Raw genomic sequence first — 233,436 nt, 5'->3', positions numbered from 1 at the left:
ACTGAGTGGGTACTCAGCTGTGCCAAGCGCGCCTGAGGGGTCAGGCGAGGGCAGAACCGGCCCCGGGAAGCAGCCAGCAGGTGAGCTGCCCGACTCGCTCCCAGCTCCCAGCGGTCCCGGCCCTGGGTTCACAGACAGCGGTTTAACGCCAGGTCTCCAAGCCCGGGCCTCTGCGAACACAGACATCCTCGTAGCTGTCGTCCGCAGTGTCTGGAGGTAACCGCCCGCTCGCCAAGTTGCAACGCCGGGTCAGCCTCCAGACGCCCCGCGGGGGCCCTGCCGGCGGCCCAGGAAGGCCGCGGCGGGTCCGCGCGGCCGCGGCCGCGGCGGGGAGGCAGCGGCCCCGCGGAACAGCCGCGCCTGATTGGCCGCGCGCGGCAGCCGCCCGCTGATTGGCGGAGGCGCGAGGAGGCGGGGCGCCGGGCGCTGTCTTTTCTCCCAGCCGCTACTTTCGGTTTTCTGCAGAGTCGGCCGCGGGCCCCGCCGCTCACGGGACGACGCCGGTCCGACCCCAGACCCCGCAGAGGTGAAGCGGTGCGGCGACCCGGGATAGGCAGCCCCGCCGCGCCTCCGCCCTCCGCTGCCCGACCCGGCGCGCAGAGTGAGTGGCCTGGGTTTCCGGGCGCCGGGGTGGGGCGTCCCAGGACCGCACGGTCCGGGTCTGGCCGCCGGACGCCCGGCGAAGGCCGCTCTGCGGGCGCACGGCCACCGGGGAAGCACGCGTCCCCGGCACCCCGGGGTCCTTCTGGGTGAGGAGCCAAGTCGTGCCCTAGCAGGACAAGTCTTGTGAAGTAGATTTCCCCCGTAAGACACTGCCGCGGGGCCCTGACCCCGCTCGCCCTCCGCCCCGCCACTCCCCCACGGGCGCCTCCTCTTCTCTCCACAGAAGTGACCGTTTGCTCGCGGCGTCGCCGGACAGCCGCCCCGGCAGGACGCTCGCGCCTGTGCATGCGCCCCCCGCCCCTCGCGTGCGCGGCGGCCGCTCGGCTTGGGTCCTCAGCCCCGCGGCGGGACACGAGGCGACAGGTCAGTAACGGTTCGGGAGAACGAACGGAGGAGCGCCTCATTTTGGACTCTTAATCCTGCGTCTGTGTTTAGAGACGAAGGAGCTCCATGTCTTCCTGGAAAGTTCCTGCGACCCCCCAAGTGCTGTTAGTCTTTGAAAACTGGTGGCGAATCCTGAAGAGTCTGGGGGGTCTCTGGGTGCGTGAGCGTTGTGTGTGGAGGCTCGAGAGGTTGTTCTCACGTGACGGCAGGAAGGCTTGAGCCGGGACAGCCGCTGCCTCATGAGGATGCGGAACCCAGACTCGGAGGAGCATCACAGGATTTGCCCCTTACTTTCTAATTCAGTACGAAATAGACGAGGTTTCAATCCAGTAAACTTGAGTACCTACGATGGGCAGGACACTGTTGGTGGTTTTTTGTTTTGTTCTTGTTTTTTTTTAAAAAAAAAAAAAAAAAGGTAGCCCTGGCACCTCTGAAACTTCCATCACGCAGGGGAGGAAGCCTAGAGCTTCATATGGAGCTGATACAGTAACCGAGGGTGCAGAATGCGCGAGGCAAAGTCAAAGCTTAACTGCCTCTGGGAAAGTCCTAGACAGCTTTATGGAAGAAGGGGCCTTTGTATCTACCTTTGAATCATGGTAGGACTTAGGCGGAAATTCCTGGAGAGGCCGTTTTTTAAGAGCCAGTGACAGCTGGAGCAGAGCGGAAATGTTGGGCATAACCAAAACACTAGATAATTTGGTAATGGGTTTGCTTTGCTAATGGATGCATATAGGGTCAGGGTGCAAATCAGCCTAGGAATGGGCAAACTGTAGCAGTTTTGAGCAAGACAGTGATGTGGTCCACCTGTGTACAGCAGGAGGCTAGACTGGGAAATCGTGTTGGAAGCAGAGAGGCAGGAGGTCTTGGGACTGGAGGGAGGAGTCTGCGTAACACTGGAGCCAGGTGATTACGGGATGATCATGTCCCTCCTTGAGTTGGCTACAGGTTTAATGAGATGACACGGATTCTGGATCTGTTAGCATGCATTGATTAATCGCCTGCTCCGTGCTCTACTAGCTCCTCCAGTCTTAACAACCGCACTGTTGATGGGGAAGTGAGTTGCCTGAGGTCCTGCATCTAGTAAGAGGTGTCATGTCCCCTCTGGCTGACCCCGTGGCCAGCCGATTTGCTGTAGGCACATCTTTATTACACACCTGCCAGGGTGGGGAAAGAGCCACAGGTTTGGAGTCACCCATGGGATGAAATTAATTAGAAGTACAAAATCAAATTCCTATAGCAGGTCTGCCAAGGAGTGGGTTTGTGTCATTTCCACTGGCATTTGTGATGGTAACTAGCTTTATTGTCCCACCATATCCTTTTCTTCGGAAGGAAAGTCGTGGAGTAGGCATGACTTCATGCCTCCACAAGTGTGCTTGATAGCAAGCATGCATGGCTTTTCCATGCCCTGCTTGAAAATGCAGACCCCTTCCGCAGAGGCCTGGTAGGATGCCAGCCATGTGTACCCACGCTGCATGAGCCAGCTGTGCGCTGGTGTAAATCCCAACTTACACTGTGGTAATGGGAGGCTCTCCGTTTTCTGCATAGACAGTAGGACTTCCTTAAATCAGGGTTTTGTTTTCATTTCCTTAGAACTGCTTTGCAGGGGCACCTGGGTGGCTCAGGGGGTTGAAGCCTTTGCCTTCGGCTCAGGTCATGATCTCAGGGTCCTGGGATCGAGCCCCACATCGGGCTCTCTGCTCAGCGGGGAGCCTGTTTCCTCCTCTCTCTCTCTCTGCTTGCCTCTCTGCCTAGTTGTGATCTCTCTCTGTATCAAATAAATTTTAAAAAATCTTAAAAAAAAAAAAAGAACTGCTTTGCAGAAAATGACTTACGGTTATCCAAAGAGACAGTAGTATTCTAGTTTTTGAAATTATACTTAACAGTGTTGTTTCTATCTTTAGATTTTTACTGAGATTTAAGAGTGTTCATACTACTTTTATTGTTCTAAGTAGACCCAAGAAGAAAATCTGTTTTAAAAGGTATAGGACAAAAATAATTCATGTTAGCATATGAATCACAAAGTATAAAATATTGGTTTAAAATTCTTTGAGTTAAATTACAGGTGTAATTTTTTTTTTAAGATTTAATTATTTATTTTAGAGCAGGCCCATGAAAGCAGGGGGAGGGTCAGCAGGAGAAGGAGAGAATCTCAGACAGACTCCATACTGAGCTCAGAGTCCAGTGTGGGGCTTGACCTCACGACCCTGAGATCATGACCTGAGCCAAAATCAAGAGTCAGATGCCCAACTGACGGAGCCACCCAGGTGCCCCAAATGTACTGTATTTCTAAGAGAGCAACTTTTGGAGGGTTCTTAGGATTTATCTGGAAGCAAATCTAACGAAATAGTGTTTTTCATTTTTTATTCGATAAAAGTACAGATTCATTTCAAAGTCATATCATGAGCCCGGCACTGTTCTGGAGATAGAGCGTTGAACAGTCCGCTCACCCTTCAAATTCTTTCCTTCATTCATTCCCTTTATTCCTTAGAATAGAAAATACACGGTGGGTTAGCTGGTGGTAAGGGCTATGGAGAAAAACACATCAGGGCAGAGGGATAGTGTTTTATGAGGTGAGATGTGATGTCAACTTAAGTAAGGGGCCGGAAAGTCTTCCCTGGTATGTTGGCACTTGAGCATAAGGCCTGAAGGTGTGTTTTCTGGAGAAGGAAAAAAACAAACAAACCCCAAACTTAAAAAAAAAAAAACAGACCTCAGAATGTAAATACCATTTAAATAATGTATTTCAGAGACAAGTTATGTTTTGGATTAAGTAAGATACTTAAAAGAAGCATGGTGCTAGATAACGCCTTCTTTGGAACTGTGCTCTTCCATTCCTGACCTAGGTCTTGTGCTCTGTTTCCTGGTAGGATGTCGCAGTGGTACGAGCTGCAGCAGCTTGACTCCAAATTCCTGGAGCAGGTTCACCAGCTCTACGATGACAGTTTTCCCATGGAAATCAGACAGTACCTGGCACAGTGGCTAGAAAAACAAGACTGGTAAGGGATGCTCGCTTGAAGATTTTCTGTTTTTTAAAGTGATTAAGTGGCTTGGAGCCGCACTGGATAAGAGATGAATCTCATTGTATCTGTTGCAGAACAATATGTTGGTTTGAAAAATGGCATCTCTACAAAACTGTGTTAGTCATTAAGAGCTTGTATTTAGTTTGTCCATTGAATTATGATGTGCACTCCTAAATGCTTTGGACAAGTTAGATAATGTTGGCACCAATTATGTCCCACGTTAGGATCCAGGTTAGAGAAAGAAGTAAGTTAAAAGAAACAGTGATAGCCTAATTACGGTAAAACATTGATTAGAAATAGGAAGAAGGTAATAAAATTAGGAGGTTAGCTCTAAAAACTTGATATGTATTCTATTTTAAAATTTACTATATGCTGATTGCAAAAATTTTAAATGGCACACAAAGTAAAGGCCCCTGTTGGGTTTTTTTTCCCTCTCCAGTGATAATTACCATTAAGAGTTTTCATGCATGATGTGAGTTCTGGAATTTTTCATGCTAATTGTATGTAATGGAAATATTGTACAAGCTGCTGTTAAAAGCAATGTCAGTCTTAAAAGAAGGAAAAATAACCTAGGAGAATGCTTAAGATTTGGTTTCTTAAATAATTTTCATTAGCAAAGTGATGTTTATTTTGTCTGTTGAAAGTAGTACCTGGAATGAAATGTGTAAATTTTCAATCTCCCAGGGAGCACGCTGCTAATGACGTTTCATTTGCCACCATCCGTTTTCATGACCTCCTATCCCAGCTGGATGATCAGTATAGTCGCTTTTCTTTGGAGAATAATTTTTTGTTGCAGCATAACATAAGGAAAAGCAAGCGTAATCTTCAGGTATGACCTGGTTTTTGCCTTATAGTTAAAATGTTCCCAAGCCTATGTAAAAGTTTTTTTTTTTCATTGAGCAAATACTCTTGAGTATGCATTCACTGGTATTTTTAAAAGTTTCAGGACAAACTCTCTTTGTATTTCTAATATTTTATAGCATGAGCAAAGTAAAATGTTGGTTCATTTTGTAAATACATAAGGAATTTCCAGGTTTAAGTGTTATCACCTGTTAGGTGTCAGTAATTCTGAGACAAATGTGATGCTGTCACCTTCTTTTACTACAAGTTGTTGAAATTGAAACCAGGGGCAGGGTTACATTTTAAAAGCCGTGAGCGGTCCTACCATGCAGAAGCTCCAAGGAGCTGTAGTAGTAGTCCCATCTCAGCCCTTGTGTCCAGATGAAGAATCAGTCCAGAAAGATTTGATGACCCAGAGCTCTGACAGACTTAGTGAATTGGGACAAGGCCCCACTTTTCCTTGCTTTTGGAAGAATTGCCCTCTCATGGAAGAGAAAGTCAGGGGGAGTCCCAGGCCGGAGACAATGGGCTACAGGGTTTTAGGAGTTTTTCAAAAGGCTCCCAGCATCCCTTAAGACTGGCTACTCTATTTACTTGTGTCACAACAGAACTTTTCTGTCTCAGTGAAGGTGAGAGCGATCATTTTCTTATTTCAACATAACCAAACTTCAACTTACATAGTTAGAAGCTTTTCCTTCCCATGTGAACGTAGCTATGCTTTTATAATACCAGCGACGGGGAAATTAGGTGAGATTTACAGAAATTTGCTCTCCTACAGACTTTGCTGGAGCACACCTGTTATAAAGAGTCACGTTGCCAGCATTTTGCAACCTGCTTTGACAAGGAAATAGAAAAACTGAAAAGAATATCTTTGGTAAATTCAAAGCAGAGACCAACTGAAAACTTAATTGAGAAATATCATTTGCATTGTGTCAGGACCCTAACGGAACATAAATGGCCTCAAAAACAAAGAAATAAAAGTAAAACTATTAGCAGAACTGTGTATGAAGATATTTGGGTTTTTAATCAAGAAATAATTTAGGTATGTGTATTTACTGGAAAGATTTTGTTATAATTTATTAAGGGTATTTTATTTTTACTAAAAATAGCTTGCATAGAACTTAATAAATACAAGAGGAGGCTTTTCGGTAGATAGGAACAAATTCAATTTATAATAGTATACAGTGGCTTAAACATTCAAAAATTTTTTTTTATTCTAACCCATATCTAGGATAATTTTCAGGAAGACCCAGTACAGATGTCTATGATCATCTGTAACTGTCTGAAGGAAGAAAGGAGGATCCTGGAAAATGCTCAGAGATTCAATCAGGTACTTTTTTTTCTAACGGAACACTGAAGATTGTAGTAAAATAAAAATGCATTCATTTACCCAACAAATATAATGAACACCCTGTAGGGAAAAGTCCTCTGATCTTACAGCCCCAGGAAATGGGAAAGATCAGATACAGAGATTGCATAGACCTGGGCTTTAAGAAAGGACTGTGATCTGTTGGAAATCATTCTGGTGAGGGAGAGAGATAATACATAAACAAAATATTTTCAGATAGTGACAATTCCTATGCAGATACCAAAGGAGGATACTGAGATACAGTAACGAAGTATCTAGGGGGGTGGGGTTATGTCTTTAGATCAGGGTGAGGGTTGGGCAGGGAAGGAAGCGGCAGACAGAGGGAGAGGAGGCAGAAGTGGACTCAAGAAAGATGCAGCTGGTGGAGGTAAAAAGTGGCAGATTATATTTGGGACATGGTACCGATTGGGCTTATATTGAAGGATCAGGCCTGGGAGTGAGGGAAAGTGCAAAGCGGAAGATGACTTGATGGTTTGCAACTTGAATCACTTGGAGCTATTGTTCATCGTGCTGGGGGGGAAAGAAAGGACGGGGGACGGCTTTTGTAGGACATAGTATGTTTTAGAGCAGAAGAACAAGTTGATGGGAAAATTAAGACCTTTGTTTTGAATAGGATCGAGTTACCTCTTTTTTTTTTTTTAAGATTTTATTTATTTGACAGGCAGAGATCACAAGTAGGCAGAGAGGCAGGTGGAGAGAGAGGAGGAAGCAGGCTCCCTGCTGAGCAGAGAGTGTGATGTGGGGCTTGATCCCAGGACCCTGAGATCATGACCTGAGCCGAAGGCAGAGGCTTTAATCTACTGAGCCACCCAGGCGCCCTGAGTTACCTCTTAAATGTACAAGACATCCAAACAGAATGAGTCAGATTTGTTTTAGCACCGAGATTTTTGATCAGAGTTTTACTAATATTAATACAAACCACCTTGGCAGTCAGGGCTCAGATTTTTAAAATCGCTGTGGCATCTGTTCATCCCCTTCTTGACGGCTGAGGTGCCAGAAACAACCAGAAGGCAACGAAACAAAGTTGTAAAACCACCGTATGGGTTGTTCTGGCTAAGACCCTCCTGCTATGAGGGGGAGAATGCCAGAGTAGTAGGATGTAAGTAGCGGGGACGAATGCCATTCTCCATGCGCTTTCTGGGCATTTGATCCAGGTTTTGTGAATCCTCTGCTTCCCTGGGCATTTAGTTCGGGGCCCACTGGAAGCTGCTCTACTGAGCATTTCAAGAGACATGTTATTTGTTCTCAATTTGAGCTAGCGCATCTGGCCCCTGGCCTCATGAACAGAAGTGCCTCTCAGTTGTCAGCCGCCTGGGCTCCTCTGCAGGGGGTATGCTTGTCTTCAACATGCATCCCGCAGCTGCGAGGTTTTCAGCAGGATGTTGGGACTGTGTGGGATTTTCATCTTAATAACACCAGGCAATGGTCTGGCCACTCCTGTATGTCCTACTTGAGAGGCCCGCCAAGAGCAGAGATGGGTAGAAGAACCAACGTTCCACCTTGGCACCCAAGCATTTCTCACCTCACATTTGGCCCCGAGGCCCAAAGTAGGGGTCTTCTCTCCCAGATCAGCCTCCTCTCCTGGGTATGCTCTGGGTTTTGAAGGCTTGCCAGTGGTTTTCTCCCCGTTAGAAATGTCGGTGATCTGGGGAGAGGACCATCTTAAGCCTCTCAGGAGACCGCTGAGTTACTGGTGAGCACCTTTCAGGAGGTTTAGTTGACCGCCCAGCTGAGAACGAGAGAAGCAAGACTTTCTTAGGGTTTGAGGGAAGGATCTGGATGTCTGAGGCCATCAGGGAAAGGGAAATGGCCCCCAAGTTACCCAATCTACTATGGGCTGGGAAATTGAGAAACATTTCTTTGCCATTTCTCCCCCTTGTTGAAGTAACTACGTTTTAATAATGTATCTTTTAGGCATACTGACGTATGATGTATGATGCCTGTATTTGGTTCCGAGTAACCTCATTTTGGCGCCTGGGGCATTTGGAGAATCTAGATGAAACAAAAGTGTCCATGACTTGACTGACAGTTGTGGAAACTGATAGGTACATAGGGATTCAAGAAATTCAACAAGTTAAAAACATGCAAACTTGAGAGTCTGTTTATAGTGTTGAAATTTTATTTAATTTTATAGAAATGTTGGGATAGGAAAATTTTGTTCCTGTTATTTTTTGTTTTAATAAAAGAACTTTTAGAAAGTATGTGTAAGAGAATATTTTTAAAAAGAATATTATATGTAGACACTTCTTAGTAAACTATGAATGTTTTGTTTGCTGCCATTATTGCACACTAAGCTTTTTCTTTTTCGTGTTGTGTGCACACATGTGCACATGCGTGAGTGTGTGCATGTGTGTGTGGCGAAAAAACTATGTGTGGATAAAATGTAGGTCCATAGGGTTCACCACAGGGATTGGTGATCGGTTCTTTCAGACTAGAAGGAAAGACACAAAGTGGCTCTCAGTTTTCCCTTTGTTAGAGTTATCAGGGACTGGCTCAGTCCGTTAAGCATCTGCCTTCAGCTCAAGTCCTGATTCCAGGGTGCTGGGATCGAGTCCCGAATCGGGCTCCCTGCTCAGTAGGGAACCTGCTTCTCCCTCTGCCTGCCATTCCCCCTGCTTTTGCTCTCTCTCTCTCTGACAAATAAATACAATCTTTAAACAAAAATAATAGAATTACCATATACTGAATGCTTTCTCAGGACCTGTGCTAAATATTTTATAAACATCATTTAATTTGAATAAACGTTTTCAAACTGTCACTGAAATTAAGTAATCTTATCCCCGTTTTACAGATGAAAAAACTAAGGTTGAGGGGTCAAGTACTTTGCTCAAGGCCACGAGCTAATGAGTTTGGAATTTAAACCTAGAATTGTGTGACTCTAAAACCCATTCATTAGAGAAGTTGCTTCATCTGTCTTGGGGGTTCGGACTTGTGAGATGGGGGAGGAGGGCATTCTGACTGGGACCTCTGGTGCCCATCCAGTGCCTGTCATGTGTCCTCTTATTTGGACAGCCACTTGTTCCATTGAAGAGAAAGCCTCCCTGAGCAGACTTCCTTGGTCTGGGGTGCATGTGGAGCTCAGTTCTAATGAAAACCCTCCCATCAGGGTATGTATGTGGTGTAGGTGTGAAATGAGAAAAGAAGAGTAGATGAGTCCCTTCCAACTTCGATGGTTTGTGTAAAGTTTGCATTTAATTCCAGTTCATGTGCAGTGTAACAATAATTTCAGGTGTAGAATATAGTGATTCAGCACTTCCATACCCAACTTGAGCGTTTGATGTACAGCAGAGGCAGGAGGCCGTATGGAGCTGCTCAAAGTGACAGCTCCTTCTGAAAGGCCTGAGCAGCCCTGTTCATTCCTCAGTGACACGTGGGGCACCTAGGGGTACCAGCCAGTGTAGTAGTGATTTTTAATGCACACTTTATACAGATATAATTCAGACACTTTGAACTTCTGCAATTCCAGAGTATATAAAAGAAGGAAAACTTCCAGAGTTTTCTGTAAACAAAGAATCACTTTGATCTTGATCACCTAAACATAATAAAGATAGAACAAAAAAGAATATTATAGGCCAATTTCACTTCTGAATATCAGTGTAAAGTTCTAAACAAAATATTTTAGTGATCAGAATTCAATAATACTTTAAGAAAACAATATATCACGACCAAGTAGAATTTATTCCAGATTATAATAACAGAGTAGGGTGTGGCGAGGAAATGCATTAATGTAATTCATTATGTAAGTAGATACAAGGAAGAAAAAGCATATGCTTATCTCTATAGTTGCTGAAAAGAGTTGACAAAATCCAACACCCATCCCTGATAAAAGACACTAAATAATATACAAACTGATGGGTACCTCTTTAGCATATTAAAATACATATCTCTCAGTGCTGTAGACAGTGTCTTATGTAGTTTGGAACACATCAGAACTGTGGCAAGGATGTCCACTATTTCCACTGATACTTAAATAACGTGATATTGGTGGTATTTGCCAATACAGTTAGACAAGAGAACACCATGAGAGGCATAAGAATCAAAAGGAATGTCATGGAGATATTGGCTGTCCCTGAGTTATTCATAATTTTAATGTGATCCCAATAGAAGTAACAAGTTTCTTTCTGAAGCTGTGAAAGTCGTCAGGAAAATAACTCTGAGAGAATAGCAAGGAAACTAGCAGAGAAACATGGCAAGAAGACGGGCCCTGCTCTGTTAGGTACACACCAAGCCCTCCAAGGTTAAACACTGTTCAGGTTCAGGAAGAGAAAAACCCATGGAAAATCAGAGAAAGTCTAGAACTTAAAACCAGGTATGAAAGGAACTGTGTGTGATAAAAGTGGCAATTCAGAGCTCTGGGGAAAATAGGAACTTTTCACTAAATGTTGTTAAGACACGTGGACAGCCAATTGGGAAAAAAGTTAAAATTGTCCCCACACTTTTTTACAGTAAACATAAGAATAAACTTCAAATGGATTAGAGATCTAAAGGTAGAAAAAAAGAAACCATTTAAGTGCTAGGTTGAAAATGGGAGAACTTGTTTCTAATCTGTCAATACAGAAAGGCTTTCTAGTAGGGAAAATCCAGATATAAAAGAAGAAAATCCTGTTAAGTTTAAAGGGGTAAAAATGCTCACATAGAATGTGCGCGGTGTAGGCCTCGGTAAGGAAGGTCGATGGGCACAGTTTTTGTCATGGGAGAGGCTTTAACTCTAAACAAAAATAGCCTCTTTTTAGAATCTAATCTGTATGAGAACAGTCTCATGTTTACCGCTCTACCACGGGGGTCTAGGACATTGTCTGACCTTGACTTAATAGCGAGTAAGTCATGCTGTGTGAATAAACCAGGGAACACCTTAAACAGGGAACACAGAGGTGCTGCTACGTCTTGAGTGCTCTGAAGGGCAAGGACTGGATCCTCTGTGTGTCTCGGTTGACAGTCATGACTTCCGAGTAGCACACAGTCACTGAAGTCCGGAATGGCAGTGCTGTCCAGTTTCGACAGGCCTCTGGGTCACCAGGGATCTTGTCAAAATGGGGCTTCTGATTCAGTAATCAGTGAGGCACTGAGAGTCTGTATTTCCCACTAGCTCCCAGGCAGTAAGGTGCTGCTGGTCTGGAGGCCACAGGGAATCGCGAGGCTTTATGACAAATAATTACAGGGTTCATGGGAATAATCTTGTCTATAAAATTTGAGAAACCCTGATGTGAACTTCCTGTGTGGTACCATGCAACTGTATGAAATAATGGAAAATTCCAGAAATACTCTGTATATAGTAGACATGAACTAAGCTGAGTCTTTCTGTAGCCTTTTTAACATTTCGCCAGCATTTTCCAGGGCCTTGAGAACTAGCTATTTCTCGTCAACGCTGATGTGGGAAGCTTGTAGGAAGTTTCGGAAGATCTGGGGGGTAGGTGGTGCGCAAGGTGTGGACTCGACTTAGGAAAGTAACCAGCAGGTGACTGTGGCAGAGGAACTCATTGGTAACCACGCCCCTCCCATTGCAGGCGCAGTCGGGGAGTATCCAGAGCACCGTGATGTTAGACAAACAGAAGGAGCTGGACAGCAAAGTCAGAAATGTGAAGGATAAGGTTATGGTGCGTACTGAGTCAATATATATATGTTCAGACTCTAACTTCTTGTAAGACGAAAAAGGTTTCGTGGTTAACTTATTTCAGTCTCTTAAGTAGTTGAGAAGAGAAGTTTTGCTGAAGTTCCAAACCATATGTAAACAAAGTAGTTAAGCCAACCAGCGGATAGACTTTTATGGCCCCTGTTACAGCTTCAGACACTGAGCTGCTTTCTTTCTTCCTTGCGAGATTGTGCAGTAACTGTTGACTTTGCCCCATCACCCAATAAACTAGATGTTGCTGCTCGAAATAGCCTTTGAGGGCCGCGCTTCTCAAGTTGGCGTGTTCCTGGGGTTATGGAGAGCCCCAGGACAAACATGGCTCCTTCTTTCTCAAGGACCTGTTTTATTCTGAGCCTGGGAAGGGAAGCATTAAAGTAGAAATCAAAGGAAGACAGTCTGAAAATAACCATATGTCTTCCTTTTAAAAAATTTATTATATTCTTATTAAGGAAATAGAGATTATTATGTATGTGACTAGAATTTTGCAAATGGAATCCATGTTTGAGGGTGCAGGATGGTTGCCAGGGTTTCTGGGTCCTACAGAAATGATAATTTATTTCCCAAAGTCTTTGGAAGCAGGTTGGTGGGAAAATCTGTTTATGTCTTTATTGTAGTGTATAGAGCATGAAATAAAGACCTTAGAAGATTTACAAGACGAGTATGACTTCAAGTGCAAAACCTTGCAGAACAGAGGTAAGACTTAACGTCTAAAGCAGTGCCCATTGGCTGTCCTTTCCTCTGTTGACACGAGATGAAGAAGGCAAGTATGTCTTCCTGTTTGCCAAGTGCTTTATGGCTCTGAACTGCTGGTCTCAGCTTCTTGATGAGGGGTTAACCTCTGTACTGTCCACCTTTTGAGCCAGTTCCCTTCACAAGGGGCTGTCTGTGCTGTGCCTCATAGGGTAGTTAGCAGCAGCCCTGATTTTTAGCCACCAGATGGCAGTAGATCTATTCCTTAATCCCCAGTGGCGACAGGTCAGACACTGCCACATGTTTGGGGGGAGGGTTGGCAGGCCAGTATCACTGGCTGTCCACAAGGCTCTGTGTCACTCACTGTACTTACTGTACCTAGCCCCCTGATTGATGTAGCCGGACAGGTGTGTGGAGTTTCCCAGCTTGAAGCTCTTTTAAACGATGCAGCTCCATACGCTGGCTGTAACCCTTGCGATCACTTAGAGGATACTGGGGTTGATCTGGGGACATTATTAGGACAATTTAGGGAATAGTATGAGAGAAAGGAACCTCAGCTACTCCTTCCTAATTGTGTATTTCTCTTTCAAAGCTGCACATACACTTTGTATAAATTTTTTATCTGGGATTTTGGATTTTGTTGGTTATATTCATTTAGGTAATATTCTGACAACGATTTAAGAGCTGGATGGTACTGTTTCCAGTTTACATGGGTCATTGAAAATAAGAACTTTGTTTTAGCCTGTCCAATTTTTTTAAACTGATGACATTTTTTTAGTTTTGTTCAGTGAAAATTGAAGATCAAACTTGGATCTGTCAACAGATAACATTTGGATTCTATTCTAAGTGGATGTGAATCTTGGATTTAGTTGGTTTTGTTTTTTTTACATTTATACTTACCTGCCATCTCTTTCACTTCACAGAGCATGAAACCAATGGCGTGGCAAAGAATGATCAGAAACAAGAACAGTTGTTAATCCAGAAGATGTATTTAATGCTCGACAATAAGAGAAAGGTAGTGATTCACTTTCCAGAATAATGTGTTGCTTTTGTCACAGACTATAAGTAATGGACATGAAGTTTAGAATAGAGGAAATATTATTTTTATAACCACTTGGCTTAGAGCCCCAGTTGAAATATTTGCTTTCCTTTTTTTTTTTTTTAAGATTTTTTATTTATTTGTTTGACAGAGAGAGAGAAATACCACAAGCAGGCAGGCAGAAAGAGAGATGGGGAAGCAGGCTTCCTGCTGAGCAGAGAGCCCGATGTGGGGCTTGATCCCAGTACCCTGAGATCATGACCTGAGCCGAAGGCAGAGGCTTAATGCACTGAGCCACCCAGGCGCCCGTTGCTTTGCTTTTTAAAAATATTTTTAAATTCAGTGATTAAAGATGAATCGACTTCACTTTGTCTCTTCCTCTCCCTTTAGGAAGTAGTTCTCAAAATAATAGAGTTGTTGAATGTCACGGAACTTACCCAGAAAGCCCTCATCAATGATGAGCTGGTGGAATGGAAGCAGAGACAGCAGAGCGCCTGCATCGGGGGGCCCCCCAACGCTTGTCTTGATCAGCTGCAGAACTGGTAAGACTCCAAATCTGACCGCCGACCCCATGAGCCCATAAAGTGTACATTCCACTTGTTAGATGAAAGGACGCCGTTGAGACTTCTGTTGAGACTTTGATATAGCCCAGCTGCTCCTGGCCCTGGTAACACTTGAAAAGTGCACATTTTTCATGCCTGGGGCCGAGTTCAGCCAAGTTCTGCTTGGTCTGGAGCAGTCCTCTCCCTACTGTGCCTGTCCCATGGGATACGTCATTTGTGCCAAAACACTGGTGGCATAGTCCTCACATCACACAGCTAACTGCTTGAGCCCTAATGTTTAATTAAAAAAAAAAAATAGCATGAGACGTTTTCCAGGCTTCCATGAAGTAATCGTTTGGACCATTCACTCAGTCAAATATCTAGTAAAACCTTATTAAATGCTGTGTGTCAGGCTAGGACCTGGGAACACACGATGAGTGACGCTTGGTCCTACCAGGGAGGAGTCTCCGTGTGGAGGCGGAAGGTCCATTCCTCACCCTGTGCAGTAAGAGGCCGCCGCTGCTCTAATGAAGGGCTGCCCAGGGTTCCGGGGAGGACGAGGGAAGCGGTCACCAGCAGAGTTTCCGAGAAGGGCTCTTGCACTGACTTGAGAGTGAAGGGGAGTCCTTCCTGGAGACCAGCAGGGACAGAGGCAGAGGAGAGGAGAGGCTGGGCGTGAGAGGGGCCTGCGGTACCGCACACTGGAGGGCTGGAGGACGGGGTGCGGCGCGGGCAGAGGAAGGTGGAGGTGGCAGGGAGCAGGAGGCTGCTGAGGCGGCTCTCACGCTGCGCTAGGAACAGGACTTGATCCAGTGCGCGCTGATGGGCCTGGCGGGGCTATTGGTTCAAGTGCAGGGTCACTTCTCGGGTTTTTTGTTTGTCTGACTTGGGTTCTCTGGCAGCAGTCTGGAGGATAGACTAGAGACAGAAAGGCCAGCCAGGTGACCGTGAGCATGCTCCTGTCGTCCAGGGGAGGGCCGACAGACCAGAGCAGGTGGCAGTGGTGGGTCAGAGTGGGGGTGAGGGGAGGGCGGCCTGCAACAGTTCCCGAGCGCCCAAGGACCACAGATCTCAGCAGGTTCTCTGAATGGCTTTTTTTTTTTTTTTCAATTCACAATGAATACTTAGCCATTCATTTGTATTCTGTGGGTTGCCTGCTTGTACTCCAAATTTCTGTTAGAACAGAACTTCCCAGCCCAGTGTACCCCCACAACGGGCCTTGAGAACCACTGACACCCCCCCATCCCCCGCCCTGGCCCCCAAACCTCTCCTGCTGTCTAGGGAAGTCCTGGGCTGTCCGGAGCCCCCTTGTGGTCATTTGTCGTGTTCGCATGTGTGCCATGGTTTGAAGGAAGTTGGGAAGCCCCAGTTAGGATCCCCGGGAACTCGCCTGCCGCCATCAGCCTGCCTCTCCTTTCATGGCCAAGGGCTGCTCCTTGGGTGCTTGGAACTGGATTCAGGAAGTGAAACCATGAAGTGGAGGAGATGTGTTCACTGGGAGAAGATCTTCCTCTGTTACCACACCAGGGAGTCAAGCCGCAGTCGCACAGCCTGACTCGGCTCACAGGCCCTTCACTGGGAGGAACGAGGGACCTGAAAGCAATCACGAGTTTCCTCTGTGGTTTACTTTTGAGTGCCTAGACTGAGCGCTTTGGCCGCCTTCTTTCAGTTCAGTAAAACGGTAACCTTCCTTCCCTCTCCTCCTCCTGACCCCGGCCTGTCCTTCCCTCACCGTGCGGCTTCCCCGGCTTCTAAGCTGTTCTCTTGCTCCTCTGTGTCCTGATACACAACCTGCACGGCCCCTCGCTGCCTCCCGCATCCCCCTTCACAGCATCTCCTTTGCTGTGTCCCCTGCCTCTGCCCTCCCTGCCTGTCCCTTTAAGTCCCGGTCATCGTGCAGGTCAGCAGAAGTCACAGGTCTCCAGCAGGCCCCACCTCCGCAGGTCTGGGCTGAAATCTGTTGATTTCTTCCCCCCACATAATACTCTCTAATGGCGACGTGAACCTTGTTCTCTGGGCAGAGAGTGGCCGCGTGGATAACGGCAGGTGTTCTCCGGGGAAACCACTCGCCGGTTTCCACAGTTCCCTGCGGGCCGGTGGCTTGGAGGCGGCTTCTGATGGAGGCCCCGCATCTCGTCCCTTCCCAGGTTCACCATAGTTGCGGAGAGTCTGCAGCAGGTGCGTCAGCAGCTGAAAAAGCTCGAGGAGCTGGAACAGAAATACACCTACGAACACGACCCTATCACAAAAAACAAACAAGGCCTGTGGGACCGCACCTTCAGCCTTTTTCAGCAGCTCATTCAGAGGTGATTGAGGGGACTCGCTTGCACGTTCTGCAGTTATTTTACTGGGGGGAAATTTCACCGTGATTCAGGTCATTTAAAAGTTTAATACGTTGTGTAAGTTGATTTAGGGTGGTCACCTCTTCCTAAATGCCTTGTCCGTACCGCCCGCTCTGCGGCTCTGCATTCTTGTGGCCGGCCAGCCTGGTAACTCACCCATTCTACTGCTCCCTCTCTGGGGGCCAGTCTGTGCCGAGACCTGCCAGTCTGTCCTGGGGCGGTTTGTCCCCTCCTTCCCACTCCAAGGCTCCATGTGTTTCAGGCTCTCAGATCCTCTTGCTGAACTCATGCAGTCACCTCCCAAACATGTCCCTTCTCAGCCCCTGCGACGCTGTGCTTCCCCAAGCAGTGTCCAGCCTGGCTCTTTGTCACCTGCTCATCCAGGCAGAGCCCTTCAGCTGGACGCTTGGGCCCCAACTCCCCAGCCTGGGTCCAGCTGACCGCTCCAGGGTGAGCTTCCCCACACACCTCATTTCCAGGCAGACCTCGTCCGCACCGACTCCAGGCACTTTGCCGTGCCTCTCCTGTGTCCTCTGCCCCCCAGCTGCCTTCTTTGAACCTCATCTCAACATTGTAAGCTCCTGGGAGTTTCAGCTCGTGTCTTGTCGTGAAATCTTCCCAGAGTTCCCAAACATGTTAGCTCCCTTCTGGATCTGCCTGGCTGTCTTTGTTCTTCTCCCATTCTGGATTCATTATGTAATTGTGTGTGGATTTCTGTCATCTGTGACATGAACTGGAAGTTCTTGGAAGACAGAGATATGCCTTTGTCCTCTTTTATCCCCCACAAGGACCTTGTGCAGTGCCTTGTTCATGGGCAGTTGTTCCAAGTATACTTCGTAGGTAAATGCACTGGGTAGAAGGATAAAGTTCACACTGCAATTTTTGTGTGTGTGTGCTAACGTGACACAATAAAAAATATCCTTGGTTCCCTGTGGCTCATGTCCAGACAGCAATACCTCAGTGCTGTATTTTGAAATAGCAAGGATATTTATTTCCTTGGGTTTTGGAATGCAAATGTGATCCTTTTTAAAATGAAAATGCATATTTGGAAGTGTTTATTAGATAGTAAGTATTAACAGACTGTCTTACTAGAAGTACAATTTTCCAAAGGATCCTGAAATATCCATTTCAAATTATGGTAGTAAGCAATGTGTTATGCGGTTCATTTTCAACTATAGTGAAATTTCTTTTTATTTTTTGTTTTTGTTTATTTTTATTTTTAAATTGAGATGTGATTGGCAAACAACATTCATTAGGTTCAGGTGTAGGACATAATGACCTGAACTTGTATCTATTGCGAAGCAATTGCCACAGTGAAAATGTGCAAATTTGCAAATTCATGCAACTCAGGGTTTTGCTTGTCAGAGGTATCACAGGTCACACTGTGATCTCATGCGGAGTGCAGATGTGGGACGGCTATGCCCTCTAACCCCCTCCTGTTGGTACTGCATCAGCCTTAATGGAAATGCTAATCTGCACTTTGCTTGGAATTTACAGCTCATTTGTGGTGGAAAGACAGCCTTGCATGCCAACTCATCCTCAGAGGCCGCTAGTCTTGAAGACCGGGGTCCAGTTCACCGTGAAGTTGAGGTAACCAAGATGAGACAGAAACCCTGCACCTTGAAGTGTGCGTTCTCCCCTGCTACACCACACTGTCGCGGAGGGTACTTAGAGGAAGCAGTGGTGCAGTAGGCATTTCGATGTGAATTCTTATTTAGAATATCTAAGAGTCCATCTTTTCTATTAAAAGAAATAGAAATGTAACAGATATTTATGTACACACATGCACACACGATTTCCCCCCTGTAAATGTCATGTGCATTCACTGTAAACAGGAATTCGAAAGGGCAGAACTGCATCTAGTAGATGCAGAAGTTCCCAGCAGTTTCGTGCCCTCCTGAGAACAAGCTGGTAACCTGGGCTTCACATAGCCCCGAGACCATATGTGTGCGAGAACATGGACTCGTGACTGGTTTTTCTGGTGAATGGGGTCAGAGCTTTCCTCAGTGTTCCAGAGTTGTCTGTGATCTAAATATCTGTAGATCACTGTGGCAAACAGCCTAGTGGCAGTCCTCCCTCCCGGAATTCTCTCCATGTCTACACAAATACGGAAATAAATACAGTTGCGTGTGTGTATGTGTATATACATATATTTTCATACAAAGATACACACATACATAATATTACCCACAGGATTTTAGTTTTAAAAACTAAGGTTCTGCTATACGTGTTGTTTTGCAACCTGTTTTTCTCCGTGATTATAAATTGCAGAAGTGTTTCCATGTGAGAACTTAGGGCTGTCCTTTCTCGGTCAAATAGCAAATTTCTTTAGCTGTTCTTCTCCTGGTGAGCAGCCAGGCTCCGAAGAGCTGGCCATAGTCCTTCCTCCTGGGGTGCCGCTCAGTTAGGTCCCGGTGAGGTTCCCTGGCTGCTGGTGTTTCAGCATCACACCCGAGGACCCGCGGGGGCCGAGGACCCACTGCTAGAAGGGACACTAGAAGCGCAGTCCCATCTGCCTGCGCCAGTAAGTGGAGTGGACCAGTGAGGGGCTTCTGCTGGAGGTCTCCAGCTCCTCAGAGAAGACACGTGCACATCTTCTGCAGTCTTTCCGTTGTCTTTCCACACCACCTGGAATGACCATAGATGCTACCCTCTCTTTCCTCATTATGGGTCAGAGTTATTTTTTATCTCAACAGAAAAAACATTAGATAACAAGTTTTAGTAAAAAGTACATTTGCTACTTTTTTTGCCCATATAATTGTCCCAAAGTAGAAGTTTTGATAGACCCCAGTGTTGGCAAGGCTATATAGGGAAGCAGGAACCATCACTCACATTTGGTGGGAATTTATGCTGCAAATGCACTTAGAAAAAATCCCAGTAGACGTATGTGGATGTTGATGCTATTTTTTGTAATAACTGGAGGGAGCAGAGGTTATTGACATGGCCACCCGTAGGGAGTTGGCATAATAAAAAGACTGTAATAGATAATTTTTAAAGTAATAATGACTTTTATTTTTCTTTGCAGACTGCTGGTGAAATTGCAAGAGCTGAATTATAATTTGAAAGTCAAAGTCTTATTTGATAAGTAAGATAACTTTTATATTATCTAAGATACACACACTATCAAGATGCTGGTTTTGGGGGCGCCTGGGTGGCTCAGTGGGTTAAGCCACTGCCTTCGGCTCAGGTCATGATCTCAGGGTCCTGGGATCGAGCCCCGCATCGGGCTCTCTGCTCAGCGGGGAGCCTGCTTCCCTCTCTCTCTCTCTGCCTTCCTCTCTGCCTACTTGTGATTTCTCTCTGTCAAATAAATAAATAAAAATCTTTAAAAAAAAAAAAAAAAAAAAAAAAAAGATGCTGGTTTTGTTAACCAGACATAGACTGATGTGCTGGGGCTATTTCTGCGTGACTGCAGGAGGTTTAAATTGGTGGCTCCATTCTGGACTCTGGGAGCCTCCCCCAGAACTGATAGCAACAAGCTGGTGCCTTCTCAGACTATAAACAAACGGAAGAATGGGTGTTTTATGCCTGTGAGCTTGTACTGATCAAGTCTCGAAGCACCAGGCCTGGCCTGCCGCCTCTCCTTCCTCCTAGGCCAGCCCCGAAGAGGAGGGGCCCTTGGGCGCGCACCAGGCTGAGGACTGTCTCATGCAGTGATTCTGTGGCCATTGTGGGTTGTTTCTGGAACGCAGCTGACAGCATTTTGCAGAGACTTGTGGGGCCTGCTGGATCCATCCTTGTCCTGACAGCAGGGACCCGGAGTGGGCAGAAGTTCTCACGGGGGTCTAAACGGAGTAGTCCTATCCCATTTGCCCTTGGACACTAGACCTGGACTAGTCTTGAACTAACCACTGGCTCTCACCCCGCCCCACCCCTTGATTTTTTTTTTTTTAAGATTTTATTTATTTTTTATTTGACAGACAGAGATCACAGGTAGGCAGAGAGGCAGGCAGGGGGTGGGGAGGGAAGCAGGTTCCCTCCTGAGTGGACAGCCCGATGCGGGGCTCCATCCCAGCACCCTAAGATCATGACCTGAGTCGAAGGTGGAGGCTTTAACCATTTAACCACTGAGCCATCCAGCTGCCCCCACCCCTTGATATTTTTAATGCTTTTTGTGTGTGTGTAACGTACTCGTTTAATAAGTTTCCAAACCATTTATGATGATCCAAATCATTTTCCTCCAGGGTTTTGTCTTTCTGCTCTCTAACACTATTCTTCGCTGTGCTCTGCGCCTTTGTCTTTCCTGCCATCAGCTGCGGTTTCTCTGTATGGCAGCTTTTGGTGCTTAACGCATCACCCCAAAACATCAGGCTTAAAACCCAAAAGCTTATTTCTCTTATTCTGTGGGCTGTAGGTGGTCTTTCTGGTCTGGATCAGCTTGATTGTTGCTGGGGGTGTCCAGTGTCTGAGGTCCTGGCTGGGATAACTGGGCCCTTCTCTGTGGGGTTCCTTTCAAGGGGCTAACCTGGGCTTTTTTGCATGGGGACGGCATTTCGGGTGGGTAAGAATAGCCACATGTGTTGTGTGCGGGGGTGAGACTTGGAGCTTGTGCGGCATCCCTCCCGACCATTCTGTGGGCAGATCCCAGTCAGAGTCACCTGGAAGGTTCCAGGAACAGGGAAATACATTAATATCTCTTGAAAGGAAAAGAGGCAGATGTTGTGGCCGTTACACTGTGCTCGCTCTCTCCTTTGGTTTGTTACTGCTCTTTTGTCCTTTCTCTCTGTCCCACTCTGGGTTTTCTTCTTAGCTCTGACGAGGCACTATCATGCTGTTCCTTTTTCTTTAAGTTCTGCACCACCACCACCCCCCGCCCCTGAACTGGGGGCAGTTGGTCACTCACATAGCTAATGGTGATTGTCATTCACAGCAATGCTGAGCTTCTCGCTGAGCTAGGAAAGGTCGCTGGCCCAGTCACTGTGAGCGTGCTAATGATGTCTGGGCTCCACCTCTGCTGACGGGTACCTGGGAGCCCAGACGTGACAGAGTCAGCACGGCATTGATGTTAGAGGCCAGGCTGCTCGAGACTGAACCTCAGATTTAAAACTTAAACTTGACTGTTTCCCCCAAATAATTGACTATTCTGGTCGTTTCATAAAAGCATTAAAGATCAGAGAGACTAAAAAAGGATTTAGCTGTCACGCTGGAAGTTCACTAATCACACTGCTGCAACGGCTCTCTGCTGCCTGCGCCTAGCTCGGGCCTCACCCAAGGCAGGCGACTGCCCAGGAAACAGCCAGAAGTGCAGCTTATTTATGCGTGCGGAGGGTGCGCTCCCGCCCTTGCACCCGTGGTCTGGCTCACCACCCTCCGTGTCCTGCAAGGTGGGCGCCGGTAGCACCACGTCTTACAAGTGAGACATGTGAGGCCCGATGGTTTACTTGCCCAAGGTCACTCAGCAATCCTTGGCAGAGCTCATGTGGGTCGACTGGGGGCTGGGGGCCAGGAGTGACAGGACGGAAAGCCCACAGGTGTAGATTTTGTATGGTCTTTTACTCTATTGTATACTTCTGGATTTTTGTTAAAGCTCATCTCAAAATTTAAATGCACATACATGATTTTATATATATATGTGTATGTTTCTTTTTCAGAGATGTGAATGAGAGAAATACAGTAAAAGGGTACGTCAAGCACCTTGTACTAGATTTTACTGTGTTTGTTTAGAAGTTCCAAGCCTTTTAAGTATTTCTGCTCTGTATTGTCTAGATTTAGGAAGTTCAACATTTTGGGCACGCACACGAAAGTGATGAACATGGAGGAGTCCACCAACGGGAGTCTGGCGGCGGAGTTCCGGCACCTGGTAGGAGACCAGCTTTCCTGTTTCTGTGGGTTGTGTGTGGCTTAATAGGACCCATTTTCAATGGAGTGGAACCCGGTTCGCTGTGTGATGTGGACGCACCCCTGGAGAAGGCTTTCTAGAGTGCGTGGCTGCTGACTTCACGCTGAATCTTCCTTCCTCCTCCCTACCTCAGGCCCGTTCTGTGCCCGTGCTCTGCCAGTATCTTCTCCAGAGATACTTGCTGGGCCACAGCGTCTCAGCAAAACATTCCATAACCCAGTGTCCATATGAGTGACCTGTGCCTGGTGCCTCTGCGACCTCAGTGATCACTACCGTTGCCCCCACATCCTGCCTGCTCCTTCTCCCTGCTCCAGGTGTGGCAGACCCCGGAGTCTCTCCTTGGCCCATTATTCACTTTCTCCTTCCTGGCGGTCTTGCCCCCGACCACTGCCCCCACCGCTTTGTCTCCAGCTGAGTTGGCCCATTCCGCCAGGCCACAGAAATCCTGTGGGGGATTTTAAGTGCCTTTTGCCTGCCTCTGTGAGGTCGTTCTGACATGTTGCCCCTGACCCTGGTGTGCTCCCTGGGCTGGAGCCTGCAGTTAGGGTCACTGGCAACAGTTCATAAGCCGGCAAATGGATAGTTTGTGAAGCTAGACCTTCTGTGAGAGCCTCGGTCCAGACGTGGGCGTCGCACAGTGCCCAGAGCTGCTCTCAGAGCTCCAGAATGCTTCCATTAAAACCTCAGGGACTGAAGGCCTCTTGAGGGCAGGCTTAGCTGTGCCCCGAGCGGGGTGGGGGCGGGGATGAAGCAGAATGAAAGTTAAGGGGGATCATTCAGAAAAGCTTGCACGGGGTGGGGGAAGGGAGCAGGCTGTGATTCCCTGGGATCCTTCCCTGTTCACGTGTGTCCGCGTGGTGTCAGGGTGCTGGAAAGGGGCACTTAGGCTTAGGAGCCCACACAGGGGTCATTTCATGTTTTGTTCTGCATTCTGAAAATCATTTCACATCCTTTATTCTTTCTAAACCGTGACTTCGATCTGATTTGTAGATGAAAGTAGCAACTGTGAGCATTATCATGCCGTTTACTAAGGTGGTTTCTTGTTCTGTAGCAACTGAAGGAACAGAAAAATGCTGGCACCAGAACTAACGAGGTGAGTCCTTCTCTGTTTTGAATGGTCTCTAAGAGGCAGGTGTGTCCTGGCAGGTCGGCTCAGTGCCCCTGCACCTCAAAGAGGGGTCCTCTCCCGCAGGGGAGAGGCTGAGCTCTGAGACACAGTGTATCTGTGATAACAGTAAAAACCCACTGCCTTTAGGCTTTCTGTTTGTCAGATGATTTCGCACACGACGTCGCTGGGCCCTCCCAGTAGGCTCCCATGCTACTCAGATCTCACATGCAAAGAAAGTGGATCCCGGGAAGTTTGTAGGGTGTAGCTAAGGGTACACGGGAATTACTGTGTGAGCTGGAACTAGAGGCTGGTTTGGGGACTGCCGTGCTGAAAACTGAAGCGTGGCAAGAGGGTTTTCTCACCCCTGCGTTCCCTACCCAGAGGCAGCGTGGTTCTGCCAGTTTCCTTTTTACAGTCAGATCTCCGGGGAGGAGGGATGACTGTAATGCATTAAAAACTGAACTGTGGACAGAGGACAGAATGTCTGGAGTTGGTTTGGTTTGGAACGATTTCACGCTTTGTGCCCACATAGCAGGCGGTCCTTGCAACCACACCCGGCAGAAGTTGTGTGGAAGAGTGGGACAGACACCGCCCGGGGCCATGGGGACACACACCGCTTAGCCCTGGTTTTGCCCTTCACTCTCACCGTGACCTCCCGGCTCCGCTCCTGTGAGCAGAGAGAGTGGCTGCTTCTCTCCTGTTCTCAGTTGCTGTGGTGCTCCCAGGAGAAAGTGTGTATAAAGCCACTTAGACTATTATATTTCTACACCGGGGACTTTCTGACCTGCCAGGCTTATGCAGTTCAGTCCTTCCAGTAACTAATCCCACCTGGAACACGTGTCTGCTCCGCCGGTTCGCCCGGGGTTGGAGCCGGATGTGGCAGCAGGCAGGGCGGCTGAGAGCCAGGAAGCTTCTCGTTACCAAGAAACCCATGAGAAGCTTCTGTTTCCCTACTGACATTTCTTTCTGTTAATCTGTAACTCTGGCCAGGCTTTCAGAAATCTTGTCCTTAAGAGAACACAGAGATACAATAATTGAACCTGGGGTACATTCGTGAAAATGGGAATTTTTTTTCTGAATTGCCTTTGGTTGGTTGGCAGTCAGGTTCTCTGCAGCCCTTTTTAGTCCTTATGAGGTCCCTGAAAGTTGCAGGATGTGTGACTGAATCACTGTATTCCTTTTTTTTTTTCCCCATCTCTCTTTGAAGGGCCCTCTCATCGTTACTGAGGAGCTTCACTCCCTCAGTTTTGAGACCCAGCTGTGCCAGCCTGGTTTGGTCATTGACCTCGAGGTGAGACTTACATGGTTCAGACCTGGGAAATTTTATTTTTATTTCTCAGTTTTTGTTTTAGACATATTGACTTAATGGCTAAAAAGGATGATCTTTCTCAGCTAATACTATCTTGATGTTAACTGAATTGTTCAGGAAGCTAGAGAACTGCAATTCAGCTTTAAAAAGCTGCAAACTAAATATCCTAGTTGAGGTGTCCTATGTTAAACTATTACATGAGGCAAGGAGACTTATTTCTTAATTGAATGGTAGAATGAAAAATAAGCTATGGACAAAAGTTAACTTTCCATTTTTAGTGTTCATATATAAAATACATGCAAATTTGCAAATCACCCTTTGCTCAGTTTTAAGGCTACACAGTGGTCTTCAGGTGATACTTCTGTGATTCGCATGATTTCAAGGTCTTTATCATTTTTAGACGACGTCTCTGCCCGTTGTGGTGATCTCCAACGTCAGCCAGCTGCCGAGTGGTTGGGCCTCCATCCTGTGGTACAACATGCTGGTGACAGAACCCCGGGTATGGAAAACTAGTCTCCTTTTGCTCAGGCGCTAACCATCATGTGGTTTCTGCACATCTCACAGCACCCCTCAGGGCCAGAAGTTGAGAGAAAAGTGACATAACAAGTGCTTTTGTTAAGGACCTTCAGTAATTCTGGAAAAGGGAAACACCTATATGTATTAGAAATGAGAACTGCGGTTTTCCTTCTGTAGGAATAAGCTCAGGCAATAGATTTCCTAGAACTTTTACTGCAGAGGAGTTGATTTATTGCTTTTCTTAAGAAAGTGTATATATGTGCTAAATCAGCATGCTCCGTTCTTAAGTCTGCATACTCACTGTTAAGTACAGCTGATTCTCATTATTTCCTGCACTTACACACTTACATTCTTCATTCTTTTCTTTTCTTTTTCATTTTGCCTTTTTTTTTTTTTTTGCACTTACATTCTTGAAAGTCACTTTGAACACTGAATTAGCAAACGCTGAATGATGGCTACTGGACCTGTCCATACGTGGCCTTGGTTATGTATGCTTCTGTTTAAAGATGCCTTATCTAACGCATCTGTTTTTGCATTCACTTTTTTTTTTTTTAGTATATGTGCTGCCGAAGCGAGCACTGTTTTTGCATTCACGTTGAGCTCAGGCCAGCAGCACTGTAGCTCATGCCTGAATGAAGTGCATCCAAGCGCTTGTATTTGCTCCGTGAGGTGCGTGGCAGCCATCTTGCACTTAGGAACATCAGGCGGCATTGAAGTGCTATCCTTGCAACCATTTTAAAAATGAAATTTTTAAAGAACAGAAAAAAACCCAAAAGGCAAAGGACACTTGCTTGTGGTATGAGAGCTGAAACAAGAAGGCAGTTGCATAGTCTGACTCTCCTGGAAACATCCATGTCGGGTGACCCCAGTCTTTCACCGCTCTATTTGTGGTGTCCACAGATGACTCCAGAAGTGCCACGAGGAGCCATTTATGGGTTAAAGTAACTTAGCATGAGTAGATTGCATTCACGAATGTGAACCTCCAAATAACGAGAATCAACTGCGTTTCTTTTTTGTGAAAACTTGTGTGTGTCACAGAAACTAGAACTGAACTTCAGGACAGATCTGGGTCTGAGGGCCTTACTTGGGACCGACTGCCTAAGCTTTTGGGTATTTTTTTCTCTAGAATCTGTCCTTCTTCCTGAACCCACCTTGTGCACGATGGTCTCAGCTCTCGGAGGTACTCAGCTGGCAGTTTTCTTCTGTCACCAAAAGAGGTCTCAATGTGGACCAGCTCAACATGCTGGGAGAGAAACTACTCGGTAGGAACTTTCTCCATATAAGAAAATTTAAATTCATAAGGATATCTCGACTTATTCCTTTCCCTTCATTGCTCTATTTTGATCAAGGTAGAAGAGTGTTTAAAAAAAAAAAAAAAGAGTTGGTTGGCTTTCCCAGCTGCAGCTTATTACAGCTAAATGAGAATTATATATAGCTTACTTCAGAAGTAGGTGAAAATTTTAATTAAAAAAAAAATAAAAATAATCATTTCCCGATTATTTCTTATTAACATTACTGAGCAGGTTCTAAGGGAAATATTTTTGAATTATGTAAAATATATTAGTTGTGGCTAAAAGAAGTTCCTTGATGAGAAAAATGAAGTCTTATTAACCTAAAAATGAGAAAAAAGTAAGTCCCCAGCATAATGAAAATAAGTAAGGTCCTGGGGCCACCTACTCCATAGGGTATACCTAAGGCTCTTGTCTCAGGGTCCAGGCCATGATAGAGAATTCCTCTTCAATAGCTAATGTCATGGATTTATTGGTCTTCCACATAAGGAAATCAAAGACCAACTAGCCCCAATCTTCAATGAATGAGAGTTATCTGAACTATTTCTTTAAAAATCCACAGGCAACTTGCCCCCCCCACCAATTTGCTTTCTATATGAAGAGTTGTGTATATTGCAAACACCAGAAGCCTCTTCCTAACCAAGTAGCTCAGTATGTCTTCTTGTGGCCACGTAGCTGTCACAGTAGGGTGTCTTACACCATTTAATAGGATATAAGAAATCACCTTATTCCATCTCCTTATTTGGTGAGAATTAAGACAGATATCTTTTTTGCCTACAATGGCTTATTTGTGGTTCTCTCCAAAGAGAGATGACAGACTCACACTTTCGATGGCCTGGGCTGCTTTAATTTGTGAAGTGGAGAACCCCTCAGCATCCTTCCCCTCTGTCCTATCTCCCATTTGGCTTTTGATCTATATTGGCCTCCCTCAGCCCATGTCCTATTTGGAGAAAGGCTGAGGCAAATGCCCAAATAATATCCAAAATAAACTTGGACAGTCAAATGTCAGTGAAATAGATCACCTAGGGGTGATCTTGGTCTTAGTTTGAAGCTTGAGAAAGCTCCAAAGGACCTGTGGGAGAGAAGCGTGCTGAGGAAGGAGGCGGTGGCCCCGGGAGATGATACTGCATAGACAGGGACCAAATGAAGGCTTCTCCAGAAAGTACAATTAATTAGCATCAGTGTGTCTCAGAGTATCAACCATGTACATAGTCTTTCTCTTCTGGGTGTTAGCTCTTTGAGAGGATATACAAGAGCAATCTTGGTTAGCCAGTCTAAGAAAAGCTTCAGAGTCCATTTCTGTTTCCTGAAAAAGCTTATTTTTATTTGGTTAGGTCCTAATGCTGGCCCCGATGGTCTCATTCCATGGACAAGGTTCTGTAAGGTGGGTATTGTCTGGGTTTTCTACACTCGGAGCTCTCGCTCTCTGTTGAGGTTCTCCTGTTTTTTGCTGTGGTAGTTACTTATCTTTGTGCTTATTTTGGCATGTTTGCCCCTGACCCATGGAAACCCGGGGGCAGGTTGTTTACTTTCCTTCAGTGCAGAAGGTCAGTCTCCAAGTATGAGTCTGACAGGAAGCGCCTATGTGTGTGATAACATTCTTTCTATCTGAAATGAGCCTTCCGTTTACCCACACAGTCCCTTGCCTGGCAGCATTTAGCATGAGAAATGCGTGGTCTGTGCCGGCTTGGACGGCCCAATGGGCCTGATGAGTTTCCCCAAGCCTGCTCCAGCAGAGGGACCAGTTGGAGGGAATACTAAGACCCCTCTGGAGTGGCCAGGCAGTGCTGACAAGCTCACGCTACTGGATTTTACTAGCAGGAGGGCAGCTTCCGTTCTGTGATTCACCCTGGAGGTCGTTCCCTGGCTAGTTCACTACAGTTTAGAGAGGGAAGCAGAGGGTGGCCTGAGACAGAGTGAGCGAGCATGGTGTCTGCGTAAGGGGAGGGGTGGCTCAGTGGGGGTGGTGTGTTAGTTTTGGCAGCTCTTCACGCTTTGCGAATTAAAATCCGATGGCAGGAAGAGTCATGGTAAGTCACTATTTTGAATTTCTTTGTTCCTAATGTGTGCATTTGTACACTTGCAGGAAAACATAAATGATAAAAATTTTCCCTTCTGGCTTTGGATTGAAAGCATCCTTGAACTCATTAAAAAACACCTGCTCTCTCTCTGGAATGATGGGTAAGGGCCATTGATCAATTTATTTTTTAAACGTAATTTTAGCACAGGCTCCCTTACTGCAAGTGGGAGACCCACCTGACCTGGACAGGCCTCACAATTCGACAAGACCTGTGAGTGTCTCACAGGAATGGATGCTTCCAGGCTATCCTGTTGGGGCTTCATGATAGTGGAACCTCATCAGATTAAACTTACACTTTCATAATCTATAGATGTTTTTTCAACACTTAAACGGGATTTTTTGAGTGTCATTCGTGCATTCACTCATTGAACAAAAGCTTAAGCACTGGTTAACTGTACTGCCACTAGGAAGGAAGAAAATCCTTTTGACCTCAGTCAGTGGTTTTTACCTGACTTACCAGGGTCAGTTGCTGTTTCAGCAAAGGCTTTAACTTACCAGAAGTGGTAGAACGTGGAAGGACATTGTCCGAGCCTTCGTCTCCCGTATGAAACATGCAGGAACTCGGACATTTTCACGGCCTTTAAAAATCGCGGGAAACAAATGGTCCTTAAGTAGACATGCCGGGCCCTTGCGTGGCCGGTCCATGCGGACCATCCGCAGCATCCCCTTGCCGGTGCGGATCACGGGCTGGGACTTCCGCAGGCACAGACACAGGCCAAGCGCTACCGGAAGTGGCGAAGCGCTACCGGAAGTGGCGAAGCGCTACCGGAAGTGGCGAAGCGCTACCGGAAGTGGCGAAGCCGGCGATTTCCCGCACCTCAGATGGGCTCCACGTTTTCACCCCGGTTCTTCTGTCGGGTCTCCGCAGTCGACCTGGTTTCCAAGGCGACGCTCAGAGCACCTCTTTCTCTGTCCCCACGCAGGTGTATCGTGGGCTTCATCAGCAAGGAGCGGGAGCGCGCGCTGCTGAAGGACCAGCAACCCGGGACGTTCCTGCTGCGCTTCAGCGAAAGCTGCCGTGAAGGCGCCATCACGTTCACGTGGGTGGAGCGCCCGCAGAACGGAGGAGGTGAGCCTGCGCGCATGCGTGCCCCACGGGCCCCTCTCCCGGGAGATCGGGTCCCTGGAGCAGCCGCGGTGAGGCCACAGCCAGGTGGCTGTCAAACCCACCCCCTGAGCATCGCCAAGAGGGTGGGATACGTCGCCAGGAATATTCGTGGGTCACTGCCCGGGTGGAAGTGACGGGTGAGAAACAGACGAGGCCGAGTGCTGCTCTTTCTGTCCCGCCCGCTACCTGTAGGGCGAGGACGTGCGTCCTCGTGGCTCCCTCGCAGTTCGGGGAGGTCACCCACGTTGTGGAGGCCTGTGCCCCCAGGGCCACGCGGGGAGGCCCCCCTGGAGGCACGCCCCCCCCCCCGGCATGCTCTGGGTCAGGGATCCTGCGCGCCCCGCGCCGCCCTTGGCCCCCCGACCCGGCCCCGACCCTGCGTGCAAACCGAGCAGGGTCAAGTCTAGCTTTGTTGTCTCGGGGGTTTGCTCTTCCTCAGATGAGTTTGCAGCGGAAAGACGGAAAGACGCCCAGCACCGCAGCACCCTGCAGCAGGGTCCGGGGAGAAGGCGGAGCTGCGGAGAGGAGATGTTAGACAGGGTCCTTTCCGCACTTACTCTCAGTTTGCACTCTAGGGGTGCTGAGGGAACCCGGTGACTTTCCTGCCTTCAGGGGATAGGTGCAAAAATGGGGCATACTGGGGCGCTTGGGTGGCTCAGTGGATTAAGCCTCTGCCTTCGGCTCAGGTCATGATCTCAGGGTCCTGGGATCGAGCCCCGCATGGGGATCTCTGCTCAGCAGGGAGCCTGCTTCCTCCTCTCTCTCTCTGCCTGCCTCTCTGCCTACTTGTGATCTCTGTCTGCCAAATACATAAATAAAAATAATTTTAAAAATTCATCTGTTTAAAAAAAAATGGGGCATACTTCAGTTCTATTTTTTTTTAATTTTTTTTTACTTAAAGATTTTGTTTATTTATTTGACAGACGCAGATCACAAGTAGGCAGAGAGGCAGGACCCTGAGACCCTGACCTGAGCCACAGGCAGAGGTTTAACCCACTGAGCTACGCAGGCACCCCTATTTTTATTTTTCTCCTAATGAAAATTGAGGAAGGCTGGAATGAGGGCTGAGGGTAGGCAGTAGATGTTATTAGAAGCGGCCTTGTCCATCTTCTCCAGTAGTACCTTTCTCGAGCTAAGTGAGCGACGGAGCCAGCCACGCTGGAGGCAGAGCTGAGGTCCTTGGCATCCAGAAAGCTTAGGCGGGGCAACACCAGCTCCAGACCTCTGGGATGCTGGCAGCCTGCACATTAGGGCAGAGTCCCCGGAGCATGCGAACGGCAGCCTCAGAAGTGTGTGCACCCAAAAGTGAGCTTCTAGGTCAGTCAGGAGGCAGCATTCAGATGACGTCTGGGAGTAAGACCATGAGTAAATTAAAGGGGTTTATTGCATTAAGGATTAGAAGAAAAAGTAGCAAGTAGGATCCTTTTTTTGTTTAAAAAATTGGTTTCTGGGTATTGCATTATTTTAGTAAAAAATTACAATCTTCAGTCTGAAAAGAAAAGAAACTGGAGAGTGAGCTTATTTTTTATTAACTTAATCTGTGGCTTGAGCCAAGAAGATCCAGTTAGTATTTCTCCAGCTGCCCACAGGTGGGGATATCATTGAAGATGCAGGCTACTGAAGATGTTTAATAAACCTCTTATTGCCAGGTTTACCAATCTCAGCAAATAACGACAAGGGCAGTGTTGTTGCATTGCCTTTATGTTTCTTGTTTCTCAGAAAGGATTCTGATTTATTCAGAAATGAAGCAACACACTGTGTTATAAGTCCTAAATCGTGATTAGTTCTTATTGGGTTTGCTCAAATCCACGAACTCTGCAATGTTTTGCTTTTCTTCTCTGTTCTTTTGGGATCAGTCCATGGGACTTACTTGGATCTTCTTCTTTTTTAGAACCTCACTTCCATGCCGTTGAGCCCTACACAAAGAAAGAACTTTCTGCTGTTACTTTCCCTGATATTATTCGCAATTACAAGGTTATGGCTGCTGAAAATATTCCAGAGAATCCCCTGAAGTATCTGTATCCGAATATTGATAAAGACCATGCCTTTGGGAAATACTACTCCAGGCCAAAGGAAGGTAGGTGGGGGAGTGAATGGTCACCGCCCTTATGAGTAATAGCGCAGTTCGCTCATTCCTGGTATGAGGAGGTTCTTACTTCTTCACTGTCCACAGGTTTGCTGGAGCCGGGGTTTAATAACACACACAGCCCTTGGCTTCCTGGGGGTGCATGGCACCTGCACAAGCTTCACCCTTGCTGTGGCATTAACTCCCCACTTTCTTTTGAATCACTGTAAACAGGCTTTCTAAAGATGGTATAAACCAGCTTAGCGGAAATATAACGTGTTATTTGGCCTGATACAGACAGTAAGAAATGAACAGGAATTTGGTGTTTTAGGAGTGTTGACAAAATCCATTTCTGGTCTTGTGTATTTATTATGTTATTTTTCCACATGCAGAGTGGTAAAAGGCGGGAACACCATGGCCAACTAATTTATACCAGCCTGTTCCTATTAAAATTGGGAAAAATAAGGCCCAGGAGAAGCAAAACTGTTAATTTAGGGTGATCTGATTAGTTTATGAGATCATATTATTCCTAGTGATTGTTGTTAAGAGTAGTCCTGAGCTTAGAACAGGTCTCCTGCTTCTTTGTCTTTACCAGATGCATTTGAGAACTTTCACATGAGGTGCTCTGGTTTGGAACATGCCAACAGAGTTTTTTATGTTCCAGAACCAGAAATCTCAATATCCACACGGTTGCTTTGGGAAGAAGATGCCGCTAGCTTTACCCTGCCAGCCATGTATATCGTACTGGCCAGGCTAGAACCACTAACCTAGATACAGCTTTGTACATTTCGTGCCCCAGCTTCTGTGGGATTTCAGTCCTGGGAAGGAGAGAGCCTGCAGCTTGACTTCTGTCCTGAGCTTCTCGCCTTTCCCTCTAGGTTGCTTCTGCATTCCCACCAGAATTTGAGGTGATCCAGGCAGGGAAGTCACAGCCCCATAAAGCTACAGGACCCTAACCTGACTGTTAGGGCAAACAGTAAAATTCTGATCAAAGAGAACATTGATCGTCTGTCCTTGGGTAAACCCTGCTAACAGAAAGTTGTACCTGATGTGTTTGCTTCTAGCCCCAGAACCAATGGAACTCGATGGCCCTAAAGGAACTGGATACATCAAGACAGAGTTGATTTCTGTGTCTGAAGTGTAAGTGAACACAGAAGAGAGCCATGTTTAAAAACCACAGGCCAGCCCCGCTCCTGCTTTCTCACTGTAATTGCTGCTGCCGCCACCAAAGTTGGACTTTGTTGGAAAGATCCTAACTAGAGATCCTGGTGCCACTGCCTATCAGAATTTTACTGCCTTTATAAAAAACAAACAAAACAAACAAACAGAAAAACCCCCAAAACCCTAAACACCACCACCACCACCCAAGGTTGTATTTAAGTATCCCCCCAACTGATATTTTGAAAAAGTATAAATAAAATGAACAAAAATGGATCACAGTGGGAAAGTAGTTCTTTTCAATCGAGGAAAGGCCAAAGTGGTGATTGAGATACATTTTTTTCGCTTGCTTTTATTTTGTTGTTTCATTTTATAAAAGGTAGAAAAAAATTTGGAAAAGTCATTGTCAGTTATTTGGCCCGCAACACTGTCTTGGGGTGAATGGATGTAGCCTTCATGTAAAAACACTCTGGAGCAGCTTTATCTGCATACAAACCTCAAGGTAGGGACGAGGGACTCCCCAGACATTCCTCCGGAGCTTGGAAGCTTGGAGCTTCTTGGCCAGCCTCGGCCCCGAGGCATCGGCCTCGCAGGGTGACATGCTGTCTGCGCTCGCCCGCACCTTTAACCAGGCAGGAGCGGCGCAGGTCCCAAGTCTGGCTACTTCTCACTCACGTCTCTATAGAGTCCTGGACGTTTCCCAAGGGGCTGGGCTGGGGACAGGAACCTCCTGCAAACTGTGCTTTTCCAAGTGTCGTGCACGAGCAGATGCCCTGAGCCAAAGTCAAGATCTCCAGTGACAGTTCCGTCACAGGCCGAAGACGAAATGTCCAAGCTGGCACCACCAGGTGCACGATCTCGGTGCTAACATGTCCTTTTCCTCTCTCTCCATTTTAGTCACCCCTCTCGACTTCAGACCACAGACAACCTGCTCCCCATGTCTCCCGAGGAGTTTGACGAGGTGTCACGGATAGTGGGTTCTGTCGAGTTCGACAGTATGGTGAGTACCCGGTGGCGACGGTGTCGGCTCTTGCCGAGCAGGTGTCTCTGGGGCCGGGAGGGCACCCGCCGCTACTTGGCTCGGCCGCGGGGTATGGGTAGCAGCCTCTGGCAGAGCAGTCGGCGGCGGTGCGTTTTAGACCAGCCCTAACCAGTCAGAGCCTGCTGTACTTCAGTAAGCTTCCTCAGCACCAGGATGCTTTATCCCTGGCACTCGGCACTTTCCAGAAACTGAATGACATTTCAGGTATTTCAGAGTTTCACCTCTGCCCTTTGAAGTTGTCCTTGCCGAAATTCCATGTGTTAAGGAACTACCATTTCTCTGATAAGAAAATGTTTTCCTTCGGCCTGTCATTTCAGCACTGTGTCTGGACGCAGGCGTGTTATTTTTAGGGAGAGCGAGGACTGATGCTTGGCATTTAGCAGTCCTTGGAGGCTTTACCAGCGACCGAGGGATTGTTCCACCTGCTTCGTATTTGAGGACCAGTCTGTGCTGCTCGCAGCCGCGGTGGCCGGGCGCTTGCCAAGAGTAGCAGGTTCGAGGAGTGAAAGTTATGAGTGTCACGAGCAGAATAGGAACAGGGTTGTCTCCAAAAGAGAGAATCTATTGCCTTTGAGAGAATGTTTTTCAATAAATCAAATAGTATTGTTTGCCTGTCAGGCCGAAATCCTTCCTCTTGAAGACTTTTTTTGTTTGGCTGGAATTTTGCTGACACTGTTTAATTTGGAGCACTTTTCTATGGGAAGCTGTTCTGGTTTATTTGTTAAAATGTGTTTACTCCTTTAAAAAAGTCCTGCCTGAGTTATTACCATCCTTTCTTCATCAGTTTCTTGTACCTGGTACCTGGCACAGACTGTGTGCTCAGGGGGTGAGGCAGGAGGGCAGGGAAGGGAGAGGTGGAGAGGGGATGCCACCCTTCACACACCTGGGCTCATGTAGCCATGTGTGCATGTGACATCAGTAACATCTGTTGAGAGTCAAGTTTCCAGTGTGTAACTTATCTCTTGGTCCCTTTTTCTCACCTGAAGAAGCCAGGCTGAGACTTTTAGAGACCATGATTTCTTACACCTTCTTGATTGTTGAAAATGAAAAAAGTCACTTCTTTTCCTGTTGGCATGTGTAAAATGAACCTTTTCTATGGGCAAGGACTCCTCCTGTTGGAATGTAGCCCCTGAGGCTACTATAAAGTACTTATAAGCCCAACATAAAAACGGAACAAATGCAAAGCCCTCTTCCAGGAGTGTAAGATCTGTTGGCAGAACCACAAAATGGCTGACCTTCTTTCGTGCCTTCTTTGTTGTTCCTGAGCAAGGTACATTATCATCACACTCAGCCTCAGCACCGTTGGTAGGTGAGACATTCTGTGTACCAGGCACCCCACCAAGAGTGACTTCATCAGTCTTCACAACTGCCTTCTGAGTAGCTGTTACTGTTCTCAGTTGTACAGTGTGGAAAAGGAGCCCCCATCCCAAGCTGTCCAACTGACTAAGTGGTGAAGGGAGCATGGGAATCCAGCCGGTGGGTCTGTAGTGCGCAGGCCGTCGCCTCGCCTGGAACGTCTCCCAGAACAGCAAGAGCTTCCTTTCCTTCCAAACATCCACCGCAAGAGAAACTGTTTGCACAGGACTCCCTAGGTCTTGTTCCAGTTTATCAGGACAAAGGCAGCGTGGCCTTTGGGTGGGAAGCCTGTGTTTGGGATTCGGAAGTCCCGAGTTCCGACTCTGTCATCACCATTATTCCCCTTGACCTTAAGAAAATAAGATGGATTAGTTGCGTCCATCTGTGCAAGCGTGTGACTGACTTTCTCAGTGCTCTTAGAATGATACTGGGAGAGGGATTTAAATTCTCTAAATGAATGCCAGGAAATGGACACCCCCCCACAGCCATTCCATTCCAGATGATTTCATTCATTTCATTTGTAGGGCAAAAGAATTCTGTTTTGCACACCCACACGCATGTGCACACGCACACACACACAACTCCAGGTTCAACCTTTAGAAGACTGAGAGAGCTTGGAGGGGTGATAATATGGGCAAGGCACTGGCTGGACAAAATAAAAGTTGGATTAGTCCCCAAACTGGGTGGACTCTACTTTATCTCATACGATCTGTCTTTGACCTTGGCCATGACTTCCAGTCAGCATCTGCTTTCTGCTCCTGGCCGGAGAGCATATGCTGTGAAACAGAGCGGCCTCTCCCGGGGCGTGCTGTTTCAGCCTCGTCTGCAGGTTGCCACTCTGGACAAGGGTCAGGACCAGGAGGGACCGCGGGCCCCTGAGGAAACTGTCCGAGAGAGACAGAGCACCAGTGTTTTCTTCAGGATGACTTGAGTATTTGTTTAGTCTGGATTTCCTGTATAACAAACTTCTTCCTCAGGGACTACATGAGAACCAGTCTACTCTCCTGCCAGCCTTTGGCAAAGCTGGTAATAACAGGAACATTTATTGACCATCTCTCGTTCCGTCTGCTGCTCTAGGCACTGCACACCGTCTCTCAATTAATCCTTCCATCGTGTCCTTCTGCCAGGTGCTCTTAGCCTGCTTTGGAAGAACAAGACCTTGAGATTTAGAGAGGCGGGTGATAAGCCACAGTCACACATGCTAGTAAGAGACGGTGACAGGATATGGATCCAGGCTTTCTCTCCTTCTCTCTGTCTCCCTCTTTTTCCCTCTCTCTAAAAGTCCACTCTCTCAACTACACATTTCAGCCACACACTGGAACGTAGGGGCAAAACCTTCACTGCGCTTTCAATCCAAAATAATGTTCATAAGAGCCCACTGGGTCCTACCCATCATCGAGCACTTAGGATTAAAAATAATGGACCCATTGTAGAAACAACTATAAATCATTACAAATTCTGACTTGATTGGGTCACTCTGTGGCTTCCTAAATAGGTATTGGAGGAATTCTCCAAAACCTTAAAGGGCAGTTCCCAAGAGGCTTACAGTCTAGTCCTGTTTTTCTCTTGGTATTCTGGGAGCTGAGTAATTTTCTGTTTCAGAGGGCTGTTCCCTGCCTTGTGGAATACTTAGCAGCACCCCCGGCTTCTGCCGCCTAGAGGCCACTAGCACCCCTAGACCCAAACCCAGTCATGGTGATCAACCGTGTCTCTAGACGTTGCTGGAGGGCAGACCCAGGCTGGTGAAAAGCCCCTGGCCTGCGGGGAGAGCGGCAGGGACGGAGGGGGCGGGGAGGCTAGGAAGTCAGGGGCAACTGGGATTCCTTGGATGTGCAATTTACTGCCCACAAGGTGCGCTGCTCTGCTCAGCTGGGCAGGAGGCTCTCTCGGGATGGAAGGGCAGGGCTGCCTCCAAATTCTGTGTCTCTAGTCTGTACCTGAAAGGCATTCATTTATTATTCCCACTGCGTGGCCTTTAAGGAAAAGCCATTATCTCCCCCATGCCGTCCTCCCTCGGGCACACAGCTCAGCACTGTCTCGCTCTTGTTTTGTGGGAGAGGATTTGCCACGTTGCTCTGCCCCCAGAGTTGCATAACAGCAGAATGCTTTATGCGGCCTGGATGACTGGACAGAATTAAGCCAGCAGGCTGCAGAGGAATAATCCATCTGCTTAGATGATACAAAAGGTCTCGATTAGTCCAGGGAGAAGGATAAATAGCATAAGCAAAGGCCCTCCAATGAAATAGTGGTTATTTGCTGTGGAAGTGTCTTCCTACTACCCCATTGTAGAACCAACGAGCCGTGTCAAATGTGTGGGTCTGCGTTTCCTAAGAGCTGTGTAATAAACTTAACCACATTTTATCTTTTACAGATGAATGCAGTATAGAGCATGAATTTTTCTCATCTTCTCTGGCGACATTTTTCCTTCCCATCTGTGATTCCCTCCTGCGCTCTGTTCCTTCACATCCTATGTTTCTAGGGAAATGAAACAAAGACGAACAAATTTGCTGCAGCCTGTTGATAGCAAGTGGATTTTCCCCAAATTCAGAAACATCTGTTACTCTGAAAGGCTTCATGCATCTAATGGAAGGTAAAATTGAAAGGCCCTCTCTGTAGTGTGGGTTTTACAAAGAAAAATGTCCAGGTACACTGAAAACGTCAGGGCTAGAATGGGAATCCTTTAGGAAAGGTGAGAAGTTGAGCAGCATGTAAAATGCTGTGCACAAAGTCCGTGCCCGGCTGCTGTTACAGGCTGTTGGATAGATCACACGGTTACTTAGGGAACTTCTTGATGTAGGATTGGCAAATTTCTATTCTAGAGAATTTTTACTTGTTCCCTCTGCTGCAGATGTGGCTGGAGGTTTTCTGTCGGGTTACCTATGAAATCGTTCAGAGCTAAGTCACACAGAATTACATCGACTGTTTATCAAAGGTAGTTATCCTGTATCTGTGCAGGGGGTAAAAGTTGTGTTCTTTATTTAATTACATTTTCACGCTGGCCGTTTAAAGCTAAAAGCAAATTCTCTGTCTTGGGAGACTTAGCTTTTCTGTCTGTTAAGGCTATATGATACTGGCTAATATCGGTAGAAGGAAATACGTTTTCTGGACTCTTGAGTAGTTTTTTTTTTCTGTCTTAAGCCTTAATGTCCAAAGCTGAATATATCCCGCCTCTTTGCAGTCACTAGTAAATGAACTTATCTTCACATTTCTGTCGTGGGAGCCAGGCTATTAACAACCGCGCTCTCCAGACAAAAATCCTGTTACTCTTCAAAAAGTTGGAGTTAATCATAGATTTAGACCAACTCAGAAATTTAGTTCATGTTTCTTAAATGGGTTAATGTGTCTTTATTGTTATTAGCTGGTATTTAGTCTTAGTCATGAGATTTTCAAATTGAGAAAAGAGTGACTGACAAGGAATTAACCAGAGATCGTATGAGAATCAAACAGTTTGAGAACTCGTCCTGTGTAACTGCATTGAGAAGCGCCTGTTTTTCAGCGATGATGTGTGTCTCTGAAAAATACATTTGCAGATGGTTCCATCATCTCTCCTGTGCTTTTTCTAGACTGCTTTCTGATGTTCCGTGAAGCGTATTCTGTTACTCACCGTCTTCCCTCACTAGCACTGACACCACGCACGTGGCTCGGTGGGGCGGGTTTGGCACGTTCTTCCGCAGAACGTTCACAGACACACGGCGGTCTCTGCAGCTGCGCCTTCATTTCCCACTGTCACCCCCACAGTTATGTTAGTACGTAGATGCCGTATTTTTCTGGTGGGGATAAGCTTTTCTCAAAGTCTGTTTTAAAATTTAAACTATCTGTATCGCCTTAAATACACTCTGCATATGGTACTCCCCTCCTCTCAGTTTTTACGTAAAACCGCGTGAACCTGGCTTTGCATCGACTTTTTTTTTTTAAGATTTTATTTATTTGACAGACAGAGATCACAGGTAAACAGGGAGGCAGGCAGAGACCGAGAGGGAAACAGGCTCCCTGCTGAGCAGAGAGCCCAATGAGGGGCTCAATCCCAGGACCCTGAGATCATGACCTGAGCCGAAGGCAGCGGCTTAACTGGCTAAGCCACCCAGGCGCCCCTGTATTGACTTTTTAGATTGAAAGGAGGAAGAAACAAAGAACAGAACGTTAAAAAAAAATACTGTTTCTAATTGTCAGCATTTTAACTGTTTAGTGTGTTTGGCCCTTTGAGAGCAACCTGGCATGGTTTCATTTTACCGTGCCGGCCAAGGGAGTTTGGTTACTTATGAGAAGTATTGAAACTCTAATGTTAGTCTCTTAAAAACAAATTTTGCCTAAAGATTTTAAAAGTTACTGGCATTTATGTGTAGGTTTGATGTTTTTCCCATTTTCTTCTTACTTCTGATCAAACATACAAACGCGGGAGTCCAGATTTTTGAGTAAGGCTGGTAACACCATATTTCCGAGCACTGGCCCTTCTTAGCCTGCTTGCAGCCCAGACTGCTCTGGCGGATGGGTCAGTGGGAGAGAGCAAGCGGGAAGCAGTTCTGGAATGAGCTGCAGGAGTGCCATGAAAAGCAAAAAAAGTGCTTTGGTCTTGATGACCACAGCTGTCTCCAAATGCGCAAATAATTTGGCAGTTAGTTTAAAATACAAGTTCCTAACTTAAAAACACATGGAAATGGGACTCTTGTCTTGTCTCCAAAGCCACATCTCAGACCCACATCCCAAGATCAGAGGGGCTCTTCCTGAGGAGTCACTGTGCCCATGCCCAAAGGGGCCATTTTTCTCCAAAGATGTTTTAAGCTAGAAAGCCATGGCTTTCTCAGAGTAAAAGGCACCCTAAGCTGGGAGAAAAAAAAAAAAATCATGTAATGAAAGACATAATCACTACTTAAACATGAATCTGGCAGCCTTGACCTAACTATTGTTTGAAGAATCGTCAGGGAATAGTGGTGTAGGCTTGAATGCTGGCATCATAACAGATAGGATCTTTCTCATCTCTGCATCCACAGTCTTCACATCTTGGAAATACAGTCTCTTCATAATAAACACGGAGAACCATATTTCTCCAGTAGATAAGGGCCTGCCTAACCCGAAGCTTGTATTCATATATAATTGATCATTATCATGAGTCACCATGTAGATCCTGGCTTAGGAATGCTTATGAGTTTTAAGAGTGCTTCTGGTGTGGTTTTGTAGAGGGTTTGATAAGCACAGAGCTTTTATACACCAGCTGAGAAAAATTTCTCCTTATCTGATAGGAAGGAGATTCCTGAGATGGCAATAAATGATGGAGCTATTTATTCAGCATTAAATGACCAAAATCTACTTAGTGCCTGTAAGCTAAAATGGAATATTAAGTCAATAAACAGAGCACTCCTTTCACCTCTGACTATCCCGGGGAAAAAACTTGAAATTGTTTTGAAAACTGGTACCTACTGTTTGGACCGGGATGCTGTTGCCAGGGCAATGGGTGTTTTGCCTAAGTGGCTTCTTTTGGGTAGTTAAGACTCACTCACTGTACTCGCTGTAGTAGTTCATCAAATATTATCGAGCACCTGCAGGCAGCCAGCACTATTCTAGATGTTGGGAAACATCAGTAAGCAAAAACAAAGAGCCCTGCTCTTTTGGAGCCCAGGACATTGTGAGATACTGGATCATAGGTTCTAACTGCCTTACTTACGGAAACATAAGATTTTGTGAAACAGCCAAAAGCTACAGATAGCTTAAATTGTTCTATAAAAATATCCACAATTCCAAGGAAATGGCATTTAAAAGTTTTAAGAAGGCTAAAGATAATACGGTTTTTAGAACTTTCTGATATGAATTTTATAGCTCTTAAAAGATACAATCATACCCCGCTTCCAAGTTTTGGTAGACTAACTTCAGGTTTATGTGTATGCTGTACTGAGGAGTTAAACCTCTTACTTGGCCAGCTGAAAAAAAGTACCACACTTAAGCATTTGTAAACGTCGTAAATTTATATTGGACATACAAATGTAGGGGTACCTCAATGGTACCTTTGGCAGGAAGCTTATAATCGGTTTTGCATTCTCATACTATGTGAAATCTGTTTTTCCTAGTGCCATTGCACCACTTTAATGCCCTGCTGGTGGTGTGTTGATAGCCTTTCCCTGGTTTTCTGTACATGCACGAAGCAGTTTTTGTTATTATGACCGCTTGTTGGACTTAATTCTAGTAGACTCTCTAAAAGACATGTGGAGAGGAGCACCTGGGTGGCTCCATCGATTAAGTGTCTGCCTTCGGCTCAGGTCATGATCCTGGGGTCCTGGGATGGAGCCCCACATGGGTCTGCCTGCTCGGTGGGGAGTCTGCTTCTTCCTCTCCCTCTGCCTGCCACTCCCTCTGCTTGTGTGCGCTCTGTCTCTCTCAAATAAATCTTTAAAAACAAAACAAACAAAAAGACGTGGAGAGGTGGCCAGGGGCAAGGCTGGAGCGCGCGGAGGCCTGGAGTTGGGTCCAGGCTCTAGAATAGAAATAAAATGCCCAGTCTTTGCCCCTTTGTAATAACGGACTTAATTGTCTGTCCTTTCTGTCCCAAAACACACACACCTTCCCTGATCTTCTAGTAATTCCGTCCTTTCTTTATGTAACTATAAAGTACGCCTTCCCCCAAAAGCCCCTTTTTAAAGTCTGACCTAACGCATTCACCAGCTGCTTGCCTGTGCTGTCTGGCCTGTGAGTCACGAATTTACTCATTTACACATTTTACTATGAAAGTTAGTAAGTAAAATTAGAAAGATTACCCAGTCCTTAAAAACAGCCCCAGAAAAGTAATACGCTCCTGTTGTATCAAGGATAAGCATGATTTAACTTTTCTCTGGTCGGTGTTATCGTCTGTTTCCCCCGCGCTGCTGCGCTGCTTCTGCGCGGATGTGCGCACGCGCGGCTCCTGGCGGCCTCACGCGGCGGGGCTGAGCGCTGTAGCACTTAACGCTTGTCTTGTTTTAAAGTCCGTAGTTTTCTGTCTGTAAAGTCCCGAGTTTCCTGTCCCTAGCGCGGACGGTGTGGTAGGATGTAGAGAAAGAAGAGGACACTCCGGAGTCCTGTATCACAGCCCCCTCCTGGGGCTCAGCTTCATCCGTGAGAGTGGGAGTGGCTTAGAGATGTCTGAGGGCTCTTTCCGGCCTAAAAGGTCAGAGATGCAGATGATTCGCACCACCTGACTTCTGCAGAGCACTTTGTGACAGACAACTCTGGTAGTTGAAAGTGGCAGCCGTGTGTTCTCACACTGTCTCTGCGGTTAGGAAACCACACACTACCCCTAGCCCTGTAGACGGGGTTTCTGACCTTGGGAGCGAATGCCATCCCGTATGCCCACGAACCAGGAAGGTGCTGCAGTGTGCCGGCTTGTCCTGCTCAGACCCTAGAGTGGCTGCACCAGATACAGCTCCCTAGACAGATGACAAGGCTCTGTGAAAACCAGCTCTGCCCTCACTAGCGGAGGTCAGAAGCCCTCCTAGTGAAGGACATGTCCAATGACTGAATTCTACAGATACATGCAGAGTGTGTCCTCACTGCAGAACAACAGCGTCAGCTTCTAGAGTGCTGCAAACACGCCTGTCCCTTCTCCCACCCTCAAGGATGGACTCCTCACAGGGTTGTCTTAATCACTGTGAGAACCGCCGCTGCCACCTTGCAGTTCCTGGCTCAGAGTAGGCATTAGAAATTAATTTGAACCAACTAGATACAGTCTGTGTGCTCAGCAGAGTTCCTAACCCAGTGATGTAGGAGAACCTTAGTGGTTTTAAAAAATTCATTTTTACAGGTATTTTTTTGATACATGTATTTATTATGCTGTAGAAAGCAACACTACCTGATTTCATTTAAAATAAATATTTCCCAATTTCAGAATACTTACAACTTACAGTTTTAAGATTAGATTCACTTTGGGAGGTTCTGGAAGCGAATACATTCATAGCTGTACAGTCCCCAGGAAGAATCTAAATCCAGCATCAGGTCCTTCAACCCCCCAGACAGACAACAGCATCAAACAGTGGACCGCGAATCAGCTCTGCAGCTAACGGGCAGTGTGGGCCGGTAGTGGGATACAGCATGTTACACCCCAAAATGAGATCATTAGAATTGAGACCACCAAAAACAACAGTGTAGACGGAGCTTTAAATAAACATGACCCTAGAGGGCTCTCATGGTACAGAAAAAGCACTGATGATCCTAAAGCCAAAACGAAAGGATCTTCGGAGTATACGGACGGCAGCAGTTTCGAGCACAGTCCAGAGCACTGAAGCCAAGTGTACTTGTTACAAGCAGCCAGCAGCCAGAGCGGGGCCCGCGGAGCCACACGTAACCGCGCGGGTAAATAAGAGCACATTGGACTAAAGCACAAACATTTTACAAGGTACTTTTGATCTGAAAAAAGATGAAAACTCTCTTCGTTTCCAAACAATAGTTAGAACCTCTTTTCATTAAAGCCTCAAAATTGTTGGTAACCTTTAAGCCACACAGCGGAATCGTCTTAGTGTTTCATTTTCATCACACAAAGCAGGCGGCTGCTTGAGCAGTCATTTCAGTTAGAGAACATCCCACCCCGTTAACATCTGTGGGGACGATGCCCATGCTGCCCCTCCGCAGCAGTCTGCCAGCACTCCCCGTCTGCGCGGCTTGGCAGAGCCGGGGGGAGGACACAGTGACTGGGCTGGATGCCCGCCCCCCGCTTCCGTAGTCCCGCAGGAGCAGCCGGGCTGGCGCCGCTGCGTGCCGCTGCAGCTCTGGGAAGGGGCTGTCGGCGGCTCCTCCAGAGCTCATGCTGTCTAGGTAACAGGAGGGCGTGCCTGAAGCCTCTCAGTTTGACTGAAAGCAAAAATGGAAGCATTTGGTGGGTGTTAGAGAGGAAAGGGCCCTTCAGCATGATAAAGGCTGGGAGCAGCAGTGCATGCTGATAGAACAGGGGGAAAGAACTCGCTGGATTTGCTCCATCAGCATCTGGGAGTGGAGGATTTTGTTCATTTCACTAAATAGGGCTTTGAAAAGGTCCACTTGTATGTGTATTTGCCTGTGTGTGCGCTTAATATCAGAAATCCCCATTAGCAGACCCCTTTACCTCCGAGGTATGATAGGATAAAGCACAGGTACGTTCCTCCCCAGGACAACAGTGGGTCTCCGTTTAAAATGAGGCCTTTTCTTACTAGAGTCGGCCACCAATTATACAGTAATTGTACAGCAGAGAATCAGGAGAAAACTGGAGTGATCTGGGGATCCCCCAAAAGAACAAATATCTTGATGCCTTTAATTATGGGTTTAAAAATAAATGATGACTATAACAATTCCCATACCATCATAACAACTTTGGTAGCTTAGAGAGTTGATCTGAATTTATCCTCATCTTTATCCTGGAAACTGAAACATATCTTAAAGAGCTGTGGTAGTTCATCCCTTCCTTGTTTAGGTTGATGAATTTAACTAATTTGTACTTAGCTTAGTAATTTGTCTCTGGTTCATCACCTGTAGACAAACGGCATAGTAGCTCGGATGCCAGATAATGTGAGACCTTTACTGACTTACGGTGGAAAACATGAAAACTGCATAGAGTGCCGGCACCCACGTTCCCAGCTAAAGCGAAAAGGCAAATTGCTAAACATCTGGGAAGAAAGGCTGGATGAAGGGGGATATAGAAAAAGGAAATTTTTTCCAAAAGTATTATATAACTACATTCACATAAATATTTTGGTCACCAAACATCTTAAACAGATTCCCTGATAAAGTCTAATCAGAATTGGTCTATGCTACTACAAGTTGTTAACTATTTTAATTTTTAAAGAGTCACGCCAGGAAGCTAGGGTGTTGGGAGACATTTAAAACACATAACCCTAAGTGCATATAGTTGTTCAGACACTCAAACTAAATCTACATTTGAAGTCCTGAAAAATCACACTCTTTTTGCTCCTAAAGGAAGCCTTGACCCATCTGGACAGACTGTACAACAGAACTTAATTTATAAATGCCTAAGTTCATCATACAAATTGAAAATTCACAGAACACACAAAAATCATGAAGACCACACAGTGAAGCTAGCATCGGTAACTACTTCTTTTACATCAAACTATACAATGCACGAGGTAAATATTGCTCACATTATGGAGGGAGATTGTTTTATTTCTATTTTTTCCCAAAGAGATCAGATTTGTTCTGTGTGTACAATGAAGAAAACTCCAGTAACACTGAAATGACAAATGTCGTAAAATATACATCACTACCAGATAGAAATACACATGTTCTTCATAATCATTTTCCACAATTAAATAGGTAAGTGATTTCTATTTGGGGCTTAAGACCGTTACAACAATCCATCAAGATTCTTATGGACCGTTTGGTTTTCTTTTCCGTTGTCGGAGTCTCCTTGAGGCGTGTACTGGACCTGGTACTCCTGGAGGATTTTAAATACATCGTGGTGTCCGAAGTGCAGCGCTTCGTCCATGGGCGTGTTATTCCACCTGCATAAGTAGCACAACACGGATGGGGTGTCAGATCGTCCCCACACAGAGATGAAAACCCAGCGTTCTGAGATGCTAAATCTAGCAGGCTTAAGGGCCATTCAGATTTCGCCATTTTATCGCTATTTACACGGAAGGTACAGAAGGGGATTCATAATTCAAAAGGAGGTCTTACAGGCCACTTGAGATATGGGGAGGAAGGGAAAACAAGCAGTCATTAGAAATGGATCTTGCTGACATATCTAAGTGCGTATGGAGGGGAGGTTCTAGTGTGGACAGATACCATGGACTCCTCCAGGATTCCTTAATTTTAATTTCATGAAAAGCCAGCAGGATCGCTCCTTAAAATATTCAAAGGAAAAATATTCAAGGAAATGACACCCATCACCCTATCCTTTGATCGAAAATTTGTGTTCCTATGAATTCAAAAATTCCAACCAATCTCAGAAGTCTGGGAATAACCGTGACCTCATTAGGGCCCAGACACATACCGGAGGAGCGGCCTCAGCCCCAGAGGGCTTGACATGGTCCTCATCTCTCTGGTAAGGATGGGAACCCAGGGGCTCAAATGGACCACGGCACCCCCAGAACATAACAACGCTTTCCACGGTATGTTTCTGGGGTGTGCTCCTCAGTGACAGGTGAAGACTGAAAGAGTTGCCAGCAGCAACTAACCAGCTCAACAGCCGTTGGAGAGAAGAGAGAATACCGTGATCTCCCAACGCAGGTAGAGGAGAGAGTGAGAATCGGTTCCCTAACACTCGACACAACTACCGATCCCCTCTCTCTCTCTCTCTCTCTCTCTCGCCGCTGGACTTCTCCATGGCTGCCAGGCGCCCATACTCCCACTTTTAAATGTGCTACTCCCCCAGCCCTCTGGGTTTCCTCTTGCCATTTCTTCTTTCCCGTTCTGCCTTCAACCTTTTACCTCCTTAATGGGATCATAGCAGGGAACTGAGGTTTTTTTGAAAAGTCTCAGAAAATATTTCTGGATAAAATTTGGTAATCTTCATTTTAAAAATCAGGTAAGTCATATTTTACATGCATCTTCACATTTCTCCAATTACAGCTCCTTTTCCACACTGGCCTTCATCAATTTGGGGAGTCCGTGACCTTAAACGGGGGCAGGGGGCTATTCAGGCATCTACAGCATCTAAGGAACTTTCTGGAACAAGTGTGTGTCAATGGCAAGTTATCTGACAACTGTCACTTCAAACTGTCCCTTCAAAGAATACATTCACTCCAGCCTACTTTACAGTTGAGGGAACACTGACTCTCTGAAATGGGGAAAGGAGTTGTCTCGGTTTAGCTTGTATTCTAGAGTAGCTGAATATCCAGTGACCAAGTTACCTAGTTAACTCCTGCCTGTCAGGTGGGGGCATCTACTTACACATTCCTAGAGGCCAATGCAGGGCAAAAACCAAAACATTTCAATCTTTAGATAAAAAGGATAAAATATAAAGCACAGTAACTGTTTCCAGCATGTGTTAGTGTTTTAGCTGGCATCAGACACACAGGGCACGAGGCCGGGTGGGGGAAACACTCTCTCCTCGGTGTCTTCCTCTAGAAAGAGCTGATAGGAACGTTACACTTGGGGATAAAAGGGAGGATTGTCTCCCCTAACGTGAGGTTTCAGAATTTTGCAAGTAAAGGTCATGAGATAAAGTGTCACCATCCTTACATCACTACTAACAATTTCCAGACATCATAACTTCACTGCATTTCTTGCAAGCAGCTGGAATTAATAAAACCCAAACCTCTAATTTAAAAAACAGTGTAACAAAGATCTAATGGCTAGAAAACAATCAACTTGCCCCAGACTTACTGATACAGTCCTCAAATATCCAATCCAAAACTCCTAATGAAACCTATCAAACCTCTCAAGTATTTTTTCCTTCAATTCTTAACCTTTATTCTCATTACTGACTCATCCAGTTCCGTAACTCCGGTCACACGACGTGCAAGTCTGTGGGCCCGGAGTCGACTTCACTTATCTGCATGTGTGACAGCCACACTCGCGCCTCCCAGGACCGTCCCCTCGGGGGACAGCATTTCCTTCCAGATGAAAGGCGGTTTGCCACGTTCCCCAGGAGAGAGCAGAGAGGAGCAAAGCGTACTCCGGGCAGGTTTCTCCCACTGCAGAAAGGGCGCCCTTCTCTCCGTTCCATGCCTTCAAATCTCATCTCTTCCCCAAAGCACAGATTCAAATTCAACTGCACAGAGCCTTCTAACACTGACCCCAACCAAATCTAGGAATTTCAAGAAAGTCTAATATATTCAGTTTAGCGTTCTAGGACAGTGACTTTCTTACACATTCTTAATATGCTCCTATAAATGTTTATCTTGTCTACCTGATGAAGTTAAAAGCCCCATAAGGACAGAAATCTTATTTTTTTCTTTTCCAATACAAACCACTGTTTTCTTCTTACAGTATATTGACTGACAGAGTAATAACCTGAAAAATTCTGAATAAGACCATCCTTAGATGAGACAGGATCTGGGAGAGAGAATGATGAACCTAGCAGAAGCGAGGTTTTGTTTGTCACCTTTGTAAGGCACCACAGCAAGCTGAAGAGCGTCTCCAGTATACAGTGCATTTAAATAGACCCATCAGCTCAAACAGCATGGCCCTGTATAACGAAACACTGACTTGCCAGCTACATGGGAGAAGGAAACCGAAGTGCTCACCTGTCCTTGGGGAAAGGATTGACTTTGCATGCTTCCAGCAAAAATTTAACAACTTCAACATGACCTGTATCCAAAACAAAACAGGCAGATTTTAGTATTAAGTTACATGTGGGAAAAGAAAAAAGAAAAAGAATGGTTTGTATGTTACCCTCGGCGGCGGCTACATGGAGGGCTGTTCTGGAGTCATAGTCTCGCTGCTCCATGTCCATGGCTGACAGAGCAAATCTGAAAACGTGTGAGAATAGCAATTCGTGATCTAGGCGATAGAATTCACACTTGTCACATTTCCCCCATCAATCTAAGGTCTTGGGAGACAAGTAAGTGCCATCCTTCATGAGGCTCATTGATGTGCAACCACTGCACAGGCCTCTTCGGGTAAATGCCACCTCCCCTCTTTTCCTTAGCTTTGTTCTTTTTGGGTAAAAGGAAATCTTCACCAACTGTCCCAGAATTCAGCTTCATTACGTTAAATGTTCAAAACTCAAGAGGAGGAGCATGCTAAGGTTTGTGCCTCAGAAGGGCGAGAAACTAATACCTTACTAAAGTTAAATGTTTTTACTGAGGCTCCCCTTCTGTAAAATAACATTTTATAGTGTACAGTGTACAAGTATTAATCAGGGAACTTTAAAAAGAAATTTAAGTGCACATTGTTTTATTGAGATAAAATTACATAGAACATTACGGAAGTTTAAGGGGGAAAATATGTTGGATTTGATACGTTTATGTACTGCAATATGATTACCACAGTAGCAGTAGCTAACTCTTCTATCACATTAGTAATTACTTCTTTTTTCTGGTGAGAACAATTAAGATCTGATCTCCAAGCAACTTTGAAGTTGATAATGTAATACTATTGGCATAAATACTAATCAGACTTAAAGACAAAGATAGGAATTAAGCATAGATATTTTTCCATGTTACAATTCAGTTGCTACTCCGGACAAGAAGTCGTAGGTTTCGTGTACAGCCCTCCACAGCCCTTCTCGCCCCGGTGATCTACTGAACACTAAATACCCTTCTTTTCACTCCCCCTTCACCTTCAAATGTGGGAAGGGGAGAGGAGATGGGGCTGGAGAAAACATTATTCGACTCCAATAAACGCTAATGAGCCAGATTAGCTGAGCAGGTACACGTGGGTGGACAGAGGTCTAGGCTTCTTGGGAGGTAGAAAAAGACGAAACTACACAGGAAGCCTGAGGCACTGGAAGTGGGATTTAGTGTAAATTTGTTTGGGTCATTTTTATTAGAAATGGAAGTGAGACTTGAGCCTTAAGAAATGGCCACCTGCCCCAAAGCAGCTTCACAAACTCCTGTAAACCATACGCTGAGCCACACGCCGCGCCATGAACACACCTCCGGAGCGCAGACACATCTCCAGTGTACGCGGCAAACAGGAGGTTTATCACGGACTTCACCTGTGAAGAGAAGAGAGTTCAGGCATCCGAGGGGGAGGAAGTAGAGAGACTGTGCTCCTGTCGCCGGCCGTGATCTCCATGTGCTCGGGACGCTCAGCTGGGTCACACGCACACTTACTCCAAGTGCACTTCTATCACCAAAGAGGACACACATGTAATTTTTTTTTTTTAATAGAGGGTTAGGAGAGAAAATCCATCAGTAAGATAAGCTACACGAAAGAGGGAGTGGAATAATATTGGTATAAAAGTGGCAATTTGGGACCTGGAAACACGTAGTTGGGGCAAGTGAAAATTGTGTAGAACCTTTCTAATTCAGCCAGTCTCCGTACCATGAGTGGACTTCTTATACTCATGAAATTCACATCACATCTTTGTTAAAAAACTAAATCATGCTGTATAATTGTCTAATCCCTGCCAGCAATCACTGTCCTCACCAATCACCGGCTTCTCTGGAAATCCTCGGAGACAACGTTCAGTATTAATCACCTTAAACTTAAGGACCTCCCTGGAAAGACAGTCTTCGGGTCGATGCCCAGGTGGTCTAAAGCAGGGCATCCCAGAGTCTGTGGCCACTGCCTCTGCTTAAAAGGAGGGTGAACCCAGATTTTAAGTCACTGCTAATGAGTGCTCCAAGACTTCAAAGTGTATCTTCCTCTGACAGCTGCCCACTTGCTTGTCTTTATAATTAAGGAAAAGGCTAGTTACCCTAAAAGGTCATTAGATTTTGGCCTTCCTTCAGAGACTTTATCCAGCCCTGTTCTTGAGAAACTGCTGAACACACAATGTAAATACTATAGAAATTCCCACTTTCATCTTTTGCAACTTCCATATTCATACTGATGCCCCTACTGGCAGTGGACTCAATGGTTGAACACAGAAGTTGAATTGGAGGGATGGAAAGTAACACAGCTACCGACCAACAAAGCTACAGGCCTGGGACATGTGCTTCCAAGAGCTTAACCGGGACCCTTCCCCTTTCCACAATGGCTTCCCTCTCCCTGTGGCTTTCCTTATAAATCAAACTGGAACTCGCCATGGTTGGGTTTCTCTGGGTCAGCATTTTTACAATATGTTCTGTAGAGACTGCACACATGCTCCGGGAAAAAAGGGTCCTATAGTCAGGTATTTTCTTAAAATATTAAATCCCCTTCTTGGAGATTCGTGGGCATATGAAAGGCTCTGTAAAATTCTGCAGTACAAAAACCTGTCTAACGAGCTGAACACACTCCCCAGATTTTACCAGTACTGTAACATTACTCCAGAAAACCTCGCCCTCACTCCTGTGGTCCCCCAGCTTCCCTTCCAAGCCACCTGCTCCTGCCCGGCCTGTGCTCTGCGGTCAGTCTCCTGCTAACCCTGAATCTGGAACCGTATTCTCATGGAGGTGGAGGGAAAAGCTTCATGGTATCGCAGAGAATGTTCCGAGAGGATATAGTAGCACCTCTCTTCCCATTTCTAACTGTCCTAGTCCCATACCTCAATTTGATATTTTAGGAAAAACAGCCTTTTGAAAAAAAATGTCTTCAGGTGATTTTGATAGGCACTCTTCTTGGTTAGAAACCACTGTTCCAAGTGCCCTTAACTTTTTTTTTTTTTTAATTGGATCCAATTGGAATCTCCAATTCCCCTTGTGGTCTTGGGCCCATGGGAAAATACTGGTGAGCTATTACAAATTCTTCAAATTTCCAGCTGGTCTCTCATCAGTGCTTGACTTTTTTTTTTTTTTTTTTTTTTCTGATTGATTCCCTTTTGCTCTGTCTTCAGGCCTTTTAATACTTGTGGCGTCCCCTAAAGCAGATGACCCTGACCACAGCTATACTTCTATAGCTCTTCTCACTTCTCCCTCCTCTGTTACACAAAACATCCGCTTCCAATACCTATTCTCCCCTTTTTCTCTCCAAACCTCCAAGCAAAACACATCTATCCTTTCTCACTTCTGAGACTAACTTCTTTACCTATTCCTTAAAATATAGACCCTCCCAGTCACCTAAACTTGCCCCTTCATTTACCCCTTTTGTTTCCACACCTCCAACCTCTCTCCCTCCCTCACTGGTACCCTGATTTCTGCCTTAATATGGACACGACTTCAACCTGTTTTGAAAAATCAGCCTATAACCCTACTGCTACCCCATCCTGGTGCATATTTTCTGAAAGTAGCTTGTATTTTTAATTCCCTGCAAATCGCCTCCTCATTCACCATCACCTCCACTGCCCCGAGCTCCCGCGGCCTTCCCGAGCCTGCTTCTCGGGGACCCCCCGCCACGCCTGCCCTTTACTCCTTGTCTTTGGAGGGGCCGAGGCCGCAGCTCGTCCTCTGGCTGTGCAGAAGCCCCTCCCGCGGCCCCTGCCCGAGAAGACACGGGAGGCAGCCCCCATCCCTCTGCTGTGCTGGTCCTCAAAGGTCTCCCATTCCTTCCGCCCCAGTGACGCCCCAGTCTACGTCTTCAATCGAGATCTTTGTTCCTTCGGCTGAACTCAACAGCTCGCCTGCCTGTCCCGGGGCCACTTCAAACTCAAAAGCAGCAGCGCCTCCGCGGCGGGGACGGGCGGGGACGGGCTGGGACGGCTCCCGCCACTCTGTCCCCGTCTGCCCGCTCGAAGGCGCCTCCAGAACGCTCCACAGGCATCTCCGACTGGGCCCGAGAGCGAACTTGACTCCCGCGTCCCCGCCGGTTCCTCCGTCCCCCGGGCTCCCTCCTTGGGCCGGACGCTGCGATGCTCCCACCTGCTCCGGCCCGAGCCGAGGGTCCCGGCGGCCGCGCCCGCTGAGCGCCCCCGAGGATGCCCGGCCAAGTCGGGGTCACCGGCCCACGCTCCCCTCGCCCCGCGTGGTGGCCGGCACCCAAGGACACCCGATGGGGGGAAGGAGCCTTCGCCGGACACACGCGCTGAGAGGGTCTGCTCAGGCCAAGGCAGGACTCGCTTCTTTCTCATCCACACAAACCGTCTGTACAGACCCTGGGGAGACTCCCCGATCCCGCTTCTCCCAACCCACGTCTCGCCCATCCACACCCCTGCTCCACCTCCGAAACCCGTCTGGAATCGCCCCGCTGGTCCCCACCTCCAGTAACTCCATCCCAGGCTCCCTCCGCTCACCCGAGCTCGGCCATCGCCTGCGGACGGGTCACTCTGTCCCCTTTGCTACCGCGGGGACCTGAGAACACAGGCCACGGCGCTCCCAGCGATCTCCCTCGTTCCGGAATCGGACTCAGACCCTTTCCCACGGCCTTCAGAACACGAAGGGCCTCACTGCCCAGCCACACGGCGTGTCCCCGTCCGGCCCACGCGGCCCTCGCGGTCTCCGCCAGGCCAGCCGGGGGCCTCCTTGCCGTCCTCGGGCCTCGCCGTGCTGCGGGGACGGGCCTGCCCCCGAGAGGGAAGGTCTCTACTCAAATGTTCTCTCTCAGATTCTAAAATACTGACCTCTTTTTCATCATTCCTCACCCGTGACCTCGCTTTTTCTCTTCAGAGCACTCGTTACGTGACATCATATATATTTCACATTACAGATCTGATTTTATACAAATATACATTTACATTTGTTTCTTATCTCTTCCCCCAGTAAATGTAAGCTCCATGGGAGGCAGACCTTGTGTGTGCCCCATGCTAACCCCCGCGCCTGCTGCACGGAACCGGGGCCGGGTACGGACACCAGTCAGCACCCTGTACACCGCAGACACGCAGTGTCTACACCAGTTATACCACAACTGAAAGAATGTGTTTACTGACTAAATCTATATTCTCTCCCAAAGCATCAATTATCCACATTGTTACCACCACCACTTGGGGGACCAAACTGTAATCATTACTAATTCTACCTCCTTTAACTTTGACTTCAAATATCACCAAATTTGTTCACTCCGAACTGGTGCCTCTGCTTCTGATCCTCCTGCCCACCAAAACTCTCCCACAGATTTCTCCTCATCTTCCCCAAACACTGCTCTGGTCATTAAAGGCTTCTCAGCATGGGAGTGCCAAAGAAAGTCCCCAAATCATTTTTGATAAAATTTAAATTCTTTAGCCTTGCATTCAGATTCCGCCCTCTGGCTAGCTCACTGTTTTCTTCTTAACCTCAACAGAACAAACCTGGTCTTACCTACTGCTCTTGCTTCTACCTTTGGGTCTTTGCTCTTTTTTCTCCTTTCGGGAACCTCTAGAGCCAAACCCCTCCGTTCCTCCAAGGGTTGGCCGGAAAACCTCGGAGACCCCTTCTTTGCTACCACACTGCCTCAGGCATCTCCTCCAGCGTCCAGCCTCCATGTGACCTGTTGCCTGTCGCCTGCACAGTGATTTGTGACAGCATGTGCCAAGGGGTCATCAATCAGACCCCGTATCTCCCACTACAACCCTGAATGTAACTTTTGCTCCTACGAAGCCACAGTACACACTTTCCACTGCCCAAAAGCCTCTTTTCTCCACCCATTTCCCATTGCAGTGTGATTCGCAGCCCCTTCCCCGAGCTCTACTCCGATCTCTTCAATCAGAAGTCCTCTCTTTCTCCGACACTTCCCTCCCCACAGCACTACCGCATATGGTAGGTTTACTTCCATGTCTTACTAATCTCCTCTACCACCAAGGGAGATCCAGAGTGCCAACATGGATCCCACTAATGCATTAACTACCCGTAGTTCTTATTCTTTAACGTACATTAGTCCTTCTGAGCCATAAATCCTTGATGATTTCCAGTGACTGCATGCAAGAACTATATTCCCTTTATAAAATTCTGAATTCAGACCAAGCTAGTTTGAAGAGATTTTTTTATACATTGTATGTGTCACTTAATTATTCAATATTTCCAAAGTTCTAAAACTGCGTATTAAATAAGGCCCAAGCATGGCTGGTTTTAGAATACAATCCATTCACTGAGAGCGTAGCGCTCTACTCACAAGCGTGTTTCAGCTCAGAAACACAAAACGAGGGAAAAAATCAGGAGACTGTAATGTACAAAGGCTCTGTGATTTATCCGGGGAAAAATACTAGCTTGCCTTAAACAAATTATTAAAGGGTAACATGGAAACGTAGTATTCATCCCATGAAAACAAAAAGCTAGCTGCAGGACTGAATTTAGTCCGAGTCATAGATCAAGATGAGAAGGAGCTCGATCACAAAATGAGTGCCAGGCACTTCTCGACAGAAACACACTAGGGGGGAGCACAGGCACGGGCACCATTTAAAACCACATTTACACCAGAAAATAGCCACCTATATTTTTAAGGTTTGCATAAATCACGAAATGAGCTCTGAGCAGAATGCCAAGAAAGAAAATGGAACAGTTTAACAGTTCTGAGACAGCAGATGGAGCGCTATTTCATTTAGGGACGGCGCACCTCCTGGTCTTGTTAAGAGAGTCCCACACGTCTCCCCAGCTACACTGGCACATCCTCTGGAGCGACGAGAGCACCATGAGCCCAACTGGAGGGTGAGGACAGCCTATGAGAGGCCGCGTGCGACCTCAAGCCAGCCCTCGCAACGGATGTGGGTGTGCTCACCACCGATGGAGGCTCAGTCCTCTCATTCCCAGCAGACACTTGGGTTATGTCACCTTTAAAATACCTGTCAAGAAGGCCAGTGTAGACAACAGGGAGTTGACATGAACTGCTGAGACAGATTCATCTGTCGTGATGAATCGCTCCTTGGTACAAAGCAGCAGAACATACATAGTTCAACAGTGGCCTATACATGAAGGGCTCGGATGTTTAATGTCTGCTTCTCCAGAGTACAGAGAAACTTCACTTGGGCATGTAGCCACTAAAAATTTATAAATTGTTAACCTACTTTCCATTCATACTGCATATTTTCCAGTACTATTACATTTTTCTTATCAAATCTCTGTGCCAGAACCAGAAAACCTTATCTTAGTTTATTTATACAAAGTCATGACAACAGTGGGACAAAAATGCTACAGTTCACATGAGTTCCTTTAACACTAGCATGCTTGGCATATCAAAATTATACTTTTTTTCCCCCAAAATAGCTAAAAGCAGTTGGAGATTCTATCAATTTTATAATTCTAAAACAAGACATTCCTAAATTCTTCAATCCTATCAGTCTGTTCATTTTAAGCCTGTGTAGAAGTTGAATGGTGTGGCTTTTGTCTCCTTTTCCCAAACGCCTTAATTCTATACAAGAAGCAATTAGAATTACACAATACCACTTTACACTTATATAATGAGCAACCTTGAAAAATCCAACACTTTAAAAAGTCGTAATTGTTTTTAAACATTTCTGGTAGGCTGGCTATAAAATAAAATTATAGGTATATTTTATTTATTGCTACCACTGAGGTTAAGGGCCTTGGCTCAAGGTCATATAGCATATGAATTAGTAATGTAGCTGGGCTACATTCTCAATTCTGTACAACTACACCATGGTAATGTGAGTCCTTAATACACCTCACTGCTATCCAAAGGACAGAAGAAAACCAAAGGATGAAATGGCAATTTAGCTCTAATCCATAAAAGTCCTTTGCTAAATAGCAGAAGAAAGCAGGGGAGGCTGGGAGGGAAAGTCTGGAGAAGAGAGACAAGGAGGGAAGTAGGGAGGGAGGCCTGATTCATTAGCTTTACTCCAAGTATTTTATTTCCAACTCTGCTACCCACTGCAACACTGTGGCTACTCTTGTTTTTCCTTATTGGCTTCTGTCTTCATACAAAGATTAATGCAGCCCTTTGAAAAGGCTTTACTTAATGAAAGAAGAAAAAGCAGGTGACCGAAAAAGCATCTCTCTGTTCCTACCATTTCTAGTGTGACGTGAGCTGCCCTCTCGTTTCCAGCTCACTACGGTATCTGCTGCCACGGGACAGACGCTCCTTCATCTGCTCAATAAACCATCATCACTCCAGATCCAATTCTGCTTTAAAAGCTTCACGCCAACTTGGCCTCTTAGAGACTTTAAATGAAAATAAGTTTTTAGCCTTCTTTCATAAATATTTTTCTTAAAGTCACATTAAGAAATACAAACCTAGGGCGCCTGGGTGGCTCAGTGGGTTAAGCCGCTGCCTTCGGCTCAGGTCATGATCTCAGGGTCCTGGGATCGAGTCCCGCATCGGGCTCTCTGCTCGGCAGGGAGCCTGCTTCCTCCTCTCTCTCTCTGCCTGCCTCTCTGCCTACTTGTGATCTCTCTGTCGACTAAATAAATAAAATCTTAAAAAAAAAAAAAAAGAAATACAAACCTATCATTGTATGGCTAAAGAAAAATTAATCTACCAACAAGTGTAAAAAGAAATATAAACCTGCGCCTCTTTCCCTTATTTAATATTCATGTATTTAATAAGATCTTATTTAATATCATATGGACATGTAAAAACAAAATTATAGTACTTCTGTGATTAGAAGGTGGAAGGTGAGTATGAGGCTATACGTGCCCCCAGCTCTTCCACTGACTTACTCAGACACAACCATTAATCTGCGACATGCAGACAAAATTAATCCGAACTGACACGATCAGAGGATTAGAGAAAATCCCTTCAGGGAATAACAGTCCAGCAATTTCATGACACTTCCAAATTTTTTTTTTGACACTTCCAAATTTTTAATGCAGGAGGTGCTCATATGATAACTATAATAGAAGGAATAAATTGAAGATTAAATTTTACCCTAAAGAGGAGCACAGAAATTTCACTTACAGACTCTAACTTCAAAATGGCAGGTCCAAACACTGCATTCTGCTTGATTAAAGAACAAACTCTCCTAAGAAGACCATTTTCAAAATTTCTCAGTGAACAGATTAACCTGAAATAATTTTAGTTATTCTTAAATTGAGAAGTCACAACTCTATCAAAGAAATCTGACAACCCATGAAGACGAAAATTCAGATTGTATATTATTTGGAAAAAATAAATAATATGAAGCACCTACTCTCTCTGGATGGAGCTAAGTGCTTTAAGTGTTACTGTCTGTTATTATTCCAAGGACAGGAGACTGGAGGTTAATGCACTTAAATTAACGCCAGCAAGTAACGTGGCAGAGAGAGAGCTCACGCCCAGTCTGACGGCTGCTCGCGGCTCGGCCGCTCTCAGGCGCTTCGCGGGGTCTCCTGCAGATTTCCTAACAAAACCCGAGGTGAGGTTTCCTCGCCAATACAATGCCAAGACTAAAATCAGAAAATAGCAAATAAGGAAGTTCAAAGGGAAATCAGAGATACTAATTTTCTATTGAGGTGCTAACCAAAGGTATTTTGTTTTTAACCAAAAAGAAAATAGAGGAACAAAAATCATTCAATTTGGCATATCAATGCCACAAAAGAAAAAAAGTTAAAGGTATCTATAGTCTCTGCATTGAAGTCTTTAAAAGTGAAATATGAGTTTTGGATCGATGAGAACACAGCAAATATGATTGCTACAGCATCAGCAGCAAATAAATACCTTATCTCAGTGGTTCATGTTATTCTGGTAAACGCCAATGAATGGCCTAAAAAACACCAATGGGCCCATAGCAACCCTCCCTTTAGAGCCAAGCATAAAAGCAGCCAATAGCATGTCTTTGTGTGGCAGGACAAACAGCATTCCTGAGAATCCAGCAACAAAGAGGAAGAAAACTGAAATGAGCAAGGGCAGAGGCAGTGGTTTCCCTGAAGAACAGAAGTGCATTTTCCATGGACAAACCCAGGAGTATTGATATTGCACAGAAAACTACCGAAGTTTCATATTCGCTGTCTTCCTGGCTCTCTTTCTCTCTTAAACAAGTATTTGTAAAACTCCATGAAGCCTGGTTAACTTCAGTGTGTTCAGACAGAGGACAAGGTGCCACACTTCTGGCACGATCAAATGTTATGTTCATTTACAATTATCATTAACTAAAAAAAAAGTAGGCAAAACCCCAAAGAGTCAAAGAAACTAAGATCAAAGAACAGGACAGAAAGAGAAGAAAACGGTCACCAAATGCTTGTACATAATACTTTAAAACAAACAAAACAGGGTCAGGGCAAACAGAATTAAAAGATTCTCACACTGTCTAGTAGAAATTAAAGATAAATATACACAAGATCCCTGAAAAGAGATAAGGTTCTTTTCTGCCAAGACAAGCAGCAGTAGAGACAGAATTACGTCTTCAACTTCCAGGACTATCTGTGCCTTGCGTGGCGTCAATGCTGCTACGACAAGGCAGGGCTCGGGGACACCAATTTTCTAGTGACTCCAACCGCAATACATTCTTCCGGACTGCTTTGATTCTAGAAAGTAAGTCTCCTCTCCAGAGAGCCACACTTCATTCCCTACATTCTTTAATGTTTATTTTACGGTTCTACTGCAGAAAGTCTGACATGCCGACTTTATGGACACACACAGAGCAGGCAAAATCACATCTGTTTTTCTAGCGCTGTGCACTTTTCAAAGCACTTCCATAGACATCGTAATATTGAATTATGCTAACAAGTTCCTCCAGCACATAATACAAGAAGCTGCTGGAGAATAGGGTACTTTTGAGACCCTTAAAAATAATGCAGTGTAACACAGTGTGAAAAAAATATATAAATAGGCCAAGAAAAAAGAAAAAAGTCACTCAAGGACCATTCTTGGGACTTATCATGAGACTTCTTAGCATATATCTGTATTTTAACATTCATAATTCTTATCAGTAATATTTTATTTGAAGTAAGGAGGATGGACATGGCAAAATATATATGGAACTGATCTGTGAGTGAAAATTCTTTAAGTAGAATCAAATTTTAAAAGGAAAAAGCCTAAATGCATGTCTTCTATATAGGGAGGGTCTAAAGTAGATTCCCAAGGCTACTGTTAAAATCACTCTCTGGCAAATGCTCTAAAATCCTTCGCCTGATCTCCTGTAGCTCCTGAACCTAAATTTGGAGGGCGGCTATAGAATGATGGGGGAGGGAGGCGGGGGCAACAGAGCCGATTAGCGTCACTGCAAATCCAGGGTTACCGACCTCAACACTATTCTGACGATGCTGCTGTATTTTCTTCAGCTCTGCCCCATGCTTCAAGAATCAACACTTCCATCTTCTTTATGCCCTGAACCACACAGCCTCCCTCCAACTCCTCAACTCATTCTTAGCAGAAAGCCTCTTCGTACTCTTCAGCAAAATGGAAACCGATGGGCAGTAACTTCCAACTTCTCCCTACCATGTCTGCAAACCTACTTACCAACCTCTCAATGTCCTAATTTATTGGAAGAGATGCTTTTTTTCCCACCAAACCCAATCCCCCACTTGGGCTGAGAGCTCCATTTCTTTCTAGAGACATCACTTTGCTGGTCATTTCCGCTCTCCTGTATCTATTTCAAATTCTCCTTCTTTACTGGTTTTTTTTTCAATCAGGAGTGAAACCTGCTCTACTCCAATAGTTCTCTGACCTTTAAATCTGAAAGCCAAGTAAACTTTCGTAACTGTGGGGAGGAGATGACCAGCATGGACTGCCGATTTTTAAAAAATTTTCTGAGCACATACAGTAATAGTGCCACCATCTACAGATATCATTTACTAAATAAAAGGGCATTTTAACACCAAAAGAAGAGTAGGAAAAATGTAATGTAAATGGATACCCCTCATTTTACTTAATGCTAATCTGCTGTGGTATAGTTGACTGTTCCAAATTTCTTAAAATACTCTTTCCTTGACTTCTACTGTATGATGCTGAATTTTCTTCTAATGGGACATTTGTCCCTAGTGGGAGACTTGCGTACTATACTACTTTTAAGATGGGAGTCTCTTAAGGTTCCCTCTCATTGTGCACTGTCTTCTGGAGCAATCTCACACAGCTTGACAGTTTCAAATCTACTCTCTCCATGCTAACAACTTATAGAAATATATCTTCAACTCAGACCACTCTCCTAAGTATTTAGGCCTATATCAGATACTCAACATCACTACTTGGGTATCTCATAAATATAAATATGGCAAATGGAAGTTGGTTTTCTCCCACTGCCAATTGCCTATCTATGATCTATCTATTCCCTACCCCATTCATGCAAAAGAATCTCTACTAATTAAGGATAGCAATGTGCCAGATTAAAATTCTTCCCTAGATTCCCTTGTAGCTACTCTGGTAAGAATCAGATGGATTTCTGGAAACTGATCTGACTTAGGTATCCCTCTTTCTTTTCTTCTTCCACTGTGACCATGCAAGTGAGGCTAAAGGTGGAACAGTTATCTTGCAACTCTAAGGTGACAGGCAGGGAGTCTGAAGCCAACACACTAAGGATGGCTGCAGTCTACCTTAGAGATGCTGCACAACCTGGATTTTCTACCCCCAGACTTCTTGATATATTAGAAGAATAACCGCATTCATCTAAACCGCTACTAATCCTACTCTTGATATCTAGTCTAAGAGACCCTTAATTGTTACCATAACCAAAATTCATTTTGCCCTGTACTCACAAGTCTGCCTCCCCAGCGTTCTCCACCTTAGTAACACGGCACTATCTGCCCTGTCACTTACACGAAACCCTGGTGGTCCACGTGACATCTCATTCTTTTCATCCACCAAATATATCACCAAGTGCTGCCAACCTTCATCTCTTCAACATTTCTCCTGTCTACCTTTCTCACATCTATTTCCCCCTTTAAGCCACTATCACATCTCATCTCAGGCCCAGAACTCAACTTTTGTCTGCCTCTAATCCATTCACTACAAAGCAGGATTTTAAAGCCAAATCATGTCATTCCCCTTCTTACAAGCCCTGAAGTTTCCCACTGCATCTTAAATAGTCCCAAACTCTCAATGTGGCAAGCAAGATCCTACATAAATATCTCCCAAACTGTATTCAGAGAATCTGCAGCAGAAACACCTGGGGTGCTTATTAAAAATGTAGACATTAAACCAATCTCTGAGGTTGTGCCTTAAGATTCTGCATCTTAAAGTTAGGGCACACTAACAGTTCAAATGTACATTAAGACGCAAAGCCTACCTTACCTCACGTGGTCTTTGGAGACTCCTCCAGGGCCAGTCTCCAGCCACTTGGCCTCACCCCTCCTCCCGTCATGTTTGCCTTCTTCCACCTTCACCATGTGCTCCTTCCTGTCCCTGGGCCTTCACGGCAAACTATCGGATTAACCCTCACCCTCCCTCTGACTTATCCAGAACTTAACTATCACCTTTCAGAAAAAACCAACCATACTTACTCAACTGACAAAATGTTTGTCTTTTGCTATACCCTTTGCTGGCACTCTGTAAGTTTCTGTCATTTCTTTTATTTGCTTATTTCTTAAAGAAATAAAATGTTATAGATATAGCTGAGGATTCTCTGTGCACTCATTCCCCTCCTTCCCAGAGGTGAGCTTTAGTGAAGACTGGTATGCACGTTCTTCTACTTGAACCGTGTTGCACATTTATCTCATAAAGTCTGTTATATAGGTGTATAAAGTGTCATTTAGCATATACCACTTCACCTCCATAAGTTAAAATGTACCAGATCTACATATATCAGTATGAACAAATCACTTATCACCATTTTAAATATTAATTATTCCTTCAATATCTGCATCCTCTTCTGGATTGCAAATAGGCAAGGTCTTGACCATGCTCACTATCACAAATCCGAAGTACTCCACAGTGCCTAGCATGTATCAGGCAGGAGACAAATACTGACTGAATGAAGCAATCAGTAAATTAACAATAGGATAATGCTCAAGCTAATTATACAAAGTCTGAACTACTCCATCAAATTAAATTGGCTAAATATCTCAAACTAATTGTGTACTACTTAAACAAAAACTAGTGAAATACTGAGAGATAATTGGTTCTCAGTAAGAAAAAAAATTTTTTTTGAAAAGTTATACTTTTGCAATTATATAACTGGATCTAATCCTAGACATTGGTAGAAGATCTATATATATATAGCCAGAAATGAAGAAGAAAAAACTCAAACAAGAGGAAAACAAAATTCTTGGTATATAGAATAGATGAAAAGTTGTTTGATAACTAAGTAAACAGGGACTAATAGTACTGAATTAGGGACCTAGTAACTAAGAAATCAGGAGTCCTGACCACTTTCTTAGAACCACTTCAGTGGAAAAGAAACTTCATAAAAAGAATGAAGTATCTGACCACTCTGACACCCTACCACACTATTAATAAAAGCAATATTGGAAGAACAATTTAATTGGAAAATGGGTACATTTACTATCAGTTTCCCTGACTAAGGGCATTGGGATAGGTAGAAGTTATCTTTTTAGATATAATTTCGTAGCAGAATTGTTTCTTCATAGTTCAGTACACACGGCGTGTTTTTGTGATTTTGTTTGTATCAAACATTCACTAAAATAAAGTGCATATACAAGAACTATAAATGAGTGTAGATGAGAATACAAAATTTGTTTATCGCTGAATCATTCACTGAATCAGCTTGTCTAAAAAATGTTATTCTAAAGATATGTGCATGGGGCGCCTGGGTGGCTCAGTGGGTTAAGCCACTGCCTTCGGCTTAGGTCATGATCTCAGGGTCCTGGGATCGGGTCCCGCATCGGGCTCTTGCTCAGCAGGGAGCCTGCTTCCCTCTCTCTCTGCCTGCCTCTCCATCTACTTGTGATTTCTCTCTGTCAAATAAATAAATAAAATCTTAAAAAAAAAAAGATATGTGCAGATGTGAACAAAGATGAATTCGTTTTTGGATATCAAGGTTTCAGATCCTGGAACTTTTATATATGAGATCAATAAAAACCCCTGCAATTGAGTTCTATGAAAAGCTTTATGGAGTCAGGGTTTATAAAGGTTTTAGTAAATTGAGGTTAGCTAACAGACATTTAGAGAAGACACGACACAAAGATTTAAAAACAAAGATTTAAAACAAATCTAAGTTTAAAAGAGTTACAATAAACATCAGCTTTTAGTGCTAATACACTAGTTTATATTTAATGCTGTAGGAATATACAATAAGGAAACTTTTAAGTAATGAAAAACACATAAAAAGCTAAGCTCAAAAATTATTTCACTGTAATACTTGGGGCTGACTTGTTGTCTAGTATGGTCAAATTATATTGGAATTAATTTTCTCACTTATCCGGATATTGGTGAAATGTGATAGAGACACTGCCTGCGCCTGCATTATATATGTTATAGTGAAAACTGAAATTCTCACTGGAATAACCTTGTTCAACATAAAATTTCCCTTTTTTTGTTCTGTCAAGGCACTCTGAAGTTGTTACTGTCCTTAAATTTTCCTGGAATATACCAATTTTATTAACAAAGAGGCGTAAGTTGCTCCACTTACATCTTGCAAAGGGAAATAATATAGTCTGTGGTCAAAACAATGGGCTCTGGAACCAAAACTGTCTGAGTGCAAATCATGATTCTACAGATCTAAGAATTTTGTGATTTCAGGGAACTTTCAAGATCTATACAAATCTATAGAGGTAATAATAGCACCCCCTTCATAGACTTTAGGGGGATTAAAAAAAATCTCAAAATAGTGCCCTGGTTAACCCATAGTTAAGTCACAGTAAGTGCTAAAAGTTATGCTTTTAAAATTTTCAAATTTTGATGTTGTCAAGTTTCTGCTGATGGTGTATCGGGCAGACACCATTGTTAGAGTTGACTGAAATTACTGACACTAAAAGCACAAGAGTAAGTCTCCAGAAAACTGCAAGATCCCTAGGTTAGCAAACTGACTGCCTGAGCAAACTCAGATTACCTACATTTTGGCCCATACCTTTGAGGACAGATAACTGTATATTCAGTTCTAGTCTGTACACTGCCAGGCTTCTTGTGACAAGGGGCTGGGAAAGGAACACTAGACTTCCAAGATCTTTGTGTACAGGGGGCAGGCATAAAAGAGACATTCTTTTTAAAATTGCTGCCAATTTTAGGTACAAATGGCAACTTCAAACCCATGATTAAGACTTTTTATAGATTTACCATTACCTGTATCAGAATGAATGATAATGGTACACTTCCTGAAGCCAACTACTCCAACTATGGAGAAAAGGTCAGTCACAGAACTTGTAGTAAATACTGTGTTTTCAAAAATATTAGAACCGGGGCACCTGGGTGGCTCAGTGGGTTAAGGCCTCTGCCTTTGGCTAAGGTCATGATCCCAGGGTCCTGGGATTGAGCTCCTTGGGCTCTCTGCTCAGCAGGGAGCCTGCTTACCCCCCTCTCTCTGCCTGCTTCTCTGCCTACTTGTGATCTCTGTCTGTCAAATAAATAAATAAAATCTTTAAAAAAATATTAGAACAGGTAAAAGAGAATAACATTTATGTAAATTTTTAAGGTAGAAATGAAGACTCAGAAGTTCATACCAAAAAGAAAAAAAAAAATTTCCTGCCTTTTATCACATTGGGTTACCCACCCAGATCCTATGCCCAACTTCCAGCATTCACTGATCCCATTTAAGTCCAAAAAGCACTAGGTAAACCCCAAGTTTCAATTTATTGAGAACTTTTGCAGAAGATTCTAAATCCTTAACTAAAACAAAATTCTAAAATTCACAATAGCACTGAAAGGGGATTTTTGCAAAGCAAAACTACAAAACTCCATATGCAAACATAGCAACAGCCCTCTATGCACAGTCCCCAAACGCACTAATACGTGAGACCATTACATGACCAAGCCCAACACGTAAGGGACACCAAATAAACAGCAGTGCTGGTTCTGTGGCAGACATATATGGTGGATGTAAAATAAAAGTGCACAACAGAGACAAAATAAAAATTAAAGCTTCTCAAGTTTTTATTACTTTGCTAAAAACATAGCAAATTAGTGTTCTTATTCCTTTGTTTCTCCTTCAGGTGAAAAAAAGTAATAGGTACTCTGAGTTTTGTTGTAATACCGTCTTTTAGTTGAAACACATCACAAACACATAAGTAGAAAGTTAAGCTTTACTCCCCCACCTCCTTAAAACCATGCTCTAAAGTTTCTCTTTCAGGTAAAAAGAAGAGACATTAAGGTAGGAATATTTTATTGGTATGATTTAAAAGGGTTAATTGTATTAGTCCCCACAGAATCTTAACAAAATCACTTGTTCTATAATTTCATCAAGAGATATTAATAAAGTTTCATTGTGCAAAAAATGTAACATTCATTTCAATTCAAAGTAGAAACAATATTATTTAGTTCACTTCTTTATTTATGTTGTAAATCTTATGCAGAGACCTGGACTCAGATTTTGTATTCAAAGTTGAAGGTAAAATATTAAATTACCAACAGTAGACTCTATCATAATGAAAAAAAAAAGCATGAATTTTAACACTCATGTTTTTAACTTTTTAAAGAAAATAGTTCTAGAATGGCCAATGTCAACAATACCTAAAGGATTTGGAAATGAACATATCACAATATGAAGGCTTGAAAATGAAAACCCATTTTGAGTAACTGTGATATAATTTTTATGTTACCTCATTTTCAGCCAAAAATAAGTTATGACAGGAAAAAGTTAAAAAAGAAAGAATACTTGAAATTAATTTATTTTGAGTTTTTCAGTTAGGATCTTTGTGACTGTGAGAAAGAACAAAACAACAAAATATGGATGGAGTCCAATGAATAATTTATACCATGGTTTTATACAACATAATTAATCTCATATAATGGAACTAAATAAACCCTCAAAGGATAATTGTTAATTGCCCCTTAGTGATGATTTGTGAAAGGCACATACAAAATAATGAAAAGTAGTAATTAGAAAGAAAAATTTAGCAAGAGGCTAAAGATCATGATTTTAATTTGTATTTTCCAATGGAATGGTCCAAATATGAATAAATAGTATAACTCATGGGAGTACTTCTGACCACTCTAATTTTAGTAAGCGTAACATGAAAACAAGCAGTTTATATTGCATAAGAGCCAGTCTCCTAGAAGTCCGGGTTCTCATCTATATAAACTTGTGGAGAAAAGAGCCAGCCATTAGGTAAGTTTAAATTTTGAGAAGAAACGCATACTTTTTTTTTTAAAGAATAACACAATTTTAAGTTGTAGCATTTCTAAGTCAACAAAAGCTTTTAAAAAGTAACGCTTTTCAAGAATAGCAATATAAATTTCCTGCATAAAGAAAAAATAAAAATCCCAGAACTATTAAATGGACACTGGAGCTAGGGACAATATATGTGATAGAATTATATACTGACAACTGAGATGCCTTGTTCTGAAGTCACCCAGAGATCCAAATATGTAAAATAAAACAAAGGAAATCAGCTAGATATTTTGCATAGTATATGCTGGGGAAAATCAACTTGCAAAGAAAAAAATTTTTCTTCTAGAGAACATTTGTTTAGAAGTCCAATAACCTTTTGCTTTTTTAACCTTTTTACTTATATATTTAACCTAAACCCAAAGAAACTTATTTTAAAAAGCAAATGGTGCAACATTTATTTTTAGAGTAACATTTTTGCTATACTTCCTTTCTTTCATAGGTTCCAGGGTAGTGCTTTATTTTTAGAACTACTGTATAATTGTTACATTCACTTCCAACTTTACTAGTCTTTATAAACCGCGGCATAAGACTGTTTACTAGAAAAATACAATTAAGTATTATAACTACTTTTTTGATGGGACAATCAGTTTGCCAAATAACTTACAGTCATATTAACTATTTTCAATTATGCTTTTCATTACAAATAACCAATACACATAGGGCTGTTGTAACAAAACACAAAACAGACCAACTCCATCAAGACAAGAAAAAAATATTGTACTTATGTTAACTGAGAAAGCAAGGTGTTAAGAAACCTGGAAAAGTGAGAGTTTGCACTGGATAAACTTTAAGATTACTTTCAAGTGAAGTTATGGGATTCTTATCTATTTTGTTTTTTTAAAGAGACAGCATGTGCACATACGACTGGGGAAAGAGAGATAACCTTAGGCAGACTCTAGGCCCAGGGCAGAGCCTGACTCAGGGCTCGATCTCACAACCCCAAGATTATGACCAGAGCTGAAATCAACAGTTGCACACTTAACTAAGCCACCCTGGTGCCCCTCAATTAAGAAATTCTAATAAATTACAAGATTATGGTAAGAGAAAGAACATCAAAGAATTAGGAAGGTATAAATATGTTTTAAAAATAAAACAAATTCTTCAGCTGCTTACAGAATATGAACTAAAACTGTAACTCAGGGCACCAAGTGGAATTACTGGACAGAGGAGATTTTCATTATATAAACAAAAATTACCAGTCATGTTAATATGGAAGCAAACTTAAAACTTGACCAGTAAGAACTATTCCTTTTAAAAGCTAAGTCTTCCAGATAGATAATTTCAATAATCTGAGGTATTGGCATTGGAAATATTTTATTTAGCAAGGTAAATACTTAATGAAAAAAATCATTATTTTTAACAATACTATGTCCAGAAAAATCATATCCTCAGATGTCAAAATTTGGTTTAAAAACAGATATACCAAGCTGTTCTTTATCATTGATATTTAATATTTCTGAGTTAGTAAATGAGATCTAGAGTTGAAAGTTTAATAATGGTGTTATAAGATCAATTGCCAAAATTTGTCATTTCATTACTCTTTCTTCCAAGTTCATCGAAGCATTTGGCACCAAGAATCAAAATGTTTTTTTTTTAACACCTTACATAACAGTTCTCAATTAAAAGTAATTTATGCAAAAAAATAGGGACGCCTGGGTGGCGCAGTTGGTTGGACGACTGCCTTCGGCTCAGGGCGTGATCCTGGAGTCCCGGGATCGAGTCCCACATCAGGCTCCCAGCTCCATGGGGAGTCTGCTTCTCCCTCTGACCTTCTCCTCGCTCATGCTCTCTCTCACTCTCTCTCTCAAATAAATAAATAAAATCTTTAAAAAAAAAAAAAAAATACACAGATACCACAAAGAAAAACAATGCCCTCAAGTGCTAATTTGTGTCATTCATTTTAGTCAAACGTTAATGTAATTGATCAGAAAGCCATTATAAGGCCTAATCAACACAGGCTTTACATTTGCATATCTTAAAAATCTCTACAGCTACAACTTCTAAAATTCACTATAGTAGATCTACAATCCACAAAACAAATGGTAAAGGCAGCCTTAAAAATTAATGACCTTTCATAATTCAAAATATAAATAAAAAAGAACATTTTAAAACTATAATAGAATCACTTCATTAGATACAAAGATTTATGACTGGTCTCCTTAACATCTTTTTAAAAAGTAAGTATGTTTTCTATTACTATTTAAGAAATTAAGTTTCTTAATTTCTTTACCATCAAGTTTCGCCAGCTCTGTTTTATGTTGGATAGATTTTGCTTTAGATGCCTTTATAGTAGTTTTAAAAACTAAACTGAAACAGACTAAGTGTAACTCTAAATTTCTTCAAGTCTGTATGGAATTCACTTTGATAAACAACTTGGGCAGGGAAAGAGAGGAGGAGGATAAAAGTCCAATGAAATTCTCTCCCAGTCCAATGAAATTCCTTCCATTTTTATGCAGTGTAAAAAAAACAACGTTTTTAACTATATTACAATTTGAAATAAAAGAAAAGTGGCTGAACTTAATTAACTTGGAATATATTTTCCTGTTTAATTTTGCCTTTGAACTCCATGACAGAGAATGGACTAAGGTAAAGTCTATCCAGAATAAATCTAAGTGGAAAATCTGAAGGATGGCCATGATGCCTCCTAACAGCTGTATCTCCAACATCCAGTTTTGGTTTTATTACACAATGTAAATATTACATTTAATATAAAATAGTAAAGGAACTGAGCAGAAATCATGTTACTTTTTGAAAAAACTCTATCCTAGCATTTTCAAGATCGATTAGAAGAAATACCCAAATTTCACAAATGAATGGTAAAGCACATTCTTAAAATAAAAATTGTATACAAATTTTTAGAATAAAATTATTCTTAGAATAGTTTTTTTAGAATAGTTTTTATTTTTAGAATAAAACTATTCCATAATGAGAAGTACGTTATGAGAAGTACGTTATATTCAAAATGAGAAGTGCGTTATTTATTTTAAGTTGAATATAATCCTTCCATATAATAAATTTTAGACACTGCCATAAAGTCAACTTTCCACATGAAATTTGATGTTCTTGTTTTCCCTTTTATAGAGTTCCCCAACACTCTTACTCTCTTACTCTGACAGTGCAGGTAGCGAATCGGCACAAAAAAAGAAAGCACAATCTTTAGAGTTAAGTTGAACAAGTAAAATACGTTATGTTTTATAAATCCTGGGGGCAGCAACAATATTAAAGAGTTCTTTGATAAAACTTGGGATAGGAATAAAGCAAAGAACCATTTACACATAACGTACTATGTGGAAAGGATTGCTGCTGATTTTCAGAACATGGATGGATGGATGGATAGGAAAATGGATGGACAGATAAAAAGACAGACTTAGATAGATGTACTCACAAACGCATACATATATAATATGCACAATTTATATATACCTTTTCAGAATATATCAGTGTTTGTTTCCACACGTGTACATGCCTATAAAACTCTACGCTGTCAGACAAGACCACCAAGCTCTGAGTCACCTCTCCCTTTCCTTTAAACGGATTAAAAACAACAAAAAAATTCCAAGTGTATCTTTAAAAGTAAGCAATCAGAAACATTACATTTTGAATATATCATGACACTTGGAACTCCATATTTACTAGTCCCCAAAAAACTTTATAAAAAATCCCACAGATAAATACAAATTCTTATAAACAACGGTAGCTCCCTTTCAAATAGCTTTAAAGTTCTACAATATATTTGGGATATCTTCTATGGATACAAATGATAGATCTGATCAAACAAGAATATTTAAAGTACAGTTGACCTTGAACAATGTTGGGGTGGGTGTTAGGGACACTCACCCCTATGTAGTTGAAAATCTGCACGTAACTTTTGACTCTCCCAAAACTTAACTACTAATAGCCTACACTGACCACAAGCCTTACCAAGAACATAAAGAGTTGATTAAAACATATTTTGTATGTTACAGTAAGCTCTTACTGTATATTACAGTAAGAGAAAAATGTTACTAAGAAAATCATCAGGAAGATAAAACACATTACAGTACTGTACTATAAATTAAATTATACAAGTAGATCCATGCAGTTCAAACTTGTGTTGAGAGTCAACGGTACAATGCACGGAGCCTCATAATTTGGACTGTGCTGTGTAAACATACAGAAGGAAGTAAGCTCCTTCTGAAAACTAAATTCCTTAAAATGTAGGTAAGGTGAATTTCTGTATTATAGTTATTTCACACGATATAAACTCTGCTGTGAATGACAACTCTAAAGCAGTATTCTGATACTCTTCATTTGGTTTAGCAGTATGTTTTTCTTCCACTAGACAACAGATAAAACAACACTGACAAGTGAGTAACATCAGTGATACTCTTCCTCAGAAAGCATAAACAGCATACAGGGTAGACTTTTTTTTTAAGTTGTCAAATGGAAAAACAACCAAAAAAAAAAATTGGGAGAAAAGTCTTTATTCAAATACTTCTAGTACAACCAATAGGAAAACGTCCTCTCCATCAAAAAACCCCACCAACTCTATACTTTGCTTAAGAACAAAAAAATCAAACAAAGCCCTTTTGAGTATTTCCAGTATCTCTTCACAACAGGCTCAGAATTAAAAATATAAAACATTTTTAATAGTATCGTCATAAAAGAAATTTTCTAAGTTAAAATTCCAACTACTTGTTGTACTTAAAATGCTAGGGTTGCTTTCATCAAAAAAAAAAAAAAACAATAAAATCAGCTTAAAATAAATTTATTGTACAATACAAAAAGTAGGCATACTGGAAAATAAAAGGTACAATATTAAATATACAAAGCAAATGAAAGAAAGCTAAATAACACAAATGTTTTAATCCAAACACTAGGATAAAATGCACAACATTTATGCTAAAATAAAGTATTTCAGAAAGGCTATGCATTTCAAACGAAATGTTAATAATGAAAAAAAAAGAAAAACAAATGTGCTAACTTCTAAATGCTTGAATATCAAGAATCTGTAATGGCATGAAACATTAAATCCACAATACTGGGTACTTTTCAAGAACTTTATTTGAAAAGGCATTAAAAATACTGATGGAATTGATTTAAAGAATGTCCTTAAATCTGGCAAAGATTTTCCTTCTTCTTTTTTTTTTTTTCCTTAAAATTTGGGGGTCTATTCACAGTATCTTCCATCTTCTTCCATTTGGACAACTTCCTACAAAAATTTCTGGATACTCACCCTCGCAAGATTCTTAAACAGTTAGCTTAGATAACATTACTTCACTGGTAAGTGTGCATTTACTCCTTACCAACGTGAGTGCCACACATTAACAACATAATTTTGAAATCTATACATATGGGCACAACAGGAAACATTAAATTTTCATTTTATAAAGTAAAACCAATCTCCAAATGAAACAGTAAAACGTAACTATTTAGAGCATAGGGGAAAAAATAAGGCTTTTTCCCCAATCTATCAGTTAAGTCATTCCCCAACTGCAAATGGCTTTGGTGGAACTCATAGTACAAATGATACTATTTAAAGGTGTTGCAGAGGTGAGGGCTTCAAATAAAAACCCTCTCCCTTGGAAATGGCCAAATGGGAAGCATCCAATAGAGATATGCATATGTACATCAAAGAAATATTTAAGAAACCATAAAATCCTTGATAAAATCCTCTAAAAATTAACATATAATAATTTAAAGTTAGCTCAAAAAGCTTTTGACCAACACCTTTGGAAGGGAACTTCTTTTTCTATTATCACAGTTCCCAAGTTCCAGACATCATATCATCAAATTTTTTGTATTTATATTTAAACCAGTATCTAAATTACTCAGTGAAACCTGTTTTATTACACTATTATTTACTTTCATAGACGTTATATCTACCATATATATGCCATGACACTAAAAAACAAAAAAACAAAACCAACTATCAAGTTCTCCTCCTAGACCTGAGAACCCATCACTGCCCCTCCAAAATCTACAAGTTTAAGAATGAATAAAATAAAAACAAAAAACACCTTGCAGGTATGGGATACTGTGGAGAAAACTGAAAAGATATTTGGAAGAAGGAAGAAGTGTGAATAGGTCCTAAAGAATTTTACAATCACTTTGCCAAGACAGACTTTAAACATTGTAAATTACCCAAAATAATCCTTCTCTTAAAAACAAGGTTTGATTCTCAATATTGCATTTTTATAACCAAACAAAAGGATTCAGATCTAACATTTTAGTAGTATGCTTACTACCATCAGACTGAATTCATTTCCTAAGTACTCTAAAAGAGTTCAAATAAAACAAACTTTATGAGATGTCATCATAATTTATCATATAAGATTCATTAGCATTTGTGAAATTATTAGGAAAATAAAAATATTAAAAGCTAAAACCCAAGACTTCACCATTCATACTTAAATATAACATAGAAAAAGTAACGTGGGTAATACAAAAATAAAACTGTTTAGGTAAACATCTCACTTGAGGACACTCACTGTTGCTCCTTCTGAGTAACCATTATAGCTTTTTAACAGTGAAATGTCATTATCTTACTTCTGAAATTCTTTGGCTGGAATGTTTTTAGTAACATAAGACACACCTGTACATGACAATTTTGACAGAACATAGAGGAATTGCAAAATAAAAAAAAGCACAGACATAATTTATATTTTAAAGTATTAGATAAAATTTAAAATGAAGTTTTAAAAATTTAAAGGCAATCTATCACTAAAAATGGCATAAAATGTAAACTTAAGCTAATTTTATAATCTATTGCTATATTAAGTAATTTGGGATTCATTAATTTTGCCTTTTTAGTTTTATATTTAGCATAGAAATAGCTTTCTACTGCCCCTATAGACATCACGTAAATTTTAAAACTGGGAAAGAAAAAACAAAATGTAACTAAATTTATGAGTTCAATGTGTGGGTTTTAGAACCAAAAAATTAAATATTTCTTATTATTTTAAAAGGAGGGTTAAGTTAAAATTTTAATTATACCATGAAAAAATGTAAAGGAATTTTTCCTTTTTGCATCTTTAAAAATAAAGCAAATTTGCTTTACTTATTTATAAATACTTTTTTAAAGACCAACAAATCCACTTTTTAATCTCTTATCTTTATACAAAAGATTAAAAGGAAAAAAAGCTTTACGGCTCCAGCACCCAAGGTTGAGAACACAAAAAAACTCAAATAAATATTTATAGTATGCAAAAAAGCTAAAGATGTTTGAGAGGTTAAGTGAAGAACATTCTGGAACTATAACCCACTTCTTTAGCTTTTCTCTCCCAGACTTTCCATTCTATACACTACAGTTGTAGAGATGTCCTCATTTGACTCAGGTGACACTTTTTTCCATACTGTCTCTTTTAAAGCAAGTTCTTGTTGGAGACTTTCATAGTCCAATGGTCCAAAGGAATGCTAGTTGTTCAAGCAACATACATAATTTATTAGTGCACTTGAGTGAAGAAAGGTCCAAGCTATAAAACGGTATTTTTCAATGAATGTTATTAAAATCTGTTAACATTTTCACCCACCACTTTTTGATGTTTTGTTCCATGTTACTCATGTTGACGCTCCTGGAAGTTTCTATTCTGTTGGCTTTGCATAATTCTCATATATTATTATAAGTTACTTTGGAACTAACAATATGAAAGTTTTCTTACTATGCATAAAAATAATTTCTACTTTTAAGTGCTTCATATTAGCTTCAAGTCTAATTAGTTATTTACATTTTCCAAATGGGATATAAAGGAATTTAATTAAAATTCAAAACAAGTCCTCGTTTTAGTGAGTAACTATGAAGACAAAAAATCTTGTTTCTGAAATTTAAGTTCTGACTCTTAAATATTAGCTCTAAAAAAAGTATGTATGTGCAATAATATGAAGCCAAACACACTGATATATCAACAAATATTACTTTAAAATAAGAGTGTCAAGAATTCTGTATCGAACACTTTTTATAGAAATTATTTCATCTGTAGTGGCCACTAAAACTATGAGTCTTTGAAAGATTTTTCACTAATCCTATAATCCCTTTCCCATTTATAGATCCATCCACATCAAAATAAACTTTAAGACTATAACTGACAAATATTAAGAGTAAAAAAACACAAGGCTTTCTTTTATAGCATTGTAGCACTTTCTAATGTTGTTTTCTTGGAACAGAATTAATTCTTCTTTTTAGCAGAATCAATTCTTGAAAATATTGCTTGAAATAGCAGAAAAATGCATGGTGGGTAAACTCTGATGCTAGGCTAACCAATTTAAATTTAAATAAAACAGCCACATCTATATATTATCATGTCCAGGGTAAATATGTCAACAACTTGTGTACATTCATTTGTGATTAGCAAATAATGAGGCCACCAGCAATTAAACTAAGTTCTATTCAAACAGGTGAATCTCATTTTCTCTCTCTCTTAGAAAAATATTACATAATAATCTAAATAAGAATTTTGCTTACCCTTTGATCACCACCTTCTCTTCGAGGATCAAGTTTTTTTGCAAAGTGTCTCAGATTATCATAGTTATGGAAATTACAGAGAGAAACAAGATCCTGTAAATAAAGAGAACAGGTGTAAGAAACTGGCTATTCATGGGTCATTGTTTTTTCACATTTTAACAAATCACACTAAGATTGTCCAACTTAACTACTATCTCATGGAAAACACCACTGCATGTTATAAGGCAGCCTGATGAATCAAGAAGAGAACTGAAATCAGAATGAGAAGACAGGGAAAAAAATTTTGAGAACACTGCTTACTAGCATGACCCTAGGACTCAACCATCAAATTGTTTTAACTTTCATTTCCTATAAAATGGGCCATATGAAAGAACTATTCTATCAAATAACCATAAAGCACCACAAAAATATTAATCAATATTCTGGTTATAATCTATAAGCAATCCAGTGTCATCCTCTAGCTTTTGTAAATTATAAGAAACTGAAAAATAAATCAGAATTTTAATTGAGAAAGTTTGCAGAAAAATTATGGTACACAATATAAAGTCTATGCAGCAGCAAATGTACATAAAACCAGAAGCTGAAATATTAGCAAATTTGGATAACATAAAATACTGTGCTAATCAACAGTAATAACAATTTTATTTTGCAAGGCTAATGTCCTCAAAAAACAGACTTTTCAAGGTAGTTTATGGATAAGGATATTCAAACATGAAGATTAATAATGATATAATAAACTATAATATTCTTAATTGACTTTAAATTTAAACCTTTCCAAGTTTAATAATTTTAGTTGAGCTTTTGGAAACTGATACTATTTAAAACCATGACAATTAAAACATCAACTTCAAACATAATTTTCTGTGAGAATGAATATAAGGGAACTGTCTGAAGGAAGCAATTTGAAGTTCCTCTATGAGTACTTCCACAGCTATCCCAGTAACTGGCAGATACGCAGGCAGAATAGCAACAAGCAAAAAAACTACCGAAATGACTTAAAAAAAAAAGAATCACTGGATGGTTCCACTTATATGATCATTATCATACAATATCCACTCATGATAAAAACCTTCAACAAAGTAGGTTTAGAGGGAATATACCTCAACACAATAAAGACCATATATAATGTTACCCACAGCTAACATCATACCTAATAGGGAAAAAAACTTGAAAGCTTTTCCCTTAAGATCAAGAACAAGATGTTTACTCTCATACTCTCACCACTTGTATTCAATACAGTATTGGAAGTCCTAATCAAAGCAATCAAACAATAAAAGAAACAAAAAGCATCCAAACTGATAACAAAGAAGTAAAACTTTCACTATTTGCAGATGAAATGATACTCTAGAAAACCCTAAAGACTCCACCAAAAAACTACCAGAACTGATAAATGAATTCAGTAAAGTCACAGGATACAAAATCAATATACAGAAATCCAATGCTATTGGATTATTAGTTTTACACACTAATAATGAAACCACAGAAAGTAAGAAAGAAATCCCATTTATAATTGCACCAAAAATAATAAAATACCTAGGAATAAACTTAACCAAAGAGGAAAGACCTGTACTCTGAACTCTAAAACGCTAACGAAAATGACACAAAGCAATGGAAAAGACATTCCATGCTCATGGAATGGAAGAACAAATATTGTTGTCTACACTACCCAAAGCAATCTACAGATTTAATATAATTCTATCAAAATACCAAAAGCATTTTTCATAGAACTAGAACAAACAGGCCTGAAATTTGCATAAAAACCCACAAAAGACTCTAAATAGCCAAAGCAATCTTAAAAAAGAAGAACAAAACCAAGGTATCACAATTCCAGACTTCAAGTTATATTACGAAGCCATAATAAAACAGCATGGTACAGACACAAAAACAGACACAGATATCAATGAAACAGAACAAAACATCCGGAATTAAACCCATAATTATATGGTGAACTAATCTTTGACAAAGTAGGAAAGAATATGCAATGGTTTAAAAAGACAAACTCTTCAATAAGTGGTGTTGGGAAAACTAGACAGCTACATGCAAAATAATGAAAGCGGACCATTTTCTTACACCATACACAAAAATCAACTCAAAATGAATTAAGGAACTACAGCCAACTTCTTTCTAGCTATGTCTCCTGCAGCAAAGAAAACAAAAGCAAAAATAAAGTATTGGGACTACATCAAAATAAAGTTCCTGCACAGCAAAGGAAACATCAACCAAACTAAAAACAACCTAATGAAAGGGAGAAGATACCTCAAAATTACCTATTAAAATAAAGGGTTAGTATCTAAAATATGTAAGGAACTGATAGAACTGAACACCCAAAAATCAAATTATCTCATTACCAAATGGGCAGAAGACATGAACAGACATTTCTCCAAAGACATGCAGATGGCCAACAGACACATGAAAAGATGCTCAACATCACTCATCATCAGGGTAATGCAAATCAAAACCACAATGAGGTAGTACTTCACATTTCTCAGAATGGCTAAAATCAGAAACTAAAGAAACAAGTGTTGGTGAGGATGTGGAGAAAAAGGAACCTTTGTGCACTGCTGACTGGAATGTAAACTGGCGCAGCCACTATGGAAAACAGTATGACATTTCCTTAAAAAGTCTTAAAAAAATGTTAAGAAAGAACTATCCTATATCCAGTAATCACTCTATTTGCCATTTACCCCCAAAATACGAAAACACTAATTTGAAGGGATATATGCACCCCTATGTTTACTGGAGCATTATTTACAATCGCCAAACTATGGAAAGAGCCCAAGTGCCGCTGACGGATACATGGAATAAAGAAGTGATGTGTACATACATACACAATGGAATATTATTCAGCCGTAAAGAAGAGTGAAATCTTGCCATTTGGCTATAACATGGATGGATCCAGAGTATAATACTGAGTGAAGTAAGCCAGTTAGAGAAAGAAAAATAGCATATGATTTCACTTGTTTGTAGAATTTAAGAAATAAAACAAATAAAGAGGGGGAAAAAAAGAGATAAAATAAAAATGGACTCAACTATAGAGAACTGCTGGTTACCAGAGAGGTGGGTAGGGAGCTGGGTGAAGTAGGTGAAGGGGATTAAGAGTGCACTTATCATGATGAACAATGGATAATGTACAGAATTACTGAATCACTACATTGTACACCTGAAACTCATATATATATCATCATATATTAACTATATTGCAATCAAAATTTTAAAAAATGGAATCACTGGATGTTCCACTTATATGACCATTATTTTCATTACGAAAACTTGCTTACATGACAGAAATGAATTCCCTTAACACTGTTGCCCATCTTGTCCAGAGGAGGAGACCAGCACATCATGCCCATGACATTGGGCACAACTAAAAGAATGCCCCCAGCAACTCCGGATTTTGCAGGAAGACCAACCTGAAAATAATTTGAAGAGAAAGATATTCATGTTAACATTTAAAAAAAAAAGGGATGCTACGTCCAACAATAAGGGAATCAGCTTAAAAATTTTGGTTTACATACACACAGAATTCTAACATTACAAATGTTGTGGGAAAGTATCTTTCAACATGTATATAAGGAATCAATGAGAAAACACTATTAGAGCTGAAATATATTTGAATATAAAAAAATTTGAAAAGATATACTCTAAGGATTAAAGTCCATTACATCATAAATTGTGCTTTGCATGTTTTTATTTTAGTCTCTTGGCCTATTATTTTTTAATTCTATAATAAATATGAATTCAAGTATAAAAAGTTACTTTGAAAAAGATATTCTATGACTAGAGAACAATGAAAAAGTATAGCTTTTTAAAAGATTCTCTGTAGGGGTGGCTCAGTCATTAGCATCTGCCTTCAGCTCAGGTCATGACCCCAGGGTCCTAGGATCAAGCCCCACATTGGGCTCCCTGCTGGAGGGAGCCTACTTCTCCCTCTCTCACTGCTTGTGTTCCCTCTCTACCCCCTGCTTGCATTCCTTCTCTTGCTATGTCTCTCTGTCAAATAAATAAATAAAATCTTTAAAAATTTTGAAAAACTGAAAAAAAAGAAAGATTCTCTGATATACTGTCAGAGAACTGTCTGAGGAAGACAAGTAAGATGGTAATTTAAACTATTATTCCTCTTCAAAACTTTTAAGTTTGCATTCTATTAACACTTGACAGTAACCATGTCAAATAAATAAATAAAATCTTTAAAAAAAAAAAATATCAGGGAAGTATTCACTAATGGCTTACTAACATTCTGATATTGAGTATCTATTGCTAGAACTAATCTTGCATAAAACCTAAGGAAAAAAAAAAATCACCTGAATGGGATATACCAATTTACCAGGAACGCAAGATACAAAGAACAATGGTATGGATAAAATAAACAAAATCTAGACTGTGAGGAACTGTACAGGGGTAAATGACCCAGTTTTTTTCAACTAAAAACAAGAAAAAAGAAAGGCCAAGGGGGAGAACACAGATTTTAAAAATAATAATAAAGGGAGATACAACCAATCACAGTGTATGCCCCTTATTTGCAACCCAAGTCAAACTAGAAAATAATTTATAAGACAATCCAGATCAGCTGAACACTAAATATTTTGATGCTATTAAAAGACCAAGTTGTTTTTATCTTTTTAAATGTAATAATGCTGCTATGGTTTTTTAAAAAATGTCCTTATCATTTAGAATTACATATTAAACTACAGCAAGAGTATGAAATAAAGGTAAACAATATTGGTCATGCATTGATAATTACTGAAGTTGAGTAGTACATAACACATTAAATGCATTTCTCTATTTTTCTGTTTAAAAAATTTCAAGTAAAATTTTTTTTAGGGCATTATGTCTTCACATAAGCATGAGTAAGAAAGTCTATAGATTTCACAAGTGTACACAAATGTTCACAAGGGCACGACAGAGCTTTATGCAGTATATTTTTGTTAAATATACTTCAAGTGCTTTAAAATATCTACGACAATAACCAAAGATGTTAAACATCACAATTATGTGCACCTTCTGAACATAAGGAGTTTTTGAGCGTATGTAATCACCATAATGCTAAATATTAAGAAAAAGCAAAGAAAGTCTATACTAACCGTGCACATTGGAATGCCTTAAAAGTAGAAGTCATGCGGTTCTATAAATTAAACTTCAAGTACTCAAGAATATCTGGTAGACTGCTTAACTCTTTTCCTTACCAAGTCTGTAACAAATTAACCTTGAAAACAAGTCTCTCTTGTTTTTTGTTCAGCTTTAGAACCAAAGTTCAAACTGTATTTTTAAAAGAACTAGTCCAGACTAGTTTCTTGCAGTAGAAAACGGAGATCAAACAATTACTTACATGGAAAGCAAACTGCCCTGAGAAATCATACATGCCACAGGAGTGCATCAAACTCAGTGTGTTCCGAACTGCTTCAGGGCTCAGTACTCTCTCCCCAGTAATCGGACAGAAACCTCCGTTAGCCAGGGTTGCAGCCATCACACTGGCTGATTCACAAGTTACTTCAATGGAGCATAACTAAAAGGAAGAAAAAACTGTCTGAAAATCTAAGTTCACACTATTTTTTGTACTGCAGCTGACTTCTAAGGTAATCTGTTTCATCGAGTACTTTATACAGATCTGAAATCTTTCTTCTAAGGGGATTATTTTAATATAACTTAATATCATTCCAAAGATTTTAATTTGAACAAAGTTCAAGCCCCTTTAAGGTTTATCCCAATTTGCCCAGTTACATAGTCTTCTAACAGCAAAACTAGGGTAGGAAGAGCCAGCCCCTAAGCACTAACATTTGTAACTGCCCAAATGATATTAAAAGTTGTTTAAATATTAATATTTTCTAACAATTGTTTTTAAATCAAAAGAAAAAAGAGCCATGATATATTTTTAAGATAAAGCAACATACACCAGTAGTATGATAGACAGCACCTACATGAGAAATACCACTCAAGGAAAAAATGCTTTAAATGCCTGACATTTCACTATGGCAAAGTTCAGCATCCCTTTGTAGCAATATGTAAAAAATTAAGGGAAGAAAACTCTAAGATGGCTCTAGCCTGGATATTCTGTGTGCCTAAATCAAAATGCTACCTTTTAAATCACTTATCAATATTCAAATATTTATTTGATACTGATTATGGGTGCTGGATAAATTATAATCAATAAAAAAAGGCAAAGTCTAGGTGCAGTATAGTTCAGAATTTTCACATTTAAATACAGTCAAAATAATGGAAACAGTTTATCATAGCAAACCCAAATTTACCCGTAAAATAGAAACAATAAAAATATGCTCCATTTTATTTTTCCTTTATAGTAACCAAAACTGTGGGTGAAGGGGAGGAAGCAGAAGAGAAGATAGGAAGAGGGAACAGGAGGAAAAGACTAGGTTCTCAAAGTGTAAGCTTTCCTTATCCATAGTTCAAGATTCTACAAGAGGCACAAAGGGGTTTGGGAGAGCAAGAAGGAAAACTAGCTACAGTGCATTAGGAAACTGACGGGGAGCCACTTTTTGTCTGACTTTTACTTTTATTTGTATTAAAATCTCTTCCCTATTTCTTCAAAACTAGAAAACCTAATTACTATACGACCCAGACAGCAAAGACTTACAGCAGATTTAATCATGAAACTTTCTAAAATAAGTAAGATTTAAATTCCAAGGATCATTTCCCAATTTATAGTTGGTATTAATTGGAATTTTGTTTGTCATAAAATGATACACTACTAATTTTACAAATCCCCAATCTGAAAGTGCTTTCCTGATACCCTGACGGATGTTCAATTACATGTAGTCGTTCTCCAAAAAAGTAAGGCTTCTATGGTCTTCTCTTAATTTTTGCCCAGAAGTAGAGACATTTCACAGTAGATTAGTAGCACCTAGGCTGTAATAGGCAAAGTAAAGTATGTATACCAAAGGAAAAGAAGCATTAATGTATGGAAGAAATTCATACGGGCTAGGGCAAAAAATAGGGCTACTGGGTATAAATAAATATGATACTATATATAATACCTTTTGGATTCAAAGGAATTTCACATATATCTCATATTATCTTCAATGTAATGCAGAAAGTTAGGGTAAACATGTGCTATACATAATAAAACAAGGTCTAAGTAACTGAAATTAGGTCACATGTTTAAAAAATGGCCAGATTAGACCTTGATTTTATATTGATAGTCTGGATTCTCCATTCACAACTCTTTACATTAGCAGGTGACAAACTGCCATCAAAATCTACTTCATTATCAATCTTCCTTATATATTCTTGAAGATTACCACAAACTCTAAATTCAAGCACATCTTGTACAGACAGATAAATGTAAGGTTAACTAGAAATCAATGGAAAGTAATTTGTTACTATGTAGCTTGATAGGATAGCCCATCGGAGGCTCCAATGTTACTGTATCTGTAAGAATGAAATGAACTGAAAACACAGGGAGAAAAGAGAGCTGTCCTGGAAGGTTATTTAAAACCAAGTTCTATAACCACAGATTATATGTGTGGCCCACCTCTCTCACGAACGCGGAGAGCTACTTTAACTTAGAAAAAAACCCATCATATGACACTGCAAAAATGAGTTAAACCAACCAAGAAACTGCCTCTTCAAGATGCTGAATATAAACCCTCTGATAAACAAATAAATTCTCCAAAATTGAAAAGCTAAGAAATCAGCTTAGTTTAAATAAGGACAAGTGAATTTCTAGAGTTATACATCATTTTTGACACTTCTTAAATATAGTGTTTTTACAGAAAACAACTCCCTCTTACATTCTGAGGCATGACATTTTAGGAGAAAAAGACATGAAATTATCTTTTACGAAGGCATTTTTGGGAAGGTCAATGGTAAATGTATTCTATCTTAACCTGGAGCCATGATTCTGCAAAGTGTGATACACCTATTTATATACACAATTCATACAGTAAAGTATATTACCTGGAAATAGAAGTCTAATATACCAACCATGTCTGTGCCTTCTGGAAAACACTGAAAAAACAGAAGGGCAATTAAAAACAAGAATATATGCACATAAATAAAAGACACATAAAGATTAAATTTAAAATGTACACAAATGTTTCACCTTGAGAAAACAGCACATAATTTATAAACAGTATAAATATGAAATAATGAAGAACTATAAAATAAAACTACATCATATACAGATTTCTAAATACTATAAACTGATTCATAATTCATAAACTAAGTTACTGGACCACTCTTAAAATTTAAGAATCAAATTTAATCAACAATAGTCTGGCATTACACTTTTGGAAAAATGGGCTAATCCTCAAGCAAAAGTTGCATTAATAAAACTAGTCAAATACTTGAATACTGCCAGATTTTAAATCAATTTAATATTATTACCATTTTGACACCATTAACCTCAAGAGTGTTTTGCAAAAATTTCTGCACTTAAATAGCAATAGGTAGTTGCTTATAAGTTGTTGCTGAGTTCTTAGCATACATCCCAATGTATTTTACTAAATAAAATAATTTGAAATAGAAACAAAAATTCAAAACCTTTTTTTCTTTTAGGTAATATCCTATTGCAAAGTTTCGATCTCCACTTTCTCTTTCAGACTGAAACCTAGGAAGAAAAGAAAATTACTCTATTTAGAAAATTTCTCTACTTATTTCATATAAGAGTATGATTGTTCTGTAGTTTAATTTATATAGCAAAGTACAGTATAAAGAACACTGACCCAAGAGAAGACTGCTAGGTTCCAGTCCTAGTTCTGTCAAATAGGCTAGCTATGTGTCTTGAGGAAGTCATTTAAGCGACAGTTCTTGTAGCCTTAACTTCCTCAGCTGTAAAAGGAGTGAAGTGAGGTACGCCCTTTCTAATCTCCATATTTTGTGAATAAAGAAGCTAATTTTAAAATTATCAAATATTCCACCATTAAAAAGTATACTAAAAAGTTGCAGAATCTTCTGGATCCTCAAAAAGTATAATAATCAATTCCAACTGAGGGAATGAATGGAAATTTCACTGAGAGAGGGACAAATGAAATGGGCCTTTCAGCATTTGTTGGATTAACAGATTTCAGGGGGAAGCCTAGGCAGTGGCAAATTCCATGTAGCACAAAGGTAAAACGTTTAAAAGACAGAATTTCACTGAAGAATGGCACATATTCTGATGTATCTGGGAAAAAGGGTTCATGGAAAAGAGTGGAGAAACATCGAACTAACAAAGGAGACTAGAACCACATTATCAAGACCGATAAATGCTAAAAATGGCTCCTAATTGTCAACAAAATGAAAGCTTAAAGGCTTCCAATCAAATTACCTAGTAAGATCTATACTTTGGAAGGATAACTCTAACATCAGTTTGGGAAGAGGGAAAAAAAAAGGATGACTGATGTTATTAGGAGACTGGAGTGTTTAGCCACTGAAAGCCTGAACTTAGGTAGTGGTGATAGGCATGGAAGGAGAGGTACGATCAAACATGAAAGCAGTTCAGCAAATCTTCCAGCCTGATGGGAAAGAGGAGAAACAGGGGGAATGAAGTCTGGTACAAAAGTCTAGATTTCTAATGCAGTCTACTGAAAGGATCATGGTATCAACTGATGGGAACCCTGGAGCAAAGAGCAGTTTGAGAAGAAAGAGAATGAGTCTTAATTTTAGACAGATTTAATTTGCAGTACATTTGAGAAATCAACCTCCAAGTTTCCAGAGGCTGCTGACGAGAGGAAACATGGGTGACACACTTTGTATTATCAATCATGGAGGTGGGGGTGGCAGTCCCCTCTAACTACACGTTTTAATGTTTCTGTGGTCAGAAAAACAATGCTGAATGTGGAAAAGCTCTGGAAAATAAGCTTGTCAACCTGCCATGCCTTTAAAAAAAATCAGCACAGTGCAATAACTACTCAGCAATGACCACTCTGCCCAGCATTGGCTCTGTTCAACAAACACTAAATCAAGTGCCTATTATCTGCCAGGTAACAGGAATACAAAAGCGAACCAGAAGATATTCTATCCAGGTCTAACAGAGTTCAGAGTCTAACAGCAGTGATGGGACAGAGAGACAAAGAGTAAGCTTAATTAATTATGGTAATATGAGACCACAGAAGACAGCTGAGATGCGATTCACGAAAAACTTCTGGGAAAAGATATTTAAGCAGATGAATAAAAGTTGGTATAGCAGAAAATTTTTGCCTCCTGAAACATGTAGTACAAAGTATCACCTAGTTAGCAGTCATGACAAAACTGTTTCAGCTTTATCTAACCACAGGAAAGAGACCTATTCAAAATGGAAAATATCCACTATAGCCCATGGGCCAGATGTAGCCTGCTGCCTATTTTCATAAATAAAGTTTCTTGGAACACCACCTCATATTGTCTATAGCTACTTTCTTACCAAAACAGTAGAAATGAGTAGTTGAAACAGAGTCTCTATGGCCCATAAGTCTGGAATATTTACTATCTGGTCCTTCACAGAGAAAGTTAGTTAATTCCTACTTGGTAAAAAAAGTGATTGGCACTCCTCAAAGAAAACCATTTAATAAAATTTTATGAAGCAAGGGTTTAGGGCAGGGGGATCTCTTCTATTTCAATAAAGCAAAAGAGACAAAAATGCCTTGCATGAACCTTAATTAATTCCTGGGGAAAAAAGGCTATAACAGGCATTTAGGGGACAGTTGGGGACATTTACATATTGAAGATATTTTTAAATTAATGTTAGTGATCTTAAATTTGTTGATGGTGTTGTGATTATGTAGGAGACTGTCCTTATTCTTAGAATATACACGTTGAGTTATTTAAGGGTGAAATGTTGTTCTATTAGTTCAGGAAAATAATCCCATCATAATCATGTATATTTACATATATGTACACATATAGAGAAATACACATCTTTTTAAATGCCTCTATTTAAAGAAAGAGGTTGAGGAAAAGCAAACGAGACAAAATATTAGTCAGAAAATATCCAGATATTCATTGTTTATTCTTTCAACTTTTCTGTAGACTGGCCAATTTCAAAATTTAAAAACTTGGGGTCAAAGTCAAGTTAGCCAGGCAGAGAAACTGAGAGAGGTAAGACCGGGGCACCTGGGTGGCTCACAGTTAAGTGTCCAACTCTTACTTTCTGCTCAGTCATAACCTCAGGGCCATGGGAACTGACCCCAAGATGGGCTCCTCGTTCAGCCCAGAGTCAGTTTGTCCCTCTCCCTCTGCTCCCCTGCCCCCACCCCAGCTCACACATGCTCTCTTGCTCTCAAAATGAGTAAATAAATAAATTCTTTAAAAAGAGAGAGAGAGAGATGGGGCGCCTGGGTGGCTCAGTGGGTTAAGCCTCTGCCTTCGGCTCAGGTCATGATCTCAGGGTCCTGGGATCGAGCCCCGCATCGGGCTCTCTGCTTGGTGGGGAGCCTGCTTCCTCCTCTCTCTCTGCCTGCCTCTCTGCCTACTTGTGATCTCCGTCAAATAAATAAATAAAATCTTAAAAAAAAAAAAAAAAGAGAGAGATAAAACATGTATCACAGGCAAAAAGAAAACTGAATAACTATCAGCAATTTTTTTTTTTTAATTTTTATTTTATTATTTATTTGAGAGAGAGACAGTGAGAGAGAGCACGAGCGAGGAGAAGGTCAGAGAGCGAAGCAGACTCCCCATGGAGCTGGGAGCCTGATGCGGGACTCGATCCCGGGACTCCAGGATCACGCCCTGAGCCGAAGGCAATCGTCCAACCAACTGAGCCACCCAGGCGTCCCACTATCAGCAATTTTTAAAAAAGATTTTATTTGTCAGAGAGAGAGAGAATATACAAGCAGGAGGAGTGGCAGGCAGAGAGAGAAGAAGGCTCCCTGCTGAGCAAGGACCAGGGTATGGGACTCAATCCCAGGACCCTGCAATCTTGACCTGAGCCGAAGGAGCCACCCAGGTATCCCTAACTACCAGTAATTTAAGGTACAGTTGGGTTCCCTTCTAACTCTATAATTACCCACAAGAAGTTTATCAAAACTGTTGAAAGCATTTATTTACTCACTGAAGTAAACCCTAGGACCAACTCTAAGTATATTGTGTATTACAATAGGGAGAGGGGTGGGAAAAGGAGGAAGAGAAGTGGGACAAGACAGCATTTAAAATAGAATACTATAATCTAGTTACGTTTGTTAATTTAAAGAGGCCTGGCCTATTATAAAAAACTTAAGCCAGAAATCAGACTCACGTTGCATTACTGAATCCAACATATTCATTGCCAGCCATCTTATTCAAAAACTGCATCACCTATAAACCGAAATTAGAAAGTGCTAGTCAAAAAACAAATACATAAGGAATATAAATATAGCACAAAAACTGAATTCCATATTGCACTTACATAGTCAAATTTTTCAGCATTATTCACTCCTTGCTGCAAAGAAATGAGACATAAATGTTAATATCGCCATCACCCCACAGTTAAGTTTTAAGTGAATATAGTACCAAAATTTCAAACTGCTATCATTATGATTAATATACTGTGCATTAGTACTTTTAACACTAGGAAATACTCTAAAATAATTTAATATTTACATAAACTTTCTACATATTCTTTTATTAACACCAATATGTTGAGAATGGATCTGAATTACAAAGGGAATGCTTTATTTTAAGTGTATCTTTACCCAGCCAAAAGTTACAGAATTTTAGTTACCCCAAGTTCCCTTAACTTTCAGGACAACACACAATATTCTAGAATGTATGTTATTTAATTTCATATTTTAAAAAAACTTAAAATAAAGTTTCACCCTTAGAAAAGAATTGAGTATTTGTAAATTATGGTTTTCAATTTAGAACGATCTACTTATATTTTTAAAATCATCTTAAACCAGTATTAGAGTTAGAAAAATGTGTTATGTTGCAAAACTAACTAAACTTTTATAATCCTAGTATATGCAAACATTCTGAATACATTCTGCTAGTGTAAAGAAAGCTCTACCTTTCACATCTCAAATGTTTTAACAATACTTGAACTAAGAAAACATATATTCCATAGTCTCTAAGAAAATTAGCTACATTTGAATTTAGCATTATGCCAATTCAGAGCATGGAAGATGTATTGTTTCGTCACTGCTATTTCTGGTATGTCAGCTACTGCAACGTGAATTGGAAAAACCTATGTAACGTAGATCAGTTCAAGTAGCCAAATGGTTTCATTTTACCTCGGCGAAGTTTACAAAGCAGTAAGATGTAGATCTGAAATCAAACGTATTAATTGGTGATGTGCACCCAAAAGAAACAATACATCTCTAATTTTCAAAACAGGTTTAAAATAATTTGACAACTAAAAATTTCTAAACAAATTTTTTAACTTTACCCTCAAAAATTCTAAAACATTACACTTTCAAATTTTATTATGAGGGGGAAAATCTGTACCACATAATTATTTAACTGAATATAGCCAGGTTCATTCTCCACTTTACAAGTGGACTAGGATGTGGCTGATAATCCATGAAACCTTACAAATCAACTTATTTAAGAAAGGATGTCAATCACATATACAATCAGTAGCTGAAAAGAACACACTATTTCATCAAAATTAGGCATTAGCAAAGCTTAAACAAGATAAGGATAATTTAGCTACAGCCATATTGTAATCACTATCTATGTATTTTCTCTAAAGTGCCTTTTGACATATTTTAAGTTTTCTTTCCTTATAATACACCAGAATTCAAAATGTAGAAATGTAAGTCCAAAGGTGTTCAATGAAAAATAATTAAAAGAAGAAATTACCAACTTCATTGAACTGTTGCAGTTGTCAAAATATTCCATAGATCCTAATGCTGTAAAATATGTAACAACATTTAAACCACAAAAACCTTTTTAACCTTTGAGAAAGCACAAAAAACAAAAAACAAAAAAAAACACAACTCTTTTGGAAAATGATGTCAGCATTTGCATTGGGATGTTACATGGGTAATTACCGTTATACAATTAATCAATGTAAAATAGACAGGTTATACTGAACTTTCATTCTCTGACCTAAACTGTCCCTACAAAACAAATACAAATTTGCTTTATTTAGCTGTCACGTTTAATAAAAAGAACAGAAAAAAAACCTTTCAACTCTAGACTATGGTCACATGCTTGGTCTACTTTGCAGCTTACTAAATTAAAGCACAACTGAGTTTTGCTTCTATGCTGTTTTTAAAAAACAACTGATATTTACGAACGTCAATCGTTATATAACATTTTGGATAAGCTATTTGAAATGTCCTAGGCAGATTATATAAACAAGTAAAATAAAGTATCTCACTGATTTTTGTTGACCCAAGAAAGTCTCTCCCCAAAACTTCCCCCATTTAAATGTAAAAGCACTTGATTAATGTTTGTTCTTACTATCTACCCTGAAAACAGTATTTAATTTAAGTCAATAAAATATATTTGCCCCTGTATCTCTCAGGAGGATTCGGTGTATCTCAGGGATATATTTCATTACAAAATGTTAATTTCTAAAAACAAACAAACAAAAAAACTGTATAAAGTTTATTTGCAAAGATGTGAAAGAAAAAGCACACATAAAAAATAAACTAGAGTAAAACCCCCAAAAGCAAAAATGTAAATTGTAAAAACAAAATCCATCATCATTATCTAGTAGTGGGGTACAGAGGGGAGGAAGAAGAGAGGTTATGAAAATTAGAAGCCAGGAATGGGTACCTGGGGGCTGGTTATACTATCATGTTTATTTTGTACATGTTTGAAATTTTTCACAAAAAAGTTGAAGAAAAAAATGTTTATTTGTTAATAATGTCCCATCTTAATTTACAGCTGTTACTTTCTACAGCTAAAATTAAGAAATTAAATATTCCTATTTAAAATTTTCCAGATGTATGAGTTGAGAAATCTTGCTGACAACAGAGGAGTAGATTGAAATAGGGAAGGTTTTGTTACAGCAATACCACTCGGCTCTTTACATATAAAAGTCAACCCATCCTTTAAACTTATACTTAATGCTCTTACTAACAACTTGATCAGATCCTCTGTCCATTTTGTTGAAACCAAAGACCTAGGAACAACCTCGTATACAAAGGGTTGTTCCACTCTTTGCAATGATTCATATCCTCAAAACCACTCACTCTAATATTTCAAAATGTTCTTTTTTGTTGGTGCCCAAGAGGTTTTTACAACCTAAAGCAGTGCACTATAGTAAAATTTGGGATGCATGAGAAGTATGCCTTCTTATGAAAACTGGAAGGAAATATCTGGACCAAAGGCAGACTAATTTTAAGAAAGACACATATGAAAACTGAAATTTGGAAACTGATAGTCTTAAAACTATTAATACCCCTTTATCTCTTGAAAAAAAAAAAATTCCCATAACAGGAATACACTTAGACCAGTTTTAAGTCACTCTACAACCATTATTAGATATGTTATTTTAATTCTAGAAAAAGTTATAGTGATACATAGTAAGTACATTAGGAAAACTTAAAAAAATAATAATAATAAATTGGAGAAAATACATTCACCAAATGAAAATTTTTTTTTCTTTTGGTGTGTGTGAGAAAGTGTTTTTATTAAAGGAAGGGGACAGTCCTCATGGGCAGAAGGAGCTGCACTGTAATTGTAAGGAGTGACTGATAATGTACATTTAAATTGTGTCCATTGGTAGAGATAAAGGAAGTTTCTAAAGGGATTTTCATATGTTAAAAAAGACTTACAGGAACCTGGAGATCAAAGGACTTTTAAAAAGCAAACCAAGTTTTGTTTGAAAACAGTAGTAATCATCCAGAGAATAGAAAAGTATACAAACTAGTTTCTCTGTAAACATACCTACACTAACTTAAGGAATTTCCATTTTATTAAAGAAAACGTTATGAATGAAAATGTGATAAACAGGCACAGAGTTTTAAACACTGGCTGTTAAAAGAATTAATATAACCATGGTGGAGTGTTTTTATAGCCTGTTTTTACAACAAACATACTCCTAATTCAATTATGAATTATACATTAAAACACAGGTGAAAATATTACTGTTAACAGGGATATACGCTAATAAATTTAATATAAAAATGATTCATTTGAAGTCCATGAATTAATCAGTTATTTTGTAAGTATATCACTTGATTTCATTTATAAAGTATGAAGGTGTAAAAGCCAATGGAAAATTAGCAATCGCAAAGGAAAGAGGCATAAAAGAGGCAAAAAGAAGTAACTGAAAATGATTTTACAGAATACTCTTAGTTTAATCTTACCACAGAAAATGCTTTACAGCTAAATAATACTTGAGGAGTCACAGTAGATATTACAGGTAAAAAATAATATTCTAAATCTAGTATTATCTAAATTAACCCTAAATATAAAAAGTCCTATTAGCAATAAATTATTTGCCTTTCATTAAAAAAAACCTCAAACAATTCAAACTGATATAAACCTGGAGTGAATAAAATAACACAATAAAATCACCAAATCCAAGGCATCACCCTGAGCTCCCCAGAGCCATAAACCACCTTAAAAGTGTGGCTCACAAGCACATCCAAAAGGCTGCTGCTAACATAACCAAACTGAGCACTACATACATACTAACTAAATTCATCCTATTTTCATGGAGAATGATTGAATTGTCTTTTAAAAAGAAAAAAAAATCTGATTTTTTTAAATTTAAAAATATTTCTAATTTTTTTAAAAAAATAAGTCTTCTTTAAATGACAAAAACTGGAAAATACCACCAGAATAAGGAGAGACATAAACACAGAAGAGAATGTAACTTATGCTTTACCTTTAAAATACAAAAGCAGAATTATGGCAATTATCTTGAAGTATGTTGTCCTCATTTTCCCACCCCAACCCTCAAGTTACCTGAAGATCTTAACTTTTAAACTAAGTCTAGGTGAAGTTTTTACCATTGCAAAGAAAAAAATTACATACATATACTGCTATTTCATCCAGAGTTAACTGTGCTCCTTTCAAATTTATTTTTACTCTTCCTTTTAAACAAAGCAACCATATTACCATCATCAGATAAAACAAACTGCATCAGAAAGTATTCCTTTAAACTTAGTAGTTACCGCAAAGAAAAAAAAGGTATTAATTTTATAGTCGTTTAAATTATGTGCATTTTAAGTACAAAATGACATTTGGTTTTTTTGAAGGTATTTACCTATATAAGCTTTGTTTAAAATTTTAAATATTGGAGTTTTCCTATAAGTTTAGTAGTTAAGAATTTATGCAACAGGTTCCTTCTGTCCAAATCCTCCTCTTTTCCACAATCTGCTAATCCTTTTGAACATTTGCTCTGCCTCTTCCCCCATTTCCTGAGGATCATCTCCAATCCTACAAGGAAAAAATATCAATACTACAAAATTAAGAAATAAAGAGTCTTACTAAAGACTCTACTTAATTTTTGGGGTGGGGTGGGAGAAGACTAACATGAGGAGAAGGTTTTCATAGCACCACATGAAGTTTGGAAAAAAAAAAAAAAAACCATCCTTAACATCATCAACTAAAAGAGCTAAAAAATAAAATTCACATCTAGTAGCCATGGTAAAATATCCACGCTTTGGATACTCAAATGCAAGCTCCCGAGAAAGCATTAGTTCCTTACAGATAGCAGGTACTGAATAATGTCCAAAGAATGACTGTATTATCCCCACTAAAAATCAGATGTGACTTTTAAGCCAATAAATTTATCTTTTGAGCCAGTTAAAATTAAGAAAATAAAATTCCTGCTTTTTGGACAATATAACCCTGCTAGGTAGAGACAAAGATGTCATCAAGAGAAGCAGCAAACACCTACATTAAATATGGCAGAGTGAACTGTAATGAAGTGCAAACAAAGCAGATTTAGCTCAGGCCCGGCTCTGCTGCGGTCAATCCCCGTCTAGTCCCTGTTTCCTCGCTGCATCAAGTAAGTAGGCTAAACTTGAAGACCCTTTCAGCTACGGTTTTGTTACCTCAATTTCGCTTACCAATTCATAAATATGTGATCATACGACCTTCACAGATCACATACAGATTTTTAGAGGACTTTTGAATTCTTTAGAAAAAAAAAAAAAAACAGTCTAAAGAGATATTACATTCTGGGACAGTCAGTTTTACAGAGGGAGATGAAGCTTACCCCTCCAAGACCTAGATGAACTTCATTAAAGAAAGAGAAAGAAACTTGTGAAACACTTCTAAAAACAAAACAAACATTCCAAGAAAGTGACCTTAAATATGAACTATATCCCAAAGCTGCATTTTCAACTTTGCCAATAAATTAAAAATGTTTATATATTTAAAATCACTGATCAAATTTATAAATACAAGATGACTCAGTTAAACTTTTGCACTGTTGGACACTGAACCACATTTATGTTGTGTATATGCGTTTTTTTCACTGTTTCATATTAATGTGGTTCAATGTGACTTTTACGGCTCATGACTGCACATGGGAAGTGAAACGAAGGAAGTGATGCTGTGATGTGACCAGACATGCACTTACATGCAGCATTTCAGCATAGTATATGAAACCCATGAATCATTAAACAAAAGATGTTTAAATGCATGCAGTTAAGGAAAGCTTCCTTTAATCATTTATACATGCCCTTTCCTGAAAATAATACTGGTGTGCTATGTTACTCTTTCTCCAATATAAGAGTTCTTCAACTTGGACTCACAGATCAGCTTCGAAGGGTCTGTAAACTCCTTAGTTGATATAAAATCATCATTAAGTGAACATTTTTCTGGGAAGACCCAAAAAAGGTTTAGAACCATTCTAGTGGTTTTTCTCATCAAGCAAGCACTAATACATGGGTTGTGTTATTATAACTTTCTTTACCTCTAATTTGTTACTTGTTCAAATCTAAACAATTATTAATGAGATTTTCTCTCATCGCAGTGTTCACTGAATTTCATTGTAAGGACCCATTTATACTTGTGTCCCTCTCACACTACAAGGTAAGCAAACTACCTGAAGGAAGGACTGTGGCTAGCACAGATTTGTATTATAATTTTCTACAATAAACAAATATTCTTTCACCTCAAGCAGACGACTTTTATCTTAGGTAAAACAGTTATAAATAGCTAAATATTATAATGGGCAAAATAAAAATTTTCATAGTCTTCTAAATGAATTACATTAAAGAATAATCCTTGGCTATAATAGCTACCTCACTAGAGTCACAAGGATTAAGTGGACCAATGCTTATAAAGTATTTGTCCTAAAATAACAACTAGACATACATAATTCTTATGACAGTAGTCTTCTATTTGAAAGCCTTTTCTCATGAACATATAAAATTTATGAAAAAGGATTTCCAGTATAGAAATTAGGTATATTTTTATTAATTGGGCCAAAGGCCCAAATATTCTTTATGTAACCAGGGTATCCCATCCTTACTAATGCATCTACAAAGCCATGTTGCTATGTTTTTTATGCTTGGAAAAGATAAACACAGATTCACTGAAGAAAGTATACAAGTGTTACAAACATAAATGAGATTTATTTGAATATAAATGAAATTTATAATTAGAAATTAAAAATCTAAACAGTATCACGCACTCAAATCATTTTCAAATACTTATTCCAAACAACATTAGAGCTTCCAATTATTAAGGCAAACCAGACACTAAAACAATCAAAACATACAATGTAAAACAATACATAAGAAAAATAATATAACTTAATAATTGGAATAAGTCTTACTTATTTTAGTTATGATAATAAGCCAAACAAATGAAAGAAGTTCAAATGAAAATCATGAATGTAGCTCCTGAGAGTAGGAGGACTTCGGAATAGTCAAGGGTAAATGTACTTTGTCTTAACACAAAGTACCAAAACATTTGTTCCCACATATGCTGATGACAAACAGTTAACAGTAAAACGCTTTTAACTGTGTTTACATCTGTTTATTTTCCAAGAGCCAAAAGGAAAGGGAAGAAAAAAATATCAAAACTTTAAGAAGAAAAACCTCTGTGCCTATTGTTCAGCAGAGACTTCTTTTTGAATTTTTGCCAGATCTTCAGGTCAAGGGTAACTGAGTAACTCTACAGTGAGTCATCTGTTTTTTAATTTCGTCCTTGAGACTGTATTATTTATTTTTAAATAAATAAGAATTTTAGCTTTATACCATAAGACTTTTTAAAAAACTTTTCATAGTTCTACATAAATAATCCAAGATTCATCTTTATGCCTTAGTTATTTTTAAAAACTTACTAGGTTAAAAGGAATTGTCAACATTTTACCTTTATTAATGAAGTCACAACAATTGCACCAGCATTTACCATAGGATTGTGTGGCTTATCTGTAAAATATAAAAACAACAGCAACATTTCAAATACTTGATATCATTTTCCATGATGCATAGGTATTTCCTGTGAATATATATCTTTTTTTCTTTATGTAAGATATCATTAGTCTTTTTTTTTGGCAGGGGAAAGAGAGGGTGAAAGAATGCATTTAAGTCATTTACTTATCAAACCAATAATATATTTCTATAATAATCATATAGGAAAACAAAGATTCATATGTATTGAAAGACAATGAATAGCAGTATAAAAGTACATCAAAATTTCCTAACTCTACCATTTACTAGCTATTTGACTGTAGGCAAGTAATTGAAATTCGCTGTGCCTCAGTTTTCCCACTGTATGTTGGGAGTAATAAAGAACATCAACACCTCAGTGAGTCATCATTTCTGAATGAAATAAAACACATGAAATGCTTAAATGTAAATGGCACACCCTTATGCATTCAAATAATATTGTTAAAAAATAACCTTGAAAGCAGCACATCTAGTATGAAACCACTTTTGCTTTTTAAAATGCCTTATTTTGGGGACACCGGGGTGGCTCAGTTGGTTAAGCATCTGCTCTCGGCTCAGGTCATGATCCTGGGGTTGGGGGATTAGGCCTGCACTGGGCTCTCTGCTGGGCTTCTTCACCTTCTATTTCTGTCTACCGCCTGCTTACCTGTGCTCTTTCCATCAAATAAACAAAATCTTTTTAAAAAAGTGCTTTATTTTTGTTTTTATGAATACACACATACATATGCAGAAGAAGAAAACACAAACACTATAAAGGGATATACCTATGATAAAAATATTATGAGATTTAAATCATATTCTCTACTTTTCTATATTTCCTGACAATAAAGATGTATTTATCTTAAAAATACTTAAAATTTAAGTTCATCCAAATCCTATCTCTTTTAATTCTTAGAACAAATAGAATTTCAAGTCACAACTGGTTACCCTGTCATTCATGGCATGGCACAAATGCCAAATATTAATGCCTGAGGACATTGAAAACATTTATCTGAAAGCACAATTCCTAATTTATCTATTTGTGGTAGTGATTTATTTTGGGGGGAACAAATTCATATCTAACTTGATAATTCAACAGAATTCACTAACTACATAATTATTATTCTCCTTAAATTTTAAGCAAGTTGCCTTCTGTAAAAGTAATCTATAACTAAATAACTCTGAGCTCTTGAGAACAGCCTGGCAGTTCTTCAATAATTAAACAGTTTCCATATGACTGAGCAATTCCATTCCCAGGTATATAACCAATAAAAATAGAAATAAATAAATACATGCACATGAAAATTTGCAAACCAATGCTCACAGCAGCATTATACGTAATAGTCAAAAGGCAAAAAACAATTTAAATGTCCTGTCAACTGATGAATGTCTAAACACAATGTGATTATTTTTATTGTGGTATTATTACCCATACAATGCAATGTTATTCAGCAATTTTTTTTCTAATTCTATTAATCATTGTCTTGTTTTATAAATAATAAATAGGAGAGTATCAGGTTTTTTTGTTTTTTATTATTTTGTTATTATTTTATTAACATAAAATGTATTATTTGCCCCAGGGGTACAGTTTGTGAATCATCAGGCTTACACACTTCTCAGCACTCACCATAGCACATACGCTCTTCAATGCAGTTTTTTAAAAAGCAAAGTACAGATGCAATCTACCACATGAGAGCACTTTAATACGCTAAGTACAACAGGCCAGTTATAAAAGACCAAATATCGTATGATTCCATTTATATAAAATATCCAGAACAGGCAAATCATCTTTTTCTTTAAGAGAGTGAGTGAGCAAGCTGGGGGTTTGGGGGAGAGAAAGAACCTTAAACACACAGGACTGGATCTCAGACCCTGCGATCACGATCATGACCTGAGCAGAGAAAGTCATGACAGAGCCACCGAGGCACCCCCGAGCAAGCTAATCTATAGAGACAGAAGATAGATTACTAGTCACCAGGGGCGGGAGAGAAATGGATGCTCACTGCTAATAGGTACAGGGTATCATTTTGGGCAAAAGTGTCCCAGAATGGATTGTGGTAATGGCTGTACAACCCTATTAATACACTAAAAGCCACTGAACTCTACACTCTAAATGGGTGAATTATATGGCATGAGAAGTATCTCCCAATAACACCGTTAAATTTTTAATTTAAAAAAATACAGACAGAATATTAGGTGATTGACAGTTTACCAGTTTCCCCTCAATATAAGATCAACAATGTGATTTAGCAGCTATGGTTTAAACACTGTACATTTGGGGTTACTCATGATGATGATTAGCTCCAAATGTTAAAATTTAGTATAATATCAGAGTACTTACAATCAAGAGTTCACCTATCCCAAATCCCACTAAGAAAAGTCTGCCTTCTCTAGGTCACACAAAATGAGAGTAACTACTGTCAAAGAAAAGTACTACGTGGCAAGAGGGAGCCAAGAAACAAAAAATTTCTAGTATTATTCACCTGGAAAAAAAAAAAGATACAGACAGAAAACAATACAGAGATCAGCCTGTGCTACATTAGTTTATATTTATGTTTGTGTAGCTGTTTCTGTGTCTGCCCTTTCATGGTCTTTTGACATTATCATGTTCAGACTCTAGAGCCTTTAGGAGGCAGCTAATGTGTATATTCCAATGGTAACACATAAATGTGTGCATTTAATATTATCTAAATTATAAATATTCTGCAAATATCACATCAGCTACATTTAAGACGACCTTTCAAAGAACATTAAACCATTTCATGGCATGACGCTTCAATTTTCAGATGTAAGCAACTGCTCTCTCTGCCTTTGGCTCAAAAGCCAGACACCTCAATGTTTGAAAATATACCAGATACTATAATATAACACCAGCATTACTGCAGTCTAAAACCTCAGTCTAAAACCCATGACTATAAAATCTACTTGCTTCCTGCTCCACTCTAGGTAGGAGGGAAGAACTGAAAGGTTCTATGTCGAACTTTTATTTTAAAAATACTCATGACAGCAGAAATAACACTTAAGCTAATTAATAAAATCTACCATCTGAAGTAATGACAAAAATTAGCTTGGTATAATGACAAAATGGACAAGGGCAACATATGAAATTTAGGAGCAGAAATTTAGGAGCACTTTTAACTAGAATGCACAAAACTGTTTAATTTTAGCAAGTATTTATTCTCCAAAGTGACTAAACATGCATTATATCACACTAGCAAAAGTTCTCCAACTGCTAAGCATACGAACCTTAAAAGATGTTGATCATAACTGAGGTTAAGCCAAAGGTTGCTAATGTACATACTAAAGAACTAAAATGTATTCATTTCAGTTTGATATGGATATTTACATTTTAAGTATTATACTAGAATTTTAAAGGGCAATATAAAAATTAAAGTATATTCTACATAAAGTTTAATACTGCAGTGCCCACTTACCCAACCACCCAAACTTTGTTCTTCCTATATAAAATTCAGTCCTGTCTTCCTCATGTAAATTAGTTCAACACCTTTCTTTCTCAAATCTTTCACAATATAAACCAACATATATATTTTGGCTTCTGTCAATTACCCACTTGTAAGATAAGAGTTTGTATTTTGTCTGCATGTATTAGATAGATGTGTAACTGCTGCCATATCCTTTAGTATTAGCTACATAAGTTACTCAAAGAACCAACATCCACTTACCCTGCACAAACTATTAATAGAGTGGAAGAAGGCTATGTAAGTATTTGTTAATTAACCTAATTTCTACTGTAAGATAGAAAAAGACTTCACTAGGTGACAGCTGTCCATCAAGTAACCTACTTCTTGACAGAGAGTATCAGACCAACTCTCCACCACAGGACTAAAATGTTTTTATGTTGTAAGAACACTGTAAAACTACTGACGTTAAGAGTACTGTATTTTTTTTATTATATTCACATTAATCTTAACTTACCACAATCTTACAAAGTTAGAAGAATATTAACACACATATTTTTTAAAATTTTATAATGCTAGATGCACAGACATATATGAAGTGTATAGTTTCATCATAAATCTACCCTTAAAGTTTTAAGTATGAAGAAGACAGATTGTTTTTATCTGGGGCTAGTTTAAAACCAAAACTTTAAAGCATAGAATCTATGCAGAAGTGGCACAGTGAGGCCTTCATTTTCCCGTTACTTCTGAAACTCCTGGACCGGCTTGGAAAAAAAAAAAATCAAAGACTATCAAGGTAAAACCTCTTGTTAAACTTCATATTTCAATTATAAACCAGTGCTAAATCCCTAAGTTTTTGTGATTTTTTTCTTATAGATTACTGTGTCAGTAAATTATAATTTCTAAACTCAAAGCTACAGAGCAAAAAAAGGTATTACTTGTAATGTTCATTTATTCCATGCCCATTTTATTGCTTTGTTGTTTTTCAAGTATTTCTTCACATTTGAATTCCTGTATTTGTTCATTTCTATTATTTTTTTTTAAATATTTATTTATTTGACAGACAGATCACAAGTAGGCAGAGGCAGGAGGAGAGAAAGGAGGAAACAGGTTCCCTGCTGAGCAGAGAGCCTGATGTGGGGCTCGATCCCAGGACCCTGGGATCATGACCTGAGCCAAAGGCAGAGGCTTTAACTCACTAAGCCACCCCGGTGCCACCATTTCTATTCTTTAAATACCTCTCTCAAAGCCAATCACAATTCACCAGAAGCACCTAGGTTATTCTATTTTGGCTTACATGGAAAAATATTAATTTTTCCTATAAAATGCTCTATCTTGATAGAACAAAAATACTAGTTATTCCCATATTAAATCTGGATGTCAATGGGCTTAATAAATAAGGTTCCTCTGCATATGATGACCTTATTGAAATTGTTGGTTTATGATAATGTCCATAAAATCAACAGCAGCACCAGGACACAAAGACTATGGTAAACTAAGTAAGAAAATATAATTGCTCTCAAAACAAATAGAGATGCACAAGAAAATATCATTTTTTTTCTTTTAACTTTTATTTATTTTAGAGAAAAAGATCACAGTGCGGAGGGGCAGAGGACAAGCAGAGAGAAATCTCAAGCAGACTCCCTGCTGACCACGGAGCCCCACTATGGGCTCAATCCCAAGACCTTGAGATCATGACCTGAACAGAAATCAAGAGTCAGATGCTTTACTGGGTGACGCACACCCAAGCACCCCAAGAAAATACCATTTTTATAACTTCATTAAAAAAACAATAACAAGTGTAAGTCACATTTCATTTTTATCCAGCACAAACAAAAATTGCAAAAGTGTATTTGTCACAACCATTATTGCAACCATTAAACTCCTTCACTCTTTCTTTGATTCTATCTTCACTCATCACAAATGAGCAACACTGTATACGTCAGAAAGACTGAAATATAGAAACCAATATATAGATTGGTGTTTAGAATTAAAACTTCTATCAGAAAACAACAAGCAACCAAACATAAAAAAGGTCTATCGGGGGTGCCTGAGAGGCTCAGTTGGGTAAGCATGTGCCTTTGGTTCTGGTCAAGATCTCAGGTACCGGGACTGAGTTCCATGGGGGGTCCCTGTGCAGTGGGGAGTCAGCTTCTCCCTCTCCCTCTCACCCGACTCATGCTCTCCTTCTCTCTCTCAATAAATAAAATCTTCAAAAATAAATAAATAAAATAAAACCTCTATTAGATCAAAAGTACTCCCTTTTTCCTCCCCCTTTGCTTTTAAATTCCTATTAAGTGGTAAGATTTGTTAGTTATCCAACTATTTAACATGTTTCTTTCAAATATTAAATGTTATGTAAAAGAAAAAGCAAAGATATTCATTATTATAACCACAGCCACTATAAGAACTTGTTATGCTGGAAGTTTTCGAATATATATGAAATACAAAAGTAGAAAGAATAGAATAAACATCCATGTAGCATCAGTTAGCCTCAGTAATTACCAACATACGGTAAAAATTCATACGCAGCACTCCCAACTATACTCACTGAATTATTTTACAGCAAATCCCAGACACTGTGAGATTTTATTATAAGATACTTTCCTATATGTGGTTAGGAGTGAAACAAAAATCTTACTCCTTGCCCCATCTTCTCTCTAGTCCTAAAAAATATATATACATTTTTAAAAGTAGGTGATTAAACAAACTATGTCTATGGGTTTAACGGAAATTCCATGAGAAATGAAATAAAGTACAAATGTTTTTAATTTTCTTCAAAAATATTAAAAAATAACTTCTTAGATTTTTTTTTTCTGAAATTTTATTTATTTCTTTGTCAGAGAGAGAGAGAGAGCGAGCACAAGCAGGGCAGGTGGCAGGCAGAAGGAAAAACGGGGAGCCCAATGTGGCACTCACATGACCTGAACCAAATGTAGACACTCAACCGACTGACCACCCGTGCATCCCAACTTCTTAGATTTAAATAGGAAAAAGCGGTATTTCTTTTTCAAACTTTTATATTATTCTTACCATCTTCATTTAAAAACAGTTTGTTGAATCTTAATCCACTTGGCTCTTTCCCAACATATCGATGAACATATTCTGTTCCAAGATCATTAACAGCAATGGCATATTTCAAAGGTTTTACACAGGACTGAAGACAAAATGGAACTTTGGTATCTCCAATAGAATGCCTATTTAAAAGTAGATTTAAAAAATAATTAAAATCAACTGGAAAAAATATTTGAATAACTGGAGTTATTTTTACATTTTAATTTTAATTTATAAAGGTTTTCCCATAATTTTACCACAAGTTTACTTGGATATTAAAGAATAAATATAAATTTTTTAAATACTGCCAAAAAAAGGCAAAAGCTTAAAAGTACACAGGTAATAATATGGTTCAGAATTAGATAATAAATATAATAAATAAGTAACGTGAAAATTTTCCTCTGAGGCCAAAAGGGTTTGGTCCTCCTTACTCCTACCAGTATTCAAGCATATAAAATGAACTAACCCTTTTAGAAATCAGTCACCACTTCTTCACTCATAGGTTTAATCATGGCTACATAGTGGTGGTTAGTTTTAAATAGGGCTCAGTTTTAATCTCACTCTGTTCTCTGAGACCTTGTCCATAAACACCTTAGCCTGTGAACCATATCTACTCACAATTCCAGCCCCGTTAAAATAAACAGCACTAAGCTTTGTAAGCTGTATTAGAGCTGGCATTAATGGCATTATTATTACCACGTATCCAAACAATAGAACAAAAAGAAAGCTTTATATGTTTCCAAACTGGAATGTAAATGAAGTATAAAATAGGTATAAAAATGGAAAAACTGACTGACTCTATTATAATGTAAGGGCAGAGATCTTTCTTTTATTTACTGGGATCCCAGGTGCCCTGAACTATGCCCCAACACACACCAGTCAATCATTCATTCAGAGTGAAACTCATTCACAGTGAAACTGGACACTACTCATAACCGCCCCTGGGCAAAACGGGGTTAGAGGAGACATCAAAGGCAAAGAAACACCAGGGGTCAGCCACCTTACTTCCAAGTATATTATGTTATATAAATACATATGAATAGAGAGTAAAAGTACGTAATATTCTTCCTATCATGTTTAGAAATAATTTCTAATTCAGACTGTAACTTCAACTTGATTGAATCATTCTTAAAACCTGACAAGAGCCTGTCTTACTCCCTTTCATTTAAAAAATACATATGGTTCTAGTCCAAAGTCAACTTAACCTAAAAGAATCATTTCCACACACAGAGAACGTTTAAGAGAACAATCACGTGCACACCTTGCATTATAATCATTTCCTCCAAATATAAAAATTTCCATTACATGATAAACCATTTCCTCCAAATACAAAAACAAGGTATCACTCTGTACTAGAATAAAGCCCTGTCTTCCCATGTATTTGTGTCCTTTTATAGCACCCAACATTTAATTCAATACACAATTAATGCTTAGTACATCTCATGGGCCCAAATGAGAACAAAAGCCTGTGATAATGGAGAGAACAACAAACTAGAAGAGACCCAGGTATTTGTTTTACCTCTGCCAGTATTAGAGGAATTTTGGGCCTCAGATATCTTAATGATGAATGGGCTAAGTCATATGTCTTTTTACTGTAAATACTTGAGGAAGATAGTTGGTAAGAAATAAAAAGATAACTTAGAAAGAAGGTATTTAAGATTGAAAATTATAAGGCTAAACAACTTGTAGTTTTAACAAAATTTAGGATAAAATTAATCACTGATATAAACTCATAAAGCTATATGCACTTAGGAGATGTACACCTTATTTTATGTAAGTTACATTTTAATTTAAAAACAAATACTTTAGTTAAAAACGAAAGGAACACAAAGATTATAACTCTGAGCTAACCCTTCAAATTAATTTAAAAAATTGAATTTTCTGGCATAATTTTTCTGACTTGAAAAAACCAAATTATAACATGATAAGAAATACTTGTATCTTACTCACAGCATAATAAAAAGTCATTCTTGAAAAAATATTCCAGAATTTTATCAACTTTTCAAGGGCCTCACATAATTCATTGATTTTAAAACCAAATCATTCTCTTTGAAGTGTCTTCACATCATTATCCTTTTTATAATTCGACTAGAATATCATTTGTCAATGGTTCTGCCTACAGCATGAGCACTTCCCAAAGATCACTTTCATGGATTTATGAGACCCCGAGAGTTTGCGCATGACTTCTCACTTTGCAAGTGACAGACAGAAACTGACGACTATGATACTGTACCGTCTTAACTACCACATCGCTCACATCAGGAGCATGAGCAACAAAGACCGTGAGAGGCTGTTACTGTTAAACTAAGAAACGGAAACCAATTTTATTAGTGGTCAGTTCACTAGTGAATAATTTCATGTTTTGACAAGTCTGCTTTTCCTAAGAAAACTGTAATTGCAAGTACTTGAAAAATACTCAAATAACAAGACTACAATTGTGAATGAGATGAAATACCTCATAAAATTCAGTGTAAGACTATTTTAGTTGAGTTTTTAAAAATTAAATTAAAATCTAAACTTATTTTCCTTCTTGAATTCCTGTCATGTTAAGCTAGTTTCCAACACAGAAGATGATCCTGTCTCCCTTGTGCTCACTGTTATGTAAAATTCAAAGCTTAAAAGTTGGTTTCCATGAATTTGAAATAAACTCACCTCTGTCCATCTACTGTACACACAGACACACCCCACAAATCAGGACTGAACTTGGCTAGCTGAGGAATATAATCTGCAACCTATACAAAATATTGGGAAAAAATGAACAGAATACAAGCAAATAATATTTCTTCTACAAAAAAATTCATCTTAATTAAGCTTCCATGAATAAAGAGTTATTTTATAGTACTCAGTGGCTTTGTGGTTTATCTTTTATAATAACATTCATAAAAATCAAGGGCAGAAGAGAGTTGAGGATTACAAGTAAGATCTAACTGACTTCTCTCAGTCTCCCTCATCCCATGTTTTCCAATGCATTCTCAATTCCTAGAGAACTGAGAAAAGCATATTCTAAAAGAGAAACTAAAAAAAGAGAGAGAGAGAGAGAGACTAAGACTTGATTTTCTTTAAATGTAAAGAAATAGAACTTCTTTAATCAAAGTCATGGTAGCAAGGTTTCATTACCTAAAAACTTTCAATACAGAGAAAAAATAGCCCCTAGTATTTTATTTAGAGAATTTTTCAAATTTAATGTTCTAGGGTATCACATTTCCAGAAATTCTTAATAAAGTTACTTTTTTTAAAGAGTTAAAAGCTATTTCCATCATCTGAAAATCAAAAAGAATTCTTAAATTTAAGATTTCTCTGTAGCCCAAATAACAAAATTGAATATTTAAAATATTTTAAAAGATTTAATCCAGTAGCTTCACTTAAGCTTAAATTTAACTAGCAAAGCACATGAAAACTCTACAACCTGAATTTCTATACCTCAACTTGAGCTTAATTAAGTGACTGGTTTAGGAAAATATTCACATCAAAAATTTACCTTTCCTCCAGACTGCTTTTTAGCACTTTCAAATAACTCATCAATGTGAGAGGTAAAAGACATAAAGTCAGGAATGACAAACTTTCTTCTAAAGGCTTGTGTCAACAAAACGATGTTGCTCTGAACACATCTGTGGAATGTAAGAAAAAAATTAACTTACTGGGTGCTTTCAAATATTAGTAGTTGGTAATAACGATATTAATTAGGAGAATTTTTAAACAATTGAGAAATTTGTTATTTTATATAACAAACTAAAATCTATAAAATTATACTTTCTATATTATTTTCTTTCCTTCAAGCAGTCTTTCATGAAGTTGCTTGTAGGCTGTTGAGCAAGTTTAAGAAATAAATTAGATTGCCTAAAAATTGTGTCAAAGATTAAAAACCAGACTGTTCCACCAGGTTAAATATCAAGAGTATCTAAAGACAAGTTTCTTAAGCCCACCACGGTGAGGCATTCAGCATGACATTTCGTTAACAAAAACTGGACTTTAATATGTCACAGTTGAGAGCCTGTTTATTGATCCATTAAGTAACTACAGACATATATCCTTAGTTCCTATATAACTATTAGTAATATTTCACAAAAAACTAAACTTTTTATATCTTAACATATTTTCTCTAAATTAGTGTGAAAAATCTGTATTTCCAAGCTAACAAATAGAGATAAAATCAACTTTATTTAGTCAGATTAGAATAAAATACTTGTAACAATAATGTATAATTTTAAATAAAATTATATATAAAGTAGTACAGTAATTAACTTTACTTATATGAATCACCAAAAATATGAAATCACATTATTCTATTCACTATAAGATATGTAATACACTATGGAACAAAAGGTCTCATTGTTAAAAACTATTTAAAAAGATATGGTAAACCATGCGGATGGGAGAGCATGAAATCTAATGATTTGAACCAATATTCTGCTTTGTTCTAAAGGATTTAAGCTAGAAAATCAGTATACTAATGTAACCTTAAAGAAGAGCTTTTTAAATAGGTTACAGTGAACCACCTTCTAAGCTCATCTTCTTAAGAGTCTCAGTAATTTGGTAAGAGAAAGTTAAGCCACTAACTACGGGAAGTTATATAACTTGATTCCTCACAGGTAAATGATGTGATACTTCTTTGGGAAGAGAAAAAAAAAACACCCAAAATGGCATTCTTCATAAAAAGTAAGCTTCAAATACTCTTCATCTGTTCAACCATGAGAACATCAACATTTTGATAAAGAGGATTTCCTTACTTTACAGATAAAAAAACTACCTACAAGTAAATAACTTGCTTTAACTATAAAAACAGAAACGAAGAACTGGACACTCAGTATTTCTTTTTTAGTTTTTATATCTCAGTATTTTAATTACAATTGTTCCAAATGAAACATCAAATTAAAATTAAAAGTCCGATTTCACTTTTAACTATTAATAAAAAATTCAGAGATTATACTCACTTGGTCAGTATAAAATTAAAATACTGATTTAAAATAATATAGGTTATTTCCAATGACCAAGATGTACCCCAATCACAACATGAAAAAATTATAGTCCTAATTTCAATTATTAACAAATAGACATAGAAATAATTGACATCCCAGAGATAAGAGATATTTACTTCAATATCAATAATTCAATGAATTGTTTTCTCATAATTTCAAAGTTAATCTAAAAATTAAGTATGCCAATGATTTAATATTTAATGTTTTAAACAGCAATTTAATTTGCACATATGAGAGTTGTAAGAAATATATACTAAAGAACACATTTCTCAGTAGGAAAAAGTTAAGACAATTCCTGATGTCAAAGCACTGTATCTGTATCAAACTTAAATCCTAATTTTTCAAGAAGTTATACATGGAAAAATATAAGGACTACTAAGCAAACTTAAATTATTAACCTACTACTAACTATTTAACTATTTAAAATTAATCAGCACTTTTAAAAGGAAGCTTTATAATTAACAAAACTCTATAGTCAGTGAAACTGGTTTGTCATTGTTTTTCCCTCTATCAGAAGGTGCTAGTAAAGGTGTGGAACTGACTTCACTGGTGAATTACTGTGCAAAACACAAACAATCTTACCACACAAGAAAGTGTTTACTGCAAACTGATGAAAATTACATGTAGTAAATGTTTTCGTTGGGAGCTATTTGAATACATGTCATGAATGGAACTAGAAAATGAGAAGTCCTACATAAAAATGAATTCTGAGAAGGAAGGGCTCAGACTTTTCAGCAAGTCACAGCTTTCTCATGCTTTGGCTTGCTCATCTGTAAACTGGGAATAATCATCTTTCTTCTTAAATGTTTATGATTAACAACTAAAATGCACAGGTTTTAGAAAGAATCTCCTAATTTTCATCAGTAAAATAACATAATGGAGATGAAGTTTTTTTTAAAAAAATCAATATACAGATACAAAGACTACAATTCATTTTCCTCTAAAACTGAAAAGACCAAAAAATCATGATCACACATAAAAATAGTTCTAATATCTATACAGTTAAAAATGCATAAATAAATAAGGCATTCGTTTTCAACACAATTATCTACTTCTATCAGTTTAAAGGATTATTGGCATTAAAAACAATTAATTATCTAGATGGGTACAGGCAGTCTCCAACTTTCAAACAGATTATGCTCCAAATAGTATGTTTAGAATTCACTTTCCCTTAAAAAAAAATCCTATGTAATCATTGTTGCTCAGATTACCCTCAAAAGCTAAATATATTAACCAACAATATTTTCTGGTAAAATTATCAACACACTAACTTCAACCAAACCTATCCACCTTTATAAATTATTTCCCTGAGAAAATGAATTCACTGTAATATCTCCTTCCCATCAGCATGGAGAAGAGTTAGTTTATTTAAGTAACATTAAACTAGAAAACTTCTTATTTTGAAAAAGAAAAAAGAAAAGAAAGAAAGAACCTCTCTGGAGCAATCACCTTTCTAGGTGACCTCAAAAGGTTAATAGTCAGAGGTTTGAATTACTTCATTCGAGAGATGAAAAGAGAAATCGTTAAGCCTATACGTGGAGACTTCCATTGCCTGCTTACATAAAACACTAAGCATTTGTCAAGCTAGGAACTGCCTACATTACAATCATCAATTTTTTTAAGAAATTGAATTAGTATTTAAAAATATGGTAATTGCTGTTCTTTTATATAATTATAGACAGAAAATAATATGACTATGCTTCCTGGCTTCATAATCAGTATACTTAGTTTACTTTTAATTTCATATTTAAACATAGCAACATGTTTATAAAGCACAAAAAATTTTAAACAGACTAAAAATGTATAAAATACTGCTTTCATTTAAAATTCCAAAGCAATTCCTTATACCTATTATCAACAGATCTACCTACTATCTCTTGACAATTTCACTCTCAGGTACACTAAAATAACAATTCAGAAGGCACCATAATCAAGAGTACTTTGCTCGGAGAGTTCATGAACACTAAAAATAATCCTTATTGCAAAGGCACAGCTAACAAATTATTTCCTCCCCTCCACAAAGAAATGTATTTCGAAGATTCAAAAATCTTAACACTAATTCTAACATGAACCTAAAATTTATACTTTATAAGGTCAGCTGAGTTAACAGAATCAAGAACCTTGTGGTAAAAAGACAAGAATCCAAAACTGTCAGCAGTGCTTTACAGCATGCCAGGAAACTCTGAAGGACTTCAGTTAAACCTTCAAATGATTTAATATCTAGGATATGTCCAAGACACATCTAGGACAAATCATCAAGTCCCCAAAAGAAAATAAAACTAAACAAAAATACATACATACATAAAGTGAGTTTTCAAGGAGATGCTAGAATTCTTTGTATCTCAACTTACCCTATCGTCTAGAAAAAGCCAATGTGTTTACAGTTTTATACTGGTTTTTACCTAACTTTTATTAGTTTAAAATACCATTCACCTCTTTGGGATCCATTATAAACATGCTATCTTTTAAACCATTAAGAAATCAGACAAGTAGGAAGACATTAATGAAGATAAATACTAAACAAAGAGGCAAATATACGAAAATCAAAATAAGCATGCTCATTCAACCAAATCAAGGTATTAATCTCTAAAGCATCATTAGTTTTTAAATATTTTCAGGGAAATAAAAGCAGTCAAAACCCATGTATCAATATGTCTGAAGAGAAAAGAGAAGCAGACAATGGAGATACGTAAATCTAAGGAACACGTGCTGTCTGAAGCCTTCTCATTTTATGATGTCATCTAAATCACCTTGTAGGAAAGAAACAGAGACCATATTGAAAAAGCCTGTAAGACATGCAGAAGAACTGGAGATCAGTTTGTGACAAGCCAGAGTGTGCTCTGTTCAAACTAAACGCAATCTCCATATACTGTAAACTGGAACCATCTATGCCTACATTTCCTTAGAGTAGTTTCAAAGAGAGTCTACTCATACCCCTGTGCATCATAGAACCTCATGTGCACCACCTTTGTCAAACAACTGATGTTTATAAACCCCCCTTTTTTCCAGTTACACAAGAAGCACTGGCATTCAAAGATGCAGTTTTGTTTTAAAAGAAAAATCACAATATAGCATAGCAAATCACCATTAAAGGTTTGGCAGAATTTTTTACTTTTTAAAAAGATCTTTGTCTAGCATGACACCATCTGATGTTGTTTGAAGAGTTAATCTTAACATATCCATACACTCTTTCAACCTGGGATCAGACGTTCGCAATCCTGTAGATTTGAGTGCCTGTTTTTAAAAAAATAAGAGTTTGTAAATACATAGTGCAAATAATGTATATGCTTATTCCAACTACAAGCTTTTATTCCTGTATATAAAAATTTCTACCCAGGACCTGAATATGTTTATGGGCATTTTAGTGTCACTATTACCCACTTCCTGGACAAGTTTCTCATTGTTTCTTTCATTTTCTTTCACTGATTACCTTGAAATGAGCATGATGAAAATTTGAAGACATAATAAGAGAAACAGTGTCAGTCAGGATCTACACGTCAAATGAGCTTTAAGACTACATTTCGATATTACTGCATTATTGATTCAATATTACTGATTTTTAAAAAGTATAATACAGAAGAATATAAAAACTTACTGTAATAAATTTATGAACGGGTATTTTCTCTTGTCCTTCTGCAATTGTATAGAACAGCAAATCTTCCAAGCTAGGTAACAGACCCTGTTTTATTTTACTAAAGGGAAAAAAGAAAACAAAATTAATCATTGTGCAAACATTCTAATGGATTTTAGGTATATCCATTATTAAATAATCACTGAATCAATCACACTATAGCTAAGCTGATCTACTCATCAAGACTACTGCCATGATAAATGCTAATTTACCAAACTCAAACCAGTTATTACTGAAATCACACTGAAAAAGTAGAAAATGACTTATTAATGAATATAGATTTTTTTAAATCCCAGGTTTTAAAATCTTGATTACCATTTCTAGTGCTACTAATACCTAGTCATCTGTTACGGTGATACCCTCCAGTACAGCCTAATACAACACCCAACTCTAATTATAGAGCTCAGCAAATGTTCGGGTAAGAGTCGATACTTTGCTCTGTTTTTTAAAAATATGACTATATGTATATTTATTTATATATAAATATATTTATATATAAATATAAATTTATATATGACTATATTTATATATTATTAAAATGTTAACCTGATTATAAAACCTGGGGGAGAAAGCAATTATATACTGGACAATAAAGGTACTAGTTCTGAATCCTAGCTATAATACTTACTAGCTGAGTCACCTTGGATAAATTAAAGAACCTTTCCATGGTTCAGTTTCCTCATGTGAGACGAGATAATAGTGCCTACCTCACAGGGTTGTTTATTCTGAGGATCAGTTGACTGGAAACATTCAATGCATTTAGAATGATGACTGGCAGAGAGTAAATACTCAATAGATGGTAATTATAGTTAATATTTCTAAAGTGATCTAGGCTTACGTATGCAGACCAAATGCCACAAATCACAAAGGAGACTGTTAGAATACAATTTTTTTACTATAAAAAATACATTAAAATCTTAATTAACTAATAAACTAGTATAAGATCCTGTAATTAACCAAACATTTAAACAAGAAAGGAATTTTTTCCTATCCACTAAAAAGCTTTCAAGTAAACTATAATGAAATTATAATCTTTTTTTACCTCTGAAACTATAATTAACACATTTCCATATTCTGAACATCAATGACTGTATTACAGTGATGCAAGGATTATAGATCTAAGATAAAACAGATCTCTTCCCCATCTATTAAAATGTGAGAGAGAAATACACACATATATGGCACGCTGTATAAAATATTCTGGAAAAGACTTTATCTATATTTCAAGAAAGCAATAGAGAAAATTAAAGAAAAGGGAAGGATAGAATACTCATTTTCTTAATTTTAGAACTTAATCGAGAACAACTCTGGACTAGCCATAGGTATGATGGCAAGTTTCACAGGGAAACTGTATACATAACTTCTGTTAAAATAGACTGTCACAATTGCTTCTATACTGTTAAAAAGAGCTTTTCTAGGTACCTAAATATTTCCTGAATTACCCAAAGATTATTTAATAGTTCCATACTTCAGTAAGACTATATGTACTTAATATTTCCTAATATAATTACCTCCCTATTATTCGTGGCCCATATATTTCCATCTTAAAACACAACAGAATATAAACTTGGTTCACAGAACATGAACAGTTATACAAACACATATCAAATTTCTCCTAAAAGAAACATTAAGTTGATATTAGTATCATTTAAACTGGCTTTCAAATCTGTTAGACCAACTTTTAGGTTTTAAAATCAACCTTAAAATTTATCAATTTCATGCCAAAGTTTTAAAAAATAAAGAGGATTACCAAAGTTTAATGGCACATCCTGGAATTATAAACTTCTATTTATATAATGAAACAGGAGTTCAGATACTAGAGACAGGAGACAGGGAAACAGGAGTTCAGACACTGCACAGTGGCAAAAATGGATTTAGAACCCATTTCTCTAAATCCAGAGCCCAAATTATTCATTACTACAGTATACTGGCTCTCAAACTTACTAGCTAGTTATTATTTTCACAAAGTAGAATTTTTCTAGGACTTACCCTGATCCAAAACCATTAACAGCATTCAACAATACTGATGACTTAATTATTTAAAGAAAAACTGAGCTAGCCATCAAAACAGCAGTGGAAAATAACGGACCAATTTTTTACAGAAAATGGTTTGTCAAATAAACTTCAGATAGTGATAGTTTGTCACTTTAAAAAACTGCAGAATAAGCTTTCTATATATTTACACTAGTAAATGGTATTTGCTTTGCCTAAAAGCTAAGCAAATGATATAAAATATACACTTCTTTAGCTTATGGTACAGAGCTCAAAAAAATTTAAATGACCATATTATTGTCACAGCTAGCAAAAAAAGGTAAATATTTACTTGCTTTTGGATGAGACTAATTTTTATCCATAAAAAGGAGATTTAAGTCATCTCTAAAAAATGTGCTTACAAAATAAATAGGTCAAAATTGATAACTATCTCAGCATTTAAAAGTTCACACTCTGATTTGAGAATGAGTTAGCATCAACTCTCTGGTAAACAAATAAATGACAAGATTCTCCCCAAACTTCAAAAGAGGAAGAAACTACTCCAAAGACCTTTCTTGATGTTACCCCCTTTTCTCTCTCCAAATTTAATTAATACGACTTTGTGACAACATTTTGCAGTAATGTGTTTTGCTATTAAAATTCAAAAGCTAAGGGGCGCCTGGGTGGCTCAGTTGTTAAGCGTCTGCCTTTGGCTCAGGTCATGATCCTGGGGTCCTGGGATGGAGCCCCACATTGGGCTCCCTGCTTGGCGGGAAGTCTGCTTCTCCTTCTCCCTCTGTTTCTTCCCTGCTCTGTTCCCTCTCTCGCTGTGTCTCTATCAAATAAATAAATAAAATCTTAAAAAAAAAATTCAAAAGCTGAAAGCTATAGTTTTAAGCATATAGTAACTAGAAAATCCTTCAGGCGTACTCAAGTTTTAATGGCAAAAAAAACAGATTATAGGATACTTTCAAATCACCACATTAGCCACCAGTGATGAACCTGAGTGAGCCATCCAGATTTCCTATGGAAAAATATAAAATAGTTATGACACTCAACAACTAAAATAAGATATACATAGAAGATCAGTAAATCCAAAGAAAAATCCCATTTCATATCTTTTTATTCTTTCCCTTTTATTTCCGTTTACTTCCTAATTTTTGCCCTTAAGATCCTTTCACTCTCATTTTGTGCCTTCATCTATCTACCCATTCCTTCCTCTACTTTGTATCCTTACAAAATACTTGCCTAGAACATAAAAATCATTACTTAAGAAGATGAAAAAGAAAAATACCATGTATTTAACTGTCATCTATGACATGTACAGCATTAGGTTAGTTGCTGCTTACAGTCTACATTGAAAATAGAAGACTCACATCATGAGGAATTCTAGTAAGACTATGGGATCCACTCTGAAAAATTACTTCACTGTGGACTAATAACGTAAAGCATTTTTAGAGGACACAGAATTTCAGCTGGACTTGAAAGATGGTAGGAGTTGAAAACATGGCAACAGAAAGCGATCTCCAGGGAAGAAAATAGAACCACCAAAGCAATGAAGGTAAACATTCACTAGATGTTTACAAGGAACACCAGTGAAAGCCTAAGATATATATGAAAGTGCCCATTTCTCCTTATGAACTGTGAAAATACTTAATTTTCAGTGTTGAGAGAGATCTATATAAATAATAAATGAGACTATCTCCCCAAAATGTAATATGGAGTTTAAATTCAGGGTGAATTTCTGCAACATGAAAAGAGGTACTGTCTTTGTTTATTGATCAATCAAATCAGTTACCAATACCAAAGGACAATTTAAGCTCCTCAGTCTGGTATTCAGTTCTCCATATTTGGCTTTGTACTATCTATTCCTAAACTTATCATTTTAATTAATTAGACTCACCAACCTGCAAATAAATCCTGCTACTGTGCCTTTAATTTTTTTTATCTATATAAGCCTTCTGTTTATAACCTTCCTTTTCCTAATCCTTTAAGGCATCAATGATCTTTTCAGTCATTTGAGAGGGCTTTCCCCAACCAGATATTCTATACTCTTTTTAGCATGCACTGGGCCACATCACTAAGTTTTGTACCTCTCTAATACAGCCGATGTATGCTAAGCATTGGGGATATAAAGATGAATAAAGTAAAGATGCTCTATAGGATAGCAAAGACTACAGCAATGGGGCAAGTACTAGGACAGAAGGGTAATAAAAGTATTGGCAAGTACAAAGTAAGCATTCAATTTTGCCTTGATGGGTGGGGGAAATCAAGTAAATATAATTTATAATTAGGAACAATACTGTAAACTCTCCGTCATCAGTTCAAAATTTTATTAATTAAAAAACTCTAGTATCAAGTGAAAGGAGGAAAATGAAAGCAAGCCTTTACTAAGGACAGCAAAATGAGAAGAAAAAAATTGAAATCAACTATATTGTCCTATTTTGTTAAATAACATTTTATGTTATCTGACTTCTCTAAACTATAAACCTTCAAGACTGGTTTATTACCTTCTTTTTTTTGGGGTGTGTGTAGAGGTCAACTCCATGTACCTCAAATGCATTGTATAGTATGGTAAACCTATCAGATAATTAGAAACTTTTTTCCCCAACTAGATTTAAAATAATAATAATAATAATAATAATAATAAAGGTCCAGGGCACCTGCGTGGCTCAGTCGTTAGTCATCTGCCTTCGGCTGGGGTCATGATCCCAGGGTCCTGGGATCAAGCCCCACAACACCCCACAACGTGCAAGAACACAAAAGAATGCTTTGGTATTTTTAGTTATGTCATCATTTTAAAACAATGATCTTTAAAAAGAAACTGGAGTTGTTTTTAAATCAGTCTATCATTCTGAATTTCAAGTAACCTGATTGATAGTAATAGTAGTCCATCAACACCAGCACATTAGATTAAACCAGTTGAGACTCACAGACATGGAGAAGAGTAGTGGTTCCCAGAGGGGAGAGGGGTTGCGAAGTGGGGGCCAAAATGGGTGAAAGGGATCAAAAGGTACAAACTTTCAGTTACAAAATAAATAAGCTATGAGGATGTAACTTACAGCATGGGGAACACCTTCAATAATAATGTATCCACTCTGTATGGTGACAGATGGTAACTAGACTTACTGTGATCAATTCCCAATTCATGAATATGTGGAATCCCTATGTTGTACACATGGAACCCACACAATATGGTATGTCGATTATACTTCAATAAAAATTAATTTACTAAATAAACCTATGGGGTTAAGAATTGAACTGATGAGGAACTGACCACATAAGTCTGACAGTCTGACAAGTGACAAATTCTGCTTATTCTCCAAATCATTTTGCCCCAAGGCTAATTATTGGTGGAATTTAAAAACAAAATCTTACATATTTTAAGGCTTTACTGTTAAGAAATGATCTCCTACTATCTTAAAACCCTATGTGCTAAAGTAAGGTTTACAGATAAAGACTCTGATCTCAGAGCCCAGCACCATGTCTAATGTCACACAGTTTTTAAGTGGCTGGACCAGAATTAGTCGTGGAAAGCTGGTCTTTGGTTTCTAGTCCTGGATACTTTCCGGTATACCACACCAACTACGCTCAGTTATTAGCCCTCCATTTTAGAAGGAACACCTGGAGCTTACTCAGAAAAATGAGAGATAAGACTCCTTACACACTGAAGAATTTCTAACCAAAATGTTAATGGGAATTACCTATGTTAGATAACTAAACTGTTGTTCAACCTTGTTAAAACTGTATCCTGTACAAAGCGAGGATCAGACTGTATTAAATTGGGGCTGCTGTTCTGATTAGACTTTTCTGAAAATTACCATGAGAATGCCAGAGTGAGAAGCACCAAAGCCGTAAATCTTTATGTGAGAAGTGGCCAGGCTCTCCATACAGTTGATGGCAATCTGTCCACATGTACAACTTTAGAAGTCTAACCCGGGGGGCAGTCTGCTGGTTTCTGAGGGAGGACAAGGACCTGGGCAGGTCAAGTCCCTAATATTCAACTCTGTTATTCCTTCCAAGTACCTATTCCCTCAGTCAAGTATCCTTTAATCAATCACTCCAGTTGTAAAAAATACAGATATTATGTGAATTGTTATTGAAAGCACTTTAATACCATTCTAGAAACGATGTCTTTGAAATAATTAAAATATGTAAATAGAAGTTAATGTAAGGCAGACTTCAGAGATACCAAAAAAAAAAAAAAAAAAAAACCCCAGCTCTGAAATGGAAGGTGCAATATTCTAAGGGAATTAACTTCAGTCAAGGAACTATTCAAGCAGAGATAAGTAACAATTTTCAGAGAGTATAAAAGAGGGGAAAAACATCAGCTGGGGGAGATGGTTTGTTTTCTTTCTTATTTTTTTTAAGATTTTATTTTTTATTTATTCATTTGGGGGGGAAGGAGGGACAAGGAGAGGGAGAAAAAGGCTCCCCACTTAAGAGGGATCTCAGAACCCTGGGATTATGACCCCAGTTAGCCAAAGGCAGATGCTTAAATGACTGAGCCACCCAGGTGCACCAGGATATGGGTTTTTAAGGTCTCTTCCAATCCTGTACCTAAAAAAGGAATCAATTCAGTACAGTATTTTATTAATCTACTAGCAGATGAAAAAAACAAATTAAGTCCTAATACTGCAGGAACTTTAGTCATTTAGTTAGGTTATTTTATGTGGCCAACTTAGAAAATATGTAAAATGAGGTGGAGTTAAATGTTTTTAAAGTCACTTCCAATTCTAATTCTCAGTTTTTAAGCGGCTAAAATAGATGTCCTCCTAAATCCCTACTCTAAAGACTATAAACTTTACTCACTCAGAAGATACACACACACAGGATCTATATTCACACATTTTATACAAAAAGTCTAATTATTTGAATGCTTTTTAAAAAGAGAGCACTTATGTCACTGAACTATAAACTTAAAAATGGTTAAGATAAAAGATTTTTACGTTACGTGTATTTTACTGGAAAATTTTTTTTAATAGTTAAAGCAAATTAGGCATGGAAGGTGAGAGTAAGAGGAAAATAGGCAAGTGGAGACATGAAGAATAGGAACAAGATATAGCAACTGAGGATACAAAAATCCACAAAGGAACAAATCATTCAAAGTACAACTAGTCAGAATATGAGAATATACACAACTAAATACAGTTTAATGTTGGAGCCACCAGCAGCAAACTATAGCAGCGCCCCCTGTTTTTGTACATAAAGTTTTACTGCAAGACAGTCATGCCTATTCATTTACCTGTTGTCCATGACAGCTTTGCTAATAACCGCTAATTTGAATAGTATTAACATAGACCAGATAGCATGCAAAGCCAAAAGTACATACTACTTGGCCCTTCTGAGAAAAAGTTTGCCAACACGTGCCTGAGAGCATCACTACAGCAATGCTCCCTTATGGTAAACTCTAAGTTGGAACAAGAAATATTAAACTTTATTCATTATAACTTTTTACTGTAGCAAAAAACATTCAACATTTTCTAAGGAGACCTACACCAAGAATAGTTTAGGAATAAAAAAGCTTGATGTTTGCAAATAGTGAACACAACTGGATAATGCTGATAAGAGCTGTACAAAGCTGTACAAAGACTCACAATCTTTTTTAACTTTTTAATGTAATATAGGTACTTCCTGTTATATGTACCAGAAACAGGATATTAGGTTAGCAGACTAAGACAGCAAAGTAGAGATTTACAATTTTAAAATTTAACAGATGTGGTTCTTCTAGTTATACAAGTTATATATGTAGTTGACCTTTGAACAACATGGGTCTGAGCTATGTGGGTCCACTTATATGTAGATTTTTCCAATAAATACAGTACAGTACTGCAAATGCATTTCCTTTTCCTTAGGATTTTAATAACATTCTTTTCTCTTGCTTACTTTATTATAAGAATATAGCACATGATATATAAAACATAATAAAATATGTATTAATTGACTGTTCATGTTATTAGTAAGGCTTCCAGTCAACAGTAGGCTATTAGTAGTAACATTTTTGGGGAAGTCAGGTGATTTTTGAGTGTGAGGGGAGGCTGGCACCCCTAATCTCTACATTATTCGAGGGCTAACTATAATCATAATGAGAAATCTTAGTAACTCTAGAGAGGCAGGAAAAACAATGCCCATTTTCACAAACTACAACTGCTGATATCATTTCAGTTTATTCTCCTCAGACACGTTTTCTAAGCTTTTTTTTCTTTCTTTCTTCCTTTTTTTTAAATGCTTAAGGATCACTTAAGAGCATACTGCACAGTAAACTTTGTATTTTAACTTCAGGCTTACCATTGTCTTATACCCCCCCAAAGCATGTGTATACATCTTAAATGACTGAATAAGAAACTTTCATATGGATGTAGCATCATTTACTTCACCATTCCACTAATGTTAAACATGAGTTTTTCTCCATTCTTCTCTAGTATGCATAATACTGTGCCAGAAGTATTTGTGAATAAATCTTTCTACAACTCAGCTTAGGTGCCTAAAAATGTATGAATATATTTAAAGTTGCATAGTTTAAGAACTGTTCTTAAAAAGTCCTTATTCCTAAGAACTCCCACCAAGAATCTTAAGTGCCCATGTCACTCAGAATACCCTCATGAAAGTAACAATTTAAACCTCTTTTTTAGGGGCACCTGGGTGGCTCAGTTGGTTAAGTATATGTCTTTGGCTCAGGTCATGGGATCAAGGTCATGGCCCAGGACCCTGGGATCAAGCCCAGCATCAGCTTCTCTGCTCAGCGGGGCGGCTGCTTCTCCCGCTCCGCTCCCTCTGCTCCACCCCAGCTTATGTGCGCGCATACTCTCTCTCTCTCTCAAATAAATAAAATCTTTTTTAGGGGCACCTGTGTGCACACTTTTAAGTGTTTCAGCTCTTGGTTTCTGCTCAGGTCCTGATGTCAAGGTCACTAGATGGAGCCCCATGAGGAGCCACGTTGGAATGCGCACTTGGCGCAGAATCTGCTTCAGACTCTATCTTCCCCTCCTTCTGCCCCTCCCCTCTAAAATAAAAAAACCTTAAAAAATCTTTAGAAGTCTGTAATGGAAATTAGGAGGCAAAAATATATATGCAAATCCTGAAAGTTATCAACTTACTGTCCATTATGTAATATCAATAGTTCCATGTTAAATTACTGCTTTCACTACAAATATTTCTTTAGAACTCAGTAAGCAATGTTACACACCAACCAGAGAATACTTCCCAAAGGAAACCAAGACAACACATTAACATACTCATACCACATTGTAGATGGCCAGAAAAATTACCAAGTACAATAATTAGTTGCATGCACCCTGTCTCATAACCAAAGCAGTTTTACACCTGAGCAGATCCAAGGATAAAATCTTAGTGTCTACCTAAAAGCTATTTAACTCACTTAGAGATATCAACAATTAATAACTATTTTTACAAATATATCTGTTCACTCAGCTTCCTTAAGCATTCCTCTTAGTAGCAAATGACTTAAAAGGTGAAAAGGCCAACAGGCAACTCCTTGATTTATACAGGATTTAAAGACCGAGCTCCTCAAAGAATGCAAAACCTACAGACTTTCAGTTTTTCTTCACTTCATAATCACAAGGAAATAATACATCTTTTTGCTTATTTCAAGTAACTTTTTGAAACTCAAACCCACAAATGTATTCAACAAAGTTCTCTTCAAAATGACATTTAGCTTCTTCAGATTAAAATAGTACTCCTCCTACCTGTTGCTTTTCCCTACCTACTGCTTCAAAAAAAACCTGAATTCAATTTGGTAGTCATTTCCTGAGTTAGTTGATTTTGAGTAGGCAGACTTCTTTGTAAATAGTAAAGCCTGAAAAGAGGCTAAAACTCAAAGACGCTAAAGTTCAAGATCTAACTCACGCTCTTTCAGTGAACTTCATCTAAAAATTAATAAGCAGCATGTAATTTGTTAATTACAGATCACCACAGATACATTCATGACTAAATAGATGTATGTGGTTTAATATAAACATTAGACAGCAAATAATGTTATATGTTACAACTGGCCATTAAAAGTAAACTAAAACTCACTGATAACTGTAATTAAAAAAAAATTTGAATAGAGGAAACCACAAATAAAATCAGAGGGGTTCACTGAAAGCTCTCAATTAAATATAATTTCAATCTCAATTTTAATGAATTATATATATGTTCACTTTTACAAATGAAAAGCAAACACATTATTAAAGGATGACAGAATTTGTCACCTATTTCAGAGAGGTTCTTTCACTTTGAAACGATCTATATCTGCCAAATACTGTCTCAACTTCATTATCAGAACCGTGTATAGACCTAATTCAATGTTTACTGAAATGCCTAGGCATTTAATCTTACTCTGAGATTTAATTCTTATGGCATATGATTCAATGCTACTTTGACCCTCACTTTCCATTTAATAAATATTAACTACCAAAATAAGTCACACAATCTGAAGCTAGGGTGCTGTGGGGGAAGAGAGGCCATGGGAGCCTTGATCCCAGGATCCCAAGATCATGACCTGAGCCGAAGACACACACACAACCAAGTCACCCAACTGCCCCTTAATATATTTTTAACTCCGCATATTTAAGATACATTTTTAAAGGCCATGACTTCATGCAGATGAGCAAACATTCAATTACAACTGCATCATGGGTATGCAGTTTTTGACAGATACTACCAAACCACCCTCCAAAATAGTTGAACTAATTTAGACTTCCACTAGCAATGTAAGAGTTCCTATTCCCCTCACCATCTACATCACTTGATTTAACTTAACATCTGCCCATCTGATAGGGTAAAAATGATCTCATCGTTTTGATGGAATACTGTTTCCTGTATCATCAGTATTACACCCTGAATGAATTACCTGCTTACTAGAGAACATACGTGTGCTGATATTTTGCCAGCCTAGTCCTTTTGTTATATCTTTTTCCTTTCTAATTAAACAATAAAATGTCCAAACAGAAGGTAACAAAAACGTCCCTCATTCCACCCTGCTAGCCCTTTGTCACTCTTTACTCTTTACTAAGATAGGATACCCACTTCTGAGCTTTACAGACATGAAGCATGGAGAACAGTATGATAATGTCCATGATGGGCAAGCATTTGGCATTAAGGTTGATCAAGAATATTGAATGTGACAGCATGGTTTGCGATTTTGATATAATACTCACTCCAGTCTGGAAGGAGAGTGGTAGTTTGAAATTAAAACTCTATAATTAATCTCAGAACAGTATGCAAAATAGATTGAAATGGGACAGAAGAATGAATATGGGGGCACAGAATTTAAATTTGGATCATCAAACATGTGGAGATAAATGTAAGAAAAAAGTCTGGATAAGAGATGAAATATTACCATGAGAGCCAAAGCTGAGAGAAGGCACATGTTGAGAAGAGAAGACAGACAAGTGGGAAAGAAGCAAAGGCTTTAGCCTCAGGGTTTACTCAGTGAGCAAATCCAGAACAGAGCCAGGAAAGCAAATAGAACAATTTAAAAAATGAAGAGAGCCAACCCAAGTGGTTTTCAAAATGATGAAATGATAGCAACAAAAATTAGTGTACTACAGTCAAAACTGAGCGAAGATCATTACATTTTCTCTAAGATACGTAAATCTTAAATCTTAAGCTACATCAGGAATCTAAACCAGACTGAAGCTGGTTGAAGGAGATGGCATAGCCTAGAATGACACTGGTTCAAAGAATCTGACGGAAAAAAATGTAAGTAGGTTAATGTGCTTATATCCCACCTCTTTCCAGAAAATAATACGGTAAAGTTAATAAAATATAGTAAGACCAAGTAAAGTAGGTACAAGAAATAGTTCAGCTGTGTTTATTAATTAAAGTTGTATGGTTATTCAATTCACTCTGAGCTTACTGAGTATACAAGCTAAAAAGATAAACAGTGCAAATCAAGTAGTTTTATGTAAGTACAATAATTTCTCAAGAGAAATTTTTTCTGGAAATTAAAAAAACCAAAAGAAATTTCTCATATGTGAGCCTAAAATTCAAAGGTCAATGTCCTTGTCATGTTTTAAAATAAATGAAGCAATTTCTTGTTTAATAAAGATTTATGTAGTATTTAACACATATCAAATATTGTCCTAAGCCTTTTACAAAACGTCAACTCATTTAATTTTCACATGGCTATTTCTTTTAATAATCCCCCATAAAACCCAGCAGTGTCCTGAGTGCTGGCATTCCAGATGGCTGGCTGACTGAGGGATGAACTGTGCTTTGGAAGCCGAGCATTAGAAAGGATAACGGGATCAACGGGAGGCTAACCTCCAGAATGAGAGAAATGTTTATCACACAAAGGCAAAATCGAAGGAGTCGAAGGAGGAAAGCTACATTTGGAAACCACAGCATTCAGGAAATTGAATCTTTCATAAGATTTAAAAATGTTTTGGCAATCTTGAGACCAGTGCTCTTCAACTTTATACATGGATTGGAGGCAGCTGGGGTTCACTCTTTAAATCCTTGACTGAAAGCTCTCAGGATTATCATATACTTGGATTGCTCCTGAGCCAGTCTAGCTATTACTCCTAACTTTGGTGGCAGAAAAATAAACTTCTTTATACTAAGGTAAACAAGAGTATCTTATTGGTTATTCAAACTCCCGGGGCATCTGAGCAAATATGCTTAAAGGATTCCCTCTCTCGATCGGTTTTCTTTGGTGGTTAGGATATAGTACACGACAATTTTTATGCATCACTGTCATAAGTATTAGCCAAAGTGTTTGAAAGTTATTGCTAAGAGATCATCTCTTATTCAGAAGACAATGAAGTTAGAAATTCTGGGAAACATGTGAATCACAAAAGGAGCTCAATTTCCTACCTGACAAAAAGGGAAAAAAAGAGGGACATTAAAGCCACTGAAGAGACACAGACTGGAAGACATTTTCAACAGAAAGCTGCTCTCTTCTACAGCCTTAAGAACAACTTTTAAATGCTGGCAGTTGCATTTTGCAATTCCGTAACTCCGGGCTCAGGTATTTAAACGAGTTCCAAGTCTCATAAACCAGATGATAAGGTACAAGAGAGTTCCACATGAGATTAAGCACACATGCTATTCCCTAAAAAACATGAGAGGTCAAAATTTAACAGAAGTCTAGCTTTCTGGACCTCGAAGGGATTTAAATCATCTAAGATGTTAAATGACCTGTCTATGGTCCTACAGCTACTTTGCGGCGCAAAATCATTATCACAGAATACCACAAATTTTCCCCATAAATGTGTGTTTTTTTGTTTTTTTAAGTGACAATTTTCAGTCTGGGAAAACTTTAGCTTGGAATGTTTTAGGAAGGTGCCAACTTCAATTACAGGAAACATTAGGCCAGCCTGAGACTGAAAATACAAAAATCAAACGGCACTTTCAGTTTGACTTAAGGTGATCTGAGGCTGGAGACAACGTGTAACGTTAAGTCACAGGGAGGCAAAAGCGGTCGCCTAGCGTCAGGGCAGTGTCAGCAAACAGTGAAGTATAAAGAAAGCTACAGATATATTTCCACTCACATGGAGAACAAAGTTTGGATCCATTTATGTCACACGAACTATCCAAAAAATTGCTTCCCGTATTGTGTAGGAAAACCCACTGCGTTTTGGGTCGGAACTGCTGTGCGGCACAGATGACAACCTTCTATCGCTAAGCCACGAAGGCTACACGGCTCGGATTTTCCAGTGTTTTACCAAGTCACGCTTCATCTTGGCTATTCTGATTTTTATTTTTTACAATTCACCCACTCACGAGAGCCATCAGACAGGCCGAGGCTGGTCCCCGGGCAAACAGGTAGCCTCCTCCGGCGCGCCCCATCTCGGCCACATGACTCTCCTCCTAATCTCGCTGCGAAACACGATTTCCGGCGCCCCAGATGGCTGCGCAGCGCGCCGGGAGGCGCCACTCCAGAAAGGTTACGAACGTTCTGCCACGCGAGGCTCCTAAGGAGACCGTGGCAGCGAGCGAACGGGGGCGGCTCGGGGAAGACACCCGAGCCGGGGAGCGACGACTCAGGAGCCGGGGAGGCACCGGGCGGGCTCCACACCGGCTCCCGAATGTCACTCGGCGGAGCGGTTCGTGCGGCATCACCCACCAGAGCTGGGCCGGCGCCAGGTGCTGCAGCCGCGGGCCGGCGAGCGGCGCACGCGGCGCGCACAGGCGGCCGCGGTTCCCGGGCGGGGGACCGCGGAGGGGGGACGGGGAGGGGACCAGGCCGCACCCCCCCACCGCGGCCCCCGCGCGGCTCCTCCCGGGCGGCCCGCGCCGGGGGCGGGGAAGGGAAGCGGGGGCCTCGCGGAGGGGCGCCGGCAGGGAAGGCGCGGGCGGGGCCGGACCTAATCACATGGCGCAGCCTGCGCAGGCCGCCGGCATCTCTTTCTTTCTCTTTCTCGAACCTCCGCTCCTATCCCGCCCCACCGCAGGCCCCTCCCGGGCCCCGCGCAAGGGGAGGCCGCCTCCGCCCGGCGCAGACACTCACTTTTCGCCCGAGGCCACCAGCTCCTTGCCCTCACTGTTGCCGAACGCGTCCGTCTCCCCGGGGCCGTCCTTGGGGCCGGGAGCCGACGGGGCCGCGGGCGGCGCCGCCCCGGGCTGCTGCTGCTGCTGCTGCGGCGGCGGCGGCTGCGGGCCCCCCTTGCCCAGCTCCTGCAGGATCTCCGAGGGGGAACTAGACAGTCCCCGCGCGAGGGGCCCCGCCGGCCGGCCGCCCCCGCCCCACCACGGGTAGAGACGCGCGGCGGCCGCTGGGCCGGCGGTCCCCTGTCCCCCGCCTCGGGGACGCCGGCACTGTGTGGCGAGGGGCTGCGCCCGCCTCAGAGCCGCGCAGGAGGCGGCGGGAGGCCGCAGGAGCAGGTCGCGCAGCATCGCCGAGCCCCGCAGGCGCATCATGCCGCCGGCTCTGTCAGCACCCGCTCGGAGGGAGGATGCTCGGGGAGTGGGCGGCCGCTGTCCTCCGGAACGCGGCCTCGGGTGGGACGCCGAGAGGGCGACAGAGGACAGGACCGGCGACGTGGGTGTGGTTTCGGTTCCGGCTCTCGCAGCTTCTGCGGCTCCTCCGCGGCTGCGGGCTGCTGCTCCTCCTCACACGGCCGAGGGCTCCGCACTGAGGCTGAGGCGCAGGGGAGGGCCGGAGACATTCCGCGCTCACCCTCGTGGGGGCGGGAGGACACTGGCGTCCTTCCCCCTCTCCCCGCTCCGATTGGCTCGTCCCCTCGACCTCTCTCCTGATTGGTGACTGGAGCAGTCAAATTTCTCTCGGCGCCGGGTGCGCGCTGAGTCGGGGCGGAGGAGGGAGCGCGGGCGGAGTGGGTGGCTGGGGAGGGGACCCGGACTGACGTGCGAGGCGTGGGAGCCCGGGCGGGGGGGCTCCAGCTCGGTCCCTTCCTCGCGCGTTCCCGCCGCGAGGCTGCGCTCGTGGGGGACCTGGGGACCCAGGGGTCTCGGCGTTTACGAAGCGGGTTGGCTCCCGGACTCGGGGGCTTTGAACCCGCGGTGGAGACCAACGGGCAAGCCGAGGGGCCGGCAGCCGGCCGGGTGGGCCGCAGGGGGCGTCTGGGCCGCCGGAGCTGGGCTGGTCCAGGCTCGCGTCGGCCCGGCTGTCCGGAGAGGGCGTGAGGCGACACCTCCGGTGGCCGCGGTCCAGGGAAGGCAGCCCCAGACGAACGTCGTCTCCCTCCCAAATGTTACATTTACTTGAAACTTTCCACGGTTGGCCACTACCCGCGAAGTGTTTTGGAAAAAATGAGCAAAAGCCTTTCAGCTATGCGACTTAGCCGCTGGGAGGGCTGGCGCGCGGGCGAGGGCGGAGGGGAGGAATTCCAGAGCACGACTGCTTTCCTCTGAAACAATTATTTTTTTAATGTACGCTGGTATCCCCCAAATGTTTCTGGACAGCAGGGATTCCCCGAACATTAGCTTGCTGGAAAGCAAAATTGTGGATACTCTTCGATTTTAAAAGCGGCTGCATCATGTTAAAATACGAGCCTCCGAATACGGGTCCCTTGAATCGCTTCGGCTTCGTATCCCTCCACCCGGTTATCCTTTCGGACCTGTGGGGAAAGAGCCAAGGGTGGGGTAAACCCCGGGGTTTTCTCTGAGCCCACCTGTGCCCTGGCAATGCGTAGACCCACGAAGGTCAATGGGGTGATCTTTAAGACACAGGAAGGGTGTGTTTGTCAGGGACATCATTAACGGATCACCAGGTTGAGTCATCTAATTAATCTTAAAATGAAGCACTAGATTAATAGAAAATCTGCTGTACCTAAAGGTTATGTGACCTTTGACATGTCAGAGTCTTGCCATATTTAAATTTTTTCTGGCTGCTCTTTAACCGGAAGAACCTAGAAAAAGCTCTCATGTGTCAATCACTTAAGTGCCTTAAAAAAAAAAGTTAAAACACTGGCAAATTATTTATAGGGCTTTTATTACTGCTTAAGGTTACCCGTCACTAAAATTTAAAGAGTCAAAATAATAATAATACATTCAGGAAAAGGAACGTCAACTTTGGGAAGAAAGGTAGCAAATACCAGCCCTGCCTAACCTTTCCAGTCTGACTTACCCATGGCATAAACCTGAATACTGTATTACCTCTTAGGTATGACTGGTTATCAGTTTTTACTGTGTCCCACATCCGAGCTATTGACAAATCCAATTCTTATTTTCCTCCTGGTTCTTCTCTTAGTTTCTCTAATTTTCCTATGAAAATTCTAATGTTAAAAGGTTTGAATACTTTGTAGTATACTTAACAAATGTGGAAAATAAACCTAATAATGGATTGTTGTCTAGAGTTTCTACTTTCAGGGATGAGCTCATAAAAATGGACACATGTTACTCCTAACATTTAGAAGAACTTAAGAGTCTGATGAAATTTAATTGCTTTGCGAAAGCCATGAGAAAGTTATAGACAGCAAATTAAAACTATAATAAATAAAATTAAAAATGTGACTCATTCATACTCTCATTTGATTCCTTTATCTTATAATGTTTTTTTAATCAAAGACAACTGGGTAACCATGAATTGGAGTTAATTACTATTTCCATTAGATTAATTCTTTGCCTAATAAATAACATCAACATATAAAACAAAATCTATCCCTGTAAAAACATTTTATACACATACGATAGTCCACCAACATATCTGCAAAAGAGAAAATGGGTCTCCAGATTAACAGGTGGCTGGATTGTCAGACCTACTCACAGACTTCTCTTCGCTACTGGGTAAGTGCAGCCATCCCACAGTAGTAGGCTGTGGTCCCATAGCTATTGAGAAGGTAATGAACCATCCAAAGGAAAAGTTGGAATTTATGCACTTTGTCTCTGTTCTAACTAGAAGAACAATTCCTGAGTTCCTGTGTTCCCTTTGAAGATTAAAAAAATAAGCTAATGTTTCAAGATCATAATGTAAGCTATGCATAAGTTCCAGATTTTGCCTTTCACAAGAACTAAAAGATTATTTGTTGACCTAAAGCTAAGTAGAAAATAATTTGCCTAACAGCTTAAAAGAATTGACTATGTTTTTTGTTTGTTTGTTTGAAATTCTTCTATTAAGAGAATAGAGTAGGATTCAGGAAACCTCTAAACAGCTTCTGCTACTACTTCCCTTTCTTCTGTTCTATTTCCTGCATTAATTGGCCAACTTCCTAGTCTTGCTGATAAACCTTGTCAAACATGCTTATTATTCCAAAGCTGAACTTACGTCTGTATTAAAGTAGGTATTAGATCCTTCATCTATACAACGGTGATAATATTAACACCTTATCTCACAAGGTTGTGAGAACTAAATGAATCAATATATATATACCATTTGGAACAATACCAGTAGCATTTTATAAATTCTAGCTATAAATATTCCATGAGTGAATAAATTTTGTTTGTGCAGTGTGATTTCGTTGTCACATCTAATGTCGAAACATTAGATGTTGTCTAATCTGTTTTGATTAGATAACATCTGTTGTCTAATCAAAAGCTAGATAAAGTTGTTTTAAACTATCTAGTCATAAAACATCATTTAAGAAGAAGTTAGCTCCACAAAATGAGATCATTTACTCCATTTTTAGAAAACAAACCAATAATTACCAAAGTATCTTAAAATAGAAATAGACTGCTCTAAAGACAGTAAGATTAAGCAAAGCTGGGCTCAGTGCCCAAGGTACCAACTATTTACAAATAACTTTTAAAAAGTACTACAGGAAGAAATGCTAGATTAAAAAGAAAACGTATGTTTCATATATAATTAAGTCTAAAAATCTATTATTTGCTACCTAAGTAAATCAAACATCTCTTCCTTGTGACATCACACAAAAATAAGATTTTCATCAGGTTTGAAGAAACTACTTGAATGGTCTCATCCAAAATACTAACTACATGAAATTTTTTTGTGGGTCTCCTGATGGCTGGAACAGGAATCGGGTGGTAATGAGTTATTTTCCTTCATTTGGAGGGATAGAGTGAAGATTTCAATTAGTTCAGTTTATAAAGTTAATATTGGTTATACTTAGATCACAATTCTATGCATGTGTTCCCTAGATATTTATTGATTTTTTAAAGTAATTTTAATTCTTATTTTTTGTAGTATAATAGGAAATATTAAGTTGGACTAAACCCCATCTCCATCTCAAAGATAAAAAAGTCTTGCTTGTATAATAAGCAAAAACCTTAAAAAGGGGGGGAGGATTTTATAAATATTCCAAAAGTCAATCAAAAGGATACCTTCTTGGGAATGAAAATAGCCTCTATGGTAAATCAAATTACTATTCCCAAATATTTTATGTCCCTTCCAGTGGGAAGACTTTACCTCTTCACCTTCTTGAATGACAGGCTTGGCATTTTGCCTTAATTTTTGTTCAATGAAATATGAAAGAAAGTGATGAGTGCCACATTGACCAGGAATTTTAATAGTACTCACTTAGTTCTAATGCCTCTCTTTTCTTTGTATGACAAGAATGGCATGTCCCAAAGAGTGGATGCCCCTTCACCTGGGTCCCAGAAGGATGAAACGAAGTTGAAGATGACTGCGATTGACAAATAACATGAAGAGAAAGAAAACTTCCTGTAAGTAATTTCCATTTAGGGATTATTACCATAGAATAACTTAGGTTAACTGATGTATCATCCAACTTGAATTAAGATGAGTTGGCCACCATGAGAATATGGATTATAAAAAATATTTGAGAACTCTAAAAGATAATTAAAGAAAAGAAGCTTTATTATAATGTTGAAAGCTGTTTCTTTTCTCTAACAATATTATACATATGTATATGTATATATACATATACATAATATAATATTATTATCCAATGTTCACTTTTTAATGATTCCTTTTAAACTTTATCAAACTTTGCCTAATCAATGATGGCTGATACAACTAGTAAGTAATACAGCTACTCTGTAAACATACTTAAAGAGTGCAAGCAACAGACAATATCCTTGAAACCATATTAGGCTTTATGAAAGTTACGAGTGACTAATGTTTAACTGAAAACCTTATAAAAAATTATTTGGTTCTTGGCTATCTCAAACATAAATATGGAACGAATTCTTTTATTAATAAAATATGGATAAAGATATACCCTTCCTTTCTTTGAAGTTAAGCTATTTATCTTACTGGGACAGGTGTCAATTGCTAAATTTTATGGCTATGAAAGTTATAAGCTAATAAAGTCACTCAACTAATACAGTGGAATTGGCAAAGACTCACTCTCCTTGCTTTCTATTCTTTTGAGCCTTTGGACAAATACCTAAAAGAGATATGTTTATGGATACAAGACACCACAAAGCTCTTAAAAATCTTTGGGAATAATTTCCCCAGTGCAAGACACAGTAGATAACTTGAGTAAAACAGACTAGGTTATAATGCATTAGGGAAGGATGAGGCTCTAGTAAATTAGAATTGGAATGGTCTATCTAGAGGGGAAGTAAGTAATGTACTCTAGCTAGCTTTAGCTAAGTGCAATGCAGGCACCTTTAGCTAGACCTTTGTATTCTTTAAGATAATGCAGGAATGTGATTTTTAAAAGTAAACAAAATCTTCTGATTGTTTTTTAAAAGACTTTACTCATTTAACAGAGAAAGAGAGAGATGGCACAAGCAGGGGGAACAGTAGGCAAAGGGAAAAACGGGATCCCCGCTGAGCAGAGAGCCCATCACAAAGCTCCACCCCAGAATCCTGGGATCATGAACCAAGCCACAGGCAGACACTTAACTGACTGAGCCACCAGGCGCTGCAGCTGATTTCTTCCTTATGCTGAACTCTCTGCAGTTCTCACCTGGCCTGGATTCTGTCTGACCTCTGGATCTTTGAACTTGCTGTTTCCTCTGCCTAGAAGGCCTCCCTAAGTCCTTATTCCCTTTAAGATCAGGATTGCTCTTGTTGATTTGTACCCCAGGCCCCAGCGCCTGGTGGTACCTGGAAAGTTCTCAAAAACAAATGAGTGCATGATCTAAGGCAAATAGAACAACCATAACTCAAGACACAAGAGCAATATGTAGAGTGTGAAGGATTCTGTGAAAGAAAAGATGCTATCTGGTTTGTGGACTTAGATCAGCCTTCACGATGGGGGTGGGGGTGGGGTGGGGGTTTGGGGGTGTAACAGATGACATGGCCCTGAGAGGTGGGTGGGATTTCCACTTGGCCATGCAGGAAACAGCATTCTGGAGAAGGGAATAGCAGGAACAAAAGCAAAGAGATAGGAAAATTCTGGATAAGTCTAGAAAACTTTAAGCCACCAGTTTGCCTTCAGGTAAGATTTGTAAAAGGTCAAGCAGAGAGAGTCAATTATCATATGGTTTCACTTATTTGTGGAGCATAACAAATAGCATGGAGGACAAGGGGCGTTAGAGAGGAGTAGGGAATTTGGGTAAATTGGAAGGGGTGGTGAACCATGAGAGACTATGGACTCTGAAAAACAATCTGAGGGGTTTGAAGTGGCGGGGGGGGTGGGAGGTTGGGGTACCAGGTGGTGGGTATTATAGAGGGCACGGCTTGCATGGAGCACTGGGTGTGGTGAAAAAATAATGAATAATGTTTTTCTGAAAATAAATAAATTGAAAAAAAAAAGATTTGTAAAAGGGAGTAACAGATAACAAGAGCAGAGGTGCTGCTTTACAGAATAAAGTCTTCTGATTTATAAAAGTAAGCAACTCATTCAATTTTTTTAACACTATACTAGTTAAACAAAACATCTGCAAGAATAACTTGGCCCATGTTCCCCTGTCCTGAGCAATCAGATGATGATAGCAATGTCACTCTGTTTAAGCTTTATTCCCCAGCACATATTCTACTCCAGATTAGTCCTAGCCATCCATGAACATTTCATTCCCCCATGAAACTGCTGCAGCTGTCTTGCTACCAAAGAGAGGAACCAGCATAAGAAAAACCCAACATACCAAGGCCAACAGAAGCCAATTCTGATACCTGCCCTGTTATATGTGATACATGCCCTTAAATCATCTCGAATCCTGGTTTCCATTAAGACATCCTGATTGATTCAAAATCACACTGTATGAGATTATTTCCGTCTCTTTCTTACCTTGAGTTACAATTTATCACTTCTCTCTCTTACCTTGAGTTACAATATCTCGCTTCTCTCTCTTATTTTTAACACTGCTAGATTATATATCTACATTTAACCTATTTGCATATTGTTTGAGGGCCACATAGGATAGCCTTACATAATCTAAAGGATAGAGTGGGAGATACAACGAGCATTAAGAAGCTTGCCCCACTTTGGACTCTGACTCATTTCTGTAACCCTAGATTTGCTTCTATTCTCTCCCAACAGAAAAGTATTGAGCCATATTAAGTCAACCATCTTTGTTTTTCTGCTGGACTTCTATACTTGTGCCTTATTTGTTAGTGTTTGAACTTCAACTTGCTATCCTCCACTCTTGCCAAAATTATCCATTTTCCTTCACCTAGCTGATTTTTCTCCTTGAAGTCTGCTTACACCATTCTTACCATCTTGTATGCCCTAAGTCCCTTTCCCTCTACCCATCCAAATTCCACTGACCCTTCAAGGTCTCCATCTTACATCTCCGTGATGCTCTCCAGTTTCTCATATAACCACACATTTACCTTCATAACAGTTGTTACCCTTATAACAGCCATTTGAGATTGGCAGCTGCGTACAATCTTATTTTGTAAATGTGAAAATTGACACAGAGATTTTAAGTAATCTGCTCAATATTTCTGTGACTTGCCTTAAAAGTGGCACATATTTCCTGATGCTGTGGCTTTTACCACTACCACTGCCCCTTACTAATCTCATCGGGGTATTCCTTGTCTTTTCTAAGAACTCAGCTCAAATGGCATCTCCTTTGGAAGACCTTCCCTGACCTCTCTAGGCAGAGTTGAATGGTTCTTCCTCTCTGTATGAGTGCTTACTTGGTAGTATCTTCATTTATTGCATTACTGTAATTATTTGGTGCCTCTCTTCCAGCTAGACAGGAGGATGTACATCTTTTTGTTTTCAACATATCCACCATCATTTTCTTTTTTTCTTTTTAAAATTTTCTCTCTTTAAAAAGATTTTATTTATTTATTTATTTATTTGAGAGAGAGCGAGAGTGAGAGAACACAAGCAGGAGCAGAGGCAGAGGCAGAGGAAGAAGCGGGCTCCCCACTGAGCAGGGAGCTGGATGTGGGACCAATTCCAGGACCCTGGGGTCATGACCTGAGCTGAAGGCAGACCCTTAACCAGCTGGGCCACCCAGGTGCCCCTCCACCATCATTTTAAATAACATCATTTTAATAACTGAAATGAGACTCAATTAATGTAACATAGGAGTTTGTTAGCTAGAAAATAAAGGAAATTATTAGAAAAAAATGAACCTTTCACAATTTTATTTGACTCTTAAGTAAATTACTCCTCTATATTTCACAAAGAAGAAGAAATTTATTAAAAATTCAAACTGACCTTATGGACGTCTTGTTTTTAGTGACTATCTACTGGCATCAATCACCATGGTGGGAGCTAAGATTATGTAGAGGAGTAAGAAAGACATAGTCTTTTGGTTTGATGAGGTAGATGAAACTCAGACAAACGTAAACTCTTAATTAAAATATTTTAGTCTAGATGCTATAAACATTACATATATGTGTATATTCAAAGGATAAAGATCTGGAAATGAATTCTATCAGGGAGATTATGAAATATTCTAGGAAGGAGGTAGCTACTGGTAGAAATCCAGATACATAAAGATTGACAAGGACATTCTTTGAAGAACAGAAAAGGAATAAGTTAAATTGTAGGTTCAGGGAATTCGAAGTAATCTGAAGTGGTATTAACACTCTCTACTAAGTGTTTCCAGTATCTACCTGTGTTAAATTGCACACCTCTGCTCTCTTAAAGTTGGATGTATCCATGCAACTTGCTTTGGCCAGAGAAATGTTAAAAGCTTAAAAATCCAATGCATAATTTTCTGTCTCTCTCTATGCCACTGTAACTATTAATACGTAAAGCTGGTGGCCGTTCTGTCTACCTTAGTCTCTGAGGTCAGAGAAAGAAACTTTGTCATTTTAAGCATCTGTGATTTGTGGGCTATTTTTTAAAAAATTTTTAAAAATTTATTTGAGAGAATGAGAAGGGAGAACACAGAGGGAAAATGAGAGGGAGAAACAGACTCCCCACTGAGCAGAGAGCCCGACATAAGGCTCCATCCCAGAACCCTGAGATCAGGACCCGAGCTGAAGATAAATGCTCAATGGACTGAGCCACCCAGGGGCCCCTATTCGTGGGCTATTTTTGTCAGAGCAAAACATTCTATCCTACTTATTCCATCTAATATGAGAGGAAGGTGAGAGAAAGAACATTGGATCATAGAGAAAACAATCATATTGGTTGCACTTATAAAGGTCAGCCTATAAAATGACCATTTACTCAAAAGTATATGTCCAAATATTTAAATGCATGAATTCAAATAAGCGTATTTTATGCTTTTTCAATTGAATGCCGTTTTTTAAAAAATTATTTATTTGACACAGAGAGAGAGATCACAAGTAGGCAGAGAGAGAGAGGAGGAAGCAGGCTCCCTGCCAATCAGAGAGCCCCATATAGGACTCAATCCCAGGACCCTGAGATCATGACCTGAGCTGAAGGCAGAGGCCTAACCCACTGAGCCACCCAGGCGCTCCTTGAATGCCATTTCTGACCAGCAGTTCTTATTTCCACAACTAACTCCAAAGTTGATGAACGTAATCTGAGTCAAAAAAATAAAAAAAATGCCTTCATAATCCATCCTTAAATTAATCTTAGCGTTACACAGTCAGTAACCTATGTGTTTCAGATGGGGGGAAATATCCAGTCACCCATAGCCTTGGTTTTTATTAGCTACACTTGTATTGAACCAGACGCGGTTACATTTCTACATTTGAAAGAGGCATGGCACAAATGAAAATGCTTAAAACTTGGGGAGAGACATGCTTAAATTTTATTTCTAGCAGAGTGTATTGCTTTCACACAGTACTGCCTTCATGGATTTTACCTCCCAGATAACATTCTTTACATTTTAATGAGGTTTCTAGAAATAGTATTTTAATCCAAGAGAGTGACTGAAATAGTGATAGCTTGACATCTCATGATAGGCAAAGACAGGCGCCATGTATGTTGATTATGAGCTTTGCTAACATCATACCTGAGAGAAGAAACTGAGAGGCTAGTATATACTGTATAAGTAAGTTTATGTAGACAGAGGAGGAAATGAGGTAGGAAAAGGTCTAGACATAAAGGGTTATCCTAAGTGGTAAGAATGGAAAGCCAAAGGCCAATGAATAGGTTAGAATACAGATCTTTTTTTTTTTTTTTTAAGATTTTAGTTATTTTATTTGACAGAGTTTACAAGTAGGCAGAGAGGCAGGCAGAGAGAGAGAGAGGAGGAAGCAGCCTCCCTGCTCTATCCCAGGACCCTGAGATCATGACCTGAGCCCAAGGCAGAGGCCTTAACCCACTGAGCCACACAGGCACCCCTAGAATACAGAGCTTAAAATACCAGCAAGACTTAGAGGAATACCAAAGAAAAAAGAGAGAAGAGAGGATGAGAAATTAAGGTGCACACTCTGAAGATAAACTTAGTCTCCTTCATAACTGTGGTTTGTTCTCAATAATTTGTGATATGGGCCAAGGGAAGTACCTTAAGTGTGTGTACTCCCAGTATCTTCCCAAATGTTGAGAGGAAAATCAAGTCCTTGTACAGTAAGAGATCCAATAAACAAACTTTAAGTCCAATTCTGAGGACTAAATTTATGTTTCTATATGAAAGAGTTTAATAATGGATATAGATCTCTAAAGGCTTTCTGAACTTTCTAAGAGTGCAGCTACCGGAATTCTTGCTCTAGCCTGGCCATTGCCTGGCTGGTTGACCTGGGTAAATCCCTTGACCTGTCAGTGCCTCGGTTCCCACATCATTAAATGGAAGCTTGGCCTACATGATCTCAAAGGCGGATCTGAACTGTGATTCTGAGCATGTGATTCAGGTTATAAGCAGTTGTAACTTTCATCTGGAGATTAGTAGACACTTACTGATGGGATCGCATGTCTTTGTTTCCAACAGGTACTATAGGAATTGCAGGTGATGCCTTATAAATATCAAACAAGGTTGAACAATGTTTTAAGTTCAGTGACTGGACAAAAGCTATAAGCAGCCTAGCACATGGCAGTTTTACAAGAGCAAAAGGGTGTACACACTCTTAGGTTAATAATCAAAGATACTGTTAAGGGGTGATATGAAAAGGAGCAAAGGCATACCCAACCAAGAACCTCAGGGCTGGGTGGGAACTGATCCCAGATGTGGAGCAATGTCTCTGTAATCTGGTTGGTACAACTTCAGTCTCAGTGGGGTTTCCCCCAAGGGTAAGCATAATCAGACTATAAAGGCAACTATATTCATGGGTAATTCATGCCTTGTGTAGCCGCTGGTACTCATGCTTATGGCAGGGGCTCCATAGTCCCTCAGCCTGTATGCGCTCACTGTTATTAGAAGCAGCTGTTGGCTCCGAAGAGCCCTGGCAATCGGACTCCAGCCATCTCCAGGACAGTATTTTGGAGCAAACTTCAGTGTGTGCTTTCAGAGAATCATTAGTGAAAAGAGATAACCACAAGTAAATAAAAAGCAGGTGGATTGGTACAAGTGGTGTTACAAAAATAATTGTCAAGTCAATTACCATTTTCCTTCCTTTCTTCCTTCCTTTCTTTTTTTTTTTTTTTTTTTGGTGCTTTCTAAGGGAATGGGATATCTCGGCTTCACTTAGCTCTGAATAATAAAACTCTTTCACTCCTACCAACCACTGCCTGAAAACAACCTGAAAAAGAGATCAAAACAGTGAAAAGAGGTCTTTTGCACATTTAACAATGTTAAGAAAGGTTTTAAGAACAAAATTCTATAGTAGTTTTAATCACACATGGCTGTATCCAGTATCCTTTGGATGAGCAGCCAGGGTCAGGAACTTCCTTGCTGCAAAAATACATATAAACCCTTTGTGATCACTGCATTCTGGATATGGCCATCACCTAACTTACAGAATTTTATGATCAAACAATCACTGAGATATTATCGGTATGCCCCATGCATTAACTCCACAATAATAAAACAAATTGTACACTTTTTTTTTTTTTTTTTTTTGCTTCTCCTAGTGTTATGCTGGACAATTTGTATAACTTCGAAGGGCCTCAGTCCCCCCACTTTGGGGGGCCGTTCTAAGAATTAAATGAGTGATGTGTATGTATTGCTCAGGGACAAGGCCACGCAGAAACTCGGCAACTGTTAGCTCCTTGTCCCTTCTAATCCATTTCTGCCAAGCTGGAATGATCATAAACTATAAAATTGGATCATATTGGGACGCCTGGGTGGCTCAGTTGGTTGGGCAGCTGCCTTCGGCTCAGGTCATGATCCCAGCATCCTGGGATCGAGTCCCACATTGGGCTCCTTGCTCGGCAGAGAGCCTGCTTCTCCCTCTGCCTCTGCCTGCCATTCTGTCTGCCTGTGCTCGCTCTCTCTCCCTCTCTCTCTGACAAATAAATAAAATCTTAAAAAAAAAAATTGGATCATATTACTCTTCACCCTAAAACCTTTAATGGCTTCCCATTACATTTGGGATAAAATGGACAATTTGTAACCTTTACAACAAGGCTCCTTGGCCCTACCTGAATTGTAGCTGCTTCTTATGAGTTTTATGCTCGGGCCACAATTGCCTTCTTAAGGGTCTTCAGATAGGCCTGACCTGTCTCATGGAGATTTGGGGTGCTTTATCTGTTATAATATGCATTGAGTCTGTCTTTCCTTTGAGATGCGTCACTCATATTTTGTAGCTCTTATGCCAAAAGCTATGTGAAAGTAGCTTCTAGCCCACCACTTAAATTGCTGCCCCTAAGGCCCTCCTGTATTGCAGTTTGGAAACTATCACTGCTTCTGCATGTGCTGCTCCCTTCTGCCTGAAACCTTCACCTTTTCTCTTTGTTACTGGCAAAATCTTACTCTTCGGTCTCAGCTTAAATGCAGCCTACTCAAATATGTTTCCTTGTTAAGAACTCTCCTAACACCCTGCTCTTTTCTTTCAAGCAAATGAGTAATGCTGTGTGACTGTTCCTCTGCTCCCAGACTGTAAGTTTCTAAGGGCCTGGTAGGGTGGGTCCTTCTCTCACGGCCACATTCAGACCCGGAGAAAGCATGCAGGAAATGCTTGCTGCTGGAATTCAAGATTTACTAACCAATAAAGTCAACCCAAAGATACAGCGAAAGATCTGCCCCCCCCATCACCCAGGGAAAATTGGAGAGCATGACTCCAGCCAAGCTGATGTCAAATTTGGGCATCTTCCTTGAGCCACATGTAGGAACAGAGAGAGAGAAAATGCCTCCAGCAAAAGACCTTTGTATGCTGGCCTCTTCCTTCTTCCTCTTTAACTCGCTTCCTCTTTTTCACCCTCTGCTCACTGCGTTTCAACATTCACAAGTGGTTCTAGAGCAAAATTAGACTTGGTGTAGAAAGAGGGATTTGAGACAGGAAGTGCACTTCTGCGAAGGAAGAGAGAAACTGCTAGTGCTGCCTCAAGGCTCTTCCGGTCCTGAGCTCTCAGCAGAAGTGCCCCACCGGGCCCACCTTTGTGCCTTGTGCCTAGCCCGGGTCACATTGTCCTTGGATGTTTAGCGAAGGGCCAAGCCACCTGCTTTAGTGTCCTGAGTTGTGCTTCTGCATAGGTCTCTGAAAGGAAGTACTAATACGCTTTTCTGTTTGGATTCTAGGTTTAGACCATTACCTTTTAGTCATGAAAATATACCTCACAGCCCACCACCTTTTCTGATAACGTAGGAGCTTCTGCTAAAAAACCACGACTTCTCTATCTTCCTTCCATGACAGTTTATGAAATGTCCCCAAGTACCATGCCCCGCGCGAGGTCCTACCTCTTATGCATTCTTTGACCTCTGTAGACTGTCTAGATTGACAGTCTTTCCCGAAGTTTTTTGTCCACTTTGAGTCTTCCTTCCTATCTGGCTTTGATTTTTATTTTTGATTTTTTTTTTAAGTTTTTTTAATCTTTAAGATTTTTCTTTAAGATCCTGCTCTCCATGCTGGTCTGACATCTTCTCTCACATGATCCCTGTTTGGAAACTCCCAGTGTAGAAGGCAGCTCTTAGAGAAGCTCTTGGAGAGATTTCCGTGCTGGTGTTTAAATGTATATTTACCATTTAACAGTCAGACGTGAAGTCACCTCTGAGTGAGAACCCGAGGCCCTCCCTCTAAACTGTGAGCACACAGTGGCATTTGCTTTGTCAGGCCTCTGTGCTGTAACTTTACACAAAATTTCTATTCTTTCATTAGCTCAGGTTGCCACGTACTCAGGTGTTTTTCTCCAGAATTTTGCGGTGTGTCTTGTTTATTGAATAAGATAACTGGAATAAAAATGGTCATGGTGCCAACTATCTATTTCTGCGCTGTCTACCTCATTCGCATAATTTTCTCCCCTCACTTCCAACTTTCTTTTTAAATTATTTATTTATTGGAGATAGGGAGCAAGCACAGGGGAGGGAAGGAGCAGAGGTAGAGGAAGAGAGAAACTGAAGCAGAGTCCACACTCATCATGGAGCCCCATGTGGGGTTCCGTCTCCCAACCTTAAGATCATGACCTGAGCCCAAATGTTAACTGACTGTCCCACCAAGATGCCCCTCACTCCAACTTTCTATAGTAGCTTTCCCCCTACATGTTAAAACAGCTTTCAGGAAACATTCATGGAAATCCTTTATAAGTAATAGAGTGAATTTAAGGAATCATCTTCCAGGTCCATCTTTAAGTTTAACCTTACAGGGCGTGAGGCTTTGGCAGTTGTCCTCGGCACCATGACTCCACTAAAGAAATTTGGTTGTCTCCTCTTGTCTCCTCCAAAGTCACATCACAAAAGGTCTATCTGTTCCACCCATAAGTGAGCCCTTCTGTGTCCCAGTGTTCCAAGCCCTCCCTTCAGGTCTAAGGCTTACCTCAATTCTCAGGGCACATTCCTCTCCTCACTTCCAATACGCTTTTCTGTTTACACAAATGAACCCATTTCGGTCCTAATCTCATAAAACCAAGCAAACTGTGCCCAGAAGATATGAATGGGGAAAGACCATAGACAGTGGCCTGTGGACTGGGGTTTTATTTAGTTAGCAGAGAATAACTCCAGAAAGTTACCAAAGCTTCTACACACATATTTTCTATATTTTAACATAACCCTCCATTCTGCAGGCTCTTCAGTAGGGAGAAAAAAATGCCAAGAAATATCTCTGTACTGAACTTAAACTCCATGGATTCAGATGTATTATATATAATCCAAAAAAAAAAAAAAAAACAAACACAAAAAAACCAAAATCATAGACTCCAAGAGGTGGGAAGGAAGGGACTTCAGAAATCCGGCCCACTCCCCCATGTTTGTTAATCCCCTCTATATAGCATCTCAAAACTGGCCATCCAGCTACAATTTTAAGAAAAAGATTTTTTTAAAGAAATGAGCCCAATTCTAAAACCCCAAAAATGCTCTGCAGAGTCACTGGAATATTGCTGAAGTGTCCTTGGGCCCCTAGACGGACAGAATCCTCAGGTCTGGGGTGCAGTCCAGCAGGCAGCACCCCCAGGGGTTTCTTATGCTTGAGTCTGGAACCCTGCATTCTGATGGAGATCAGCCGAGGCAGAGCTACCAGGGCTGAAGATCTTTTTATGGCTTGAGTGGAGCCGTCTGGGCCTGCAGGCGTTTTCACAGAACGTGGTAAAACAGCTGCTGCGAACTCACCCCCAACGTTATTTTTTTTTTTTTTCCACATCACACACTTAGAAAAGCCAAAAGCATTATGAATGTGGCAGATTCATAGGTTTACATTCTGATGAAGATGAAGAAAGGAAGCTGGTCCCTGGACCAGGAAGAAGGAGTCAGAACAGAAATATTAATGCTACAACTGGTCCTGGTGAGATATGTTCCAGGTCCCCTGGCAGCATATCTAGGCAACCACACTAAGCAAACTGTTTGAATATTAATGACAATCAGAGAAACGAATTTATTAGGAAACAAGTTAACTGATTCTCGGCAATGTGGAGCTATCATGATCACCTTGTTCAAAAGATAAAAACATCAATGTGCAGAGGTGTATTATAAGACAAGAATTTGAAAAGGAAAACAGCAAAAAGAATGTAGACATAATTCAAGGCATAATAAAATAAACCTTAGTAATTTAACCATTTCAACCAAAACAGCATATTTTTAGAATGAGGAGTACTGCACAGTCTCCCTTTGGAGGAGGCTCGTGTTGAACATTCCATAAAACCACGGAAGCTCAGAGTCAGTACACAAGAGTCAGCTCTGTTGAAAATGCAAGAGCCAGAAATGACACATACCTAGCAGATGACCAAAAACTGACCAAAAACTAGCTGAGAGAGAACAGAGAAATCCATTCTTCTTTCTCCCACAGGGGAAAAAAGTATCAAACTACACCTCTCTTAACCTCCTCCTCCCTCTCCCCCCCACCCCCAAAGAAAGAGCACTCGACTGGGAATTGAAAAGCCTAAATTCTAACCCTGGCTCTGCTATTACCTGTATGACTTTAACCACCAAACAGTCTTCGTGACTCTCGATTTCTTCACCTATATGTAACGGAGTGTCTCGGCTGAGATGGGACTTCAAAATTTGTGAAATTTTGTGTGTTTTTTTGGTCTCTACAAGTAAATATTTATTTTTATTGTTCTTATTTATCATTCATATTTAATATAAGCTGTCTTCATGGGGGGGAATCCCACAATGGTTTCTTTTAATTACACAAATATAAGGCAGGTGCCCTTAATCTGAAGACGGTATTAAGCATTCCAGTTTGGTAAGGAAAATGGTGTAGCTTTGAGCTAGATTGCTATCTCTAAGTTCCTTGTGTGAGTATGTGTATGTGTGCTGACTTGTATTTCAGTAGTAAGGAAAGAAAACGTTTTTCTTGGAAGTGTTTAAACAGCATAGAGAATGCACAGAAAACTGCAGCTTCTACTTCTGTTTGAGATAACTTTGCTTAAAGGTGATAAAGAGGGGAAGAAATTCTACTGTGAGAGACACTGGGTCTAGCAGAGTGGGGCCTTGGAGGTCAGGGGACAACAGAGGGTACTTCCTCCCACCTAGGGTGGTTTTGCTGGGTAAAGGCTGAATTAGGAATAGGTCATGGGTTGTGGACTGCTTAATAGTCCTGAGCAGAGATGGCAGCAGGTTTCTTAAGGAAGCTTCAGGGGCAGTGGACATTGGCAAGAAGGGACCCAAGTGGGAGGAAAATGACTTGGTTTAACTGCGAGTGGGAGGCAGGCACCCCTTCGGTGACTCTCAGAAGTAACAGGGACATACTTCGCATGTTGGTGCAAGCGGTGTGAGCTGCAAGAGTCGCCCGGGGCATCTGAGGTAAGCTGTGTATAGGTAGTTCAGCTGGCTGGTATATATAGGGGCTGACCCACGGTGCAGAGCTGCCTCAAGAGAAGTAGGACCTGGGGACAGAATTGTTTCACATCCAGATGTGATAGTTTTGCTCATTTTATAGAACTTGCTTACCTCCCAGAATTGGAAAGCTGACATCTAAATCCTGTCATTCTATCATCATATGATTAGCAACATCCTTAAATTCAGGTAATTACTTCTCTATCCTTAAATTTTACTAGTTGCTGCCTTATACCTCTCTCTATTTTAGCCCTTTTAACAGTGAATGGAATGACTTGTTTACATGACCCTCTTTCTCAGTAGAGGGCAGAGGCTTATCTTATGAAATCTATCTCCTACCATACTGTCTCACTCACAACAGGGACTCAATAAATAGACCCAGGTCTCAGAGACCCGGATTTTCATTTCGGTGCCGCATTATCCCAAGCAAATTACTGATTTAAGATCTAGTGCCTTTGTCTGAAAGTGTTGACAATAATGCTTATGTCATGAAATCGATTTAATAATTAAATAAAATAATGGTCATTGTTGCTGGGCTCACAATAAGTGCATACAGATGAGAGTCAGCTGTCAAAAGTTGTATTGAAAATGGCTCAGGGAGAGAATCATCTAGGGTGTTTCTGTTACACTAGAAAAAAGGAGTGAATGTTTTTCAACTCCTCCCCTCCTTTGAGGGCTTTCTGTGTGCAGGCAGTCTGCGCAGGTCCTGGAGGTGGAGCAGTGTTAACATGGCCCCGGCACTCCTGCAACTTGAAGCAGAGTGACCACTTTCCTAAACTGGCATCTAACCAACACATAGACCATTAGGGAAGAAATATAATTGGCTTTCTTATCAATGTAACCAATGATTTAACCACCTATACAACACCAAGTCAGCATCATTTTGTACCAAATGTTCAATATTTAAAACAGAAGCCCATCTTAACTCTTACTTTGAGGATAACCATTAATAAGCAGGAACATATTCATATTTTCAAAAGTCATGTTTCCTACCTTCCATCCTCTTAAATTTACCCCAGACTTTTAAACAAATTGTTCCACAATTTATTTCCCATGTAATTTTCTTTTAAATAAATTGTTTTAAACTTTATTTTCACATAATTTTCTTGTCAATCATGTTCTTTGAGCATTATCTAATTAAACAGCTCTTTCCTGAGCCTTTTATACATATGTCTAATCTAAAAGAAACAAAAGGACTTTACTCCCCTGATGAAACTCTTTATGGCCCCTGAAACTTTGATCTACTCACCATAAACTAGAAGTCTATTTTGCTATGATGTTATCTAGTTCTTATTCTTACTCCATATCTTTAAACCATGTAATTCTAATGCTATGAAAAATTAATAAAAATAATACAAATTGACTTACTGGAAATTATATCAAGTAAACAATTGTTTAAAAATCAATATTTTAGTGTGTTACCATGGCATTTGAGACAAAGGACTTCTGTTCTCATTTTTTCTTATGTACTGATTCTTTAAAAAATGATCTTTTGAATGAGACCAACTGTGACTCCAAAAATAGATAAAATTCTGAAGTTATGTTACCCCCAAAGGGAATGGTTTCTTTCAGGGATACTGTCACAATATTAGATGGATCAATGTCAACCACTGAATGATTCCTTATTAAGCTGCCATCTAAAGAAAGCCTTTACTTTCAGAAAAATTCCCCATCCTTTTAGTCTTATTTCCTGACTTACAATAACACAGTTGACTGGAACTGGTTTGAGGATGCTGAGGGGAAAGTTTACATCTGCCTTTTTGCATTTATGCACTACGTTCCTGAACAGAGATCTGCCCGCTAGATGTTCAAGGCTACTCACCACCTGTGACAATGTGGCTAATGGAGTACGTTGTGCATTCTGCAGAGATGATTCTAACTGGCTCTAAAACGGCCGGCTAGTAGTTATCACCAGTGTTATTCCAACATTTGGAAACGTGTGGAAGGCACGATTGTCACAGTGACTGGGCAGGTGGAGTGGTAGGGGAGATGCTAGTGGGTTGGGACCAAAGGTATTAAAATTTCCTTCCACATGCAATACCATTCTATAACACAAAGAATTGTCCTGCCCAGAATGCCACTTGCATCCTTATTTTGAGAAATATATTTTCTTCCAATAGGAATTGTGGAAAACTGGGCCGAGCTTGTTGAAATGGAGGATCCTAGGGAAGAAACCATCTGCCCCTCGAGGGTTTTGTAAGCATGTAATTAGGAATTCTTCCAAACAATGTGAAGACTTAGCCCATTTATGGGGCGCCTGGGTGACTCAGTCGGTTAAGTCTGTGCCTTCAGCTCAGGTCATGATCGGGGTCCTGGGATTGAGCCCCGCATCGGGCTCTCTGCTCAGCAGAAAGTTTGCTTCTCCCTTTCCCTCTGCCCACTCCCTCGCCCCCTGCTCATGCTCTCTCTCTTATTCTCTTTCTCTCTCTCTTTCAAATAAATAAATAAAATCTTTAAAAAAATAAAACAAACAGCCCATTTTTTTCCCTCCACCCTCGGACAAGAAAACAATTTTGAGGGACACCAAATGATCCATCATGCTTGTTGTAGAAAGCCCCACTGGTAGAGTCACTTTGATGCATTAAGGTATTGTCTCTAAAAAAAGAATAAAACATAACTATGTTATGGGATAAAACTAGAATATACTAGAATATAACTTAGAATGGATTAGTTTTTCAGATTAGTTAGTCATCACTGTGACAACTAATCCCTAAGAAAATAGATCATAGGCAAGAAATATGGATATGGGCATAATAAAAGAAGGGATTGGAAAGGGGAGAATTTCCAGAGGTGAGCCAAAAAGGACTCTGACAGACCAGAAAAAGCAATCGGTGCCTCAAAGAGAGATCAAAACAGGAGATGTCAACAATTATTTTTGCCCATATTTGACCCATATTTCTGCGACTATCAGCGTTCTGAAAAGAAATATTTCAATGCCAAAATAACCTTATCCCTTTGAAGGAAGAAACAATATTTTTTCTATTATTTGCTTAATTCCACAATGCTTTGCACAGTGAACTTTTAATAATTTTTGACACGTAAGGAATCAAAAATACTACTTCTTATATTGGTTTGTCAAAAAGCTATTAGAATCTAGGTTCTATAAAATACACAGCCACACAATGTTTTGTGTTGTGTTTTAGGCTTACAGCACAATTTTTAAGAGCATGAATGCATAAGCTATTTTCTTTAAGCACAAGGAATGCTTCCAGGTGTTTCAGAGGAAATCGAAATTGGATAAAAATGGACTTTAAACTCCACGTCAACATTCTATATTTAAAAAGATTAGGCCACTTCCTCTTGTTTTATATAGAACCACACATTTTAAGATTTGAAGCAATGTAAATGAAAGTAATCTTCCTCAAATAATACACAACCATGGTTTACACTGAAACTTGGTATTTTTCTCGAGTCATATAATAATAGTAATAACAACAAGATGATTCTTAAAATGTTATAATACAAAGGTAAACAAGACATGAGTATTTTGTTTTAACATGTTACGTCTCAAATATTCTTAAAGTATACTCTTAAAGTAGATGAAGAACTTAAGCTTCATGTTAAGAAATCTATCGCCATAGCTTATTACAAGCCCAAGATGTACACCTACAAGTCTTGCATATACACTCTTGCATCCTGTACATGTGAGAAAATTGTTAAGAAGACCCTTGACTGAGTACAGACTATGAGCACCACCAACTGTCGCTCTGTTTAATATTTTTAGTTTCAGGGGCGCCTGGGTGGTTCAGTAGGTTAAGCCTCTGTCTTCGGCTCAGGTCATGATCTCAGGGTCCTGGGATTGAGCCCCACATCAGGCTCTCTGCTCGGCGGGGAGCCTGCTCCCCCCACCCCCCTGCCTGCCTCTCTGTCTGCTTATAATCTCTGTCTTTCAAATAAATAAATAAAATCTTAAAAAATATTTTTAGTTTTAAAGGTGTAACTTTGGATCTAAAAACATACACATCCTATGTAGTACCTTTCTATGAACTGGAAAAAGTTGCCTGTTTTTAGGGTAGGTCTAGTCCTCCCCCCACCTCCCCAAGCATGAGGTTTCACTGGGCATGTCCATCAGGGGTCTGCGTAACGCTCAGACTAAAGAGCTGTCCGTGGCAAGCCCTACTTACATGCCATAGTTCAAGACTTCTCGCCTCTGAGGTCCATCTTCATTTTCTGTTAATCTTCACATTTGTCATGACTCTTTGTCGACCTTTTAGTATTCTTTTTCTGTCCCCCTTTTATCCTTTTCTACACTTACCTCCACCTGCTTCCTTAGAGAGACACTTCCTTAGAGCTGGAGGAGACTGAGGACCATCGATGGCGGGAGCTGTGGTGTTCACCAAGGGCTTCCATGTCCTGGGGTGTAGCTGGCATGGAGAGGAACTCTGCTAATATTTGATGAGTGAATGAAGTAATACATTCTAGAACTAAGTACTATCTCACTAGCTAAGCAATTCAAGTTCACCTAATTTGTAGCGACAAATCAATATTAAGACCCTGAACATAAGTAATTTCCCTGCTATTCTTGCAGATTACATGTAGAGGATTTAAATTCCAGATTGACCCTTCCTGACTCCTCTTCCAGACAACCTCCTTTATCAAGGTAGTCCTGAAGCTAACCTGGGTAAAAATTAACTAGTTAACCAAACTTGCTGGGGGAAAAATTCCATTTACTATATTTAACTTAAGAAATTATGTTGGGAATAATTGGACTGTATCATGGCAATAATGCATTAGTGCCTCATAGAATTAGTGTCCATAATGAATGTTGACTCTGAGTTTTCCTCTCCAATTCTCTGGGTCCATTTGAAACATGTTACACCCATTTAATATTAGCTTTCTTACAATTCAAAATGTTTCTCACATCTCAAACACATATCATCAATTTATTTCTTTTTTGGTTTAATGTTAATAATAAAATAGCTTAAGATGTCTGTGGATTAGATGGTCAATGATCATAACAACAGAATAATACAAGGACACTTTTATACTTGTACTGAAAGAGGAAAAATTAATCTTTCGGAATTTCATTTTTTCTGATAGTAGTAAAGTTCAGTATTCAGAAATTTTGAGCACCATGCACATTCTATATTTGGGGACTGTGCTAATGGGATTGATTCAAAAACATATCAAGACCACTAAAATATTTTTTCTGAATCTACTTCACTGTTAATACAAATCTCCCTTCATATGATCCGGTGTCAAGAAGCTGTTGGTTATGACTAATGCTAGCTAATGCATATGGAAGGAATGATAGAAAAAGAAAATTACCATTTTATAGTTATTTCTGTAATAACTTATTTAGAGGTGTGTGTGTGTGTGTGTGTGTGTGTGTGTATAGAAAGGGAGAGACTGCAAATGTGGCAAGAGGTTAAAAGATGTTGAGTCCAGAAGAGTATATGGATGCTTTTTGTATTTTTCCTTCAAGTATTTTATAGGCTCATAAATAATAAATTGGAAGAGGAGGTAGTTGACTAGAAAGGTTATATGGAGGCTGGGACTGTAAACAAAGGATTCGGATATAAAAATTTATGGGATTTGGCAAAATATGTGCTTTGATATAAGACACTTTTTTTTTTTACCCCCAAACTAAGAATAACAGAACAATCTAATAAATCAGTCATTGGGTCTTTAAGTTTTGGATGAAACCGAGAGATATTATATGTTGAAAACAAAATCAAATTTTGTTTTCATGGGGAGCTGGATGGCTCAGTGAGTTGGACATACAGTTCTTGGCTTCAGCTCAGGTCGTGTTTCCAGGGTCTTGAGATGGAGCCGTGTCATGCTCTGCATTCACCATGGAGTCTCCTTGAGATTCTGTCTCTCCATCTCCCTTTGCCCCTCCCCTGCTTGCTTATGCATGCTATCTCACTCTCCCTAAAATTTAAAAAAAAAAAAAATGTTCCATTTATTCATTGAGCAAATAATTTTCTTGATCCCCATCATACGCCATTATGTTCTATGTGGTACAGAAACAGCTGTCAGCAATCAGAAAGATCGCACTCTTAGAGAGCTCACACTGTGTGGAAGTAGAAACAGCAATAAACACAGAAAGAAGTTAACAAAGTAATCATAGAACGTTTGTCATTTTATGATCGGCTTATTTCACGTAGTACAGTGTTCCCAAGTTTCATCTGTGTTGTAGCATGTGTCAGAATTTTTTTAAAGCTGATTGATAAGAAACTTACTTATGTCATTTTGCTAGTTGTTTTCAATATGCTTTATAGGTTTTTTGTGCCCCATTTCCTGCATTACTGTCTTCTTTTGTGTTTAGTTGATTTTTTGTAATGAAATGTTTAAATTCCTCCCTCATTTCCTTTCGAGTATATTCTATGTCATTTTATTTGTAGTTACCATAGGGATTTAGTATTCTAAGGTTACAGCACTCTAACTTGGATTTATGCCAGCTTAACTTCAATAACATACAGTAACTCTTCTCCTTTACATGTCCATCCCTACTCCTTTCAGTTGTTGATGTCACAAAGTTATGTCTTTATACATTGTTTTTAAAACATAAGTTAATGATTTTTAAAAGTGTATTAATTTTTTAAATAATGTAGAAAGAAAGTGGAGTTACAAATCATTGCAACAATAGCAGTAGGTCTTATAATTGCCCATATATTTACCTTTAGTGAGAATTTTATGTCTCCATATAGTTTCAAGTTGCCGACCAGTGTTCATTCATTTCAATCTGTGGGTTCTCTAGGGCATGTCTTGCAGGGTAAGTCTAGTGGTCATGAACTCCTTCAGCTTTTGTCTATCTAGAAATGTCCTAATTTCTCCCTCAGTTTTGAAGGAATTTGTCAAATACATTTTTGGTTGACAGGTGATTGTGGTTGTTGTTCAGCATTTTGAATGTATCAGCCCGCTGTCTCCTGTCTCCAGTTTCTGATAACTTGCTTCTTTCTTGCTGCTTTCAAGAATCTCTGATTCTCAGTGTGCATCTCTCTGAATTCATCCTACTTGGGTCTTGGAACTTCTTGGATGTTTATGTTCATGTCATCAGATTTGGGGAGGTTGGGGACATTATTTCTTCAATATTCTCTCTGTTCTTCTGTCTCTCTCTACTCCTTCTGGGACTGCACTATCTGTATGTTGGTCTGCCTGATGGTTAATCACAGGTCCGTTACACTCTTCACTTTCCTTCAGTTTTTTTTTTTTTTCTTTATGTACCTCGGGCTCAATAATTGCAATTGTCCTATTTTCAAGTTTGCTGATTCCTCTGCTCAAAAATGCCTCTGAATCTCTCTAGGAATTTTCCATTTCAGTTATTGTTCTTTTGAGTTCCAGAGTTTCTTTTTTGTTTCTTTTAGGTTTTTTGTCTCTTTATTAGTATTTCCATTTTATCATACATCATTTTCTTAACCTTCTTCATATCTTCCTTTAGTTCTTTGAGCATTTTTATGACAGTTGTTTTAATGTCTTTGTCTAGTAGATCCACCATCACTTCTTTTCCAAGGACAGTTTCTGTTGGTCTAATTTTTCCTTTGAATGGGTCATACTTTCTTGTTTCTTTGTATACTTTGTGGTTTTTGTTGAAAAATGGATACTTAATCTAATGATTTGGTTACTGTGGACCGTAAGATTCTTCCTCTTCCCTGCCCCCCAACAAGTTTTGCTATTTGGTTTATTGTAGGCTGTCTCTTTGCCGGGAAATCAGTCTGAAGTGTAAATCTAAGGTCCTTTCAGGTATTTTCTGAGTTGTACACTTTGTCTGGAAATGTGTGGTGACTTTCTAATTTCTCTTAAACATACACGTGTGTGTGTGTGTGTGTATACATTTGCTTTTGAATAGCCTAGTCTTTAGTGTACAGCTCCCAAAGGCAGAAAATAAAAAAATGAAGGGGAGCAAAAGGAGGCCAGTTCTTTAAATCCCCGGAAGTCTCTTCAACTGAAATGAGAGTGGCTTGCAAAAATGGGGGAGGTGTAACAACAATGATCATTGGCTCTTTGCCTGTGCCTCTGTGGTCAGAAACGTCAATCAACCATCAGGGAATAGACCCCACATATTTGGAGGACATATTTTTCCCCCACCCTGGCTCTGGAAAATTGCATGCAAGCTGTTCTAGAACATGTGTACAGCTGCCTGCCACAGGTCTGAAGGGTGGAGGATGGGAAGCTGCTACTGTGGTCACTTTGCCTCCCGGAAGTTTCAAAATTATAACACCTTGTATTATATAGTATTCTACAGTTTGTTTTCACAACATGGATTATTTTTGTTCTTCACAATGACATGAGCAAAGTTGTAAGGTCAAAGAGTGTTATCCCACTCTTACAGTCAAGAAAATTTAGTCTTGGACTGTATAAATAGTAACGTATGCTCTGAGTGAAGAGTAATAAATCACGCATTTCTCACTCAAAGCTAGAGTTCTGTCTGCCACCCAAACTGCCTCTGGAGAGCAATAATAATTTCTCTACAATACCAGGTAGTTTGACTCTGAACAATGAGAACAGTCTAGGAATCTGGAATGAGAAATATCACAGCCGAAGCTTCCTTGACCTGTGACACCATCAGTTGCTCTCTCTGCCTGTTCCGATTATGAATAAACTCACAAAAATGTGAGAAGGCAAAAAAGCAAGAGGATGCTGTCTTTCTTATCCCCTCCAATAGTTTCTTCCACCTGCTAGAAAGAGAGAACGAGCAAAGTGTGAAGTTGAGGGGCCTGGGTGGCTCAGTTGTTAAGCGTCTGCCTTTGGCTCTGGTCCTGATCCCAGCGTCCTGGCCCACATCAGGCTCCCTGCTCAGCGGGGGGCCTGCTTCTCCCTCTCCCACTCCCCCTGTTTGTGTTCCCTCTCTCGCCGTGTCTGTCAAGTAAACAAATAAAATCATTAAAAGAAAAGGAAAGTATGAAGTTGGGAGACTCCATCTAAGCAAGTTCCTCATGGCAGCCGTACAATTCTTGCTTTTACCTGCCATTAAGAGAATGAGCTGATGCCAAATTTGTTTGAAGTAACAAAATATATAGCCTCTCTAGGAACGACCTGAGTCCTTCAGGATGTGGATTTGGGATGAATATTCAAATTTCTGTTTCAGCCAGAAGATAAGAACAGAGTTAGAATAAGCTAATTTAAAGTAGATAAGCATTAATTTAAAATATATAAAATTATACCTAAAGTTTTGTCATTTAAAATTATGTTGATGCCTGTATTGGTGCTCAATTATTGTATTCCTTGGGGGTGCAATGTCATTTTAACAAAATATGGCTGCTGGTTCTGACCATGTGGTGAGATATTTATTGCCCCCTGGTGGTAGTTTTCCTCAATTCTAGCTATAATTTTAAGGGATGAGGTGACAGTGAGTTTCAGTGTTTGGCTCATTTGTGTGAGGCGCATGATCCCGCTGGGTGGGCGAAGTGCCCACTTCCAGTATCCATGCCAATGCTTCCTTATATTGGCACAAATGGCCAAGGCGAAAGTCAGTACTGAAATGGGAATTGGTGACTCAAATACTGAAAATAAGTATTCATTAACACAGATATTTGAATGATAATCAGTACAATATGGGGTTATTTTTTAAACACATATTATCAAATATTCAGGGTGTGTGCCGGGCACAGCTGAAGCAGGGAGTGCCAAAAACACTGGGTAATTGTCTTCAGCCCTCATGGTTTTGGGATTGTGCGTCTGGACCATGACTCACTCGGGCAGTTAGCCAATTCCCCAACTGGTGCTAAAAATGACCTGAAAGATCGTTTTCTCATCTGTAAAATATGGAGATAATAATACTATCTGCCTTATAGGGCTATAAAAACTCAATGTTCTCACCACACTTAAGGGTGGGTATTTTTTACACATGAATACACTGCCATACCTTTTGTCACCAGGGCAGGCAGGTAAGACTTGCTTATCTCCTTTTTATACACTTTCCCCAGACTGGGTGTGGCTTTTTGGGGTCTTCCTCATTCTTTCTTTTAAGATTAGTTTTTTTAACCCGATGTTCCCGTATAAAAATGTTCAGAGCAGAAGGTGGCAGGGTACAACGTGATTTGGGCTGGTTTCCATTCTTACCCCAAAGCCAACCATGTATGAGAGCATGTTAAAGTTGTGTCTGCATGAAAGGAATGTGGATACTAATTTGTGATGGAAAATTACAGAGTCCATGAGGAAAGTACTACTATAAAGTATTACCTTTCACAGGGGAGTCAGGAATGCCTTCGTATTGACTTTGCTTACTTCTTCTTCTTTTTCTTTTTAATTGGGACTCTGAAACAGCAGAAACATCCCTAAGGTTCCAAACAAGTAATTTAAAACTGAATTACTGGACCCAAGAGTTTTTTGGCAAACAAATATAATATACGAGGAATTCTCTTAATTAAAAAAATCTTTAAGACATTCACTTTCGTGTGTTTCGTATTTAAACGTGAGAATGGATTAAAGAAAAAAAATTGCTAAAAATTAGAATCTACCCACTTCTGTAATGAGAGCTATTAACATGAATATTAGAGTGAGAAAATGTTTTACTCCAAAGAGAATACACAGTATAGCATATTAATACCAAATACAAAGTGAAAGTATAAACAGTGTGAATGGCTTTTTAAGTAAATATTACAGCACTTATATACTCAAAGGACTCAGCAGAAGAAATTTATATGCTTAATCAATGTTAAGATTTCTGGAGCTCCTCTTATTGAACTAGTTTTCAGTCCTGTTCAGGTTGAAAATTATTCATGCTGGTTTATGGTCATGCTTCATTTTGAAACCATTTAGAGGATGGTTAGGCTTTGTATGTGATCATTACATAAAGGTGATAATATTTTGAACATGACCTTCGTGGGCCAGTGAGCAGGATTAGAAAGGAAGATATACAGGGATTGAAGAAGGCCTGTTGGGGAGGCGGAGAAATCAGGTGGCATTTGAGACAATCTAAAAATCAACAAATCGAGGCAGTTAAAAAGATACAAAGATACCTAAGTATTTATGCAGCCATAGAGATGGCATGAAATCTTTCTTTGGGACAAAATATTTTCTCTACCTTCAGATAATGCTGTAAGCAATAGAGCAGGGTAATGACTTATCAAATAAATGGGTATTTTAATAAAACAGGAAAATGAGAAACATATTTAATCTTATGCAAAAACTTCAAAATCCTGTTTAAGAAATATGGAGCTCAATAGAGAAAGGTAAGCTATTAGAGAGAACAGATGGAAGCTTCCCCCTGAGATAATCCTGAGCAGAAACTTCAGTACCTTCCTGGAGAATTTTGAATCCATCTATCTTCTCAAAAAAAAAAAATTTTTTTTTTGGAAGAGAGAAATATTTATGAAATGAGTTTGTGTGAAATTGGCTGCTGTCCAACTCTTGAAGAAACAAGCTGCTTATCTAATTCCTGTCTGAAGGGCATTTATTTTTAATAGTGGAAATTGTACCAGCTACCCAATGTCTCACCTTCTCAGTGGAGGGGAAAAAAAAAAAGATCTTGAGAGAGGAGAGTCTCCGAAAGACTTTTAATTACACCTCAAGTAATTAGATACTTGTATGACCAAGTGTACCTACACACATGCACAATAGAAAAATACGTGGAGAAAGATCCACAAACACATCTTCACAGAGACAAAAGTAATTTATTAGCAGATTGATAAAGATCTATGTAGTTCTATGTGAAAAAGAATAAATTTAGGTTTCAAAGCCTCCTATTAATTATAAATATATATGGAAATATAGACTAAAGTAAATCCCTGGTATAAAATGCCATCTGAAATTCAAATTCAAGATTCAACCACTTGTGTTTCACTGAAAAGAAGAATGACTTTAATGATTATTTAAAAAACAAAACAAAACAAAATCTTAGTTAAACATGCAAAAGATTCCAGTAACTTAAGATCTGTAAATAGGAACCTCATTTGTGTGTAGGCTTATACCTTTCTGAAGGCCATCCTTCCAGAGGGTCATGGCTGATACCCTGGAGACCATCTGAGAATGGTGTTTGGATTATTTGTCCTGAAAGCATCTTCTCTCCTATCCTTGAACATTCATCTTCCACTTCTCTGCCCGCTCGCCCATTCTGGTGCCATCTTCCTGTAGGTTATCCTGCACTTGGCATTTTACTAAACGGAAGTTCCATGTCATATGCCACTTTGGAGATTTCAGCATATGCTCACCTCTGAATCATTTACCAAACCTTTTCTTAAGAATTCCTTAGAGCCAATCCCTGGTGTTACCTCACTGCTTAAATCTCTTCATTCAGGAGGAATGGAATGTTAAGTGGAAGTTTCAGCTCATGTCCTAAAGTATGAGCTACCTAAGTTAATTGTAAACTTATTAATTTTAGAGTTATAATGCTTAGGCCCCTTACCTACATCAGGGCCATAAGGGTGGTTTTATTGGGCATTTGAAAAATTGATTTTTTTCTTTCTTTCTCTTTCTTCCTTTCTTTCTCTCTCTCCCTTTCTTCCTTCTTCCTTCCTTTCTTCCTTCCTTCCTTCCATGAGTTGTGAAGCATCAACCCCACCTTCTTTAGCTCAAGTCAAGAGTGAATCTTAAAGTAAACCAGCAAAGTAAATTCTTCTTGGGGCACCTGGGTGACTCAGTGGGTTAAGCCTCTGTCTTTGGCTAAGGTCATGATCTCAGGGTCCTGAGATTGAAAGCCGGGCTTTTTCAGTAAGGTTTTTTTTTCTGAAGTTTTATTTTTTTATTTTTTATTTTTCATCTGGAATATAATCCTCTGTTTCTTCATTTTGCCTGACTCTCTGTTGGTTTCTATGCATTAGATGAAACAGCTACCTCTCCCAGTCTTAACCGGTTGGACTTGTGTGGGAAATGAACCATATCACAACCCTTCCCTAGTTCTTGGTTGTCTTTTAAGCCTTGTGATTATCCAAGCAGCCTATAATATTTTTTAATAGCTCCCAGTAGTTGCAGATGGGCCAAGACCTGTTAGTGTCTCAAAGGAGATCTCACTTAGCACTTACACTCATTCAAGGTGCCTGGAAACCAAACCCTCAGGCAGCAGATTTTAATGTATGCAAATGTACACAGCCTGTGGAACTGGAAGTGTACCCCTGATGGCTACCAGAGCCAGGTGATCTGGAGGAGTCCCCTGTGCAGCAATCACAAAAATCAGGATTCCAGATAAGTGCATAAGCTCTTTTCCAGATACCACTCAGCTGTAGCAAGGCAGAGGGAGAGACCAAAGATGGTATCATCAGCCTATATTTCCCAAGAGCAACTCAGTAGACCCCTAGGTGTGTAGCAGACTGAAAGTCTGTCCCTCAGGCCAAAAATCCTGCACATGCAAATAGGTTTCTTTCACAGAAAGACTGGGGGGATGTGCTTCAGTCCACTTTCTTCATGGTGCTCTGGGCATAGTAGCCTGCCAAGAACTATTCTCCCATTTTAGTAATGTGGGATCCAGAACACAACCACACCTGGCCACTGGAAGCAGGTGGTCAAAGAGCATTCCCTGGGCAGCAGCTGCAAAAGCTAGGACACCAGACCAAAAAAAAAAAAAACAAAAAAAACAAAAAAAAACCCAACAACAACAAAAAGGCACCAGATATATGTAAGAGCTTCCCCCTGGGAGATACTGGCATTCTGGAGCAGGGCAGAGGTATACAATACAGAAAGGCCTACTGGCCATAGCAAGGAAGACAGGGGCATAAAGATGGCACCCAATGGAAAATTTGTTTTAAAAAAAAGCAAGAGGTGGCAGCTTTGGGTAAGAGCAAGGCAGAAGGAGACCATGATGATGGCGTCTACCAATCTCTGCCCCCAGAGAGTGTTCCTTCAGGCTCTCAGATATGTGTTAAATTATATACCTCCACCTCAGACCAGCACTTTAATATACTCAAATGAGCCTCATTACTTAAAGTCTGAGCAGAATGCTGCCCCTGGGCTGGCCCCTGGGGCAGGTGAGTCCCAGCACAGGAGTCCTTTAAGAACTGATTCTCAGATGGCTACAGTCTTGTAGGTCTCATGGATATAAGCCTTGTTGGCTTTCAAAGCTAGGTGTTTTAGAGGCTCATCTCTCAAGTGCAGGTCTTAAAGCAGGGGTGCCTGATATGGGGTTCAAACTCCCCACTCTTCAGGCAAAAAGCTCTGGGTTTTGAGTTCCTTTCCAATGTGGGTCACTGTGCTAGGGCTGGGATTTATGTTGAAATTATACTCTGACCTTTCCTACCCCTTTCCTACCCCTTCTCATATTCCTGCGGTAGAGTATTTGTTCAGCCAGCCTTTAGGGTCCCCCCCCCCCGAAGAAGTTGTCCCATATGTAGCTGTAGACTTACTGTGTCCATGGAAGGAGGTGAGTTGAGGCTCTTCCTATGTCACCATCTAAAACTGGAATCTGAATGAGGAGGTCAGAAGAGATACAATGACAAGAAGACTGAGGAGCAAATGTGAGGTGAAGAATTGAGCATAAAGATGTTTCGTGCTTTTTCAAGAAGTTTGACTTTTGAGCCTATATGGAGACTGAGGAAAGCAGAGGAGTAAAGGCTGAGTGGGTAAGTGGGTGTATCTGGGCCCTGGAAGGGAGAGGAGGAAGCATCCGGGAGGATGGGGTGAGTCTGGAAAGAATGTGTCCCCTTAGACAAGAGGGAATGTGCAAATATAGAGTTAAATTGGAGGAGGGAAGCTGGAAGTTGAAGGAGTTCACAACTCTTGGTCTCAATTTTCTTTGCGATGTAGGTGATAAGTTCGTCTGCTGAGTAGGTACATAAGTGGAATAAAGTTATGCCCCTCACAAGGGAAACTGGAAGCTGAAATTCCAAGGGGTTCACCTTTTTCTAACTCTAATGAAGGTACCAAAACGACTAGCTACAGCCTTTGGTCAGAGCTTTAATAAGAGTGGTGAAACTTGGAAAAGTATCAGATTCTAAGGATGCATCCTACAAATGGTGGGCCAATTAGTTGAAGAAGATCTGAGTATTATCACAATTTGATCTAATCACTCTAACTTGGTTGTTGGAAAAAATGGGGTTTAAGAATTCTCTAATCCCTTTTAAAGGAAATACTAATTAAATCTGTGCTTATTATATGTTAACTGAACTGTCACTTAACAATTTTAAACAGTGCCTTAGTTTTGGTCTTTGAGTCTCAAGGCATTTGAATGTTCTTCTTGAGTTCTTTTTTGAAATGTCTAAATTTTAATTGATGCATTTAATACAATTTTTCTATGATATCTTTGTGAAGGCAAAGTTCCCACTATTGAGGGGCTGGCCTTGCAAATTCCAAATTAGAACAGGTTTTTCTGGTGTTATTCTGAAACAAGTGAACTCTAGAAGTGCCCATTATTGAGTCTTGCTTATTTTTAATGAAAGCCATTTATGTAATCCTCTAATTATTATTGAAGACCTACTATACCAAATATATATATATATGCAGTGAAACAGACTAAAAAAATCCCTGCCCTTTGTTGCTGTGTCCTGTCTCTTGGAAGTCCTATCCCTGGAAAAGGAATCTTGGAGTAGGACATATTGGTTGCCTGGGTGGCAAGTCAGAGTGTGTGTGTTCGGTTTGTGGGCCGTAGCACGCTAATCCCGGAATCCTAGAGGATTCTGGATTTCTGAGGTTCATCCCTTCAGAGCTCATTATCATGTCTGTTTTGTTTGTTTGTTTTTTTCATGCAAAGAGAATGTAGGCAAAGACAAAAGAAAATCAGAGATAACCTTCTTTAGGGAGGAAAAACAAATGCCTGAAATAGTTATTTCAGATGTCCAACAAAGAGCCACTCGAAGGGATACAATGAAACATGGAAATATGTACATAATTATGAAAAATATATGGGAAATAAAGTAAACAAGTACTGTCAATCAAAAATTAATATTCCGGGCACCTGGGTGGCTCAGTGGGTTAAGCCGCTGCCTTCGGCTCAGGTCATGATCTCAGGATCCTGGGATCGAGTCCCGCATCAGGCTCTCTGCTCAGCAGGGAGCCTGCTTTTCCCCTCTCTCTCTGCCTGCCTCTCTGCCTACTTGTGATTTCTCTCTGTCAAATAAATAAATAAAATCTTTAAAAAAATTAATATTCCAAGAAGCTTTCATTTCAAAATATTGACATCTCAGGGCACCTGCATGGCTCAGTCAGTGAAGCCTCTGCCTTCAGCTCAGGTCATGATCCCAGGGTCCTGGAATTGAGCTGGAGTCGGGCTTCCTGCTCATCAGGGGAGTCTGCTTCTCCCTCTCCCTCTGCCCCTGCTTGTGTGTTCTCTGTCTTTCAAATAAATATATAAAGTCTTTTTAAAAAAATGTTGACATCTCAAAGATACAGAACTATTCAGCAATAAAGAACTGGGGCATTCCTTCCCTCATTTTCTCCCTCCTTTTCTTCCTCTCTTCCTCTTTCTTCCTTTTTTTTTCTTTTCTTTGTTCCCCCTCAACGCAGAGGAAGGAATTTTTAGGCACAAATAAAAGCAACCAATATTCTTAAAGAACGGGTTGGTAAGAGCTGCTGTTAATAACTTATGTTTGCGTCATTTGATTCTCTTACAGTGTAGTTTGGAGACAACATATTTCTGTGTCATTAAAGTATTGGACAACATTGTCTTCAGATTCACCCTGAGAATGGGCAGGGTGTGCCCCTGTGCGGGAGTGTCAGGAAGAGGCACAAGAAAGAGATGTCAACCATTGCCATCCATTTCTCAAAAAGCATTCTGGGCAGATTTCCAAATTCCTGTTACAGTCTGTTTTTGTTTTTTTTGTTTTTTGAGTACAAGATGATTAGCTGCTTTGACAAATATACTCCTCCCTTATTAACAACAGCTGCTATCAAAAATCACTAGCATGAAATTAAAGTCTGAAGTACTGTGTGTCCTGTTTATTTCAATGAAGTATGAAATCTATTTCTTAAGGATCTCAAGCTCCTTAAGGGTGAGACTTTCATTTTCAGGCATAGTTCGGGTTAGTGTTTTAAATGGTTTCCCTTGTTTTATATTTAATGTTTACTCTACCTTTTGTTTAAGTCACTAAAAATCTCTAGCAGAATACCTATGTGGAAGAGTAACACATTGGGAATCAAAGTCGTTCAATTCAGTCATTAACAATTTAGCTCAAGACTGGTTTTGCCAGAGAAAATGGACATGGTGCCATGGCCACCATGGAGGGTAAAGGGAGAATAAACCCAGAGAATAGAAAAACTGGGATGTCCTGATGGGGTGTCACAGATGGGGGGAAGGCTGCGTAAGCACGTAAAATTAAGAGGCAGTGAGGGAAATTAGAGAAAACTGGAGATAATGGCAGGTGGTTAAAAAAAGGAAGGGGTCACTGTAAAAAGAGAATGGATGTTAAATCTTGTTTACTTCCCAAATTTCCCTCCGGCTGGTCCCAGCCCAGAGAGCCAGCAATCACCTCTGATGGTACGGGGAGAAAGGGATTCTGCTTTTGCCACCGGGGGGACAGGGCTCTCTCAGGGGGTTGAACATCCTGCTTTTTCTTTTGTTTTTTTAAAGATTTTATTTATTTATTTATTTGACAGAGAGAGCACAAGCAGAGGGAGCAGCAGGGAGAGGGAGAGGAAGAACAGGCGAGCTGCTGAGCAGGGAGCCCAGTGCCAGTCTCGATCCCAGAACAGTGGGATCATGACCTGAGCCGAAGGCGGATGCTTAACCTGCTGAGTGGCCCAGGCGCCCTTTGAACATGTCTCTTTAGTACACATCTCTAGACTATCTTCCTTTGCCTTCATAAACCTTCCCAGGAGCGGTGTTTTACCGCTTTCTGCTCTGTTCTTGACCACAGATCGAGAACTGCCAGGATCTTCTGAGCGTCACTTTCTAACTAGAATGTCACAAGCGGCACGGACACATATAATCCAAAATTGTGCTTCGATCACTGTGTCCTCTGATGTTTACATTTTCCTGCCCGTGTGTATTCTTCATTGCTTCCCCTTTTTTCTTCCTTTCCTTTCCTTTCTTCCCTTATATACCTCCTGGTTTCTCCTCTTCTCCATCAGGATTCATTAACCCTTCAGGTGGGGTGCTGTCAGAGCCAAAAGATCATGGCAATAACTTTTCACCTTTTACTGTTGTAGTCAGTGCTTCCCTTTCGTTGTTTGTAGCAAAGCTCACCCCCTCAGAGGAAAGGATGAGGAACATAAAAATTTTAAAGTTGAGAGGTACTATTTTAGATATAAAAATACTGGCCTTAGTTAAGAAACATTTCATTTTCATTCTTAAAGGTGTCATATGAGTATAAGGACTCTTAACAGAAATATAGAATCCCAAAGATTAATTCATTGATTTATTTACTCCCTAAATATTTGTTGAGTAACTTCTACAGGAAATACTCTTCCAGGTGCTGGTCATACAAAGATAAGGCTTGATCTTTGCCCTGGGGGAGGTTATCATTTAGTAGGGGAGCCAGATGTGTAAACATAAAATTGTAATACAGAATAAGTGCGTAATGGCAGTTCGTGTAAACTACTGTTTTGTCCAACGGAGATAGTCAAGGACTCTGCCAGGCTGGGGCAGAAAAGGCTTCCCTGGGGAAGAGATTTTGAGCTGAGTGATGAGAAATAATGGAATTCACAGCAAAGAGGGAGGCGTGAGCACTGACTCTAGTGAAGTTTGCCTTGAGCATGGAGCTCACGTTAGGGTTAGTAGGAGATTTAGCCCCAGCGACAGCCGAACTGAAAATGGAAACATGAGAAGGGCTGAGGATGCAAAGTGACAGGCAGGGCTCACTAACGTGGCCCAAGATGATGAAGAGGATCCCCCGGTCTCTGTGTTTGGAAAGAGGCTTAGATATTGTTTAGTCCCACTTTCGACTAAATGCAGGACTCTTGTTCACAGCATCTGCACGCGGTGGCTCGCTAGCCTCTGTTGGGACACTTCCAGCGCGGAAGCCGTCTGACTCACAGGCAGCAGCCTGCTGCCATCTGGACGGCTTGGACTGAGGAGAGAGCTGCTTTACAGAGACCTGATGCCCGCCAGCCCTTAAATCCCATCCACTGTTCTTAATTCTGCAAAGACTTGGTCTGTTTTCTTTACTCTCAGTCTGGGCCTCTTGAGTCTTAGAACAGTCGTTTATCACTCCATAGTCTTCTCCATTCTTCTTCCTTCAGAACATTCCTAAGGCTCCAGAAAAACCCTCAGAAAATCTCTATTGATCATAACGCTGGCATTTGAAAGAGGCCGCTTTTCACCTTTATCCAGAGATTGCATGTGGTACCACAAGTGTTCAATGCCATGACCTTAAAACATGAACCTCTCTGACTAGTGGTCATTTGAAGCAGCAGTCTTGTTTAGTTTTGCAGAAGAAAAGAAGATACAGTCTTCCTGTTGGAATCGCCATCATCAAAACACAAATGATAACGAGTGTTGGCATGTTTGTGGAAAAAGGAGAACCCCTGTGCACTTTGTTGGGATTGTAAATTGGCACAGCCAGTATAGAAAACAGTATGGAAGAGCATCAAAAAATTAAAAATAGAACTGCTAAATGATCCAGAAATCCTACTTCTAGGAATATATTCAAAGGAAATGAAAATAGTAACAGGAAAAGATACCCTCACCCTGATGTTTGTAGCAGCATTATTTATAATAAGCAAGACATGGAACAACCTAAGTGTCCACTGACACCTGAACAGATAAAGAAGCCATGATATATGTAAACAATGGAATACTATTCCGCAGTTTAAAAAAAAAGAGAAAATCCTTCCATTTGCAGCAACATGGGTGGAGCTTGAAGGCAGTATGCTGAATAAAATTTCAGGCAGAAGAAGGCAGATACTGTATATCTCATTTATATGTAGAATCAAAACAAACAAAAACAAAAACAACCTCATAGACGAAGAGACAAATTTGTGGTTGGGGGGTGTTGGAGGACAGGGGTCGAAAGGCACAGACATCCAGTTGTAAGGCAAATCAGTACTAAGGATGTAATGTACAGTATGATGACTGTAGTTCATGCTGCTGGATGGTATAGATGGAAGTTAGGAGAGTTAATCCTAAGAGGGCTCATCATACGGAGCTTTTTTTAAACTTTTCTTTTTTTTATCTATATGAGATGATGGATATTAATCATTTCATGGTATATGTGAATGGAATCATCATGCTGTATGCCTAAAACTTACCCAGCAGTCTATGTAAGTCAGTTATTTCTCAGTACAACTGGAAAAAGGCATTACAGCTTGATTCAGATAAAGTCAACATTTCAGACTAAGAGAATGAAATAACATTCAAGCTTAAAGTGATCTTTGAGATGTTCTTACCCAAGCCCATTTTATAGACCAGGCAATGTATGCCGGCTTGATGATTATGAGTCAAATTATTTGTTAATACCATTTGAAGATTAGTTGATGGGTGACTAGACATTCCTGTATTTCCAGATTAACACCAAATAGATTATTTTCTTTTTTAAACTTTATTTTAACTCCTACATAGTTGGCATACAGTGTTGTATTAGTTCTAGGTGTGCTATAGTGGTGCAACATGCCCACACATCACCCCATGCTCATCACAACAAGAACAATTCCTTACTCCCCATTTCCTATTTCGCCCACTCTCCCACCCACCTACCTCCTGGTAAGCAGCCATTTGTTCTCTATAGTTAAGAGTGTTTCTTGGTTTCTCCCCCCGCTTTTTTTAATCCTTTGCTTGATTGTTCAATTTCTTAAATTCCACATATGAGTGAAATCATATGGCATTTGTCTTTCTCTGACTGACTTATTTTGCTAACATACTCTTCAGTGCCATCCATGTCATTGAAAATGGCAAGATTTCATTCTTTTTTATGGCTGAATAATATTCCACTGTATATATACCACTTCTTCTCTATCCATTCATCTACCAATGGACACTTAACTGCTTTCATAATTCAGCTATTGTAAATAATACTGCTATAAACATCAGAGTACATGCATCCCTTTGAATTACTGCTTTTGTATTCTTGGGGTAAATTCCCAGTAGTGTCATTACTGGACTGTAGGGTAGTTCTGCTTTTAACTTTTTGAGGAATCTTCAACCTATTTTCCATAGTGGCTGCACCAGTTTGCCTTCCCACTAATCGTGCACATGAGGGTTTTTTTTCATCCATGTCCTCACCAACACGTGTTGTTTCTAGAGTTATTTTTATTTTAGCCATTATGACAGATGTGAAGTGATATCTCATTGTTGTTTCAATTTGCCTTTCCCTAATGATGAGTGATTTTGAGTATCTTTTCATATGTCTGTTGACCATCTGGATGTCTTCTTTGGAGAAATGTCTCCTCATGTCTTCTGACCATTTTTTTATTGGATTATTTGGTTTTTGGGTATTGTATCAGTTCTTTATATATTTGGGATACTAACCCTTTATTGGATATGTCATTTGCAAATATCTTCTTCCATTCAGTGGGTTGCCTTTTAGTTCTGTTTCCTTCACTGTGCAGAAACTTTTTATTTTGAAATAGTCCTGGTAGGTTTTTTTTGCTTTTATTTCCCTTACTTCAGCAGACGTATCTAGAAAAATGTTGCTATAGCCAATGTCAGAGACATTACTGCCTTGCTCTTTTCTAGGAATTTTATGGTTTTAGGTCTCACATTTAGCTTCTCAATTCATTTTGAGTTGATTTCTGTGTATGATGCAAGAAAGTGATCCAGTTTCATTCTTTTTCATGTAGCTGTCTGGTTTTCCCAACACCTCTTGTTCAAGACAGTGTCTTTTTTCCATTACATATTCTTTCCTGCTTTTTTGAAGATTGACCATGTATTTGTGGTTTTATTTTTGGATTTCCTGTTCTATTTATCTATGTGTCTATTTCTGTGCCAGTACCGTACTACAGCTTTGTAATATAACTTGAAGTCTGGGACTGTGATTCCTCCAGCTTTGTTCTTCCTTTTCAACATTGCTTTGGCTATTTGAGGTATTTTGTGGTTCCATACAAATTTGGGGATTGTTTGTTCTAGTTCTGTGAAAGAGGCAGTTGGTATTTTGATAGGGATGGCATTAAATCCATAGATTGCTTTGGGTAGTATAGTTATTTTAACAATGTTTGTCCTTCCAGTCCATGAGCGTGGACTTTCTTTCCATTTCTTTGTGTTGTCTTCAATTTCTTTCATCAGTGTTTTATAGTTTTCAGAGTACAGGTTTTTCACCTTTTTAGTTAGGCTTATTCCTAGATACTTTATTATATTTAGTCCAATTGTAAATGGGATTGTTTTTCTTAATCTCTCTTTCTGCTGCTTCATTATTAGTGTATAGAAATGAATCAGATTCCTTCATATTGATTTTGTATCCTGTGACTTTACTGAATTCACTTATCTGTTCCAGTAGTTTTTGGTGGAGTCTTTAGGGTTTTCTACATTAAGTATCACATCATTTTCAAATTGTGAAAGTTTTACTTCTTCTTTACTAGTTTGGGTCCATTTTACTTCTTTATGTTTTCTAATTGCTGTGGCTAGGACTTCCAGTAATATGTTGATTAAAAGTGGTAAAAGTGGACATCATTGTCTTGTTCCTGTTCTTAGGGGAAAAGCTCTCAGTTTTTCACCATTGAGTATGATGTTGGCTGTGGGTTTTTCATATATGACCTTTATTAAGTTGAGGTATGTTCCTTCTAAACCTACTTTATTGAGGCTTTTATGAAATGGAAGTTGTCCTTTGTCAAATGCGTTTTCTGTATCTATTGAAATGATCATATGGTTTTTATCCTTTCTCTTACTGATGTGATATATCATGTTGATTAGTTTGTGAATAATAAACCACATGTGTATCTCATGATCAAATACCATTTGATCGTGGTGAATGACTTTTTTAATGTATTGTTGGATTCAGTTTGCTAATATTTTATTGTGGATTTTTTCATCTATGTTCATCAGAGGTATTTGCCTATAGTTCTCTTTTTTGTAGTGTCTTCATCTGGTTTTGATATCAGGGTGATACCTCATAGAATGAATTTGGAAGTTTTCCTTCTTGTATTTTTTGGAAATATTTTGGAATAGTTTTTGGAGTATTTTGGAAACTACTTTGGAATAGTTTGAGAATAGGTATTTTTTTTTTAAAGATTTTATTTATTTATTTGACAGAGAGATCACAAGTATGCAGAGAGGCAGGCAGAGAGAGAGAGAGGAGGAAGCAGGCTTCCCGCTGAGCAGAGAGCCTGATGTGGGACTCGATCCCAGGACCCTGAGATCATGACCTGAGCCGAAGGCAGCGGTTTAACCCACTGAGCCACCCAGGCGCCCGAGAATAGGTATTAACTCTTCTTTAATTGTTTAGTAGAATTTTCCTGTGAAGCCGTCTAGCCCATCTGGGAGTTTTTTTTTTTTTTATCACTGATTCAATCTCCTTGCTGGTAATCAGTCTATTCAAATTTCCTATTTCTTCCTGCTTCAGTTTCAGTAAACTATATGTTTCTAGGAATTCAACTCTTTCATTTAGGTTGTCTAATTTGTTGGCATATAGTTTTGCATAATGTTCTAATTGTTTGCATTTCTGTGGTGTCGGTTGTTATTTCTCCTCTTTAATTTGTAATTTTCTTTGAGTCCTTTCTCTCCCTCTCTTCTTTTAATGTGTTGGCTAGATCAATTTTGTTGATATTTTTAAAGAACCATCTCACGCCTCGTTTCATTCATCTGCTTTACTGTTTTTTTTTTTTTTAGTGTTTATGTCCTTTATTTCTGCTCTAATCTTCATTATTTCTTTCCTTCTGCCATTTTTAGGTTTTGTTTGTTGCTCTTTTTCTAGCTCCTTTAAGTATGAGATTAGGCTGTTTGAGATTTTTCTTGCTTCTTGAGGTAGGACTATATTGCTATAAAATTCCCTCTTAAACTGCTTTTGCAATGTCCCAAATGTTCTGAACCATTATATTTTCACTTTCCTTTGTTTTCATGTACTTTTTGATTTTTCTGATTTCTTGGTTGACTCATTCATTGTTTAGTAGCATGCTGTTTAAGCTCCAGGTATTTGTGGTCTTTTCAGAATTTTTCTTGTGGTTGATTTCTAGTTTCATAGCATTGTGATGAGAAAAATGCACAGTATGACATTGCTCTTTTGAAATTTGTTGTGATATATTCTGTGACCTAATATGTGATGTATTCTGGAGAGTGTTCCTTGTGCACTTGAAAAGAATTAGTAGAATCTCCATACTGTTCTCCAAAGAGGCTGCACCAACTTGCATTCCCCCCAACAGTGGAAGAGGGTTCCCCTTTCTCCACATCCTCTCCAACACATGTTGTTTCCTGTATTGCTAATTTTGGCCATTCTAACTGGTGTAAGGTGATATCTCAATGTGGTTTTAATTTGAATCTCCCTGAGGGCTAGTGATGATGAACATTTTTTCATGTGTCTGATAGCCATTTGTATGTCTTCATTGGAGAAGTGTCTGTTCATATCTTCTGCCCATTTTTTAATATGATTGTCTGTTTTGTGTGTGTTGAGTTTGAGGAGTTCTTTATAGATCCTGGATATCAACCTTTTGTCTGTACTGTCATTTGCAAATATCTTCTCCCATTCCATGGGTTGCCTCTTTGTTTTCTTGACTGTTTCCTTTGCTGTGCAGAAGCTTTTGATTTTGATGAGGTCCCAAAAGTTTATTTTCGCTTTTGTTTCCTTTGCCTTTGGAGACATATCTTGAAAGAAGTTGCTGTGGCTGATATCGAAGAGATTACTGCCTATGTTCTCCTCCAAGATTCTGATAGATTCCTGTCTATCAGGAGGTCTTTTATCCATTTTAACAGTGTGGAGATTCCTCAAGAAATTAAAAATAGAACTTCCCTATGACTCTGTAATTGCACTACTGGGTATTTACCCCAAAGATACAGATGTCGTGAAAAGAAAGACCATCTGTACCCCAGTGTTTATAGCAGCAATGGCCACGGTCGCCAAACTGTGGAAAGATCCAAGATGCCCTTCAACGGACGAATGGATAAGGAAGATGTGGTCCATATACACTATGGAGTATTATGCCTCCATCAGAAAGGATGAATACCCAACTTTTGTAGCAACATGGACGGGACTGGAAGAGATTATGCTGAGTGAAATAAGTCAAGCAGAGAGAGTCGATTATCATATGGTTTCACTTATTTGTGGAGCATAACAAATAGCATGGAGGACATGGGGAGATGGAGAGGAGAAGGGAGTTGGGGGAAATTGGAAGGGGAGGTGAACCATGAGAGACTATGGACTCTGAAAAACAATCTGAGGGGTTTGAAGTGGCAGGGGTGTGGGAGGTTGGGGTAACAGGTGGTGGGTAGTATAGAGGGCACGGATTGTATGGAGCACTGGGTGTGTGCAAAAATAATGAATACTGTTATGCTGAAAATAAATAAAAAATAAATTAAAAAAAAGAATTTGTATTCTGCTGTTTTAGGATGGAATGTTTGGAGTATTTATTGGTTACGTCCACTTGATCCAGTGTGTCTTTCAAAGGCAATGTTTCCTTGTTGATTTTCTGTCCAATGATGCAAGTGGCGCATTAAAGTCTCCACTGTTATTGTATTATTATCAATTATTTCTCTTCTTGGTTAGTAGCTGTTTTATGAATTTGGGTGCATAAATATTTACAGTTGGTATATCCTCTTGTTGGATTGTCCCCTTTATATATTTATATAGTGTCCTTCTTTGTCTCTTATTACAGTCTTTGTTTTAAAGTCTGTTTTGTCCAATGTAACTATTGCTACCCAGGCTTTCTTTTGACATCCATTTCATAATAAATATTTCTGTATTCCCTCATGTTCCATCTGTAGGTGTCTGTAGGTCTGAAATGAGTCTCTTATAGGCAGCATTTAGATGGGTGTTGTTGTTTTATTTTAAACCACTCTGTCACCCTTTGTATTTTGATTGTAGGATTTAGTCCATTCACATTCAAAGTAATTATTGATAGAAATGTATTTCTTGCCATTTTATTTGTTTTGTGATAATTTTTGTGATTTTTTCCTAATCTTTTCTTCTCTTTCATGGTTTGCTGGTTTTCTTTAGTGATATACTTGGATTCATGTTTCTTTATTCCTTGCATATCTATTTGTGGTTTTTGATTTGTGGTTACCATTATGCTTTCATATAACATATTCTGCATGTAGCAGTCTATATTAAATTCATGATTGCTTCAGTTTAAAAATCCATTCTTTAAAGTTTCCTCTCTGCCCACCCACCTTTACATACATAGTGTCATATTTTACATCCTTTTATTTTGTGAATCCCTTTATTGATTTTTTGCAGAAGTACTTATTTTTCCTGTTTTTGTGTTTCTGACCTTTTTTTAAAAAATTTTAAAATTTTTTTATTTGACAGACAGAGATCACAAGTAGGCAGAGAGGCAGGCAGAGAGAGAGGAGGAAGCAGGCTCCCCACTGAGCAGAGAGCCCGACGAGGGGCTCCATCCCAGGACCCTGAGATCATGACCTGAGCCGAAGGCAGAGGCTTAACCCACTGAGCCACCCAGGCACCCCAGTGTTTCTGACTTTTCATACTCTTAGCTATGACCTCTTCTGGCCAGCAAAGTTCTTGGTGAAAAATATTCTGATAGCCTTATGGGATTTCCATTGTACATAACTGTCTTCTTTTCTCTGCTACTTTTTAAGTTTTTTTCTTTATTCCTACTTTTTGCCATTTTGATTACTGTATGTCTTGGTGTGGACGTCCTTTAGTTGATTTTGTTGGGGGATCTCTGTGCATCCTGAATCTGAATATCTGTTTTCTTCCCCAGATTAGGGAATTTTTCAGTTATTACTTCTTCAAAGAAATGTTCTGCCCTCCTCCCTCTCTCTTCCAGTTCTGGGATCCCTATCATGCAAATGTTATTTTGCTTGATGAAGTCACTGAATTCCCTAAATCTATTCTCATTTTGCATAATTCTTTTTCTCTCATGTGTTCAGCTTGATTATTTTCCAGTACTTTTTCTTCCAGTTCACTAATTTTTTCCTTTGCTTCTTCTAGCCGGTTATTTAACCCATCAAGTATTTTTTTTTATTTCATTTATTATATTCTTCATCTCTGACTAGTTCTTTTTTATGCTTCTATCTCTTTCTTAAAGGTCTCACTGATGTTCTCCACTCTTTTTTATTTTATTTTATTTTATTTTATTTCTTTCCAGTGTTCCAGAATTCATTGTTTATGCACCACACCCAGTGCTCCATTGCAATATTGCCTCCACAATACCCACCACCAGGCTCACCCAACGCCCCAACCCCTCTCCCCTCCAAAACCCTCAGTTTGTTTCTCAGAGTCCATAGTCTCTCATGGTTTGTCTCCCCCTCTGATTTCCCCCCAACTCGCTTCTCCTCTCCATCTCCCAATCTCCTCCATGTTATTCCTTATGCTCCACAAGTAAGTGAAACCATTTGATAATTGACTCTCTCTGCTTGACTTATTTCACTTTTTTCTCAAGTCCAGTGAGTATCTTTATGATCATTACTTTAAATTCTCTATCAAGGCATATTTCTTCTTTTAAAAAAATATTTACTTATTTGTGAGTGAGAGAGCACATGCAGAGGGGAGCAGCAGAGGGAGAGGGAGAAGCAGGCTCTCCACCAAGCAGGGAACATGACTCAGGACTTGACTCCAGGACCCTGGGATCACCTGAGCCAAAAGCAGATGCTTAACCCACTGAGACATCCTGACACCCCCAAAACAGTTATTTCTTATATCCCTTTTGCTTAAGTCTCTTTCTGTGGTTTTGTCCTGTTCTTTCATTTGTGACATATTCCTCTGTCTCATTTTCCTTACTCTCGTGTCTGTTTCTGTGTGGTAGCAGAGTCAGGTATGTCTCTTGTTCTTGAAAGTAGTGTGTGGATTTCTGCAAAACATGCACAAGTTGGGGAGGGGTGCAGTTTTAATAAGGTGCATCTGTTCTCTTGGAGGGGGCAATATTGACAAGGTTTGCATGGGTCTTTTGGGGAAGGGGATCCACAGCGTGGGGCCCAAGGCAGGCCTGGCTGGAGGGTTTGGGGTATGGTATAAGCAAGTTAGGTAGTCAAGTGCTGCACTGGTTCCCACAGGTGGCTATGTGTTTATGATGAGGGGAACAAGACGGAAATGATGCCTGCCAGTTCCTTTGTTCTTGGAGAAGTCCCTCAATAATTTCTGAAATTAGTAACTAACTCTTCCTTCCATAAACCCCATGCACCTTTAAAATTGCTGTTTCCAAGCTGTGTCTCCATGGGCTGTTTGCTCTACTGTCTCTTTAAGGGCAGTGCTCAGCTTCCTCTTGCCCTCTGGGCTCTCTCAGAGCTAAGCCCTTTGATTTGTTTAAAGTTCCAGACTTTAAGTCCCACTGGTTGTAAGCTCTCATGGAAATCAGAGGGACTGAATTTCATGAGTGCTTACATGAAATTCAGTCCCTCTGACTTTCCAAGCCAAGTGCCATGGGGATTTCTCTTCCCCTTGCAGCCTTCCTAGTGTGATAGTCTGTCTCCGGTCCCTTCTGCAGTTCCCTCCCTCCAGCAGTCAGGTCTTTGGTGTTTGGGAGTCTTCACTCTTTCTACCCTCTTTGATATAGCCTCTTTTCTACATTTAATTATGGAGTTTGGCCAGTCTTTAGGTCCCTTTCTGGATTGTTTGCTCTGATGCAAGCGTTACATAGTTATGTCTGTGGCACAAGATGAGTTTAGGGTCCTCCTTCCCTGGAAGTCCAAACAGATTATTTCCTAGTCACAAATGAAAATAACACTATACAATGGAGGTATCCAGTGGTCATCACAATAAATAATCAGTTAGGTTTCTAATGATAGTTAATCCACATAATATCTTCTAATGTGATTGAACATGCAAAACTTGACATCGCCTATGATGTAATTTAGTAAGCAAAAACGTCTATTAGAATACACGTAGTTCAATAGATGGTACTGGGACAGTTGAATATCCACATACAAAAGAATGAATTTGGACTCTTTCCTCACACCGTAAACAAAAACAATTCAAAATGGACCAAAGACCTAGATGTAAGCACGAGAATGGTAAAATTCTAAAAGGAAGCACAAGTGTAAATCCTTGTGATTTAGGATTAAGCAATGGATTCTTAAATATAACTTCAAAACACAAACATTTTTTAAGAAAAATATTAATTAAAACTTCACTAAAATTAAAATATTTTTTGTATCAAAGGTCATTATGAAGAAAGTAAAAAGACCACATATAGAGTGAAAGAAAATGTTTGTAAATTATGTATCTGTTAAGGGTCTAAAATCCAAAATATGTAAAGAAACAACCCAATTTAAAAGTGGGCAAAGGATTCAAATAGACATCCCCCCAAAGAAGATATACAAATGACCAATAGGCACCTGAGAAAGTGTTCCATATTATTAATTATTAGGGAAATGCAAATCACAATGAAATACCACTTCACACCACTAAGATGAATATAATTTTTTTTCAAATGGAAAATAACAAGTGTTGGTGGGATATGGAAAAATTGGAACCCTCATACATTGATGATAGGAATGTAAAATAGTACAGCTACTGTGGCAAACCATTTGGCAGTTTTTCAAAAAGTTAAAGATACAGTTACCATATGAACCATCAGTTCCACTTCTAGATATATAGTCTAGATAACTAAAAACCTTTCTTCGTTTAAAATAAAAAATGTGTGCAGGAATGTTCATGTCAGCATTACTCATAATAGCCAAAAAGTAAAAATCATTCAAATGTCCAAATGTCCACTACCTTCAGCTCATGTCATGATCTCAGGGTCCTGGGATCCAGGCCCGCATCGGGCTCTCTGCTAAGCAGGGAGCCTGCTTCCCCCCTCTCTCTCTGTCTGCCTCTCTACCTACTTGTGATCTGTCAAATAAATAAATAAAATATTTTTTAAAAAAATGAAACAGATCAACAGCGTCACAACACTGCTATTCTGGCTGCTACTGACCTACTGAAAAGGCTCTACTCCACCAGGGCCACTCCGCTGGTGCTGCTCCGGATGTGGGGCTTGCAGGCCACAAATGCAGTGTCTCCACTCAAAGAACACATTATAGCCTTTGCAAGCAAATGAATGCTCCCCTTCTGGATATTCTGTTGAAGAAAAATGAACATCTTTTCTGAAGACTGTCACATATTTTCAAGATTTAATAAATTTGCTTTACATTAGAAAAAAAATGTAACGTAATATTATTACACTGTAATATTATTCAGTGATAAAAATGTAACAAGTACTGATACATGCTACAACATGAATGAACCTTGAAAACATTATGCTGTGTGAAAGAAGACAGATACAAAAACAAAGATTACATACTGTATGATTTCATTTATATTATGTGTCCAGAATAGATAAATTCATAGAAACAGAATGTGGATTATGTTGTCAAAGCACGGGGGGAGAAAGGTATTGGGAGTTACTGGGTTTCTTTTTTGAGGTGATGGAAGTATTGGAATTAGGTAATGGTGTTGGTTACACAATATTTTGAATATACTAAAAGTAATTGAATTCAACACTTGAAAATTATTAAAATGTTAACTTTTATAATAAGTGAATTTTTATCTTAACCAAAATATTTAAAAAATAATACACAGAATTTTTTTTTAATTTTTTAAAGATTTTATTTATTTATTTGACAGACAGAGATCACAAGCAGGCAGAGAGACAGGCAGAGAGAGGAGGAAGCAGGCTCCCTGCTGAGCAGAGAGCCTGATGCAGGGCTTGATCCCAGGACCCTGAGATCATGACCTGAGCTGAAGGCAGAGGTCTTAACCCACTGAGCCACCCAGGGGCCCAATACACAGAGTTTTATATGTGACTTCCATTTCACAGTAGATTCAGGCACTAGGGAAACAAGCTAAATGATAGCAGGTGGGAGCAACAGAACAAACCCAGGACAATTGGACTGACCTTCAATAATAACATAAAAAGGTGACTGTGCTAGATATTAGAAAGATATAACAGAATACCCTAAGAAGTGTGTGCTTTAATAGTAAGAATATAATGTTTTCACTGTTTTGTCTGTCAGCGTTTGATTATTTTCTGACAAGCAGATGTACCACTTCTATAAGTATATTTAAGGTTCTCACTTGAGGTTATATAGCTAACGGGGGGAACTAAAACAATTCAGAAAAAGACTGAAAAGTACAAGGTAGGACTCACACTTAGATATTGGCTCCAAGGAATAAGTTCCAAATATCTGGGTTTGGAAATGAGCACAATATCCATATGTGGGTGTAACATGAAGATTTTCCTATTTGTTCCTATATTTATGTTTCTTTAAATATTTTCCCTCTCTCTCTCCCCCCTTTGTGCCTTTTCCCTCCCATCCTTCATTTTTGTTCTTTCCTCTTTTTCTGTTTCCCACCCATCTCCTTTTTGTTTTCTTGGTTTCTTTCTTTGGCCCTTCTCTGAGGGTCTGCATCTTCCCTTATCCGTTCCCATGGAAGATGCTCTTTATTCAAGTAGAAAACAGTAGTTCTTAGGATGAGACCTTGGTTGCTCTGACATTGCTCACAGAGGAAGTTAACTCTTTTCTAAGCACAGGCAAAGGAAGTCAGTGTTGCTTCCAACCTTAAAGACATCAAAGTTTGTAAGGGACTGTACTATAGGAGATAGTGGGTGAAACTCCTGGCTCCATCCATAATTTGGATAATGGAACTGTAAACATAGGGAGAGGAGATTGGGGAAATTGGACGAAGTGGATCCTTTCTTCTTGTTTATTTCAAAGGACAGATGTTTGCAGCACTATGGATAGAAGTGGATTGGATCGAGGGTTAGCTCCTGGAATTGTCTGATACCATAATTTATCTACAAACTGATTCAGTCTTTGAGAGCCTATATGCTAGATCAGGAGTCAAAGGTGGAAGTTAGAAAGACATGAAAGAACTCAGGAAGATTGATAACTTTGATAATTTTTTTGTATTTTATAAATAATAAGGCATTTTATGAATTACAAGGTAAAAAGAAATTGTTTTATTATGAATGTGTTGACTGATACATAGATTTTTTTTACTATGTTTTTTTTTCAGCATAACAGTATTCATTATTTTTTCACCACACTCAGTGCTCCACGCAATCCATGCCCTCTATAATACCCACCACCTGGTACCCCGACCTCCACTCGTCGCCCCTTCAAAACCCTCAGATTGTTTTTCAGAGTCCATAGTCTCTCATGGTTCACCTCCCCTTCCAATTTCCCCCAACTCCCTTCTCTCTAACTCCCCATGTCCTCCATGCTATTTGTTATGCTCCACAAATAAGTGAAACCATATGATAATTGACTCTCTCTGCTTGACTTATTTCACTCAGCATAATCTCTTCCAGTCCCATCCATGTTGCTACAAAAGTTGGGTATTCATCCTTTCTGATGACTACATGATCATCTATAACTTGAGTTTCCCCAGGCCTTGCCAGCCTGTAGTGTATACAAAGGGAGTTAAAGGTACATTTTGTATTGTTCATATTTACCCCACTTGCTCATGTAGGACGTCAGATTCCTAAAAGATTTGCCCTAAAGAATTTCTGAGAATCTACACAGCATCCAATCAACTATAATGAGCTGTTCTTCTGCTGGGTTCTTCTCCTGAGCTGGCAGCTGTGTCCATCAGTGTTGCCTCATTCTTCGCTATACACTGCCAATTTCCACCCCTGCTTCTCCAGCCCACCACTGCTTCCTGTTCAGTACCTGAGTCTCTGTGATGGTTAATTCATGTGTCAACGTGATTGAGCTAAACATGACTGAGCTAAAGGATACCTGAAGAACGAGTAAAACATTATTTCTAGATGTATCTCTGAAGGTGTATATGAAAGAGATTTGCATTTGAATTAATAGACAGAGTAAAGAGCATCCACCCTTTGCAAAGTGGGGCATCATCCAATCCATTGAGAGCTCCAGTAGAACAGAAAGGCAGAGGAAGGGTAAATTCATGCTCTCTCTTCTTGAGCTGGGTCTCCATCTGGCCCTGCTGCCTTTGGATAACTGAGTTCTCGGTTCTCGGGCCTTCAGACTCAGACCAAAGTATTCCATTGGCTTTCCTGGTTCTACAGGAACCAGGAAACAGTAGTGGGAACATATAGTATTTCTATTTTTAATTTTTTGAGGAAACTCCATACTGAGAAACCTCCACAGTGGCTGCACCAATTTACATTCCCAACAATATTTCCAGAAGGATTCCTTTTTCTCCACATCCTCACCAACACTTATTTCTTGTCTTTTTTTATTCTAGCCATTCTGACAGGCATAAGGTATCTCATTGTGGTTTTCATTTATATTTCCCTGACAATTAGTAATATTAAGTATATTTTCATGTATCTCTTTGCAATTTTACATCTTCTTTGGACAAATGCCTATTTAGGTCATCTGCCAACTTTTATTTGGGGTTGGTTTTTGTGGGTTTTGTTTTGTTTTGATGTTGAGTTGTATAAGTAAGACTTTTATATATTTTGGCTATTAACCCCTTATTGGATATATTATTTGCAAATATCTTCTCCCGTTCAGTAGGTTACCTTTTTGTTTTCTTGATGGTTTCCTTCACTGCAAAAAAAGCTTTTTATCTTGTGTAGTCCTGATAGTTTATTTTTGCTTTTGTTTCCGTTGCCTGGAGAGACATATGCAGAAAAATGTTGCTTAGGCCAATATCAAAGAAATTACTGCCTTAGTTTTCTTCTAGGAGTTTTATGGTTTCAAGTTTCATGTGTAGATGTTTAATTCATTTTAAATTTATTTTTGTGTGTGGTATAAGAAAGTGCTTCAGTTTCATTCTTTTGTATATAGCTGTTTAGTTTACTCAGCAGCATTTATTAAAGAGGATATCTTTCTTGACTTGTATATTCTTGTCTCATTTATTGTATATTAAGTGACCATATAATCATGGGTTTATTTCTGGGGTTCCTATTCTGTGCAATGATCTATGTGTCTATTTTTGTGTCACTAACATCCTGTTTTGATTACTACAGCTTTATAATGTGTCTTGAATCTAAAATTGTGATACTTCGGGGCGCCTGGGTGGCTCAGTGGGTTAAGCCGCTGCCTTCGGCTCAGGTCATGATCTCAGGGTCCTGGGATCGAGTCCCGCATCGGGCTCTCTGCTCGGCAGGGAGCCTGCTTCCTCCTCTCTCTCTCTGCCTGCCTCTCTGCCTACTTGTAATCTTTCTCTGTCAAATAAATAAATAAAATCTTTAAAAAAAATAAATAAAATAAAATTGTGCTACTTCTAGCTTTGTCCTTTTTCTTAAGATTGCTTTGGTATTCATGGTCTCTGTGCTTCCATACAAATTTTAGTATTATTTGTTCTAGTTCTGTGAAATATGCTATTGGTATTTTGATAGAGATTGTATTACATCTGTAGATTGCTTTTGATATGGATATTTTAACAATATTAATTTTTCCAATCCATAAACACGCTACATCTTTCCGCCTGTGTATGTTGTCTTCAGTTTCTTTCACCAGTGTTTTATAGTTTTCATAGTACCAGCCCCTTAGTTTTTGGCTAAGTTTATTCCCAAGTATTTCATTATTTTTGGTATAACTGTAAATGGAGTTATTTTCCTAATTTCTCTTTCACAGAAATGCAAATAATTTCTGCATATTAATTTTGTATCCTGCAACTTTACTGAAGTCATTTATTACTTTTAATAGGTTTTATATGGAGTTTTTAGGATTTTCTATGTATAGTATCTATCATCTGCAAATACTGACAGTTTAACTTTGTTCTTACTAATATGGATGTCTTTTTTTTTTTCCTGTCCGCTTGCCATAGCTAGGACTTCCAGTACTATAATGAATAAAAGTGGTGAGAGTGGACATCCTTGTCTTGTTCCTAATATTAGAGGAAGGGCTCAGTTTTCAGCATTGAATATGATGCTGTGGGTTTCAAATATGGACTTTATTATATTGAAATCTGTTCCCTCTAACTCCACTTTGTTGAGAGTTTTTATCATTAATGGATGTTGAATATTCTGAAATGATTTTTCTTCATCTATTTAGATGACCATGTGATTTTTACCCTTTGTTTTGTTAAAGTGATGTATCACAATGATTTGCAAATATTGAATCACCCTTGCATCCCTGGAATAAATCCCATTTGATCGTGGTGAATGATGCTTTTAATGTATTGTTGAATGTGGTTTGCTAATATTTTTTTGAGGCTTTTTAATCTATGTTTATCAGGGATATTGCCTTGTAGATTTTGTGTGTAGATTTAGTTATTTCATTTGTTTGCAGTGGTGTTTGTGTCTGGTTTTTGTATCGGGATAATGCTGGTTTTATATAATGTATTTAGAAGATTTCCTTCTTCTTCTATTTTTTGGAGTAATTTGAGGAGAATAACTATTAACTCTTCTTTAAATGTTTGGTGAAATCCATGTGTCAATCCATCTAGTTCTGGACTTTTGTTTGTTGGTAGTTTTTTGATTACTGTTCAATTTTGTTATTAGTAATTAGTCTGTTCAGATTTTCTAGTTCTTTCTGATTCAGTTTAAGGAGATTGTATATTTCTGACATTTATCCATTTCTTCTACTTTGTCCCATTTATTGGCATGGGCCATTGTCACTAATTTAATAACCATTTCAATATATGCCTAAATTTCTTTGGAATCCTTGCTGGATAGCTATGTGGCAGAGTATGTCAATAAAAATATGTACATAATAAAGTTACATTTATTTGAGATGAAAATTACAATATAGTTTGTGGTCTAATGGAAAAGTAAACATTGAAAGTAAGCAGAGTGTGAGATGTAGGGTAACAGCAAAATCAATTTAGAAGGCTGGCACACATATATATAAATTTATTAACCTAAGGCAGGAAGTTCAGACAATCCTTGGCGAGTTTTTCAAAAAGAAAAAAAAACATACGAACTGCCTGTCTCCCTCCCATTCTAACACTCCTGTGATTGCATCTGAGCTCCCTGCCCACCCACATATTACAGTAGTTCTTAAAATGGCTGTACACTGAGAAGATCTGGGAAACTTTAAAAACCACTCATTCCTGAGCCCTACACCAGAAGTTCTGAAGTAATTGGTTTGTGATTAGGTTGTTTTTAAAACTCCCCAGGTGGTTCTAATATTCAACTAGGGACTAAGCACTGTACCTGGCTTTGGGAGTAATTTAAGCCTAGACTGAAGAATTAAAATGACTTCTGGGGCAGAGCACCCTGACTTTTCTGGTTCTTACCTCATTCTTCAATTCCAAACACTGGACTTCTGCCTTTTCCCAACACAAAGTGCCCCACCTTATTCTTTCTTCCCTGCTTTGTTCTTTTCTTCCTTCCATGCTTCCTTCCTTCCTTCTTTCCTTCTTACTTTCTTATGGAATCCTGCCTCATTATGTCTATGGGTACTGCTTCTACATAATTTCTTTTCTGGATTTTCACAAATTACTTATTCTTAGATCATTTCACACATGTACTTCCTGGGACTACTCTGATACTAGCCCCTAATTTGGGTTACCTCCTGTTGCTTTTCACTATACTTTGTATATCATGTACTACCCAGATAGTTATTCATTTGTTTGCAGCTATATTCTTCATCATAAGGTTTGAACTGTCCCTAGGGGAAGTGGCCTACCCCAGACCTTAGCCAGTTCTCCTTCTCCTCCTAATGTGCAAATAGTTTTTCTCAGCTTGATGGTGTCATTTTATAAGATTTGTAGTTAACGTTGTCAGAGAAGTATAGGAGAAACTTCCCAGGCCAATGGAAGTTTTGAAAGGTACCTCTTTAAAAGCAAATTGGGAGAGGGGGTCCCTAGATGACTCAAGAGGTTGAGTAGCAGACTCTTAGTTTTGGCTCAGGTCACGATCTCAGAGTCCTGGGATCAAGCTCAGAGTTGGGTTCTGCACTAAGTGGGGAGTTTAAGAAGTCTCTCTTTCCCTCTCTCTTCCCCTTCCCCCACTCATGTGCATATGCTCTTTCTATCTCTCTCTCTCTCAAACAAATAAATAAATATTGAAAAAGAAAAATAAATTGGGGATTGAGACTTCCAGAATGAGGAGCTCTGCAAATCTTCTCCCCAACAAAACAACTATATAATTAGAGAAAATTACTTTTGAAAATCATCTAATATCTCTTGAAATGTTCCTAAAGGCAGAAACTTTTTTTAAAAATTTAATTTAATTTTTTTTCAGTGTTCCAAAATTCATTGTTTATGCACCGCACCCAGTGCTCCATGCAATATGTGCCCTCCATAATACCCACCACCAGGCTCACCCAACCCCCCAACCCCCATCCCCTCCAAAACACTCAGTTTGTTTCTCAGCTTGGTAAGCCTCAAATACTGGGGCCTTGCTTACTCCTTCCCCAGGTGCTTGAACCACTCCTAGAGAGGTTCCACATTGTCAAAGGCAAGTTGAGAAGATCAGAGCCTACCATCCCTCACTTCCAGCATATGCACGTATTGCTGGGTGTCATTCTGGGAGAATCAGGCTCTTGTCCCTGCTCCCAGCTGTAATGTGGTTCAGAAAGTCTGTTCCTGAGAAGGGACAGGCCAGAAGGACAAAGGGCACCACACCTCTGCCTGAAGGGACTGAGTTTATCTGGAACAAAATGTAGAAATTCCATGCTTAAGGGTATTGTCTGAAACAAATAAGATTTTTGTGGAGAACAATTCAGAGGATGCTGTTAGCCCCATGACACCGGTATTAACAAGAAAACACAAAAGCTATAAATAATAGCATAAAAAGGGGTGGGGCATGAAGCTATATAGTAGTAATGACAGTACATTTCCAAATTAACTAGAATCAGTTTAGTAAAAATCTGAAGTAGATTTTAGGAACTATATTGTAATCTGTAGAATAACCAGTAAGAAAATAACTCAAAAATAAAATAAAAAAATCATTAAAAGAATTAAAATGTTACATTATAAAAATATCAGCTTAATATGAAAGATAACAATAAAGAGGAAGATAGGAATAAAAAAAATACGAGATTTAGAAAAAGAAAGCACAATGGTAGATGTGAATCTAAACATATCTCACATGAAATATATAAGCATACAGATCATGAATGTGAATGAGTCTATAGAACATTCTACCTAACAACAGAATTTTTCTTCCTTAAGTGCACTTGGAACATTTTCTAGGATAGACCATATGGTAGGCCATAAAATAAGGCTCAATAAACTTAAAAGGATTGAAATCATATAAAGTATATTCTCCAACCAAAATGGAATGAAACTAGAAATTAGGAATCATTAGCAAGGAAATTTGGGAAATTCACAAATATGTGGAAACTAAACAACACACTCCTAAATAACCAATGGGTTGAGAAAGAAATCACAAGGGTAGTTAGAAAACACTTTGAGAACAATGAAAATGAAACTATGAATAATGATACGCCAACAAATTAGGTAGCTTAGATGAAAGGAAGACACAAACTGATGAAACTCTCTCAAATAGAAACTGAAAATATGAATAGAGCTATAGGAAGAGATTGCATTAGTTATCAAAAAACTTGCCACATGGGAAGGGTATGTGCTTTTGGGTAAATTGGAAGGGGAGATGAACCATGAGAGACTATGGACTCTGAAAAACAATCTGAGGGGTTTGAAGTGGCGGGGGGGTGGGAGGTTGGGGTACCAGGTGGTGGGTATTATAGAGGGCACAGCTTGCATGGAGCACTGGGTGTGGTGAAAAAATAATGAATACTGTTTTTCTGAAAATAAATAAATTGGAAAAATAAACAAACCAGGAAGAGAAAAAAACAAAAACAAAAACAAAAACTTGCCACAAAGAAAAGTTCAGAACCAGATAACTTTGTGGGAGGTACTACCAAACATTTATAGAAGAATTAATGCCAATCCCTCAATCCCTCATATACACTTCCAAGAAAGAAAGATGAGGGAATATATCCCAAATAATTCTATGAAGCCAGTTTTAGCCTAATACCAAACACAGATGAAGATACTACACAAAAAAGAAACTGCTTATCAATATTCTTTATGGATGTAATCACTAAAGTCCTCAACAAAATAACAACAAACCAAATCCAGTGACATATAAAAATAATTACACCCCATAACCAAGTGGGATTTATCTTAGATGTGGTTGGTTTAACATCTGAATATCAATTAGTGTAATACATGAAAAGAGTAGAATGAAGGACAAAGATCAATCATCTCAATAGATGCAGAAAAGGCATTTTACAAAACCAGCATCTTTCAGTGATAAAGTTGAAATAGAAGGGAATGTCCTTTACCTGATAAATGGCTTCCACAAAACCCTATAGCTAGCATCACACTAAGATTTGGAAAAAGACAAGGACGTCCACTCTTGCCACTTACATTGCACATTGTACTAGAAGTTCCATGAAAAGCAATTAGGCAAGAAAAAGAAATAAAATAAATCCAGATTGGACAGGAAGAAGTTAAACTATCTCTGTTTGCAAATCACATAATCTTAAGTCTAGAAAATCCAATGGAATCCATTAATAGACTATGAGAATTAATGAGTTTAATAGGTACATTCTTCCAGTAAAAATTCCCTGACATGAACAGAGTGTCCAGTGATTTAATTCAGTACTGATCCTAACTACCCAGAGTTAGTACAAACCCCACAAGTAAACAGCTCACTCCCACAGGATTTCCCTCACTTTTAAACACCAGCCCTACCTGGGGGCTTCAGACTACCCACACTTCTGTCCAAAAGACTAAAATTTGGGGGTTACCATGACCCCCTACTCAGGTTTCCTAATTTGCTAAAACAATTCACAGAACTCAGAAAAGCAGTATACTTATAATTATACTTTTCTTATAAAGGGTATAACTTGGGAACAGACAAATGGAAAATGCTCATTAGACAAAATATGCAAGTGGGACAAAGAACTTTCATGCTGTCTCCAATAGGATGACCTGCTCAGCACATCAATGTTTTTATGAATCTAGAATCTTCCCAGATCTCATTATTCAAGAATTTTTATTGAGGTTTCATTATAGGCATGATTGATTAAATCATAGTCCACATGATTGAACTCAATGACCAATCCCTGCCTCCTTTCTCCAGAGACTGGGGGGTGGGGCTGAAAGTTCCAATCTTCTAATTATGTGTGTGGCCATCTCCTTCCTTGAAACTATCTGAGGACCCACCATGAGTCATCTTGTTATCATACTTTCAGATATTATGGATAACAAAAGACACTCCTATCACTCAGGAAATTCTAAGAGTTTTTGAGCGCTGTACCAGGAACCACTGATAAAGACTAAATACATAACATATGTTTTTATTATATTCCCATAAGTAATGCATTAAAAGAGCATTAGAATTAAATAAGTTTGGTAGAGTTGCAGGATACAAGATTTGTATTAAAAAATTAATTTAATTTCTGTATAGTAGAAAAAAATAATCTGAAAATGAAATTAAGAAAACAATTCAACTTATAATAACATCAAGAACAATAAAATAGGTATAAATTTTAAAAAATTAAGTGCATCTTTAAAAAAAAAAAAAAGCCGCTGCCTTCGGCTCAGGTCATGATCTCAGGGTCCTGGGATCGAGTCCCGCATCAGGCTCTCTGCTCAGCAGGGAGCCTGCTTCCTCCTCTCTCTCTCTGCCTGCCTCTCTGCCTACTTGTGATCTCTCGCTGTCAAATAAATAAATAAAATATTTTAAAAAAATTACGTGCGAGTCTTGTACACTGGAAAATGCAAAACCTTGTTAAAAGAAATTAAGGGAAATCTAGAATAAATACAGACGTTTCATTTTCCTGGATCATAAAACTTATTGTTAAAGTGGCAATACTCTCCAAATTATCCACAGATTCAGTTAAATCTCTGTCAAAAGCCCAATTAGATATTGTGCAGAAACTGACAGTGTGATCCTAAAATTTATATAGAAATCCAAGAAACCCATAATAGCAATCTTAAGAAAGAAGAATAAAAATAGAGGACATACTACAAAGCTACAGTAATCAAGACAATATGGCATAAAAATACAAATATGGATTATTGCAATAGAAATGGGAGGCCAAAAATTAATCTTTACATTGTGGTTAATGCATTTTTCATAAGAACGTCAAAACAATTAAATGCGGGAAAGAATAGCTTTTTCATCAAATGCACTGAAACTACTAGATATCATAAGTAAAAGAAAGAGGCTGGACTCCTACCTCACACCATATATGAAAATTAACTCAGAATGAAAACTAAAATTAAATACTAAGACCATAAAACGCTTAGAACAAAACAAAAGAAAAATCTTAGGACCCTTGGACTTATATATAGATTTCTTATAAATGACTCCAAAAGCACAAGCAACAAAAGATAAACTGAATTTCATTGAAATTAAAATTTTTTCTACATGAATGGATACTATCAAGAAAGTGAAAAGACCTACAGAATGGGAGAAATCTTTGCAAATCATATACTAGTCTTATATCCAGAATTTATAAAATACCCCTAAAACTCAACAATAAGAAGATAAATAATCCAGTTTTTTAAATGAACAAAGGATTTGAGCAGACATTTCTCCAAAGAAGATACACAAATGGCAAATAAGCACATAGAAAGACATTCAATATTACTAGTCGTAGAAAAATGAAAATCAAAACCGCAATTAAATATCCTTTTAGACCTACAAGTATGGTTGAATTGTGCCCCCCTAAAATTCTATGTTGATGTCCTAACCCCAGAATATGACCTTATTTGGAAGTAGGGTCAATGTAGATGTAGTTTAGATGAGATCGAGATCCAGAATAGGGTGGCCCCAAATCCAATATGGCTAATGTCTTTATAGAAAGTGGAAATTTATTTATTTATTTATTTATTTATTTTTAAACTTTTTTTTTTTTTTTAAAGATTTTATTTATTTATTTGACAGAGAGAAATCACAAGTAGATGGAGAGGCAGGCAGAGAGAGAGAGAGAGAAGCAGGCTCCCTGCTGAGCAGAGAGCCCGATGCAGGACTCGATCCCAGGACCCTGAGATCATGACCTGAGCCGAAGGCAGCGGCTTAACCCACTGAGCCACCCAGGCGCCCCTAGAAAGTGGAAATTTAGACACAGACATGTACACTGGGAAAACACCATGTGAAAAATAGATATATATTTCCAGTAGCCAAGGAACTACAAGAAGCTAGAAGAGAAGTCTGGAACAGATAATTCCCCTAGGCTCTTCAGATGGAACATGATCCTGTGGACATCTTGATCTTGAAATTCTAGCCTCCAGAACTGTGGGAGAATTTCTGTTTTAGCCACTCAGTTTGTAGTACTTTGTTACAGCAACCCTAGCAAAACATTACATCTGGGTATAATAAAAACATCAACAATTATAAATGTTGGTGAGAATGTGAAATGTGATGTGAAATGTGGAGAAATAATTTAGCATCCCTCAGAATGTTAAACATACAGCTACCATCTGATTTGGCAATTCCTCTTTTAGATATATACCCAAGAGAACTGAAAATGGGTGTTGGTGGTGGTGGTGGTGGTGGGAGGGGCAGAGGGCAAGGGAGAGAGAGAGAATCTCAAGCAGGCTCCACAACCAGCACAAGCCTGATGTGGAGCTTGATCTAACAACCCTGAGAGATCATGACCTGAGTGAAAATCAAGAGTTGGACATTTAACCAACTGAGCCACCCAGATGCCCCTGAAAATGTATATATAAACAAATACCTATACTTGGGTGTTCATAGCAGCATTATTCAGAATAGCCAAAAGATGGAAATAAGCCAAGTGTTCATCAAATGATGGATGAATAAACAAAATGTGGTATATCCATACAATGGAATGTTATTCAGCCATACGAATGAGGTATTGATGCATGCTACAACATGGATAAACCTTGAAGATGTTATACTAAGTGAAAGAAGCCAGTTATAAAAGGCCACATACTGAATGATTCTGTATGATATGCCCAGAACAGGCAAATCTATAGAAAGAAAAAGTAAATTTGTGGTTTCATAGGACATGGTAGTGGGTGGTAGGGTTGAGGGGCATGGGATGTGTTGGGAAGGAATGGGGTATGACTTAATAGACATAGGATTTTCTTTTGAGATGCTGAAAATGTTATAAAGTCAGATTGTGGTGATTCTTGCATAATTTTGTGGATACACTAAAAAACATTGAATTGCACTTTAGATGGCTGAATTTTATGATATGTGAACTATATTTCAATAAAGACATTTTTAAAAAGACAGACCCTGAACATGAATTATCCACTTGATCCCTCCCTGCAATCCTGATGTACAGAAACCAAAAGAGAGTATAAAATAATGTTGATTAAAAAAAAAGAAAAGAAAAGAAAGCTAATTAGAAAACTCCCAAGACATGCTAGTTATAAGAGGTCTGAATTATGTAGATATATGCATGGCAGTGGCTGTCTGTTACAACAACATTATTATTCTTGATCTTTTGGAAAATACTATGTGTGTTAGCAAACCAAATAGTTTGTGCTTCAGTCAGGTCTTGTGAGTGCACAACTCGAGTTCTTGGAACACTTTGTATATGCTAACGGTATTCAGTCTGAATGACCCTGGGTCAGCCCTTTGACTTCTGTGGACCTCCTCATTGTGTATGAGGGGGAGGTTCCTAGATAATCTCTAAGACCTCCTCGTATCCCAAATTTCTTGTGTCCCATACATCAGTCTAAGAAATGAGACAACAACAGAAGAACTGGGGGACACTAGAATCCCCTGGGAGAAACATGTTATACATGATACTAGGTCCCACCACCAGGAATCCTATTGGCACTGGTGAGCCCTAGAAACTGACCTTTTACAGAAGCATCCCAAGCAATTGAGAAATACTGGCAGGCTCTGGAAACCAGTCACCCACAAGAAATCAGGGACCCTTTTCCCTTCTGTGCCTATGAGCTAAGATAGACACCTCAGTTGCCATCTGTTACTTCTATCTCTAAACCACTTTATTTAATCTTTTTAAAGTTAGTTAATATCACCATTAATTTGCTTCTTTTTATTTGCCAAACATATGGAGTGGATGGTTGGGATATTAAAAGATCCTACTAATTCCACTTAAGCCCTATAAGTATTACTAATCAAGAAATAGCTACAATTTTATTTTTCACCTGAGAATGGGACCCATGGAAGACCAAGGAGGTAGTATGTTGGTTTGGTAGTATGTAGGTTTGTAGTCTATTATGTGACATTATAGTTCTCCTTCCTCTGGACAGAAATTTATGCTCCCTGGGGTGGAATGCGGGGTACAGCACTTTGAACAGAGATGTCATAGAAAGGGTTAAAAGGAAGTGGGTGGGGGATACCAGTGGTAAGACTTCCATTGACTAAAATAGCTTTCAGGCCTTAGGGGTAGCTTTGCTCAGATGCCAGAAAAAGGATAATGCCTTACCAAGAGCCACTGACCTGCCTTAAAAGATTAAAAGAGATTCAGCTTCATCTGAACCATCCCTCCTATCCAAAGAGAAGGAATTCAAGTTCTTACAGTCTGCCTTTAGACCCTTAAACAATAACCAACATGGTCTTTACTGTGCTCAAGTACTGTTCCAAGAGTTTTGGTTGCATAAACTCAGTTAATCTTCACCATAGGCTGACAGATAATCATTTCTATTTTAAACATGAAGAGATTGAGACAGAAAGGCTAACTAGTTTATAAAGATTACAAAACTCCAAGACTGGAGAGAGGGATATGAATCCAAGAAACAAGGCTCCAGAGTCTATGAGGCTTAAACACTAAACTTCATTCAGTCTTGTTCACCAGAGTTAACTAAGGAACAGAATACAGTGTGCTTGCCGTTCCTGGACTAGTGAAATCTTTAGCAGCAGGATAATATTTTGCAAATATGTCTTTAATGAAAAGAGCTTAAGGTTTAACTGGTAAAGCATAATGCTAAGTTTGATCTATTAACTGAAACATTGTTCTTTGAAGAATAAAGGGATAACTCAAATTCTATTAGGAGTGAGTGACTTTGAAGAACTTCTTGTAATCAAATATTTTTCTCATCATTATGTGTCAGAAAATGACCCTTAGTTAAATATTGATTTTTAGAAGAATATATTTACACTAACCTAAACACTCCAAGTTTGAATTCTGTACCCTCCAATCCCACTTAGGGGCTCAAGAGCTTCATAATTGACCCAATTGTAGAAAGTGAATCCAAAGGACTAGACTTTTGTTGGCATTGAAATTACTACATACCAATAGTAAGAAACCTTTTTCAGGGGTGCCTGGGTGGCTCAGTGGGTTAAACCCTCTGCCTTTGGCTCAGGTTGTGATCCCAGGGTTCTGGGATCGAGCCCTGCACTGAGCCCCGCATCGAGCCCCACATCAGGCTCTCTGCTCAGTGGGGAGCCTTCTTCCCCACCTCTCTCTCCCTGACTCTGCCTACTTGTGTTGTGATCTGCCTACTTGTGATCTCTCTGTCAAATAAAAGAAAAGAAAAGAAACATTTTTCACCTGGTGCTTTTCGTTCAGGGACTTCTAGGAATGAGCAAATTGTTGGACAAAAGATGTAGTCCATCAAAAAAAATTTTTTGCTGCTTTTCAATACTTCATTTTTGGATGAACCCGGTCATTCAGTAGGTATTCTTTAAGCACCTGCTCTGCAGAGAGCAATATAATAGCCATTGGAAGGACATGAAGATGAATCTTGTCCCCTAGGAGCTCATTGTCAATATGGGAGACAAGATTAAAAACTGAAAAACAAGACACAAGAGTAGATGATGGTACAGAGTAATACTACTAGTGACCATCATTGTTCCAAGGGGGACATAGGTTGGAAAGAAAAAGGACACTGAAGGTAGTATAGGATTGGGACATACAGAGTTGAGGAGAAAGACTGAGCCCTTTTAACCGAATCCTGGGAGTGGTTTGAAAGCTCTAACAATAAGTGGTCATAAAGCAGGGACTTTGTGTCTTACGTGATCACATAGTCCCATGCCAGGCACGAACTGGAATGAGTGAGGGTGGAAGGGTGGCGGGAAGAGCGAGCCAGTCATTCCGGTCTCTAGGGGAAAGGACAGAAGTGCCAGCTGACCTCTGCTTGATCACTCTGGTGACCTCACTGGATTACAAACTCTCAAGTTCGGCACTTCATTTAGGATGGAACATGGTCACCTCTGATGAATGACAAGAGAGTGCATGCAAATGACTCACAAATTACCTTTCCATTGTGAACTGGCACTACATCCTCAACTAGGAGAATAGTGTCAAATACATGTGTCTAAAATTAAACAATAAGATTGTTGAAATGACAAAACTATTATCTTGAAAACACTGAAATAAATTATAATATTATAATAATATTTGAACAGTATTCAAATGATGAGGTGTTGAAAAAGTGATGGGGTCAATAATGGAAACAGAACATACTTAGATTAATTAAATATAGTCATGTTCTTTCAAAATGCCTTCCTTTTGCTCTTCTTAGAAGATCGTGACATGTTGTGTTCACAGATCTGTCCTGGGAAACCAATATCCAAACCTAATATCCAAACAACCAAGAACTGCCTCCCCCGCTCCCACTTAGTCAAAAAGGCAAATCCCTTGATTGAAAGCACTGTAGTGAATTAAAAACTAATCTTCTTTCTTTAACTAAGGCATTGCTTTTTGAAAGATTTTTATTGAAAATGGTGAGTACTTTTTCTGAAATTGGATATCAGTCCTAATTTGTTTTAACCTACAGAAAACAGTAATTTCTTTATTTTCTCACTTTTGTTGCTTGTCTTTGCCAAATGCTTTCTCTTGGCCATGTATGGCAAATGTGTCCCCAATCCTCTGTGCAGACATTTTTCAGCTCTCTGAAAGCTGAGATGAGATCAGTTTTTGACTATCCCCCTCCCTTGGCAAATAGAACCAGAAAAGCATCTTTACACGTCATTCTGGTCGCAGCATTTCCAGTGTTAGCATAGAAGCAAAAGGGGTAAGAGGTTAGCTAATAAAAATATGGATTTTTTTTGGATGATTTACCACAAATTAGAATACCTTTACACACCAAGTGCTGTCCTGGAGGCAAACAGGCACTTATTTGTTGACCTGTGCGTTAACCGGCACATTTTTCTGGGCGAGAAATTGTCTCTTTGCCAGCACGGACACTTCCAGGTAAAAATGCATGGCAATTTAACTGGTGTGATTTGAGAAACTATGAGATGTTTCCTACACCTAAGATTATTTTCCTTGCCCACCTCTTATACTGCCTGAGACAGCATCGTTACAGACTTGTTCTATGAATTAACGAGCGTATGAACCAATCCCCACAGGAGTTATGGCACATTGTAAGAGTGTCCGTACTCTTTGGCTTCATTTTAGCTTATCAGTTCTTAGCTACTCCCTGGTAACTTTCCAAGCTACAGGCACTTTGGAAATTCGAGTTTTTATGAATGGGTACCTGAGACATTGTCCATTACTGCAAATGTGGGTGAGATACCATAGAGGATACAACTGCACTGGACTAGGAAAAGAGAAAGAGAGCCCATAGCCATTGTTAGTTTTCTAGACAAACTAGTTTTTTAGTTACTGCAGTAACAAAATATTCACAAACCGGGTGGCTTAGAACAAAAAGGTATTACTAGTCTCACAGTTTCAGAAGACAGAGTTCACAGTCAAGGTGTTGACAAGACCATGAAGTCTTCAAACGGTGCTGTGGGTGCATCTGTTCCAGGCCCTCTTCTAGCTTCTGGTGTATCCTCAGTGTTCCTTGGATTATAGGTGCCTGTCTTCTCCCTGTGTCTCTCCATATTCTCTTCCCTTGGTATCGCTATGTCCAAATTTCCAATTTTCATAAAGATGCCAGTCATATTGGATTAGGGCCTAACTTAATGACTTCCTCTTACTTGATTACTTCTATAAAGCTCCCATTGTCACAAATTAGGTCACATTCATATGAATCTGGGGAAGGACACAATTCACTCTATAGCAGAGGTGTGTACAGGCGCTGGATGGGGGTCTGAGGAATAAAGTATATGAGGCACTTGAAAACGGAACTCATCTGATTCACAGTATGCCCTGAGCTGGCCCTGCCTATTTAGTGACTTTGTGCAATAAGAAGTCTTGGCTAGTTCGGGTGTGACTCCTGGAATCTAAAAAAGTTGGCTGATAGGGAGACTCAGCTGAATTTTATAACTAAGAGAGTCAGGTAATAGTAATGTTCAAAGCAAGTGGGAAATCAAGAATCTAGGCAGGACAAGGGTAAGACTAGGGTAGAGAAACGGGCTCTTAGAAGCCATGACTAGGTAAGAGATTAGATACCCAAAGAAACGTTTTTTCCCTCAACTTTTATTATGAAAATGTTCAGGTATACTGAGAACTTGAAAGAATTATATAAGGAACACCCATATACCCAACACCTAGAGTCTGTGATTAACATTTTTGTGTATTTATTTTATCACATATCTTTTTAATCATGTCTTTTTATTTTCTGTATTCCCGATGTTTGGGCATCTAGGATCTTGCCTCGCTGACCCTGGAGAGACCGCCACTCAGTGCTACCCAGCTCCTGGAGACAGTAGGGATTTGCCTGCACGTGTGTCTTTCTTTCGCTAACTAATCAATCCAGAGCCCACATCCCCACTGTCTCTCTAAGGGGCTTTTATACTCAGGGCCACTATTTGTTGTACTCAGCCCGAAGCCAGGTATCAGGCAATCTGAGAGAGCTCTATACCTCAGAACCTGCTGAAATTACTCAAACTAGCCAGTCCTAAACCTGCTTAGCCTGCCTTACCTTTCCTTCCCATGGAAGCCACAATAAAATCTCTTGCCCACATTTTCCCCAGGCTTTCTTTGCCTTTTGACCAGCCCAGGTATTTTTCAATGTTCCTTCTGTGGCATGGGTGTCTCTCCCTCTTGGGAACTGTGAGGAACAAGCAATCTTTTTAGTGGCAGCCATTTCTTGACCTATTGATCTCACCATTCCTGAATAACAATAATAGAAATCCTAAATTTTAAAATAACATCTATTAACATTTGTTGCATTTTGTTTGTTTTAATCAGCTTTATTGAAATATAATTTACCTTCAATAAAATTCACCCATTTTAAGCATACAGTTGAGTTTTATAAAACAAACAAACAAACAAGAAAACCTGTTAAAAACTACCACCACTTTCACAATACAGAACATTTAAGTTACCTAAAAAAATTTCATCATGTCCCTTTATAGCCAGTCCCATTCTCCCCATCTACCCCTAGAAACCACTGATCAATGTTCCATCACTATAGTTTTGCCTTTTCTAGAAGTTCATATACATTGTATGTGATCTTTTCTGCCTGGCTTTTTACAATGAACATAATTACACTTTTGAGATTAACTGATTTTGTTGCTTATATCAATAGTTTATTCTTCTTTATTGCTGTGTAGTACAACATTGTATGGCTATGCCACAATTTATTTATCCATTCACCAGTTAATGAGGATTTGGATTGCTTCTAGTTTGGGGCTATTCTGAATAAAGCTACTATGATGAGCATTAAAGTACAAATCTTTGTATGGAACATATTTTTTTTCTTTTATCTTGAGTAGATACCTAAGAGTAAGATTTCTAGCTCATATATTAAGAGCATATTTAATCTTACATGAAATTACCAAGCTGTTTTCCAAAGTAGTTGTACCATTTTGCATTTCCACAGCAATGTATGAGAGTTCCAAAGACTCTGCATCGTTGACAAGACGTGGTACTATTTGTCTTTTAAGTTAGGCATTCTGATGGCATTTGTAGTAGTGCCTCCTTGTGGTTTTAATTTGCATTTCCCTAATGACTGATGAAGTTGAGCACCTTTTTTAGGTACTTCTTTTACATTTGAATATCTTCTTTTGTGAAATCTGGTACTTTTTGTTCATTTCTTTTAAAAATTTTTAAAAATTCAATTTAGTTAACATATACTGTGTTACTAGTTTCAGGGATAGAATTCAGTGGTTCACCAGTTGCATGTAACACTCAGTGCTCATTACATCAACTGCCTTCCTTAATGCCTATCATCCAATTACCCTATCCCCCTACACACCTCCCCTCCAGCAACTCTCAATTTGTTTCCTAGAATTAAGCATCTCTTATAATTTGCCTTCCTTTCTGTTTTCATCTTATTTTATTTTTCCTTCCTTTCCCCTATGTTCTTGTTTCTTGTTTTGTTTATGTTCTTGTTTCTTGCTTCTATGCTTTGTTTCTTAAATTCCACATATGAGTGAAATCATATGGCATTTGTCTTTCTCTGACTGACTTATTTCAATTAGCACAAAACCATCTAATTCCATCCACATCATTGCAAATGGAACGATTTCATTCTTTTTGTTGGCTGAGTAATATTCCTCTGTATATGTATACCACATCTTCTTTATCCATTCATCTGCCAATGGACATCTGGATTCTTGTCCATCTTAACCGGGTTGTTTGCCTTTATTAAGCTATGAGTTTTTTAAATATCCTGGATAGAAGTCCTTTATCAGATATGTATTTTGCAAATCTTTTTTTCCCAGTAAAGCAATTCTTAAGTAGGAAATACCTGAGTTCAGGGGAAACAAGGGGCCCCAAATCCAGGCAACTAAGTAACTTAGAGCAACATGTCAGCAGGGAGAATGCAGAGTTATGAGCCTCATTCTGGGCAAAAAGTCCTGGCCCAGCCATGGTTCTTTTATATACTTCTGGTTAGGGAAGAACCACTTGCAGTGCATGAATAGCCCCCTATGCATAATGCTGGGGGTGATTCTGTCTGGCCCACCAGCAGGAAGTACAATATGCTTTCATATCATTTGTGGCAGGGCACTTGGGGAGCAAGGAGGAAGAGGAAGTAAGTCAAGAGAAAGAGGGAAGGTTAGGAAGAAATTAATACAAACTTGAGCCAAATGGGAATAGTGGCTTCAGTATTCATGGAGAAGGTGAGCTTTCCAAGAGCAAGTCCTAATAAAGAGAGTAGCAAATTCAGACTCCTACTGGGCAAACAGTGATAGTCCAAGGAAATGCTAAATCTGAGGATAATAGGATGGTAAGATGGAGATACATATTCTAAAGTCTAGAGAAGAGAAGGTAGCAAATCCATGGGAGCTTGATATCATGGAGGAATGGGGCCTGAGGGGTCATGACTATGTGACTCGCACTCATATAGTACTTGTAAGTTTGATTCTTCTTCCAGAAATGTTTTAACAGAAAATGCAGTGAGTTTTGTAGACGGAGCTTTAGTCAGTATATTATTCTACGGTGTCTTAGTACTGACTTTGTACATATGGAGGTCGGCCAGAACCTGTGGGTGGATCATTAAATTAGAATTCTTTTCTTAGAACACCAGTACCTTAATGTGTGACCTTGACCTAAGGCTAGCCATCAACTTGTCAAGATGAATGACCCCAGGAGAAAGGCCCTTCTGCCTCTAAAGGACTGTTCTTTAAAAAAACAAAACCAAAAACCAATACAAAAAAGAAAAAAAAGAATGCAATCCTCTTTGGTTTCTACTTGTTTAAAGAGTATGTTATAAGGATTCTAAAGATACTATCTGTGGAGAACTTTGAGCTCCTGCAATAAAAATGTATAAATATAACCAAAGGAATTCTGGTAGACAAATATTGCAAGATTGTAGGTCAATCTCTCTATCTATATTCAGATGTTTTTTAACTTGGCTTTTGTCCAGAAGTATGCATGGAATAGATAGAAAATGCTCACTACTAGATATTTAGTTCAATCTCGTCCTTTAAAACAAGGTCAGAGAGTAGAATCTCCTCAGAGCTCAGGAACCTGTACTGTAAGCCTCCCTCACAATGAGAGGTAAAGCTAAGTACAGGTGAATCCTGTGTGACACACATTTTAATGAGAACTTTATACATAATTTGAGTTATTTATATCATGCTTCTTTAAATGAAATGATTGTTGATCAAACTTATTTAAGTGTTATTCTCATGTTCAGGCTCTGTAGGTTTTATGTAATTATAAAGGGCTTAACATTTTTAGAAACATTGTAAGATATGATTTTGGTTCTAACAGTTTATCTTGACACTAGTATATAATTCAAAGAATGAGATCAAGACACTAAAATGAGGGTGCTCGTGGGGCACCTGGGTGGCTCAGTCGGTCAAGCACCTGACTCTTGATTTTGATCCAAGTCATGATCTCAGAGCTGTGGGATTGAGCTGCGTCAGGCTCCGTGCTATACAGGGAGGCTCCCCAAGATTCGCTTTCTCCTCCTCCTCGTCCTCTGCCCCCTCCCCGCTCCCCCTCTAAAAATAAAATAAAATGAGGATGCTCATGAACTTTGAAGGATAAAAGATCATTTGGATTTAGTGTCTATGTGTGTATTTTTCTCTGTGTTTTATGAGGTGGTTACATAAAAGGGACTTCTAAAATAGAAAAGGATGACAAAAAATGGGCTGAACATTTCAAACAGAGTTCAGTGTGAAATCAGTAGTATATTCAGTGGAGGTGACAGGGAACAAAGATGTAGAGGAGAAAGGAGAAAAAGAAAATCAGCAAGCAGTAAAAATAATGATTGGGGTCAGGCAGTAACAGTAAAATCAAGAAACTTGAATATGATGGAAAAAGCCATGGGTAGCTATAAAAGAGGCATTTGAAATAGGAAATGATGTGTGAGGAGAAGATAATTTTAGTACAGTTAAAGGAAGTAGCAGCTATGGGAGAGAGGATTAATTTTAAATGTGTCCTAAAAGTAAGAGAAATATTTTTTAAGGGGTGGGGAAAGAATGATGGGAAAAGCCTAGCTGAATGTTATATGGCTATTCCAGGCAAAATTCTACATAGAGTATTATGTTCATTTTTGGTCACTATACTTTCACTGGAGCATTGAACCAGAGGTCATTCAAGACACGAGGGTGGTGAGAAAGGGCAGCTCTCCCCCGACATCTGTAGGTCTGCCACAAGGAAGAAAGATCACATTTGGCTCTATATTGTTCAAAAAAAAAGAGAAATAGACACAAGGCAAGTTAAAGGGATGCAGATTTTGCTTAACATAATGTTCTAACAGGGGCACCTGTGTGGCTCCGTTGGTTAAGCATCTGCCTTTGGCTCAGGTCATGACCGCAGGGTCCTGGAATCGAGCCCTGCGTTGGGCTCCCGGCTCAGCAGAGAGTCTGCCTCTCCCTCCATCCCTCTCCCTGCTCATTCTCACTCACTCATTCTCTCTCAAGTAAGTAAATGAAATCTTTCTTATATATATATTTAATTTAATTATATATAATATATAAATATACGTATATTTATATAATGTTCTATTATTATCAAATATGTCTATAATGTTCTGACAATTAGACATGCCCTGTAACTCACTGGGCTACTGTAAGTACAGTAATGCTTTCCACCTTTGCAAATATTTAAGTCGAACATAGTCAATAACCTGACTAGCTAATCGAATGGCTTCTTTTACCTTATTAAGGTCCTTTCTGCCTGGAGGAACCTGCGGTTTGCGCAGAGGGAACACAGGGCCTCCCAGCTCCGAGGCTCCGAGGCCGCCCTTTGGCCTTTTCCGGGGGCGCGGGGGGGCGGCCTCCCCGACGCCGCGGCAGGAGGCAGAGCGGCAGACGCGCTGGCTGGGGCGTCCTCCGGGCGCAGTCTGTTTACTGGCCGGTGTGTTCAGGCTCAGCTCATGCGTTTTACTATGAATCTATTATGAATTCTGGGCCCCCGGGAAACGTTCTTGAAGGCCTTTTCCCTCCTTGGTGATTATAATGGGGAATCAGTCAGGGTCCGAGCAGAAAACACACGAGCGTTCGAACGGGGTCCCTGGAGGAGAGTTTGACGAAGACGTTCACAGGGGAGTGGACGGTGTTCACAGAAACCAGCAAGGGCCGGCGCCGTCCCCAAGACTTGTGACGGGGGAGACAGGACCCCCCGGCCCGAAGATGGCAGCCACGGGGCTGTCCCGCCCCTGCAGACGGCGGTTGCGCGAGAGGCCGGCCCGGAAGCAGCGCTGGGAGCCGCGCGCCGCGGGGGAGCCGCGCCCGGGGGAGCCGCGTCCGGGGGAGCCGCGCCTCGCGTTCCGTCCGCGGGGCTGTCGCCGCCACACCTGACCCCGAGCGGGGCGCGACGGGAGCCGCGGACGTCGCCACGGGGCCGCGCTCCGGGGCGCGGGGCCGCACGGGGCGGAGAGAGCGAGTCCGGAGAGGCTCACGGAAGGCGCCGCAAACGCAAATCCCCTGTGAGGTGCGGCCGGCGCGAAGCCGAGTGTGTCCTGCGGGGGACGCGGCGACGGAGCTGGGAGAGTCCGAGCCTCGGGGACTGCCCGGGGCCGCAGCTCGCCGCGGGGTCTCCCGGACGGCCCCGCTTCGTCCTCTCCAGCCCAAGGAAGACACAGAGCAGCTTCACGAAGACGACGACATGGCGAGCGCTTCTCCGTGGTCAGGCGGCCGAGTTTCCTGACCCTGAAGCGAGGAGACATTCGGGACAGAAAGGCGGTTTCGCTCTGAAGAAAATGAAGCTTCAGCCTCGGGCCCTGCCCGCCGGCCTGGGTGCGCGCCGGGGCGGGGGGTCGCCGCGGGGTCGCCGCGCGGGGAGAGTCCGACTGCTCTTCTGGGGGCGCGTTTCCAGCACGTTCCTAGGCGAGTGTCACGAGACAGACCCGGCCTTCCGAAGCTCCAGGGTAATTTGTCGTGAATCCTCCTCCTCTCGTCCTTAATAAAGGTTCATTCGGGGGCCGAACATTGTCTTTCGTATTTTATCTTCCTTTTCTGAGGAAGGATGCACCGAGTAACACAGGCGTGAGCCCTCGCACATCCTGGGCCCCGCGTGCCCACGTGCAATCTTCCTGACGCTCCACGCAGGTCAGCGGTCGGTGTCCACGTGGGCCGGGGAAGGGCCTCGGGGCGGACAGTCAGGGGGATTGTGCAGGGCAGCGGCGGGAGGGAGGAGCGCCGGTGCGGCCTGTGTCTGTGAGCCAGAACAGCCCCGTCTACCGGCACAGGGGCCCGGGCCACCAGAGTGCAGCCTTTCCCGCTGCTCCATCCCTTCCCAGCTCCTCGCACACACTCTTGTACACGACGACGCCCCACCTCTGAACTACATCCCGGGCCTTGACTCTCTCGAACGCACGTCGTGCCCCTGCCCCCTGCACCCCACTCACCCCTAGAAGCCTCCTGTCCGCTGGAATATCGCGACTTCGTGGAAAAGTCAGACCGTTTCCGACGTGATCATTGCAGTTTGACTCGATGCCTCATCAATGCGCCGTTTTCCCTTTGTTGTGACTAGCATCACTTCTTCAGAAGCTTGGCCACGGGACTCCGGCTTCTAGGGGGTCATTTGCTCTGAGGAGCGTGTGGTACCACTTTCTGCGTCTATTGAAGTTCCGCCGCCTTTCTTCTCCCGGGAATAATCTAGGCTAGAAATCACCGCCCTCCTGTGAGATTAGGCTCTGCCCACACTGAGATCACACGTGTGTCTCTTCCATCCTTTCTCCCCGTTTTTCAAGTTACCAGGCCTTTTTGCTATTTCTGTTTTCTCCTCCCTCTGATCCATTTCTCTGTTCAGTTCATACAATAGGGTCTTCTTTTATCCAGAAGAATAGTTATCTTTAATACAGGAAGTTAACCTCCATCCAGCTGATAGAAGTGGAAAGGAAAAGTGAGGCAGGCACATCGGTTCCTCTGATACTTTTGCCCAGGAGAGACACATAAATCACTCCTGCTCGCGTTCCAACTGCAAGAACTTATTCAAGACTTGGTCTCTTGGTCGGGTTCTCCCCTCCAGATCTAACCTTCCTAACCACTGCTCAGGGTGACCTTACACACGGGCATCTCAAACCACTCATGAGGCAGCACTCTATTCCTTAAGATTCTGTAGCGTCCTTCCACAATCCCATAACGCACATCCGAACTGTTTTCCCAAAGTCCCATCACTTCCTTATTTAACATTCACTTGCTCAAATCTCCTTTTGTCTAATTCTATCCCTATTTTTTAAAAAACTGCACAATGCACCGATGCACCTATAGCCACTGCGTTGTGCCACTTACTATGTGCCAGACGCCAAGCTATTCGACCCAAGTAAATGGCCCAGAGTTAGAGACTTGGTGTAAGGGTCCCACTAGTGTATGAACCAAGTATCTCTGTTCTTAGAGTTTATATTGCCAACCACTGTCCAGGTGTTGCTCAGAATTTGGGCCAGGGACCATCCACATCAGAGTCACCTAGGGTGCCCTTTAAAGTGCAAATGCCTGGTTCACACCACCTATCTCTGTAAATGATGAAAATGAGTCAGTTACATGAAGATCTAATGAAAGAATCTTTTAGATAAAGAGAACAGCAAACGCGGGATTGGCAATAAGTAAGGATCAGAATAAAGGCCTTGGGAGCCAGAGCACAATGAGACCACAGAGGTAGAAGGGGTCAGATCATGAGGGTCTGGAAGCTCTGGGTATAGTTAGACAGGAAGCACTAGGACAGTTGTAAGCAGATGAATAAACTCTTCCTTATATTTTAACGGATGGCAGCTGCCCGCATCAGAGTTGTAGAGCACTGGAGTTGTTTTAGGGGAGCAGCTGCCCAGCCAGGGTTGCCTTGCATCCAGAGAAGCCATGGATGAATTCTTGCCATTGGAATATGAGCAGGAGTGATTTATGAGCAAACGTATCAGAGGAACAGACGTGTCTGCCTCACTTTTTTTTTCCACTTCTATCAATTTGATGGATGTTAATTTCATGTGTTGACAATAACTAGGTTTTGCCCTGCGCTAGCCTGGCCCTGACAAAGGATCCCCTAAATGGGACTATGAGGCAAGTGAGAAGTAAAATCCACATTATGCAAATATGAGGGTTTCTTTATTGTAGTAGCAACTGTTACCTTAAATGATACAAGTCACATGACTTACCCTTTGCTGAGACCATGTGGGCTACTGTGTGGACAGTAGTCTGGGAGGCGGTAGGGAGTGGCGGCAAGAGAGCTAATAGTGGCAGTGTGGTTGGTTCTAATGAAGATGGTGGCTTGGATTTGGTTGGTGCACTGGAATGGTACGAAGTGAACGTATTAGATATACTTGGGAAAAAATTTTTATGAAACTCGCAAGATGTGTGAATGTTCTGGATGTTAGAACATTCACACGTGAATGTTCTGGGTGTGTGACAGGAGAGAGAAACCAAGGAGTGCAAGATGTTTGTCTTGAACTCACTGCAAAAACAGTGATGCGGTTTCTGAGCTGGAGACCAGAACTCTCAAAATCCTCCCTTAATTGCGGTCCTCCCAGTTAGCATTAATGCTCAGAAAAAAAAAACTTGGCCTACCCTCTGTCAGCCAAAACATCTGATAAAATGAAACTCGTCAACAAGAAAAATGGCCATTTCAACCTCACATGGGTTTAAATTGCTTTACTCATTCTTACCAAGTTGGAGGATGGATGGAGAAGGATTGTATATTTTGTACCTGCAATTGGGAAGCAAAGGTGATGATGTTAGTCACAAGTTTCTGTAGCTCTGGACTGATCTAGATTTGGAGTATGGTTACAACACACTTTATAACCATATAGTTCTTGGAGATTATGTTTATTGCTTCCTTTCCTCTCTGTGTCCTCTGAACGTGGGTCCACTCAGGGTCACGGTGTCTCCAGGGAAGGGCTCTGTAAGTGCTGGAGGGGTTGGATAGGAAGGTGCTCTGTAGGCTAATGGCTAATGATGACTGTCCCCTTGGCTCTCAGGAGAGGTGGTCATTTCCTTACAAATTGGTCACAGGAGGAGCCTATCTGGGCCGAGTAAAAGAGAGCCCCTAGGAAGTGTCGGTAGCTGGATCCTGAACTCGAGAGAGAGTCTTGGCCGGTGCAGATGCCTGACGGTCTCGAGTCAGTCCTGTAGTTTTTCCTTCTCTTTCAGCCGAACTGCCGCCATTGGCACTTGAGATCCCTGTGACTCTCACTGCCATCCATAAGCCTGCCTCAGTGGAATTAAGCCAAGTCCCCACCTCTGAGACCTTCCGTCTTAGGAGAGAAGGGGACTGAGTGTGAAAGGAGAAGGGGCCGAAGGGGGAGGTCATCACATATCCCTCTAGAGCCGTTCCTGCTGATTCCTGGGTTACTGCTCCCCACCGAGCCTTCACACTCCATGGCTCTCCGTCTGTTTTCAGTCCCTTCAGTCAGTGGGAATTCAGTACGTGTGGCTTCTGCAACCAACTGAGTGAGAGAAGTGAGCCGTAGTGATGACTCTGTACTTACTTTCATTCATTCATTCATGGCTTTTTAATCCAAAGATGAAAAAGAAATAGCCCTTGGCCTCAAGGAGCTCTATTTGAGAAAATAAGAATACCAGTTAATGTGGTAACAGAAGTATAAGAACAAAGTGCTCTAGATGCAATAGGAGGGGTGGTCAGTCCCACAGGCCCCTCCGCATGTTTACGTCTGTTTCATCCGGGTAGACTGTGTAGCCTGGGACAAAAGGCAAATTTTGCAGAGGACACGATACCAGAGCAATCTTGACGGCTGGGTAAGATTTCATCATGCAGAGAAGGGGGTGCTGAACAGAAGTAAGACAGGAAACAGCAGGTAAAGGCATTGTATTCTATTTACAACTAGGAATTGTGTCCTGAGGATATTCTTGGCTGAACAAATTAGAATGTATCATCATACCATAATATAATGATTTGCCAACAGCAGTAATGGCTCGTATTCTAACCACAGAATCTCTCAGAGGAGTCACTAGTGATATGAGCTGGAAACGGGAGCATGTTCTATCGTAAAGTTATTTGTAACATAAGGCAGGGCTTACTCTCTGCTTTGTCTGCTTTAGTTTCATTTTCAACCCATAATTTGACACGCATCATTTACTAGGTGTAATGTGGTTGATTTGCTGCAAATTAAAAGTTGAAAGAAATGATGATAAATAATCTACACAAAATTCAGACAAAACCATCTGACTCTCCCACTAGATGGCATAGGAAGAACCTAGAATAACATAATACCCAATTCTCATGCTAGACTTGAAAGAAAGGAGTTTCTATTTCCGTGGTTGCCTGAATCTGAATATTTTCTATTAAAAATAAACCTTCAATATAAGTAATATCTTTGTAATTGTTTTTTCTTGAACAATGATCTATTTTAAAGCAGTCATAAATGCATATGGTTTAAACTCATAGTAAATAGGAGGATATGCTGATAATTTATTAAACCCTTTTTTTCAAAAGATTAAAGCCATTCTTTTTTTCATCAAGCTATTTTTTTGTTCATTTTTCATTTTTCCATATAGTTTCTTGGAGAGCCCAATTTAGGGTTTATCTTAGTGATATCCTTGTCAGAGATTCCTGACTTGGGGAAGAAAATAAAAGTTAATAATTCTATATTATTGTGACCTTGGTAGACAAGGCACTGTCATCTACCAGTTACAGGTTTTACAGAGTCATCAAAAGAGAAGGAATCATGAGAGACTGTGGACTCTGAGAAACAAATGGTTTTGGAGGGGAGAATGGTGGGGGGTTGGGTGAGCCTGGTGGTGGGTATTAAGGAGGGCATGTATTGCATGGAGCACTGGGTGTGGTGCATACACAATGAATCTTGGAACACCGAAAAAATAAAATAAATTTTTTTAAAATGTGAAGGAATCCATATTTACTGAGTAGAAGCAAGAAGGAACTTTCATGTGACCTGTGTAATTAAATCACATTACTTTAAGAACATTAACAAATATTACCCGAGATAAAAAGAAATCCTACTTACTTGACCTTTAATAATAGAATCTGTCTAATCTCAATGTAATTATTCAAAACATTGAGTCCCAAATAATTTCGTCTTCATGTGAACTTCATATAAGCCCTAGTCTAACTTTAAGAATGTTGAAGGGATGTGATTTTTTTTTAACGATTTTATTTATTTATTTGATAGGCAGAGATCTCAAGTAGACAGAGAGAGAGGAGGAAGCAGGCTCCCCACCAAGCAGAGAGCCCGATGCGGGGCTCGATCCCAGGACCCCGCGATCATGACCTGAGCTGAAGGCAGCGGCTTTAACCCACTGAGCCACTCACAGGTGCCCCAGGAATGTGATTTTTGATAAGCTGCCGTAAGTGACTGTTGGGGAGCAAGAGCTATCTTACGTAGCTAGTCTTTTCTAGGCATACCAGGACTCAAACTTCCCCAAATCCCTGAGTTATCTGGAGTAGAGCTGCATTGGATAGGCACTCAAACTTTGGAAAGACTGCTTGATTATGAATACCGAGCCAAGTAAATATATCTTCCAAATAAACCCCAATCTTTGATGTAGCTGGTGCTGTGGCTCCACAAGGATTCATTCAACACTTGTTTACTGAATGTCTTCTTTGAGCCATACTCTGTGCTGGACCATGAGCTAGCTTGAACAGTCTGACTCTAATAATGGGGCAGCAGGTAAGGAGGCAGGAATAGTATCACCTTCAATAATTATCTCTTTCTGCACCAAGGGCTTCATAAATCATAGCAGTTTGCAACACTAGAATCCAAAGGACACTTGACTTGAACCAGAGTGCCCCCGGTAATCAGAACTGACAGTCTACCTGGCTAATGAGAGTCCTTACTGAATGTGGAAGCCCTGCTTGATTCTGTTCCAGTAATTACAGCAAGCAGGAGCAGAAAACCAACTCCTGCTGGTTCCTAGACAACGCTCCCAGTATAGGGTTTTTTCCTATATTATATAACCCTTGGACACCTTTCATCAGAATCTCCTGAATTCACTTATTTTAATAAATATTCTGGAGACCTACTGTAGGTCACAGAACCATATCTCCAGATTTCTTAACCAGGAGGCTACAGCAGAAAACATACATGGGCCAGTTCCCAAGCACACATGAGATCACCAAGGACACTCTGAATCAGAAGGGATGTGTGGGGACCTCAAAATGTGATGAGTTCCTAAGCACAACTAGGGTCGGGAGACATCACAGTTTGGGCCTGGACATCAATGGGATGTCATTTCTTACTGCTTATCTTCGGTGAAGACCAGTTTACAAATGTCCTCCCCTAGGGAAAACATCAAAGAATTAATTGACTGAAGGCACTGAGTATGGATTCTACTTAAGTAACTTATGTACAGGAAATAACTTATCTGGAATGCTTCACTTCATTGTTAAGTTTTAATAGCAGTAAAAATAGTGTGACTTTACCAAGGCCTAGTCTTCCCGAATTCATTAATGCATAGAACTATCAGAAGTCAAAATGCAGAGGAATACTAACGTGGAGTCCCCACATGTTCTGGTAAATGTTGCTTTGAAGCAGAATTAAGTTTGGGGAACTTACATAGAAAAATCAGAAAGTGATTTTTTAAAAAAGCTTTCCTGTTTGGTGACAGACGTGTGCGCGTGTATACAGGGATCTGTATAAACACCATAGGTTCCAAAACAAGTCCAGCATTGTACTGGGAATTTAAATGTTTTATTCCACTGATTTTCACAACTGTGCTGCCGGGTGGTAGTTATTACGATACCTAAAGCTTGAGTAACTTGTTCAAGGTGACATAACATAGCAAAGAAGCTCACAAAACAAAGGAAGATGTTGAACCCTCCAAGGTTCGTGAGATTTCCATTCTACTGTGCTTCTAAAGAAACATAGAAAGAAATTAATGCAATAAAAGAAAGATATTTAGTGCTAAAACTTTCATGACAATTTTTTCTTTTGCAATATCAGAAACATCCAGTAGGCTGTACTCCTGAATCAGTTTTCTAACTGAAAACCAAGCCATTAAACAGTGACTTTTTTAGAGCTTCAGATGTTTTTTCGATGTTTTATTTTATTTTATCTTTTTACATTTTTAGAAAATTCTAGTTTCTTTTTAAATTTTTAATTTTCCAAGTTTTATTATTATATTCAGTTAGCCAGCATATAGCAGTACATCATTAGTTTTTGACGTAGTGTGCAATGATTCATTAGTTACATGCAGCCCAGTGCTCATCACAACACATGCCCTCCTTAATGTAGTATTTTAAATGAAATCTACAATAATAATTTTAAAATTTCTGTATGCATACCTGGAACGTCAAAAGAAAACATTGTTTTGCATGCATTGGTTTTTGGTCCTTAACTGATTTTTTATATTAAAATAGTACCCTATTAAAATTGTTTGTGGAATGTATTGACGCTTCCCAGCTAGGGACAGAGCTTTATTTTATTCCATCATTGTGAAAGTCATGTTATGTTATCACAGGCTGCCACACAGCTTAGCCTGATTTACAGAAGTGTGATTAGTTGATCGGAATGTCTCCAGGTATGCCAAGGCTCAGTTATTTTAAAAACATCAAAGACAATAGTTCACAGAATATGGTCCCCAACCTGAAGCACCAGCACCACCTGGGGTCTTGTTAGGTAAATTCTTAGCATCACTCTACGGTGGCTCAGTGGGTTAAGCCGCTGCCTTCGGCTCAGGTCATGATCTCAGAGTCCTGGGATCGAGTCCCGCATCGGGCTCTCTGCTCAGCAGGGAGCCTGCTTCCCTCTCTCTCTCTCTCTGCCTGCCTCTCTGTCTACTTGTGATTTCTCTCTGTCAAATAAATAAATAAAATCTTAAAAAAAAAAAAAAAAAAAAAAAAAAAAAACCTCTGGGAATGGGGTCCAGAATTATCTGTGGTTTAACAAGCCCTCAGGGCAATTCTGAGGCACACTAAAGTTCCAGAATGACCAACTTAGGATGGTTATCACAAGTATCGATTTCTGGGGTGCCTGGGTGGCTCAGTCGGTTGAGTGACGGGCACTTGGTTTCAACTCAGATCATGATCTCAGGGTCCTGAGATCTAGCACTGCCATGGGGTCCGTGCTATGCAGGAAGTCTGGTTGAGATTCTCCCTCTCCCTTTGCCCCTCCCCCTGCCTGTGCACATGGTCTCTCAAATAAATAAATGAATAAATCTTTTTAAAAATGTAGATTTCTGATACTCGACCAGATTGAGTCAGAATCTCGGGGTGCTAGGAATTTATATTTATGAATGTCCCAGTGATTCTTAGACACGCGGAAGCTTGAGGACCACACTGGTCCACGTGGTATGATTTAAGGACACTAGGAAAGATCTGCTCTTAATATTTTTCTCTCCTTCTTAGATGGAGAGAAAATCAGACACAAAAGGCAATTAATTTTATAGAATTAAGTTTATCTTTGTGTATGGTGTAAGAGAATGGTCCAGTTTCATTCTTTTGTATGTAGCTATCCCATTTCCCAGCACCATGTGTTGGACACACATACAGTGGAATATTACACAGCTGTCAGAAAGGACGAACACCCACCCTCTGCATCAACATGGATGGAACCGGAGGGGATGATGCCGAGTGAAATAAGTCAAACAGAGAAAGACAATGATATGGTTTCACTCCTATGTGGAACATAAAGAATAGCACAGAGGCCCACGGACAGGGAGAGAAAACTGAAGGGAGGGAAATCAGAGAGGGAGACAAGCCATGAGAGACTGCGGACTCTGGGAAACAAATGGAAGATTTCAGAGGGGAGGGGCCCTGGGGAGGATGGGACAGCCACGTGATGGGCATTATGGAGGGCACGAGTTGTGATGAGCACTGGGTGTTATACGCAACTAATGAATTGTTGACACTACATCAAAAACTAATGATGTACTATATGGTGGCTAACTGAACATGATAAAAAAATTATAGAATTAAGCAAGTATGTCTCCATTAGTTTCTAAGTTTATTAGGTCATATATATTTTAGAGTAAATTTTTTTCATTAACTAGGTACTTAACCTTTGTAGGAGAACTAGAAAAGGGAACAATTAAACAGGACAGATGTTACAAAGAGAGACTAAAAAAGCCTGGATGCTTTGCCTCTGAGATCTGATTTATGGATACCTCACATTATTCGTTAGGAGATGTCAGAATTCCAGTACAACACCTTCAGTGTAACGTCCTTTAGCCAACCCCTGCCTCCTGCAAAGAGAACCTTGTAAAAGTCTACTGGACAATAACCAAGCAAAACTTATACTCTGAGTTTAGGTAATAATGTATTGTCATGTTTATTTAGTTGTGTGCATTTTTTTAGTGTAGATAGAACTTATATAGTCAAAGACATAAATACAAAACACGAGACACATAAGAAAATTAGTATCATTACTTTATAATCACTTAAACATTTTTATATATCTACCTTATTCAGCAGACTAGGTTCCATATGGCTTCCTGTTGCTTCAAAATAGACACAGTTACAACACGGGTGATCCCGGAAAGCGTTATAAGTGAAGGAAGTCAGGCTCAAAAGGACACACACTGCATAGCTCCGTCTGTATGAAATACCCCAAATAGGTAAATCCATAGAGATAGAAAGCAGATCACTGGTTGTCAGAGGGCGGGGGGTGGGTAATGCACAGTGACTATTTCAGGAGTAGGGGCTTTCCTTTTAGAGTGATGAGAATGTTGGGCGGGGGATGGGCTGAATGGGTCATGGGTGTTAAGGCGGGTGCTTGTTGTGATGGGAGTTATATGTAAGTGATGAGTCACTAATTTCTACTCCTGAAACCAATATTACCCTACATCTTAACTAGAATTTAATTAAAAATTTGAAAACAAAGCAAAGCAAAACAAAAAAGTTCAAGATGAAAATGAAAAAAAAAATAGAATGATGAAAATTTTCTTGGACTAGATTGTGATGATCATTGTACAACATCGTGAATGTACTAAATGCCACTAAATTGTACACTTTAAAAGGGTAAACGGAGATGGGTAGTACTCAGGCTGTAAAAAAGAATGCACTGCTGGGGTTGGGCGAATCCTTAAAGATACACCCCCAAATGGCTTAAGGGGTGACCTAAATTTGGGAAAACGTCAAGTTACAAGGTTGAAAGCCAACTTTGACGTACATAAATGCTCTGGCATGTATGTAAACCGTACGTATGCTTTGGCTTCCCAACAAAACAACAAAACAACAACGTCCCACCACCCCAGACAAAGCACGCGAAGCCACCATCACCTGTAGTCTCTTTGATACAGAGCCACGGCGCTGCTGTCGCAGCTGGGCCACAGTCCCCGTAGGTCCACTCACGGGTAAGGCTTCCTACACCGCAGTGCGCACGGGTTTCTCGTGCGACTCCCCGGAACGGGCGCTCGTCGACTCCTCTCCTGACCCCCTCCCAGCCCCCAGGCAAACGTGGGCCTCCCCTATGAAGTAATCTAAGAACGGATGTTTACTCCTCACTTTAATTAGTGATTATCAGTGTTCCTGTGACCGTACAGAAAGGCTATTCTCACTTCGTTCCTTCGGAGAATTGAGATGTATTTACAAGCTGTGACCCCAATTCTTGTGCCTTTCTATTCCCACTCGCGCTGTCTAGAAGCCAAATTGCCCTCCTAAACATTCATACATTATATCAGGTTTAGATTAAAAAAACCAAAAGCCTACATCTGAAAGCTTCAACTGAAAAGCGAGAGGCTGTGACGGCGTCGGAGCGAGGCGGAAGGGCGTGTGCTGCGCCTTCTGAAGGGCAGCCCGGGGCCGCCCACGCCGCCCTCGACCACGCCCGCAACACCGCCAGCTCCGGTCTGCAGCAAATGCGGCGGGCGCTGTGTTTATTCCGGTCGCCTCCTGTCTTGAAGCAAAATGCCAGCGCTTCATGCAGCCTGGAGTGGTGAACATCAGCTGGAGAGAAGCTCTTATTTAGGGAATTTATCGCAAAATGAATTTCTGAAGATATTAATATGAGAAGGCGGAAGCACCGTTTACGAAGTACAGCATGTGCAAAGAGACGTGTCCAGTGGTCCATTTCTGAGGTACCATGAGCACCGCCTCTTCTGTGGTTTCCTGTTTTGTGCTTTTTATATGAAACACAGATTTTGCCCCATAAGCCCACCAGTGGTGCGCATCCGTGACCCAGATCCTTGTACTGCTGATACAGGAGACCTGATACGGGCTGAGGATTTGATACGGTGCTAATAAAATTAAATTATTTTTTAAAAACCTGCCAAATGGGTAAGATGTTTGCCCTATATTAGTGACTATCATTTTGAAGTGAAACCTACTTTAATGAGTACCTGACAAAGAAACCTTTTAAAGGAAGGATTATCTTTGACATGAATATATTCAGCTACTGTTTATACAATGAAATCTTAACTCGTTGGTAAAAATGGCACAATATTAGGACGGGCGTAGAAATTCTCCATAAAGAAAATGTAAAGGCTGCCGGAAGAGTTAATGACTAATTCTCTTATCCGAGCTGGTGCCTCAGTGACAGTTTGCTCTGGGAAAAGCTTATGTTTCTGGCATTGTGAGTGCAATCTGTACATTTGCATTACACCCAGAGCCTTATTAATGCTATGTGTAAATTACAGACATTATCAGAGGAGGAAAGCATTATGTTTGCATTCTGCTTTTTTCAGATACAAGGCAAGGTAATTATGATTTATGACCCTGTGACTATGTTTTGTGTCTTAAAACTGAAAGATAAGGGAAAAAATGGAAAGTACTGGAGTATGAATGTAATAGAACTTAAAATGATGACCTCATTGCTAGGGGCACGTGGGTGGCTCAGTGGGTTAAGCCTCGGACTCCTGGGTTTGGCTCAGGTCGTGATGTCATGCGTCATGAAACTGAGAGCCCCGCCTGTCAGGCTCCAAGCTCCGACGGGGGGTCTTCTAGAGATTCTCTCCCTCCGCCCCCCCTACACTCACATGTGTACTCTCGCTCTCTCAGATAAATAAATCTTTTTAAAAATGATGACATCATTGCATTTTTCATCTTCAAATGATCTGTTAAAGCACAGATAAATACTTTGTCATACAGTGGCCTATTATGTTCAGAGAAGAATGAAAAATTTTAATGGTGGGCAAATTTAGGCCATAATGACAGGATAAGTTGTTTATTATGAGCCTGAAGGGAAAAAGGCTAAGTTGTGAATTCATGAGTCCACAACTAAACAAAAGATAAGTAAACGGGCAATCTGTTCATTGTTTTTCATCGCCGCAGCTTAAATTGGTTAAGTAAAAAACATTCTTAGCAGTGTGGCTAAGAATGATGACGGAAAATACGGATTACTTCTCCTTGTAGACTTTTAACAAAGGGGACATGTATCTATAGGTAAAGATTTCCCTGGTGGCTGAAATAAGAATCATATATTTCTTGCTGGTCATGAATTCCATGGAAGCTTGTTCTCCAAAATAATGCAGTACTGTGTTGTCCCACACAAGTGGTGATGTCTTCTGTGTTTAATGTAAAATTAAATATTTTTTGCATTGAACTTCACTAATTTAGGAATTTCCCACTAGTCAGTAGTGAAACCCAAAATGAGGACTCTGCATTCTGCGTCTCCTACTTAATCATAGAGTGAGGCGTGAGGGAGAAGTTGGGAGAGGTGGACAAAAGGATTGGAAAATGGATAAGGACATTGAATAAGACTATTTTAAGGCAATGATTTTTAATACGAACTGTAATCAGAATCATTGGTGCAATTTTAAAAAAAATACCAGGTCTTTTTAAAAGACCAGGGTAGGTCTTTTCCAGACTTTTAAGGATCTGCAATGTTTATAAAATTTAGCAAAGTATGATGGTTAAAAAAAAAAATCTCTATACCAACTCTTGTTTCAGAGTAATATGAACCTATGATAGGATTTAGTAGAAGCATATGATATAGTAGTAAGAAGCATAGTGAATCAGAACAGGTACAGCCTAGCCCTTACTCCATTATTTGTGAGGTGTGTGATATTGGGCAAGTTACTTTATTCCTTAAGGCTTTGATTTCCTCATGTGTAAAGTGAAGGAAGTACATGGCCTTCGGGTCACCTCTGGTTTCCTGATTATCTGGCAATATGACTGCACGGATTTTCTTGTAGGAATCTGTGCTGAAAACATATTTTCCAACTTGAAAGATATGGCAATAGCTTTACAACAGAGAGGCTCGAGACATCTTACTAATTTTATTTCAGTGTATTTGTCATAACCAGTTTTAAATAAGACTATTGACTCGAGTCAGATCATCAAGTTGAAGACCATGTTGTAAAAGACATTATCCATGTGTATTCAGCAGACATTTTTGAGCAACTGCTGTGTTCTAGACACTGTTCTAGAAACTGTGATGATGCAAAGATAAAGAAGACACAGTCCTTATTACCAACAACCTGATGGTTTTGTAGAAAAGACAAAGCAAATTTGAAAATGGAATCCAAATTCTTTTAACCTTTAAAAGGCACATGCATTTGCATCAATACTCCCCAAAGCAATAGCAATAGATCTGAGAGAGAATTGTGAGAAATTTGTTCTTTTACTGGATTCCTCTCTTTCTTGAATAATTTTTATAAATCCCTGAGGAACATCTCCACATCCTGTCGTCTGTTCAGGTAGTCACTGATCAGCTGACCAGCCATCCTGATTTAGATGTTGTAGCTCCAGATCCTACAACTGATTTTTTGAATCCTGTAAACATCTTCCCACACTGCTGTTGGCTCTTTTTCATTTCACACCTGCTGTACGCTGAGTTCTTCCTTAATTCCTAAAGCACAGCCAAACCCACCATCACGCTTAAGATTTAACTGAAGGCTTAGGGATAACTGAAACACCATTCAGAAAGTACTTGCAACTCAGCTGCCCCTAAAAGTTACTTGCTACTTTTAGGATCTTCCATTAGTATTAAATACAAATAAATTAATATTGTGTGTTGGAGACACGGCAGGTCCCCCAGGCATCTTTGTGTTGTGGAGTTCTTACACTTAATCCTCTTCTTTTTCTAGAACCAGGAAGAAGTCTGCCGTCTTCCAGTCCATGCCTGCGCCTGCCTCGTCTTCCACCCTAGAATGACTGACCGTGGAAACATCTGGTTCCTTCGACCTCATCCAGCAGGTGCTCTTTAGCCTTAGGAGGTCGGCAAGGCGAGAGTACCACTTTCAAAGACATACTTCAAAGTCTGGTTTATGCGATTAAAAGAACCTGTGTGTGGGTGGCCAGCAGTTCAGCCGTGGTCATGCTCTTACAAGACCCTTGTGGGACTTAACTGCAGCATGAAGCTAAGAGAAGGTCAGACCTGGCTCCTGACACAGACTCGTCTAAACCGATCTGTGGGAAAACTTCTATGTAAAGGACATTCGAACTTCCCAACGGGAGAGGGGCAATTTTCAGGCATAAGACTAAATCCATATTTAGGAAAAAAATTTTATCTGTCTCTGTCTCTGCAAGGGTATATTTATGCCAAGGACAGCAAAATGTACATTGATCAATGGTGCATTTAGTGTGTTTGTCTGAAATACTAGCTTTCAGATTAATGGTGACTTAGTATCTTTCTCTAGAACAGTAAGTAGTTATTACGTTTATGATAGTATTCTGGTGATTTTCCTAAAGCAAAAGAGTCTGCTCCCAAGATGAATGATGAATTAATGTTTCCATAACACTTTGAGATGATGTCTTTGCTGTAAAGAAAAAAAAAAACTTGACTTCACTGAACACCCCATTCTAAGGGTGAGAAAGACCTTTATCCAGACTGGGGACAAGAGGGAGTGAGGATAGAGAAGCCGTCCAGGATGGGGAATGACTGAAGAGCTCGCCAGAGTTTAGATCAGGAGCTGAGTGAACGGGGGCGGGGAGGCCAGGAGACAGTGATCCAGGCAGATGGAAAACATTACTGAACTCTTAAACACCAGAGAGAAAGAGGGTGCCTCTAAGAGGAGGTGACATTTTGGTTGTGAGGTCCTGGAGGGGGTAACATTTTGGTTGGGCAGTTTTGACATTCACACCTATTTCATGACTCTAAAAACAAACAAACAAACAAACAAAAAACCCATTAAACTTTGATTTTTGAAAATCACTAGTCAGTTTGTAAAACAGACACTCTCCCCTCATCTCTTATTCTCGAAGATGGAAGGGCACCACAGAGAGAGGTTATGTTGAAAATACAATCAATTGTATGCTATATCAAAGGCTACGGAGTTTGTAGACTATGTCAAAATGGACATAAAATATCTTATTTCCTGAGGCTTTATCACAAAATTTCTCTGTATCTAATACCATGCCTGCAGTATTCTATATCTATTGATGAATGAATGATTGTGGGAAGGTTATAAAGGATTTTAATATAATTCCTCAAATAGGTGTCTCATTTCTAATTCTCCCATACCCAAATAAGAGATTTAGCTACCTTAATGAGATGATCTTACTATATTATCTCATTTGATCATCCTAACAACTCCATAAAGTATATATGGCATATAATTTTCATTTTATGGCTGTAGAGACCTAAGCTCAAGGTAAGTGATCCAAGGTCACAATTAGAAACAAAAAGAAAGGTGAATTTTGAATCTAGGTGTACTGCTTCTAGTTCCTTCATAATTTATACAGTCAGCAAACATCCGCTGCAATCTCTGTTGAAACCTCAGCTCAAACCACCAAGTCACACCAGACAGTAACTTAGAAATAGGTTCTGTTGTTGACTAGAACCATTTTATGAACTGAATCGAAGGTTTCCAATATTTGTCACAAATAAAGACTTTTGGGGAGATTCTGGCTAATCAATTGTATATTATGCCAAATTGTTCTATTTTGAGATATAAAGAAGTGTTGATTGCCTTTGGTGATCCCAGCCACCAAAAAGGTCGTGAGGCCTTCCCCACCCCTCAACGTCTCATACATGTATTTCAAAACAATTTTTTAAAATTTTGTTTATTTATTGAGAGAGAGAGAGAGAGAGCATGAACAGGGTGAGGTTTAGAGGGCAAAGGGAAAGGGAGAAGCAGTCTCCCCACTGAGCAGGGAGCCTGATGCGGGCCTCAATCCTGCGACTCAGGGATCATGACCTGAGCCAAAGACAGGCACTTAACTGACCGAGCCACCCAGGAGACCCCCCCCCCAATTTTTAAAATTATGATCCATAATGTCAGTATAATGTAGTTCATTAAAGTCTACTTTCAACCCATTATTTGTAAACGCTTTTGGCATTCTGTGGTATGCGAAGCACATACTTAAGTTTGCTCTCTGCTCTTTGCTTATTCTAATCTGGGATACCAGATGCCCATTTTCACATTTTCTTTCTTTCTTTCTTTCTTTTTTAAGATCTATTTGTTTATTATTTTTTAAAAGACTTTATTTATGTATTTGACAGACAGAGATCACAAGTAGAAAGAGAGACAGGCAGAGAGAGAGGAGGAAGCAAGCTCCCCACTGAGCAGAGAGCCTGATGCTGGGCTCGATCCCAGGACCCTGGGATCATAACCTGAGCTGAAGGCAGAGGCTTTAACCCATTGAGCCACCCAGGCGCCCCTATTTATTTATTTTAGAGAGAGAGAGGGGGAGAGCAGGAGAAGGGGCAGAGGGAGAGAGAGAATCTCAAGGAGACTCTCCACTGAGCATGGGGCCAGACAAGGAACTTGATCTTAGGACCCTGAGATCATGACCTGAGCCAACACTGAGAGTCGGCCACTTAACTGACTGAAGCCCCCAGGTACTCCTGTCCATTTTCTGTAGCATTGTGCCCTACTTGTATACCTGTTGGTTAATTTGGAAACCAAGGATCAGTTGGCAAACTAACTTTCTGGTTGAAGGCTATAATTCTGTTCTCAAGTGGAGAGTAATTATTGCCTTTTGGGCTTCAAAGGGAATAAGCTACTAAAGTCCCCTCCCCCTCTCCCGGGTGGGTAGAATGGCCGACATGGTGTGGTATATAACTGATTGTGTTACTAGAATGCCATAGAGATCTTCTTCAAAGATTGTGGTCTATGTATTTTGGTATAGGAAATGTTGACACTTTTGAAAATAAACATTTGAAAAAGTTCTTGCTACTCTCAGTGACCTGGAAATAAACATCTTTGAAATGTTTCTGCCAGATAAAGTATTCTTGGCTGCGTGTTCTTCTCATTTAGTGCCCTAAATATATCTTGCCAGCCCTTTCTGGCTTGCCAGGTCTCTGTGGACAGGTCTGGCGTTATTCTGATGGGCCTTCCTCTGTACGTAAGGAGCTTCTTTGTCCTAGCTGCCTTCAAGAGAGCCTGTTTACAATTATAATTCCTCATTCTTACTATTAGGTGTCTCGAGGACTTTCGAGATTCTATAATCTTGGAGGGAGACCATTCTGCCTCTAGTACATGAACACTGGTTCCATTTGCGAGACTGGGAAAATTTTCATGGAGAATTTGTTCCACTATATCTTCTAGACTTCTTTCTTTCTCCTTCCGTTAAGGGATTCCAATAATTCTGATGTTGGAATGTTTCTGCCATTTTGAAACTTGAGCCTTCATTAATTACTTTTAAATTAGTTGTGGGAACTGTATAATCTTATAATTGTAACCTACCAATAAAGCTTTCTACTCTTTTTAAAGAAACGTATTATGACCAATTTGAAATATATAATTAATTAGGAATTAACTGGAAAAGCTTCAAGACAACGAAGACTCTTGTGTACATAAAGGCAGATAAATCTTGAGTTACAAATTAAGTCTTGTGTTAAACTTCTTTTCTTTCTTAAGGACAAGGGGAAATCAGAACATAGAACTATTCTTAAACATCAGTCATATGTTGTGCAGGCCAAGAACACAGATATTTTCTTGACAGTGAGTAGTGCAAAATTTAGTTTCAAATACCCTGATCTCTATGGATATACTATTTGAAGATAGTGTTCTATGTTGTTTGTTTGATGTCTTTTGGCTTTCTTTGTCAAAAATTCCAGTGATAGAGAAATAAGACAGTCTTTTGACTTTTGCAAATCTGAGTTTCTTCATTTATAAAATAGAATACGCGCACACACACACACACACACACACACACACACGGTTGGGGGAAGACAGAGATACGCATTTCATAGCAATTAAATCAAATCTTGAGCTGTGGAGTCAGACAGGTATGGACTGGTATCCTGGCTCTGTCATTTTCTAACTGTATGACCTTGGATAAGTTGATTCTCTAAACTTCAGTTTCTTTATTTAAAACAAGGATAATAACAGAACCTCCTTCTAGGGCTCTTTTAAGGGTTCCATGAGGAGCACGGTTGAGTACATAGCATGGTGCTGGTATCTTGGACTTTGTATATATTCAGTAAATTAAGTAATTTTATTATTGTTTTATTAAAGCATTTTACAGATTCTTGGTGCTAGTTGTTTCCATCAGAACCATTTACCAAAAGGGAGATTCAGGTGAGATCTGTATCTTTCTCCACGTTTTCAGAGGCAGCGAGCACCCCTTTCAGAATCCCCATGCAGCTCTTTACTCAGTTCATAGATGAGCGTCCGACTTCTGCAGCCAGAAATGACTACAGCTAGCTAGAAACATCTGCACCCATCCTTCTCACTGGTTTATAAATTGTGGAGGATAAGGACCATATATTTTGAGTTGAAGTTTAATTTCACCCTGGCTGCAATTAAACCGTCTGCACATAGTTAAGTTATCAGCAAAGATAAAACTTCGGTCAACAGTTCATCCCTGCACTCTTGAGCCAGACCAAAGAACTGAGAGGGAACCTCTACCTGACTCGTCTCTGGTCGGGGCCCGGCTCTGCTGGATGAATGCTCATGGGCGTCCTATGGGGAAGGGGTAGGAAGAGTAGTTTGGCTTTGCTGGTCTCCAGGAGGGAAGCTAGCACTCTTCATGTTCACGTGGTTGCTCGTGCCCTGGGTGTCCTTAGGTACATCCACCAGGCCCTGCTCACCCAGTGACTGCTCTTTGCAAAGAGTATTTGTGATGGGATTATGAGACCCGAAATTCCGTTTCTGCTAATAAATCTGCTTTCCTTCTAAACATACCCACATGTGCCCACACACAGACATATATTCGCAGCTATACGTAACCATATGCAAAATCCTCATTCAGTGTTAGTCCTGACCTGAACTGCAATACCATTTTAATGGTGTGAAACTCCATGGAAATAAAACTAGAGAAGTCTGTCATGTGGTGCATTTATTGTAATGCATCAGTATATCCATTTTAGAAGTGGGTGGTATTTTACATGGCTATTTTGTATTACTTGAGGTTAATTATTTCAGGTCTTTTTTACTCATTTCTCTATAGTGTTCTGGAAAAAAATTTTAGACATAAGTGATTCAAAGATCTAATCATAATTATGTCAATTTAATTCAATTCATTAAATCACTTTCGAGCTTCTATTACATACAAAGCACTGAACTAGGCAATATCAGAGATATACAAATGAATAGTATTGCATGGTCCCTGCTCTCTAGAGAGGTCATAATTTAACATCATTAGCATTCTCAAAGTGTGTTTCTTCGTGATGATTCTATCCATATGAGGTATGCCTAATGGGGTATGAAACTGGTTAAGCAAACATCAAAGCCTGTTCAATTTTTTTGTTGAAAAAGAGAATGTATATATATAAATAATAATATGCTAGTTCCCAAGACTTACTTTTGACAAGCAACACAAACACCAATAAATATGAAATATGTTCAATTAAAAATTACAGTAAAGCCTAATCTATCTATATTATGAAAGAATGAGAAAGTTTATGTATTTTAATTTTCCTGATTATGGAAACTTACATTCCTTTCAAAGCACCAAGACATTTTAAATACTAACCAATTTGAGGTGTACCTTTCTAAAATGTGTGATCTATTTCTCTTCCCTTCTAAAGGAACGTATCCCAAACCAAATTTAACAGTTTCTTAATGAGACTGGAATATTATCATGAACATAAAATCGTATGCTGTATTGTAAATAGGGAAGTTTTCAGGAAAAATATTGAGGTGTACAATATCGTGGTTTAACAATTCCATACATCTACTTTAAGAATTTTTTACATCTACTTTAAGAATTTTTTCAGAAATCTTCTTCCCTTAGTGGTCTGATTGTCTGAGTCAGTTACTATTGCTATGTAATAAGTCATCCTAAACTTAGCAGCATGAAAAAAAAATCATTTTATTATACTTTTAGAGTCTGTGGATCAGGAATTTATTGTGAACAGGTAGGGGCAGCTCTTCTTTGCTCTCCAATGTCTGGCCTCAGCTAGGAAGACTCAGGTAGGAAGACGACGTCTTTAGTACCTGGACGAGAGGTTCCAGTCGCAAGATGGCGTCTCACACACCTGTCTGGCTCCTGGGCTGGAACAGCGAAAGGCTGGGTTCAGCTGGGACCATTGCCCAGAACCCCTACCCAGGGCCTCTTCACGTGGCTTGTGCTGTTCACGGCTGGTGACTGGGTTCTGAGAGGGAAGGCCCCAAAGAGGGGCTTCCAGAAGGTGAGTGTTCTAAGAGAAACAAGGGCACGTTCATGGCCTTTTCTCGTGGCCTCAGAAATCATGCAGTGCCGCTGTTAGTAACAAGTGAGTCACGAGATCCGCCCCAGATTCAAAGGGACAAGATTGAGCCTCCACTTGCTGATGGGCCGTGGCTAGATGACACTGGAAGAGAGCAGGAGGGACGGGAGAGGTTGGTGTGGCCGTCTCTGGAAAACACAGTCTGTCGGCTGCCATTTGTTACATTTAAAAGTTAAATGTGAAATCAGAATGTGCAGTCATTTGGGGGAGGCCTAAGAGTTTTCGTATGAATGAGGCGACTGAGTTTCAATACACTGACCTGAGGATAGCTAGTCTTGGTGCTGTGAGGCAGTGAGGGGATGCGGCAAGAAGGTGGCTGTCGCAAGCCAGGGACAGAGATCTGGGGAGAAACCAGACCTGCCAACACCTTGATCTTGGACTTTCAGCCTCCAGAACTGTGAGAAAATAAATTTTTGCTGTTTAAGCCACTCAATCTGTAGTATTTTATATGGCAGCCCTAGGTTACTAACATACCGGATAACGAACTTCTCGGAGGATATGGTCTTAGTCCTGCTGCCCTACCAGCATGCTCCTCTGTGCTCCACCCAGATACTCCCATTCTGTGCCATCCCTCAAGCTGTTCCTTCTATCTAGAAAGTCCTTTCCGTCTTGTCTGGGCCTATTAACTCATTTCTCAAGGCTCAACTCAGATTCCATCTTCTCTGTGTTTTACTTCACCAACCATCTAGACAGAATTAGACACTTGATCCCCTTACACATACCTTGATTTTATCATTTTTAATGTTGAGTGATAATTAGTTGTATCTGATCCCCTCTCCCCAGCCATAGAATAAGACGGTTGAGGGGAGGGACTACATCCTGATTCCCCCAATTTCTGGTACAATGCCTGACGTTTAGTAGGTGCTCAATACATGTTTGTTGATTTCATACATTGCACTAGAAACGCAAAAAATTTAAGATCTGGAAGACACCTCAATGATGATCTAATCTAGACTTTCACTTTATAAGTGAATAAAAGGTTGTTTCAGACAGATATTCCAAAGGAAATCACCACCACACTTCCAGTTAGTACCAAAAAACATCCTGAAAGGTAATAATTTTAGGGATGACTGGACAATTGAAAAGACATGAGCTCATGGAGTTGAGAAAGGGAATGTGCCCTGGACGTTGGGTGGGGTATCGAGAAGGTCTGGAGACAGGGGACAACTACACAAAGTGAGTACCAAGCTAATGTGCACACATTTAAGATGCATTATTGTGATTTAGAGGGCCTATTCACAAATCATTAAAGAAACTACATGCTAAATTTTGTTATTTTATTATCTCTATCTCCTAATTTTCCCTACCTCATTTTTGATGCAAAGATTGTTACAGTGACACAAGTCAGACCTTTATTCAAATGTAGATTCCTTTATTTTCTGAGTAAAGCAGAATTGTACTGTGTGTAACTGCAGATAAATTAAAATAATAATTTTCCCACCAATCAAACCTGAAGTAAGAGCAAAGATCTTAAACACCTCCTTTCAGTTCCAGACTTCCAAGGATAGGCAGGGCTGCGATCTGTCATCCCTCATCCAACTTCCCTCAGAAATACTTTCCATTCATTGGGGTGTCTGGGTGGCTCACTTGGTTACATGGCTGACTCTTGACTTCGGCTCAGGTCATGATCTCAGGGTCGTGAGATCGAGCACCGTGCTGGGATCCATGCTAAGAGTGGGATCAGCTTACGGATTCTGCCTCTCTCTCTACCTCTCTCCCCACTCTCTCTCTCCAAAATAAATAAATCTTTTTTTTTTTTTTTAAGGGGGATGCCTCAGTGGTTCAGTTGGTTAAGCGACTGCCTTCGGCTCAGGTCATCATCCTGGAGTCCCAGGATTGAGTCCCACATCGGGCTCCCTGCTCAGTAGGAGTCTGCTTCTCCCTTTGGCCCTCTCCCCTCTCATGCTCTCTCTCTTAAGTAAATAAATAAAATCTTTAAAGAATAAAATAATTTTAAAGAAAAAGAAAAGAAAAAGAAAGAAATCCTTTCCATTCAGTCCTCAGGGGAAAATGCTAAGGGTTGTGAGAGTATGATTACTTTCTTGGTTCCATATAAATTTTAAAATTATTTGTTCCATTTCTTTGAAAAAGATGGATGGTACTTTGATAGGAATTGCATTAAATGTGTAGATTGCTTTAGGTAGCATAGACATTTTCACAATATTTATTCTTCCAATCCAGGAGCATGGAACATTTTTCCATTTCTTTGTGTCTTCCTCAATTTCTTTCATGAGTACTTTATAGTTTTCTGAGTATAGATTCTTAGCCTCTTTGGTTAGGTTTATTCCTAGGTATCTTATGGTTTGGGGTGCAATTGTAAATGGGATTGACTCCTTAATTTCTCTTTCTTCTGTCTTGTTGTTGGTGTAGAGAAATGCAACTGATTTCTGTGCATTGATCTTATATCCTGACACTTTACTGAATTCCTGTATAAGTACTTTCTTGGTCCTAAACCGTACTGGCCGTGTGGACTCCAGGCAGTAACATGTGAAAGGGTCTGCTTCTTAGAATGGTCTTTGTGGCTAAAGAGACAAACAAAACAAAAAATAACAACAACACAATAGCAGTAACGGCACAAAAGGAGCTACAACCGCACGCTTTCATTATGGAGATAAAGACGATGTTTACCGACACACCAACAGCAGCCCAGGGATTGCCATGGCCTTCAGCCCGCGACACTCTGAGGCGCTCAGTTCACTATTCACTTCCTGCGTGAGTGTGCACGGGGCTGTGGACCACTAGCTGTGGACACCGGCCAGAAGTTCCACGTGGCAGCATCACTTGCCGTGTGTGTGCGCGTGTGCGCGCGTGTGTGTGCATGCGTGTGTGTGTGTGAACTTGGAATAATTTCTTATCTTCATGACCCTCAGTTTTCTTATTTTTCAAATGGGGATAACGATGCCTTTCTGGGGGTTATTGTGAGGATTTGGTGAAATGATAAGAGAAGAGCACAGTGCCAGGCACTCACAAAGACATATTTCCTTTTATCAGTGGCAACACTGGGATTCTTCTTCTTCTTCTTTTTTTTTTTTTTTTTAAGATTTATTTATTTTAGAGAGAGGAAGAGAGTGAAAGCATGGGGCAGAGAGGAGGGGCAGAGGGAGAGGGAGAAGCAGACTCCCCGCTGAGCAGGGACCCAGATGCGGGGCTTGATCCCAGGACCCTGGGGATCACGACCTGAGCCAAAGCAGACACTTAACTGACTGAGCCACCCAGATGCCCCAATACCTGGGTTCTAATTTTTAAAAACTAATTCCGTCATGACTTTGGACAAGTCAGGCCTTTGAAGCTCATTTTTCAAAATAAAATGAATAAAATGAGGTGTTGGCCAAGGGTATCTCTTTTAACCGGAACTTCTTAATGAAGAGGGACCCCTCAATGGGGCCACCACTCACCATTTGACCTTGGCTTCCTCTTTTCTCCCTCTGCTTGTTGGGGTCACTGTAAGACCTGTATTAGGAATCTTTATGAGATAATGACAAATGATTTGTCCCATACATGCCCAGGATTTCTCTTTCATGCATGGCTACCTCCTGAAAACGTTGAGATTACTAAGTAAATAATGTGTGCAGATGAAACATTTAATTGTGCTGTCACGGTCTGGGCTCGTGTTGGCACAAAGTTTCTGTTAGCGGCTCAGAGCGTGACACCGTCAGGTATCAAACCTTGTGCCTCCAAGCTCCACACTCTGTAGGAGTCGTTCTCTCAGTCTTTGTGCTTAAGAGGAAATGGAGACTTGAGGGTTAATGATTGAAAGGACTTGACTGTAGAATTTTTAAAAAATCAGTAAGAGAATCCTGAACACACGAATGTCAATCCGAAGGTTGACTATTTATATAGCCCAGGCCTGGGATTTACTGTGTCTCTGCCAAGGTAGAAACTTACAAAAATGAGTCCCTTTTATCTTTCGTATGTTAGAGTGAAGGTAATGAATGTCCAGTTTCTCAAATCCCACTTTTCCCTAAAGTACACAAGAATAAATGGGTAGCTAATAAGCATAGATACTATGATGTATTAAGCATGATTTGTCTTCAGTGATGGGAAGAAAATTCCCTTAGAATTGCAGTTTTCTAGAATATAAAGGGCACATAACACAGAATGAAGAAAAAAGCTTTGGAAAAGCAAGACTGTCCCTTTGAAAAGTAAGAAAGGAAATGGCAGTGGGAAAGGACGTGGGTGGCAAAAGATGATTCAGCCAGAGGGGGCTGGGGTGAACGTTGTGGGCTGGCCTGATGAGTGTGAAGTAGGCGGGCGGTTATGACTAGCATTGAATGGGAGATAATTAAGAGCAAGTTGGTACCAGTAACTGCCAGGGAAGGGAAGAGAATATGTCCAGAAAAAGCAGTTCTTTATTTTAATGCTGAATTAAAACACCTACCCATTTGGGGCTTGAGAATTTCATTTTGAAATGAAAAAGTATTTGCTGGAAACAGCATGCAGATAATTGTGAAATTTTACATGCCTTTTTCTAGTTGTTGTGCTGCAAGAGTTTCAAAATGAAATAACTGTGCTGGCTCCTCTTTCGTAGAAAGAACATATATTTTAAAATATGAGCCATTCTCTAAAGGAAAAGACAGAGCTGTTCAAAGTCATGCACAACACAAGTATCAAGTTTCAATTTGGGATCAGCTACACATACATTTCTGAATCGTTTTTAAGAGAAAGGACTGAAAATGCACAGCTTCCATCGTCCTTTAAATAGCTTTCTGGATTGAGGAGCATTATAATTAAACTGCACCGAGTGTCACTGTAGAGAAGCTTCTAAATTATGGGTCTGAATGGGGGCGAGAAATGCTATTTGATTGCTTGACAATCAAAACCAGAAAATGTTCAGATATGCTCAACCCAGACTTATTGTAATTATATCAGATGGAGATGTGGGAGTAGCCTTAAATTCAGTAATTACTTGTTTATCTCTCTTTCAAAAATTTAAAAGAAAAACTATTCATAAATACTCAGGAATGCATATTCACAGAGTAGTCTTATATAAGAAAGAACAGATTAGCAAGTAATCAGTCCCTTCAGTGTGTCCCAGAAATCGGTCGTGAAAACATGACCATGTATGTCCTCAAAGTACTCTCAAACTTGGGAAACTAGTACACTGAACCCTTCAATAGGTACTTTATTTCACACGGACTGTTGGAAGGGACGTCCGTCAGGGCTCTGAAATCTACTTGGCGCACTGGTTTGCTCTTTGCTCCCCGGAAGCTCTCCTTTCTCTCTTAAGGTGGAAAGGAATAGGGAGATGCTCTCAAACATTGCTCAGACAAGCCAGAACCTTTCTTGCCTTTTAAAGAGGCCCTAAAGATGCCTCTTGGGAGGAAGGTAAGGATCTAATGCCATGCCCGCACCTTTACAAAGTGTTTGAGACTGTCTTAGGTACTACATATGGGGAACAAATACTAAACATTTGACTGGGAAACAAACTTCCCAGTTTTGTGCCTAAAAACTGCCGGGCTGAAAAAGGAAGACATAGCACATGCTTTCCCAGCTGAAAAACTAAGACCATAAATTATACGCATAATACATGTATTATCTATATAAGCAAAATTATGTCATGTTCTTCAGTCTTCTGGATTGACCTTTCCTTTAACATTTAACTAACTATGGATCTAGTTTCCATCTCAGGTGATGGGAAAGTCCATTATCCTCCTCCAATCTTCCCTCTCCTGGGCGTTTTTCACTCCAGAGTCTCACTACTGGTTTTGTATAGTGATTAACAATTTTCTTTCATAGATAAATGCGTGAAATGTAGAATATATTCAAGAACAATTAAGGAATTTAAGAACTGGGTTGAATGGTTCTTTCTGAAGAGGGGTATTTCTGGACAGTGGTATCTAGTCCCATTGAGTGAACCACTAGCCAGTCATAGACAGTTTCACTTTAGTAAGGGGAAGATATTTCTGTGGGTCAGAGGTTTCCCAAGACAGCCTCGGGGTCTGGGGATGCAGAGCCCCTCATCTCTGGAGGTGTCTGAGTATTCACTGGCTACAGGAACTTGAGATTTTCTCACAGAAGTAGACCCTGAGGCGAAGATCCACACATAAGTAGCTTCTCCGGTAGGTGATCCCAGGAACGAGTGGTTACAAAAAACAGAAGTGAGACAAGAAAAGGATGCTGGGTGTGAAGGATATACTATTCATGCAAGAGTCCAATATAGAAATAGGAACTCTAATCCCATTTGGAAATTCTGGAGACCAGTGTAAAACACTCCCCTCGGATGAGAGCTGGGATGCTCACGCACAAATTTCTGTCAGCTGAGGTGGAAAACTACTCCAGGAAACCATTCGTCCTCTGCCCTCCTGCCTGGTGCTATTGCTGGCAGGCGAAAGCCAGGCAGGGACACAATGAACTGGTCAGAATGAAACTGGTGTAAGTCAGGGTCTCAGCAGTATCTGTTACACTAACTAAAAACTTGAGAAGGCGACTGTAGAAAAGAGATTGTAACGTGATAACCAACGGACTGACTAATGCCCAGAGATGTGCGCTTAATGGCTTTTCCCAGGATCAATTTTTGAAATTGAATTTGAATGACCACAGGTGCTACCATACCCTCTTCAGTATGCCTGAAGCCCCATGACTCTCTACGGCTAGTCTCACGTGTTTGCATCACTTGTCTGCTCTTTGAATTTGCTGCCCAGAAGGAAATTCGAATCTGAGATGATGGGTGAGTCTGGGGAATCTTGCAGGCCACTGCTGACTGTGAAATTCTGTGCCGCTATGACTCGATGATCCCTAAACTCCTTTCAGCAATAAAATTTTGTAGATTTAATTATATGCTGTCTTTTTAATTATCTTTGCAAGTTCCTTAAGGCCAGTAATATAGGTGCATAAATGCTCTTGACTGGCTAAAATGCAATTATGCAATTCTAAATGCTAATAAATAGAGCCACAGTCATGTATAAATTCACTAGCCTGACACACATCCGGACAGATAACAAAGAGGAAGAGCTCGGTATTCAGCAGGCTTGATTGAGGGTCTATGGTCACACCTCGGTGAATCTGTTAAGGCAAGCGTGCACGCCGATGCTCACCCACTTCGTCTGACGTCACAAGGAGAGATGACCTTGGCAGACAGCACTGGAGCTTTAAAAATTGACCTTGCATTATGCTAAGTGCAAGAAACCAGACATTCAAGGCTATATACTGTATGATTCCATTTATATGGCATTCTGGAAAAGCCAAAACTGTCTGGATGGAGATTAAGTCCCTACTTGCAGGGTTGGACATTAGGGTGGGGGCAGCTCACTACAAAGGGGCAAGAGGGAGCTGTGTGGGGTGATGGAAGTGTCCCGTCTTCTTCCTCCTGGGTTGCACTGTGGTGCACATTTGTCAGATATCATCAAACTGTACATGGAAAAGGATGATGTTATTGTATTATATATTATATATTATGTATCTATGTATAATACATTATATATATACACATATATGTGTATACACTCATACGTGTGTGTGCATATATATTATATATTAAATATATATATTATATATATATATATATAAAAACCTCAGTAAATCTGACATTTTAAACAATTGAAGAAAAAAACAAACCTGTAGGTCCCAGGCAAGTTCCTTACCTGCTGCCACACGGGAAGCTTCACAGCATCCCAGGAAGATCCGGGGGAGCTGCGCTGGATGTCCTCTCTGATAAAAACACAGTTTCCCTAGCCCCTGAGTTACCGCTTCCTTTTAGCTCCAGATCATCTTTGCTCCTCCAGTTTGACAAAAACAGGTCAGTGGATGAAATAAGGTTTGTTCCGTGGCTTTCAACTTCCTGCCACAGTATCTGCCTTAAGCCTTCTTACCCCCGTGTTTTTCTTTGGGCCGATTGCAGAATTCACAATCCAGCGTACCGATGTGTTTGTTCTTCGCGTGTTGAACGGACCCGCAGGGGCTATCGAGCTTCCGAGCACAGCCCTAGGCCGAGGAACCCTAAGTCGCGAGGAGAGACGATGTGGTTTGACTAAGCCCCAACGCCTCCAAGACTGACTTCCAAAGCTGAAGGGCTGGTCTTCCCTGTCCAAGCCGTTTCTGTTTTCTTGAATTGCCTGTGCACGATTCATTCCTGAAGAAGCTTGTCCTAGATTCTCCCATGGGTGAGCTGCTCTCCATGAGGCTCCTTCGGGGCAGCTGTCAAAGGCGCTAACGCGGGGAGCAGCCAGCAGGACGGGGTGTCAGGGGTCACTGCAGCTCCCTAGACAAGGAGGGTACGTGCCGCTCCGTCAGGGAACCAGGGTGAGTCTAAGAACCTGGGCCTGCACTGTATTTACTCTCGTCTCTACCAGCCTCCAGCGTCCGGCACGTTCCCCGCCTCACACGAGGTGCTTGGTAGCGGCCAGCTATTTGACGGACTGACCCCTACTTCTCTCTGCGCCAGGGTTTCCCTCCCGGCACTTGGACTCGCCCCTCATAGTTCTGTTCCACATCCTGACCCTCCAGATCCGTCCTTCCCTCCCAGCCAGCCCTGAAGTGTGTCCTAGGCACCCCTTCTTTGAGCTTTCCCAAGATCTTCTCATACTTATCGGAGCCTCCATCCCTCTGTATTTTAACTGTTTCCTTAATTTCTCCGCCTACCCCCTCCTCCAACAGTGGGCTATGAGCCTTTTATTCTTGGTGTATGTGTGTGTTCTATCTGGAACATTCTTGGTGTATGTGTGCGTGTGTTTTCTATCTGGATTCCTTATAAATGTTTGCCCACGAACCAATAAAAACTTGCTACTTTCAGAAGTTTGCTGTGTTCGTTGGAAATGATTTCAAATACAAGTAAAAGAAAAGCTTGCTAGCCTGTATTGGCTTATACAAATAGACATTTCTTGGTCTGGTGTAAAAAAAGGTTTGGAGAAAAGCAGCTGCTGACCATGATTTAGACATGCAAGAGGTCAAGGCCAGAGATTTCTGCGATTTATTTGACATTTCCTTTATGATAACAAGATGGTTTTTTAAGTGCTCAGCTTTTGAGATTATGTGAAAAGGAGCTGTATTAGTTTTCCACTGTTTTGTTACAAATTGCCACCAATTTAGGAACTTAAGACAACATAAATTTGTCATCTCAGTTTCTATGGGTCAGAACTGTGGTCATCGGTTGGATTCACTGCTCAGAGAAGCACTAGCCTGTAATCAAGCTGTCAACGGGGCTGCGTGTCCTCCGAGGTCCAGGTCCTCCGAGGCTCACTGATGGTGGAATTCAGTTCCTACGACTGAGGCTCTCACCTCCTAGAGGCTGCTCCCGAGCCTTTCACACCACTGCTGTTTCTTTTCTTTTAAGAGTCCGGCAGGAAATGATCTCTTTCCAAAAGCTTGCCTGATTACATGAGGCCCACTCAGGATAACCTTCCTTGTGACTGACTCACAGTCAACCAGTTGGTAACATAATCATACGGCGATGTCCCATGCCTCCACATACTCAAAGGGAGGGGATTCTACAGGGCATGGACACCAAGAGGCCATCTGAGAACTCTGCCTACCCCGGGAGCAATGTCATCTCTTTCCTTTGAAAAGCAAATGGTTTCTCAGAGTTCCTCAGAGTTCCCTGTAATAGAGTTCTGCTTAGATCTCGTGGGGCAGAACTACATTACGTAGCCAGTGCTAACCACAAGGAAGGCTAGTAAAGAGGATATCTAGCTTTTCCAGCTTCTACAGAGAAGACAAGAAAAGGAGAGGGGCTGGGAATAGACGTTGGATTAGTCCAGCAACAGACAAATCCCCTCAAAACCTTGATTATAGGAGATTAGAGCAGTACGAGCACTGAAAATCATTTAGGACGGTTTTTCAGTTTTCTAGATAACAAAACTGAGGTCCAGAGAACTTACGTGACTTTCTTGAAGTCACACATGGTTTCCTTTGATGCACTGGACAAAGCCACCCTATTCAGCTTCTCTAACAGTTTAGTTTATCAAAGCTCCAAAAAAAAAAAGAAAAGAAAAAGAAAAAGAAAGGAAGGAAGGAGAGCTATTATACAAATAAACTAGTGGTGGAATAATTTCTCTTGAAGCTGATCACTGGTATGCCTTTCTGTCACATAAAACAGGTTTCTACCTTCTACTCGTAATCTGTGAAGCCAGCAGCTCCGGCGAGAGGGACAGCCGGTAAGGCACAGATGCAGAGGGCAAGTCTGCATGAGCTCAGAGAAAGAAGATACACTCGGGCTCAGGACGTCGGGAAAGCATCAAAGAGGGCCTGGACTTTGAGATGAGCCTTCAAGGACAGATAAGGCGTAGCACCGAGGGTTCAAGGAGGGCGTTCCATCTAGAGGGAGACATCAGAACAGAAATGATACGTTAAACTAGAAAAGCGTGCAAGGAATACAGAGACCAACTCAGCTCAGCTAGGCTAGTTTCAGAGGCTCATTTATTCGTCGAAGAAAGAGGCAGCGATGACTTGAGCTTGGAGGTGACAATGGGGGTGAGAGGCATGACGGTGAGTCGGAAGGAGAGTTGGATGTGCTCATCGGACAGGTTTTCCCTGAGTTTCTAAGCACAAATGTGGAAAGCGGGTTTACTCACTTCCTCTCCCCAGTCCCGTAACCAGTCCCTGCACATACGAAATATTCAGCGTTTTTAGTTGAAGTTCTGAATGATTTGGTACAGAAGAGAAAGGAAACGTAGAAAGAGCCGCGTGAGGCTGAACTGGAGGTTGGGAGGAGGGCGGAACAGAGAGGGCGTGAAGTTCAGTTTCAGGTATGTTGAGCCCCGGGTAACTTCTGGAACCCAAGAGTGGTATCTAGTAGGTCACTTGGGAGAGGTACCCAAGAAGCTGCTGGGCCTGGAGACGTGTATTCGCAATTTGTAGCTGTGAGGGAAAAAAGGGGGGGGGTAGTGGAGAACTTTAGGCGGTGCTTACATGTAAAAGGGGGTAAGACAAGGCAGAAAAGGAGAATGATTAGTTGAGAACTGCCTAAGGAAAGAAGATTATAGATCTAACAAGACAGGGAGTAAGAGTGTCTAAATGATAGTAACCTACAGTTAGGGAACAAGACAGCTTTCAGAAAAAATGGGGGGAGGAACAGAGAGTGAGAGTTGGAAGAATGAGTGCGGAGGAAGAGCTCACAACTAGTACAGTTCACTTTCAGAAATTTTAAAGATTTTATTTTTATTTATTTTAGAGAGAAAGTGTGTGTCTGTGTGTGCATGAGCGGAGGGGGCGGGTGCAAAGGGAGGGAGAAAATCTCAAGCTGACTCTGTGGAGCTCAGAGGACAGCATAGAGCTCAATCCCAGGACTCTGAGATCATGACCTGAGCCAAAATCAGGAGTCAGACGCTTAATCGACTGAGCCACCGGGTTCCCCCTGGAAGTATTAATGATAAGAGGAAAATCAGGGATGACAGAATCAAGGGAAGATGGTTTGGTTTATTTGCTTTTGAAAATGAGAGGGACTTGGGCACTTGGCTTCTGTTTGGTGGGATGGGTTGGGAAAACGGAGCGTGAGTATAGAAGAGAGATCCTGCTGAGGAAGACCTCATAGCCCCTGGAGGGAGTTGGAAGGTGGATTCAGGGGAGGAGCTATTCCTCATCTTCTGAAGTGAGAGGAAGAAAAAAGGAGAGAGAAGGGAAGGAAGGCTTTCTCCATCGCCCTGTCACTAATTGACTTTGGGCCACTTTGGAAACCTCGCTGAATCTCAATCTCCTCTTCCATGAAGTCAGGCCTGGGCCTAGGTAGGCTGTGGGATAAACTCTAGACAAACTTCTTAGGATTTCCTCCCCTCCCCTGCTGTCCTCACACAACCAATTGCCAATAATGGTGATAATAGCAATAATAGCAGACAAGTCTCAAAGGGGATACCCTCCGAGGACGCATTCTGAAAACTACACAGTGGAGAAATCATTTCAATGTACCTTGAAAGATGGCCCGTGTATGTATATATGTATATTCAGTGTCTTAGTGCAAATATCTCAAATCTTACAGGTAATGCGGTCTGATACTTATTCTATTTCTTTCCTGAGTTCAATCGACTGTCTCATTTCTTCCTGGTTTTTTGTCTGTTACTGTTTCTCATATTCCCAAATGCTTGTTTGAGGATACATAATTCAGTTTGGAGAGTTGTGTTACAGTTGGTGAATTTTCTCCCACTTTGACATTATTTGGAAGAGGAGTTTTATGAGTTGAATTTTTTGGATTCTTTTTGTCTTTTTAAAATATTTTTATTTTTTAGATTCTTTTTATTTTTATGTTAATGATGTTGCTTGCATGAAGACTGAGGTGCATTTCCGTGGGCAGGGCTGAACGGTGGGGTGGTTGCAAGATTTCCGGATCAAGAGCGCCCTCTTCTGTCAGTGTAGCAAAGTACGTTTCTTTTCTCTTCCTTTTTTATTTTTTTTAATTGATTATTATTTTATGGAAAAGATTGATAGGAAAAGAGATTATGCTTCCTTCCACTTTAAAAAATATCTTATTTATTTATTTATTTGACAGAGATCACAAGTAGGCAGAAAGGCAGGCAGAAAGAGGGGGAAGAAGGCTCCCCACAGAGCAGAGAGCACAATGTGGGGCTGGATCCCATGACCCCGAGATCATGACCTGAGCCGAAGGCAGATGCTTAAGCCACTGAGCCACCCAGGTGCCTGCCTCCTTCATCTTAGAGAGAGGGAGGGTCTGATTGTTTCCTAAATTTGTCCCTCAAATTTTTTCCCCTTACCCTGCATAATTTCTGAAAGCCACCTCTACCTTCTTCTGACCTAAAACTCTGTCTAAAACTCTGTCTTCCCAAGACTGGCCCCTTGCACTTCACACGCACTGCTAGATACCGTCCCTGTAGTAAGCGCTCTGATCTATCAGCATGTTTTTTCAGTGTTTTCAAAACTAAGTGGACTCTCTCTTTCGGTTGGTGGCTTTACATCAATCTTAAATCCACCACTAGCTCCCCTTTTGTAAACTCTGCACAGTTTTTCTCAAACTGACTTTGTTTTCCTGAGAGGGGTTTGCATCAGGAGCGTGGGGACAACTCACTGGGGCTCAGTGTTTATTTTCTACTGACACTTAATTTGAAGTTCGGACATTCTGTTTTCTAGTTATTGTGAAGACTTGGGCAGATGTAGTGTTATTTGATCTTCTTGCTCTTTGTGCTTTTTGTGGAGGGAAGAGGTGAGAGATTGATATTCCGCTATATTCCGCTCCTGTTACATTGGCTACCTAGAATTCCTCCATAATGTTTGCTCTAAATGTAATTTACCAACAAGATACATAGGAGTCCATTGACTCAAATTATCTCATCTTTCTCTTTAAGCTTCTGTTTCAGTTAAGAATTCAATTGCGCTGCTGGTTGAAGAGACTCCAAAGTCAATGGTTTAAACAAATAAGGGGTTTTTCTTGTGTAAAAAGAGGTAGGTGGCAGTGAGCATTGGTTCAGCAGCACAGTGATGTCAATGTTTATATCTCTGTGACATCGTAACCTTTCTCTTAAGGTTGCCACAGTTACAAGAGGACTGCTCCCCTTCTAGCATCAGCTCTGGAATCCAGCCAGGAAGAAGGATACAGGACGCAGGGCCAAAGGTATCTGTTAGCTGTCAGCTCCGTTTTAAAGACCTTTACTGAAGGCCCCATCGAAAAACTTTTCTTATGCCTAATCGTCCAAAGCTGGGTTCATTATAACCTCTAGATGCAAGCAAAAATGGGAAATGTCGTCTTCGCTCCTCTGGGGGCTTTTTGTTTGTTTTTCCTAAGTACCTTATCACCCACAACAAACCTGGGGAGCTCATAATAAGGAAAAGGACATAGAGTAGGCAACTAACCGTTCTCTTCTACAGATCCCAAATTCCAGAGCCGGGGAGTTGCTGGTCTTGCACCACTGACTCAGAAACAATCCCCAGACCCATGATTACTGACCATCTTTGGAAGGTTCTAGGAGAAACCTGTATCAGGAGAGGTAAGAAAATGACCCAAGAACTGACCAGCTATGGAAAAGGGCCAGAATAAAGCAAAACTATACATTGTCCCAGACAGATTGACCCTTATCTCAGGAGAGGGCCAAAGAGCTAACAAGCAGTTCTTATTTAAGGAAAAAAACAAAACACCACACACATTAAGGAATAGCTTAGTTTGTAAACAAGGACATAGTTCTTGTCATATCTTTTGTCTTTTCGCCATTCTTTCTCTAAATGGACATAATTCTATATAATGAGAAAACTTCTTTAGGAGATAAAGTCTAGTAGAAGATCATCTGTTCTCAGCATAGAAAGCTCTAGAATTCATTTCCAAAATGAAACTCAACCATCTCTCTCTCTCTCACACACACACACACACACACACTCCTAGACTTTCATGTATGATACCCTCATAGATGCATGTCTCCAGGTAACCATGAACTGAGTTACATATCCATTTGAATAACCTCATTTGCTGAAATCATGCATTATTCTTTGGTCTTAAATGTAAGCTACTTTTGTAGGTACCCCAGATATTTAAGATTGATTTCAGAGACTAGGGAACTAGCTAGTGAAAAAATCTCCAAACCCAAAGACAAGCATCCAAGTTTTTAAACACACCCATTTATTTACTCTAGCAGATAGAATCTTGGCATATAATAATTACATTTTGAGCCACAGAAAACAATCAGGAGATAGGAAATTCTGATTCTACCACTAGCTAACTGTGCTGTTTAGAGCAATTCACTTAGCCTCTCTGAACATCATTTCTTATTTTTAGAAGAGTGAAATTGGCATTAGTGTTTATTTCCTCTAAGTTCCCAAATCCTATGGTTTTGGAGATTCTAATATTTAGTTAACATTTGTTCAATGTCTGCTCTGTGTTAGACACTGTTCTACGCACTATGGACACATTACAGTCTAGTTATTACAATGGGGGAGGATTTTCAAGTCAATTCAAAAGAGAGGGTAGGGGCTCTGGGGTGGTTCAGTGGGTTAAAGCCTCTGCCTTCAGCTCAGGTCATGATCTCAGGGTCCTGGGATCGAGCCCCGCATCAGGCTCTCTGCTCGGCATGGAGCCTGCTTCCCTCTCTCTCTGTCTGCCTCTCTGCCTACTTGTGATCTCTCTGTCAAATAAATAAAAAAAATCTTTTTTTTTTTAAAAAGAGGGTAAATAAAATACCTAGAAATAAATTTAAACAAAAGGTGAAAGACCTATCCACTGAAAACTACATAACATTGCTTAAAGAAATTACAGACTTAAGTAGATGGAAAGACATCCCATGTTTATGGGTAGCAAGACTTAATATTGTTAAGATGGCAGTAGTACCCAAAGTGATCTACAGATTCCATATAGTCTCTATCAAATCTCCAACCACCATTTTTGCAGAAATGGAAAAGCCAATATTCAAATTTATATAGAATTGCAAGGGGCCTTGAATAGCCAAAATAGTCTTAAAAAGAGTAGTAAGAGGACTCACATTTTTCAAAAATTACAATAAAGCTGTAATAATCAAAATGGTATGGTACTGGCATAAAAACTGACATATGGACCAATAGAGTAGAATTGGGAGTTCAGAAATAAACCAATGCATCTATGGTCAATTGTTTTTTGACAAGGCCACCAAATCCACTTAATGGTAAAACACCAGTTTCTTCAACAAAAAGTACTTCCACATATAAAAAGGATGAAGTTGGACCTCTACCTTACATAATATATAAAAATTAACTTAAAATGGGTCAGAGAACTAAATATAAGTGCTGAAACCATAAAACTCTTACAAGGATATAGAGGCAAATCTTCATGATCTTGGATTTGGCAGTGGATTCTTAAGACCAGAAGTGAGCAATGAAAGAAAAAAAGAGATAAACTGGATTTCAATAAAATTAAAAACTTTTATATATCAAAGTACATTATCAAGAAAGTGAAAAACCAACCCACAGAATGGGAGAATATATTTGCAAATCACATATCTGATGAGGAATTAATATCCAAAGTATATAAAGAATTCCTGCAACTCATCAATGAAAAACAACCCAATTAAAAACTGGGCAAAGAGGGGTCCCTGGTGTCTCAGTCACTAAGCATCTGCCTTTGGCTCAGGTTATGATCCCAGAGTTCAATCTCTGCACCCAGCTCCCTGCTCAGCGAGGCTGCTTTGTCCTCTCTCTCTGCCCTGCTCCTACTGCTATGCTCTCTCTCTCTGTGAAATAAAAAAGTAAAATATTTTTAAAAATGGGCAAAGAACTTCAATAGAAAATTCTCCAAAGGAGAAATACAGATGGCCAATAAACACATGAAAAATGCTCGACATCACTGATTATTAGGGAAATGAAAAATGAAAGCCGCGATAAGATACCACTCTTCACACCCATTAATATGGCCATTGTCAAAAGGAAAATAACAAATATTGGCTGTCGCCCTCGGCCCGCAAGAAGGACAACCAGCCTGGCATGGTGTTAATGCTTCGTCTCTTTATTTCGA

General features: G+C 40.0%; 2 protein-coding genes across 5 annotated transcripts; one reads left to right on the top strand and one right to left on the bottom strand.

Moving 5' to 3' along the window:
- The first annotated feature begins 484 nt into the window (after window positions 1-484).
- On the top strand, window positions 485-38,930 carry STAT1 (signal transducer and activator of transcription 1). 2 transcript variants are annotated; one of them, XM_044241184.1, is made up of 25 exons: window positions 485-601; window positions 887-1,026; window positions 3,915-4,043; window positions 4,752-4,896; window positions 6,139-6,237; window positions 11,781-11,870; window positions 12,520-12,598; window positions 13,519-13,610; window positions 14,025-14,176; window positions 16,324-16,482; window positions 18,016-18,108; window positions 19,544-19,603; window positions 22,110-22,139; window positions 22,225-22,318; window positions 23,409-23,450; window positions 24,673-24,756; window positions 25,175-25,273; window positions 26,417-26,552; window positions 27,914-27,963; window positions 28,666-28,760; window positions 29,583-29,728; window positions 31,659-31,844; window positions 32,897-32,972; window positions 33,888-33,990; window positions 37,760-38,930. In XM_044241184.1, the coding sequence occupies exons 3-25, from the start codon at window positions 3,916-3,918 to the stop codon at window positions 37,772-37,774; spliced, it is 2,253 nt and encodes a 750-aa protein (XP_044097119.1). In that variant the 5' UTR covers window positions 485-601; window positions 887-1,026; window position 3,915; the 3' UTR covers window positions 37,775-38,930. The 2 variants fall into 2 exon arrangements, with proteins under 2 accessions (XP_044097119.1, XP_044097120.1); XM_044241185.1 differs by lacking the exon at window positions 887-1,026.
- Window positions 38,931-45,481: 6,551 nt separating this feature from the next.
- Window positions 45,482-125,541, bottom strand: GLS (glutaminase). Of its 3 annotated transcripts, XM_044241181.1 has the most exons (18): window positions 124,928-125,541; window positions 110,464-110,560; window positions 109,981-110,102; window positions 105,371-105,500; window positions 104,545-104,624; window positions 101,872-102,035; window positions 95,361-95,419; window positions 87,535-87,567; window positions 87,385-87,443; window positions 83,736-83,802; window positions 83,151-83,201; window positions 80,566-80,742; window positions 78,518-78,649; window positions 75,240-75,332; window positions 49,878-49,939; window positions 48,673-48,749; window positions 48,525-48,588; window positions 45,482-45,836 (listed from the first exon to the last, which is right to left on the bottom strand). In XM_044241181.1, the coding sequence occupies exons 1-18, from the start codon at window positions 125,335-125,337 to the stop codon at window positions 45,680-45,682; spliced, it is 2,034 nt and encodes a 677-aa protein (XP_044097116.1). In that variant the 5' UTR covers window positions 125,338-125,541; the 3' UTR covers window positions 45,482-45,679. The 3 variants fall into 3 exon arrangements, with proteins under 3 accessions (XP_044097116.1, XP_044097118.1, XP_044097117.1); XM_044241182.1 differs by lacking the exons at window positions 45,482-45,836; window positions 48,525-48,588; window positions 48,673-48,749; window positions 49,878-49,939 and adding an exon at window positions 73,793-74,194; XM_044241183.1 differs by lacking the exons at window positions 95,361-95,419; window positions 101,872-102,035; window positions 104,545-104,624; ... (2 more) ...; window positions 110,464-110,560; window positions 124,928-125,541 and adding an exon at window positions 88,358-88,523.
- Between the last annotated feature and the right edge of the window lie 107,895 nt (window positions 125,542-233,436).

This window comes from Neovison vison, chromosome 3 (genome assembly GCF_020171115.1).
Source record: "Neovison vison isolate M4711 chromosome 3, ASM_NN_V1, whole genome shotgun sequence".
Taxonomy (NCBI): domain Eukaryota; kingdom Metazoa; phylum Chordata; class Mammalia; order Carnivora; family Mustelidae; genus Neogale; species Neogale vison.
This window is presented reverse-complemented; position numbering and strand designations above follow the sequence as displayed.

Coding starts and splice junctions, on each gene's coding strand:
- STAT1 (XM_044241185.1), top strand. CDS start 3,916: ATGTCGCAGTGGTACGAGCTGCAGCAGCTTGACTCCAAATTCCTGGAG. Junction 25,274..26,416: donor TGCTGGTGACAGAACCCCGG/GTATGGAAAACT, acceptor TTTTTTCTCTAG/AATCTGTCCTTCTTCCTGAA. Junction 27,964..28,665: donor CATGGACAAGGTTCTGTAAG/GTGGGTATTGTC, acceptor GTACACTTGCAG/GAAAACATAAATGATAAAAA.
- GLS (XM_044241181.1), bottom strand. CDS start 125,337: ATGATGCGCCTGCGGGGCTCGGCGATGCTGCGCGACCTGCTCCTGCGG. Junction 110,561..124,927: donor CTGGTGGCCTCGGGCGAAAA/GTGAGTGTCTGC, acceptor TTTTCCCTTTAG/TAAAATAAAACAGGGTCTGT. Junction 87,568..95,360: donor TTGTGACTTCATTAATAAAG/GTAAAATGTTGA, acceptor ATTTCTTTGCAG/CAAGGAGTGAATAATGCTGA.